Genomic DNA, 206,446 nt, shown 5'->3' on the forward strand with positions numbered 1-206,446 from the left:
AACTGCGCATCGAGACTTCTCCCTCTGCCCCCTCAAACCTGAGGGTTCCCTCAACTCTCCAGAGTTGATGGGCAGGGGGAAGGGAAGGGAAGGGAAGGGAAGGGAAGGGGGAAGTGTCGCAAATTCCTCGCGGCGCTTTTAGCAGAATGCTCAGAGTCCCAGGTTCTTTAGTGCAGTATTTATTATTGTGAGCTAAATATATATACAAATATCTACAGAAGCAGTTCAGACAGAGTACCTGCACCTTGAGGCAAAAGAAGACTCTACACTTATCTACACCACTCCACCACCATTACTATTGGACAGGCTTTACTTTTAAACCAGTGACAGCCAATCACATTACTGCTGAGTCATTCCACAGAGAGTATTGCATCAGCCTGTTGCAAACTGAAGCCTGCAGACTTACTTACACAGCATCCTGTGAATCCCAACAGGGAGAGTCCCATTGTACAAGTGGACATTGGTCTGCACCAGTAACAACTGAGTTGACTCCTGCCTAGAGAATAATTTACCAAACCAAGCAACATCAAGTTACATTTCTGCAGCTCTGTAACATTAGTAGCACGTGCAATAGCCTTACAAAATATATGTATTTGCTTAGGCCTATTATGTAACTGTGAGACTGAATTAACAGTTATGCTTTGAGAGCACCAAAAATAAGATGTGCCAGAACAGAGCTAATAGGGGAATTAAGAGTAAAAAAAGAAATAGAAACACTGGAAATGCTGTACAGTATTTTTAAAAATCCAGCTTTCCCTATCGACTTCCAAATGTGTCAGATCCATTTTCTTTTCTTTCTTTTTTTACGTTACTCCTTTAAGACTAAATTATTGTTAACTATTATCAGCACAAATTATTATTATTAATTATTTTGACAGGGTAGAGATATGGCTGCAGTTGACAGTATACAGATGAGCGTCCTTATCCTGAAGTCTTACACTAGATATAGCTCAAGGCGCATATGCACTCACCCATTTTACGTGAGATGCACCGGCAAAAGTAAGATCCAACTTTGACTTTATCCCCTTCATCAAGAGTCCCCACCACTGTCATTTCTGCCATTGCTCCCATTCCTCCCTATTCAATGGGCAGCCCATCATCCTTCTTAGCTTAGTCCGCAGTTTGGGAGCCCTACTATTCTGAGGTCCAGCAATTTACCCTTCTGCCACAATCCAAGTTGTTTCACGCACTGAGCACAAAAGGAGTATGGGAAAGCCACAAAGGGAAGTCTGAATGGGGAGCTCCCTCTCACACTTCCTAGTTGTTGTTGTTTAGTCGTGTCCGACTCCTCGTGACCCCATGGACCAGAGCACGCCAGGCACTCCTGTCTTCCACAGCCTCCCGCAGTTTGGTCAAACTCATGTTTGTATCTTCGAGAACACTGTCCAACCATCTTGTCCTCTGTCGTCCCCTTCTCCTTGTGCCCTCCATCTTTCCCAACATCAGGGTCTTTGCCAGGGAGTCTTCTCTTCTCATGAGGTGGCCAAAGTACTGGAGCCTCAGCTTCACGATCTGTCCTTCCAGTGAGCACTCAGGGCTGATTTCCTTACACTTCCTAGTAGACTAAGGTAAACAGCTCAAGCGCCACAATTTGCTTTAAATGAGGCAGTGTATACTTTCTATGCTATGAAGTAGCTCTGTAGCAGCTGAGCTGAGTGGGTATATATATAATCAAATAAAACTGTACTATCCGGATTATAATACATGGCAATGTACCATAACGAGCTCCATCTTGCAAAAGATGCCTAGAGCGCAGCCAGTTTATTTTTCACTATTTCACACAGAATAAATGGGTTTTGGGTTTTTTTGTATTTGACATATCATTTGCAGCAGAATTTCCAACTGACTTGGTTGATTCTACCGAAATGCATTAAAACCTCACCAATCTATAATATGTTCACATTTCCTTAGATCATATTACAGAGCATTTGATTTATCCCTAATAATAACTTTTAACTAATATGGCTGTTTTCAGTTCAACAACAAAAACCAATCTCTACAATTAAGTAAGAAAAACGTGGAACTCATTGCTACGTATACAAATTCTGATGCAGCAGGAAGGGGGTCTCTTAGAAAATGCAGTGTGCAGATAATCATTTACTTCTAGATGCTTGCGTTGTCTCAATATTAAATCTACCCTTGCATCTGAAGGGCACTGTCCTGTCTCAGGATTGTATTACATTGCAAACAATGGGCGTTCATAATAACAATGATCAAGTGTTGTGGATTTGTCAGTGCATGTTCTGGAAACCACATTACAGTGTAACTAAATGGCACAACACATATGAATCTAAACTCCTTAGATTTAACAGTTTTCAAATAATTTTTAAACAGAAATTGGGAATCTAACAACCATTAATATTTTATAGTTTTTAGTATTAAAAATATAAAGTTATTTTAGCAAACATATTTAGTTATCCAATCCAAATCCTTGAGCTTGGCTATCCCTGTATCAGAAATCTTCCTGCCACACATACAGAGCTGTGAACAGAGGCGAGTCTGGATCATGCCCCTAGTGTTTAATTTATTTTTTGTGGCCCATTATTTGTGAGAATTAAGATTTATTATGTTTTATTGGCAAGGGATGCTTCCCTCCCCCCTCACTCTGGTAAGCATTTCCACATAGCTACATCTGAAGAAGCGGGGCAGTGAGCCTATCCTCTGCTCATCAACCTCACTGGGACCAATTGCTGCTTGGCTCCTCCAGGATTGCCCTCACAAACAGCCACTCCATCTGGTCACTGGGTAATCATAATGTAAGGACTGGTGAATGTACTTACTTTCCTCTTGTGTCCCTGACCCTTCCCCCCCACCCTTTTGTCTTGTGTCTGTTAAGGTCGCAGCCCATTGTTTTAAACTGAACTTCCTTCAGTGCACTGCCAGGGGACGTGGTATATATGAAGGATGTATATGTCTGTAGGAGAAAACAGAAAGTACGGTGTGTCTAAAAGGGTCTCTAGGCCTGTAATATGCATGTGTGGTCTGTCTAAAAGGATTTCTCTCCTTTGTCTCATGCAGCTGGAGGAAGACTCCAGCAACGTTTAGTTTCATTGCTCCCTCATCTCAACTTGTCATCAAAAGGGAACCAGAGATCATAATTTGTAATGAAACCAGTCCGTTGCAAGACAAGCCATCTTCAAACCATGGTTTCTGAGGCTTGTTAAATAAACTAACTAGAGAGTACCTAATCAGAGCCTGCTTCAGCTGCAAGCCCCCAAGGCCCCACAGGGCCATTTACTACCAACTGCCTTGTGGGAAGAATTCCAGGAGTGATGGAAGAGTGCAAAAACTGCCTCAATATGTCCTCCAGCTAAACTTTTCCTTTTTTGCACTGGAAGTTAACTGCACTTGTCCTGATTCAGAAAGCAAGAACGTAATATCAAGCACCTATCTGCAAATTGGCTGCTCCTTAACTTGATCCAACAGGATGCAACAGGATAGAAGGGTGGGTGGAGTCTCTCAATCCAGAAACTAGGTTAGGATATAGAGTGGAGGTACTACTTAACAGCTGGCATAGTCTATACCTATATCTAATCTAACATCACCAATCACCTGTTTGAGCAAAACTAATTCTAAACACACACACACACACACACACACACACACACCAGAGCTGACCATCTGTTTTGTGGAGGAGGATCTGTGGAGGTGGTCTTTTCCCGCACACAAGGAATCTGGACTGGGATTCAGATCTGAAAGACAGCTTTTAACTCCCTTGTTACAGTTTCCTATATACCAGCCCAAACCAGCCAAGTCACATTTATTAAAAGCAGCATGTCAAATAGTTCACAATTACAGTCTATATCAATACAGATTATGCCAGATGGTAATGAGCCATACACAAAGAGCCATCCATCCAAAATAATCACACTGTTTTCCACAGAACTGTTGAAGAGGTTATGGTTTATTACACCGTACTCATTAGATATACAGTGCCAGCATTAGCAATTTTCCCTTCATTTGTGTCTCATTTAAGATTCTACCTCCACAAGCATATTCAAATTAGTACACAAGGTTAAAGCCATTATGGTCAGGAATAAAATTAAGTTATATTTTATGTTATAGAAATGATAGATCAAAGGTCTCTTAAAATTTTTTTTAATTATCCAGCAGAGTGTACCAAGAGAGAGAATAGAAATATAATTTGTATGTATCAAAACCTATGATTAGTAAGACAGATAAATACAATGACTGAATTGTTATAAATAAAGATAAGCTACATTCAAATATTAAGGCTACAAACTAAGAAAAGTGGTGGAATCAGCAAAAACAAAACCCCCCAAACTGAACTGCTAGCCTTGAATTTATTTCTTTGCATTTGTTTGACATCAGCGAAAGACTGAATGAGGATGAAGAAAATAAAATTTTATCCAGTCCAGTCAAAGCAACCATTTGGGGGGCAGATCCATTCAAAAGGTGTACAGCCTGCTCCTGTTGGGGTTGCATTCCCTTGTAAGAACTGGATTTTCATCTTGTGGGTGCTGCTGGATCTGGAGTTACTTCTGCATGCCCAAGTGGTGGGAGTGGTCAAGATCCCTTTTATCCACTTTTGGCTGGTAAGCAAGCTGTGCCTTTACCTGAAGAAAGCAGTCCTAGCCACAGTCATACATGCTACAGTAACAAACAGCTATTCTATTGAATTCTAGATAGGGCTGCATTTGAAAGTCCAAAATGCAGCAGCCAAATAATGGTATGCAGTGGCACTGTGAACAGGACAGTCCTCAGTCTCAATTGGCCCAACCCCACAGATCATATGGTCATGGCACTTATGCTCCTCACCATGCAGGCATGGTGGAAGTCTGCATAACATCACTTCTTCCATACAGGAGTCCCATCAACCTGCTGGGACAGTGACATCTTAAATTAAGAACTTTCTGCCTTAGAATCACCACTGCAATTGATATCATTTCAAATATACAGTGATAGTTTAAACAACTGACCTTACTTAACAGTTGCCACTGAAATGTGAAAACATGTTTTCAAAATCCAATATGAATTCTAAAAGGAAGATAATTAAATACAAGATTTTGGGCTGGAATCAGAGAAAAGCATATGGTAAAGGGAGGGGGGTGTTGGCACAAGCTGACTGTCCTTTCCCCCAGCAGCTTCCTGGAAGTCTCTCCTGAACAACCTGAATGAGGCTGGTTGTGACAATGGAGGGTAGAGGCATCGCTGAAAAATCAGGCAAAAGGTCCATCTGCAATCAGGAGCTCCATACGTAAAAGATGCTTCCACCTTCCTTTCAGGTACCCCACCTACCTGGCCAAGATTTACCAGCATCGGCCCTGCTCTGGCCAAGGCAAGGTCTGGAACTGTGGCATGGTGCATTTGTGCAATGCCAGTTTCAGGACTGATATGTTCCATCAGGAACCTGCACGAGAGCTGTATCTGTAGTCAAACAGGAGCCCTGGAGACTGGAAGTAGGGCTGTTCAAGAGAAAGATGTACTAGGAGCTGTTGGATCAGCAGAAATCAGGCAGAGTCTACTGTTGCATAACTATGCCAATACAATGACATTTAACGTTTCTGAAATTAGACAATACCTATAAAGTTGGAAATAGTTATTGCTAGTACTGTGCCAGATAACCGTGAAGACAGAAAGACAATTGGATGTGTTCAGGAATACTTTTACTATATTCCTAGTGACTACTAGAAATAATTTTTGGTGGCCAAGTTCAGACACATTAACAGACCTTTCCATATAGCCATTATCACTAGTAATCCACTTCTTTGGCCACCTCGAGAAAAGAAGACTCCCTGGAAAAGACCCTGATGTTGGGAAAGATTGAGGGCACAAGGAGAAGGAGACGACAGAGGACGAGATGGTTGGACAGTGTTCTCGAAGCTACCAACATGAGTTTGACCAAACTGTGGGAGGCAGTGAAAGACAGGAGTGCCTGGCGTGCTCTGGTCCATGGGGTCACGAAGAGTCGGACACGACTAACCGACTAAACAACAACAACAACAATCCACTTCTCTGTCAATAATTTGGAGTTGGGTATGTGTAGCTTGGAATGTTTAATCTGGAAAAGAAGAAACTGAGAGGAGATATGATAGCCATTTTCAAATATCTAAAGGACTGTCACATGGAAGATGGAGCAAGCTTGTTCTCTCCGGCTCTGGAGTGTAAGTCTCGAACCAATGGATCCAAGTTACAAGAAAGGAGATTCCAACAAAACATGAAGAAGTTTCTGACAATAAGAGCTGTTCAACAGTGGAACAGACTCTCAGAAGTGGACTCTCCTTCATTGGAGGTTTATAAGCAGAGGTTGGAAGACCATCTGCCATGGATGCTTTAGCTGACATTCCTGCATTGCAGGAAGTTGGACTAAAACTCTACAATTCTATGTACCAAAAAAGGAGCAAACTCCATCTATACATGGTGGACATCTTATAGAGTTCTGAATTTGGGAACAAATAAAGGCAGTATTGTCCTTTATTATTGTTAATGTACCAAAACTTTTGTTTGACTTTTAACTGTTATACCAGATTTAGTCCTCAGAACAAAACAGTCACTCTTGTCACTAATTTCTAAACTGGTTTAAGCTAATCACTGGACATGTAAGGAGATACCTTTGAAACAAGAAAGGCTGGGAAATTGTGGGATATTATATTATTTAAATTGATGCCATGCCACAAATCTTCAACTGCATTAAAACTTGCAAAATATCAAGCCCAGTAGTAATTTTTATAAAGAACATTTACTACTGAGCTATTAATAATGTGATTAGTCAAACCCCTTACACGGAGTAATAGTCTGCCGAAGGCAAATATATTTTATCTTACAGAAAGGTGGCTTTAAATAGGTACCGCTGTTGCAGGAAGGTAAACGGCGTTTCCATGCGCTCTGGCACTTGTCAAGGTGTCCCGTTGTGCCAGAAGCACATAACCCAGAAAGCTGTCTGTGGACAAACACCGGCTCCCTCGGCCTGAAGCAAGATGAGCACCAAACCCCATAGTCAGGTTTGACTGGACTTAACTGTCCAGGGGTCCTTTACTTTTACCTTTTTATTTAACTTTCTGTATGTTCTGATAATTTTATCAAATAAAAAATATTTTAAAATGGAGAAGGTAAGGACCATTAAAAATATGGAGAAGGTAAAGACCATTAAAAAAATGGCAATAGTTTTGCACATAATAGGTAGATTAAACTGCATGCTATTTTCTGAATGTTAGGTTTGTGCCTTCAAAACTCCAGTTAAAAGTTTATTTGCAATGACTATGCAAGACAAACTGAAGCAAGGTAAACAGATTCCCATTAATATGCATTGCCAATTATGTACAGACACCACCAAACCTGTGAACAGATGCTCATCTGTCCAAGTGTTTCCCTGAAATATTTCCACATAGCTTTAAAAATATATAGCCATACCAATGTAGCTGGAAAGTGACAATACTGATGGATTCAGCCCTATGATGCACGAACAAGAACACATTTTCAAATATAGTTAAGTGGCACTTGTTTCAAAATATTTGTTTCATTTCTCAGATCAAGATGAAACAGCTGAAAATCATTTGGTATTCCAAGTGTCAAACAAACACTGAAATAAAAATTTGCCTCATCCAAGTAAAGAAAGCTTTTATTATTGCAGAAATTTGGCCAATCTTACTGCTTACATTCAAAGCTATGTAAAATAGTTGTATGATGGAAGCACTGATTTGTGGGTATTAATGGCTTTAGTACTAGTAAGTCCTTCTCAAGTGTTGGACCTGGGATACCAGGGTATGAATTTCTGCTCAAGTCATGAAGCTCACTGGGTAACTGTGGGCCAGTCACTGTCTATCAGCCTAACCTACCTCACAGGGTTGTTTGTTGTGATGATAAGCTGGGGAGGGGAAAACCATGTACACCAACTTCAGCTCCTTGAGTGAAAAGGTGGGACATAAACTGTGATAAATAAACATGTATATATGCATGTGCATACATCTGTACAGAAGGGATGACGGATAAAAACTTTACTATCTTATGATTTCTGAATGGGTTCCACAACCTTACATTGGTCACTTCCATATCACATACACTGTTGGATAAAGACAGTGCTTCATAAGGTAGGTGAGCAGATAGGCTTTCAAGAAATGAGACGTTTTATCAAAAGGGCATAGACTTTTTCAAAATCATAAAAACAACATATATATATATTTTTAACATTTTACACTTCAAGGGTAGCTATTACTGGTTCTTTCCAGTTCTAACCATTAATGTAAGGTCCACTGAGAGAGAGTAAAATTAAAGCTTGAATTACCAAAGAAAATTATTTCTCAGTAAACAAGGATGGATATGACATGCTATTAATGCTTTGAGAACAAGCATTAATTAATAAGAAAGGCACCAAAGTGTGGGGGGACCCTATGTTTTTAATTAATAGGGGGTGGAATCCCCAATTTCCCTCCTGCAACACTTTGAACCCTCTAACATTTAAACTTGCTTTAAAGGGATTTATTCCATCCTCTCCCCCAGCCACAATTTTCACCTCATCATGGTGCTTGTTTCCTCTGCTTTTGGCAAAATATACCAATGAAGCAGATGGGCCTTGCTATGTACATGTGATGATGCTAAACAGTTAAAGGAGATGGCAAGCTGCCTCTGAGCCCTTGCCCCTATCACCAGGTGTGCTGCTATAATCAGCAGCAGGGAAGGGATAAAAATCCCTTCTGAGCCTTGCAACTGCTGCCGCCTCTGGGACAGGATCAGATTAATCAGATGCATTTTGGAAAGTTGGTGTCAGCTCATTTCTATTATTAAGGCAATTCCCTTCCACTGTTTTTTTAATAGTTTGTTCTCATTTTAACATTTGCAAAATGCTTTTTTGATGCATGGAAACCTATATCAGTTGCTGATCTTCAGTTAGGGAAGGAGGGGGGTTACATTTTACTTAATTTATGCCTGTTCTACTGGGAAGAATAATTAAATTTTCTGAATATCTTTCAACAGAAATGCATCTACAAGCCATGTATTGAAGTCAGAGCCATATGTTGGCATGGCAGATTTGTTAAGAACCTGGGAATTCTTCAGCAGGGCTTTTACATCAACATGCTAGTATATAGTGCATAATACTGTATAGACAATGTACCGTGTGTGCAGTTGGCATGCCCTTCCTCCATGCATCTGAAACAGGCACCTAAATATATTAGACATGAGTAAAATCTTTATATGCACACAAAAGCTTAGAAAACTGCCCTTCTGCCAGGGAAGGGAACTTTCAGGTGCCTGCACCCACCACCAAACCACTCTATCATGGGTTCATGTCAGTAACAGCAGTGACCATTGAGTCCTTCAGCACAATAGCTCCATGCTGCTGTCAGGCAAAATTGTTCACCACTACCATGCAGCAGGTACACCTTAAGTTCCCTTGCAGCCTACTAAAGATAGTGACAGTGAACCAGGGAGCCAGCACAAGTAAGGATTCTGCATTATCACTACTGACAGGTTGCTACATCTTCAAATCATACAGGATTCAGCATAAAAAATGTAGATGGTGCATTAAATGCATAAATAATAGCCACATAGGACCCTGATCAGGACTGGGGCTATGGTTCCTTCCCATCACCCAACTTCCAATCCAAATCTTTATTACCACCACCCAACTTCATTCCTGACAACCGCTGCCCACACATCCAAAACTGCTTCTTGCTGCACAAAAAACTGCTGTTGATGCAATCACACCTTGTCTAATTTTCTTATATCTGGGCACAGCACAAAAGCTTTTCCAGGCATCTTCTAAATAAAGACATTCTGTAAGGATCATCACCACACTGCAAGTTAAATGCAGCTACTCTTAACAATGACCCCTACGTGACCAATCATCTAGAACTGTCACATTTGAATCAGTTTTCCATGGTCATTATTTTGGTAATTCTCAGTGATCAAAGAGTGATTTGATGAAGGCTTCTTGGTTTGGAAAACTGGTCAACATCATATTTCCTATGAATGGTTCAAGATCCACATGTGACTTCTGCTCAACTTCCTAAAACAGGAAATCTTTGTGAGCAGATACTGATTACCTGTCTTTCTTTAAAACACCCTGGAAAAGTAACAGTCAATGAAGATAAACAGCTAACTCAGTGCCTCAGTAGGTCAGCTGTATTATTATGTTTGGAAAATAGGTAGTAATCTTACAAGGATGCAGCATATTTCTTCATCTTGTGGTTCCGGCAAGAACTGCTCCTTACATATTACATATCACCACTGCCAAAACACTCATCATTATAAGAAGACAAAGACATCTGCACAGGCTTCCCCCCCCACCCTCAGATATTTGGACCATGGTTTGCAGAGGCCAAGTCATTCATTCTACCTATACACACCTCATTAATTTCTCCCATATCCTGAATCAACATTTTGCTGCAATGGAAGCCAATGATTTCTACCAGAGACAGTAAAAGAGCCATCACTACTGGATATAAGTTAGGAACCAATCTATTAGTTATGCTTTTTGGTTATGTAAAAGACCGAGTCATGTTAGAAGGCAGGAATATAGTTGTACACCTACTAACAGCTGCCCATTCAACAATTAGTTACAATTCAGGTTGCTTTTTTGGGGGGGAGGGGAGATCAATGCACCAGTATTGGAGGATTGGATACCAAGGTATGGGAGGTGATCCAAATGAAGGAAGGCAATTTAACAATTTTATTTATTTATTTATTTATTTATTTATTTATTTCATAAAATTAACACACCGCTTGATTGTAAAACAACAACCCTCAAAGCGGTTTAATAATAATTTCACTGAAAAATAGACCCTTTTTATTGTGTATCAGTACAATAAGAAGTAATATAAGGTCAAACACAGAATGGAAAGTGATACGTGCAGTACTTGGGCCTGGATGGAAAAGATGAGTGCTTTTGCTACAATAAAACTATCTATGTGGAAAGAAAATCCTGCTGCTGTGCATTCACTTAGAACACTATTTTTCAGCGCAGCATCCTATCTGGGAAATGCCTATATAAGGATCTCATAGAGTTGTTGCAAACAGGGATAAAAGTAAGGATTGTAGAGATCATCATATACAAAAAGCACTATACAACTTTTCTTTTTAATGAAGCATAGATGGAAAGAGGAAGGGAAACTGTCTTTCTGAATATTATTCTCATATATCTCTCAATAGTACAGTGGTACCTTGGGTTAAGAACTTAATTTGTTCTGGAGGTCCATTCTTAACCTGAAACTGTTCTTAACCTGAGGTACCACTTTAGCTAATGGGGCCTCCCGCTGCCGCAGGGCAATTTCTGTTCTCATCCTGAAGCAAAGTTCTTAACCCAAGGTATTACTTCTGGGTTAGCGGAGTCTGTAACCTGAAGCATCTGTAACCTGAAGTGTCTGTAACCCGAGGTGCCACTGTATTTGCATATTTTGAAAAAAACAACCACACACATATTGGCATAATCAGAAAAGAAAATAGATGTGACTCTGCATCTTTTGCATTAGAAAATTCTTACCTAGAATGTATCCCACTGATCATATCATTTTGGAGGGAGCTGTCTGCTGTTATGCCGGGCCCAGCTGCCTTAGATATAAGTAAAACCACCAAGCCTCTCATCTGCAGGTTGTTCCTGCTATCCAACACAAAACCTCTGCAAAAAAGAAAAAAAGAAAGAAAAAAGTTAAGTCAGATAATTTTTCCTAAGACCAATTTAGATGACTGAGGATGAGCCACAGCTTGTGTCCTGCCCTGTTCTCCTCTATGTGTGAGCTTCTTTAGAAAGCTCCACATTACGTACAGTGTTAGAAACTGGGATTGAAAAGCTAGGAGCAAAATGGCTTCTGGGACCTGGGTTGTGGGCACCAAAACAGAATATCTAGTCTTCATGGAGGGGCCTCATCCTGAAGCAAAGTTCTTAACCCGAGGTACTTTTTCTGGGTTAGTGGAGTCTGTAACCTGAAGCATATGTAACCTGAAATGTATGTAACCCGAGGTACCACTGTATGCAAGTCCAAGGCTCACTGCAGCTTGCTCCTGATCTCTCAAAATTACAGCTTCTATATCATTCTCAACACTAAGGGCTCATCCACACTCCCGCTCGTCCTGCTGCTTTCCCCCAGGAAAAACCTGCTTTTTACCACTGAATTGGAACAAACATCACTTGCTGTTTACAGGGCTTGAGATTTGCTCTAATTCAGCAGTAAAGAGCAGGTTTTCCTGGAGAAAGCAGTGGGACAAATGGAAAACCACTCAGACCCATGTTTTCTAAGCATGGGACAAGCAAAGTATGGACCAGCCCTAGCTTTCTCCATCTTGCTTGGTGGCTAAAGATGTTTTGGGCTACAACTACCATCAGCATCAGCCACCATATTGTATGATCAGGAATGACGGGAGATGTGGTGTCTAAACAGTATTAGCAGAGGGATACCAATATATATAGCATATAGAGATGGCTTATATAATTGAAAAAGCAATCAATATGCAATGGCATAGAGTATTTTCTGGATAGGTATGGTGATTATGCAAGTTATACGACCAATTTCAAACGAAGTTGCAAACTAAAGTTATAATGTTAGAAGACAAGTTCAGTTTCCACAGCCATTGAATGAAAATATAAATGAAGTCTATTACCATATGATAGAGAATAGATAAAAATAGAATACAGAGGAAGAAACACGTGATTAACCCGGGAAGTACTCCAGTCTAAAAACAGCTGCTAATTAGTAGAACCTTAGAGAGAGAGAAATGTCAGTGGATGAAGTACAGAGCAGGAATTGATAGACAAAAGTAGTTGACAAGCAGTATGGCACCTGCTCATATTATCTGTATCACCTAACATTCCTTACGTTTATTTACTGTTGCTTTGTCCACGTTATCAGCTAAGAAAAAGCTGAAGTTCTTTTTCAACGAAAGTAGTAAACAAAATTACGTTAGCAACACATACTCTATCTTCACTACAGCAAATTGCATAAGACTTGAAACAAATAAAGCCTAAGGTGGCCATCCTTTAGTAACTAGAAGCTACTGCAGTCACTTGACATGGCTCCAGGGGTCACATTCGCATTCCACCGGAATTCAGTTCTCTAGAGATATTCAACCCAAGTTACAGGTACATAAAAGTCTTCCAGATGGTGCAATTATTCTTGATGGGTATGTGGCAGAAGACAGGTGCCCCTAGGGGGGAAAGGGGAACTGGATGCAGCCCAAGTAAAATTGGGCCTGCATGCACACACACATTAGTATCAAATTCTTTCTTAAAAGATTGGGTAAAACACAAGCAGAAGTGTAAATATAAATACAAAACTACCAAGATTAAGGTGCTACCTGTTATAGTTTGTGCAGCTCGGTATTATTAAACACTGTGCCCTCAAGGTAAATAAAATTAGACTGATACAACTACCCACAGCAAATACAGATCTACAGAAAAATGAAAAGACTGAGGGTTGGGGGGGATGAAACAATTATTCTCCATGTTATCCATGTGACAAAACCTAGATTTAAATGCCTGACAGATTCACAGATTTAAATAGAGCTCTTCTTTAAAAATTCATGTTGATGGGGGGGGGGGAGTCTAGCTCTGAAACAAGTATACTATTATGGTATGCTGATATAAGACTCGCACCACCCACACAAGAAGTAACACTGGCTAATAGTTTATGTGCTGAAAGAATTACACCTCCTACTAACGTCCATCTGTTTAAAAGAATAAATCATGCAAACATGAGTATCCCCATTAAAGCTTTGCACACTTCAACTTCTAATGCTCAGGCATTTCAACTTTTCAGTTACAGATAAATCTGTAATTTCAGTGGTTTAGCAGTTATATTATTTTGAGTATTTTTCCCAGAAGAGAAAAACTTTCATTGGGCATAATGAGCATTTAGAACTTGCAGGCTGAGAGTTGTACTGTACTGATAAAGGCTGCTTCTCTCTCTCTCTCTCTCTCTCTCTCTCTCACACACACACACACACACGCACAAACCAGACAAAGAAAAGTTCAGAAGATACTGTATAGTAGAAAAATGTATTCCATTGTATTTCCAAAGCAGTCAGAAAAGTAGACAATGGTTTCTGCCAAAAACAAGGTAGAAAAATTCAATAATCTGAAACATGATGAGCAAATAAAATCTAAAATGTATGAATACATGAAAGCATTAATGTTCCAGGTGATATGTCAGCACAGTGTTTATCCTCCTGATCATCCAACAGTAGCACTATGCACGCCTAATTTTATTATTTACCTGTTTTATTGAAATGTTTATTGATTACCTTTCAGTCATAAGATCTTTAAGATGGTCACTAATCAGATACTAAAACAAAATTAAGAAAAGAGCAATAAAACCTTCAAAGACAATTTGCGCAAGTTATACAGGCTCCCTGCTTTCCTCCTGAAAGGTTAAAAAATTAACCTGAAGACAAGACAATTGTTTTGCATGTACTGTCTAAGCCCCTACCCTGATTTGTATCAGAACTTTAAGACTAGTGAGAGGTAAATGACAAAAATAAAAAGAACTGCCAACATTTAGAGAACGCACAGGCGTGAATACCAATATCCTGTGCAGGTACAGTTATGAAGCAGATATTCTGTCCAATTTATGCCTGTCACAAATACTAGAATCAGCAACTGAATAATTGTAAATATTCTTTTAAATATGTATTTTGATCACTTAAAAATACATTTACTTATGAGCCTGGCTCCATAAATTATTAGCACTGATAAAGCCTCTAAACTTGTCTAAATGCTGCACATACATGAAAAAGACAGTTCCTATTTGTAGGCTCACACAAATGAAGGATACAACACAAAAGGAAAAAGGAGTCTGGAGAGAAGGGGGAAAGCAGGTCTTGGAGCAGCTGCTCATTCACTGGCCAATGCAAGAGACCAGAGAAAAGAAGTGCAGCTTCCCAGTGACCCTCTGTCTTATAGCCAGTGGCAGAAGCCAGAGTGTATCCCGCTTCAGCTCTACAACCGCAGGACAACTGACAATATGAAACACTACTGCCTAGTCACCGAACGTCCAAATTTTGTACTATGAAAGTCTAGGCTAAAGTGGCCCCCTCACTCAGCTATGATGATTTCCTAAACAGATGCCTGAAACAAGATTTTTGCTTTAGCAGTTTTCAAACTATTGTACTCTATGACCTGTAATTTAACATCCTCAGTGGACCAATTATAGCAACTGCATTTCAGTGAATATTCTCTCTCATACATTGGCTACAAATGTGCATTAAAATATATTTGAGTTGCACTGACAACTAAATGGAGCTGCTTATGGAATTTGGTTAGGGTTTGGAATTCTCTCTTATAGTAGCCCAGTTCTTCATTTACATGATCTCAGATACAGGAGTTAGCCAGTTGCTATTCTGTTCCAAATGAGTCCTTCTGTAAGGTTCCACAAGGTTCTGTCTTGCCGTAAAATTGTTTGTGTGCATATGAAGAAGTCAGCCACAGATTGGGAGTGCAGAGTCCTCAAATATGCAGAGGATCTTTCATCTGACCTTGAAGTAGCAATGGGAGTTTGGAATCAGCACCCAAGAATTACCGTAGACAAAACTAGGATGAATCAAAACAAGATAGAAGCAATGACTATCAGAGGCACTTCCAATTATCAAGTGGTGTCAATTCTGGACAGTGTTTTTATTAGCTGATATTTTCTTTGGAAAGCTGAAATGTTCATGGCATCAAAAGGAAGACTTGGGAAATCTGCTGAACTAGAGCCAATTCGGCAAGCTACAATGTCCTGTGCAAAACTCCAAATAAATGCTATGATACAGATATCCATACAGACATGTCAAGGAGCCATGATAGGCTACAGATACATCGCATCTGATTATGCATTCTTGGGATAATTCCTGTGTCTGCCAAAACACCTGGATAAAAACTAGAGAACAGTAGAATTTAAACAAACCTGAAGATAATCTAATACGGTTTCTGAAATTTATGCATGATTGTCAACACTTTTACAATGTTATACTTTGCTCAACAAATCCATATTATAATATCCACAAGCAGGAGCAAGATTAAGCAAGTTGTGTCTCCCAAAGGTGCCTGAAAGCAATGAATAAAGTACCTAAGGCCAGAAGCAGCTCATATAAATAGCAGTTTCAGTTTCTAAAACCTACATGGTAGCATTTTCACTCCATTGCAAAACCTCACAGTCCAACTAAATATGTTGCTATATACAGATGTAGATGTCAGTCAAAACATATCTATGTCAAAAATTTCAATAAATCTTTTGAAATGCGAATGACAACGTATGCCTCTGTGACAAAATACAAATATTGAACACACTGTATAGTTAATTGGTGGAAAAGTAACTGGAACATTTCTGATATATTTCCCATGTGTGTGTATTCATTCCTGAGAGAACTCAATATTTTAAAAGGTGGAGAATTTAAGCAACTTGTGGTTTGGGAAATGTTAGTTTCCACAGCAACCAGCATGATTTTCTTTATATAGCACTATAAACAGATGGCAAAAGAGTGGTCTTGTTTGCTTCTTTGCCAAGCATGTCAATAAGAACTGCTGTACTACAGTATTGTATATTTGAATTCTTAAATAATCCAGGTATACTAGTAACAGAATCTACTACTGTAGGCAAATACAATTAAATCTTTACTTCTCACAGATACAATTCTAAAAAAAACCCCCAAAAAACAGCATCCCTGCTCACAGAGTTCTTTGGCTAAGCTTTCTAAAAACATTTTCTCACCATTTGGAACATAAATAAACTCTCAACTATAAAATCTTGAAAGTGAATGCTAAAATTACAAATGTAACATTTGCTTCCTATATCTTTTTGTTTCTTAACTGTCCTTAGTTAAATGGCTTCTGAAATTCAAGTTCTCACAATACATCAGTAGAAAGTAAGGAAAGAGTTGTGTGATGAGCTTAAAAAAACAAAAACAAATTAAAGATGTATTTAAAGTATTTATGTTTCAAAATTAACATGGTGATACTTGCTGCATTCAATGTAATTCCAAGCCATGGTTTGGTATTGACATGAATGAGCAGCAATGACCCTCAAGCTTGTAGATTCAGGTAGGTAGCCGTGTTGGTCTGACGCAATCGAAATATACCGGTATATATAAAAATAAAAAAATTGTCCAGTAGCACCTTAGAGACCAACTAAGTTTGTTCTTAGTATAAGCTTTTATGTGCATGCACACTTCATCAGATACTAGATGGTATCTGAAGAAGTGTGCATGCGCACAAAAGCTTATACCAAGAACAAACTTAGTTGGCCTCAAGCTTGTGATTGTTTCATCTCCCACTGATCTCTCATTATACTGCTTTTTTTCTAACAAACATCTAGTTTAACAAACCAAAGTTTACCATTACATATATACCTGCAAACTATTGTTTATTCAACCAGTTTTTCTGTATATTTGCATATGAAACCAGACCCAAACCATAATTTTCCTCATTCACATGCAACAGCAATTATCATTTGCCAAAGAACTGCAAGTCCTTTAGAAAAGCAAAGCATGCAAAGAGAAGAGGAAGAGCATGCAAGTCTGATGCTCACTGCTGCATGTTCATATAACATCAACCAAGCCTGCATCTGAAACCAGCAATTGCTACTAGGAGTATTTCGAACGCTTAATCTATATCTGGTATTTTAGAAACTTTGGCATATAGGCAGTCTGCCTTCCATCTTTTGCTGCTATCTGAAAGCGAAGGGTAATATTGAACATCAGTCATGGAGTAGACCCGCTACAGTCAATGGACTTAAGTCTCAGCAGCGATGCTCTGTCATCCATAGTATTTTTTAACGCTTATCGTGGTTCAAGCCTAGACTTCTTTTATACCTATGTTTTCATCTAACTTGCAATGGTTATATATTGACCCACCAGTAGAAGCATAAGGCATAATCATAAGAACCATTCAAGCTTTTCTGGGGTCTGCATTTTTTTACATATAACAAGCCCAATGTTGTCTCTTTCTCCTCTGTATTCTTGAAATCTCATCCTGATCTTCTTCATCTGTTACCAGGACAACAAGCATTCTGACACTCCGATCTTGATAGTTGTAGCTTTGCTCCACTGTCTGTTTCACATGCATTAAAATAGTTCCTAATGGTTTACTTTCCTCTATGCCTACATATACAGTCCAGATTTCCTTCAAGTAAAAATAAGTGGCAAAGATTTCAGGGGTGAGGGCATACATTTTAGGGAAGCAAAAACTCCAATTTTAAAAAGGGAAATATGTTTAAAATCAGCAATGACTGACAACTAGTATAACCAGAGACCCAGACTTAATGAACAAGAGGTGAATCCACACTAGCACACTGATGCTGTTTTCAAGATTACTTAGAGAAAACTATTTTTGGTAATTAAAAGTTTTCACTAAGTGTTAACTGGGAAGATGGGAAAATGAAAGAATAAAATTATCGAAATGTTTTGTATTTTGTGCTAGTCATGTGAAATTTGCTTATGCAATTTATGAAAAATTCTCCCTTTATTATTATATAATTTCTTGGGGAAGAATGATTCCAGAAAGTGTAAGCATGCAGAACATTACATTTGTAGTGAGATATGATATGCTTTTTCAACAGTTCTACAATTTAATTTTATTAATTCTAAGAAGAATTTGAGCCAGTCACTTTAAGTCTGCAATCTTAAATTCTGAAGGACTTACTTGTGAGTAGACCTATACTAATCAATACCTGGTTTCCACTGAAATCAATGGGATTGAAAAGTATTTCACTTGGCTCAATCATGCCTCTAGTTTTACTGGTAAAAATCATCACTGATAAATTCTGAACCAGCGCGCTTGCTTTCAAAGGAAGAAAAGGGAAGAAAGGGGAAATGTGGGAGTCAATAAAGAAGGAACACTAAAAGGATCTGAGGGCAGGTGGCCTATACAATTTATTTTCAAAGCTGCATTAGCACCCTGCAAAGCTGCTTATAAATCATGTGGTTAAACAACATGTGCTGTCCCGATCAATCACTAACATCACTAACGCCATTTGTCATGCTCTAGTCTACGGATATTTCTCTAAATGATGAAATGACTTTAAAATGATGATGATGATGATGATGATGATGATAATAATAATAATAATAATAATAATAATAAATTCTGAAAAGTTCCATCTTAAAACAGAACTATACACAGCTATTCTGGAGACAAAATTTCAGTGTTCTTGCTCCTGACATGTTACTATGTTGATAAATATATCCCTTACTTTACCTAAAAAACAACAACAACAAACCAAGGGCTTGTCAGTGAGCATGATAGTTACACATTTCTGGAAATATTTAGAGGGGGCAACGATGAATCTATGAGTAGGCTTGGCATTTAGCAATATTGGAAAGGCTGACTCAGAGGGTCTGATAGCTCAAGAAACAAATCCAACGAGACCTGTTTTACACTTCCATTCAATATTCAACAGGACTTCAAGAAAAGTTCCTGCACAAAATTCACTTTTGTGGGATGGGTAATGGACACCGATCCTTGCTCTGATAGATGCATTAACAGGTTAATTCAGCATCTATTAGAGAAGCACTTGACCCAGTGGAAAGACTGCAAAAATATAGAATTGTTATTGTTGGACTGTCTTTTCATTTTACTTTATACAGTACAGGTTATTAGCTCCCCAGCACATAGGAACATTGCCGTACTTTGTGTTTTATGTCATCCTAAATAAAATAAAAAAGGTTTTTAAAAATGAGTTTTTAAGAGACCAGGTCCATAAATTGTTTCCCAAGTAGTTCTGAGAGTGAAGTGAGGAGGAAAAACTAGCATCTTGACCTCTAGAAATCCACCACTTTCCAGCAGCATTTCATGCAAAAGTAGTGGCACTTTCTCCAGCAGTTTATTAAAAAAAAAACTCAGCTGGCCCTTCAAATTGGTTTCTGCTTCAGCTAGGAAAGAACAAGAACCGGCTCAAATGCAAGACAAGCCACCTTTGTCATTCTGTACTGTTCACTCTTATCAGATAAAAGGGAAGAGGACAGAGACACGTGGCTTGCTAATGCTTTAGGTGCTAGAGGGAAGCATTTGGAAAAATACACAACTGTCCCACCAATTCACAGCACTGGCAGTGAACATCAGTTGCTGTCCAGTCACAACAGATTCAGGGTGGTTAGGGAGCTTTGTAAACTACCGCATTTTCGCTCTATAAGACGCACCCAACCCATAAGATGCACCTAGTTTTTAGAGGAGGAAAACAAGAAAAAAATATTCTGAATCAAATGTTGTTGAAGAGGCTTTGCGCGGCTATCCCTGAAGTACTTAAAAGCTACTTAAATTGCAACATCCAAACCAAGTAGAGTAGGGATGAAGAACCTGTGGCCCTCAAATGTTGTTGGACTACAACTCTTAACCTTCCGTGATCATTGGCCATGTTGGCTAGGACTGATGGGAGCTGGAGCCTAATCCCTGGCAGCCACAGATTCACCATCTGTAAAGTAGAAGGAAGTCATAAACTACTTGTTAATGCAAGTTATGCAATCTGAGTCACTCTTCGAGTCCTTTGATAATTTTGCTTCAATATTATGTATTAAATGTATTAAATGTATTAATTAATGAATTAAATGTATTAAAACCTTGTCATTTTTTCTCTGTTGTGTTTACCTCTTATTCTCTCTGCGATGAGTTCTTTTTCTTATCAAAACCCGCAATATTTTAGAAAGCCTCAGTAAGAATTTGGCATTGAATTTTAAAGACTCCCTCCCCTCATTTGAACATGTTCTTTTCCTCCCTCCCTTGGCGTTATAGCCATCTTACTTTAGAGCCAAGAAGAGTTTTACGAAGGTTTTAATAGAAGGTTTCCTAAAATGTGCCAGTATGTGCCTCCTTTCCAAATCCTTCATAAGTCACTGAACAAACCAAATCTCTGTGTGAACATGAAAAGGTCATTCAAAACACAGAGCTAGCCAAGGACAGAAATTTTGAGCAGGCACCACAAAGTAAAACAAATTTAACTGCTAGGAACAGAATATTTCTTCTTTAGAAGTTTATAACCCAGGCCAGGGTTGGAGGAGTGGGGAAGTAAGGGAAAAGTCTGAAATACTGAAAGCCACCTCGGTTACAGAAATCCAGTATCTGCCAGCTGTCATAAGTGATTTGCCTGAAACTTTCCATACAGCATAACAGGCAGCATAATAATAATACAACTGCAAAATTTCAAGCAGCTTTGTTAAATTTGGAAAATCTGTGGGGTGAAAGTGGAATACAAGGCTAAATTAGGCTTATTACAGAAGAATTTGCTTCTGCCTTAAAAGCCAAGTAATTTCAGCAATTGGGAATGCCCAAACAAAAGAGTTTCCTGTCTCCAACACTCCAGATTTAAGTCTACGTTAGCACAGCTATGCATTGAAAGCTATTGAAAATGTGGTAATCTTGGGACAGCTGTGAAGTGAAACTCTCTGCCATCAGACTCAGAAGACCAGAGCTGTACAGAGATTACCATATTGTCAGTATAGGGGGTTGGGAAACTTCTACAATTAAGCCCACTGCAAAGTGTGCTTAAGCCCACTGAAATCAATGTCTTAAGCATATCTAAATCTGTGATGGGCCATACTCCTTAGCACTTTAGTTTATGGGACACTTCCAAGTTTTGAGCAATAATGCTACCTTCAATTTATCTCACTTGAGAAATCTAAAAGTCAATATTACCTATTTCATGGCTATATTTCAGTTCACACTATTTAAATGACTTAAACAAACTGCAATTACATGAGCTGAAAATAAACACAAAACATATTCTTTTAAATAGCACCATTTCATTTATGTTGTCAGCATAAAATTAAGATAATCTCTTGAAATGTTTTGATGTGGTTTCTAATATATAGCAGTTTTGTTATTCTTGAGTAGTTTTGTATTTTGCTTTTTAAAGCATTAATAACTCATATCTAAGACTTCTAGACTGTTTTCAATGATGTTTTTAAGCTGTCATATTATAACATACATTTGTCACATATCCTTTCCTTACGTAGGCTGCAGTCAGCATCATGAGGCTTGTGTCAAAGAAGTATCTACAGGACACATGAAAGTCAAACATACCATCCTTTTCACAGAGCAGAAGTTTCTGCCCCTGCCTGTAGCTATACTTAAAGGTAAAGGGACCCCTGACCGTTAGGTCCAGTCTCAGATGACTCTGGGGTTGTGGCGCTCATCTCGCTTTATAGCTTCCAGGTCATGTGGCCAGCATGACTAAGCCGCTTCTCAAACTATCATTAACTTTATTTTTGAGTATAAGAAAATTAAAGCTACCCTAACAACTTCTTTTTTGACCATTTTCTTAAACAATGGATTCAAAGTCAAATTTAAACGTCACTTTTGGTTGTCAGTTTTTTGTCTTTTAGCCTATAAACAAAGGTAGATACTGCTGTGGGGACACCGCCTGAGTAAAGCTAATCACAAATTATGATGGCCTCACCAAGCCAAAGGTGTTTCCTTTTTTAAAAAAGCAAAGTTACAGGGTTCCCCATTTTCAGCAATGGCTCACTGACCAACCTCCTCATGCTTTAAGTTCCCTTTTGCCCATTTTTATGTCCTTGCTGGCTTTGCTATTAGTAAAATGATAGTATGTGACCAAGGCAACTACTCTGGGATATAAACAGTTTTACCTCAAATTGACAGACTATAAAGTGTTTTGTCAAAAACATTTTATGCACCTGACAAACTCAAGCCCACTAGAACAGAGTATAAGCTCTTAACAATCTACCCGAGTAAATCTCATGCAGAGGTGTCTTTCATCACCTGTGGATTGCAACGCCATGTCTCAACTTGCTTCAATATAAAAGCAAGATATGCAAACATCGTTCTCTCAAGAGGTACAACAGAGCAATCAGATACTCTGAATTATGGTGGGGTGGGTGGGAGATGCACAATGCTGCTGTCTGGGAAACGGGGAGAGAGGAGGGAAGCACTTAAGATAAAATAAAAATAAAAACAGCAGAAAGAAAAAGAGATGTACATGCCTGCCAGAACTTCTGGAAACACTAGAATCTGGGTCATCAGTCACATATGGAGACAGCCAATGAACTCATGATGGGGCCTTGTGTTACCTCTACCACACACACCACCATATACAAAAATGGCACCATCACAGCACCCCCAGTGCACACTCAGCAGTAGCCCCAGTATAGCAACTCCCCTAGTATCACTATAAGCAGAGATTCAAATTTTCTAGCACACCAAACAAGAGGAAGAAAATCACATACAACACAGCACCTATATAGATGCATGGTCAGGATGCCTGTAAAGTGCACACAGAGCAGTCAAGCAATGAAGACATCACCTTCAAAACACTTTAATGTTTGTTTCAAGTAAACTGATGGAAAACATTATTAAAGACAAAATTATCAAGTGTATACAAGGACACGTCTTGCTAAAGAGAAAACAGCTTAACTTCTACAAAGGTACACCCCGTCTCACTAATCCATTTGAGACTATCAACAAACTTGTGGAAAGGGTCAGCATGTAGACATTGTTTACTTGAAAGCTTTTGATATGGTTCCTTACTGCACACTCCTGAGCAAACACATCAATCACGAGTTAATTGGAAATGTTCTATTATGGACTTGGAACAGGTTAAAGAGCAAGAAGCAGAGCACTCGAGGCATGCAAATACAGTCGTACCTTGGAAATCTAATTGAATCCGTTCCGGAAGTCCATTCAACTTACAAAACATTTGCAAACCAAAACACGGCTTCTGATTGGCTGCAGGAAGCTCCTGCAGCCAATGGGAAGCCATGGAAGCCCCGTCAGATGTTCGGCTTCCAAAAATAGTTCGCAAACCAGAACAGTCACTTCAGTGTTTGCGGCGTTTGGGAGCCAAAACGTTCAAGAACTAAGCTGTTCAAAAACCAAGGTACAGCTGTAGTGGAGTCCCAAAGGATCTGTTTTGAGACCAATGCTTTTTAACATGTTCATAAAGGATCTAGAATTAGGAGGAGGCAGTGAGGCAGCCAAGTTTGCTGACGACACAAATATATTCTGGGGTGGAGGGATTAAAAACAAAAAAGGACCTCTTATATTCTGGGGTGGAGGGATTAAAAACAAAAAAGGACCTCTTTAAAGTGGGAAAATGGTCACTAAAAGATCAATGAGGTTCAGTGTACACAATGTTAAGTGATGCATGCTGGAAGAGGAAAAAATTATCAGTTTTTAAACCAGTATATGGCGTGCATTTTTGCCAGCAGAACAATTCTACTAATGGAATGTTATCCTGACATATCTGTGATGTTCTGCCAGGATTATATGCCATATTGGTGGGCTATCTGACAATATACTGCCTCTAAATTTGATTATTTTAGCTGAAACAGTTCTCATTTGTTCAAATTTGTCTCTCTAGAAAAGTATTAATTATGTCTGGAGATATTCTGAGAACAATACAAAGAAATAGCTTTGAAGAGCTATTAAAGAACAGCAAAAACAAACATATCTACCCTATACTACTTAAATTCCAAGTTTTCTCTCTTAGAAGAGTACTGTAATATTACAATAACTATCACTCTTTTCCACAACTGTTGAAGGATGTTAATAAATCAAACCAATCTCTTCTGAAAAGTATTGTTATCTTGGAAATAGCTATAAAACTACATCACATAATCTTATATGACTTGTCCAAGACCATAATAACCATTGTAATGAAATGAAAACAGCAGACCAGAGTATCAAGCAATGTTCCTATAAATGACCAGTTTTTACAGTCAGCACCAGAAACAGCGAAGGAAATTCACTGTGATGATCAGCCAATTAAACAAGCAGGAGGGTCCAAATCCCTAATCTGTTGTGCCAGACAGCATGTGGATGTGGTGGAGAGGTCAGCAGGGCAACCCTGTCAATGAGAAGCATCCCAACGTGCCTACCTAAACACTGGTTGGCCGAAGCTACTGCTAGCTGTAACTCTGCTGGCAACTGCCAGTGGGAAATCCAGAAAACAAGGTGTTTCAGGACTGGGACATGATCCAGGGGATCCTGAGTTTGTCCTGTTACTATCTTGTGATGGCAGTGGGCTTGATCCAAGCGTCTTCCCCTGGAAGCCTCTTTAGTTTGAGAGCTGGTGTAGTGAATTGATATTTTTCCTTGACCCCACCCCCTAACCTTTTACTTGACCAGCATGAGTGGAAGGCCATGGATGAGGTGATGGTGATACTTCAACAAGCCCTATTGCTTCCAGCCTAGGGTTTGGATTGCCCCCATAACTGTTTTATCAATCATCTCTCAATTGATGAAGTTTAAATAAATCTGCATACTACAAAAATCTCCAAAACAAGTAGCTTCTTAAGAAGTTGAAGGAATAAACAAAAGCCATCAGAATGTCAAACAGAATGCCTTTAAATGCTTGCTTCCCATGAAGTATTACAGCAGAGCTTTCCAACTATGTGTTGCGACATGTTAAACGTGTCAACTGCAGTGTGTAGGTGTGTTGCACGAACACTCCTTGTGCTCCTTTCAGGGCTAGAAAGGGGTTAGTTTAACCTCTGGTTTGCTGAGTTACTGTGTCATGAGTTACTGTGTCATGTCATGTCTACAAAGTGTGTCACCAACATGAAAAGTTTGGAAAGCTCTGTATTACAGTAACAAACAATAACCAAGATAGTCTCCTTCACCACCAAGGTCCTTAATTTATAGTCTCTACCAGTTAAAAATGGCCCTCATTAAATGATTTCACTTGGTGCTCATTAGCTAAAAAAGAATTTCATATGGAGTTTCTTGAAAAAACTATATCCCCATGAGCCCTCTGCACAAAAACCAGGAACATTCCTATCTTTAGGTGAGTGTTCACATCTTGGCATAAAACAACTCTCTTCATCAAACTTCTACTCATGTAGAAAGTCCCCGTTTCGATTCTTGCCATCTTTGGATTTCTTTTCTTCCTAATAGTTTTTTATTGATTTGTTCTGAAATATCAACAATATCAACAACAACAAACAATTCAAACTAAATATGTTTGCCATTCAACATAAAGCCGCCTCTGGTTTTGTTGTTTTAAAGAAAGGCTTCAGGCAGCAGGGCTGCATAATGTAGACAATGCTGACAGACCAATGGTCTGACTCCACGCCAGGCAGCGCCCTACAGGTCAAGGAAGAGAATCCTGGGGTTTCGCAGCACCAGAAGAAGTGCTGTGATAGGAAACGTGACTGGGCAATTGAAGCGAGTAAGAGTAAGTATGCCTCCCATTTACCTGGCTTGCAGGAGTGGACGGTTGTGTACGAGAAAAGTGACAGCCAACTCGGTGCCCAATGCTTCAGAGGCCCCGAGGGGAGCTTACCTGGCCGTGTTGAGCAACGGGTGCCTGGTCCCCACCAGTTTGCGCACCTGCATGGCGATGTTGCTCAGCTCGTCGCTCAAGAGGCAGCGGAGGCTCAGGAAGGAGGTCGGGTAGCCCACGATCTTCTCGGCTTCGGAGACCACTTTGCTCCAGTGGGAAGCGGACGAGGGAGAGCCGGAGAAGAGGCACCGCCGCTGCCTCCCCTCCGCTCCCAACTGCGGGAGGCTCCTCCGCAAACAGCCTCGAGCCAAGGGCAGCAGCAACGCGGAGCGCAGCATCTCGGCTCCCCTTCGGGACGCCTCTTTCGGAGGAGCCCAAGGCAACCACGCGGGCCCTTCCCCGACTGCCCCGAGCTCTTGCCTCCCGCGAACTCCGGGGCGGGACCCACCGCTGCTGCTCCCTCCCCTCGGTCCAGGCCGAGCAAAAACCGCCTAAGGGCCTGCGCCTCCCTCCCGTCCCATGAGGCGCCTCGCAACGGTTCAAACGCCGCGCGCGCTCCGCATCCCTCTCCCAGGCGCTTCCTTTTCTACCTCACGGTAGGAAAGCCGAAAACACTACTTTTCTTTCTTCCGGTTCTGTTTTGGCAAAACCCTCTGAATCCGGTGGCTGGAAAGGAGCTCGGCAACCCCTCTAAGTAGCTTCCCCGGCACAGAGCCCACAAGCCGCTTTCATGGAGGCAGCCATCTTAAGTGTCGTAAAAGAAAGGCTGGGAAGATGCGGGCCTCGTTGCTTTTGCGCTGCTTTTTTGCTTTGCGGCATCGGCTGCCGGGAGGGAGGGGCAGTACCTGGAGGGAGCGGAGGAGCAGAGTTGTTAGGGCAACGCGGGAGACTGGAAAGGCGCGGGCGAGCCGCTTCCTTGCTTTTCCAATACGCTTCCAAATGCAGCATGAAAAAATTCACGAGTCCCAAGCCATCATAATAATAGTAATAATTTATTATTTATACCCCGCCCATCTGGCTGGGTTTCTCCAGCCACTCTGGGCGGCTTCCAACAGAATATTAAAATACAATAGTCTATTTAACATTAAAAGCTTCCCTAAACAGGGCTGCCTTCAGGGCTGCAGCCAGAGAGACTGCGGAGGTCCAGCGACACCAGAGCTAACCTAACCAAATCACACGTGACTGGATTCGCAGGAACCACAATCAGATACCCACTCAGGGCCATGAATGTTATCCAGGAAAAATGACCCAAAATTCCATCTAGTAAGTAAAAAAAAAAAGTCATGTGACTAGATGGTAGCGACACAATGCAACTTAAAATGTGCCCAGAAACCACATCTGTGTACCTGTTCGAGGCCGTTCTGAGCTTGCCAAACAAATCAGATTTACCAGTCGCATGAAACAGATGGGATTGATGCAGTCTAGCCACAAAAAGTTCACAGAAAACCTGTTCCGATACTTGATCCAGACCATATACAGTAATTTGGAAAAGTGACCCAGAACACCAACTTCCGAACCAAATTCACCCATCATACATGAGTAGATGGGATCCATGCCATAAGGCACAAAATATCCACAGAATCCACATTCTGGAACCCAGTACAGGCAATAAATACCATTAAACAACAGCCCATAACATGAACTCCTGAACAATCCAGATAAATGATTTGCACAACTCACAATGGGCAATACGGAAATGGTGCAGCAACAAATCTTTCACAGAAACCATACTCCAATACCAATTTCAGGAAAGGAATAGTATCATAAAAAATGGCCCAGAACATCAATTTCTAACCTATCCAAACAAACTAAATTCACTAGTCCTATTGGACTTAGTAAGCATGATGGAATATGCCACAAAACCCACACAGAAACCACATTACAATCCCCATTCTGTGCAATAATAGATATTTTTTTATTTAAAAAAATTACGTGGAATAAAAATGTCTGAGCTATCCAAATGACTGAAAGAAAAAAATCTAACTGGACCAGATGGGAATGATGCAGTAAGCCACAAAACAGTGGCAGAAACCAGATTCAGGAGCCTGGTCTAGGCTAAAAGGCTTATTCCAGGAAAACAGCCCAAAATGCTAACTTCCAAGTTAGATAAAACTTCAGTAGAAACCATGTTCCAATGCTACTTCAGGGCAATAACTCAGGTGTTTTGTTATTTAATTTTGTTTTATACAACTTTTAGAAGACATTAGAAGGCAGCCCTGTATTGGGAGGTTTTTAACATTTGATGTTTTTAATTATGTTTTTAGACATGCTGTAAGCCACCCAAAGTGGCTGGGGAAACCCAGAAAGGGGTATAAATAATTAAACCAAGAGTTTTTTCCAAGCTGGAACTCACCGGAACTGCGTTCTGGTACCTCTTTGGTGAGTTCTGGAACCTCTTTGGTGAGTTCTGGAACCTCTGTGGTGAGTTCCGGCACCTCTGTAGCGTTTTGGCACAGGGACACATCACTCAGGGCTGTGCAACAGAGGCTGCAGGTGGCACAGCATTCTGTGTTGCACCTTGGGTGGGTGCTCCTCCAGCACCTCTTTTTCTAGAAAAAAAGCCCTGATCATGATTCTTCTTATTAAAGAACAGGCTGGAATATACATACATACACTAGTCATACATTTCTAGGTGGGGTTGGAACATTTGTTGTTCGCATCTGTCCGTCTTGAGAGAACAATGAAATACAACTTGCGGGGTGAATTCAAATCACAATTTTGCTGCATTAGCAGCACCAGTGTGACCTCTCCAGGGCGCAAGCCTGGGCAGTGTGTATGGAGGGCCGACTGCCCAGATGACAAGAGCCCCCCTCTCAGCCTCCCTGATGTGGTCCAAAGGAAAGCAGAACCATACTTTGGGCACCAGTTTGGCTATAGGAGTTGCCGGAAGGAGGCATATAAGATGCCATCCAATCTCCACTCTGGATTTGTGTAGGGTTTACTCTTTATCTTTTTCTTCTCCTGAAGATGTCCCACAAGGCAGTGGGGTCAGATTTTTCCTCACGATTTCCTCCCAAAGCCTTTCTCACAAATAAGTATAGCCGCAAGGCAGTGGAGGTTTAGGATCAGAGTTTTCATTCTCCTACATTGGCCACCTTCTCAGGTTGATGGGCCCCATCTGCCCCTCATTTCCCTCTACAGCACATGCAGAAACCGCCTTCTTGTCCGTTAGGGTGCCACTGAAATTTGAGACCCAAAAGTCCACCACTGCCCTTCTCTGTCCTCAATCCAGGCAAGCAAAAGGCATTATCAGAGTTCAAGGACACATTCCAGCCAGCCAAAAACACTTGGGATACAAAGCAAAACAAGTGAGAAGTGTGGCCTGGGAAGAGAGCTCTGAGGGCTAGATAGGCCTGGAAGGTCACATTTGGCCCCTAGGCCTGAGGTTTCCCACCACTGATACACACACAAGCACAATAAACAATTATTTACAAATATCTTATTTAGTCATCTTCAGTACAGCCTGATCCAAATATCCATAATACTGGCTCGGCCTGGGATCACCGTGCAGGTGTTGATTCAGCACTCCATAGAGGTAGGTAGGATACCAACTTATCCTTCTAGTCATGCCGTTGTATTGGGGAGCTGGAAAGACCTTATCCAAGATTTCATGGTGAATAAATAGGGGTGGAAGGAAGAACAAGCAATATCACAACAGCAAAGGGAAAAAAACTTAGCTCAGTATTCCCAGAAAACATGAAGCATGCATATATAAGACCAACTAGAAGGTAGTAATTCTTAGGCCATTTCCTTTTTAATCAATTTTATTCCATTAATAGCAAGATTATTATTTTTTTACATTACACATACATTTACGCACACCCATACACACAAATTTGAACTGATAGATTTATTTTCTAAAACTCATACAATTAATTCAATAAGAGTTCTTGTGACAGTCTTAGATATAACACATATAATTTTACAGTGGGGGGAGGGGGCGTTAAGACAGCTAGTTGGTAAATGTCCTGGCTCCCACACTCAGTCACAGTACTCAGACTCTGGACTCGATTATTCCCAAAGGCTTTATTCCAGAAGTCAGTTCACAGTTAAAACATAGATCAGGTTACAGGCTACACAGTTCATAAATTCAAAAGCAGAGCTGTAAGATATATGGCTAGGCACAAACTAAGAAGTCGTCCTAACACCTGAAATGCACCCTGAATTTTTTTTTTAAGAACGTGGTGACCAGTCTTTTGTGCTGTTCTCATCTCAAGCAATGGGATTGGGCAAGCAAGCAGGAACTCCTGCAGGTGTGGTGGTGCTTGTACTGGTGCACCCAACAGTGTATCCTTGGGAACGGACCCTGGGCTGTCTGGGCCAGCTCACTCTCTGACTCAGGCTCAAATGGCTCCATGGTTACCTGAGCAACCTTGTTGACAGGAGGTGGGATGGGGTCTTGATCAGGTGAAGCTGCTTCCTCTGCTGTGACATCCAGAAATGGTGGGGCAGCTATGGCTCCAATGAACTCCTTGGTCCCTACCCTTCATCAGACTAAGTGATTTCATCCCAATCCTTCGGTCCCTTCAAACAGGATTTTTCCATGGGATTCATGACAATAAATGACTGAATTATTTCATGTTCAAGTTGAACTCCTTTAAGAGTACAGCTCTTATTAAAGTATAGGCTCACTGAAAATAAAGGTAAAGGTAAAGGACCCCTGACAGTTAAGTCCAGTCGCGAACGACTCTGGGGTTGCGGCACTCATCTTGCTTTACTGGCCGAGGGAGCCGACATTTGTCCGCAGACAGTTTTTCTGGGTCATGTGGCCAGCATGACTAAGCCGCTTCTGGTGAAACCAGAGCAGCACACGGAAATGCCGTTTACCTTCCCGCCGGAGCAGTACCTATTTATCTATTTGCACTTTGACGTGCTTTCGAACTGCTAGGTTGGCAGGAGCTGGGAGCAACAGGAGCTCACCCCTCTCGAGGATTCGAGCCGCCAACCTTCTGATCGGCAAGCCCTAGACTCAGTGGTTTAGACCACAGCGTCACCCCATCACTGAAAATAGTAGTACTAATTTGTAGCAAGTGGTCCAGATAATGCAACCAACAGTGTGATGCTAACCCCCTCTACTTAAAACCATGTCCTGTTGAAATAAAGCAGCTTAAATGTATACACGAGGTTTGTTTCCAAATGGCAGTGTTTGTGGATTTTAAAGTTTAAAGTGGATTTTGGCCCAAAGCAGTTGCAGTACTTTTCAAAATGCCCCTTTGTACTGCACAGTAATACCACTCCCCAGACATAATAAAATGGCTCAAATTCATTTAAATAATATTTAAATGAAGGGCTGGGATTCAACTTTAGATATGCCCTAAGAGGCATGGGCATACCAATGGAATTTTCTTCCAGCAACAGAAAATGTAATTTAAAAATGCTTTGGAAAATCCCCTCAGTTTCCAAGTGGCTTGTCATGCAGTATGGAAAGACGGTTACAAAAAAGGCCCATGGTTTCAAAGGCCTATACTTTGGAGGACTACAAAAATAGCTACGCCTGTTGATCTTGGGATCCCAATCAAGACTGCAGCTGCAACTATTATTTATTTAATTATTTGCTTGAATCACTTGTGTGCCCCTAATATTGAAAAGCAAGTATCTAATACAGTGGTACCTCGGGTTACATACGCTTCAGGTTACATACGCTTCAGGTTACAGACTCCGCTAACCCAAAAATATTACCTCAGGTTAAGAACTTTGCTTCAGGATGAGAACAGAATTTGTGCTTCGGTGGCATGGCAGCAGCAGGAGGCCCCATTAGCTAAAGTGGTGCTTCAGGTTAAGAACAGTTTCAGGTTAAGAACGGACCTCCAGAACAAAGTAAGTACTTAACCCAAGGTACCACTGTAATTAATTTCTCCCATTGATTTCAACAGAACTTAAATGCAACTAACTTTTTGTGTATTTGCTGTCGATACATGACTTGTCCATCTCCAGGCACTGCAATTGTATGCAAGAGATTCCCATACTGCGGGGTTAATGTTGCCAGCCTTCATGCCACGTTTGCAGACATCTTTGTAACACACAGTTGGTCTGCCAACAGGCCTAATGCCTGATCATGTCATATCAGATCCTGAACTATTTAAGACCTAGGAGTGCTTTGTTATTCACTACAACAGAAGTATAACAGTCTTTTAAAAGAAAGGTTGTACATATGCCTTTGGGGAATCACATGATTAATTAACCACAGAGCCTAGGGCTTGCCGATCAGAAGGTTGGCGGTTCGAATCCCCGCCATGGGGTGAGCTCCTGTTGTTTGGTCCCAGCTCCTGCCCACCTAGCAGTTCAAAAGTACGTCAAAGTGCAAGTAGATAAAAAGGTACCACTCCAGCGAGAAGCTAAGCGGCATTTCCATGCGCTGCTCTGGTTCGCCAGAAGCGGCTTAGTCATGCTGGCCACATGACCTAGAAGCTGTCTGCAGACAAACGCCGGCTCCCTTGGCCTATAGAGCGAGATGAGCGCGCAACCCCAGAGTCATTCGCGACTGGACCTAATGGTCAGGGGTACCTTTACCTTTACCTTTATCAACAACAGTAAGACCCCAAACCCAAAAAAATGTTGCAGGGTATTCTCACCTGCTAACTGGAACCGTAGCCTTGTGGTACTGCTCAAAGCTCTTTGTGGATCAAGGAGGAGTTTCAGAAGCTGAGATAAATGGCAGTTTGCCCCTCCCTGCTCCCCTGGCCTTCCCCTTCTATGCAGTACAGCACCAGCGAGCTGCCAATTCCAAACCTGCATTTTATAGTTATATAAGGGGGTTATAGACATTGAGAAAACATCTCAACTCTATTTGTGCCCTTCCAATATAATTACTCTAACATGTTAGGTCTTCAAGCAGGCCAATTCCTTCTTCTCCCGATCTCTGTTATAGATTAACATAGCCTACCTGACTTCAGGTTTCTTGGGACCACCATAGCATCAACTGACAAGTGCATAATTCCAGGCACTTTGCTGTGTGTGTCCCCTCCTTTTAATCCACAAACTTAGGTATTTTTTTGTACAGAGGGCATCCCCCGAGTTTATACTTTATTTTTGGGTGGTCCCATTTCACTTTCAGTTCATTGTGCAAGGATTGGCCTTATGCAAAGAGAGAGACTATGCTTGTCACTGAGTTAAAGGGTTAAGAAAATGAGGAACAAAAGAAAGGAGCTGTTTGTGTGTATTGGCTTATCCTATGGACAAGCTGCCACCATGTGGTTTGTCTCCTTGCTGCCACAGAAAACATCCTGTTGCTTGTTTCTGTTGGTATGAAGAAAACCACCTAACAGAAGAGTCCCTATGGCAGGCCATTGCGCTTGAACAGTTCACCATGTGGAACAGCCGCTATGCAAAGGTATTTCAAGAAGCCATCATGCATTGTGGTGCTTGTTTCATATGAAGTGGGTCTCACTGTAATGGAGGTTCCAAGGACAGTTCCTGGGGAGGTTGCAAGACCATTAAAATGAGTGGGAAATTCAAAAGAGCCAGGCTTTGAAAAGGAGCTGAAAGCAAGAAAACAAGTTTGTGACCTCCAAACCAAGAGAGAGGCTCTGTACATTTAAGAAATGCTTGGAAAGGAAAACCAGGAGTTTCTTGACAATTCAGCATGAGAGGGTTAAAGCTGAACCTATTGAAATATAAACTGAGATAGGTTTATAGCCACGCACATCTTTTTTTCTGTCTAGCACAGTATATTAAAAACCCACAGGCACAGTGACATGCTTGCATGTATTAAAAAACCCCTCAGTGATTCATTATCATTTTTTGTGGGGTTTGGCACAAGAGTGAAATTACTGTTCTCCCCTTCTACCCAAAATAAAAGCCAACTGAGTCAGAAACCTGTTAAGCTGGAACACTTGATTTTAAGGCTATGTAGTCCTAAACACCTGCTATTCACATACACTCTCCTCACTATGGAGAAGGCTGTAAGAATTCTGCCACAGATCCACACTCTACACTCGACTAGACATGTTTAATTTCCAAAATGTTACAAATACATTCCAAATGTCTCTTTTATGATTTATTTTTAGAGCATAAGCCCACCCACACTTGTGTTTCATGTATGGACAGCTACAATTCTAAGAGGAAGGTTTATGGATTCTAATTTGTGTAATTGGCTTGTTGATGAAGCAAAAAGTTATTGCAAAAACATAGTGTTTACTGTTTGATTCAGCATAAAATTGACAACACATTAAAGCCAATTGCAAAATTCCCACATATTTTTAATAGGGTTGGAGTACAATTCTAGGCTCAGATTTCAAGCAACTCACTTGGACATAAGTTTGATTTGAATCAAAATCACACATATTCAAATAAATTTGCTTGCTACTAGGTACTATTGTTTCAAAGATTCTTTGGTGAGGGAGAGCTTACATACCGTAATTCAAAGCCCAGCGCTTTTTGCTATAGTTGTAATTGTTTTCCTCCTGTGAGAAGAAAGTGAAGCGAAGCCCACACCATTGGTTCTGCTGAGAGACCAGCTGCTTCCAACGTCTCTCCCTGAACCGTTTCCATTCCAGCTGTTATGAGACATTTGCCACTTTAAGAATTGGTGTCTTACTTTGCCTTACTTTGTATTGTTATTATATTATTTACCTATACCCCACTTTGCTTTCCTTTTCCCTTCCCATTATTCTCTTTTCCTTTCATGCGGTTTATTTTAGAATGTAAACTGAGGATAGGGACAGCCTATATATATATATATATATATATAGTCTTTCTGGCTGATGAATGGTGTAAAAATACTAGACAATTGCTTGATTACACTAAGGCTGTGTTTTCCAAGTAAGGTTGCAGGCCTATAGTATAGTACACACTTACCTAAGAGTAAGCTCTATAGAACTCAACAGGGCTTCTAATAAGACACATATAGGATTGCACTGTAAATTTCCGTATTTTTTGCCCTATAGGACGCATTTTCCCCCCTCCAAAAATGAAGGGGAAATGTGTGTGCGTCCTATGGGGCGAATGCAGGCTTTCGCTGAAGCCTGGAGAGCGAGAGGGGTCGGTGCGCACTGACCCCTCTCGGTCTCCAGGCTTCAGGAAGCTATCCGCAAGCCGTGGGAGAGCTGTGCGACTTCACGCAGCTCTCCCACGGCTTGCGGAGAGCTGCCTGCAACCTGAAGCCTGGGGCGCGCTGAGCTCAGCACCCCCAGGCTTTGGGCTTCATGTGGCTCTCCGCAAGGCTTGCGGATAGCAGCCTGTTTTGGGGGCTGGGGTCGGGGGAAGCTTGGGCTTCCCCCGCCACAGCCCTGTGCCTGGGGGGGAAATAAATTTTTTTCCTTTATTTCCCCCCCAAAAACTAGGTGCACTCTATGGGCCGGTGCGCCCTATGGGGTGAAAAATATGGTACTATGAACCAGTGTTCAGGTGGGTGAGGATTGTGAACCCTGAATGCAAGTTCTACTTCTACTGTAGGCTTATTACGTGGACCTGGACAATACCCTATTCATTGCCCAGCCTCATATTTGTACTAGGGTCAAAATGCAATAAAGATGAGGCTGTTGAGAGCTCCTGCAATGTAATGGCTAAGAACACAAGAAAAGTCTGCTTGATCAGGCCAAAGCTCCATCTAATCCAGCATCCTGTTCTCACAGTTCAAAAAACTTGAACCAGGAATCTCATAGTACAGATATCACCTCTGTCATGAACTGAGTAGGTGGTTGCCCCATACAATCTACTGTCCCACCACTCTGTTATAGAGATAATAACAGTGACCTGTATCACTGGTGGATTTTTCTATGGGGTGAAGGCAGTAAGGATTATAGTGGACAATATGAAATGCTCTAAAATACAATTTCTCATTGCTACTATTAAAATGGCTGTAAAACATTTTACAGATTAAAAGCTGAATACAACGATTAACTGAGTGTCACTGGCAATCTCCCTGCACATTTGGAAACAAGTTACATTGCAGTCTATGGAACTCGCTTGTTTGCTTTTCAGACCAGCAGGGATTTAAGGCTGTTCTCTCCCCATCCAACTTTCAGAGTACATCCTAGCAAATTCCACTGGACTTCAGTGAGATTCTCTGGAATAAGAGATTTGATGCCTTCTGCCATAAATGTCTTTCAGAACTCTATTTTTGCTGAAGTACTTCTACCTTGCTGTCTTAGCAGAGTCAAATGTGGCACATTCTAGTCAGGAATCCAGCAAAAAACCCTTCTTTTTTTAGCTCATGTCTAAACTTAAACAGAAATGCAAATCAGACATTGTAAGGTATAAAACGAACTTAGCTAGATTTGACAGGCGAAAGGGGGTTGTTGTTGTTTTTTAAAAGAGAGCCTCTTCATAGCTACACTGAACACATTCTGTCTTTAATTTTTTGAAGTTTTTTTATTTAAGAAAAAAGGGATATAATTTTAAGCTCAGCTTCAGTCATAATGACAAATTCCTTCACAATTACAATTTTGACTAATGGAACAATGGACACCCCCATATTGTATTGTATCAGGTAATTATGAACTGCCAAAGTGTAGGAAAGCACGAACCGGGAATAATCAAGGTATCCCCCTTCACTGTGTGCAATAATTCAGAGCTTCGTTTTGCAAGTTCACCCTATCACCAGCACCACACACCACCCCCCACCTTCCTCTCCACGCTTATAAAGACGGAAACAAAATAGATGTAAGCAAAGCCTTTTAAAATGACAGAGTGAGTCTGCTTCGGGGTGGGGGGGAGTTACCTAGATCTATAGAAGATCAAAACGTGCGACGTGAGGAAGGGGAAAGAGGGAAGGGGGCGCTGCTAATGGAGTGGGTATTTAATTTCCAGGTTACTTTCCAAACTAACGACTGGGACCAGTTAGCCCTGCCTTTGTAGAACGATTGGGGGCAAAGCCGAATTATTTGGGGGCTGCTTTCAAGCTAGCGGTGGGAAGGAGGTAATGATGTTTATGAAACAAAGGATTGTCCACACAGAAGAGAAAGAGGAGGCATTTACCGTGTCTATGATAGTTATTACTTCTTCTTCATCATCAATTTATTATCAGGCACGGATAGGTGTGACCCCTGGTTTCGGACACGTGCTTCTGACGGGGGGGGGGTCTGGTTGTGGTGAGAGCGGTGGGGCAGGCAAAGGCACTCTGCCTTATCATTCAAGAACACGCTCTCGACCTGACTGTGTTGGCACTGGAGGGAAGGGGCTCTGGGCCAAAGCCTTGATGGCTCGCATTAATCCCTAGGAAGGAATGGCGGGGGGGGGGGGAGCCCAGCCCTCCTCTTGCTTCTGGGACAAACGGCCCTTTTCCTGAGGACTAGTGCCTTTTTCTTCTCTTTTTTGGAAGGGCCGTTCCCAGCCTGGGCGTGCGTAAGCCTTCCTCCCGCCAAAACCACGCACAACAAAAGCCTCTCCTTCTGCGCGAATGCCTCTGCTTCTCGGATGCTAGCGCGGCTTCTGCGGCTCAGCCCCTCGCCAACAGCCGCCCACCCATGGAAACGTCAAACTCCGCCCCAGCGGGAGTGCTTTCAGGGCGACGACAGATGCGTTGCTCTCCGAGTGGCGTGGGCAGGCAGCTTCTCTGCGCGACGTCTTTTTATTTTATTTTATTGGTGATGGGTGTATTTCTTCTTCTTCATCACCGTCTTCCCTAAAGGTGAAATCGCGCTGCAGAGAGAGAGACGCAGGCGGGCCGGCAGCCGGGCAGCTGGCCAAGCCAGTATCGCGCGCGCAGCATCCTCCATCCATCCTGGCCGCTTGCTCCGGGGCCGCTGGCTGGCGGGCGCGCGCCCCTACTTCTCTCTCTCTCTCTCTCTCTCCTTCACACACACACACACAAACACACAATTTCTCAGTCCGCTCCCACAGAAACAATCCTGCTCCTGCCACCCATTGGTTCGCTCCCCAGCCGAAGGCAACCCTCATTTCCAATTATCTCCCCTCAAACACACACGGTCTGAGGAGGACACAGCCTTGCACGCACACACGCGTTGTGTTCTGCATCTCTCTATGAGGGGACTGAGGGCGTTAAAAAACCCATTCGCTCGTCGTCTTTACAGAAGCCCTGCTGCTGCCCCGGCCACTTTGTTTTGTCACAATGTTTGCGGCGGCGGCGGCGGTGGGCAAGAGCGTGTAACCGAAGGCGGTGTCTGTCTGTCTTGTCTGTGCGTGTGGGGAAGCCTTGTGCGTTTGACGCGGGGTAGCGGGAGAGAACAGAGACGCCTTGGTGTGTTTTCCGCCATGGACGACCGTCCCCGCGGGGGAGGAGGATGACAACTGAAGCATAAGAAGTCCCCCCCCCTTTTGAATTTGAGCCTGAGCAGCAGCAGGAGAAGAAGAAGAAGAGGCGGAGGATTTGGTGACAGTAGAAGCCCCGCCCGCTGCCTGGGCAGGGGGGCCGTCCTGCTTGCTTGCTTGCCTCCCCCCCCCCCCATCTCCCTCAGAAGAAGCTGGCCGGGCTCCTTTCTTTCTCTTTCCTCTCTCCCCGCACCCCTCCTTCCCTCTCGATTCACACACCGCACACGCACGCCGAGCGAACGAGCCTCTCTTCGCGCTCCCTTCATGCAGGCGAAGAGCGAGGCAGAAGATGGCTGACTCGCCGGCGCGACCCACACAGCCCAGCCCGCCCGCCCGCATCCCCGAGCCGCCCAGCGGAGAGCCGCTTTCTCCTCTTGACACTCGCTGACGCCTTCGCCCAGCGCTGAAAGCCGCCGCCGCCGCCGCCGCCGCCGCCCCCCTCCTCCTTGGTTCCCGCCGCCGCCGGCCACCATCCTCCCTCCCCTCCCTCTCCCTCTCGACAACCTTCCCCCTCTCCCTCCCCACCAACCCAAATAATACCAGCAGCCATTTCATCTCCGCCAAAGTAGATACACACAAAAATGGCAGAAATGGAGAAAGAAGGGAGACCTCCGGAAAATAAAAGGAGCAGGAAACCGGCTCACCCCGTGAAAAGGGAAATCAATGAAGAGATGAAGGTATGTGCGCGCGCCCTTCCTTCCTTCCTTCGCTCTCTCTCTCTCTCTCTGTGTCTCTCCTTCTCTCTCTCTCCTTCTCTCTCTCTCAGATGCGAAAAGGGAAAAGGGAGAGATGGGGGAGGCTCCTCGCAAACACCCCTCCCGCCCCCCGTGCGTGGAGATGCCATATAAATAAGGGATTTCTCGGGTTTTTGTTTTCTGGTTTGGAAATAAGAAGAATACGAATAAAAAAACAACACATCGCCGGCACGAAATACAAGTCCCAACTCTTTCTCCTGAAATGCAAACAGAGACCACTTCACACAGGCTACGTACAAAGCCAGGTCACTGAGCAGCTTTGATTTATTGCTCTTAATCACCATCAGTGGCTTTTTTGGTTTTTTTGTTTAAAGGAAACTTTCCACCCCGTAGAGGTTTCAGCGACCCCTCCTTTTTGTTTGTGTGCTATGCCAAATCACCCGGAGGATGTTAAAGTTAGAGAAGAAGGGAAGTCATTTAAGTCCTGTCTTTCCCTCTCCTCTCGGCAGCCGCCCCCCTTTTCCAGTAGCCAGCTGCTGCAACTGTGTAATTAAATTGTCAAAGTGAAATGTTATGGTCTGAACTGCACATCATTCTTGTGCTTTGGACACAAGGGTCTCTTGTCCTTCTCCTCCTCTCTTTTGCTTGCTCCGTTTCTGTTTTCCATGCTTCGTTTCACAGTTAATCAAACCAGAGGAGTGTTGTGTTGAAAGAGAGCTGTCCGAAAAAAAGGTTCATGCATATGTGTTTTTGTGTGTGTGTGTGTATATATATATATATATATATATGCATATATGTGTGTGTGTGTGTGTGTGTGTGTATATATATATATATATATATATATATATATATTACATATATATATATATTACAGGTTTGTTTGGAAAGGTTGGGGCCGGAGGGGAGAAAGTCAGTGTCTTGACAGGAAACGATGCCCATCCAGCTGTGCTCCAGAGGTAGGGCTGTGGGCTGCCTCTCCAGATGTTAGCATAGCAGCGGCTGCTCAGAAACACACCTCAGGACTTCTTTTCTCCTGGGGTTGCAGGCTGAGCTGAAATGGTCCTCTGTTGCATGTTTTTATTATCCAGAATGCCCACGACTATGTTTATTTTATGCTTCTCATCTGTCTTTACCCTGTGGCTTACACGTGTTGCAGGGCTGAGATGAACTTGTGTTTTAAAAAAACCCAATCAAAACCCAATAATAATGAAAACAGCACAGTTTTGAATGTGGAATGAAGTGGCATTCAGCTGATTCACAATAGGTCTGATCACAGCTGTTACATCCTGAAATGTGCAAGTTATGTGTTGAGCTGTAAAATATATACTGTATCTATGCATCTACATCTACTATAAGGATAGTAAAGCATATGGATTAACAGGGCTATTTTGTTTATTTTCACCAAACTGAAGGATAATCTTCAGGTTCTCTTTCAGTTCTTAATTTAATATTGGGGAAAGTTCTTTCAGTTTGCTATATTTGTATTCCTTCTTTTTGTGCTTACTCAGGATTTGTTCAAACAGCAGGCAGATGGGCATCTGAATAAAAGGATGGCATGCGTAAGAGCAAATATCCTGCATATCAATAACATTTATTCATTCTCTAGACTAGATCCTCTACATTCCTTTGCAACAGCTTTATTTCCTTGAGACATGTATGGCACCGTATCTTGAGATGAAGCACTGTACACACTTCAACTTAACATTAATTGCACAGCTGGATGGGGCTTGAATTTGTTTTTGTTTTCTTTTTCTTGTTTTCTTTTCTGTCTTTTTTAAAAAAGAGGGCAGAAGAAGGGGGAACAGCGGGTGCAGAAAATTGCCCCACTATGCATTATCCCTTTAAGAGACTGCTTCATGCAATCTGTGTGGACTGCAGTTTTTAAGTTTCATAGGTTCTAGGATTACAAATTAGCTAATTTTAATCAAAACATGTGAAATGTTATCCTGGCTGGATATAAAGGCTGACTGTGCTGGATCCTCTGGGTTTGTTTTGTTTACTTTGGCTGCAGGCACACTTGGTGGTTTGGGAGATAGTTGTTCTTCTGCAGTATAACAGATGTTTGTCTGAAATGGTGAGGAAGAAACAAAAACAACACTCTGTGTGTGTGTGTGTGTGTGTGTAAGGAGGAAAAATTACTCACATTTTGTTTTTATAAAAAGGCCATGATATTAAGTGTTTGTATTACCCTTAATCAGATAAGTTTCTCCTTTCCTTAAGCCCCTGTTAGCAGTTGGACAGTATTATGATAAATAAATAAATCAGAATTTTAGCTGTATGAGCAATTGACTCCAAGGTTGTGGACTGACCTAGCTTTGGAGACAGTTTTTATAGTTTGGGTGGTTGAAAGGTGAATAACAGCAGAAGCTTTCAGACAGCCTAGACCACATACCAGAGCAAGTTGTCTTATTAAGCTTGGAGACCACATTCTTTTAATAGGATTGGTGGGTTTCTCCAGAATGGTCTTAAATTATAATGAAAGTTTTAAGCTGATTGGCATCCGAGTGTGTTGCATATGTGGACGGTTTGATTACTATTCTGAGAATAATTCTTCATTTATTGACTATATTGGAGGGATTTTCCCCTCTTTACAGAGTTAAAGAGCATAGTGACAACAAACTGGTAACACTGTATGCAACAAAATGTCATTGTGAACACAATGTGCCCTTGTGTAGGTACATATCTGTACTGTTCAAACAGCTTGACTGCTTCCCTTCATCTGAACTGCTTTCATCTGGACCTGTGTAAAATAAGCTCTGGTAAGTAATCACGACAGAGCAGAAAGAAAGGAATGTATATACAGCAATAGACAGCCTAAGCTGTAAAAACTGTAACCTGAGTCCCAGCAGCAGATCAGATATCAAGGCTGTAAGGTAGGGGGAAATGAAAGAGATGAAGGGGAGGGAAACAGGAGAGAGAGGGTTGGGGAATGGAAAAGTCAGCTTGGAAAATGAAGGACTAGTAGGAGGGCCCCCTCAGGGAAATTTGGCTCAGGGATTAGGGAATTTTATCATGGTGTACAGTGACCTACTCAAGTTTCAGCCCATGTTGGATTGAATTGCTTCCATTTGCTAGGAGTAAGAAAAAGGGCCGGCGTGTATGTGATTCCCTCTCCCCACCCTCCTTCCAGTAATAAAAAGCCACTGGGTACAAGTGTCTATTTTAAGTCCAGCAAATACAAGGCACTATGAATGAGTAATAAAATTACCTCATCATACAGATTTTCTTGAAGATTGGCTGTTTGATAGAGCCTCATAATTTGCTCAGTAATGATGGAGGGAAACTCAGGCACTAGCTTTTCCTGTGTCACATCAGCAATATCACTTGCTGCTCAGTTTTAATATAACTGGAAACTGGTGTTGTTTGCTGTTTCATCATGGTAGATATTACCTAGCATTATGCTTATCTCTCGCCCAATGTAGGTGACAGCTGTAGAAAATGTCAACAACATTGTGTGCAAAAAAGTGCATGGCTGCATAGTTTGCCTATGTTGAATTTCAGCAAAATTCAGTGATTTTTTTCAGACAGAAATGTTTTGTTTCACTCTGACCTGCAACGTATTTCCAGTGTCTTAATTTCCCCCCAGTTCTTCCTTTCTCTTTGCCTTCCCTTCCTGCTGTGGATAAAGGATGCCCTTAGAATTGTAGTGTTGTCTCGTAGTGATGTGAATACTGCACAAGGTTTACCATTTACCATATCAAGAATATAATACTTACGTGTGAGATGACAAACTTAGTATTTGCACATATGTTTCATCTAATATAAGAAATTCAGAAATCCACATCCCTTTTACTCAAGAGAAATCTTATTCATGTCAGAAAGATGGTTCCATTTAAATAGATTAAGGTCACACACAAGTTTAATGCCAGATAATGATGCAACTGTCAAGAATGCAAGAAAGGTGCTTTGAACCATACGTAATTAATGTACATTTGAATGAATTAATGTGATTGCACCTATCAGATCGTACTGGAAATTTTTCTAAACAAACTAGACTGAGTTAATCTACACATTTACCTTCTTTGTCTATTGTGAGGATCGTGATTAAACTGTTTCATAATTTCACAGGGCTGTCTCCGTGAGCCTGTGGTGTTTACCTTGTAGATTCTCAATAAGTAATTTGTAACTAAAATAGGCTGTACTCCTGATGTCTCCATCTGTTATTATTTATTGGTAAACTCTGTTAAAGATTCTTACATTTTAACATTTCTGCTGGCGGTGATTGAAATATGTATCACAATATGAAAATCAGTAAAAAAAAGAAGGTTCTGACAACAAAAGAGAGTGGGAGACATTTAAAATTATCCTAGAGAAATGAATCCCCTGATTAACAAAGACATATAGTCAAGGAACCTCATGACAGATACTATGAATATACTATTCAAAGATTTCATGAAAGTAAGGGGCCACTATAAAGCCTGGATGACTTATACATCCCCCCCTCAGTGTAGGTAGGTGGGTAGGTATATTTTTAGAAAATGCCAATAACCCTGGGAAGTGGAGCTGTTCATATAGGCTAGTGTGTGTTCATTGACATTATTGGCCTCCACTCTTGAAACCCAACAGAAATAAAGAGAATGATGAGTCTCTCTTTCTCTCCCTCCCTCCCTCTCTCTCTCTCTCTCTCTCTCTCAAAATTTATTAGCTTCAGAGAGATGTTTAACTTTGTGCTTTAGTACTTAAGTTCACTCATGCAAGGAAGTAAAAAGAGAGAGAAAGAATTCACTCTGCTTCTTTCAAAGTCTGAAATAGGCGTTCAGCAACATAACCTAGAAGAAAATGATTCTGACAGACTTGTCTTTCGTGTTTCCTGTCTGCAATTGCCAGGTCTCACCCCTTGTTTCCTAACAGAGAAAACATTGTATAAAAATTTGGAGAAGCACATATCAGTGAGATCTATATCTTTTAAGAAATCTATTATCAGTTATGCAACAGCAAGCCCTATGTTCTCTGCATGATGGTATCACAGTAAAATATAGTCAATATACAGTACTGTGTATATGAAAACAATTGCTGCTGCATTTTTAAGCCTTTAGTCTCTTAAGAGAAAGATATATAGTCATATATCCACAAGTCTCCTTCTCTGTGTCATGTATGATAAAAATGCATATTCCCATACAGGATAACATGATAGTCTTTTCCACTAGCCAGATGTGATATGTGTGTGTACTGCAGAATCTAAAAGATTAAAGTGATGCATATTAAAAATATTGCAAAATGGTGGCCTGGGCTCCTTCAGGTGAAAAATGAGCAAAAAGCAAAACAAAAACAATTTTAGCTGAGCAGAAGGCTCTGTAGAATGTTGAAGGTTTTGAAGTAGGTTTCTTTGGCAAAGATAATTTTCTCCCAATTTGACAGCACACAAGCGATCACCTGCTTTGTCATTTTAGGTATTCCTGGCAACCTGGTTTTAACATTTCCTTGGCTTTAGTTGTTTGATTATATATGAGCCTTTAGAATCTCAATTCAGAAAGTTATCAGTGTGAAATCAGAAATAGTAAAAAATATAGTGCTATCTGGCTGTCACAACATCAAGAAATATAAAAATGACTAGAGATTTCCCCATTTTCTGTTATTTTTATTTATGGCAGACATAACTATCATTTGGACTTCCTATATCTTTGCAATCCCTCTACAGTCTAGGCACAATAACTCTTGGCTGCCAATTCTTGATTGCATAGCATTGTGAAATGCAGTCTTCCTCTCCATCTCCTCTTCCTTCATGCATTCCCATTCAACCTTTCTTCATCCATTGTCTCCTTTTGAGTGCTCAAATCTATCCTGTCCTTAAAAATAAGTTTTAACCTTTCTTGACATTGCATCTTCCACCACGTACCACCCTCCTTTCCTTTCCCCCTTCATTTCTTTTTGAGTGTGCGGTGTGTATTTCTTTCTTTCCCCTCTTTATCGCTTCTTTCCCAACCTTTATACTCAACTGGAATCGTCGTATCCAGCATTTCCAGTGAATTTCTCTTTGTTTATTTTGAGTGCTCGTATGTGTCAGTGTGTCTGCATTCTTTGATGTTTGATCTCCAGTATTATACTTCTTGACACACAGCACGTTTCTATTCTTGGTACTCAGAACTGAGACTTGTCCTGGTGGCTCTTTCCAACCACTGATGCTCTGTTTTCTTTGGTGGCTGTTTCTTATCACATAAGCCCCATACTGCATTACTGGGCCAAGAGGGAGGAGCCCATCCTGCAGCTGGGAAAGAGCTGCCTGCAATGCTGGCATGGAGAAGAGACACAGCAAGGACAGACCACATTGCTTGAGGCTTTTCACCTAGCTGCTTGCAACATGGGAAGGGGCAGTGATGCAATGGTTCCCACACAGCCAGCGTCACACAAGAAGAGCTTGCTCTCTCATTTTTCCACTTGGTCTTCTGTTGTGCATCTACTGCCTTTCTTTGTCTTCTCCTTCTTCCCATCTATCTGCCTAGTTCCATGCTGCCTTCCTCTTCTAGTTGTCAAGTTATTTCCCTCCTTCAGAAATCCTGTTTCTCTCACTATCTTAGCCTTAACTGGATTTCCTTTGCTGCCTTACTTTCAGAATTCTTTTGAACTGCCCCTCCCTCCCATATCTATTGATGATTTTAAAATTATCTGGCGGACAATTTCTTTTATCACATCTATAGCTTTTATCACATCTATATCACATCTATTACACAGGTAGTGTAAAGTAAATGCTTCACCAGGGATGGAGAATCTGTGCCTCTCTAGATCAGAGCCAGTGCAGGATGCTTTGCCGTGTGAGGCAAAACAGCAAATGGCACCTCCACTGCCTTCATTTCTTCCTCCTTCTCCACTGCCTTAAGCACCTGGAGACAGCCTGGAGAAGCCCTGGCATGCTGAAGGTGGCGGGAGAGAAAAAAGGGGACTAGAGAGGAGAAGGCAGCAGGGGGAAACAAGCACAGGGGATGGCAAGTGTCATACGCCTCAGGGGCCTGGATCTGCCATCCCTGCCAGCTGTCCCCAGCCTGCCACCTGAGGCAACTGTCTCACCAAGCATCATGGGTCAGCTGTCTCTGTTCCAGATACTGATGGGTGCCAACCCTCATCTGCCCCAGCCAGCACAGAATCATAAAATTGTAGAGTTGGAAGGGACCACAAGCGTCATCTAGTCCAACTTTTGGCAATGCAGGCATCTTCAGGGGTGATGGGAGTTGTACAGTGTCTAGAGGGGCACAGGTTCCCTGTTCCTGAACAAAACACTAGTTGTAGAAGCAGCAGTAGTAGTTCGGTATTCTATCCTTAAAAATGGGAACTGCTAGCTTGATCTCTTTAGGACTGCAGTGCACGTTCACGAGAGGTCAGAATCCTATTTAATGGGCAATAATGGACATAGGATTGTTCAAAGGCTGTTAAAAAAACCACAGTCTTTATTGATTTCCAGGCATGCATCCAAACATCTATACTTCAACATGGAGAAGTACAAATCACACGAAAAGGAAAAATAGTATTTCAAATACCCAGAATAAATAAGTGTACAGCACATAATATCTACACTTGGATAACTGAGGGTTGGAATCACAGCTACTTATTCTGTAGAAAATATGGGTATTGCTATTGATGTAGAAGAGAGGCAAAACAATGCTGCAAAAGGGGCTATAACTTATTTATAATGTATTCTGTAAATTGCAATTTTCCCATAATGTTGGGTCAACTTCACCAATGCAAGGTACGATACATTATAATACCAATTAGACTGTCACCTCTTTCAGACTCCCCAGTGCTTTGCTACTGTTGCCATGAGCAGATACCCCACCAGAGTTATCATGGAATCTTAGAATCTTAGTGTTGAAAGGGACCCCAAGGGTCATCTAGTCCAGCCCTCTGCAATGCAGGAATCTCTGCTAAAGCATCCATAATAGATGGCTATCCAACCTCTGCTTAAAAACCTCCAAGGAAGGAGAGTCCACCACCTCTCATGGGAGTCTGTTCTACTGCTGAACAGCTCCCCTTATTCATCCATTCTGCCTACCAAAGCCACAACACATTTTGGTTCTTTAGGCAAAAGTTGGACCCCAAGGGACATCTAGTCCAACCCACTGCAATGCAGGAAGCTCAGCATGTGATCCTCCATCCAATTTGAAACCATACTGGACTCTGCTTAGCTTTGCAAATGTGCTAGTAGTTTCATTATTGCTGCACCACTAGGACTATACCATTAAATTGCATTTCTCCCATGTTGGTAGAAAGACTGCAATAATATACTGTAAACAACTGATAATTTTTTGCTACTCCAAAACATGCTGCTTGAGCATGTGAGCCTAAAGGTAGAGCCAATCCTCCTCCTTCCCTCTTCTTGTTTTAGCACCTCTGTTTTCTCTCTCTCTTCTTTTCCTCAGGCAGAATGGCATATCTTATTTTTCTTTCTATAACATCTTAGTATGCTTAATCATAGCAATAATGGTAACCTTCTGAATGCATGTCAAAAAAGGAAGAGTGTGTTGGAAGGAAACCGAATTGATATTGATTTATATATATGAGTAGTAAAACAACATTTTACTATGTAACTATTTTTGTAATATTTTGTTTAAGTTGTCTGCTGTTGCTTCTTTTTTGTAGTCCTAAAAGAGGCAATAATGGATATGCTACTCTATACTATTCAGTTAGGGTTTCCATATGTCTGGAATTTCCTGGACATATCTGGAATACTGTTGTCTCTAGCAGTGTCTGGACGAAAATCAGCAAAAATGTCCGGCAAAGTTCTGACGTCTGGCAGCCCATGTTCCATTTTTGCTGATTTTCCATAAAAAAAGCTCAAAAAATGTAATTTACCAACAACTTTCCTGTCCGGATTTTCCCTGTTTGAAACATGGCTACCCTATACTATTCCTGCCAGCACCACTTATTTCTCAGCCACCATAGAAAGCATATCACCACACCAATTTTGTATGTTGTATCAGAAACTGTTAATTAATTTCATATACTGTATATGCTTATGGGGTCTGAACTGGAGGTGACAGACCAGGAGTGAGACCATGGTGTCACAGTTGAAGCCCCTCCTGGTCCTGGTCCTGGGAGAAAGTGGGGAGTCTACTGACCTGTCTGTTGGCTGAAAAGCCTCTTCTTCTTCTGTCACATCTGGTGTACCTTTCTCTGACTTGTCCCCCTCCCTGGGCTCCTACCTTGCGGGCATTGTCAAACTCATATATCACTGGTCCCCTCTCCTGGGTTACTGTCTTGGTCCCCTGCCTCCACCCCACACTCTTAGGAGTACTGCCAGTCCCTGACACAAGCTCTTCTTCTTATGCTCTTAGATATTGCGTTAAAATATTTTTTCTCAATGGACTTTCTATATCCACACATCCAAGCTTTAACTAAATTTGTATTAATTCTATTACTTCTTCCCATATTGTGGTCCTGGCAGTATCCATTAAGCATAATTCATTGCACATTGCTTTACCACAGTGGTGTCCCAATGATATAATATGATTTCTATATACAATTATATTTAATCCCAAGCTTCCTCCAAGAATGGCAGGATGTTGGGGGGGGGGGGTATCATGTTGGCTGCATTTGCACAATATGCTAAACCATTGCTTGTTTTAAATACGGTTTGTTCCTTTCACAGAGGGGCAAAAAAGAAAGCTTTTTGTCCACTGGTTTCTAGCTGCTCTTGCCTCATGCATCTGTAGGCTGGTAAGTGTCTTTGGTAGAGTTGCCAAACAAACCATGTTTAAGCAACCCATGTCTGTTGGGTTCAGATGCAGTGCTAAGCCTTTGTTAAAATAGGTCACAATTTGTAAGCCAAAAAGCTATGACTTCACATTGTTGTTTGTTGCCATGCAACAATCCATGATTAATCTGCTGGGCTAAGGCCGGATGTTCAAACAAACCACACTTTGGCTTAACAAATCATGACTTAGCGCTATATGTGAACAAGGCTATTGCACCATCACAGCTATTCTGCGTGGCAGCTTTGGCTGAGGGATCGTGATTGCATTCATAAGTAATGCTAAGACAGGTTAAAGAAGACTTAGCAAACATTGGGTTCATGCATTCGCCCGTCCTCCTCTGGTGCAGTTACATGGAGATCAGAAGTACGTGTCATAAACTATAGTTTGAAGCTAGCTTGTTTCAACTAATCACAGTTAAGATTAACCACAGTTTAGGGTTCAATCGAAACACACTAAACTACAATTAAACTGAATCAGAATCAGAAGCTTCTGGTATCCTACTATCTTGGTTGAGCCAGGCTTTTAACCTGGATTTTCTACATACAGTACACTACAGTCAGATGGAAGAGCTTTCCAGGGAATATACCTTTGTTACTAATTTTCCATGGAGACTCTGGGCACATTTTCTCAGGCTAGCACTAATGATGTGGGGTCATCACATCTTCTCAGAACATGAACAGCAGAAATTTGTTCCTCAGGAACATGCAGTGGTTCTGCCATCTAACACATTTTATTGTGGTTGTGAACAGTCTGTGAAATGTGGTTGTGTGATGCAGTTTTAGGGTAGTGCGACTGGTGGGGCTGCCTTTAGCCCTGCAGGGGACACCAAAACAATGCTATAGAACAGAGCACAAGAGGCGGGGGGGGGGCACTGAATTTTAGTGTTGCACAGGGCGCTGCAAAATTTGAGAGCCCAAAGTCCACCACTGGTGTGACTGCCACAGCCTCTATGGCAATGACTATGACACTGTCAGTGATGAATGGCATAACTTACTTTTATACCTAGTATCAACATTTATTTTTGTAAATAAAAGTTTAACCATAAGTAATAGTCATGTAGATTTTCTTATTTGTTTCTTATTTCATTGGTTGAATGCAGACAATTTATTTATCATATGGCAAATGTGATCAAGTCTGTCCACTTTTTAAATGTACTGTATACTAATATAAAGCAGTACAGGTGACCATGGCTGGTTTTGGACTATTCTGTAGTGGCTGTTGCTCCATTCCTGATTGCTGACAAGTTCTGTTGCTAAGGAGTGAAGGCTCTACCTGTTCCTCTGTGCATTTCTGCAGTCTTTTATCACTGTTTCCTAGTTCTTTGTTTAGGGAAATTGATGGTTAATCTGTTCTAATCTCTGCTTTCTTTCTTTCTTTCTTTTTTTAAAAAATAAGGAGATTGTGTTGCTTTTAAATCTGTGAAGTCCTTTACTGAATTTTAAGAGCAAAATGAACATCATTTTAGATTTTCTTTTAACCTTAATTTGTTTCCATTGTGGTATAGGCAACTCCCAATTTATGTGGGGGTTATGTTCCAAGGCACTGCATGATTAAGTGGAATTGCGTATATCTGAAACACCACTGAAAAAGCCTGCAAACACCCTGTTCCACCCCATCCTTTTTTATGATGTTTTCGGGTCACTTCTGGGTGCGGTGCAATGCATGCGTGTGCGGTTGTGCACAAATCGGATGTGCCTAAAATGGTCACTGCCTGTATGTACATGTGAGCAAACCACAATTGCAACGAAAAGATCTAAGGCAACTCTCCCTTCCCAATAATGTTCACAAAGGGTACAGTAACTTCAGAGGCATGACTGTAAAGTTTATCATTTTTTAAAAAATGCTCCTCAGCAAAACCTCAGTGAACAGAATGCATTTAAATCAGGGCTGGGGAACCTCAGTTCTGGGTGCCAAATGCGATCCTCCAGGCCTCTGTATCCAGCCTTTGGGATTCTCCCCTGGCCATGCCCCTTCTTCCCAGCCCCCCCCCCAACAGTCCTGCCCCACTTCTTCCTTGAGTAATTTGGTGTGGCTGGAATGTGTCCTTGGACTGTGATAATTTCACCTGCTTACCTGGATGGAGAAATGGGCATGGGTGTTTAGAAACCTCTGGTGTTTGCATGGGTGGAATCTAGCCTATAGTACATAGGTAAGAGTCACGTCTACTGCCCCACCTCCTTTTCCTGTAGCCCCACCCATTTCCCCCTTTGGCCATACCCACTACTGCTGCACAGCCCCTGGAAGACTGTGCATGCAGGATGTGATCCTCAGATTGAAAAAGGTACTCCACTCCTGATTAAAATCTTTCAGAATACGTAACCACACTCGGAAAAGAAATATGAATTTAACCATGAAGATACATACCACCTTTGTGTGTATACAAGCAACCACATGGTGGAAAACCTTATCATGTGATTAGGTGTTGCCTGTATTCACTGATTAGCACAATTTAAATTTTTAAGTTGTACAAGAACATTGAAAGAGACACTCTGGGGAAAGTTTGCACGTCACAGAATAGTGGTGAGAGGGCTGTTAATTGTTTAAGCAAAAGGGTTATTTACCTTGCTGCTAAAAGTGTTGCTGATGGTAGATTACAATTTGTATTTATTTTATACATCTGCTTTATGTAGTTATGTGTAAACTTTGTCTTTCAACAACTGCAGCCTTGGCCATGCAATGTTCCTAAATATACGTTTAATGTTAAGAATCTGCATGGTGTCAGTAATGTTAATGAGGCTACTCATGAGCTAAGATTTGGCATGCACTTACAGCTCCAAAACTGCAGCAGGAAAGTGTCTTCAGGCCAATCTATGATTGTAGTAAGCTGAGTTGGATTGTTGCAATGCACTCCTTTGTGCTTCATCTGGAGCTGCAATTAGTGCAGAATGCTGCAGCACGGTTGCTGCCAGGAGTGACACTGTCAGAATGTAACACCTTTGCTCAGAGATTTGCACTGGTTGCCGATTTACTACCAGGACAAGTTCAAGGTGTTACTATTAGCATATAAAAGAGCTCGGGACCAGTTTACTTGTCGGATTGCCTTAGTCCATGTATGTCCACTCCTCAGCCACTTTGATCTATGGAACCAATACTGTTACAGGCGCCACTTAGATTTCTTACAAGAGCAGAGAGATTATCTTTTTGTGTGGCAACCCTATTGGCATCAGGCAGACAGGCACCTTTGTTTTACTCTTTTTGGTGCCTGCATAAAACATTTTTGCTTAGACAAACTTATCCAGACATGTAGAAATTACGTGTTGTTGTTGTTTTTAAGCCACTGCTGATTGTTATCACCCTTTGAATATTTTTAATACAGATATTAACTGTTTTTTAATCAATAACTTTCAATGTTTTATTCTGTGTTGTTGCAAACTGCTTAGAAGGCCATTTTAAACAAGCAAGCAGTATATACATTTTGTTTAATAAATAAAATTAAATGTTAATACTTGTTTTAAGAACCAGCTTTATTAAGTGTGGTCCTCCTCCCTTTCTTGAGGGTTCAGAGTAGATTACACCATAGGAAGATTAATTTCTTACAGTATCCCAAGGCTTTAGGCTGAGCCATAAATAGTAATTTACTGTGTACCCTTATAGCATGTTATTCCTGCTGAAATCCTGGGATTGATATTGTTTTCTCAATGAAGGAGGTCAGTTAAGGACATATGCTTTATTAACTGTAGAACATCTGGAGAAAACAGTGCTTAAAGTTTTTGGACATGAATGGGCCTTTTCTTGAGCTATGTCCTCTTTTTGCTGAGTCAGTACAGAACTAGCTTCAAAACAGGCCTATAGGAAGTTACCGGTAATCACACCAGATAAATATGGAAGGTGAGCACAGTGGTACAACTATCTTACAGCCTATGTTTATTTCAATGAAACAATGAACAAAATTTATGTTGAGGAGCTGCCCTGCCTAATGGTCTATATGCTAAAGGTTATTACATTTCTATTAACTTTCTGGGTTCCTAGTGATTTTTGCATCACTCCTTGTAATAGTGAAGTTATCGGCTGAGTACCGGCATGGCTGCAGCTGAAGTGGGGCTACTGAGAAACAAGGAGAAGGTATTACTATGGTTGGGGAAACCCCAGGGTTTGTAGAAGTACAAACAATATTTTGCTGTGTGGTGTCTACCTGTGAGTGGCATTCAATGCTGTTCTTTAACTAATGGAAGAAAACCATCAATGGAATGAAGAAGGAAATACATTTTAGGTTCCCTCTCCCCACAGGCCCCTAAATATGCTTAGACAGTTGAGAAACCTTATGGAGCAGATTTAGGGGGGGATTTTGTGGGGTACACAATTGTCTTCCTCCAGGCCCATGTGGGGCACAGCTGGGTACACTAGCCCCAGGTGTGTTAAGCTGGCCCCCGCCGGGTACCAGGTGCTTTACACAGGCCTCCCTCCCTCCACTGTTCCACTGACTGATTCATTCCATCTATGGACAAACAGCATTGGGTACAAAAGTGGCTATATTGGAAAATTTATAAAGTACTCAGTCCATTGCCAACAGATGTTTAAGTCCTGTTAGGTTAAACAAATCAATTTCAGTTTTATCCTAATGAATTGCTAGTTGTTCATGTGGTATTGCTTTTTTCCTGTGAAAATCTTGGCATTGCTTACACATTCTACAATTCCTCACAAATAGATCTGCTAATCTGTGACCAGAATACAATTACTTTAGCTCTCTTGTGAGATGTGGTCATTCTTACACGTCCATGCACATGGTGTAGTATTTTCTTCCTCATGACCGTGGGGACCACAATTTGTGTGGCTTTTACAAATACCACTGAGATGTCCAATAGGTAATTATTGTAATATGCGTACGCTCTTATGACTGATTTCTTGGGACACATAACTTATTGCTTTAAATATATATTTAGAGTAATGTAAAAAGTAGAAAGCAAGCCCCTATTTATTTCTTGTATAACTGAGAGTAGCATTTAATCTTTGATGATCTCAGTTCTATCTGTGATATAAATTTGGGGAAATGGGGCAATAAGCCTTTATTTGGTTTATATGAATGTTTGATATTTGTTCTGATTTATCAGATTGAGCATTTATAGGTGGAACAAGTTCTCTAGAAAGTGATTGAAATGCAACCTTATGTAAGCTTGTGCAATCAGACTTCCTCTTCTTCTTCTCCACCCTACAGCCCCTTGTCATCCTAATCATCCAGAGTGTATTTTGATGGACTGCAGTTTCATCACTGAAGCTGTGATAATAAAGAAAATCATAAACCTAGTGGCCAGGACCAGCATTCCCTTCTCAGTTACTGAGCCTGATCGGCTTGCCGATCAGAAGGCCGGTGGTTCGAATCCCCACGACAGGGTGAGCTCCCATTGCTCTGTCCCAGCTTCTGCCAACCTAGCAATTCGAAAGCACACCAGTGCAGGTTGATAAATAGGTACCGCTGTGGCAGGAAGTTAAACGGCGTTCCATTGCGCCAGAACCAGTTTAGTCATGCTGGCCACAGGATCCAGGAAGCTGTTTGCGGACAAATGCTGGCTCCCTCTGCCTGAAAAGTGAGATGAGCGCTGCACCTCATAGTCACCTTTGAGTAGTAGTGAGTGCATAATCCGCATGCCATGCATCACTGGTACCACATCTTCATAAAATCATATTTTGGAATTCACTGAAAGACATCCTTGACCAGTAATTAAGTACAGGTTTCAAAAAATTTCTTCACAGAACTAAGGTCTTCACAAGTCTTTAGGTCTGTGACTGATGTTTTCTTCTGGCTACTGTGCAAGTGTCGGCATTTTCTTTCCTTCTGTTGTATGTAACAGTCAGAACACAGTCTCCTGAAACTGGGATTCTTCCTTAATTAAATATTTTAAAGACACTTTTGACTATTTAGTATTTACTTATAGCTCTGTATATTTGTTTGGAGCATTAGACTTGCCTGTATTCCTGCATCTGTCATATACTTGTCATTAGTGGTTAAGTTAATGGTTCAGTCTTTTGTGTTTTGGGGTCTCTTTTGTGATTGCATTTTAAAATCATTATTTGCTTACAAAGTATCCTTCTGCAGCCAGCATATGCACTTTCCAAGGCATATTTTGGAAAAAAAATGGTTACATCTGCTGCAGATTATACAAACACTGGCACCTTTTAATCTCATATTGTTGCTTTATCTCTTTCACTGTTTTTGTAATTAATTGTTTCTGTCTTTACTGGCTTTGTACTCAAAATGCTCATCTCTTCCCGATTACATTCACTGTTGCTTGCTCTACTGTACTGTGGTGCTGTTTATCGGAATGTGCATGCATTCTATGCCATTTCTGCTGCCCATGACATGTTTGAATTGCCTTTTCCAGCGTTAGATCAATCTCTCTTAATTAATATTTCCATTATTTTTGTAAAAAGTATTGCATGGGAAACCTACACCCTCGGGTGGGGGGAGGGCCCGGGGTGGAGGTACTGAGGGCCCCACCAGCAAGCGGAGAAGCCTGTATTTTATCCCCTTCTGTGTCATCCTCAGGGTAGCCAATTTGAATGGCTGTAACATAGCTGAATTGTTTCTCAGGCACTAGTAAATCAGTCATTGTTCTTTGGCCGCTTTCTTGAGGCACTTGAAAACATTTTATGGTAGCACAGGATATAAAATGCTGCGAAGAAAATATGTGCTAAAAATATCACTGGATATCAATTCTTGTACAAAAAATGATAAATAGCTCTCTTCCCCCTCATATTTTTCCTTAAATTGCAAATTTGTGAAGGTCTGTCATAATTACATGTGTCAGTCAAAGATTTAAATGCATTACAGTCTGTGTACGTGACTTGATAAATGAACATTAGTCTAGAGGAGGTGGGACAAACCTGCTATTTCACGGTACGGTGCAAATAGATTTCGATTTATGCATTCATCTCTAAGTTCCAAATGATTATCGATTGCATAAATAAATAGGCAATTCTTCTCTTTCAGAACTTTGCAGAAAACACCATGAATGAGCTCCTTGGCTGGTATGGTTATGATAAGGTTGAATTAAAAGATGGAGAAGATATTGAATTCAGGAACTACCCCGCAGATGGGGAGAGCCGACAGCACATTTCTGTTCTCAAAGGTAATGACATTTACTGTCCCTTTGATCAAATATGTTAGTTTTCTTGTTTATTTTATCAGTTTTAAAGGGGACTTCACATGCCAGTGACTTCTAGCAGACAAAATCCAAAAGAGTACAAAACTGAATAAAATACTAGCAGTTATGCATATATAAATCTGCAACAGTAGTACTTCTTCCTGAAATAATCAACTCTCCTGAAGGCACCATTCAAGCAGCTGCCAATGGATTGAAAAATCATGAGAAAAAGCAGTCTTGTGTTGAACATTGCTGCTGTGAAATCTAGCAGTAGGTTTTTAGAGAGGTCTTACTTGAAAACAAGAGCAATCAATTGTATTAAAAAGTTTTCTAGAAGCCTGCAGCCAAAACAACTGGCCTGCCTCTTAGTGCTCCTCATTGTCTCCTTAGGGTGGCCATGTCACAATGTTGTAGCAACAGCAGGAGACACTGGCCTCAGATAGACTTTAGATCTAACAGTACAATGCACCTTTGTTTTCTGGTCAAGAGTTCCAAGTCTTCCAAGCTTCCTTTGCCTGCCCACATCTATGCCTCCCCTCCCCCCTCCCCCCGAGTCTCTTCATTTGTGTGTAATTCTATTTTACTCTGACTTTCCCCTTGACTCCTTACTTCAACTTCAGGTCTTCTACATTCGGGCTTTAGGTTGCTACACAGGCAATGCTGTTCCATTATCAGCTGGAAGTAAAACTTAGAACTGTGGCTCCACATGTTGCAGTTCTTGCTAACACCTTGCAATCATTTGTGCACTACAAGTGGATCATAGATGAAATAGTACTGGTGGGCATAACTGCTGCATTAGAAATAAACAATAATCGCATTCCCTTTGGGGTTAGGGTCTTGGATGGACCTTGAGTTGAATGGGGCCATCTGCAAAGCAACTTGGACTGCAAGGGGTTCTTTTTCCACAATGTCAATTTGTAGCCAAAACCAAATATTGTGATTAGTGCACACTCTTGCTATCAAGCAAACTGCAAAGTCACAGAAGTAGTATGAGAATAAGAAGGTAGCAGACTCACATAGCATCAGCTGAATGTATGCTGGTTGCTGCTGCTTTGTTGCTGTAGTCCTTGCCCATAGTCTGCATTGTACTGGGAACGGGAAAGTCCTTGTCGTGCACCTGGTGGAGGGATACCGGGAAAGCGATGAGGGAGGTGCAGGATCAGTAATGAATAAAAAGAGAACCTAGCCATGCGACGCTGACACAGAAACCTCACACATACATTATGTAAAAAAAGGAAAGCTTACTGCCCCCTTCTCCCCCCCCTGCTATCTCTCCCCACTTCTCTTTCCCCCCAACCTTATACTATATGCAACATCAAAGTCCCACATCGAATATGACTGTTCTACAGAAAGGACTTTATGAACTGAAAATTGGGACGATGTATGTATGTACACCTGGGTGGCGCTGTGTGTTAAACCACAGAGCCTAGGACTTGCTGATCAGAAGGTCGGCGGTTCGAATCCCCGCGACGGGGTGAGCTCCCGTTGCTTGTTCCCTGCTCCTGCCAACCTAGCAGTTCGAAAGCATGTCAAAGTGCAAGTAGATAAATAGGTACCGCTCTGGCGGGAAGGTAAATGACAAGAAAGAAGAGTCCACCTAAACATTAGGAAGAACTTCCTGACAGTAAGAGCTGTTCGACAGTGGAATTTGCTGCCAAGGAGTGTGGTGGAGTCTACTTCTTTGGAGGTCTTTAAGCAGAGGCTTGACAACCATATGTCAGGAGTGCTCTGATGGTGTTTCCTGCTTGGCAGGGGGTTGGACTCGATGGCCCTTGTGGTCTCTTCCAACTCTATGATTCTATGACGTTTCCGTGTGCTGCTCTGGTTTGCCAGAAGCGGCTTAGTCATGCTGGCAACATGACCCGGAAGCTGTACACCGGCTCCCTTGGCAAATAAAGCGAGATGAGCGCTGCAACCCCAGAGTCGGTCACGACTGGACCTAATGGTCAGGGGTCCCTTTACCTTTACCTATGTACGCTTGTAACCAAATAAAATCTTTAATAAAAACATTTTTTTTAAAACAAAAAAACAAAAAAAGAGTAATTATTGATTACTGCAGCAGCAGATAACACTTCCCCAGCCAGATCCTCTGTAGATGGCAGTAAGTAAGTGGTAGAGAGACAGAAAAGAGGACCAGTAGGTGGCATTTTAAATCTCTTGCCTCAGGTTTTTCTCCCCCATTGGGGGTACCTTCTGTTCTTTGCATTTAGGGGATCAACCTGTTGGGGGCATATATTTTAGTCACTAAGACAATACTCACTTGCCCAATGTTGGGCATTGAGGTGGACCTTTTGTAGTGTCTGTTTGGTCTGTTCCATGTGGCCAGGCTGTGCGTTTATAAGGTTTTGATCAGCAGCAGTAATCATTAACATAGAATGCTTGGTGTTCACAAGCGCATATGGCTGTGCTCTCCATTTCTTCAGTCTGGTAACTTCCCTTCTCTGGCAATCTGCACTACACCTCTCTGCTTCTGTGGCTGTGGTGGTTGCAGACTGCCACAGGTAAGAGAATTGAAAGGCACATGTGGAGTTTTTTTTCTGGGTGCATTTCACATTCATGAATCCCTCCCCCACTTTTGCTCTGTAAGGTCACCAAGCCAATAATTTTGGCTCAGCGCTAATTATTGATATTGTGGGCAGTATTTAACATTCTATAAGTATGTGTGTGTGTGTGTTGAAAAGGAGAAACAAAAATATATGCACTTTTCACAATTTTTAGTTTTAATGAGGTCATCATCCACATAAAATCAATAAAGTAACTCAGAAACTTTATCTGCAGAAAACGGTTTTCATATAGAATATTTCATCCAGTTTAAATTATATTATTATAAGCATATGGTCCATGTTATGTGTTTCATGTTACAAATGAGGACATTGGACACCTTGGAAGCAGTATTCATTTTACAGAATACACATAGAAAAAATAAATGGTTTTTATGATTCAAAGTGAGAGCTCATTTTAAGAGTGCAGTCATAAAGAAAAGTGCAAAAGCAATTGTAATGAATTGCCGCAAGCTGAATCCAAGTTAAAGGGAAATAAAGGGAATGCAAAAATGAGTGCATGTACTAAGGAATTCTATTTTCCCTGAAATAATATTTTATTGTTCACTTTAGTTATTAATATCTGATGATATGTGTATACGGTAATGTTAATGCCAGTGGATTAAGTATGTATATATTTTTTTGTATTCTGTAAATAGGGATCCAAGCTTGGTTAAGGTATAGTTAAGGTGTGATTGAAAACATTTAAAGAATTTATTACATTTAAAGACTGGTTTTACTTCAGTGTTTTGTTGAATGATGATTCTAATTAAGGCTAAAAAGCTAAGTACATATACTAGTGAATAAGTACCAATTGATTTAATGAGATTTTGGGCCAAAATAGACATTATGGTAAATGTGTGCTCCTGCTAAAGATGGCTACCACACTTCGATGTCCCTGATCCCTTCTGTTCTGTCTGCCTGTAAAACATAACTCATAATATGGTGTCATAATTTACTAAGTTTCCTTAATGCCACTCCATGCTACTGACTATCAGTGGTGGAAAATGTGTCAATATATGTGAAACAAGGAGGGGCAGAGAACCATGTGAAATCTGTAGCTCACCTGAGAACAGGCAACAAAAGTAGGTCTACAGTTTGAACATGGTAAGAGAAGGATTATTGATAATGGTCAACTGTTATTCCAGTTTTCTGGAGGTCTTCAGTGCTAGATATTAAACCTCAGTCAGTCATGAAGATGCTAAAGAGCTGTTCGTCTTGCTTTGGAATACTGTAGTAGATACTGTTGTCTTGGATAAGGGGCCACAATTTGTAATAGAAGATTTTTGTAGCATTCACATGTCTATTCCCAAAGCAATGGAAAGGCTGAATCATCCATCAAAATGGTTAAGAGAATTTTGACCAAAGCCAGAAAAATGAGAATTGATCCATATTTAGCCATTCTGGATCTCTGGAACACAACTTTGCTAGTCTTAGATAGGAGTCCAGCAAAGGGACTGATGGGTCAAAGGAGAAAGACTTTGCTGCCTATACTACAGGCAGAGGGCCACAACAGGTGAGCTAAACTTATAGCAGAACAGAAATGAAGAAAGGCTTGTTACTACAACCAGCCAGCCGAAGGACCTACCCAAAGTACACATGGATGAGCATGTCTGGATAAAGCCAAAGGAGTGACAGGAAAGCTGAGGTCCTAATTCAGAAGAGCATACTGATGTGGTGACCCAGAGGTTCCAAGTCTTGAAAAGACATTTGTGTTGAAACCATTGAGCCGTAGCAGACTCAGAACCAGCAGGACAGAATGAAAGGAGGCAGTTTCGGGAAGCAGAAGTTCTTGTTCAAGTTGGAGAGGGCCCAGATTCTCTTCCCCTCCCTCCGCCCAAGAGAATGGGAGACAGATCATCTCATCCCATGCTCCTTGAGATGCAAAATATATCAGCTATCAACAGGGAAGTATAACTAACTATGTATTATAACCAATTTAAGACTCTGGTAGGCTGACAGATACAGAGACCACCACCTAAAAGATTATAATTGAATTCAAGGAGTTAGATGAGGGTTTTAAAACTATGCATATTCACTTTAAAAATAGCTCTCTTTTATTAAAGTTGTAAAAGGATATATTCAGAACCCTACTATATAGGAGAGTTGGGGAAGTAGACAGGAAGAGTAGCCCAGTGGCACAGATTGAGAGGACAGCTGCCAGAAGTGACTTTGCAAACACCACAGAGACCTAGCAGGAGGGACAAAAAGTTCAAAGTAGGCTTGTTTAATAAAGGGCATATATATATCCTGCCTGATTCATTAGTGGTTGCAAATGCCACATGATACAACAGAAGTACAAATAAAACGTCATATTCTAACGAGATGACATGTTTCAGGGGTAGCCAATGTGGTGCTGTTTAGATGTTGCTGGACCACAACTCCTATCATCCCTGATAACTGGCCATGATGGCTGGGGCTGATGGGAGTTAGAGTTCAACAACACTTGGAAGGCATCATATTGGCCACCTCCAGCTTATGAAGGGCAGGGAGGAATTAGGCCCTCACATGCCTCAGTATCTAAGAATACAGTGGTACCTCAGGTTAAGAACTTAATTTGTTCTGAAGGTCCGTTCTTAACCTGAAACTGTTCTTAACTTGAGGTACCACTTTAGCTAGTGGGGCCTGCCGCTGCTGCTGCACTGCCGCCGTACAATTTCTGTTCTCATCCTGAAGCAAAGTTCTTAACCTGAAGCACTATTTCTGGGTTAGCGGAGTCTGTAACCTGAAGCGTCTGTAACCTGAGGTACCACTGTAATCACTATGTATTAGTTTGCAAATGGTTGCAGGATACATTCTTCACACCACAAGCCTCATGGGTTAGTTGGTCCCCAAGTAAGTATAGCAGTTTTTATATGTTATATGTTTATATGTATTCTGTTTTTTTTTTAAACAGAAAATTCTTTGCCAAAAACAAAATTACCTGAAGACAGTGTTATTTCATCCTACAACATAAACGCAGGCTATCCGGGGCTTACCACAGGAAATGGACTCTCAGACTCACCAGCAGGATTGAAGGAACATGGGAATGTACCCATTATTGTACCATTAATTCCACCACCTTTCATAAAGCCACCAGCAGGTAAATTACTTAATTTGTAATGACCTCGGGCAGAAGTTCTGTTCTTGTTAGATACTGCTTCCTTATAAAATATTCTATTTACAATTATAAATGATTGATTAAGAATTGCAGAAACATGGAAACCCTTAACGGTTTCTCTCGCTAAGTGCTTTTAAAAAGTCATTGGATTAGAGCCAAACTAAATTAGTTGCACTTAGATCCCATTGATTCCCATGGGAACTAGGGCTGCAATCCTAACCCACTTATCTGGGAATAGCATCACTTATGACTTACCTATGAGTAGATATGCTTAGGATTGCAGTCTAAATAATGAGTGAATTATCCCACTGATTTCAATGGGACTTACGTGAAACTAATTTAGACGGGTAATGATTTCAACACAGTGGGATATATAGTATATTTTAGCAGCCAGCATTTTCTATAAATGTCTTTGTTCACCCCAGCCTGTCAAGGTGTGAAGGTGTGTTTGTTAGGGATATGCAAGGGCCCCAAGATTCATCTTGTATCTGTGCTTTTAGAAAATCTGAAGCTATTTCTGAGTTGCTCTGTTCATTTTGATCTGTAATTCAGGTTCCAAGCCACTCAGTATAAAACAAAGCTTGGTGTTCCTCATATACTCTTATGGGGAATCTTAAAAAATGGGTATAAGCCCCCCCCCCAGAAGCAGATAAAATTGGCTGGCACAGGAGCCCCTCCGGAGTCCAGGGGCTTTTGTGGGGATTCACTTTCCTCCATAATCCATATTAGGGTAATACCTTTATATTATGCCAACTAAAACTTCAAAATCCCTATTAGTTTCATATTTTCAAGGGGAGAACAGGGGGTTAATCTCTTGCTCTGTCTTATCTTAAAATAATTAAGATGTTTCTGAGTGGTGTGTATTCTTGCTTGTACATTTTTTAAAACACTGGCAGCTTCACCCCAGTGAGCTACTTTTCCTTGTACTTGTTTGTGTTGCAAAATGATGCCCTTCAATGGGCAAAGGTGAAGCTGTCCATAATACCTCCTGCAGAGTTATAAAGAGCTCTGGAGGCCCCTCCTCTCCCAGGTAAAGCAGTATATATATATTTTTTAAGGGGTAAATGAAGCTCTGCTTAACAGTGAGACATGGGGCTTTGATGGTGTCCTGCTCCAGCTCAGGGGTAGGGGATGTTGACATCATGATTTGACCAGAGGAGGAGTAAAATTACGCTGAATCATTAGCATCATTATTTTAGCCACAGCACAGAAAAGTTGCACAAACCTATGTTTTGTTTTGGGTTTACGATTTATACTTGCACACCACTTTGCAGTTTTTAAGTATAAAGCAGTTTGTAAATATTTTAAAATAAATAAGTGGTCCCAAATCCAATCCATCATATTGCCACTTAGGACTCTGAAATATCCCAGTCTGAAACTCTGGAGAACTACTGCCAGACAGTGTAGACAATATTGAGCTAGATGGATCAATGATCTGTTTAGTATAATAGAATAGAATAGAATAGAATAGAATAGAATAGAATAGAATAGTGTTCCTATGGTCCGACAGGAATGATTTGTGAAAGCTGTGCAGTTTTAGGTGTCATAGATTTCAATTACAGAGATCACGGCACAAGCTTAATTCTCTCATTGAAATCCATGCTGCATAAAAGTGATTAATTTTGGCTAGGTGGTCCTCATCTAGGAACAATAGTTCCAGACACGTAGAAGAATCCTGTGCCTTTTTGAGTAATGTTACACCTAAGTCCTACAAGCTGCAGCTCCTCTAGTCACCTCTCCATCAGGTTTGGAACAAACCCCAACAACTTACGCTGAAAGTTGATGCACATAATTAACGGTTGTGTGGCTAGCCTCAATTGCAGCCTAATATGGCAGACAGGTTGTATGAAGGCTTTGCTTGGGATACCTCTTCAGATCTGAGCAATAGCAACCACATCCGTATTTATTAACTTCCCTGAGGTTACGTGTGAGATTATAATGTCCTGCAAATTCCATGAGATTTCTTTTAATCAAATGAATTATACATTCATACAGTAAATTTTTAAGTGAGTAACTCAGTTGGGTGTTTCAGCGGTAGAGTGCATTAAAGAATGTCTGAAAGTATTTAAGTAATATAAAGGAAGATTATCAGGATTAATATCAAGCGTGTAACTAAACAACCGTAGTAGTGATATTAATATCATGTGCCTGTCATGTTGATGAACTCATCTAGGGAAAACTGTGTTTCAGTTCAGATTGAAATCCTGTCTATTGCCTCTGAAAGTCTTGATATGATCAAATATATATGCCCCAGAGAGACTGTGCTGAAATGTTTTATATTTTCGTGACATTCTTATCTGGAGCAATTCTCTCCCATGTGGCATTTCTCGAGGTTTATATGAGGCATGATTCATTTGTATTGGGTGCTGTTTTTCATAAACTGCAAAAGTAACTGTTATGGCTACAGTCGGGTGTTTAATTGCTATGTTATTATTTACTGTTGTATACATTCCAGTAATTGCTGAATTTATATAACAGCAGGCTCAAATGTGTATCTGTTTAAGTTGTTGGGAGTTTTGTTGCACTCTGTTGACCTAATATAGACCTAATATAGACTCTATATACCTAATATAGGAGAAATAGACCTAATATAGACTCAACATGTAGTAAAGAACATTGTTAATGCTTTGTGAAAGAAATTAGGAATCATACAATGTACCAATCTTGTCAGCAATATAGGTGAAATTCAGGTTGGCATACTGGTAAAAAAGGGGAAATATAAAAAGCAGAAAGATAGGAATGAGGCGGGTGGGAATTAATGTGCAATACTTGGATGTCTTTCTCTGTATATTCTTGCATAGAAGTTGAGATTTGCGTAGGAGAGCCATGGCAGTACCAAAGGGCTTTGGAACAAACTGCCCCTTGAAATTTGACTAGCACCCACACTGTTTGTCTTTAGATGCCAGTTCAAGACATTTTACGCAGCCACTGAATTTGAAAGAGCAGTGAGACAAAAGCTGAAGGCTGTCTCACATACAGTTTCTTTTGCTGAGCTTTGATGATTTTATTATATTGACGTTGCTTTTTATTTAACTTGTTGCGACCTACCCTGAGACCTTTGGTTTATATAAATAATCTAACTAATAAATAAATACGAAGAACTAGATTTAAATCTAGGAGATCTGGGTCCAAACTACAGATGCAATGGCAGAAGATGTGGTTCTTCCTCTGTCATACAGAAATTGTTCTGACTTTTATGGGTGCATAGGCAGGAGGTACTAAATCCCACCCCTCCTGGACTGGCAGTTTACCTCCCTGCAATAGTTCCTGGTGCCATTTTTCCTTCAGTCTTGTCTCCAACACCTGAAGTGAGCCCAGGGAGAGAAATACATTTGGTGATGGGGAGTTAAGGAGGGATAAGAGGAACTGTTCGCCACCCCTTGCCCCCTCCTCATTGCCGTATGCTGCTGAGGCTGAGAAAGCATCAGTGAGGTGGCCTGCAGTGGTGGCAGCAGAGTGGGATAGCAGCTGAGAAGATGTTCTGGCCTGTTGTGACTGTTCCTCCATGGCTTGCCTGGGCTGCCCACTGCTGCTTCCTCTCTCATCTGCTGCTGTGATGAGATGGCTCCCATCATGCTGTAGTGTGCAGAGCTGTCTGTTGGTGGCTAGCCAAACTACCACATGAAAACAGCCTTAAGGCAAATATATAATAGGAAATACTAGACACCTCAGAAATAGGCAACGTTACAAAACCTGTCAATATGTTTCTTGTAATATTTACTACCTTGAAAATTGACAAGGCAAAAACAATATCTGATTTTAAAAGAGGGAGACAAAAAACCCAAATTCTTCATTCCTGTGAGCTCTTAACAGTTTCTTTAAAAGCAAACAAACAGAGATAAGCTCTTGAATTTGAAAGTTTCTTGTCTCTAAATAACATAGGCCTAAAGCTTTCACATTGCTGATAATCTTCTTGGAAAATAAAGCCAGGGTGGGGGTGGGGAGAGGATATGAGAACAGTTTAGTTATACTAGATTTTCACTGGCTTTATTCATTCACTTCAGACTGAAAGAGGGAGGGGGAAGAGCAACGAAACGTTCTTCTTAATTAAGACTTAAAATGACACTGCAAACTTTTGGTGATTAATTGAAGCATGCTTTTGCCTGATGCATATTTAGTTATTATAATGTGATAATTTTACCTTGTTATTCAAACTGTTCCCACTGGGAGCATGATTTAACACTGTGAACGCTCCATGTTTATTGCATTGTTCATTATGAAACATACACAGGCTGGAAAACCATAAGGAGACACGTATAAGTGCTGTTTGTACAACAGTTAAGGGAAGTACTGCTTCCACCTCTAATGACATAACCCTGGAGTAGAAAACACAAGCTGGAACTCCTTGAATATCTGTTAGCTATATGAATGGCAGAGACAGTCATTCTGGTCCTTAGACAGCAAGGATAATAAATGTGTTGATAATATCACCTCCTCTAATTACAACAGTTAAGATGTTTATTGAGATAAACAAGTGCAGATATTGTTTTGTTTCTGTTTTCCAAACTGTGTTTGCATTATAACACATGGTGGTCTAAATATGTTTTTTATAGCATTGAGGAAAAAGAGGTAGCTAGTTAGCAGGATTTTACTTTAATAGCAAGTAGCTCATATTGGGGGTATTAACATAAAGATTTTGGGGTGACTGACACATGATCTGAAAAAGTCACACTCCTTCCAGTTTGTTGCTCCATATTCCAGGTACACAACAGATACCAGCAGTAAAGAATGTTTTTCTTCACTAGATCTATAAAAGCATGCAGATTGATATTTTAGGAGATGGGCAGAGCAATCTTCACCATGATGCTGGAGGGGGTTAGGATACAACAGAGATTCTGGAAGCCTCTGCTGAACTTGTTGATGATGTAGTGGCTGCGAATAGGCTATTGCTGCTGCTAGTGTAATGCCCTAAAATGGGGTGGAATCAGGTCAGGGTGGAGACAGCTTAAGTATCCACTGCATCCTAAGTCAGCCAAGCAGCTGGAGACAGGTCTGATCCGAGCCTCTCTGCAGTGCCAGCCTGAGGCTGGAGTAGCAAAAATTCAGGAAAAAACTGCCTCTCTTCTACCCTGACCTGATGGAATGACTGGAAGACCATGGCATTGAATCCCACCCAGAGCATTTGGTTACTTTTAAGGAAATGCTACATGGAAAGCTTGACTTCTTTGTAGCAATGGCAAAACAACTTCAGGTTTGCTTAAGTTCTGGTGTAGATTCCAGACTTGTTATTATAAATGTTAGTACCAATTAATATTTTTTATTGTATATTGTTGTTTAGGAAGGGGGAGGAAACCACCAAGTGGGGGTCTGCAACAAAATATTGCAGTATGGAGTGTTTGTGTTCAGCCCGTACTGCTGCCATTTCCCATGATACTCTGTTCCATCCCTGTGCCTTTTATTCCCTCCTACCGCTCAGCAGACACTCAGCATTCTGTTGGTTTGTTCTGGTGTTTAAAAAATCCCCATAGGTTATTTTTCTGTATTTCTTCATACCTAAGGGTTCCACTGAACCAGCTGATACTACTCTCCTGTGTGTGGATGGTGCTATTTTACTTATGGCCCTGTTCACACAGCACACTGCCCCATTAGTTATAAATCATTATTAAGTTAACCATAGCTAAAATTGATTGTTCAAATGCAGGCACACAGCTTAACTATGGTTTACTAACTATAGTTAATGGGAGCTCATTGATCAAGAATCGTAGCTGGTTTATATTAACCGTAGCTTAGCATGATGCCCAAACTTCTTAGCTATGGTTAAGAGACAGGAGGCACTTAAAAAGTCAATGAGCTGCCAATATAAAACGGCTGTAAAGCAAAGCAAAGCCATCCATGCTCTGGTCTCAGTGGCTCTTGCTAGTGTCTTTTACTCTGCCTAACAACAGCTGTTCTTCCTGCCCTGCTCCACCTATATGGAACAATTTATACAAGTGCTTCACTGTGCTGCAAGCCAAGGGAACCTCGTAGCTTGCTCTCAGCTACTGACCACTGTAGCATTCTTTTTGCTTTTCATCAAGGCATAATAGAAAATATGAAAATGGCACAAGGAATGGCACAACATTTAAATGGGAGTGGGGAAGTTTCCATCTTTTGTATATGCTGGTAAGGGAGTTGATTCTGTTTGTTACTGGGAGGAGGGAGGGCGACAGGGACTGCCACAAGAGAAGGCATGATTCATACAGCTGACCAGTACCAAATGGGCTGGTGCTGCTGCTGATACAGTGAGGCACTGCTATGGAAAGGATGCTGCAAAGGTGTTTGCGATAGCTGGCTGGAGTTGTGGAGAGGGTGTTTCTGATACTACCTCAGATAAATTCAGCTGTGATATAGTGAGTCATGGTTACTAACATCTGCAAGTTACCTTCCGATTATATAGGACATTGTTGTATATATCAATGATGGATTCACCTTCTGGGAGTCAATTTACTATAGATATATGGAATTCTATATCTACAATGTTGCAGATTGTGGAAACACAGTAAAGAAAAGAAAAAATGAACTTTGATCCTGTTGGCTGTACTTTGTCTGAGTGACTGACATCACTTGAACCCATCCCTGTTATCCTGTTATCTGACAAAGGATATCTGTCACCCTGCTTTTCTCAGTACAAAACAAATGCATGTGTTTTAGCTAGAAGCCAGATCTTGAAAAATGCTTGTGTTTTGTGTATGCTTCTCATATCTGATGGATTCCATAAGGTGAAACAGGTCAAAATGTGAATGTAAATTATAGCTGGTCTGCAGGATCATAACTTCTGCATTCCATTCTCCTTGTCTGAAATAGTGGATATTTCACAAGGACCACTTACAGTTTTTGTATATTTAGTACCTGAACAATATGAATGCAATCCAGACATACTACTATTTCCTCTAGCCATGACAAACTTTCTAATGACTCTAATTGCCAAATGACTCATAGGATGTACAGCAGCCTTCCAAACTGGTGGAAAATTTGCAGTAGCTTCTTGTTAGGAGTTGCTGTTCTGTTCCAGGAGAAGAGCTGTAGTGCAGTTCTTTAAAGGTAAAGGTAAAGGGACCCCTGACCGTTAGGTCCAGTCGTGACCGACTCTGGGGTTGCAGTGCTCATCTCGCTTTATTGGCTGAGGGAGCCGGTGTACAGCTTCCGGATCATTTGGGCAGCATGACTAAGCTGCTTCTGGTGAACCAAAGCAGCACACGGAAATGCCGTTTACCTTCCTGCCGGAGTGGTACCTATTTATCTACTTCCACTTTGACGTGATTTCGAACTGCTAGGTTGGCAGGAGCAGGGACCGAGCAACGGGAGCTCACCCCGTCGTGGGGATTCAAACCACTGACCTACCAATCCCTAGCACCACCCGAGTCCCACCAAATCTGATGCAGCCATCAAAGTCTGTGCTATATCAGAGTCCATGTTGCTTCTGACTTTCTGTGTGGGACTATCTGGGCTGGAATTGGTTGGGGAAAGTGCAGCACAGCCATTAATATATATATACTACACAGTAAGTACTTAGTGTTTTGGTATTTTTTCATTAAATTAATTTTGTCATTGTTATTCCCTCCATCCCAATTGCAGTGTTGATCTTAATGATCCATAGGAATAGCTTGCTTTCCAATACATGTTGCATTCCTTTATTTACACTGTTTTTTAAATCAGAACTAGACACGTGTATTCTTTCCTGTATTTGTGGGCGAAGGGAATACACTAGATCAAGAGTCAGTGGAGTCTCCACTGGTGGAAAGGGGAAGTAATTTTTGCCAAATTTGCCCTTGCTTCTGTAACCACCAGCACCATCTCCCAGATTGTTCCAGAGAGTCCCCCAGATTTTATTTTGTCAGAAGCTATAGAAGGCTGCAAGGGAACAAGAAATTGGCATAAATTATCTCCTCCCCGCTTCCCCCTGCAGATGCATTCAAAAAGTGGAGTTCCACTCCTCTCGGGTATGGATCCAACCCCATGTATTTAAATCATAATGTGAGAGGCAAAACCCATGCCATCACATTGTAGTTTTCAGATCTGAGGCCAGCTAGGCAGGACTTGGGGTGAAGGTTCAAGGGAGAGGGTCCCACAGAACATCATTGGGATCAAGCCTGTATTGAGTGAAAGCTACAATCAGGTACAGGTAGAACCTTGGCACAGGCTCAGATCCACAAAGAGCAATTCAGACTGGGCAATGGGACCAGGACTAAAAGGACAGGTAAGAAGTAGGCAGGCAGAAAGGAGCACAATGGCAATTGAAATCCAGGGCCAGCATCAGGCTCAGGCAGAGATCCCGTGCAGTGCATAGTTTTGCTGGTTTGGTTGGAAGGTTGGGATCAGTAAATGCAGGGGAAACTCAGGTAGTGCTTTCATTTCAAGGAAGCAGGGTGCCTCTCCATTGGGCAGTTAGTGCTACAGCATCATCTAGGAACTACCTTCTGGAGAGCACAGAGTAAAGTAGCATTGTTTTAATCCTTGTCAACCAGTGTAGACTGAAGCCAGGTCTCTGAACCATAAGATCTATATTTGTTGAAATAGCACAATGGATCCCTAAAATTTGAGCTCTCTGGATGTGCCCTTGAATGACAAGTTCAGTGTTTATGTCATATATGCAGAGTAACTTCACAGTACATATATATATATATATATATATATATATATGCTCAGAAGTAAGTTGATGTTGAACCACTTTCAGAAAAGAAGTTCAGCAGGTCAGTATCAAAGAAAGCAGCATTAGGAACCCAAGCTTGTGTTTTCAAACTCAGTTTGCCACAGTGATTACAACGTTGGTACTCTGTTTGATTGCTATAAAGATGCCCCAAAGACTAATTACTAAACCAGTTTGTAGTCCATGCACTATGAACAATTCAAGGTTCAGAGAATCTGTCATAAAACCATCCCATTCCCACTGCAAAGGATTTGTTGTGTAGCAGCACTGTCATAATTCTGCAGAATTATTGGCTAACTAATTTGTACTAAAGGCATTTGGCTCCTTTCCCCAGCTACCATAACTCAAAACTATGTGCCACATTTGATTAATGTCAACAGAATAAATATTGCCAGTTTAATAACATTTTCCCCACTCCCAATTTGTGTTGTGATTTATATTTGTCAATAAAAGTTGCACGATGTTGACAATGAGCTTTTAGATTTAATCAGGCTCTTCATCTTTAAAGCCATGAGAGTTTGTGTTTTATGCACAGAGATTATGTGTTTTATCATCCTTTCGAATTCACTAGGTCAGAAACTTTGCAGGAAACTGTGACAGAAAACTGGCTGTCTGGAAAGATTTGAACGATTCTGAAGCTAGGATGCTTAGGAGATGGGAACAGAGAAGTGTGATCATAAAGAATGCATGTGCATGAAAATGCAGTCCATGCAGATTGGAACTCCATGAGAACCATGCTGCATGATCCTTAAATTTGTAGGAAGCAGAGCATGGTGAAGTATAATTCAATTAAATAATGCATATATGCATATATACATACATTTTAATGTGAATTCAGCATATGGCACCAGTATATAGCAGTTATATTAAGGCAACAATACTATGCAGATATTTGAGGATCAATCTAATTGAACACAATAGGACTTAATTACAAATAAGCAATCATAAGAACAGGCTCACACAAGTATTGTTCATGCTTGAGAAATTTCTATTTATTTCTACATACACAGGACCAAACAGGATCAAATGCCATGTTTTAGAGTACATGTGGATAACCTGTGGCCTGTGGGATACATACAGCTCTAGTAGGTATTCCATACTGCCTGCTCTAAGTCACTTCCTTCCACCACTGGACTTCGCATGTAATTTGTGGGCTCCCAAGCCTATTAAGTAGCTGTTTGGTTGGCTGTAGATAATGTAGTTGTGATGAGAATGGCTGTGGGAAGCGGAAAATAAATTTTTTTTGTGTGTGTGTGTGTGTGTGTGAGAGAGAGAGAGAGAGAGAGAGAGAGAGGCCTCATCTTCCCAATGCCCAGTGTCCAGGCTCATGTCCATACCCAGTTGTATTTACACGTACTGGCATGCCTGTGGCCATTGGGGACAAAACACTGCCAACTCCTGTTGTCTTGTTCTTCCATGTGTTAACCTACTCACATTAGTCAGAGCTCCTGAGTTTCATGAGCAGATGATGTTGATTCAGCTCTCTAGAGTTATAAATAATGGGAATGTTATAATATTCTTTCGTGTCAGTTACTGAGTTTAATGAATTAAAGTTCAACGTTTTCTTTAAAATGCTAAAAACCCTGAAAATGGCAGTGCATTGGATAATCTATAAAATTGATAATTGTTTCTAGACAGTTGAAGAATGAGGCAGCCTGTCACCAGCTGCTTTAGCAAACAGGCAGGCAAACAGAAACGTGCAAATATTTGATTGCTTACAGAGAAGTAGATACAAGAAAGATGACTGAAATAGATGTTTGAGGTGTAGCGTATGGATGTTTGACAGGATGCTCATTTTACTCTTCTTGTCTTTTCGTTGCAGAAGACGATGTGTCAAATGTACAAATAATGTGTGCCTGGTGCCAGAAAGTGGGAATCAAGCGTTATTCTCTGAGTATGGGAAGTGAAGTGAAATGTTTCTGCAGCGAGAAGTGCTTTGCAGCTTGTCGAAGAGCATACTTCAAGAGGAACAAGGTAAGAGTATAAGGAGTGCAATATACAGAGAAACTGATTCTACGCAATATCTCAGGTGACATCTTAATTTTAGAAATCCTAGTGTCTTCCCATTCCCCCCCCCCTTACCCATGCACCTCTTCTGCTGAACTATCAAGACTTTTGTTAATATATACCCTATTTAATCAGTTTTTATCAGCTGGTTGTACTTGCATTCTGTCAAGTCAGGTGTCTGTAAAGACAGGCAAGGATACTGTGCCATAAAAATAAGAGCCAAAAGTATTCTAATTGCAGTTACGATTTTGTAAGGATTATTGCTGAAAGGAATCTTAAAACCTATGCAGGAAAGCAGCAGGAATACAAATCTCATTTAGCATTTTGCTACCTACCTAGATAACATTAGCGAAGCGTTTATCACTTGCTACAGCTGACAGCAGGATTAGAACTGTGATTAAAAGCTTGATCCAAAGTCCTTTGTAGGTGACTTGAATTATTTCCATTGACTCCAGTGGATCCTCTGTTGCTCTCTCATTCTCTCTTTCTAATTAATTTGTGTTAAGCATTGCCGACATTTCTGTTTTTTATTTTAGTGGTGTTGGCAGTACCTAAAACAACATAAATAGTCTAGGTGATAATTTCAAAAGAAATTAGATAATAAGATTTTATTAACATGATTTGTGAAGAAATTTGGTTGAAAATTGTTTTAGTTTACACACAGCTAGAAGCTAAGAAGATGCATTTGAAATAATATATATGTGCAGCTCCTTCCGATGACATTTTCAGTTTTAGTTAATGATGCTGTGCTCTTTTTTGGCAGAGCACATAATGGATATTTGAGGCACCACTAATTTTATTTTTTAACAATTAGGGTTGTAACAAGATTTCACGATACAGAATTTTTATACAAAACGTGATAAGGATTTTTGTATATATCTGAATACTAACCATATTTCTAGGGCAAGGTTGCTCAGAACTTTACAGAGAGTTGACGGCTGTTGGTGGATGTGGGAAAAGCAAATGTGATATCCAATTAAGACGAGTCATACTCAGAGTAAACCCAATGTATTTAAGTAGCTTAAGTCCATTAATTTCACTGGTTCTTCTCTAAGTATGACTATCTTTGGCTATCACTAAAAATTCACAAAAGTTGGAACATACCCGGCTACAGGTTTGCAGTTGAGCTGGACCAGAAAAGGATGTGAAAAGAACAAGGAGAAGAGAAGAAGGGGGGAGGAGAGAATTAGATAGCAAAGCCTTAAGTAAGTAAGCAAATAAACCTTCCAGCAAACTGGAAATGTCTGTTCATCGCTGCATACAGGTATCAAGCCACAATACCACATGAACATCAGTTTGTGAACATGCTCCTGGACCCAAAAGATCCACCTTTGTGGATTCCTCCACACTGTATCTTTGGCAAGCTAATGTAATCCAAATACAAAGGAGGTTAAATTTGCTGTGGTAACATTTTTTTCCACTTACTCTCTTTTTTTCTCATTATAAGTTTATAAATATAAAATACTGAGTTTTGTTTTTGTGTTTGAATCTTCTGGAGTGAAGGTATAGAAATAAGCAAATTTATATAGGGAATATCAGAAGAGGACTGTTTTGAAATGGCTGTCGTCATTTGGTTTGTTTTCAGTTTCTTTTGAAGGGTTTAGTATTTCCAGTGGTCCTTTTGATTTGTGAAAGGGGGGGGGCATTTTCATGAAGTTAACATATTAGCACAGAACATTTTAAAGCTAGGTGTTACTTAGTCATCAGGGACTGGGATTATGCCACAGTGCCTATCAGATGCTTGAGATGATCAGTTTTAAGGGAGTAAGAGTGCTTTATGCCAGATGATGAAACGCAGTCAGGACTGGGGTTCAGACTTTAGTGGGCCCTTGGCATGGTACCCCATTGGATGGCTCCACCTGGACCCCCCACCTTCTGCTGTTGTGTGTTACCACTGTGCTCTACCACCATTGCCAATCACTTACATCAGCCAAGATTGCACATGTTTCCTACTGCAGTGTGTTGCTTTCACTCTGCTCCAGTCGGAGGCAACCATTGGTAATTTTAGATTACCCAAAATGCAATAGCCAACCTGATGTTGATGTTGGGTTGACCATTGGATTTTGGGTAATCTAACATGGTGATTTGTCTGCTGCAGAACAGAGTTAAGCACTCAAAAGTGCTACAAGGCTCCCCCAATAACAAACCAGAGAATGGGGCAGAATTTGAGTTGAGTGATTATTAGTGGCCACAATAAAGAGAGCAATATGGACCACTATCTTTTAATCCACAGGAAGGTTGATACTGGAGAAGGCGTTCTCCCATAGGCATTTTGAGGGTGGGAACTTTCAAGGAGGGATAGGAACCTGTGGCTCTCCAGTTGTTAGACTGCAACTCCCATAATTCCTGAACATTGGTCATTCTGGCTATGGCTGGTGGAAGTCAGTAAACATCTGGGAAACCACAGGTTTCCCATCCTTGCTTTAGATTCAGAGATTATCTATTTCCACAAATGCTGGAAAGGGGTGATATGATAGCCATGTTCAAATATATAAAAGGATGTCACATAGAGGAGGGAGAAAGGTTGTTTTCTGCTGCTCCAGAGAAGCGGACACGGAGCAATGGATCTAAACTACAAGAAAGAAGATTTCACCTAAACATTAGGAAGAACTTCCTGACAGTAAGAGCTGTTCGACAGTGGAATTTGCTGCCAAGGAGTGTGGTGGAGTCTCCTTCTTTGGAGGTCTTCAAGCAGAGGCTTGACAACCATATGTCAGGAGTGCTCTGATGGTGTTTCCTGCTTGGCAGGGGGTTGGACTCGATGGCCCTTGTGGTCTCTTCCAACTCTATGATTCTATGATTCTATGGTATTCTGTTCTTCTACCAGCACCATATTTTCACAGGAGTTCCCCAATAATAGTCATTGTAGTAACACCCTCTAATTGGACAACTGTGTTGCATAAATAGCCTCTCAGTCTGTGTAAACAGATAACTTCTAATACCTATAAATGCATGCTTCTATATTTAGTGGGCAGAGTTCTTTCTTTCTGTTGTATTTCTGTATTTTGGACCTACTAGTGGTTAATATGGTCCCCATATGTTTTGTGCTGCTTTAAAATGTGGATTTTTATTATGATTTTTGTGTATATTTCTGATGTTTTTATTGTGATGTAAACTACTCAGAGATTTCTTTGAAGTATGGAATGGTATATAAATTACCTAAATAAAAAATGAAATAAAATAACTAAAGACGAAGAATTGTACAGAAAATTTATGTAGGTCTCCAGCAACCAAGCTGAGCCTTTGGTTTCAAGATGGCCACTAGGACATATAGTGATCTGCAAGTTATCATACAGTTTGTCTTTAGACAATGCCAGTTCAAGTTGAAAAAGCTGCAGCTTTAGTTTACCTTGTGCCTACTAAATCCTTTTTATAATCTTTTTAACAAAAAAAGAGGTGCTGGTACTGCGTGCCCTTGAGTACCCCCTGGGGGGAGCACTGGTCAAACTACTTTAGGACTATTTAGCACTTATTGGTGTCAGGATTTTAACTAATACCTCTTCAGGTTTTTAATGAAATAAGAATGCCATTTCTCCATTAGTTGCATTTCTTTGGTATTTTCAATCTATACATGTGATCAAGAGTAGACTATAATGCTCAGACATTTTCCCTTCTGCTCCTCATTTCAGGAAGGTGTGATAAAGCTTTACTAGCCCCTTATAGTTTTTATAGCATGTGCTAAAGCAGCACATTGAAAAAGAATATAGTATAAGATCAAATTTGCAAGGCTGCAAATGTTTCACATTTACCAGTGACCTTTGAACTGTTATTGCCAGACTTGTTGTGTACCTGTCTTCCCCATTAGTCTAATGTTTATTTATGTATTTGAGGTTATGCCACTCTACACCTTCTCATTTTCAAACAGAGAAGTAATATGGTCACGTTTCACCTGCCTTATGCATGTTTTAAACAGCACATCTCTGCAACAATATAGTGTTATGTTACAATAAATATGTACAGCTGCTGCATTTCTGCTAACTGATAGGTCTTTGTGGTCATTTCATTTATGGCTTGGATTTCCTAATGGATTGTACTAGGCAGACTTCCCTTTCCTACCCTGACTAAGAACTGCAGCAATAAGCACTTAGCCTAGTCTGGGGGGAAAAAATAGTAAAGAAGGGATACTCATTAGCGCTTCAAAAATAAAAAGCAGAAATGATATATCTATTATTACCAGGTGTTATGTGACCCATTAGGATGTAATCTACATTTACATTTTAAAAACTCACTGCAGGGTATGTGCCATACATAAAAAACACTTTCTTACGAATATTAATTTGAGTCAGATTATTTATGGCAGCCACCTGGAAATTGTTCTAAAGCATGTCATCCAATATCACAAGCACACATGCTGCAAACTAATAGAGCCACATGCGCATGCAAGAAACAAAGAATAGAACACAGCCCAATCCAAGTACAGTGGTACCTCGGGTTAAGTACTTAATTCGATCCGGAGGTCCGTTCTTAACCTGAAGCTGTTCTTAACCTGAAGACCACTTTAGCTAATGAAGCCTCCTGCTGCTGCCGCGCTGCTGGAGCACGATTTCTGTTCTCATGCTGAAGCAAAGTTCTTAACCCAAGGTAATATTTCTGGGTTAGCGGAGTCTGTAACCTGAAGCGTATGTAACCTGAAGCGTATGTAACCTGAAGCGTATGTAACCCGAGGTACCACTGTAAAGGGTTTTGAAGCCCTATTCATTTCCATGGGAGAGCCGATTGTATGCCCTCTCTCATAGAAATCAATGGGACTTCACATTTATCACATTTCAGCAGTTCTAATCTTTATACAGTACACAAATGACAGATACCAGGTAATCACAAAAGTGGCTTACATAAGAATATAAGTATTTGGTTTATTTACACTATCCATGCTCAATTATCCTATCTTAAATAAGCCAAAATATAAATGAGCCTTTGGGCTCAAACTGGGAAGTCTTCCATTAACTATAGTTTCTCATTTTATTTGAACTGAGGTTAAAGGCCTTTGAAAAACTAGGGCTGTATTGAGTTGCTAGTCCTACTCAGAGTAGATCCATTGAAATCCATTGAAGTTAATGAACTGGTTCAGCACTGCTGCTCTTCACTTCCTCAAGCAGAACAAATCCCTGCAGGGACTAGTATCTAGTGGCTCTCAGCTAGTCTTTCCCAGAGTTGTTTGTGGCAGGAGGAGTATTCACAATTGAGTTCTGCTGCCTGAAGGTGTTCTGTGTATGTTCAGGAAGAAGCATCCAACACTCTTTATTCTTGCCCAAGGGAAAAGCTGGCCAGGATAAGGGAGCACACATTGTTAGGCACTACTACCTGAATAAAAGGCCAGCTGAGGAAGGGTTAAATTGCCATTTTGGCTCTGTTTGAATGAGCATTCTGGCCAGTATAGGTTTTATATTTGTATTACACTCACTCTTGAAGAAAATCAATGTGAACTTCATGTGTGTAAAAAGTGTCTTAAAAGAGCATTGCTTAGAGCTCACAAAATCTTGTAGAATGACCAGTTTCAGGCAACCAGAGCATAGCAGAATCTGACTTTTTTTTTTTACATCTTTAAAATGACAAGTGACATTTCCATTGCATGACACACTAGTCAAGTCTCACAATTTCACTTGGATGCTTTTATTAACAATTTCCATTCTTATTTTGGGATTGTGTGCAGATTCAGTTTAATTTTCAGAATTTGTAGCCTTCATAAACATGGAGAAAACTTGAACTGAAAAGTCTTAAAAATTGGAAACAAAGCTAATTGTGTGAAAGTAACGTTTATGTAAATCGCAGTCTGGAACATTTTTGTTAAGTGGGATCCATACAGTTTACTATGCCTGTGTTTACCCGTGTACAAACAAATTTAGTATGTGCAAACAAAATGGCATCTTGTAAATGAATATATGATGATGCATCAAATTATATTGCATGGTATAATCGGCTTTGCTTTCAGTTGCATAACAAGCAAGTTCTGAACTAGATAATGATATAATGATGCATAGCAATCTGTTTTGAGGAATCCTTTTGTAATTGGAGTTCATTGCCATATGATTAATAAGGAGATATATACCATATTTTTCTGTGTATAAGACGAGGTTTTTTAAATTATAAATAAGTGTTAAAAATGGGGACGTGTTTTATACATGGGGGCGTGTTATACACGGAAAAATGCGGTATATCTCAGGCTGGGAGTAAATATAGGATATTATTCACCAGAATAATTTTGAAATTGCTGGTTTAAATGTATAGCCCAGGAAGGTATAAGATGCATTAATCCCTGATAAGCCAATGAATAGTGACAAAATATTGATCACATTCCTAAAAAAGAAAAAGAAAGAAAACTAGAAACCTGAACATTTTCCTTCAGGGAAGTTTGAAAAATTGTAGATGTTGCTCATTCACCTAACTGTAAAAAAACACACACCCAAGGGTTAGGTTTGTTTTTCTTGTGGATTTATTCTTTAAAATAAGCTTTTCAAATATAACCAAACTATGATTTATAATGGAGCGAGAAAGGCAGAGGGACAATGAACTCTGGCAATTGCACAGGGCATCACTGAAATTTGAGTCCCCATGATCCACCAGTGGCACAAACCTCTCTCTCTATTTACTGGGCCAGTGAAGTCCCATGTATTTCTACAGTACTTACAGAAAAGCAGAAGGCTCTAAAGAAGGCAGTTTATCTACTGGACTGGTACACATTTAATTCCAAATCATGGTTTGGCCCTTTTTGTGTTGTGGTTTCAGGAAATAGCTTGGAGAAGCTAAATGTAAAAAAATATAACTGAGAAAAGATTTCTGTTTTACATATTCTGAGGAAAGATTCAAATAAAAGCTATTTAGATATATCTATTTTTCCCAAATTTACTCCCTAGATCTTAAATAAGGCTCCTTTAACTTGGTTACAAAGTCTAAAGTCACTTTAGATCATGTCCATGAAATAACCTTCAAAATATCCAAGGCAACTTGGACCCAGGATTCAACTACAGCATTTCATTTCCTCAAGCTCCTTCTGGCTGGCTGTGTCCCAGTGAATCTGTGTGTGTCTTCTCTAACAAATGATTTCCTTGCTATTTAACTCCTGTCTCTTAAATAAAGCCTCATATTTTTCCAGTTGATTATCTCTTAGAAGCTCCTAGGCTGGTATTTTTCATTGCTTAGTATATGACCTTTCAGGTAGGTACATTAGAATGACAAAAGCAAAGGCATCTACAGCTGAGCATTGTTCCACTCTGTTCCTGGCTGAGATGATGTCTCTTAAACTATACTAGACTGCAAGCTTCAGAGCAAATAGGGCAAACCAGAAATTTACCAGCAGCAATTTCTTGTGGTGGTGAAATAACTTTTGACCACAAATGCAATTTTGTTTAAAAGTGGAGCTGATAAGCAAGGTTTAGTGCGGACTATTTTAAATTTGGGGCATGTTCTTAGATAATGCAAGTGGCTGAAATATCAGGATTGTAAACATATATACCGTATTTTTTGCTCTATAAGACTCACTTTTTCCCTCCTAAAAAGTAAGGGGAAATGTGTGTGCGTCTTATGGAGCGAATGCAGGCTGCGCAGCTATCCCAGCAGCCAGAACAGCAAGAGGGATTGCTGCTTTTACTGCGCAGCGATCCCTCTTGCTGTTCTGGCTTCTGAGATTCACAATATTTTTTTTCTTGTTTTCTTCCTCCAAAAATTAGCTGCGTCTTGTGGCCTGGTGCGTCTTATAGAGCGAAAAATACGGTAATTGTCGTTTGGAAAGCTTAAGGGCCCATGGCAGGATAATATGTTTGGATTTATCCACACAATTCACATCAGGCTTAATTTAAAACTGGGATTCCTTTTTCGTCAGTAGCCTTGTTTAAATCAGTAGACAATCAGCCAGTGGCATATGTATGTTGTGTGTTCAACCTCAGAACATCTGTGAACACTAGCAGCTGTGTCAATTTGCACACAGACACTCAAGGGGATTCTGGTGTCTGCCTTCATGACAAGAATATAGTCTTTATGCTTCCCACTTCCTACACATGGTGGGAAGTTTAAGGGGGCATGTTTTACAGCATCAGTTTGCTTGCATGGCTAGAAAAATAGAGACCTGTGATATCCCTCCTGTGTAATATTTTTTGAATATATTTATGAACATAGGTTGTGTAAGGTATAGATCAGGCACATGACATACCTCCCCACAAAATCTGTGAAAAGAAATCTGGATGGATGCTCATTTAAAGAGTTCATCTGGAAGTGACCTCAGTTTCTTGAAAACTGAATTACAAAACTGCCATTACACAGAAGACTCTGGAGCCACACGTAGAACAAATGTGCTGTTTACTGTCTATGCGAATGTGGCAGCAACAATGAAAGCACATCAACTATTTTTTAACTAACTTATCAAAATTTCCTCACTAGCAATTATTTCAGCACCAAATGCAGCATTGTGGGAACTGACTGACTGATGCCACCAACATATCCTTAATGGAGGTAACTGGCAGAATGGAGTGCTCATCAGTGTATGCATGCTTAGTGGAGAGTTTATTGTCCATCTGCTGCCATTTAATACCCTAAATTTGAATCAAATTCCCATTGTCCAGATGATTAGCAGGTATCCAATGCAATTAAGAGGCATGTTCCCTTTTAATTATAACCATTAAGTTGTGTTACATCAGTCATGTTGTATTCTGGCATCATTCGCTCTATAGAGATGGATGTGACTAATTATGACTTAAAATCTGACCATCTCCTTCAAGTAATGGGGCATGTGTTAGAAACAAATTGACCAGAAGAATCCACTAAGGTCCAGTGACAGGCTGATTTTGAAATACAGATTTAAAGCTGGGTGTGATATAAAGCAGAAATGGGGCACCTGGGTAGGAGACACTAAACCCATCTCCTGCCCACCATTATTTCCTATGCAGCCCTTCCCCTGAAGTCTTTTTTCTCCCAGCAAGTTTCAGTTCCAGAAATGAGGCTGCCTGTGAAAAAAGCTTATGGGAGGAAGGGCTACAGTGGGAAAGATGACTGGGAGGCAACAGCAGTCCTTCCTAATGGGATCACACCCTGTCCCTTGTTTTAGAAATTGAAATATACTCGGAGTCGAGAGTGGATTTCATGCTCTTTATTCAGCTCATAGTGGTGAGGAGGAATGGAAGTTCCCCCACAATGTCTGCTTTATATACATTACTTACACAATGGGCTGCACGTGATTGGCTAATTCTGGGATTCTCCTGCAGGCCAATCAGGTTGCGGATTCACTTCCACCTGGAGCTGGATTGGGTGGCTCCTGTGGCCCAATCAGACTGCTGCATTCTGAATCCTATTGTTCTAGGACCAATCAGAATGCTGCATTTTGGATCCTATTCAACTCAGTAAATAACAGAAATGATTGGGGCAGATATGTTTACTACCACCACCATGTGTATCTTGGACCTGAAGGGACCCTAAATCAGTTTAAATAACAACCCAACCTATGGACAACCGTGGGTATTGTTTATATTCAAGCATAGAGATGAAGCGATCACATGTCTAAAAATGTTCATTGCTATATTTTATATGTGGTCATATTGTAACTGCATGTGAAACTGCTGGGTCAGCTCTCGCTGAGAAGATAACATTCTATCTCATTCTGTAGAAAAATCAAGCATGCAGAAGACAGCTGTACATCAGTTAGTTCTCAAAGTGACTGAAAAGAAATATTGTATTTCTTTGGGATGCTTTGTTATAGCATCAAAACATACTTTTTTTCTCAGGGCATAATGTTCAGTTAGAAAATGGTTGGTGAGCCTCACTGTGTGCTGACAATCTTAGAAGGACATTTAGGAATATATGTGATCTCATTTTCTCCTCTGGAAGGAAATGTTTTGTATTCACTCCAGAATTTCCCTTGGTACATGCCAAGATTTTCCTACTCATGGAGAACTGGGGAGCCCCTACATACTTTTTACTTTGGAAATGCTGGATTGCAGCAATTGTAGTTGCTCAGTTATTTGAAACACATATACACACACACTGTAGAAAAATATATAATTACTTATGTTCTGACATTTTTGTTGGCTTCCACTTCATTTCTAGGTACAATTCCAGCTATTAAATTCACAAAGGCCCTTTCTGCCCCCTGCCTGTTTGTGGGAGTTGAGATGTCAGACTGGTGGTGCTACAGCCTGATCCTATGCATGTTTACTCAGAAGTAAGTTTCACTGAGTTCACTAGGACGTACTCCATATTAAGTGCAAACCAAGGCCTAAGTCTGATTGATTGGAGCCTTAGTGTTGCATCTTTGGAGAGCCAATAAAAGCATTCACTATGAAGGGCCTGCACCTTTAACCTCCTTTGTTGCCCTGCTCAGTCAATTTCAGTTTGCTTATTTTCAAGGAACAGTTCAAGGTCTGTCTTTCTAAAGGGCTAGTGCTGGTGTGTAGTGCATTGGCTTGGGTTTTGGCTTATTGTGGTTTAATATTTTCAAGTCCATATTAATTAATCATGTGTTTTATTTGGAACATGAAGCAGAAGCCTTTAATGAGTATATATATTTTCCAAAATAATGCAGTTATTGGTGAAATGCTCATGGTGTCTTAATAGAATCAGAGTTGGAAGGGACCCATCTAGTCCAACCCCCTGCAATTCAGGACTCTCAACTAGACAATACATCCAAGCATGGAAGGAAAAAGTAGGCAAACTATCCCCATCCCCACTAACCCCCCTGGCCTATAACCCACTATTCCAACACCCAGCACAAAACCTCCAGATAAAAACCTGGCAAGCCAAAGGCCTACACTGTTTAAGAGACTTCTACCAAAACAACAAACCCATACCAACACAAGAAATGCAAGACAAACTACCTTGGCTAACACACCATCAACTACATGACTTCTTAAACAATCCAGCAGTAAAATCAGCAGCCACTAGGCCCTTGACCACCTTCAAAAACCTTCTCCTGACAGCAGAGGGATGCGGTAAAGGAATGGTATCCACAAAATACAAAATACTGCTCCAGAATCCCACAACCCCCCTTGATGCTGTGAAAGAACAATGGGAGCATGACATAGGCTATGAAATTAACCCCACCCAATGGACTAGAATGTGGTCTGAACCTCCCTTTAAATCCATATCTGCCAAAAGAAGGGAACTCACTCTGAAACTCACCTACAGGTGGTACTTAACACCACAGAAACTGGTGCTGATACTCCCAGGAACCTCACCAAGGTGTTGGAGAGGCTGCACCTCCACAGACACATACCACAGACACAATGTGGTTGGGAGTGCCCTAAAATCCAAACCTTCTGGGCAGCAGTCCTACAAGAGATAAGCAAAATAACTAAACAAGTATTAGAACTCACCCCAGAACTGGCCCTATTGAATATCTTTCAAGATCATAATGACCACTTGCACTATACAGAGCTTATAACCCACCTACTCTGAGCACCCAAAAGCCTCATAGCCAGACACTGGAGAGACCTGTCAGGAGTAAACATGAAGCAATGGTATCAAATTGTATGGGAAACAGTTTTGCTAGAAAAGCTAAGCAACAAACTGAAACTGACACAGGGACAAATAGAAGAGGATGCCTTCACCCCAGTATGGCTATACACAGCCCAACAAGACAACAACAGGAATCTGCCAACAGCATATGAATCCATCTGGCTTACCTGACCCAACAAGCCCTCCCCGCCCCTCACAAATGCAAACAAACCCTACTGCAGCCAACCATAGACAACAAACCACACCCTACCCCCAATACCTCACACTGCCAAGGAAATGTAATAAATGAATAGAAAGAGAAACTACCCAGTTGACGCTGACACAAACCCCCCCACGCATACTATACAAAAGAATATAAGCGTCATCACTGCACCCCTCCTCTTCACCCTTCTTCTTCCCCAACCATATACTGTACTCAACACTAAGGTCTCACAACAAATGTAACTGATTTGTCAGAAAGACTGTGCAACCTGAAAGAAGAGACAAGACATGTTGTTTGTTTCGTAAACTAGGAAAATATTTAACAAATATATATATATATTTTAAAAAATAAGAAATTGGGATGGGGCCATGACTCAAAGTTAGGATATAAGTCAACAGAGTGATATGAAACTTGGCAATGTAGGAGAGAAAGGTTTGTGGATGGTCCATGCCAAATTTGGGGTAGTACAGATATAAAATAGCTTCCTTTGAATGAACTAAATATTTGATGAGAGACAGTGGTATATCTGCAAGTATTTTTCTGCATTTTGTCTAGTATTGTCCAATAGTAGTGTAACATATATGCAGATTGTATTAACAGGGCATTTTTCTGATCAATATAAAGGTGAAAAATAGATTCATGTGCATGCTCAAAGAGAGCCAGGTGCTCTACAGTAGAGGCTAGTGTGTGCTATTTTAGATCACCTTATATGGGCCCCAGGTTGTCAGGTGAAACCCTAGTTCTCATGTGATATTGCAGGGCTAAGTTCTCATGCAATATTATCTCTAGAAGGTTCTAACCACTTTGGAGTCTTCTAAGAATGTTGTCAAACATGCATAGTTTCATGTGATGGTCCTTGAGACCTAAAGTCATCCTTAAAGCTTACGAAGGAAGGAACGCTGTTAAATGTCTTTAAAATAGCAAATTAAAGAGTTAATGGAAAGGAAGTTTTTCAAAATGAAAAGTGATTAAAAACAAAAACTGAATCACACTGGAGGCTATTTAAGAACACCATATTAGAGGCACAGATGGTCCACATACCTCAGAGCAAAGAAAACGGTAAAAAGGGGAGAGTAAATATGCCACAGTTAAGCTTAGAATTCAGAAGTTTAAAGGGACATTGTCAACTTAAATCACACCTCTTGAAGCAAATTTGTTACCTGCTACTGTGACAAATAACACCTGTGAATGCAGACATTAAAATAAGTAGCTTTTTTTTTTATTTAAAAAAAGTGTTCTATTTACTGCTTCCTTTCTTTGGTGAAGATCCAAAACACACTGGAGTCAGTAAGAGTCTTCTGTTGAGTATTGGATCACGTATTTTGCATATTTGGAAGCATTTGTATGTGTATTTTGCCTTTTTCATCGTTTACTTTGTAGCCACTTTTCACAGAATGTGGAAAAATTAAAACTACAGATAGAAAAAGTATTGATAGTACAACTGCAGTAAAGTTAGAGGTAGGGGGGAGGTTGGCTGTGTCATGGATGAAATTCTGTCCCCATTCCAAATCATTTACCCGACAAAGCTCTAGGAGGCACAATAAGTTCAGAAAAACTCTTATGTTTTGTCCAAGACAATTGTCATGTAAGAGAATGGGAAATAACAAGGTGGTGGAAAATAAGCTGTGCTTTTTATACTCCGTAACATTAACTCATTGTTTCCAGTTGGACTTCAAAATAATAAAATACAATTTGTGATATCTCTTGAAATGCTAGCACCCTAAAGTGTTTGATACCTCAATGTGAAGAGAGTTGGAGAGAGAGAAATGACTATATAAATGAACAGAGAGTCTTTCTTTGAGCTTTTTTATTTTTTTTGCCCTACTGTACAACCATTGCGTTTTCTGAAAGAAATTTGCATTGTGGAAGTCTTCCATACTCATTAAATCAATTCTGTGGTTTTGACAGTGTGAATATATTCCACCCACAGAAATTCACCCACAAAACCCCTCTGTGTTGAACATACATTGAAATAATTCATTCTGCGAAATATTGCTCAAAACTGGCCTCTGTTGTAACAGCAGCAATTTCTACTACTACTACAAAACACATGTGTAACTCAGGGGAGCACTGCACACAGAAGATGTTCCTTGAGGCAGAAGTGGTAGGGCATGACTAGTTGGTTCTTAGTACACCATACAAGTACACCATACAAGGGGTCATATCCTCTTAGCACATCATTCTAGACCATCCTGAATGCTTTCAAAACCTCGTGCCTTCGAGAAGTTGTGACAAATGATGTATTCCCTTATATTTAGTGGCAAGTGAATTTCAGATTTTGCCCTTCTTGCGTGGTGCATGTGTCTTTATGTATTGCAAGGTAACAGAAAGGAAAATGATTCTATACTTGTGAACACTGCATGATGGCTTCTGCTGTTGCTTTTGTTACTAGGGTTTGGTTTGTTTGCTTTCTCTTGCTCCCCCCTCCCAACCCTTTTTAATTTGAAACACCAGATACTTTCGGACTAATATTGGAGGAAATTCAGCAGTATGGCTGGCTATACTGTTTTCATATCAAGCGTGAAGGAGTTTGAGAATGAAATGTTCATGAAATATCCAGTTTTCCTGAGGTTATGCAATGTATTGAAATTAACTCCATTTTGATATAGCTTACTGTCATAAGTTAGTGGCTCATTAGGACTCTGAACATTAGAGGCACAAATTAGAGTGTCAAGAAGACTGCATTTTTATAAACTTGTTTTTCTACCTAATATATCTTAATGTCATTGGTAAAAATATATATTCAAATATGTTCATATTTAAAAGCAATGTTTGCAAGTAAAAGTGTCTTAATGCCTTCCTATTTTGCCTAGTACTTAAAAAATATTAGAGGACATTAAAAAAACAAACTTTATAAAGTGTAGTTGACCCTCAACCTCCCCAAAAGAAATACTGAAATCTGTAAAGTAGTATTTATTCCAAAACATTACTTTAGTGATATTTATACTTTAGCAAAATGTTAGATCAGATGCAGGGAACATCTGTGAAGGTTTCGTGTTTCCTTTTCCAAGGCAGTGTGAGTATCTCTACCATTTTCCTTATCTGGTGTTTGAGAGTAATTTCAAGCTCATACTGAAGAGGGGACATATATACTATTGTCTCTTTCATCCATGGAGCAGGTTAAATAAACTTTACTCTTCTGAAAACACAGCCCACTTTTTATCCAAATTTCATAGCTCCCAGGTAATAATGCGTAGGATTGTATCCTTAGTGATACAGCAGAATGATGTAACTTGGGAACTGACCATTTCCTGTCTGTTTATTTAATACTTTTTGAAGTTTGTCACATATTAAATGTTAATAGTTTAAAACAGACAAGAGAAGGATTAGCTAGAATGAAATAATGGAACAAGCAAATACTATTTACCACAAAATTATTCAGTTCATTCAGATATAATGTGAAATGATAGTTGAGTGTAACAAGATTGAGAATAGACAAGCATTGGTCTTGTCCGCACCCCACTTCCAGTCTCCTTTTCCAGTGTGGCTGTTGTTTGTTTCTGTTTTAGATTAACAACATATTGCTGTGGCATCCAACTTGAACAAACTAGCTCATATTACAAGCCAATTTCAGACCATAGTTTAAGAAATTGACTTTTTGCCAACCAACTATAGCTAAGATTAACAACAGTTTAGTGATGGGCTGTGATGCTAAACTGTGGCTAAACTGAAGCAGAAATGGAAGTTTCTAACCCCTTAACCCAATAACAATGAAAATAACATTGATATAACCAAGGATGTTTTATGTTTGTTTGTTTTTTTACTATCAAGCAATATGTAATTTTTTTGAAACAACATAAATAAAATAGAATTTATGTCCCCTTCCCAATGAATTATGGAAAGAACTAATAGCTTGTATCACTTGTACAACCATAAATAAAGTGCTCCAGCTTACGTTGTACAAGTTAGAGTAATTTGAGTTTGATTCTAAGCAGCTGCAGAACTGCTGGCCATTCAGTTTCAATATGTGCTCTTTGTGCATGCATCTTTTAAATCTGCCGGAAATTCAGATACACATGCATTATAGGACAGTCATTCAGCCCACAACCTTTAGGGAAGAGATGCAAAAACCCCTTTATTGGAAGTCAAGAAGCAGTGCATAGACACAGCTGTAAACATTTTGATGTTTGATCATCGATGGCTCCGCTGGAGCGCCTTCCAAGCCTAGCTGTATGGAATCCCTCTGCTCTCTAGAAGGCACTACACCCTACGTGCTGTTTCCAAGCTACATTTAACACAATTGCCATCAGCACTTAGGAAGCAGTTACCACAGAAACCCAGCAGAGACCAATTAGTCACATGATTAAATTATTTAAAATAACCCAGGGCATCTGCTGCCTTATTCAACTTGCTTATTTTCCTTCGCATGGCACTCACATAACATAATGGAACTGTAAATGGTGGCAGAAGTCATGTGCTTTCAAATACCAATAAATAAGTATTTATTTTACATTTCTAGCCTACTCTATCTTCTAACATTCAATATCACTAACAAAAACATATTTAAAAGCAATAAACATGCAGACTGTGTTAAGAGGGTCAGTGTGGAAAATCTTTATACAGTGGTACCTCGCAAGACGAATGCCTCTCAAGAAGAAAAACTCGCAAGACGAAAGAGTTTTTCGTTTTTTGAGTTGCTTCACAAGACGAATTTCCCTATGGGCTTGCTTCGCAAGACGAAAAACGAAAAAAACGAAAACGTCTTGCAAGTTTGTTTCCTTTTTCTTAAAACCATTAATACCCAGGGTGACTTCGAGGAGCAACTCATAGCACGCGGTGTGGTAGCCTTTTTTGAGGTTTTTGAAGACTTTGGTGATTTTGAAGACTTTGGGAAACCGTGCTTCGCAAGACGAAAAAACTCGCAAGACGAAAAAGCTCGCAGAACGAATTAATTTCGTCTTGCAAGGCACCACTGTATGCACATCTTCAGACCTTTGTTTGTATATACTGAGGAAAATAGGCATACTGTTTTGTATCCTCACTTTGCCTTTTTATTTTTATTCAGTTTCATTGATTTATGTGCTATGGGTCTGTACTCAAAACCTTTCCTTATGTGTAGAATCAAATTACCAAACTACAGGCTTAACAACAGTGAGATTTGTTATATTAGGGGTAAGAGGACTGAAGAAACATTACCAATTGCACAGTTGAGGTTTTCGGAGGACTATAATGACAGTTTTAACAATACTTGCCTCAGTAATATTTAGTACTACTTGACCCAAGAATTGTGAACTACTATGCAAAAGAGTGTAGTTCAGATTGTAGTTCTCAGGTAACTGTGTTATAGCAATTGAACATGCCTGAGTGGTCCACGCTGCTTCTATTATCATACTGCAGTAGAGCTCAATGGCAGTTTAAAAATGCAGGTCAGAAATACTAGGTTATTCTGAAAAGTCAGGAAAGTACAGTCTTGTTGCTGCTAAATTTATCAGGTCATTGTCCTTGATTCCTTTATTGTCCTGTTAATGATATACACAAAATACCCAAGCTGTAGCAAAGGGCTTTGTGTATTATTGCACTGCTGTAGTTATTGAGGAAAGCTGTATTTTCTTTCTTTCTGTGGCCTCATTCATTGCTGTATTCATGCCGTGATGAAAATGAGGTTATCTTGAGACGCACAAGGCGAGAAGCAAGACCATAAGATAAGCAAACAATAATGAGAATAAAAACTGCAAGAGAAATTCACAAGCCAATATCTCACTATGAGCGCAAAAGTATTTGCAATTGCTTTGCAACAGAGGCAGTTCTAGAAGGGGTGAATTCCTTCTCCCTATATTATTTTGCTTTTGTCCTTAGGAAAAACTTTCCAAAAAAAGAGAGAAGCTTATATTTATAGGAAGCTAGAATCTGTTACACAAACAGTGGGCTGTAACTTTTTTTAAAAAAAAAAACTTTTAAAGCCATGTTCCTGTGTCATTAACAGCAGCTTGGCAGTCAGAATTTAATCAGGCAAGGATTTACCTATCATAGAGATAAAGTGGGGGGGGGGCGTAGGGTGTGTCTCCTACATTTTAGGTTGCCATGCTCCAATTAAAGGATGAGGAACAGGGGGAAGTAACAAAGATGGCAGCTCCAGAGGTAGTTAAATGTAGCTATACTGAGGCTATGGTTATACTTACACCACTCCAGAAGAAATATGATCACTCTAGTGAGTTTTAACTAAGTACACATATTAAATAAATAAACAAATATTCAGTTCTCTCCTTTATTATGCAGTCTACCCCTCCTTCTCCTTCATTGCCATTGTCCTAATTACAGGCTAGAACAGAAGGACATCCAGCCTAAAATGGTGGGCCACATGTATTAGATCAGAATATAAATGATACTGAAAATAAGCAAAGGGCTGAAATAGAGTAGTTAAGAGAATATTTGCTTGCTGTTTCTGAGCATGGCAATAGAGAGTAATGTACCTTTCCAGTCCTGTTTCCTTGCAAAGGGGGTTGACAGAATAGCATGAATAAATTACAGGTCCCCTGGTGCATTAATGCATGCCTAATAGAGCAAGTAGCAACAACACTTAATCTACAGCGCATGCTTATGAGATTGGGGAGGGGGGGGTGGAAATAGTCTGAGAGTTAAATATTTTTTAAAAAATGTTACAGAGATACCACTCAAAGGGGAAGGGAAAAAGCAGAATATAACTTACGTTTTATTAATTTATACTGCTAAAGTGGCAGGCATTATAAACATTTGGTACATTTGGCTACATCACATAGCTGTTGGAAAAGATACAAACACCTGGCAGTGCTGGTGTGCAGATGCCCCACAATGAGGCTCAATCTGATTATGTTGTGAAGTCCTGCCCAAGCAGAGAGCTTTCACACAGTGTCCTAAAATCCAGCAGGAATGGAATTGAAGGTTCCACCAGATGTATTGCCGCTAATACGACTTTGCACTTTATATTTGATACTTCTATGATGGAAACTAATTTAAGGGAAATGAGAGCTCTAGAAAAAATAGCTGCAAAGATGGATACACTTAAGGGTGCTAGGCAGAATGGCTATTTAGCTGAAACAAATGAGTGTGATTTCTAAGGAATTTTAATTATGTACTTTTTATTGAATTGATATAGCAAATACTACCAAGTTATTTGATCAGGTACATGCCATTAGCAAAAGCATTAGTTTTAATAAGGACTTTCTTGGAATTTGAGTCTATTATTTTGCTGAATGAGAAATTAGGGGGCAAGTACTGGCTAAATTATTAGGGACACGGGTGGTGCTGTGGTCTAAACCACAGAACCAGTGTGGTGTAGTGGTTAAGAGCAGTAGACTCGTAATCTGGTGAACTGGGTTCGCTTCCACGCTCCTCCACACGCAGCTGCTGGGTGACCTTGGGCTAGTCACACTTCTTTGAAGTCTCTTAGCCTCACTCACCTCACAGAGTGTTTGTTGTGGGGGAGGAAAGGAAAGGAGAATGTTAGCTGCTTTGAGACTCCTTTGGGTAGTGATAAAGCGGAATATCAAATCCAAACTCCTCTTCTTCTTGCCGATCAGAAGGTTGGCAGTTCGAATCCTCATTATGGGGTGAGCTCCCGTTGCTCGGTCCCTACTCCTGCCAACCTAGCAGTTCGAAAGCACGTCAAAGTGCAAGTAGATAAATAGGTACCGCTCTGGCGGGAAGGTAAACGGCGCTGCTCTGGTTCTCCAGAAGCGGCTTAGTCATGCTGGCCACATGACCCGGAAGCTAGTAAAGCGAGATGAGAGCTGCAACCCCAGAGTTGGCCACAATTGGACCTAATGGTCAGGGGTCCCTTTACCTCTACTGGCTAAATTCTAACATTTAAAGTTATGGTTTAGTAGTTTGTAGATATCTATCCTGCCCTCACACACAAAAACCCAAGGGTGAGTCAGGAAAGTACACACTCAGAAAGGAGTGGGTAAGTGAGCAGTGGAGAGAGCCTATTCTAGGTGATGAGTTATTGTATTAGTGGGAATGCATGTATAGGGCTCAGTATTAAGAATGCCTTTCCAGAATAGATGTCAGCTCTGGTAGCTAAGCCAATGCTTCCGGTCCCAGGGGTTTCCAAATCCATTGGGGCAACATTTTAATGTTTCATTTAGTGCAACAGAACCTTCCAAGATTGGTTCCTATATGAAAGCTGCTCACAACAGCTATAGTTTACACAGTGTTAGAGGCAAAGCTTTCTAAAATAAAGCTATACAAACTATTTGGATGTAAATAAATGCAGCCAAGAGCCATGCTTTGCCAGCTGGAGCAAAGAACAGTCTGAAAGATTGTAAAGTGAGATATGTCAGTTTTATTATCTCTGATTTCTGAGCTGCATACATCATAGTAGACTCCTCTGTCAGTTCTAGTCAGATTAAAAACTGCAGTGACATGTTTCTTTCTCTGCTTCTGGACAGGAAATCAGAGATCACTTATATTCCTAATACGTACCTGAAAAGGCATGTTTTATTTTTCCCTGGTGAAGTGTGTCTAAGAAAGAAACAGTTGTCATGAACTATCGGTAAGATGATTCTCTTCTCTAGAGAATTTATTACCCTTCATCTTTCATTACTTTGAGATATTTACAGGTTGCATATTCATTACCTTGAACATCCCGGCATAGTTCTATAAACACACAGAATTTAAGCACTCGCAGTCAGCCAGCTTGTTTTTGCCATTCCATCTTCTTTGATGTTTTATTCCGATGTAGCAAAATATATGCACTCTGGAGTATTTACTTCAAGTGCAGAGAGTATGTTTAAGGGAATTTTGACTGATCAGGTTACCTATTAGACCCTTTGTTTCCATTTAGCTTTTTGAAACATGACAAATCATATTTTCTATTAATATCCTTTCATAATGAGTTTTATTACAATAAAGGCTTCTGGGAGACTGCATTTTGACAGCTGTCTAAAGCCTGTTTGCTTTGAACTGCCTGGACTGAAAAGGATAGGAGGATTTCTCAGCCATATCAGATAAGGCTGGGGAATCCTCCTGCACGTAAATTCTGTTGGATTTTCACAGGCAAAAATGATACAGAATTACAGCCAAAAGGGTGCAGTCTTATTGCTCAGCCTGCATTCATTTTGATTAGGTTTGAACAAAGCCTTGTGATAGTTCATTCTAAATTAAAGGGATTTTGAAACTGCAATGCTCTTGAAGGTAACAAACCTAAACACATTTCAGAGGGACATTTTATTTTATTTTATTGTTTTATTTTGAGATTAGTTTGTACATCCTCAGACATATCTAGGAACTATATTTACTTAGTGCACTGCTGTGAACAGCACTTCAGTCTATTTCTAAGGCTGAAATCCTATACCCACTTATCTGGAAGTAGACTTGCATATAATTGTGTAGTGAATGAGTTGTATACCTTAAAAATGTTGCTCTCTACAGTTTGGTCTGCATGATCATTTTGCCATTTAGTAAGTCAATGCAATTTGCTTATGTTTTTGAGAATGTATATATATGAAGGTATATGAAGCTAACATCCCATTGTTTTAGGGCAAGCACCCCATTTTATACAGGGCATATGCAAGGCAATAAATACCATATAATATTATACAATTTTATACTACTTCAGTATTACAGCCGGTAAAAACTACTTTTTCAGCTGGATGAATTATTGCATCTGTTATTCTGAATAATCCTTCCATGCTTATTTGTATAACAATGCAAGGAGCTTTAATTAGTCAATTGCCAGAGCGATCCTTGTTGTGTTGAAGACATCACCATATCAAAGCCGAGGGCTGGCCCAAGACATTTTGGCCCTTGAGGCAAACCACAAAATGGGCACCTCCCTGCCCCACCAGGGAAGAAGAAAAGAGTAAAGATCTACATCAGTAGCAAAGGGGGAATAAATATCTACATTGAGAATCTGATGCCCCTGTGGATCCTGTCACCTGAGGTGATCACCTCACCTTGTCTCATGGGTAGGCCGGCCCTATCCAAGCCCTACCATGCTCACCAGTCAGTGTGGAAATTAGGGGGCAGGGATTTCTCCTGCCAATTCTGGTGTTCTTGTGCATTTGATTTTTTTTTTTCAATTTCCCTCCCTCCCACTGGCTCCCACAGAGGTGATGGGTGGTGGAATTCATTGTCATTTTGAGGTTTGATGTCGTTTTCTTCTTGTTTAGGGGCTGTGTTATCAAGAGGGTGGCAGGAGGATACCTCTGTGGCCATATTGAGGAGGCCTTTGAGCCAGGCTTTGTTCTCTGCCTGTGAAGGATGAGGGCAGCAATATTCCAATGGTCCCCTGGGTACTCTTCCAGAGACCATAAGGGTTGTAATATGTTATGCTTAATTTTTGACTTAAGCATTGTTCTGCATTTTCTAATGTTACATTGAAACTCTGGTGAGGGAAAGGAGATGAAAGAATGTTTTGGCTTGATAATTCACATTTTGAACTAGATCCTTTTTTTGTGTGTGGGGGGGGGGAGTAAGCTATTGCCCAGAAACAGTTTTGAAAGACCAGATTGAGTTATAAAGTTCAAATACACACATGTTGTGAATATTGTATTTCAATTCCTGTTTGGTCAAGTTTATTTGCAAAAATGAGCATACTCTGAATTTTTTAATTCTACTAATTTCCTTCATACTCCCTAGCTTCCTTCTAGTTTGAGTCTCATATATTTCTTGTGCTGATAGAATAGAACTTCCTCATTGGAAAAGGTAGACAAGTTACTTCTGTTTATAGTAAGGATTAAAAAGGAAAATTATTGTGATGCCTCATCATTTAACACATGTGCTCTCTTTGTGGCATGTTTCCTTCCTTTAAAGGCCAACCATGTCACTGTAGCTGTGAAGAATATGTTGCATTATGGTCCACCCAAAATCACATCATTGTTATAATTGTCAGAGAAGTGTAAATGGCTCCTTCATTGTTACTAAAATATACTCGGAGTTGAATGTGGATTTCATGCTCTTTATTCAGCTCATAGTAGTGAGGAATGGAAGTTCCCCCCAAATATCTGCTTTATATACATTATTTACACAATGGGCCACATGTGATTGGCTAATTCCTGGATTCTCCTGTAGGTCAATCAGGTTGCGGATTCACTTCCATGTGGAGCTGGATTGGGTGGCCCCTGCGGACCAATCATACTGCTGCATTGTTCTAGGACCAATCAGACTCCTGCATTCTGAATCCTATTGTTCTAGGACCAATCAGACTGCTGCATTTGGATCCTATTCAACTCAGTACATAACAGTTACTGCTCTTGAAAAACGGGGAGGGGGGTCTATACTGGATCACTGTTAGTCAGGAATTGTTTCAGCGCAGGGGGCGGGGAAGTAAATACTTTATTTAAATAAACAAAGTAACAGCTAGATTCAGAAAGCAGGTCTCCTAATCCTGGTAGATATAGTAACTGAATAGTGGCAAGTCTTGAAAAGATCTGGCCTCTGAAAAACTTGTAACTGAAGGGAATGCCTCCATTGTTTCTCAGTGGGTAGAACTGTTGCCCATCTCCAGGCAAAGCTGGCATCCAGGAATGTGTGTTCACTTACCACAAAAACCCTCAGTTCTTTCTCTGTCTCCTTTCACCCCCCCCCCCCAGGTCCTTAATTATTTACACTGTTGTTGCAGTAAACTTCACAGTTGCTCTCAGCACATTTCCCTAACCACCACCCCTAACATGCAATGATAATAACACTGACCTACACTTCAGGGTTGTCGTGCACTACTGTAACCTCGTCCCTCTGGCAAAATGTGCAGAATAGCACTGGGTTACTTTGCAGCTCTGGTGTAATCTGTGCTCTGACGACCATAGTCCTGTCCTCTGAAATATGGTTTTAAAATGATGGACTTTGTCTGCTTTGGCTTTCACAGAGTAATTTTTAAAATGTTCATTTTAATTTATTTATTTTTGCGTGAAAAAGACCTGTGTTTGAAAGTTCATTGGTACTTGTCTTTGCTGCCACCTTTTGTTTCTGAATTGGCACACCACTGCTTTATCACAGCTATAGTAAAATCTTGGATACCTCAATCAATTGTTCTCAACAGGGCAGTAAACTCTTCCCCACCAGGGATTAATAAGACTTTAAAAGGAACCACAAACCACGATCCTTTTCTATCTTTGAGTAGACAATGCTTGTTTCGCTCTAGCCTTCTTTGTCTAACTGGCTATATCTTCTTTCCTAAATGTCAGTTATTACTATTACTTCATTCGTTGGCTATAAACACTGAAAGGCTAAAGGAGACTAGTTTCTCACAAAACAAATGAGGACAAAAGTGCCTACACAACTTGCATCACATTTCAGGTCCTACAAATGCTAGAAATTTACTTTTTAGCAAAATGAAAGCTGGGAATCCGGTTATTGTAACACATCCAGTGGGGCAACAACCCCCTGGTACCACCTTACAGAAGTCCATGTTGGGGTGGATGGTATCTTTTTTGGGTGCACAGATGGTGTCATTAGACGAGATTCTTAAACCAACAAAATAATGTATACAACATTTTCACTAATGGCATTTGAAAGAGAGAAAGTAACTAAATAACCCACAATTTTAAATATGCATTATTTACTACCTCATATTTAAGGGGGGGGGGAATCATTTGGGATAGTAAATTAACACTTTCTGGTGGGGGCATCCAAATATAGCTAACATGTTATACACCTAAATATGTTTATTCTGAAGTAAATTTCATTGAGTTCAATGATACTTGCTTGGGATTTCTGTCTAAGTTGTCTGCAAACTTTCAGCTTCACCCAGACGCTTCTTAAACTGGATATTGAGCCATCCCCCTTCACAAAACAAATGCAATGAAAGTAAAAAGGGTATGGGAAAGAGAAATTATATTGCCTTTGATATTTTGAAAGAGAACTGGCCATTGCTTCTTTGTTTCAGCATACCTGATATCTTTTTATACCAAGACACAGTCTAACTTAATTAAATATGGAAATATGTCTCTTACATTCCATTTTAAGACTATTGCAAACTGCAAACTAGATGTTCTATTCTGCCTATAAATATATTTTTCTTTCCACCTTTTATTTAACTTCTATCCTGAAGAAGAATTCAGCTGAACTTGGAAGCTTGCATACCACTTATAGATTGGTCTCATGAATGGGATTTTACTTGAAAGTAGGCTGCACTGAAAGCAATTGTACTTACTTCCAAGTAAGTTGAAACGGAGGTGTCCTTCCAATGCCAGCTCTATATAGTCACTTCTCTGGAGTACGAGCATGATTTGAAATAAAGCCAAAGTTCAAATACATGAACACTGTATTTTAAGGAAGTGGTTCTTGGCACACTTGATGATCCAGCTGCTCATTTATACACACATCACTTTTGGTATCCAGCTGATAAATTGCACTAACAATTTATCAGAGCCTCTCCCTGTTTTTCAGTGCCATATAAATAATGTCTGTAGTGTTGCCACTGAACATTGGTTAAGCTATGGTAGAGAATGTGTTCTGCTCAATTCCAAGTGGCAGAGGAAGTGGTCTTTTAAAATTCGCATGTGAAGAGAGCTTCATAAGATACTCTCTCAAAGAAACAATATACCCCATAAGCCCTACTTCGTTCCCAATTTGATAGTGTGAAAGAGAGAAAACGTATTTTCCCAAAGTAGTAAGGCTTTGATGGGATATGTAGTATCTTCTAAACTTACACGCCCTCTCAGATTATCCAATCAGAACAATGTTGCATGGCACAAAAATTTAATGCATCGGGCCAGACTAAAAAAATATGTGTTTAGCATGAATATGTGGGTATGCAGGCTCTGGGACAGGAGATTGCACCCCCCAGTTGTTCTGCTGCAGCACTGAACTTGGCTTGGTTTAGCTGCAGTCAAACCCGGGTTTGTGGTTTAGGTCCGTTGAGACCATGTTTTACAGTTCATTATTTATCTGGAGCCCGTGTTTGGACAACATGGTCAGTCAATTCAGTGCAATGCAGCAACAAAATGACCAGGGAGAAGCAAAGTGACTGCGATCTCTCTGTGAGTCTGTATACTTGTGTGTACAAGTTACACCATAGCTTGGTTTAGCATGATATACAAACTGGGCTAATATCTAATCATGTATAGACATTGGGTGGAATCTAAATTGTCACCATAGTGCTGTTGCTCCAGCACAGGCATCCACTAATGGATGAGGGGGTGTTGTTGATTTCCCCTATAGTCCCCAGCATTCCCTGAAAATCTGTTCTGGAGGGTTGTGGTACTCCCCAAAACAGGTTTTTTTTGGGGGGGGCACCTGAGGCTGGAGCAAAAGGGCACAAACTGGACACACTCTATTCTTTTTAATGTATTTAGGAGCTGCTTTGGACACTTGTGTTCTTTTAGGACATATGCATGCCAGTCAGGTTCTTAACAGGTGTGGAGCCCAAACTTTTTTTTTTTTTTTTTTAAAGTGATGGACATGGGAAGTGATTTGAATATTTTGTTTACACACTTTTAGCTGAAAGTTGTGCATCACTTTTTGTTGTTGTTTTAGAGCAGATTAACAAAAGCCCACAAAAGCCAAAACCACAAAGTTAAGACTGATAATGTATTTTAAACAGCTCTTCTCCCACTGTGTTTTTTTTAATAAAAAAAACTTTGCCAGGAACTGCTAGGAACTGTCTCACTTTTTTTCCTCCATGGGGTAGGATATTGGCTTCTGTCACAACCTAATGCATTTTTGACTAGCTTCTCTTGATAATGTTGTTGCTTCACAGAAGGTTTCACATTTTATAAGCTTTTACAGCACAGCTGCACTGAAAAATAAAACAGAATGTGTATACAGTATAATATGCATTCAACGGCTCTGCTAGATTCTTCCCACCATATGTAGAGAGCGGTGTGCATTTCACTCTGATATTTCACTGCCAAAACTGCCAGAAGCAAATAAACAAATGATGAAGAGGGACACCACATAATGTCTTGCCAGACCTATAACCACAACCTCCAAAGCAGACCACTGCCACTTTCAAAGGGCTTGCCATGCCCACATTACAATATCATGGACACAGGTGATTTTTTCATACATTTCCATTAAAAAAGCCCAACAACTTCCATTGTCATGGGTTGTTTTTTTTACAGACTGTTATTCCTCCCAGTCTTACCTATATTTAAGTTTGACAACTGATACAAATAATAGAATCAACAAAGGCTATGTTTCAGTTATGATTCTGATACAGAAACTGTTTGATTGTGTACATTCTCTTTCTGCCTGGCTCACATTGCAGAGAGATGCTGTTTAGAGCCATGACTGGGCCATCCACCCCTGTGTAGGCTTCTGCAGCATATACAATGTGAGTTAAGTGTGCCTGATTCACTAATACAATAGCAGATGACTTGTTAAAAATATCATCAGTAAAGCGGCTCTAAATCTGTGAAACGAAACCTTCTTAATTAAAATGATGTTCTGCTGAAACCTGTGACCACTGTCCCTCCCTGCTTATAACCAGGGAATAAATCACATTTGTTGATTAAATGTATTGGTCATGAGCTAATAAGTTGGGACTGTTTAAAATAAATTTTGTTCTCCATAGTGAACTTTTTTTTTTTGCTATTGCCAGTTATTCTGTTTTGAGGCCTACCTTAGAATTATTGATGATTGCCTGAAGAAATAAAGCGGCTTCTGCAGGAGATTTTATATGCAGCCTTTAAGCACCACGAGGCAGCTTCCATTGCATAGCAATGCTGGGTGCCAGCAACAAGAACAAGTTTCTAGACTTTTAAAGTCAGATGAAGATTACAAAACGCTCCTGGCCATTTGAACAAGAAGAAGCACTTAGTTACTTCAACTTTTGCTTCAATGCTTAATCTGCTACATTTTTATATCATCTGTAATTTAGTTCTCATTAGCCTTCCAGCCTCCTCTCCTGCTCCCAACCACAGAAAACATTCGCACAATTTATCTCTTAAGAAAGGAGGTGGGATACAATTTGTACAGAACACAGAGTCATTTTAAACAGGGCACATAATGTGTTTCACATCTTGCTTTATATTGTGCTTGTGGCTGTGAAGCCTTTTAATCAACACTGGATGTGTCATAGAGGAAGGGGCATGTTACATGCTGGGTAGTTAGCAGGGGGTGGGATCATTAGAAGTATGCACTATAAAGAACCTTCTTTTTTTATTGTCGCACGCCACTCCTATCTCCAAATGCTGTGAGGTTGCTTACCCAAGGTTCAGTTTCTTTGGAATGAGGAACAACAGAGACTGTGGTGCCTTTATGATATATGGTTTATTTACTCATATACACAACTTCAGCCTACGATGGAAGGACGTACAGCATTAACACTCCAGAGGATCTTGCTTCTCCCACAGTAACAGAATTCAAACAGAAAATCAAGCATGGCTGTCATTCTCAGGCTTCTGCCTGCAGCCTGCTTTCAGCCTAGCGCTCTCTCACACACTGACTGTTTTCCTTCTCACTACCAGCCAGGTGAGGGATGGGGCCCACCCATTTGCCCTCTGGCACAAAGCCACTTTCTGTCTTATACTAACAACCCCTACTTAAGGGACATTATGGCCCTTGCCTGTCTCATTCCGCAATGAAATCATTCATTAGATTTTAGTTCCTTGCAATTAGAAGGAACTCAGACATCGTGCAGCCTAACCCCATCCTCCAAACTCTTCTGTTTGCCTTTCCTTGCCTCAGAGAAACTCACACACACGAGAGAGAGAGAGAGAGAGAGAGAGAGAGAGAGAGAGAGAGAGAATGTGTGAGACTGAGTGTCAGGCATGAAGTTGAGAATTTACCAAGAAGCAAGAAGAGTTGGTGCCTGCAATGAGTGAGCAAAGATAATGTTTCCCTTTCAGCTCGCTGACTCTGTCAGACACAGGGCGTGCTCAAACTTTGACTGACAGACCCAAGCTGAGCAGTTACTGAACACACAAAGCCTTCTCCAATCTGTTGTATCCCTTTCAGATGTGGGTAAAAGAGTTGTGTGCCATGGAGGAAGGAGAGGAAGATTAGGTAAGAGTGGAACGCTGTACAATATATGCCAAAGGCTGCACTTCTTGTGCTCCCCTTCCACTGGCCACCTAGATATAACACCCCCCCTAGATATAACACCCCCCCAAAAAAAAATTAGTTAGCAGCGAAGAATTAGAGATTAATAGTCCCTTGTTTCAGCTCCCCACTCCTCCATGAGGTTCAGAAGACATCTGAAGGCAGCCCTGTTTAGGGAAGCTTTTAATGTTTGATGTAACATAGTATTTTAATATTCTTTCGGAAGCCGCCCAGAGTGGCTGGGGAAACCCAGCCAGATGGGCGGGGTATAAATAATAAATTATTATTATTATATTATTATTATTTCTACTGTACAGTTTTCGGCTGTCTCCTACTTTTACCATTGATTTTCCTTCCCATCTTTTATTATCTCATTTGCGAGCTGACTTCAAAATATTTATACTGAATGGCGTCATAGAAGTAGCTTAAATAAATAACATATTAGTGACACTGGCATTTCATAGTATACATAAATAATGAGGAGGAAGATTTACAGGAGGTGAAGTGAGAAGAGACAAAGTTGTGTTGACATTTCGGCTAAGAGAGGGAGAAAATGATGCCAAAGCATAGTGAACTCAAAAGTTTAGGAACACATAGGGTAAGAAAATATCATAGGTATGTACTTTTGAACAGTCATTGAAAAGTTAAGACTTTTGCATTGCATTTTCCTGACAACAATACCGTATATAATTTCAATATCACAATAAATGTAAATGAATGTCAACAGATACTATCATTTGTTAATGTTCCTTGTGAACTACAGTAACCAATAAAGCTTTCAGAGTGTGAAGAGTTAGAGAGATCACTTCAAAAATAAATTGACTTCAAAGAGAATTATAGCTTGGAGTACATTTCTCAGGCCCGCATTTCAAAGGACAGGCTTAAAGGTGAAGTCAGTATGAATTGCTTGGGAAGCTCATTGGATTTCCTGCATGTTGACAAGCTTGGGCAATGAGTATATTTCTGTGTGTATTTGAAAGCATACAATACATCTGGCTCAAAGTGAATGATACATAAAAAGTTAAAATGTTTAAATAAAACATAAAGGTAAAGGACCCCTGGACGGTTAAGTCCAGTTGAATTTGACTATGGGATGCAGTGCTCATCTCCGCTTTCTGGCCAAGGGAGCCAGCATTTGTCCGTAGACAGCTTTCCGGGTCATGTGGCCAGCATGACTAAACTGCTTCTGGCACATGGAAATGCTATTTACCTTCCCGCCACAGCGGTACCTATTTATCTATTCGCGCTGGTATGCTTTTGAACTGCTAAGTTGGCAGGAACTGGGACAAAGCAACAGGAGCTTACCCCGTCGCACGGATTTGAACTGCCGACCTTACGATTGGCAAGCCCCAAGAGGCTTGGTGGTTTAGACCACACCATAACCCACGTCCCTGTTTTAATAAAAACAATGCTAGGAATTATTTGGGAGTTATCATGAAAGAAGGCAGCACATCCAGTCAGTAGGGTTGTTGGAACCAGCCCAGATTTTCCCAGTAGTTTTGGGGGCACCTCACAGAACACCCTGGAAAACCTGGAGCCAGAGAGCTTCATAACAGAGCCCCTTCTCTGCATATCCTTAGAGCTATCTGAAGGGGCACAGCAGGGCCAGTGGTACAACTGATTCCTGAATCATATCAAACTCTTTTTAATTTGTTGCAGGACAGGGTGGCTGGTAATAGATATTGTAGAATATTCCCCTCCCTTCCCCCGCCTTCGACATTTGTTTTGAGGCTTTTTGGTCATGTCCTTTGGTCATATTCTTGACCCCACATCTTGGCTTGTAGTCAGGTGCAAGTTTCTCTTTCCCTCCTGCAATTCAGAGCTTTCAGGGACCTACTGCACATGCCCACTCTCTCAGATCGGCACTCTCTTGGTTGGTAACCAGTAAGCATATTTTGCACATGAAGCCAAAGTTACAACAGGTCAGAATTATAACAGCTATCTTCTGTTGTGACAGCGTTTGGCCTATTGTGGACTGCTAATTTTCTGTAAATTTACAGAAAGTTTCATTTTAAAAAAAGATCTGGGATGCTGTTAAAGTCTCTGGGATGCTGTTAAATGTGTTAAATTGTGCCCAAACAGAACTTGGAAGTTTTTGTGTATTGCTATGGTTGAGTGTGCGGAAGTGAATATAAAACATGTATATAAAACTGGTTCATGCTATAATGAAGAAAAGAACATTGGAAAAATAGCCACCTTGAGTCTAACAGGCCATCCTCTCAGTCCATGTGCTTCTTTTTTAAAAAGTAAGAGCCAAAGAAAAAATTGACCCATGTCATTGTTACATGCTTATAACCAAAGTAGATGACAATATTGAGATAATATATAACACTGATTTACAGTTCAGCTGTCTCAGTTAGTAATACTTTTAATCAGATTTCACTTTTCACCTCCTTTAACAACCACCTCTATCCTTCCTACTATTATAGTCATTCATCATCCCCAGTAAGATTAATAGAGAAAATTTAAATTGTAGAGAATGATGTTTTCTCTCTCTCTCTCTCTCTCTCTCTCTCTCTCTCACACACACACACACACTCTTCATACAAAACCACCACCATGTTCAATTGCAATTTATAAGGAGGGCTAGTGTTATATCAGTATAACTGAATATAATTAAAACACAAACATTTTCTGCTCTTTGAAAGACCTGAGGGAAATACCGAAAAATAACTAGTATATCTCCCTCTCCACCTTCTTCTTACGCGTGGACTCATAAGCATTGTATGCCTACACCCACAATGGGAGTTTAAATAAGGTTAAATTTCAAATTTCAAATAGGTTATTTTTTATTTAAAAAATGAAACTTAAATATGAAGACTTATTGATATCCTTGGTACTGATCTTCTGTGGTTCCCTTTACTTGTGGCAAAAAGAATGAGGTGCTGCAATGCAAATGTGGGCAAACTCATGAGGGAATAATTTCTTTTGAGGATACCATGATAAAGGCCAATGAAAAGAGTTCATTAAGCCATACCTAAAGTCTAATGGATTAATTTTACATGGGAAAATTTAACAAGTTCAAATATTTGTGGCTGAGTAAGACCATGGAGGGTCTTACTCTTACTCGTTTGGATCAGTTACAGTGATTCATTCGAATGATAAGCTCCAAATTTCTGTAACCAGTGCTGGAATCTCCTTCTCTCTCTGTAGTTGTTCTGAGCATGTTGGCTGCTCTTCACCTTCCTGAGTTTTAAGAGGCTCACTGAACAGCTCCCTCCCTCCCCTCGCTATGTATGATTTTCATTTCTACCATGGAGTAATGTTAAGTGATGAAATGTATTAAAAGATATATTGAAGTGACTTGACAGTGAAGCATAGAGAATGGCATTTTCCCCAAAGGTGGGGGCTTTCCTATTATAAATTAAATGAGACATGTAAGCAAAGAGGGTGATGGGCAGATACGGTTGACTGTTTTATTGCTTTCTGCCCTCCACACAGAAATGTCATGTGACAATTTGTATTTTAAAAATATATATATTTCTATTACATTATCGTTTATGTACTTTATTAAGATATATCACAGCGTTTTTAAGAAGCATTTTATAATGCCATATAAAAATATCAGAAAGTTGACATTAAATAACAATACTATAGATCTGCAGGATTTGAAGATGTGCAGACAATCCTCTACATGTTTGCTTCAAATTAAGCCCTACAGTCTTCAATGGAATTCTGTACCATGTAAGAGTGTGTGTGTGTGCGTGCTTTTTAACTGAGGATGGTCCTTTGTTTGATGGCTTGTCAGAGGTCAACCCAGACAGAATCCCCAAGGATGTGCTCTACAGAGAGGTGGCTTCTGGCACGAGTCCTTTTAGCAGACTATCTTTGTGTTCCAAAGACATCTGCAAACATGACATGAAGGCTGGCAACATTAACCCCGCCATGTGGGAATCCCTTGCAGATGACCACAGTGCCTGGAGACAGTCAGTCAGTTCATGTATCCATAGTAGTGACCAGAGGAGAAATGACCGCTGGGAGTGCAAAGGGAAGAATCACAACCGGATGCCTTCATCTGCCCCAGCTGCAACAAAACATGTCTCTCCCATATCTGTCTCTACAGTCACAGCAAGAGCTGTAACTCTCCCATGATTTGACTTTACCACCAAAGGTGCACTCTTCCATTGTCTCCTGAGACAGACGGATGCTGACCAACCTTTCAACTCTATAATTCTATGATTGTATGAACTGGAAGTTGCCCATCGACAGTTAGTTCCTGGGCATCGGATTGAGCAGGCACACAGACCTGCCCAGGTCTTCCACACTATAGTGTAATGCATTCTATTTCTAGTTAGATTGTTGTAATTATTTCCGAATTTGCATATAAATTAGCAAATGCAAATTTTATGCAAATTAGTTTCCTCTGTCAACCTCCCCCCCCCCCCGATCATGGAATCATAAGAGTTGGAAGGGACCCTGAGGATCATCTAGTTCAACTGCCTGCCATGCAGGAGTATGCAGCTGTCCCTTACGGGGATTGAAACTGCAACATGTATGGTGTGTAAGTAGCCACCCTATGAAAGGTGGAAGGGTGTGCATGTTAGAAAGAGAAAGAATGGGTGTGTAGGAGAATGAATGAATATCTGCTATGTGTATAGTAAGTGTGAAAATAGCTGTGTGAAGGTATTATGTGTCGATATATATGAGCGTATGAGTGAAACAGAGACATACCCACTTATTTTGCATTGACTCCCTTTTTTGCATTGGTTCTCCCACTGCTCTTATCAGGCCCTCAGAAGGTTCGCCATAAGGGAATGTAATCTCTGGGCTAAAAATGGCTCATGACCCCTGGTCTATAGGGAGTGTAGCCTTAGTTTTCAGAGAACTGCTTGAGCACTTATTTCTATTCAGTGAGCTGTCAGGGTGGGATGCAACATGGTCCTAAAAAAAGATGGCAATAGCAATAGAATGCCTATTTATTTCTCAACAGAGAAAGGATAACAGCCATATTAACCTAGAGTTTAGTTAATATTACCATGTTAGAGCAGTCATTCTTTTTAAAGCTTAACAGTGAAGTGTCAGGGGATCAAAGCCATTGTGCAAACCACAGATTAAGAATTGTAATAGAAAAATGTATTTCTTTCTCTCTCTCTATATATATATTAAAAAGAAACATTCATTGGAATATTTGAGTACAGCCATTAGTATTTGCACCTGTACACCATTTTATATGTTACCACTTCTAAAAGGCATTTAATCCATTCTGTAGTCTGGCTGCAAAAACCCAACCAAATCTGGGATGGTTCAGTTAGTGGAGCATGAGACTCTTAATATCAGGGTCGTGGTGGGTTCAAGCCCTACATTGGACAAAGATTGCTGCATGCAGGGCGTAGGACTAGGTGACCCTCATGGTCTCTACCAATTCTGCAATTTGATGATTCTATGAAAAAACAAAACAAAACAAAACAGGTTTGTGCTACTCTTCATAACTGATTACATCATTATTTCATACATGACAATACTTTTCTTTACAGAAAAGTTGATCTAAGAGGTTTCATGCAAGTACAAATATGTTTTTCTGGGCTTATTGGTTAAAGAGACATATAAAGAGAGGCAGAAGTTTTAAAATTAAGGTGAGAACTCACTCACCTTAACTATTCATGTACGCAACGACCGCCGCTAGAATCTTAGTGGCTCAGAAATGGAAATCCCAAGAAATCTCAACTTTAATGGAGTGGCAGACAAAAACGTTTGAATACATAGAATTGGTGAAATTGACCTATAAGATTCGGAACCAAAAAGAAGCAAAGTTCGAAAAGGATTGGAGTAAATTTGTTGAATATATACGGAGTAATTGTAAGAATTTAAAAACTGTAGCAGGATTAATGTAAATCGTGTGATGTGGATGGAGTGTAAATAAGAAACTGTAAGAAAAGATTTGAGACATGAAAACCGTTGAAGGGATGGAAGGAAGTCCGGGCGCAATAAGGCGCAGGGTAAATAAGAAGACATACAAATTTTTGAATGTAAGAGTATTTGTTTTATTTGTTGTTGTTACAAAAAAGCAGTAAAAAGTATTGGGGGGGGAATAAAATTAAGGCGAGAACTCACCCAAATCCAGGAGTTTTAGAATCCATGGCTGCCATTGAATGCTCTTGAGAGGGGTCTTAGTACTTCAGGTTCTGCAGTTTTCATTTTGACAGTAGTTATCAAATTACAGGAACCAGAATTGTGGCTTAATAAGCTTGAGTTAATCTCAAAGACATTGATTCAGTTCACAGCTCAGTAACTGCATCAAACACTTGTGGCACAGGCATTGAGCCGCTATCAGTTCTTGGCTTTGTTGATTTCAGTTTCTCTTTCAACACAGTAAATTATGGTTGAAACAGTGTGTAAACATGTTCAAGTCAGGGTTTTCCCTCTGTTAAATTAAATAACATAAAATATATTCTGACTATGTATAAAAGGAGAACCGGTTCAATATAAATTCTCACCTATCTAATATATGAAGAGTAAAAATCCTGAAAAACAGTAATTCAAAAAATGGTTTCTCTTGTTCATTGTCATCATTTCAGAGTTTCAAAGCATTCCTGATGCAGTGAAAGACAGGAACCTGATTTATTAGTTTTGAATCACATTAATTCTTATAGCCCATTCTTACAATGAGACCTGAAGGTTAATCCTCAAAACCAGGCTAAGGACCACCTCTTCCCTGGAGGTTTGCCAGGAAATGCAATAACTTTATGAGACAGAAAGATTATTGGTAGATAATTAGGTGCATCATTATATTGAGTTTCTAAATTGGTTTTATTATTTAAAAAAATGCACACAGGCACACACACAGAAAATGCAGAGCTGCTCAAGACCCCTAAAATCATGTCCATGTAGCACTTTTTTGGGAGTAAAGCAAACTGCTGGCCAAATGTATGGCTGCATAGCAAAAGGGAAAGAACGGGAGCATAATTTGACAGTGCGCAATTATACACCCAATATATACCGACACTGAAAGCGAAATGCTACATAGAAATGTGAAAAGTTAAGTGGCATATAAATGTCTTAAATTAAACCTCTTCCCCCATCCCGTATCAAGAAGCAGCATAGTTCTGCCATGTGAGAGATGGCGCTCACAATTCATATCCTAAGATCAGGTTGTAGTGGAACATGTCCCCGCACTCTTGCAATGCAGATACACCCACCCTATCGAGGGAATTACTAAATAACAAGCACCACCTGCACACAGTTCATAGACACCATTCTGCACATCACAGTATCCTGCACCAGCAATACTGGCACGATCTCTTTGGCCAGTTGGTCAAACATTATCCTAGATATCCATAAAATTAAGCAGAATAAATATCATCCCACTCCCCTTGAGACTAACATGAAGAGCCAGACTGCTTCTGGGTCCCATCACCCAGTTTGTTATTCAGCTGGTCACCATAGCTGTCAACTTTTCCCTTTTTTTAAGGGTAATTCCCTTATTCCGAATAGGATTCCTCGCAAGAAAAGGGAAAAATTGACAGCTATGCTGGTCACCTATCAGTGCAACAGTGACTGTAGCCATGGTTCAGCTACCAAGGCAGGTCATCAACTGGATGCCTGTATAAAGTTATGTGTGGCAAGGAACTCCCTTTCCAAGAAGAGGAAGGAGTTTGTGGCACTGAAATAGTTGCATCCTCCATGAAGTACACGGCATCAAATCTGGGCTACATTTACTACCCAGTCTTTTCTTCAATTCCATTGACTGTTGAAATGATCATATCCAGAATAGCTGTAAAGACAATTTTACCAGTGGCCATGAGATGAGGGTGGGACTTTGGGTAAGGTGATGGGGTGGGTTAGGGATGGGTTACTCTCTCCCACATACTTAAAGATAGCATTGTACCTTTTTATACACCTGCATGAGTATACTTCGCTTGGCAGCTAGCAGTTTGTTGTGAGGAATACCTATGTTTTCCTTAAGGGCAAGGCTATATAGGTGCAAATGGCACAGAAGAAAGCTCTTTATGTGGCTGATTACACATTTTCACATCAGTTTTTGTTGCACTGTCTTAGGCACTGTGAGTACATTAGTAGAGGCATCTTGTGCAATTATTGCAAGGGGATCAACTAGCATCATGCTAGCGCATGGACTGCATATTTCTTCATGGTGTAATTTTGCTCCAGAATTCTCCTTATCTACATTTTCATGCTATCCTTGAACATAATCACTAACATCACTCTCTCCCAGCAAATTGTCCTTCTCTTGAACAATAACCTGCATTATCACTGCATACTGCTCAATGCTCCCCACCAGCTTCTGCTCCAGGATATTCACCCACTTTAGCAAAGTAACCATATTCTTGTCTAGATAGAGGTTCTGTGCTAATCCTTTGAATTATATGAAACAAGCACCTTCTCAGATTTGTTAAAGGTGCACACACAATAAAGACGGAATAGGTGTATTAAGGTAGGGGAAATGAAGAGTGGTAGGGGAATTATAAGATGAATAGTAGATAGAGTTATTTTGGGAACAGATATGGTAGCTTTCATTCAAGCCCACCCCAAACACCCATTCAAAACAGTGCGAGTAAAAGTATCCTCCATCCCATTAAAAATAAATAAATGGGCAAGGTGTATTTACTGTTCTCCCTATATTTTCCAGATTCATGATTTGTAGTTCTTGCATTACATGAAGATATTATATGGGCATTTTGGGGCTATGTATAAGCATCTAGAAACATTTTACTCTGCGCCCCCATTGCATTACTCCTGTCCCTAAGTGGTGTAGGCAATTGTGATTAAAGCACATTTGGTTATCACTGTACACTTTTCTATTGTACATTGCTGCTTTCCTGCTCATCCCATTATAGATGTTAGCTAGGCATTAAGGAGAGTGGTCCCATTACATTTTCCTCACCTTGCAGTGCAGCAGCTGTGAAACGAAGCTGACTGCCTTGTGACGGAGGGCTTGTTGTTGCCAGGCAGAGTTAGGAGCAATGTCTTCTTTGGGAAAAGCACCAGTGAGAGCAGCCTATCTTCTGAAGCAGCTTCATTATCCAGCTGCTCTCGCTTCACAGCTCTGTAGATTGTTGAATAAATTGGGCAGGATAGCTGAAGTAACCATGATTCAAGATTCATATGCAACACCAAGCCGTAATTAAAACAAACTCCGGTTCATAAGTCAACAGCAAACTGTGGCTTTATAATGTGGTTTGCTGGAAATTAACAAGCCATATTTACTTGCTGGGCAGGGCTCAGATGATCAAACAAACCATGGTTTAATGTGTTTACTTGCAAACAAGGCTATTTTGTCCAACTATGGAATACAAGAAATTAATTGGGTTTTTCTAGGTAAAGGTGACAGAATTAGGAAACACTGAACGTCATCTATTCTGTCTCTATCCCTGAAGCCAAAATGATCCAGTTACAGGTTCTGCCTAAAGGTATTTCTAATCCAACGTTGGTATTAGAAAATAAAGTCAATAGGTTATCTCTTGATAGCTGCTATCAACTACACAAAGGGAAACATCATTAAATTATAACAGTGTAGAACTCTTCCCAAATCATCTAAGGAAGATGGAGCAAGTAGAGGAGCAGTCACTGCAACAAATCCAAAATGGATCAACAAAGAGCATAGTAAGAGCCCTGTATGATTGGGCCAGTGACCCATCTGGTTCAGCATCTTGTTCTCACAGTGGTCAACCAGATGCCTGTGAGAAGCCCACAAGCAGGACCCAAGGGCAACAGCACTCCTTGCCTGTTGTTTGAAGCATCCAACCCACCTATGCCTTAGCTGCTCAGAGAAGCGTTTCTCTCAGGAAGGTTTTATTTAGCTTCAATGATTCAACTCCATATAGCAGAGGCCGTATGTTACACCTGCCAACTCCATTCACTTTTCTTCATGCTATCATTCTCATTCCCTTTAGTTAGAGTTGACAGAGTCAGGACCAAACTAGACATGACATTTGTTATTTGGTTTTCCCTCGCATGGCTGATTTTTCTTTAACAAACAGCTGGGGGGACCCAAAACAAAATGGGACCTTGGTGTGGGGAAAGCTCAGGACCCCTGCCATGGCTACTTGTTAAGTAAAAATATCAGCCATGCAAGGGAAAACCAAATAACAAATGCCTTGTATAGTTTAGGTCACCGGCAAATAAATGCCATTGTGTGTGCAAATCAACCACCAATGGGGGATTCCCTCCTAATTAAAACGATAGCTTCAGAGGAGATATTTTCTGCAGAATTCCAGCAGGGAATTCCCCCTCCATGTATGCTCTGATCCCATTCATTGTCAGCGCCCCCTCAGCTGATGCAGATTGCTTCTTTAAAAATTTGCAACCAAATGCAGTGTCACATTTAGCTACACATCTGGCTTGTCCCTCAGTGTAACAGAAGGAGGGAACTGCACATATAGAAAAAAATTAAGATAAGTGAAAAGAGATGATGGGGAATGCAAGAGGTCTCAGGAAGATGATAAGCCATATATGTACGGATTATGGATACTGAAGCCAGCACAGAAAGTAAGAGGACAGTCTGCACAGAGACTGAACAGGGCCTCAATGTTTCTCCTTTTTAGTTCTAAGCCTGATATGATCTAGCCCAGCAGGACCAAAAGTAGGTGATCAGCCTGGTTAGCTCTGTTGGTTAGAGTATGGCGCTGATAATGCCAAGGTTGCAAGTTCAATCCCCGTATGGGACAGCTGCATATTCCTGCATTGCAGAGGGTTGGACTAAATGATCCTCAAGGTCCCTTCCAAATCTACAACTCTATGATTCTTCTAAGACAAGACTGGACTATGAAATCAACTGTGGACATGCTTCCAGAATGGAACCATGCATTTCCCATCCCACTTTTACATAGGAGTCCACACTAGGATTCTCCCTTTTATGTTAATATTGAAAGGACAGGAGTCCTCTTGAACTCTAGCTTTCATGTAAATTTATCTGATTTTCAAATGTAAAAACAGCAAGCCAGAAAGAAGGGGAAAACTGAGGTTAAACTCTCTTTTCTGTTAGACTAATACTGAAGCTCATCCCTCCAGTGAAATGGCCTGCTACTCTGAGGGTTCATCTCTGGAGTCCTTTTAAACTGAGGTACTTTAGGTTGGTTAGGCCTTGTATCTGTGACAGAAACTCCAACAGCATACATTATATGAGAATTTTGAAGTCACACCTCTATGAGTTCTAGGTTTAATGACAATTATTTTCAAATAAATATGCTTAGGCTAACAGCCTGATGCATAATCTGCATCTGTTTCAGAAATTGGGGCAAAGGTACAAGATACCTTGCTATAATGAAGTATCTGTAGTCTCCATAGTTTAGACAGAAAACACAGTGAAAAGGTGTTTGTAGGCAATGCAGTTCAATTATTTCAAACACATATTTCAGAAAGGGGAAAGAGCCTGGGGTGAGCAGGAGGGCTGATGTGAGATGTTAGTTTGGCTCTGGAAATTGTTGAAACAAGCTGCCTGCTACTGGGGAGCTGTCCTTGGTGCTGTGGGTGTTATCTCTTGATTGATACTTGCTTTCTGAGGGCCTCATGTAGATGTTCCCTGCTTATTGGGTTGACTGACTTTGCTCTGTGCCTCTTGGTATCCTGTCAACTGAATTAGACCAAACTCTCACTGTAGATTCTAACTCTCCCCCCTGGTTCTCTACTGCCAAGTTTAGTCTGCTGGGTGTGCATTTTGTTTTTGTTTTTTAAAATGTATATTAGAGTAACGATCATGGCTACCACACTTAATTTGGCCCTAAGAGATTATACCAAGGGAACAGAGTGTGTGTTTGTTGCATGTAAATGTGTCAGAGACAGAAATTATAAAAATCTTGACAAGTTCCAGATATCTGTGTTTGTTGTATCAAAAACAACAGAGTCCTGTTGTACCACTGTAGGCCATAGGATCATATGCCACAATAAATGTGTTAGCCTTTAAGGTACCATAGGACTCTCTTGAGTTTACAGTTTCACTTTCCTAAATCTTGTTTGGCAAGTAATGTTCAGTGTGCAGTGCTATAATCTTAGAGGTCAGCCAGATTTATAAGACACAAGTTTATATTTGAAGTGATGAGTTTATTTTAAATGAATATTAATCGTTAAAGAGCTGAGTAGAAGTTTAGTAGTATCAGTGCAATTATCTCCATTTACCTCCCCAACCTTTACATTGGGCGCAGTAATCCTCCAGTTTTTGCTGCTAACCAGGGACAGCAAAAGCAAGGGTCTATCTAAGCACCTGGCAGACTGAAGATATGCCTGGTGAGCTGTGTTAAGCTTGGTGGCTCACAAATTGGCAAATTGTGAAATTTGCCAAGCTTTCATACCCTAGACACTGCTGTGACCTTCTGCAGCCTGAAGTAGTCTCTTTCGGGTCTACAAATAGGGAGAGACAGCTTTTCTGAAGGCAAGAAACAAGACACAAAATGCATAAGGTGCAAATATCTCTTACAAATGACAACACTAACAAAAATTAAAAGCTCTGAAATGACACATGAAAATAGACAGTTCACACTACATTAAGGAGGAAGAATGTCTAAGTGCTGTCATAGATACGTGTTAGATTTTTGCCTCTCACACACTCTTGATCTGTATATCACACCAGGTAATTCTCCTTTACTGTATTATTATTATTTAAGAACAGACACGGATTTAATCTTAAAACAGAAGACAGAACTACCTGCTGCTTGCTGTATGGCTTTCCTGTCAGCCTCTTCCCCCCCCCCCACCCTTCCCTTCCAAGTTCACTGGGTCTTATTTAAATTAGCTGGCCTAAAGCCAGAAGCTCATCATTTTAATGCAGTGTAAAATGGAATATGCATAATTATATGCAAGCCATATGTGAGGGAGACAGCTCAGCTGTGAATTTCAGGAGGCCAAGAGAGAGGGAGAGCGAACAGTCAGGGATTAGACGAGATGAGAGTGGAACAGAGTGCAAGTGTCATCCAAATGAACGGTGTAATGAGCATGCTGCCGACACTCCTCCTTTCACCTACTTCTCCCTTTGCTTTAACTCTAAACCAGAATATGTTGTAGATCAGAAGTAAAATGCTGCATGCAAGTAGTATAGTTGCTAATGGATTGCATTAATGTCTCCATTTAAACTTAAGCTTCCTTAATTAGCAGTGTAGATCAAAACAACCCATAACTTTTAATGCATCTTCTTAAATTAAATATTTTAAACATATTTCATTGCCCTCACATAATGGCTACTCAATTGAGAACTTTACTTAAAGAATCGGGGGAAATCAATTTAATCGCATTAATGTGTAAATCATGAATTTGAAAACCATTTTTGAAGGGAATGACCTTGTTACTTAAAAAAAATGGAAATGGAAGCATATTATTGGTTGAATATTTTTAAATGTTAAAAAAAAAAGCTTATAGCATATATGTAATTTAAATATATAATCCTTAAAAAGGAACAAAGTAAACTGAAACCCTAACAGAGCAATCCTATACATGTCTGCTCAGAAGTAAGTTCCATTGAGTTTTAATGGTGCTTACTCCCAGGTAAGTGTGCATAGGATTGCAGCATTTAAAAACTCAAAACAGCCAGCTGAAATACTTCATTTTGGGGCTTGTCTCTTTGTTGATTTTAACTCTTACACCAAAATCTATTTGCATGTCTTTTTTTAAAAAAAAGAAATGGTGTAAAGAGCACTCCAAGTTCTAATATCTAACCGGTGTATTGCATATTTAAGCAAACTTCTTAATATTGTTGTATTTTGGAATTCCCGCTTGTTTTAATGATCTGAGCTGTTATGCATTTAGCTTATTTTTTTTCTTCCATTATTTGTAAGTCCCTAAATAGGCCATTATATTTCCCTTCAGGCTAGAGATGAAGATGGACATGGTGAAAATTTCCCCCAGCAGCACTATGCTAAGGAAACTCCAAGACTTGCCTTCAAGAATAACTGCGAACTACTTGTAAGAATAACATACTTACAACAAGTCTAGATTGTTACTTTAGCACAGTGAAAACAGTTTTTGAAAAGCTTTTGTTCATGATTACATAACATAATGAAATATTACAGTTTTTTAAATAAAAAATAACCTGTACCAATTGCAAATGCTAACTCTGATATAATTGAACAATTCTGAGCTCTCAACTTGCTTGCAAATTTTTTATAGAATCTGAATGGCCTTGTAATAGGAAGTTAGTGGAATCTTAAGCATGCTTACACAGAAGTAAATCCCACTGAGTTCAATGGAGCTTACTCCCCAGCAAAAGTGCTTACAAAATTGCAAACACAGCCATACAAAGTATCCCACTAGAAGTCATTTGAGGAATCACAAGTAAAGCACATGTTAGAAAAAAGAGGGAGGGAGGGAAGGAGGGAGAGAGGGAGGGAGGGAGGGAAGGAGAGGGAGAGAGGGAGTAAGAGAGAGAGAGAGAAAGAGAGAGAGAGATGATACTTATATGAGAAAATCACTTGCCCTTCCCCAACTCTCCCTTTTTACATTTTAGCGGTTTTATTGTTTTCAGACAACATTAAAAACAAAACACAACAAAACACCACAGCAGCACTGACATGCAGTACTCCCTTTAGAATTCAACTATTTCTCTAGTTTATTTAAAAATACAGTGAGATACTTTCTCTTGTTCTCTTTGGCGAGGAATGAGTGAAATCCAGCAAAGCACTGACAAGGAGTCTGGAATGTTTACAAGACATAGGAGAGATTATATCAGCTGTGAACAGATATCTGTTCCAAGGCAGGGTTAATTTGCTGCTCATTTTAGCAATTGTAGCTAGGCAAAATTAACAGCAAATAGGAATGGCCATTATATTTCTGTTCAGTAAAGATCCTAATAGTTTTGATTTGAAAGTAAAATGAGCAATTCAAGCACTAAGTATTTCCTCTTCTGTTTACTAAAGCAAATAGAAAATGTAATTCAGGGAGGTTTAAAATCCTGAGGAGTATATGGCTGCTACTTCCCTTTTGTTTTTGTTTCTTCTCCATTGTATTTAAGTAAAATAGGAAATATTTTTATTTCTGTGCGTGCAATGTCCAAACAAATTAAGTCTATAGGTATATTTTAAAAGGGACATTGTTTTATTTTACAGTAAGTAAAGAAAATGGAGCATCAGGAAAGATGGCATTTCACTGAGATTTTTAGATGAAATTCTATAAGGAATCCAGAATTTCCCCATGAGATTTTGTGGTCATCTTAATTGTTTAAAAATTTAGGCTTAGATGCTGTGCTGAGGCTGAACAGATAGAGCAAGAAACAAAGTAATAATAATAATAATAATAATAATAATATAGTATTTATATAATTATTTTCCTATGTGCTCAAACCACTTGACATACATTATTCTCAGTAATCCTCATAACAACCTTGTAAGGCAGGCCAGTTTTATTATCCCCATGTTATAGGGAATTGACTAAGGCTGAGAAATGATGGCTTGTCTAGATCCATCCAGTGAGCTCATAGCTGAGTTTTACACCGTGGATATCTCGGTCAGCTGCAATCTAACACACTTAGTAGGGAACTAGCAGTGCTATCCTATACATGTCTACTCAGAACTAAGTCCTATTGAGTTCAGTGGGGCTTATTTCCAGGGGAGTGGCTATAGAACTGTAGCCTATGAACTTCTGGTTGCAGTGGGATATACTTGTGAACAAACATGCATAAGATTGCACTGTTCTTCCTATTATTACTTTTGTGTTCCCCTAACTGGTCAGTTAGACAATACGGGGCTTCTCGTGTCACAAAAGCTTCAAGAGGTGTCCCAGAAACACAATTAGTCGTATTTCAGAGACATATTCAGAGATGTATTTCAGTCCCATATCCATAGTGTTGCTCCTGGAATGATCCAAGAGTGTACGGTATATGTTTGAAATTGTTTCATTAAAATCAACTGTCAGCGTAGCTTGCTGACAGGCAATTTCATGGATAACAGCTGTTTAGGAATCTAGTCTTAGTTCATTCACACATAATTCAAATGTAATTGCTTGTAGCTGAGAATGTGAGTTGCCTCCATTAAAACATATTGAGTCTACCATAGTGTCACATAACATTAAAACTTTATCTTAGGGTTTGTTTTACACATACAGTTGATCACTGGGTGTTGTAGTCATTGAGTAGTAACCACGAATGTGTGGAGTAAACCTTCACAGAATTCTCTATGATCAAATTTTATGAATGACTCATGCCAGTGAAATGCTTTTATATCACCAAGGGAATTGTTTTAAGCATCAGGCCATGAATACAGGTGTAATGTCAGAAGTCACTTTATGCTGTTGTCAGATTATTTCTATTTCTGGGTAATTGGTTCATGTTTCCTACTTGCCTCTTTGCCATTCTACTTAAATCAGATTATTATTTTGTATAGCTTTGCTGAAGTTTAAATATTTATAAAGGATGTGTTTGGGTCTCTGGATCTATTCCCATTTAAATCAGTGGAAGGCTTGTGTTGATTTCAGTGTGAGCCAAGGCATCTTCAAACAGATTACAAAATTATTTTCCTTTCATGTCAGTTTAAAGTTACATCAGCAGTGTCTGAGCCCAAAACCCTAATATAGCCCATACTGTCTCTGAAGTCAACAGAGCATACGCTATGAAGGACCACATGTACAAAGAAATGCAGAACTGGACCCAACAGACAAGCATATTAAACAAATGCTTAAGTCAGTTGATGTACCTGAGTCTTAAAGTACAATACGCTGATGACCTGGCTTGCACATAGTTCTATACCCTGGTTTAGTGATACACTGATGAGCTTGAATGAGCCTGAGTTAAGTGTTCAGCTTGTGTGCTCCCGCCCCCCCCCCCTTCTCCCACTTGGCCAGGAAAAGTCTTTCTGCAAAGTTTAGTTTCTGGCTTAGTAGCATGTTTGATGCAAGGATGCTGGTTTAACAAGCCAGCTTTATAATTCATTGTCTGAAGATTGCTTGTTATAAAACTTACCAGGATTCATTTTCATAAATAATTGCTTGTATGAATGCAAAGCGGTAAAAGTGAAATTAAGTCCTGCGAAGTCCTCCCCCAAGACATGTGAGAGGCGGAGAAGGGAGGGGGTGTACAAGCCTGACACATCACTTGGGTTCATTTGGGCTCATCCGCATAGCGTTAAAATATGTTAGGGCTTGTGCACTTGTCCCATGCCTAGAATGCACTGGTCTGGGTGATTTTTTGCTTGCCCCACTCTTTTCCCAGGGAAAATCCACTCTTTAGTGCTAAAGTGGAGCAAATGTCAATGTGGAGAAAACCCAGATTGCTATTTACTCAGACTGAGTGCTAAAGAACACTTTTCCCTGTGGGGAAAGCATTGGAACAAGAAGTATTTAGGAAAGTTTTTGTTTGATGTTTTATTGTGTTTTTAATATTCTTTTGGGAGCTGCCCAGAGTGGCTGGGGAAACCCAGCCAGCTGGGCGGGGTATAAAAAACATTATTATTATTATTATTAGTAGTAGTAGTAGTAGTAGTAGTGTGGATAGGCCCAATGTGAATGAAACCAATGAGTCAAATGTCACCAGGGTTAAACATTATTATAAAGAATAGCAGAATCAGTTCATCTGAATAAGTAATTATTAAAAGCTGTTTTTCATTTTCATTTTTTCCTTTCTAGAGATATTTTAAAAGTTTTGGAAGGTGTTCACTTGTAGTTAATGTGTGTGTGTCGGGGGGAGATTTTTCACCGTTGCTCCTTCAATTAGCCTTTGGTGATATTGGAATGCTGGTGCTATGATCCAGCTCTAGTTATGCATTGAAAAGGTATTCCTGCATGACTGCTTGCACCAAATATGAATTGGAACAGGCTTCCTCAACCTCGGCCCTCCAGACTCTTTTGGCCTACAACTCCCATGATCCCTAGCTAGCAGGACCAGTGGTCAGGGATGATGGGAACTGTAGTCTCAAAACATCTGGAGGGCCGAGGTTGAGGAAGCCTGAATTGGAATGTACATTTGAATGCACATCACATTGAATTCAGTGCAGTGAAAGTGAATGGTATCCACACACAGAGGTGGATGCTAATGTACATTTATTTGGCAGCACATTGACTTGATACCTGTGGTTCCTGTTCCAGCAAGTGAGATGCATGGGGGTTTCCAGAGCTTGATTAGAGCAGTTGCTGTTATTTATGATAGAAAAACGGTATTTTACTTATATTGCAGACATTTCTGTTCCTGTTTACAGTTTGGCTGCTCATAAGTTAAATTTAGTTAGCATGAAGGTAGAGTTGATAGGGGAAAATCAGTCTCCTAACTGCTTTCTGTATCTTGTATTCACTCCTTCCCCCAATTTTTGCTTTTTTTGGACTAGTAGTTTAAAAGTGAAGGGGGGAGGGAGGGAGCAGGAATGACTGTGTCCCCGAGGAAAAGCTTAGCCAGCCATTAATGGTGGGAGACAGATGGTGATTCTTTTACAAAGCAGCAAAAAAGTGTGAGGCTTTAAATGAAGGATAAATTGAAACTTGTTTATTCTTATGAGACTTGGGAAATCCTTGGGGTTCTTTTAGTACAATGCAGAGTCAGTTTTATAATAGTCTGTCAGAGGAAATGGGAAGCTTAGGCTCAAAAGTGCTTTCTTAGCTTTAGGGTTCAGATGCTATTTTCCAGTATGGATTGCTGCAGCCAGTGCAGTCTCTTTAGTTTGGGAAATGCTTCTGCTCTGAGGGTGCTGCCAGGATGGATTGAGGGGATGAAGCACTGATGGAAGTTGTTTGCTAGCAAACTCCCAGAAGAACCAGAGTACATTGTTAGAATGTTAATATCCTGGGTCACAGACATGCATTGAAAAGCCTTAACTCCTAAGCGCTTGGGTAGATTTCTAAGCCAAATAACCTTACTCTGTTATGAACCATGTGCTTCTCTGCAATGCTTGTATCTCTGAGCAGAATATATATTTGGTGTGTTAGGCAGAACTTCACAACTTTCAAAAGAAAAACAGATAGCTGATGAATTGGGGGAAAGAATAAGCTGCTGTTGAACAAATTCCCTCCATGCATATGGCAGGTCTATTCATTAGTAAAACCGTGACAATTACAGTTTTGGCTGGTGAAAACATCCACAAAGAAATTCCACTATGCAGTTATGAGCCTACTTTAAAGTATTGATTTCCCACTATAAATCCAAAATGTGCTATAACATTTAATAGAGAGCATAGGAAACCAGATACTAAACTTGGTGGTTAAGATGCTTGAATTAGTGAGGATGCGGAATTTTCCTTGTGTATAACCAGCGAATTCAGCCATTTGTAAAATTAGGTTTCCTGAAGATTAGTATAATAAAAATAGGAAACTAATACAGAATACAAATATCTTATAGCAAAAAGCAGGCCAATTTAGTTGCTTCGATAGCATTGAGAATTTAGTTTTGTTTGTATCTCTTTCTATTTATGTATCTATCTAGAACTTTTGAATTTTCTTGAGATATAGATAATTTGCTCTTTGTTTTCAGGTAAAGAAAGCATAGTCCTTTGGAAGCTGATAATGGCACACTAATACTATGGAACAGTGATGCCACTGTTGGTTGTCAGGAAACAGAGAGGATTAAACTGTAAGAAAAAGGGTGGACATAATGAAAAGATTAGTGAAAAGGCTACAATTCCTGCTCTGAGAAGCCCAGATTCCTGAGCCATTGCCTGAGAAATTGCAACCTCTCCAGCTTGTGTTAAATCAGAGCTTCTGTTGGGATACCCTGCTATGAATTTACAAAGGAAAGGTCTATCTTGCTTAGAATTGCTACCCAGAATATTAAATAGAGCATCTGGGTTCCGTCCGCTGCTGTTTGAGCTAGTAAAATAGCAGATGTGAAATTCTTGGTTTTTCTTTCAATTCATTTGTTCATAGAGATAAAACAAGCATTGCATACAGATCAAGCTACTACATAATTACCTAGGTAACAGCAGAAAATGCTTTATTCTTAATATTATACCTTTTAAAGAAGGTTTATGAGGAAGAAGGAGAGGAATTTATGGGTGATATTCCACTAACATATTCCATCAGTGCAAGGGTTTCTACTTGTGCAGCCTTCTCCTTTCACATGCACCCCAATATTCTCCAAAGGGTTACAGGAACACCTAGAACAAATTTATGCGGCTCATGGTGGGAGGAAAGGGGAAAGAGCATTACACTGTGCAAACAGAAATCCTTGCACTGACAGAATGATTGCCTTAGTGCTAAACTGGATTCTACCCATTGTGTGTGTGTGCGTGCACATACATGCATACACACACACACTGATATAGAACTTGGCCTGTAAATATGAGGGTTCAGGTTAAACCTCTGGTTAAAAATTCTCAGAGCATCAAGGCTGGGAGGTATTTTGCGTGACGCCCTGGCAAAATAGGTCTGCTAATGTCATGCAGGTCATTCATCATTTCTGTCATTTATCAAACGGAATGATATGAAAGTTGCAAGGATCCATGACAAGAAATGGCAAAGGGCATTGGTTAAAATCTGGTTGTAACAGGTGAGCACATCATTGCTTGATGCCAGTAGGTACATTTCATTGCTGTCTCTTGACACCCTTCTCTTTTTATAAAACTTACCAATAAATATAATCTTCACCTGTTCTACTGCGTCTCCCTCCCCTGATATCCCCATGTTAGTCATTATTTCTCATATTCTCAGGCTTCCTTCACCTACCTGTCCCAGCACCATAATTTCTACATGTGAGAATATCTAAATATACATTTGCACACATTGGCGCTCACTAAAGATTTGGTTATTTTCAGTGAATTTCCTATGGGGAAAATTATACATCATGTGTCTGATCCTTCATTCAATTACTTGGTTTTGCTTTTTAAGAAGAGTGGGTGTGTGGGAGAGAGATGCTATGCACTAAATTGGAGCATCAATGCAAAGGGAAGAGGTTTTAAGTCTTTTTCTCCCAACGTTTCCCAACTCATATCACTTTCCCAAAGCTGCTTATTAGTTCTGCAGTATGGGGAAAATATACAAACCCATTTCCCCCCTCACCACCATGAAGAAGCTTCAGGGAGAATGAGTTATGTTATGAAAATAGAAAAAGGAAAAGAAGACCCAATTATTTACATGTAATGAACAGGCTTACATTCTAGAAGCCCTAAAATGTGTGCAGAAGTGTTATAATATTGGCAGCATAATTTGGGGACAAGCCTGCCCATGAGGCGTACAAGTCTCTCTCTCTCTCTCTCTCTCTCTCTCTCTCTCTCTCTCTCTCTCCCTCCCTCTCTCTTTCTCTGAGTGTATGTGTGTGCTGATAAAGGCTTCAAAAAGTCCTTAAGTCTATTCTGATCCTCATCCTCATCTATTGTCCTGTGCCATGATCACCATAGTTAACCTAACAGCACCAATTTTATTTTCTGCAGTGGAATTACAGTCTCCATCTAGTAACACGAAGTAACTGCACACTTTTTAATGGGTCTCTGACCGTGTAATTAACAACTGATTGCACATACAACCATCAGTGCCAGATAATGTGACACAGTGATGTGAACCATGTATATACCTCCTATTTGGGTATATGATTCCTGATGCAGAGGTGGTGGATCAAACCTTTCAAAACTGCACTGATTTTTTTTGGTATCTTATAATTCCCGAGCAACACTCCTAGCATGCGCACCATTTTGGGCAAAATTACATGTAAGTTGCATACAAGTGTAGTTCACAATGAAGCACCTGCAAAGTAGAATGCAAAGGGAACAATTTTGCCTTGTAAAAATAGCAGGGGTTTCTGAATGCTTCCTCTGCTTACTGGCCTAATCACTGTAGTAGCTCCACTATCAATTTTTCAAGCTCATTCATGGTTTCAGAGTTTATCTGGAGAAAAGTGGGAAGTGGGAGAGGACTGAGGTCTAAAAGCTGTGGGTGGAGGAAGCATTCGGAATTCCCCTCCCAGATTTAAATCACACACACACACTTTCCAGGTGTTTGGTGGTGCTTTGAATGTGAAGACATGCTTTACCCACCATTGTCTATAGATCTGGTGACATAATGTACAAAAATTAGGGCTGCTTTAGAAGTTACAACTTTGGTTGTGTTTAGATTATCCCCTGTAACAAATCACAAACTTAATTTAAAAAAGACACATGTGTGAATGTTGCAAGTGATGTACACATGACTTTCAGGTACAATGCAGCTTCCTATGTTCCTAAAGGTGAAATGTAAGCTGTATCTATGAGGAAAAGGTTTTATAATGACTTAGAAAGGGTAGAGGTAAAGAAAAGCTCTTAGGGAAGTTGATAAGCTGCGTGGGGCAGAACTTTCCTTTTAGGATATAGAACTAAGAAGACATAAGGTTATAGAGAAGCCAAAGTGAAGGGTAGTTAGCTGTTCTTTCAATGAAAGGTCAGGAAGTAAGTCAGCCTGAAACTGTTCATCCACATCATGATCCAATAGGGATCCTTGCCCACAATGTTTGGAGGAGAATGCGCATGCCCATCTATCTTGCAGTGCAGGTGGTAGTACTCATCCCTCTCCACTGTTATGAGCACTGCATTCTGCACAACTGGATTGGGGCATTTGTTATCTTAAGACATGCCAACCCATTTCTGTAGGAATAATATCCATTTTGTGGCCACTAGCTAACAAAGACTCATGCATGTTTATGCATGCCCTGTAATCACAGGATTTTAAATACACTTAAATGTCTATTTGATTGCGATAAATTAATAAGATTCTTCCCCCCACATTCAGACTGCAACTTTTTGGATTCTTGTATTTCTGTGTAGAAGGAAGGCTTTTACATTTTATGCTCTACTAATTGCTTAAAAATTTAATGAATATCAGTTCTAATTTGATTGCTTTTTAGTACTTCATTTAAGTTATTAAAAAGTAGGAAGGACACATAATGAACAGTGGAAGCTTTGGCCTAGCATCTGCCTATATTCTCTTTTTATTTAATCAATTATAGTCCAGTGGTGTGTAATTATACATTAAGAAAGTTATTGGATATCACAGTATGATGGTCCCAGGGGGCTCATTAATATACTAATATAATACACCTGTAATGACCTGTTCTCAGATCTGCAAATCCCTCTCTTCCTCCCTCTGCTAAATGAAGATGAGAGCAGTAACCATTAAGTTTGAATCACCTGTAACAGTTAATGAGAGAGGAGAAAGGGGTCTCTGGCATCATACGTAATGAATCTGCCCTTTTGGTACTGAATGTTAAAAGAGAGCCAGATCTAAATGGACCTGTATCTGCATTTCTGAAAAGTAAGCAATGTGTGTCTGAGGGGAGCCAAGGGCAGCCTCAACTGAGCATGTTCTTTCTTCTTTGGCTCTTCTTCATTCTGTCTCCAAAATGAGAGAAACAGACAAGTAGGAAAACCTTGTCAAATCGCATCCAGACACTATTTGCTTGGCTTGGTTCAAATCAAACCAAACTCTGGAGCTGATCCCTGTACAATGGCTCTGAGTGTTTGCATAGCAACTAAGCTGTGTTTTGTTGAAGCGACTTTTTATTATTAAAAAAATATGCTAGAATGAGCAAAACAACACAAAGGCTTTCCTTGTAGTCAATAATAGGTTCAGTGGTGCTCTCTTATTAATTCATAATGAAACCAAGTAAAGACTTAATTCACCTTATCAGCTCTATTGGATTTTATATAGGTGATCCAGAGGAATAATAAGCTAGAAATTGCCCTGTGTGGCTGGCATTTTTATGGCTGCAGGAGACAACCAAAGCCAATATTTTCAAAGCTCTTCTCCCCAACCCCACCCTAAAAAGTTATTTTGATGTATCAGAGTGCACCTCAGAAATAAAAAAATCCCTCTTGTTGTCTCCCAAAGTAAAGGCTTTGATTTACCGACCAGATCCCTGAGGAATGCTAAAGTGGCAGAAGCGGGTGGAGGCTGATAAATCGTACACTGATCTAACTAGATGAAGCACCTTGCTTGGGGGGAAGCAGCCATGCTGCAGTCATATTTCTGAGATGGTTACATACATTCTCAACTTCTTGGCCTCAGCAGCAAAGTATAGAAGGCAATAAATAACACTGCACCCTTGTGCTTAGGAGAGATCATTGGAAGGCACTGCTGTTTTCAACCACTGCCTCAATTCTGCTCACACAACCCAACCCTCTGATACCAAGCTGCTACTCTATCCCCCATCCCACAAGGGACTGAAACTCACTGTGGCAGGACAGGGTTGCAGTCAGTGCAGAGTTCCAATGAAGACCTTAGAGGTCTAGTTGTCATTTGAAGCCTATCCAGACATGTAGATGTTGACATCACTTAATCTCTTTTTTAGTTTACTGCTGATTTTAATTATCTTTAAAGTTTTTAATTATTTGTTTTAAACCTTCTTATTGGTAATTCTAGTATTTCTTGTATACTGTGTAGAGGTTTGTTGGTTTGTTTGTTTTATTGAGTTTATATACTGCTGTATACCCGGAGGTCTCAGGGCAGTTCACAGAATAAAATCAAAATATAAAACTACAAAATACATAATAAAAATAAAAACAACCCAATAACCCCCCTCCACACCCCCCCCCATTTTAAAAGGGCATAGGAAGTAGATCGGATCAACCAAAGACCTGGTTAAAAAGGAACATTTTGACCGGGCGCCTAAAGGTGTATAATGAAGGCACCAAGCTAACTTCCTTGGGGAGAGCATTCCACAGATGGGGAGCCACTGCAGAGTAGGCCCATTTCTCGTGTTGCCACCGTTTGGACCTCTTGAACAGGAGGCATATGAAGAAGGGCCTCAGAAGATGATCTCAGGGTCTGGGTGGGTTCATATGGAAAGAGGCGGTCCTTGAGGTATTGTGGTCCTAAGCCATTTAAGGCTTTATAGGTCAGAATTATCACTTTGAATTGGGCCTGGAAACTTAATTGGTAGCTAGTGCAGTCGGATCAGGATTGGTGTAACATGCTTAAACTGTCTTGCTCCAGTGAGCAACCTGGCCACTGAATTCTGCAGTAGCTGAAGTTTCCGAACCGTCTTCAGAGGCAGCCCTATGTATAACGCATTGCAGTAATCTAACCTTGAGGTTAGACAACATTAATTAGGCTGTCCCTGTCCAGATGGGTATGTAGCTGGGCCACCAACTGAAGCAGATGGAAGGCACTCTAGGCCACTGAGGCCACCTGAGCCTTGAGTGACAGCAAAGGATCAAGGAGTACCCCAAGCTACAAACCTGCTCCTTCAGAGGCAGTGTAGCCCCACTGAGAGCAGACAATCTCCCACATAGGGAACCACCCACTAACAGTCCCTCAGTTTTATCTGGATTGAGTTTCAGTTTGTTGGCTCTCATCCAGTCCATTACCAAGGCAAGACACTAGTCCAGTACTTCCACTGCCTCACCTGCAGATGCAAAGGAGAATAGAGCTGAGTGTCATCAGCATACTGCTGACAACATACTCCAAACCTCTGGATAACACCATTCAGCGCTTTTATGTGGATGTTAAACAACACAGGGGATAGGAGAAACCTTGAAGGTTCCACAGGGCTGAAAAGCATTTCTCAAGCAACACCCTCTGGGAACGACCATCCAACTAGGACTGGAACCACTGCAAAGTGGTGCCACCTACCCCCAGTTCAGACAGTCACTCTGGAAGGGTATGATGGTCAATGGTATCGAAAGCCACTGAGAGGTTGAGAAGAATTAACAGGGACATATTTCCCTTTGTCTCTCTCTCTCGACAGAGGTCATCATACAGAGCAGTTTCTGTGCCAAAACCAGGAATAAACCCTGATTGAAATGGATCCAGAAAATCAGTTTCTTCCAAAAGCATCTGAATCTGGTCTGCGACCACTCACTCCAGAACCTTGCTCAGCAAAGGGAGATTAGCAACTGGCTGGTAGTTAGTTAGGTTTTCGGAATCCAGGGAAGGTTTCTTAAGGAGTGGTTTTACCACTGCCTCCTTCAAACAGGCAGTGACTACCCCATCTCATAAAGAGGCACTGATCACCTCCCTGGCCCAGCCAACTATTCCCTCCCTGCTGGTTTTTATCAACCAAGAGGAGCAAGGGTCTAGAGCGCAAGTGGTCACCTTGACCGATTCGAACACCTTGTCCATATTCTTGAGACTTAATGACTGAAACTCATCCAACACAACAGCACTAGACTGTTCTCAGGACACCCCATGAGATTAATCTGCTATAACAGCAGAGTCAAGGTCTTGGTGGATGCAAGTGATTTTATCCTCAAAATGCTTTGCAAACAAGTCACAGCGAGTTATTGTTGGTTCTACCATTTCCTTTGGCCTTGCCTGTAAAAGGCCCCTAACAACCCAAAAAGCTCTGCCAGATGACATAATGTGGATGCAACGGAGGCGGCAAAGTATGCCTTCTTTGCTGCCTTAACAACCACTAGGTAGGCTCACTAATGAGCCCTTACCAGTGTTCGGTTTCATTCATTCAGATCTTTTCTCCACTTGCATTCAAAGCCATCACCCAGCTTGTTTCCTCGCCCTAAGCTCTAGAGTATACCAGGGGGCCAAACAGGCTTGAGGAAGTGTGAGAGGGTGCTCAGGGGCTATCTTGTCAATAGCCCAAGCCATTCGGGTGTTCCAGAGGTTGACCAGGTCTTTGACAGGGGCGCTAGTCATATCAGCTGGAAAAACCCCCAGAGCCGTTTGGAAAACCACTGGATCCATCAGCCTCTGAGGGTGGACCTTCCTAATAGGTCCCCTGCCTCTGTGGAGGGGGAAAGGTGCTGACAACCTAAATCTCAACAGGAAGCAATCAAGGTTTTCTTAAAATAAAGCTGTATATAAATTTTGTTAAATAAATGAAATAGATTTTTCATAGGAAAATCATGCCTGAAAGTCTATTACAATATTTGAGGGTGTCAAAAGCATTTTTTTATTTAAAGGATGACACTGCTCACATGGACTTTTGGAAAAAGGGCTTTTCAAACTGCCTCTTTACAAAAGCTAAGTAGTTAGGGCATAAAAGGAGTGATGTTTGCAGCTCAGCAGATGGTTAAAAGCTAAGAAGCAGTGGGAAGGCATGAACTGTAAATTATTGAAATGGAAGAAGATGTACAGTGGAGCACTTCAAGAATCTATGCTCAGACTTTAAAAAAAAATTAATAACCTAGAAAACTTGTGAACCGTGTAGTTGCAAAATCTGCTGATGATATCAAGCTGTTGAAGGTTATGCTTATATAGCAGCCCATAGAGTTGTGCAAAAGGATCCCGGCTATTGTATGAAGGCACAACTTATCCCTTTACACAGGCATCACAATCTGGACGCAGTAGTAAGCTGGTAGAGCAGACTGTCCTCATCCCTGTGGCAATTGTGCTGCTTTTTGTGTAGCCCAGATATCTTTAAGCAGTGGTGGATCTTGGGGTCTCAAATTTCAGCAATGCCCTGTGTGACATCAAAATTCAGCGCACGTCCCAACCTCATGCGCTCCATTTTAAATCATAGTTGCGGTGTCTCCTATGGTGTTCCTGAGGCTCCACGTTGAGTGTGACTGAACCAGTTGTGCTCCCCTAAATCTGCCTCTGCTTTAAGTTAAATACCTTAATTAAAAACACACATTTCACAAGTATTAGCTTGCCATGTCAGTGTATAGGGAGTGAGCATAAAACTCCAGTGTTCTTGTTATCCTCCTCTGCCTCACTGCCCATGCCAATTCCCTGCTGAACATCAGTTTGTTGAACTCTATGTATATAACCTGGAGGCTGTATGATATTTCTTTCCACTCAGAAGTTCATTTCTGGTGAAAAACCCTGCAAAAGGTTATAAGTCTTCACACAGTCAGGTCTCCAGCGGGGCATTAAACCATGTATTGTACAAGACTTCTCATTTTATTATGGGGAATAAACATAATTCTCCAAACAAGTGAGAAGAACAATAAAGCCTTCTGTTCTTTTAGAACAGAAGCAAGAACGATGACTAGAATGCAGGTGGTGAAAATCCCAGAATGAATGTTAATAAAATGCAGGTACAAGCACATTTTCATGCCTAGCATGTTGCAGCCGTGATGGCAAAGGCGGCATACTTCTTTGCCAACATTTAAGATTAAGAGCTGTGTTTTATTTTCAAGAAAAGATGTTTGTTTCACTACAAGTTTGTCTTTTAGTGGTGTGTGTGTGTGTGTGTGTGTGTGTGTGTTGCAAGGGCAACCAAGCTGAAAAGTATGTGGTATTTGCAAATGTGTTGGCCCATTTTTGTTTCCTGGCTCAAACTTTACTGGTCCATAAGTTTATTAGAATTAAACAAAAATTCAGGAAATATTTGAGGTGTGTGGAAAATTTCATCACTAAACCAGGGACACCACCTAGCAGTTTGAAAGCACGTCAAAGTGCAAGTAGATAAATAGGTACCGCCCCAGCGGGATGGTAAACAGCGTTTCCGTGCGCTGCTCTGGTTTGTCAGAAGCGGCTTAGTCATGCTGGCCACATTACCCGGAAGCTGTACACCGGCTCCCTCGGCCAATAGAGCGAGATGAGCGCCGCAACCCTAGAGTCAGTCACGACTGGACCTAATGGTCGGGGTCCCTTTACCTTTACCTTTATAAATCTAATTTCTTTCCATAGTTGCTCTAACAGTTTCCAAACAGTGTTGAGCAGAGATCAAGCATCTAGGTCAAACCTTCTGACAGGGCAGGTTTGGGCAGTAAAGCAGTACTGGATCTCTTCTTCTTCTCTACCTTATTCCCCAAGCCTTAGGTTAAATGCAGCAGGGAGGGGAAATTGTAGATAGACTAAGTCACATTGAAGTGCAATTGTTAATCCAGTTTTGAGCTTACTTAACTGTCATTGCTCCCAAAAGAAGTTGTGATGGTTGAATTGACTTCAAATTAGTTTAATTTAAAAACTGCATGAGAGTCAACCAGGATGCCCATGCACACTGCTCTGCGTTTCTCAGAAGACGAGTGGAATGCAGATCCATGTTTATATTATATTCATGTCCGACTATACTCCTGAGCATCTTCAATGGATGAGGGTGACGTTCAATTTGTTATTTACTTATTTATTTTCAGCCAAATTGGATATGGGAGTGCTGAAATGGCTGGACTAAATCAAGGTCTAGAATCAGGATCATATGTTCTGTTAGCCAGCTCCCCAGTTCCACATTCAGTATGAAATTTTGGGGATTTGCCCTTTTAAGAGCAGTATAACTACAAGACAGTGTTGTACAGAAGGGAGTGCTTTCATTTTAGGAGCAAACAGAAGGGGCATTGCTTTCCAACAGTGACATTCTGCTCCTAAAGGAATAATGGCAGGAGTGAGAAATGAATGGAAGTTCATTTAATGGAGGATTGTACTGCATGAACTGCATTAACAAGGTTTTTGATAACCTGTGGATAATTACTCCACAGTCTGTATTCTGAAGGCTTGACACATTAAGGACCTACTCAGTTGGTCTTCTCATCCAATGATGTTTTCTGTGGAAATATATCGCATGGATGATAGAGGAACAGCAATTCTGTGTAGCTAGAGTTCCTAATCAATTGCTTTGCTTGTGCCATTCTGACATCCACAAAGGGGATCCTGCCCTGAATGAATAACTTTACAGAAGAAAGCATGTTATTCAAATGGTCCCCAAGACCAGCCTTACCATTAGATATAGTGCCTCAGACAGAAGTTGCTAGAGGGGTGAGGCATTGAAGGATGGAGCTGTGTGTACTACGCAGCCTGCCCTGTGCCCCAAGTTTGCTTGTCTTCAGGTGTGGTGGAAGATTATGCCCCATGACTAGCGTTGAAATGTGATTCAACTACCTTTCCGACCAATTTCTTTCTGTGGTATGGGCCATTTTGTCCTTTGTCTCAAGCAGAAGATTATCTTAGGCTAGCCCTGCCCAAGATGATTAAGACCCCTTTGCAATGCTACCATTAGTGGTGATGAAGCCACTTGACCACATGCCCTTTGTGTGCTTCTTTGGTATAACTAGAAGATCTTTATGACATCATCATCATCATCATTTATTATTTATACCCTGCCCATCTGGCTGGGTTTCCCCAGCCACTTTGGGCGACTTCCAACAAAAGATTTAAAATACATTAAAACATCAGTCATTAAAAACTTCCCTAAACAGACTCATGCATGTGGGGACACTCATCTCCTGAAAGTGAAGCAATAGTGACATGTCAGGGAGCCAATGAGAGGACTTTTCCCATATTGTTTGAATCTTCTCATGTTACCAGAATAAGAACTGGAGGGTTGTACATGGTAGGGGCTCACATGCCCTTAAGGGACTCTAAAATGTCCTGCAGTACAAGACGATGACATATTCTTTATTAAAATAGTTGGCAGCATTTTGAAGTTTCTGAGAAATATATATATATATATAAAGACAAGGATGCCGTTCTATGGCTTTGTGGCATGTATTTCTGTGCCTGCCATTTCCCTGAAAGAAATTTCGCAATGGGAAGGAACTGTAATTAGATGTAGTATACTGTAGAGGAGGAGAGAAGGTAAATCCCCTTTCTTGCAGATGCGGATGGGAAACAACCCAGAGACAATGAGACTATTTTTAGCAAGCATAAAATTGCAAGCACTGATAGATGCCACGGGGCTTCTGTCACTAAAATTTGGCTATGAGCAACTTATTCATATTTAAACGTGTTACCTTTGCAAATGGAAATGAGCAAACCCCATTTGCTTGCTTGCTGTGCTTAAGCTATACGGGCTCGCATCACAATCCTTATACTTCAGTGGTGGCGTTTGATTCCAGACATTTGATTGCCTTCCTTGTTTAAGGCACCTGTAATATGACAGGCTTGCATTGTTACATCAGAAAAATTATGTTGGTTTCTCCCTTAAGAAATAAAAGATAACTGTAGTGCTGAACATCTGCACCTCTGGAAATAGTTTTGAGTAATTTGTTCAATAATGAATAATAAAAATATTTTTATTATTTATACCCCGCCCATCTGGCTGTGTTTTCCCAGCCACTCTGGGCAGCTTACAGCATATTTAAAAACATAACGAAACATCAAGCATTAGAAACATTCCAATACAGGGCTGCCTTCAGATGTCTTCTAAAAGTTGTGTATATATGTGTTCAGGTAATTGTATTCGGTGTCACCAGTTATGTGTTCAGGTAACTGAACACATAAGTGGTGACACTGAATACATTAAACAACATTAAAGAATTTACTTCTCTTAGATAAAAATAAGCCAAAATGATTAAAGTGGTCAATGTGGTAAAATGAAATGAGCACACTGAGCACATGGTTGGACAGAAACAAATTATTTGGGTGGGTGGGTGACTGATGTTACTACCCACAAATGGGTGGAACAGTTTCTTTATTGTTTGCTCCTACCAGAATTATTGGCTTTCACAGTAGTCATCAGCACAGGTTGGGTAACTGAAATGCAGGGTCTCCTTTCTAGGAAAGCGAAAGAAACCAAAGCCTCCCTCATACGCAGAAGGAGACATGGGGCCACAGTGCTGGCCCCACCCTCAATGTTATGACCCATTTGATGTCCAGACATTGAGTGTGCACATCTGAAGAAGGGAAGCCTAAGTGTGTATACTTTGTGTACATAGGTTTCCTTTAGATGCTCATGTTCAATGCATGGATGTTGGGGGCATGGCCAAGGATAATTTAGATGCTGGGGGTGTAGCCACAGTACATATCCATTTCCCCTTCTTCACATGGAGCAGACTTCATATATACAAAGTGAGAAGGGGGCTCAAGAGTAAAGCAACATCTTTACTCTGACACTGTAGGGATAATATTCTGTACACTGAAAACACTGCCATGTTCTTGCTCATCTGGCGAATGAAAGGGATTAGTTGCAGCAAATGTTAACTCAAACAAAAGCTGTCTGAAAGGACATTGAAGAAGAAATTTTAAGGGGGCTTAATCCTTTTAAACAACAACTGACTATGCAGTCAAAAGTAGCATGTGGGAATAGAAGACACTGCCATCATGGCTTCTAATGAGCCCTTTACCTTGGCATAAAGGTTAAAGCAGCCGTTCAGAGAGATACATATCTCAGACAAGTCGGCTGACCGCAAGATGCCAGGCTCATAGGAACAATATTACATTATATGGGCTCCCAAAAGAATAATAACATCATCATCATCTGGGCCCATTCATTTAATTAGCTATTGTTTTCTCCAACATTATTTTTAAGTATTTTATAACAAACAACATAGTTACAAAGGTAAGTGTGAGAGAGTTGGTTTATTTATATGTAGATTTAAAACTAGCTTGTTGAATATTTTCCAGATTTTCCAACGGAACCTATTTTACTGTAATGTCACGCAGACTGGAAGCGCTTCCCCTAGACAACTCCAATAGACCACACAAATTAGTTTCAAAGAATCTTGGTGTAGTGATAACTTCTTCACCAGTGTGAAATGGAGGCTTTTTCAGTGGTGGCACCAGTGTAAAGTAATGCACTCGCTGCTGAAATACAGGTGGTTTCACCTATATTGGCATTCTGCCAGCTTTTGAAGATACACCTGTTTGTGTAGGCATCTCCTTGATCTCTCCCGCCTGAATCTCCTCTTTTAATTACCATATTGTTTTAATGGGATTGCTTTATTGCATGTTTTAATTATGGATTTTTATATTTTGATGCTTCCATAATTCATTTTTGTACTTCTAAACTGCTTAAAGCAGATTTGCACATCAAGTAATTAGTAAATAAATAACTTAATATTGTTCCTGTAAGCCTGGCATCAAGAGCTTATTCAGCATGTCTCCAAGATCCCTGTAAATTTATATTTCCCCCAACCCACCCACATTCACATTAGTCCTACCTTGATGTTGTTTACTGTTGTTCAGTAACATAACAAGTTGCTGTAGGCTATTTTTAGCCATAAATTTAATGAGTTCCATTCTCACTGAGTATTCACTGTCCACATTCGGCTCCCCCCCGCCCCTGCTTGGGGGAGGTTCAATTTTATTTTACTTTTGTACTTCTGTGAACCGTGGAGTTCCCTCAGGCCTGTTGGGATCTTTCTCTTGTGTGTGGATGATGCCATTTTGGCTACAGAAGAATCCATGGTGGGACAATTATTTTCCTATTGGTATATATGATTTTCCTTAACCCTGTTAAAATACACACACACACACACACACACACACACACACACACACACACAGACTGCAGCAGAGGTGGATTTAGGGGAGCATGACCAGTTTGGTCACACTGGGCGCCAAGCCTCAACTGGCTATGCTGGCCAGGGCTGGTGACAGGGAGTCCTACCCCAAGGTTCACAACTGATTACAGAAGACATTTAGAATGAGAACTCTCCTCCTCCTCCTCTTCCTTCCCTGTATTTAATAGTATGTTGTCCGAGTTTTCTTAGTTGATTGTACTATTTTGCTTAGCATAAAAAATGTCTCAAAGGAACAAGTCCTTGGTGTAAATTCCATTGAGTTAAATAGATTTATAAGACAGATGAATTTGTCCAAGTCTATTCTTTACACATCTTACAGAAAGGTCAACAGTAGCACACAGAATGTGAGCCTTTTTATGCAATATACTGGAAACTTTGCTTCAAGCATATTTGAAAACTGTTCCTTGTGAATATTGTGTGTATGTGTCAATTTGTATCTTATGGACTCTCTTGAGGTGGCAGGAAGGTTTTTTGCATTAATTAAATTTGTTACAAATGCTCTGGTTACATGAGATGTTAACAGCTGTTCTCAAAATTATAAGCTACATGAAGGGATATTATTGCAGAACTTCACCTGGCTTTAGTCCATTATTTTCAGCATTTGGCCCCTTGTTTTTCTGATTCTTTTTCCCCAATAGGGGAAGCTATTTCGGAACTTCCACATGTTTTATTAGGAGCAATTACATTCCCATTAGGGTTGCATATCGAAACCTTTACACTGTCATTTTCAAACTCCTATGCTGATTATAAACCCTTGTAGCAAGAAACTTTTTCAACCTTCTTTTCAATCTGTGTAGTAAAAGTAGCACTTTAGCAAGAATATTATTCCACCTTCTTCTTGTTCCTCTGCCAAATTTCCTAATTTGTTTTCCATCCTAATACCTTTCACCTTCTTTCTTTTACTCCAAAGTTGGTTTTACTAACAGCACAAATGTATGTGTATTTACTTGGAAGTCCAATTGGTTTCAGCAGTTACATGGGAGTAAGCCACATTGAACTCTGTAGAACTTATGTTTTTTATTAATTAGGTTCGCTCTACATGGCTGCAATCCTTTGTGCTCCTACTTCAGAAATAAGCCCTACTGAATACTGTCGGCATCAAATTTATTCTTAGCCCCAGAAACAATTTACAGGATTATATTTGCAATTCCCAAATATTATAAAATTAAAGTCTATTTGAAATAGTAACAGAAATTGTATTTGGGTGGTATTCAGCTAAATTCTACTCAGAGTAGGTCCACTTAAATTAATGAACATGACTCAGATCTGTTAATTTCAATAGGTATTTTTTGAATAAAACTTAGTTGGTGGTCACCCTTGGTTTAGATATAATGTGTGGACTTTTTTCTTCTTCTTTATACTTTCTACAGACCATTCCATGACTGAATTTTGACTTACATAGTTCAAAGAACATGTAGTATATTATTCTGGCTGTACTCCTGCATACATGCAGACATTGAAATTTCAGTGGGGCTTATATGCACATAAATGTGTGCAAGATAGTTGCATTTTTGTTGTTTAAAAAGGGAAAGCAGGTCCTGTGATAAAGCATTATTTTACCCTCCCACACTCTGTTATTCCATACTAGAAAGGAAGAAAGAAAATTACAGTCAATTAGAGTAAAAGTCATATTGACCTTTAGGACTCTTACTGTTGTCAAATAGTCGTAATACCACTTTCCCTTTTCTATGATGCATACTTCAGAGTGCTAATGTATCATAATTATAATAATACTGCAAATGTAGGTGCCCACACACTCAATTTATCTAGATTTAATTATTATATTCCAAATAACAGGTATAAAACATATTAATTGGACTTTACCACCAACTTTACTGAATCCTGCCAAAATGACTTAGATTCGTTGTTATGCATCAATCATTTAAAGTCTTCATTGCTAAACAATTACATTTTATAGCAAAATAGATTTTGGAGCCTTGTTAGGAAGCTGACATTGAATTAACATAAGGGAGGGAAAAAACCAGTTTGTGTGGAATCATGACACAATTATATCGTATAAGCATATTCACTTTTTAAAATTAATTAACTGTTGCTGGCTTACACTAAACATTCCACTGCACCTCCTATTTTTAACCACCAGTATGATTTGAACCACCTATTCTGACCTGTTTATTTGCTGTGATCCCAATCTAATTAACCTTTTTATATGTGGGCAGCAGTAACAGAAGACCCATGCTCTTTTGGATTGGGGCACAGCCTCTTCAAAGCGCCCAACTTTTTCAGATAAAAAACTGGGACGTGCGTCTTCTGGGATGTGCTTCCGGGAGAGTCACATGACATGTGCCACAACATCAGGGCAAGAGCACAGGGCAAGAGCACGGCATCCAAAATGGCCACTGCAATTTTTGGGGCAAGAGCTATGCCAGGGCTGGGGAACCTCAGGTCCAGGAGCCAAATTCTGAGCATTTCTTTCTGGCCATCAGAACTCTTTCATGGCATGGCCCTCAAGCCACAGCACATCTCCCATGCAATGCCTTTTTTCCATGCCCTGCTCTGTGGCCACCTCAAGTACCTTTGCCTGATTGGCAACTCTCTCTTCTGCAGGTAGTCCAGTTTTGGATACATAAAGATCAGTACTCAGAAAATGAGTTCATTAATGGTGTAGTATGCATCTGAATAATATTTTTAACAATGGAAATTAGGACTCAGTATCTAGGGGAAGGATCACAGCTCAGTAGCAGAACACATGCTTGTATGCAAAATATCCCAGGTTCAGTTCCAGGCACCTCCAGATATTATTATTATCACCATCACCAACATCATCATCATCATCATCATCTAAATTTCAAGACTACCTTTCACCCAAAGATCACAGGGCAGTTTGCAATATAAAAACACACAAATATAGCAAACTATAGCAAACAAAAACAATAGATAGGGCTGGGAAAGTCACTTATTTGAAAACCTGGAAACAACTGCTTGTCAACATAAACAGTCACCAAGGTGGATCAATGGTTTTGCAACTTTTTTACGCTCCAGTTAAGGGCCAATTCATGTTACAGGAAGCAATTAGAGGCAGTTTGCCAGAAAGAAAAGCTTCTAATTAAAGTTGCAGATGTCCTTTGCTGAACAGGACTTTTGAGTAAGCATGATAGAAGCATCTTGACCTTAGGGGCAAAAGTTGCAAGATTATACAGCACTATATTAAGTGCTATTCGAAACCCGCTTTTACAATTCTGCTTCCAGAAAAGCGATACCTCTACAACCTTACAGTGTTTCATGGAAGCAACTTGTGAAGAGCATTCCCTGAATCAGTCCATTTTGGCTTTCAGGCTTAATTTTTTTAAAAAATAAGCACAGAAATATAGAGGCATAGAGGAAATCAGCAGGGTCTCCATAGAGCATCCCCTGCCTAGGCAGTCTGGATAAACTTCCTGCTGGCTTTTTCTCCATCAATTGTCCACCACCTGCAATGTGATTGTGCCTGGCCCTCCTGCCTTTTGAAATAGCAAGTCATTCTGAGTGGTTGACTGCTGACAACTGCTGCAGTCATGCCTACCCTCTTGAAAGGATGCACTCCTCTGTTCTCTGGCAGCATTCAACATTGCATGAAGAATAGAAGAGACAGGACTTCCCCTTCCATTTCTCCCCATGTGGCTTCCTGTACTTCACCAAATTCACCATACAAAAAAGTTTTTGGGAGTTCACAAGAATTGCTGGGGGGAGGAGGAAACTGTTCCATCAATGTGTCCCTTACACTGATGGATGGAAACAGTTAAATTTCACCCTGTGTTTTGATGGTTGCATTTGTACCCATTGGGCATGGAGTTATAATTCAGTATTTTCTACAAAGGGGAAAGATATAGGTCTAGAGCAGGCATAGGCAAACTCGGCCCTCCAGATGTTTTGAGACTACAATTCCCATCATCCCTGACCACTGGTCCTGTTAGCTAGGGATGATGGGAGTTGTAGTCCCAAAACGTCTGGAGGGCTGAGTTTGCCTGTGCCTGGTCTAGAGATTAACATTCCCAATAACTCTGGGGAGGGAAAGAGTATTGATACTGTAAAGGAAGCAGGAAAATGTAAATGAATGTTGTGTGTTACTGGTGTTAAAAGAGTAGCTGCATTGTCTGTATTGTATGGTTGGGATATCAGTAGTGGGAGATCTCCTGTGTTCGGCAAAAAGCCAGGAAGGTAAGCCTGGGTGTCCCAACCTGAATGAGATAGGATGGAAAGCTTTGTTGGCATTGTGGGTTGTTTCTTGGAGGGGAAGGTGTTTTTATTTTGACAGTTTTAGTACAGGTAAACCACTTTGATTTTTTTTTACAATCAAGCGGTGTATAAATTTTATGAAATAAATAAATAAATAAATAAGATGTTTTAAACAGTACTTATAGTACTACTACACATTTATGGGAGCCTTCCAGATGGGACAGAATAGTAAATAAAAATGAATAGCATGTAAAATAATGTAAACAGCATGTGAAATAAAATTATTATTGCTGAGAGTAAAGGAAAGAAACTGGGGAACATAATTGACTGTGCTCTTATTTTTATTCAAATATATACTGCTAAGAGCTTTCAAGAGCTGGTTTTTTTCCGTGGAGACATGCAGCATTATTTGTGCTAATGACTGAATTGTTTTAACAGAAAACCACTTACATATATTTCAGTTTTCTAGAGCACGTAACCTTTAGCAAAATCCTATGCATGTCTACTCAAAAATTAAGTCATGCTGAGTTCAATGTGACTTACAGGATTACATCCTGAATTGCATTTTTGTTCATTATTCTTATTTTTACTGTAGATGACAATAAACATGTGTTAGTGTCACCATAAGATGAAAAAAATTCTCCTACCATCATCCTTACTCACTTTTATGTATTTAGTTCCATGAAGTGCAGTAGATGTAAATACAGATTAATTATTTAAAAAGTAATAGGAAGGAATGAGATTCCAAACATGTAGTGCTTAATTATTAAACACCTATAATGGAATTTCAACCCTTACACATCCTCCAAATCTCACATTGTGCTTGGACAACTGCCTGAGGTTAACTAGTATGCCTCTTGCTGCCAAACCATCCACTTAATACTGCAAATAAAAGATTTTGTGCACTAAAATGTAAAATGCAGCTGGTATTCTGCTTCTTGTGCAGTGATATCTAGATTTGCAAAAACATTAAATAATAATAGTTTTAAAATGTTTGTGCTAATATTGTACTCAGCTGCTGTCCCATTCCAGCTTAGCTACAGCAATCCATGTGTAGACAGAGATTCTTCTCAATAGATTAGCTGAGGGAGACTGCAAAAGCAACTGCTTTTGTGTGCAGGATCCTGGATCAGGAAGCCAGCTTGTGAGTTGCAGTGTGCTACACTTGGGGTGGCCACAGACAAGCTAGACTTTCCACTAAATGCATCAATCTTAAGACGAATATGCTTTCATCGATCTCACTTCCCAGGGGACTCTGGGAATTGTAGGTCTGTGGAGGAAATGGGTCTCCTAAACTACTCTCAGCATCCTTAACAAACTACACTTCCCAGGATTCTTTGGGAGAGGCCACAATGCTTTAAAGTGCTGCTTTAAATAGTGCAGCTGGTGTCTGCAACAGTATCTTGTGATGACACCCAGCTGTTCCTCATCCCTTACCAGCAGTTGCCAATGATGTGGAGCTAGGGCAAGGGGGGGGGGCAAACATTGTAATGGCAGGATTTGGGTAAAGTCCATGAGACATTACAGAGGAAACAGAATTTCTTAACACACAGCCCTTGTTTTTGGTCATAAGATGCCACACATTTAGCACCACTTAGATATTACATTGTTAGTATTGAAACCCCTGGTCTGTTTTCTGTGAATTGTAAGAACAGTAGCAGTGATATAAATCCAAAGTAATTACAACAGGATGTGATAAAAATGTTTTTCAAATTGCTGTTATATCAAGATGGTTTATTAAGATCTTAGCTTATGTTTTCAGTTAAGGCTCGTTATCACCCATAGAAAGGTATTTTGAGTTAGTATTAAAATGTTATTCACTGGTCCCAGGAAACGCAACATTTAAATTTAATTTATTTAATGGGATTTCATAGGTGATTTTTGCCTAGTAGAAATAGCACTGGCCTGGAGCAAAGCCTAGGGCTGAAAACATATTCGTCTAAGCAAAAAGCCATTAGTGTGCCCATCTTACCAACTCATTACTATGTTTATGTTCCAGCCAGTCTTGTGAGCTATAGAAATGTAACGTTAACTGTGTTTTATGTTTTTTTTAGATATATAAAAGAGAGTAAACAAAAATCACCTTTTTTTTGCTATTAAAAATTATAGGAATCCACATTTGTGCATTATATCATGAAATGATGTATGACCTGAAAAAGGTTATGAGGAATTTATACAAAGTTTATTCAGCCATTGGTAAATGAGCATGGAGGGAAAGGACCATATAAAAGAATTTATCTAAATACAGCAGTTGACAAAGGAGATACAGTGTGCATGTGTAAGAGAGTTGTATTATTTTATTTAATGATTATTTTTGGAGGCTGTGGGTTGTACACCTCAGCCACAATCAACAAGAACAGGTGCTTGTAAGAATTTTTCTTACTCTCACATCTAATCAGAAGCTGCCATCACATAACACATGTGTGTGTGTTTGATACCATGCAATAGTATTTAGAATGTATTAGAAATTAATATAAAACAGCAGTATTTGATTGTTGATATGCAGTGGTGTTTTGATTGCAATCCTATGTACCTTGGGAGTAAGCTCCATTTAACATAATGAGACTTACTTGTAAGTAGAGATGCATAGGATTGTGCTGTTCATATTTGAAGGCATTTGATAGCTGACTTCTTCATATTTAAGGTCAAAGGATTGTGTATTTGAGTATTGATGGCAGCATATCAAAAGCATCTGAACTCTGAGTAAATTGAATAATCAAAAATTATGAAAATTGAATTTTCAGAATGTTGTTTCTGCATATTTTTAAAAAGGTAACTTCTTGTAAACAATTTTTAAGCACAGTTAGGGTTGAAAGGATCTGTCAATTTCAGTTCTCTCTGTTTCCCATTTTTCCAATCTTGAATTCAGTTCTCTACATTTTTCACCAATTTATGATTTTTTAAACCCTCATAAAAAGAATTTCTCCTGTTACATACCTTTTTATGCAATTTTGACTAATGTATATACTTTTGCAAGCAAACATTTTCTTATTATAATGCCTTTCATATGTTTCACTAATATTTTCATTTTTATGCACTTTCGCTTAATATATGCATTTTTGTAAACTTTGGTTGGTTGGAGAACTACATTGCAAAGTTCAGATAGGTGCAAACTCTGAAGGACAGCTGTGTTTCAGTGTGCATATTGCTTCGGAAAGTGTGAATCAGCTTTAGATGCACAGTGAACTGAATTTCTCCTCCATCCCTACACATGATAGGGAAGATCTAAGCCACATGCCCTGTGGCGTGTTCCATTATTAGCTCTTTGCCATTTGTTTCTTCAATGGTCCAGACCCAAGCCAGTATAACTCAACAGTGGGCTTTGCCGTGGTATTAGGGATGGCTTCCAAACAGCCTGTTGTTTGATAATACAAGTCCAAGGCTTTCTATGATGAAACAATACTCTTCTGCTGGTGCATATGCTTTGAAGAAAAATCACCAGCTTAAAAAAAGTATAGTCTACTCAAAAGCAGCTAAGAATAACACCTATGCAATTTGTCCGTTGTTTCTTGCTCCTCATGCATAGTTTATGAGGGTTTGAATGAAGTGATAACACAGATTACACAAAGTCCTAACCCTGCCCTCACTGAATCTGGGGGCAATCTCTTGCTGATTTTAATAGGAACAGTTCTGGAATCAAGCTGAGCCCCTGTGAAATAAATTAAAGGCTGTGGGGCAGGTGTCTACTCCACAGAACAACTATCAGCATTCTTGTACTTTAGGAACGACAGTTTTTACTCTCTCCAACTTTGCCCTTTTATTTCATTTCTCCATTATTATTGCAACCAAATCCACACAGTTTACAGTTTTGCAAAATCTAAGTTCCCAAAGAACTCAACTTGGGCCAAATAATGTTAATATAAGATATAACACAATTCTATGTACGTCTGCTCAGAAGCAAGTCCCACTGAATTCAACAAAGCTTACTCCCAAAACCATATCTATAGGATTGCAGCTATAAAAGTTTACATTCTTCTTTATGAGCTTTGTGTAGTCTCACAATTCCTGCACAGACAAAGCATTTCTGGAATTTTCTAGAACTTCAGTGAGGGAGTTCATGCTCTTACTTTTCCCTTTGTGTATCCCGAGGAATGGCTTAGAAGCCTTCTTTCTCATCATCTTGTCTCAAAAGCCCATCTTTTTCTGTATTTTAAACGTAGGTAATAACATTTTTTCTTCAGCATTTTTTACATGAGCCTTAATCGGGGCTTTGTTTCAGCTGGAACTCACCGGAACTCAGTTCTGGCACCTCTTGGGGGGGGGTGTCACCATTGTCATTATAAGAGAACAAGGGTGGCGTTCATGGTGAGTTCCAGTACCTCTTTTTTCCCTAGAAAAATAACACTGAGTCTAATCACTTTTCGACTAGTTTGGGCAAACTGTCAGCCCATCAACATCTCATGACCTCAGTAGTGCATCTACTTCCAAAGGCTCATTTGTGGCTACAAAGGCCACCAAATGCTTTGAGGCCAAATGAATGTGATTAGACCACACTTCTTTGAATACATCAGACTCTGAAACCTCTTAAAAACAAAACAAAACACCAACCCAAGGAACAAGAATAAGAGGTAAAGAAGAAAGAAGGATCATATAACCAGTGGACCATAAATTGCATCTCTGACAAAATATTCCAAGATCATGCTCATTCTACATTCTGCTCTGAGACCTAAGGCCTTTTCTGTCGCACTCATCCTGGACCACGCTATATAGTGCCAAAACCAACATGAGCTTGTGATGATGTTCTGTTTAACTAAACACTCTGATTGCTTGCTACCAACCACATCGCCAGTCTTTATGGTCCACTAAGTTACACTACCAATCATTTGGGGACTCCGCTTTATACAACCCTCTATTGAGAGGATTTTCCATTCCTTCCTACTGTTTGCTTCCTTTCCCTTAACTGATTCCTAAGTGAATCTTTCTACTTCTTATGCTATGATCACTAAAATTATTCAGGATTCTTTGGTGAGGTGCTATCACCTCTGGATCTCCTCTGTTTATATGTTTGTTATGCTTGTTAGCAAGCTCAGAGAACATATGCTTGTTAGCAAGCTCAGAGAACTCTTAAAAAGACATACCCTTGCAGATGCCATACTGGTTCTGCTTCAACTTATTATTCTATATGTGCTTGGCAATATATAATAACCAACTACCTTTCCACCAACTTTCCTGGAACAGGAAGACTTGCATGCACCAGTGTACTACTTTCTATTTTGATAGCTTCCCCCATATTTGCTTGTTGTAAAATATGAACTTGCCCCTCATTTAACATCTAGTAATAAGAAGCACAGATAATTGGATGTGATAGGCCAAAAGTTTTCTTTCTTGGCTGCTTGAGCTCTTTTTGGGGGACATATTTGTTGGATATATCTTCTTCATTAAAAAAGAGAAAGAAATCTCACCCCTTTCACCCTCCTGAAAGCAGGAAGACCTAATGACTTTGAACAGAACATGTTCACTGTTCACAAACGACAGCTGTAAGAGTCATTAAAAACCTACTCCTTGCACTTGATTTATCTCTCTGTGTAATGAAGACACTAAACACAGATGATATACAGAGGGTCAGGGAGAGACCCATGTCAGTGTCTACACAGTTTGTTAGGTTATCAAACTAACTATTTTCTGTAGTTTGTTTTTTTAAAAAAATCTGTATATTACTTCTTGTGCACACAGATTGTTTTGGTTTGCTATATTATTACCAGCATCATTAGACAAACCCCACTGGACTAGATCAAAGGCTTTTCTAGTAGTACCTTAGCCATACACAATCCTTTGAGGTGGCTTAGACTGAGAGCTAGTGAGTTACCAAAGGACACTCAGTTTGTTTCACAGCTGAGCAGGGAATCTGAATTTATTTACATTCAGTACTCCAAACATTATAGCATGATCTGCCTAATTTCCCCCCTCAACCCCCAACCCCAGTTCCTTAACATGATTTTATTTTTCCTGGCTACTTATTAACTAATTGGTTAATGGCACAGATACCTCACAATTTTTCAGTGCATTTCACAGGTGGTTCATCTACTCACTGGGCAGCCACAGACAGACCTGTCTAACTTAGCAGTAGAACGACATCACTTTGTCCAAGTGGCCTTCTTCTAACATGACCACCTACTTCCTTTCCTTGTCTAAGCTTCTTTACCTAGACCTGATCACTCATTGAATCACTGAAGTGTAGAGTTGGAAGGGACCCTGAGGATCATCTAGTCCAGCCCCCTGCAATGCAGAAATATGCAGCTGTCCCATATGGGGATTGAACCTGCGACCTTGCTGTTATCAGCACCATTGTCTAACCAGCTAAGCTATCTAGTGATTCAAAATGAACCCTGATATCATTGTCTCTGTTTCATACACAAAACCAGGGAAGTGAAATTTGGTGAGACATTGATAATTTTTCAGTCAGGGATTCCTAGCTTCTGCCACAGAATCACAGTTCCCAAGGGAGAAGGAATTACTGTACTATTCAAGGATTAAACTACATTCTAAGCAAAGTTCAATGAGTCCTTCCTCTCCCTTCCTTTCATTTTCCCCCAAAGCATCCTAGGACAGTTTCCACCTCAGCAGAAGAGTGGATAAGTAGAGGCTGATAAACTCTACCTCTCCCCCCTCTCCCCCGAGTAAAAAGCAGCTTCGGAAAAGTAATTATGACTTGAATAAGGAATCAGAGGGCAAAGGCTTAAGCAGCTTCTTTTCCTGTGCCCATTTTTTGCTCAGAGGTAGCTTGCCCTTGGCTGCATAGGACTGAAAAAAACCCAAAGAAACATTGCTTTAAACTGAACTATCTAAGTGGTGTACAGTAAAATCAATCTACAAAATACGTTAAAATATTAATCACAAGTCCCAATTACAGCAACATATACAACTTGAGCAATGTTTGAAGAGGTTTTTTTTAAAAACGCAATTAAGCCTTAATCAGAAAACGCTTGAGTAAAGAATAAAGTTTTTTTAGAAGGGCATTGAAATGTATAAAGATTTGGTGCCTGTTATATGTCCATGAGGCTGCATCAGGGAGTAGCCAACTGAAGGCCTGGTGCCATATTACTGCCAACCAGCCTGCTGCTGGCATATCCAATTAAAAAGAGTCTCAGCTGATCATAGTGACCAAGCAGGGGTTTTATAAACAGTTTGAGCCCAAAGTCGCTTCCAGACAAACTTGTTTATTGAGTGTTGATCCCGATGTGTTTTGCACAAAGTTTGCAGGGAGGTCAAACAATTGTCATTCGACATTGCATCTTCTTGTCATTTCCCTTATTATGAATGTCTGAATTACCAGGGAACGGGGAAGCAGGTTTGTTTTGCAAGAGAGCCAAATTCACCTTAATTACGCAACCTGCATTTGCCAGCGTGTGACTGAATCCCACTCGCAAAACAGTGACATTCTCAAAGCACTCCCCATTGAATAGATATTGGCTCTGAGGTATCTATAGTGGGGGTAAGAAAAGGCTTGGTGTTAATCCACTGTTTTTCGTGGAAAATAAAAGTTCTGAGAAAGACAGAGGCATGACCATGAAGCTGTGAAATACTGGCAGAAGTTGCTGGTGGTTACTGTTAGCTCCCCTTCACTGATATTTACTGTTGTCTCTTGGAGCTTGTTCGCCATTTCTTTTTCCTCCCCGCTGGGTTCCATTCCACATGGCAAACCTGACCAGAACAGATGTCCTTTTTGACATTTCCACATATTGCATCCCCAAGAGTGAGTGAGTGAGTGAGTGTATGTGTGTGTGTAGCTGTTCAAATAGCAATAGAATCCAAAAGAAAGTCAATTTTCTTTTATCAGCGGGGTTGAAAAAAAGAGTTAAAATGTTAAGCATTTCAAATCAGAATCCTCAGAGGTGCATAACATATTGGATGAAACACCGAATTAATATATGTAATGCAATTTACTACAAGGACCCAACTAGGGCCAGATAAAACACACAACAACACTGATTATATGAAAGCTCATGAAAATTTTGAATAATTGCATATTAAGCCGAATAGACAGGTGGTGATGCTTTTTCACACATGCACAAAAGAAACCAGATTGTGTGATGAGGCCATGTAACAATGAATTAGGATAAACTAATCCTTCAATGGAATGGAGGCAGGGTGGCCCTCCCTACTAAGCATCCAACCAAATGCCTCTTCTGTCAAAGGAACGTTTATGACGATTGCTATGAGGTAGGCAAAAACCCGCAGGATCCAGCCATCTGCCTTAGGCAAAAATTCTTCCCAGTCCTGAAACCAGTGACCAACACCTGTCTATAGCAACCATTATACTAAACACCAACCTGTTTAAGACAGAAAAGCACAACTGGAAGTACAATAAGCTTTAGAGGATGAGTGGGAAGCCCAAGTGAAGACTATGGTGCGGATAGCCTTTTACATCCTAGGAGTGGACTGGGTAGGTGAAGTCTTCCCCCTGGCTCACTCCTAAGCCCCATCCCTCGGAATCCCAGCATTGAGAGTGATTGGCTACCAAGTTGTCATCCTTCTTTCCAGCCTCCCATGTGGCCATAAAATAGACAAAGCATTACCCCACCATGCAGGAGGCTCAGGATGCCAGTCGCCCCCCTCCCCTTTCGCTGCTGCGCAAGGCCACAAAAATCGCTTTTCAAAATGTACAAGCTGGCCACCACTACATCTTCTAGTAGCGAATTCCATAGTTTAGCTGCACTCAGCTTAACCAAAGTTTTATTTGAACTGGGCCCCATGCTTAAGCTGTCTCCTCACTAACCATAAGCTGTTGCTAAGAACTAACCTTGGCTGCAGCTTGTGGTTAGTAAGAACTTATTCATCCTTGGTTTAAACACCACACTAAGCCAAATCATGGCTTAGCTTAACATGATATCAGTAAGGAACAGGGAGGAGCTAAGTGGCTGCAAGTTCTTCCCCAGGTCACAGCATTAAACAAGGGTTTATATCCCAGCTGACGGGGTTTAGAGCAACAGCCTTAATTTCAAAATTTGTATAGCCATTTATATCACAAATAGAAAAAATATGTCATATAAAAATTTGAAGAGATGCTAAGGTTTCATACCGTTTTGGGTGGGGAGGGGGCCCTGTCACCAGCAGAATCTACTCAGTACACAAATCTTTTCTAATATATTGAATGCGTATATTTCAGAGACAGGGGGAAAATGTTGTTTTATTGAAGTGAAATATATGTATATGGTCTATCTGTCACATCTTAAGTAATCAGAATGAGCTCTTAGGAGAAATCTGTAATTACTTTGAGCATGGTATTAGTTAGAAGTAAAATGAATAATTTTGCTCCATTTTATTACCTTTGGTATATAGCCATTTGTATCATAAATTCATTGACCTCATCTTAAATGACCAATCCTGTAGGACAGATCTGATTCATTAATTCTTAAGTGACATTATTTCTACTCCAGTAATTTTTACTCCATGTGAAGGGATGGTGTGCTGTATCTGTGGCAGGATATGAAAGAGAGGAGGGAAGAGAGAGAGAGAGCTAGTTATGTGTGACTTTGGAGTGCTGAGTAAAATCAATTGTATAATGACTAGATATTTAGTTCATCAGGGATGTGCTCACAAATTGATTTATTGCAGGTACCCTCAATATCCTTAATTAATTTTACCTAATGATAAAATATACTGAATAGAGGGTGATCAATATGTGAGTGAAGTAGACCAACATTAGCATTTCTTTTAGTGAATTATTAAAAGCAGGGGGGAATTCTGAGAGAATTTGCAAGAAGTATTTCTAACTATTTTTACAGGAGAACATATTTACTCACCACACAGCAATACAGGAACACATTGGGTTATCTAATAGAGAAAACAATAAAATGAACATTTTGACCAATCATTTATAAAATAAAATAATTAGAGAAGACCTAAACTTCTGTATTTGCAGTGCAACCATAAAATGCACCTTTGCTCAGAAGTAAGTCCCATTAAGATGGGGAAAAGAAGAAAAAAACACTGATGATAAGTTACGCTAATAAGGGAAGAGGGTTGGGAAGATTGTTTATCTTTTCTTGTTGTTTATTCTATGCTTGTTTATCTTAACAATAAAAAGCTTTCAGAAGAAAAAGTAGTATGTCAGTGTTAATTACTCCCAGATAAATGTGCATAGAATCCAGTGCACATCCAGGAACAAACCCCATTGGACATCATGGGGTTTAGAACTGGGTAACAATATGTAGAATTGAACTGTCTCTGTGTTTGGAGCTACAGCACAGAAACCATTTAACCATGAAATAATGAGGTGTTTTGTGAATGTAGATGTGGGTTGTTGCTTTGCAATCAAACCCAAAAGTAGAGCAGCCTGTAATTACATTTTCTGACCAGGTTTAAGTAAGTCAAGGGAATCCATGGTTCTTAGCACATCAGCGAAACTAACGTTCTGCTTCAGACCTTTTCATGGGCCCAGAATCCTCCCATCCAAGTCCATCAAAACCTCTGAATTAGATTCTTGACTGCCAGGCTTGCACATCCCACTAGGAATACAATTGGTAGCACCGGGAATGATCCTCACTAGGAAGCAACATGTTATGATGGAGGTAAAGCCATGAAGGGAGTAGAGTATGTGCCAGCCATGCAAACAACACTTGGAAACATATTTGACGACATTCAGCTAAGTTTTACTCAAATTGAAATTAATGGACCTACCTTAGACATGTTCATTAATTTTAAGTAAAATTTAGTTGAATACCACCCTTTGAAGTGAAAATCCTTGACTGATACATCTCTGAGGTTCTACATACCTGGCAAAATGTGTGTGCATTATATATTTGGGTACCTTGTACGCAGATTCAAAATAGGTGCTCCCACATACATGTTCTTGAATGTCAAGAACTGGCATTCGAAGAGCAGTGTGAAAATTTGCGCAATTTAGTTAAACTCTGGGCCAGGTGACTTCTTTTCTGAAGCTTCACAAGAAGCAGACAAGTTGTCAGCAGGATGAAGCAAATATTTTGAGGGGAAAGGCCTTGAGGATGCATCTCAGAAAGGACCAAACTGTGTAGTGAGAGTGAAACATTAGGCATGATTTAGTCCATAAAGAAATCCCAAATTCTTTGGTTTATTTTAATAGCCCTTTACTGTCCATTCTGGGTACTGTCTTCCTGAGGGAAAAGTTCCAGGTAATCAGTTTAATTTACCACCTGTGTGGAGAGTCAAGGCAAGATTGCTCCATGTCATAGTGATGGTGTAAAAACTAGCAGAGTAGTTGCAGCTGCATGGTCTTCCTGCACATATGCCCTCTGGTGCTGGACAAATGGGCCCTGGACCTTGATTGCCTACTTAAAAAACCTGATCTTTGACTTTGGTTCTAGGTCCCCATTCAGAAGAAGGATTGTGCTGCTGCAGCCACATGTGTCTGGATGCAGTTTGGTGGTGAGGTCCATGAATCTAACAGTTGATATTAGGGCGAGGCAAGCTAGCTTTGTTATTGTTGGTCTATACAGTGGTACCTCGGGTTACATACGCTTCAGGTTACATATGCTTCAGGTTACAGACTCTACTAACCCAGAAATAGTACCTGGGGTTAAGAACTTTGCTTCAGGATGAGAACAGAAATCGCGTGGTGGCGGCATGGCAGCAGCGGGAGGCCCCATTAGCTAAAGTGGCGCTTCAGGTTAAGAACAGTTTCAGGTTAAGAACGGACCTCCGGAACGAATTAACCAGAGGTACCACTGTACCTAAATTCCAAAATATGCCTTCCCCTAATTTTCTTAAATTGTACTTTTAAGGTCAATAGGGTTCTGTTTGGCTTTGTCGGCTCTTAATAAAGCAGTTGCATTCATCTGCTGGTGTGGCTTTTTAGGGAAAGGTAAGCTTTGTCTCTAAATGTGGTACCTGGCTGTTGTGTCATTGCTACTGAGTAACGTGGGCTTAGGTCTGAGAGGCCGAGTGGATCTTTGGTTGTTGTCTGGGTGAATCCTAAGGGCATCCAGAAACAGATCTTAACGTTCCCTGACTCTGATTTGGGGGACTTTCCAGGGATGGTGGCAGTAGGGTTGATTTTTCCTGTGCATCATTTGGCTAGGTTGCAGGATTAGGGAATTAGCTCTGGATAGAGAGGAGTCATACTCTCTCCTTTGTTATATGCTAACAGGAGTGAGATAGAGATAAGGAGACCTTGCCAACACATTTCCCATGCATTCAAAAATCCAGTTTTTCATTCCTTCTTTACATGGTGGCAGTGGTGGCATTTGAACCCAGAACACTGAAATGATTGTAGCCCAAATCCAGTGTCTGGATTTAATTTCTAGAGTCTAATTTAAGTATGCTTAAATCCTACTGATTTCAAAAAGATGGCTACTATTATAGGCACACTTACATGGGAGTAAGCCCCACTAAACCCAATAAAAGTTACTTAGTAAATATGATTACCGTGAGAGTTAAGTAAATGCCTATTGAGATCAGTGTGACTTAACAGGGCTTAATTTTGTTTGCATCATGCCTAGGCTTAAAAAAAGCACTTTTTTTTAAAGTGTCATCACCATTTCAGATAAAGAAAAGCTGAGAGTTAAATGAGATGAGTAATCAAATGCCCAGCATATGTTGTTTTCAAATTGTTTATATGGCCAATGGTTATTAAAATTAAATTATCTATTTAATGCTATCATTTTACAATCATTATCTTAAAAGACATACACACGCACAAGTAGTATTCCTAGTCTTGAATAGTGAAGGTGTACGAAGGACATTGCTTTCACGTGGCCATAAACTCAGTACTGTACATTTAATGTATAGTACTAAAGACAGTCTACAGAATATTATGAGAACTGAATAAACAACAAAAAAATCTAAAAGTTTTGTATCTCTGTATAAAATCTGTCCAAAAAAAAAGGCATTGAAAATTCTGACATCTGTTTATCTGTTTATAGCTGTGGAAAGATTACTCATTTTAATTCTTGTTTAAAATGCCATATGACGGGAAAGGCATTTGTGCAAACAAGAGTCATATTTGAATTGTAGATCATGTCTCCGCCATCTGTGAGAGCTGTTAGTGTTGCAAAATTAATGTGTTAATGAAATCACAATAATTTCTCTGAAGAAATGGATTCTGAAACCTAGAATGACTATTTTTTGAACTTTGGTTTCTAGTGGCTTACAACTGGGAAAACCTTTCACAGCTTAATTAGTTCTCAAGCCTTATTTACTTTTTTATAAAAAAAGAATTGGCAGTGTTTTCACCACACCAATAGTAGCACAGAAAATAACTTTTTTTGGGGGGGGGGGGTAAAGCTCTAATAATAAAAGGTTTGCCTTAGTTTTTGAAAAGTTGTTAAATAAACTGTTGTCTGCCAAGAAGTTATACAAAAGTGACTAGTGAAGAAGAGTGGGCAAACAGCTTGGAAAATCTTTCCAGCTTGCTGAAATATCACAGCTTCAGAATATTTGAAATCCGCCCAGATTTTATTACTATTTCTGCTTCAGATTTGGAAGGCAAAGCCAACGATGTATGATGCTTTTGCATTTTGGGTACCATTTAACATTTACATTTAAATAATTTAAAGTGTACTGTGTTGTGGGCTTACTACAGATGATTTGTACTCCGTTGTCACAAGTCATTGGGCTCATTTTTCTGAATGTTATTTGCTCTTATTTATGCATATAGTATCTATGTGACCATTACCTAATGTGAAAGTCATAATCCACACAGAATTAAGGTGCAATGAAATTATTGTGCTTAAGCACTTTTTGGCTAAATCCTATGCACATTTATCTGTAACTAAGCCCCATTAAATACAGTGGGGTTACTTCTGAGTAGACATCTATACGCTTGCACTATAATGCTACACTAGATTTATAGGCAATATTCAAATAATGCTTTATATATTTACTTGGGAAAAGTTCTCACTGTGTTCAGTGGAACTTACTCTCTAGTAAGTGTGTTTAGGATTGGTGCCCTAGACTGTTCCAGTGCTTCATATACATTTTTTTTATAATTCATACAACAACTCACAAAATAGGAAACTATTATTATAACCCTGTTTCAAATGTGGGGAAGAAGCACTGAGTTTGTTAAAGCCCACTTGGCCTACAATCCTATGCAGAGTTACTATAAAGGAAATCCACCTGAATGTCATGGGGCTTACTCCTGAGTAAACATACATAGGATTGGGCTATTTGTGAGCTCATGGGAGTGATAAGATTTGAACTGAGGATTTCCCAATTGATAGTGCAGTCTCTTACCCACTAGAGTTCACCACCTTTTATGCTTTAGCTGAAACACCCTTAAAATCATGATGCTCTTTCAGAATGTGGACAGCACACAGACACACAAGTATTTTTACAGTATTATGCTTTCATGTTTTAAAGCATCATGGTTGAGAACTTTTCAAGTATTGTAATGGCATTTATACATAATAATTTATTGAGCATGTATATGTAATGCTAGGATTTTGGGGACAAATATGCAGGTTTCATGAACTATACTTTCCTTTGATAATTCAGATGTTTGGAAAGCAGTAACGGAAAGTTTTAAAAAAAATTTTTTTAATGCAAATGACAATATAAAGAGGAAATCGCTTTTTTTCTTACCTGTTTTGATTTTGTTACTGTGTTGTAGGTATGTGACTGGTGTAAGCACATAAGACACACAAAAGAGTATCTGGATTTTGGGGACGGGGAAAGAAGGCTTCAGTTCTGCAGTGCAAAATGTCTCAATCAGTACAAAATGGACATTTTCTACAAAGAAACACAGGCCAATCTTCCAGCTGGACTCTGCAGCACATTACATCCTCCAGTCGAAAATAAAGCAGAAGGCACTGGGGTGCAGCTGCTGACTCCAGATTCTTGGAATATACCGCTAGCAGATGCTCGGAGAAAGGCCCCATCCCCAGTGTCTGCAGCTGGCCAAATTCAAGGTCCTGGACCATCAGCATCTACCACTGCCTCTCCGCCTGACACTGCCAACTGCTCTGTCACTAAAATCCCAACGCCTGTTCCCAAATCTATCCCCATCAACGAGAATCCAAATATGCCACCGGTTTCTGTTCAGCCACCTGCTAGCATTGTGCCTCCAATTGGTGTCCCACCTCGAAGCCCTCCCATGGTGATGACAAACCGTGGGCCGGTACCTTTGCCCATATTCATGGAACAGCAAATTATGCAGCAAATCCGCCCACCATTTATTCGAGGGCCACCTCACCATGCCTCAAATCCGAACAGCCCTCTGTCCAATCCAATGATTCCGGGAATTGGTCCACCACCAGGTGGTCCTAGAAATATGGGCCCCACTTCCAGCCCTATGCATAGGCCAATGCTGTCTCCTCATATTCACCCTCCAACAACTCCAACGATGCCTGGAAACCCCCCAGGTTTACTACCCCCTCCACCCCCAGGGGTCCCTTTGCCCAGTCTTCCCTTCCCGCCAGTAAGCATGATGCCAAATGGTCCTATGCCCATGCCACAGATGATGAACTTTGGCTTGCCGTCTCTTGCCCCACTGGTGCCACCCCCAACCCTGTTAGTGCCATATCCTGTCATTGTTCCTCTACCAGTTCCTATCCCCATTCCAATCCCTATTCCTCACATCAATGATTCCAAGCCCCCAAACGGCTTCTCCAGTAACGGGGAGAACTTCATTCCAAGTACATCCACTGATGCAACTGGGACAAAGCCAACAAATAACTCTGTGTCCCCTAGAGATTCGAAACAAGGGCCTTCCAAGTCCTCTGACTCAACTCCAAGTTGCTCAGGCCAGTCCTTAAATCAAACACAAGTGCATCAGGAGCACAGTAAAAACGAAGTTGTTGATTTGACTGTGAAACCTAGTAGTCCAGTGAACAACAAGTTTGGTTTTCCTACAGTGCTACAGGGACCACAGGATGGTGTGATAGACTTAACTGTAGGTCACAGGTCTAGACTACACAATGTTATCCATAGGGCTTTACATGCTCAAGTCAAAGTTGAACATGAAGCTAGCAGTGTTGTCAATCTGACTTTTGGTAGCTCAGACAAAAGGAACTGCAATGACTGCAGGAACAATTGCAGCCCTACTGAAGCAAAAACGTTACCTTGCAGTGACCCAGTTCATTGTGGCCCCATTGCACCGCCATCGGGCACTTCGGAAAATAGTACAGCTGCAGTTTGCAATGTTATTGTGAATGGCACAAAGGGCCCGGAGGTTTCCAAGAACTCAGAGCAGCCCCAGGAGCAGAAAAAGTCTCAGCCTCTGGAGGAATTGCCAGTCAGTGAGCTGGAGTCTGTTAAGGAGAACAACTGTACATCGAACTGCCGACGGGAAGGAGAATCCGGTAAGAAGACTGGGGAAGAGCCCCTGTTTGGGGGAGACAAGCAAGACCCCAACCTGAACAATCCTGCAGATGAGGACCATGCATATGCTTTGCGGATGCTACCCAAGGCAGGCTGTGTCATCCAGCCTGTGCCAAAACCAGTGGAAAAGACTGCAATTGCACCATGCATTATTTCAGCGCCAATTCTCAGCACAGGGCCAGAAGATCTGGAGCCACCACTGAAAAGGAGGTGTCTCCGAATTCGCAATCAGAATAAGTAAAGGTTTGTGTAATCACTACAATCTTCTGTGTGAGTAAAATGAATATCAGTGTTTTCAGGTAGGAGTGAAACACATGGAGGTAGCCATTTGTGAAACTGGGAGAAAGATTGTGGTTTATGAATGCACAAGAAGGTCATTATTTATGTTTTGTCTTTGTCCTGTGACACCTTTGTATCTGTTTGTTTTGCATCCATTAGCTGTATATATTCTGTTATTCTCGTGGAATATTCTCTTAGAACTCTGGCAGTGACGACTGTAGCGTTGCTTAGATCCTAACTAATGGATCTTTTCCTATGCCAACTTTTGAAGCCAGGAAACTGAGCAAGTGTATATGGCTACGCCATCTGGGTAACAGCAATTCAGGATCTCTGTGCTTAACCATCACAATTTACCTTTTGCGGTAACCCATAGCAGAACAATTCAACCACTTGTAATAAGCTAAAATGCAAAGGCATTCTCATTTGACCTTCATCATTTTTCAAATGTACAGGTTTTAAGGCACCATAAGATTACTTCACGTTAAAGGGAAACTCTGAGCTCTGTTTAAATGGAGAGACAATTTCATATGTTTCTTACCATTTTGGTTCTTACCGATGCATCCCAGTACAATGGGACCATGTTTATGTCGCATTGCTCCATTTACTCCTTGGCCCTTAGAGTACTGATTTCAAATACATTTTTAATAGTCTTTGGCTGGGGCACCTCTGCATACAAAAACAACTACCAAAACAACAGCTGAGTCTTCTCTTTGAAACGGTGTTATTTTCAAAAAAGTAAATCTCTTACACCTTTGTATTATTGCTGCAATAGGCATTTAAAGAAATGCTTAATATGCCAGATGTATAATTCAGATTCAGAACAAATTAATGTTCTGCTTTTAAAAGAAATTATTTGTGTTTGAGAAGCAGATGCTTGGATTTCTCACACTTCAAGACAGATTCACTTCAGTATTTAGATGCTTTTTATATTGAGTCACTTTGAATCTCTTTATAAATAACTGTTCGGGGACTAAACAACTGCAGTCAAGTATTCATTATTTTGCTCATTTTTGTTTGGTTAGAAGCATGGGAGATGAGTGAATGTCTTCTAAGAAAACATTACCTGACACACGTACACAAACACACACACCTTTTAATGGCCTTTCCACACAGTCAGGTTTCTGTACAATTACATATTTGATGCAAACATTTGCCTTCTTCCTGCAAACACAGCTTTGTGTAACATCCAGTTCAGCACCCTGTTCTCACAATGGCAAACCTATAGGAAGCCTGAAAGCAGGACATATGCCTTACAATTGCGCGTCGAGGTCCCCAAGACACCCCCCCCAAAGAAAAACACAATTGACACTTAATTTTTGTTTAAGGTTTTTGGCATAATTTTGGCCACAACTTTATTCAAATTACAGCAATTTGAGTGGTTGCTTAGGCATTGGTAGCACTAACTGACCCCGCATGGGGACAGCTCTGACATTCGCACCCCCCGCAAAGTCAGCAAGGGTAAGTCACCTGGGGAGAGAGACGGGACTGGGAACCATGCCTCACCTCTCCTCAGAATGCTCCCAGGGGCTTGCGTGGCCCTAGCCCCTTGCCAGGGGGGTTTCGTACAAAAGCATGGGGAGCCCCTGGGTTCCTTTAACGGAAAACCCTTGAAGCAGCAGCAGCAGCAGCATTTTGGAGGGGCAGGCACAGCCGAATCCATACCCCTCCACCAACCAATTCCAAGACCAATGCCTAACCGCAAACCTTACAAGTTGTGACGATTTGCTACGCAGTAGGCAAAAACCAAGTGGCACACACTAATCAGCCAAATGGACAAAATTCCTACCAGGCCCCTGCCCCAAAGCAGACGACCCCATGACAGGCATAGCAAGGTCAAGCAAACAGCCTAAAATTAGGGAAGGGAGGGCGGGTGATCCAAAGTAAGCAGCGAAAAGAGGAAGTTCCTCGCTGCGAGCATTGTATTTAACAAATAGGGCTGTCAATCAACAAATAACAACATCTAGATTTCCCCAGTAACAGCCCGCCCCTGCTTAAAGGATGGCCAAACCATTTGCCTAGTAACAGTGAGGTGTCTTGTCAGCCCCGCCCTCAACCTGTGCTCTCCATGAGGGAGAACACACTTAACCAGAGCGATGATATTAGCACAAATCAAACCAACACTTGTTTATTTTTTCCTCTCTCTTAGCAAAAAGGATTTGAGCCTTTGACATGAATATGCCCATTTAAGTTTTTATACCAGCAGTGACAAGTCATCTCAGTCCCAGTATTCCACCCCCATGTGGGTTGTTGGGAAGCAGTTAATCTTTCCCCATCCCACCCCTAGAGGTTGCTGCTACAAGCAACAGCCCTTTTCATAAACTTTCACCTCCCTAAGTGAACACGCGCACACACAAAACTGGATGTCAGTACTGGAATATACCCCCCCCCCACACACTTGCCATACATTGTTCTCTCACAGCCTAATTCCTCCAGCCATATTAGTATGGCAACACCAAGCTGCTTTTCAAGTCTGCCATAACTCACATTTTCTCAACCACCTGCAATATGGATATACCAATGGTGGTTTTTATTTGAATTTACAACAGCAGAGTATTTTTTTTAATGGTTACATACTCACAAAACAATACCATTTTTGCATGAAGTTAAAACCTGAGTTAAACACAAACTCCTGTTTTTGCTACTACCTTCTGTTTTTGGGTGGACAAGCTACTGCCAAGTCACCGCTGCACTAAAATCCTGGATTTTTCAGTTGCTTCCTCTGGGTAACAATCAGAGAAAAGGGGGGATTCTAGAAGAGACCAGAACACAGCTTTCTTCTTTCAGAATGCAGCAGGCAGTCCATCTCTACTTTTATTTTATTTTTAATCTAGAGAGGAAATTTAGAATGACATATGCATCAAGAAAGATCCTCCACGGGCTGAAAAGTGAACCAGGAAGTCCTCTCTCCATTGTTATTTTTGGATCTTCCTTGGACTTGTATGACTCTAAATTTCTTCATAGTAGTCATCAATCACAGCTGTGACTTCACCAATTGGCTAAAAGTATAGAGAGGAAGGAGCAATTGCTTTGAATGGTGCCTGCACATTTCGTTTCATGTCTTTTCCACTAAGTGAGCTCAAAACTTTTTTTAAAAAAATTAAAGTTCAGCATCTGGGCCCCCATTGGCTCTGGGCCAGTACAGAGGTACCTTTTGTACCTGCTTCTCAGTGGCCCCTATTTAAAATATTGCTGCTCTATTCTTCCTTTCATCTTGTCAACAGATGTAGTTGCATTTTCTTACGATTCATGAGCTGAGAAAACCTAACTCTGCCATCTTAAAAAAAGATATTGGTTCAGAAATCGTATTGATGATATGCCAGATGAGGTTTAATGACATGCCATGTTTTACTGCAATGTGGAGTGCCCCTTAACCTCTAGTAATTTATATTTTATGCTATCATGGCAATGGTACTATTAGTACACACAAAAGTACTATGGAGAAATTTCCATTCAAACAAAGAGAATATGGGGTATCTTAGGATCTGGCAACATTTTCATTATTATAGAGCAGAAAATTACTGACCTGGGATAATTATTGATGTAACATTTTCAGGATGACCATAATATAAACTGGGTAAGCTCTCACATTACTGCAAAAGTGTTTTTAAGGCTGCAATTCTAGACACTTAAACAAGCCCCATTGACTCAACTCAGTAGTTATACAGTAGTTACTTATGAGTAACTACTGTAAGAATCCACTGTAAAGCTATTTTACATATACATACGTGTGTGTGTGTGTGTGTGTGTGTATGTATATATATATATATATATATATATATATATATAGATATAGATATAGATATAGATATATGTATATGTGTCTTTTAGTTCAGCACCCTTAACAAGCCATTACTTTTTTAAAAAGCGAATACGTTCATCTAAGATTTGGCCTAAAGACTCTCCTTGGTATTTGATATCTCAGATTTGAAGTTCCTGTCCAATACTGCTCTCAGGATTGATTCAGAGCCCCATTGCTCACATCTAAATGATGGACGTCTATATGATGTCTTCCTGCTATGCTGCTGCCACCATGACTAATTATGTTTATCATACACATATATAATGCATACAGTATGTTTGTGCATGTTCACGTACCACACAATTACAGTTGTGTGGGGTGTGAGTAGACAGTATAAGAGGAGTTATGGGAGGGGGCACAAGTCTGTAATAGCTGTATTTTGGCTTTGGATAGGGTTATTATAAATTTCTGGACAGATCCAAACACCAGTGATGCAAATAAATTATCTGTTATCCAACCCTTATACTTAACTATTTCCCATACACCTGGGAGGGGAAACTGCTTATTTTGCCATAATATTTAAAATATCAGGAACTGTTCATATGAACAATTCTGATGTAGCCCACTTGTCAGAAATATAGTATATAGGTTTTATTTAAACCTTCATGTTACCCTATATACTGAAAGATGATTCAAGTTAATATTTGGGTTCGTATATGCACACCTATAGTTTGTATAAGAAATGTGCTGTAGCATGTAAAATATTTCAGTGTTTTGATTCCCTATTTCATGTAAAGCTAATCCGTCATTAAATTGCATTGATCTTCCATTACATTCCTCATATAGCATCTGTGTCTTGTCAGGTCATGTTCCTTCACTTAACTATTTATTATAAAATGTGAATGTTTAGGCAAAGCAGAACCTTGGTATGTTTTAAGGATTTTGTTTACAGACATGTCTTATTTTCTTCTCCTCCAGGTAATTATGTATAGAAACTTGTAGACAATAATTTGACACTGGACAAATTGCCGTTAGAAAATTATTGATAAAACAAAATGATTCATGAGTTATTTCCAATATAGAGGCCCACAAAATATTTTATGTGAAAAATAACAGCGAAGGCATTACCATGAACAGCTTTTGTCCTATTATTTTAACAATCTGGTATTATTGTCTATTGTCCTAAAAGTTCTTTTTGAAATATGTTGTTGATATTTTCATTTTCCAAGTAGAAGTTCATTGTTCTGTTTTTTGAGGGGACTCTCTAACATCAGTTAGACATTTGATGTTAATTCATAGCTTAGAAGGCCTTACTTTGTATTCTAACATTTATTTTTATCCCCTATTTATGACATGTAGGCAGTAGACCATTTTAGGCAGGGATCGGTGATGGTTTTCAGTTTTCCAATACCATTCATTTGCTAGAATTGTGTGTTTTTTTCTGCATCTGCAGCTTGGCCAAAGAAATTGAGCTGGTGCAGATTGTCACTTTCCACTGAAGACCATATGGAGTTTAGATCCTGTATCAGCTGGGGGAGTTCTAGGAATAAAAAGCTGAGTTACTAAATTATCTCTTTTTATTTCCAATAAAAGAGGAGTGAAATCTTTCACACTACAGCCACAAGACCTCTTGTGTACAAATTCAGCAATGCATCAACTTTCTGCAGACAGGGATTAAAAATAAATGCAGTCCAACTACAAGATAATAATGGTTGCGCAGACAGTGCCAATGAAAGAGAGCAACTGTCCATCATCACTAATTCAGCAACTCCACCACTAATTCCATCCCTTTCCTTACAATTTCCTTTCTCATAGCACACAAAAGAGTGCTGAATCCGAGATTTTGGGGGTCATCAGCAAAGTGCTTTTAGTGTTCCCCTTCCTCTGTAATGAGGTAGGGTATGCAAACAGTAATTCTCTCCTGCTCTCTTCAGCCTTCTTGTGTATCAGCATCTACAGTGAGGCTAGTAGCCCCTTGCCAGTCTTAGGAGAGCTCCTGCAAGTGCCATGCACAAGGAATGCTTCTCGAATCAGAGAAGGGTTGTGTGTGTGCGCAGAGTTCCTGGATAGCAGTGGCTAGCCACAACCCAGTATTCTGAGTGTTTTGCATAATTTGATTTATTACTATATTTATATGCAGGTTTTCCCATAGGTTAATTTGCTCAGTGTTCTACAGTGGTTACATAAATGTGTTAATTGTTTACCAGTATTACAGGTTTTAAGGTTGTGTGTGTCACTCTCATGTTTTACATTAATAGACCTCTTTGTGCAGAACCTTCTCTTGTTTGTAGCTTGTACTTACATAGTTGAATACATCCCTTATGATTTTAACATCTAAGTAGGTGCACTAGCAGGAGCCTGCACTACGAGTCCTGCTAATACTACAGGACCTTTCCCCCTTCTGTCCCCATGCTTCCCCCATAACTGGCCTGAGGGGGTGTCTGGAGAACCAGCAAAACAGTGGAAAGGGGAGGAGAGGTGAGATGTTTCTATCAGGCAAGCTGAAAAGTTTGCACTGATGGAACAATGGGAAGAGTACAACATTGAGTCTTCCTTAGATGCTGTAAGGATGGGTCCTTTAATTGTCATGGGTAAGTATCCTGGACAGTGCCGGATTTACGTATAAGCTAAACAAGCTATAGCTTAGGGCCCCACTCTCTTGGGGCCCACAAAAATATTTAAAGGGGGGGGGAACCTAGATGCACATTTCCAAAATATAAGATAAAAAACAAAATGAAACCTACATACAGCAACAGTGTTTTGTGTGGTGTAGGCTCCTATGATGTAAGAAATGGGCCCCGCCTGCTAGCCTGCTCCCTAAAATATCACTCGTTTGCTCATTTCTAACAGCAACAATTGTTGTTGACAAAGGACAGCTGGACATATAAAGGACCCCATTACTTTCAGTAGCTTAGGGCTTCATCAAACCTAGATCCGGCCCTGATCCTGGAAGCCATTTCTGTGTGTGTTTTTAAGCAAAAACAATTTAAATGAATGGGAACTGCACAAGAGACATTTCCAATGGGCTTTGCTTATGTTAACAAAATTTATTCTATCTATTTCATAGCCTACTGCAATAATAAAATGAGCAGGTATGTCCATGGTAGCATTCCAGTGATACAGAGAGAATCCTAGTTGTAGTAGTTGAAGCCATGGCAGTCAATACAATAGCACCATTTCAGGCACATGTCCAGACTCTAGAAGTGGTTTCTAGATGCACTATTTACTTGACACTTGATTGTTGGAAATGCTAATTAGCAACACACTCCCCATTGACTGAGAAGTTTGGCCATTAGAGTAAAGGCTGTCAAGCTGATACTGCCTGATATAATTCAGACAGCCCACCAAAATTCTGCATGTCCCAGCTTCACAGTGAGAGATTAGGACATGTTGGTTAAAGAAACGTTTTTATGGGTTTAATCATTTTGTATTTGAGGAAGGAAAAACTTTCTAAAATTAACCATGTGAAGTTGGCTTGTTCATCACTGTATCCAAATAAGATTATTTTAATTCTACATTATAAGGAAAAGAGTTGCTACAATGAACAAGATTGAATTATACACATATCATTTAGCTTCCTTACTGTATCTATCTCTCTCCCTCACCCCTGTCACTCATCCCCAAAGTAGAAATTAAATGCCACACTTGACTAAATACTGGACTAGAATCTTGCACATGCAGGAGTCGGCTTTTTGGGACAATATAAAAAACATCATTTGTGGAATACTAACAAAAAATGGATGCAAAAAAGCTTAATCCTGCATATAGTAGAGGATGCAAATAAAGGACTGGCTACAATGAGAACTGGCATTAGCAAGGTGACCAAGTACATTCCCATGGGTACCATTCATGGACCCAGTGAGTTATATGAATCAGCCCTCAGGCATCACTATGTGTTACATGTTTACCCCAAGTTCATGTGGGGGGATTATCCCCCCCAAAAGACCTTTTATTTTCTCCTCATAGAACAACCGTAATATTTATCAGGAAAATGACAATATGCATTGTTTCATAAGCAGAATATAGAATAACTAACTGCTACACAAATTTTGAAACAAAGATCCTTAAAGGGAAGCCCCTGCCAGTTGCCATTTTAAAATCTGAGTTAAATAAATTAAATATGGGCTTGCTCTTTTCCAGCTCTCCATCCAGTTGATCAGAGATCTTAAGTTGTGGATCTCAAGTAACTTGAAACAAAAATAAAGCAAATTTCTCCCAGTATAGGATTGCTGGTTGCTGGACAATCGTTTTCGGCTGAGAAGGCATACAAAACTTTAATTTATGAAGCCCAAAATTTGCCTTTTAAGCAGCTTTCAAGCTTCAGATCCATGACACGTAACAAAGCAGCCTTCTGAATTCATTCATTAGGCTTTTCCTTTACAACCTTTCTGCTGATATTTTATTTGTTTTATTAAATTTATATCCTGCCCTTCTTCCCAAAGCAGCTCAGGATGGCATATGCTTCTGACAAACTAATGTTTAAGGACACCTCCAACAAAAGGATGCATCTCAGTCAGCAGCTATCATGTACCAGGATGCCATTTTTTTCCTTTCCTTCAGACTCATGTTCCTGTCTGTGATGGGCTAGTAAACACATATACAGAACCAAAACCCTAACAGGACTCTTACAATGAAAAGCATCCTCTGGAGGCTGCTATTCAGAGCAGAGAAAGGACAGGGAAATGTTGCTTAATCTTTCCCCGCAACCCATTTTCCCAGTAAAAATTGAGTTGGCTTCTGTAGGGTACCAGATGTGCATATATGCAGATAAATATGCACCTAGAATGCTGACAGGTACAAGAATTGGGGTTGAGAGAGATGCTTGTGGGCCTTCATAGATGGAGGGACAACTTGAACAGTGGGAGAACAGTTAAGAATTCCCTTCCCTTGCTGCTTTCGCAGCCGGAATTAGTCTACTGAGGCTGCTTTTTTAAAAAAAAATGTTTTGGGTTTTCACTACATACATTTGTGTGTAACATCTAGTAGACATTGGAAGAACTGCCAGTAAAGTCCTGTTCCATGGCAGCTATAAGGGAGTGACAGTCAGGAATTGCTGTAAGGTGCTTATGGGACTCGCTGACTCTGCTTTAGCATCGGGAGCCCTGCAACTATTCTACCTCAAACATACTCTTAAACTCCATATGCTAACTTGAAAATGTGTGACTTTAGGAAATGCAACATAAGCAACATGGACCACACCAGGCAAGTAAAGTAATTTAATGTAAAAAAGAGAACAGAAGTATAGTGGTACCTTGGGTTAAGAATTTAATTCGTTCCGGAGGTCCGTTCTTAACCTGAAACTGTTCTTAACCTGAGGTACCACTTTAGCTAATGGGCCTCCCACTGCCACTGCGCCACCGCCATGCGATTTCTGTTCTCATCCTGAAGCAAAGTTCTTAACCCACGGTACCATTTCTGGGTTAGTGGAATCTGTAACCTGAAGTGTCTGTAACCCGAGGTACCACTGTAATACAGATACACAATTAAACATTAGAAAAATAAATAAAGATAGAAGATGCAAACTAGCTCACTGATAATATTGGCTTAGGGCCATACCACACTTTTCCTCAGCAAATCCATAGTCTCAACCTCATATTTTGCAAAGAAAAGTGTGGGGTTGGGGGCAGCCACAGAGGCTGATCGGTGAGTGGAGGGACAGGAATGTATAACCCTTCCTTAACCCTCCCCTGAAAATGCTCCATATTTCCCACTCAAATCCGATTTTGGAGCCTCGCCGCTGGGAGCGGGGAACACAACTTTATGTATGAGGGCATTTGCCAAGGGAAATCAGTGAGCAGGAGATAAATTAAGTCCCCAGCCCCCATCATAAGAATCAGAAAGAAAATACAGGATTAGGAACTGTTTTCCTCATAATGTCTAATTCTACCCTAATCCTATGAGGTCAGTTAGTCTAAGAGACAGCAAGTGGCTTAATGCCATCGGACTGAATTTCATGACAGGGTATTTGAATGTGAGCTTCCAACATACAAATACAATTATCTAGCCACTATTCCATTCTGGCTCACTTTACTTCCGATTTGCTTGCCCAACCTATTTCTTCATTATTGGCCATTTATGCATCCCATGGCAGTTGTCCAGATCCAATGTGATCTGTTTCCTGCAAAAAGCACTGCTTTATTTCTCTTTCGAACCTAGAATCTGTCCGTGGGTTGTGCTCAGACTAAATAAAAACCAAGTAAATATTTCCCAGGCTAGCACCATTTATGGATTCTTAGTATGGTGGACCAGTTCCACTTCTCCCAAACCAGCTTCACTTTGGCTTAAAGCCCAGCAAAGTTCTTGGCTATTTTTGATTAATGCAATTATGGAAACCACGGGCATAATTGAACAGTGATAGCTGGAATTGAGAACACTGTTAAAACTCCACATGTGCATCAGGTAAAATAAAAGTAAAGTGGCATCTATGTCCTTCAAAATGCAAACCTGGAAAGAGATAAGACTAGCTGTTCTTTAAGCACTTTAACTAGATAGATTGTTGTCTCAGGTTTGTCCTTAGGCCACAGTGTCAGCAGAGCCTACAACACATTATTATATCAGATTTGAGCCTTATTGTTCAGTTCTGCTGTGCGTTGTCCATCAGGTACCTTGTGTGATTGGTTCCCACTATGTGAAAGGTGTTTGTGGCTGAAAGGTGTTTGTTGCACCAGAAAAAGAATGCAAAAAAGATAAATATGAAAACTTTACAAGCCTGAGAAAGAGTCTGAATCTGATACCTAGCTAAGTAATCTATGTTTATTTAACTCTGTGATGACCAGTCTGCTAAACTCCCAGTGCATCGGCTTACAGCAGGTTTAGGTCCCCTTTCTCCATCTTATATCCAAGGATTTATTTCTCTAGGCCTCTTCGTGGTATTTGAAAGAATGATATTCCTGTTTAACTTGTGCCTCAGTTTGTAATAAGATCCACCCTGCAGCTGGATTAGTTTTTCAAATGTTCCTAAAATGTTGCTTAAATTTAAGCCAACCTACAATAACAAATTATATAGAGACAAAAAGATCAAACTGAATTTGTATTTTTTATATAAAAAACATCTTCCAGTCCCCACCCCCAATTAAATTCCAGTTTTCAATCCTTGTTTTGAAAACTCAGACTGTGTAACAAAACCATTCCCTTTGGAAGTGCAGACACGTAGGAGCTTGGATAGTGTAGAATGAAGCAAACAATCAGACTTTGATTTGTCTGCAAAGTTCTGCATCTTAACAACCTATTAGTATGTTCACCCTATATTTAGAGTAATTTTAAGCTACTTATGAGGAGCCTATGTGGTTAAGCGCAAGCCTTGCTGTCATTGTGAACTACGGTATGTGTGCTGATGCCTTAGACAGCTGTATGTTTTGTATGAAGCACTTCAGCTACCATTTCAAAGTTTATTTGTTTGTGTGTTGGTTTGCTCATTTGTTTGCATGTTTTTCACCAAAAGACTCCTTTTCCACAGACATTTTGATGTGTGAATGGTTATATAGAAGAGGTGAACAGTGAGTTCACTGCAGTTTCATACGTTGCTATTAAGCTTCTTCACTTTAAATATGGATGTCATGCTATTCTGCATGTATGTTAACTCAACTTTTTATGTAAAGGGAACCTGCAGAGCAGCCCAAAGTTTATCCCATATCAGGTGCCAACTCCCTTGGGCCCTGGCTGCCCGAGCAGCCACAAAATTTCCCAGGAAGGGGCTGGGCACCCACAAATATTGGTGCCAGGGTCGTGCATGCTGCATAGCACCCACAGTCACGAGGCCAAGCTGGCACTCCTGACCCATATATCACCAAGTCATAGGCCTGAAAGACACATGTTAGCTGAGTTTGGCATTGCATGTTTTTAGTAAGTTAACCTTTCTCTAGAATCCAGATATATAGAGTCTAGACATCAGTGCCTATCTTTCCCCTGGCCCTCCTGCTAACCTGATGTTGTTCATAATATCTAGTCAGAACCACCAGGTGACTCGCTGTTCAGGAAGTGTATCCACTGAGGCCCTGGTGGTGCTCATAGTAATTTGAACCATGGTGCTATTTGAATCACAAGCAGTCATGATTAAACAGTGGGACTGATAGCTCAGGTCCTAAAGTTGCCTTCTGGTGTAAGGGAAATGAACACTAGTATTATGACAGACAACCTAGTTGTTTGGTCAAATAATGAAAGATGGGGTGCTGTGCTCAGTGTTGCCCAGAATAATTCTGTGGGAGGTTAGACTTATTCACAACATGCACACAGCTACAGCGCTCTTCCCAAGAACTTTAATAGCTGCATGCAGCACAAAACAGCATTGCCATTTAAAAATTGAATTGGGGCATTTGGTTGCATTTTTTCTTGCTTGAGAAATCCTTCATATGCCAGCCTGCATATGACAATGCCACTTGAATGCCTTTGCATTGTACTTAAATTCCAACGCAAGGGGAAACATATGCATCACACCTATTATGCAATCTTACGAGTGCCAGGATCCTGAAGCAGAGTACCAGAATGCGGCTGCCCCACTACTCCCATTTATCTGACAAAAATCTGACCTTGAAGCATTTAAACTAGTAGAAACCCTCCTGTGAACAGAAAGTATTTCAATTTCCATAAGCTTCTACCCATGTTTAACTATGGACCATCTATAGCATCACACATATAGTTGTCACCTTCACCTCTCCTGAATCACAGTCTAATAAAATGGAGGGGAAAATATTTATCCCACTTCTGTAGTGCATGAGCTACACAAAATAAGTAGCAGCTCTGTATGTCTAACCTGATCCATGTAAACCAAGGCACTAGATGTATGGAATTGAAGACAATGCGTGTTAATGGTGGTTGGAATTGAGTAAGAACTCTCTGAGCTAAACCACACACTGACTATTTCCATGGCTCCCAGCTTGTTGTTTCTCCCAAAATAATATGTTGCTGGCCTGGCTTTGCACTTGGAATGTTTCTCCCAGCTCCAGTGATGTGGTGTCATTTATATCACTTTATGGGGAAGGAGGGATAAATCACCAGCTGTTCAAAAGGGAAGGCTTTAATGGAAAGCCTTGAACTACTTTCAGGGTTTTAAAGAAGAACAGAATTCATGCACATAACAGGCAAACCCGAAGCGTTTACAGGGGCTGCCTCAGCTTCACGCTTGTGGTCGATGACCTCAGCAGAGCCTCCCTTAGAAAATTATGGGCTTGACTTTGCTCTGAGCCCATTTCTGTCCCAAAGGAGCCAGGCATATTCCGGTTCTTTGTCACCAACAGCATTTACATTCATTGCTCTGTTGGATCAACTACTGCACTGCAGCACGTTAGGGAATGGTAATCTGCTAGCCTGCGTCAACACATTCCCAATACTCAAAACCAAAGAAGGCCGGGTTGGGGGGATGGACAGGAAGAATCAGAGGGAAACCCACTTCCCCACGTTTTCACCAATTTATTGGAAATAAATCAGAAAAAAACAGTCCCCACCAAAATAAACTCTGTTGTCCCCTGAGCCCTCACATAGAGATTCAAAAAGTAGAGACTCAAAAGCCTCCCAAGCAATATCTGCCTTGTGTTGTAATACTGACAATACAAGTTGTTGGTAGTGAATCATAACATTAATATGAATTGGATTAGGAAGCGATTATTTGCTTGTTAGCACACTGGCAAGGCAGAACCGTTAAATGCAGGTAGTTTAAGGAAAGAGAAACAGCTACACATGTCACATGTGCCAAGACACACCACTGCCTTGACCTTAAATGCATGTGTCCCTCAGGTTTAAAGGGCAAGTCTACATTTGGCTTCTTTTGGGCACCAGGTGTTCCTATTTAGCTTGCATCTGATCCCAGCAACCTGAGCTAAATGCACAATGCTGTCTCATCTGTCTAAATAGCAAATGGGAATGAAAGCAAATCTACCAGAGGCTGCTGCATCTCTATGACGCAAGCTGCAACGCTGGCACGGGATTTCCCAATAACCTATGGTTCCATTCTTTTGGTGGCAACAGCTCTCTCTCTTCTGTAGTGGTATTAAGATGTCACACTGGAAACATGAATTTTTTCTGTGCAGGTACACCTTGTGTTTCTTGCAGTTTCTCATCAATCAGTTGATTGGCCAGTGGAATAGGCCTACATTTTTGAGGCCCTAAAGCCTGAACTATTATAGGGGTTCCTTCGCAGCCAGCAACAAGGTCAGGGTAACCACTGTTTTCTTCAATGAGGTTGTTCCATGACAGATTGCCACATTTTTGTGTTTGTGTGTAATAAAAGCACCTTTACTACTGCATGTCATATTTTGAATAAAATTGCTGTACTGGATTATCTCACATGTCAAAGGCACGGGTGTGAATAAGACTTTTCCAGCTATGGTGTGTGTGTGTGTGTGTGTGTGTGTGTGTGTGTGTGTGTGTGCAAATTAGGGAAATATTACATACATGCATGATGCATCATAAAATGATTTGAGTCATGCGACTTGTATTGGGTCTATTAGACCCAATTTTTTAAAAGTAATGTGGACTAAAGTCACTTCTGGGGCACCTATGGGATTGGGGGACCCTGAAACTTAAATTTCATTAGTTTCATAGGAGATCCACCCCTGGGATTAGGTGGACTGTCAGCATCCAAATGAAAGCTTGAGGTAGTGCAGAAAGGAAGATAACTGCCCATGCCATGAGTTTGATGAATCAGTAAGATGAGTTTAGATTTTAGAAGATGGTGGAAGAGCCATGAGGCCCAGCATTGGCACCAGACATCCTTGGGCCCACTACTGATGGGTTCTGGGCTCACTTTAAAACAACAACAGAACAACAACCTTTTTTGGGTGTAGAGTGGGTTGATCTAGCCACTGCCAGGTAAGCCTGTCATAGACAGCAGCCTCCAACATGAGGTACATTAGGCTTAGTGACTGGCCCAATGATGTTCATGACTGGGTGGAGATTTGAACCTAGGTCTGTCCAGTCTAAATCCAAATTCTAACGACTGTGCCACACTGGTAATTTAGCACTAAAGTCCTGAACCCCTAGCATACCTGGCAGCAAGTCAGTATGTCAAATCCAAGTCCAGAGGTCAAGCCACACAAGCAAAGTCCAAGGGTCAGGAAACACAGTCCAGGGACAATCCAAGTAGCCAGGTCTGAAGTCCAGCAGTCGGGATACAGTGCAGAATCAAACCAGAAGCACAGTCCCATAGAGGTTGTCCAGGATCATCCAAGCCAAGGTCCATCAACATGGACAGCAGACACAGCCCCTCAGCTCTGCTTCCCTTTTGTACTTTGCTGATTGCAGCATCTGAGCTTGATGAGGCAGGTGACCCTCACCTGTTCCAAGCTTCCTCCAGCTGAGGAATCACACCCCTCCTCCCAGAGCTAGGGAGCTGGGCTGTGGGCCCTTGCTTGCCTCAACATCCTAGAGCACTCCTCCTGCTCCTCCCTACACCTTGGAGCCCACCATGTTCATGGGGACAGGGGCCCCTCTGGCTCTGGTGATGGGTCCTACTGCTTTCGTTCCTGTGCACTAACCGCCGTCCCCTCGCCATCCTCCGCCACCCTGTGAGTACTTTCTTCCCCACCTTCAGCTTGCCCCAGTGTGTCCCAGTCCTGGCTACACCCCACACTGGGATCCTCTTCCTCCTCCCCATTGTCCTGCCAATTTTTGACATAAAGCATGCAACCAGAAGGGCAGAGCCCAGCCTTGTCGATATAATGTAACTGCTCAGTGTAAGACACTTCTCAAAAATTGGTATTAACATTAATGCTTTTTTAGTTTCCCTGGTACTGATTCTAATTTATCTGGCTGCAACGTCACTTTATTAAACTTCATAGTGGAACAGCAGGGGACAGATTTGGAGTGGCTCAAAAATAAGATGTGCTAATTCCTGTTTTGGGGGGAAGTAGCTTGGCTTATTTCTGATAATGAGTTGCTTCTGGAAATAGAAGGAGAGGATTGTTTGGCTCAAACTGTGGATGATATAATTGTGGAATTAATATTGGTAAGTCTAGAGAAAATCATGTGACAAGTCTAGAGGCATCATAGGCTCCAACTCCGGGGGGAAGGAGAGACAGTTTAAGCCCCCTAATTTTTCTTTTTTAGGGTGGCAGGGCCCCTCAGTGTTCAGAGGATGTCATGTCAGGCCTCCCTAATTGTCTGGAGAAGCTGGTGCCTCTGAGTTTGTTTCGCCCCCCCCCCCCCTAGAATACTGAAGGTAGAATGATATAGGCATCACTGCTCACAGTGAGCACATTCATCTCACTACTGTATCTGGCCCAAGAGTTTTGCAGAATGTTTTAGGGTCCAACTAATTCACCAGACCTGTTTGGCCACAGGCAATAAAATATGCTACCTGTTGCCTCATCATACCACTGCTAACTATCTTAAAAAGTGTTACCTGTTTCCTGCCTAAGACATGGATGTTACAGCTCTCCACATCAGAACCATTCATATATCTAGAGGTCTGGAAAATAAAATTGCATAGGTTCTACACCTTCATTTCCTAACCAGCAAAAAGAAGGGCTATATTTGTTTCTCGGGTCAGAACCCACCAAACACTGAGTGGGATTCAACTACTGTAAATTGTTACGTGTGTGGAATGAGGTCCACCCACGCAATAGGACATCACCCCTTCACCTCCTGCTAAATCAACTCTGGAGAGTTGGGGGAACCCCCAGCACCAGTTTAGGGGCCATGTGGGGGCACACAGGAGGAGAGGGAGAAAAGCCCAATGGTCTGTGTAGACCTTGTTTTGTGCATGCTTATCCCTCTGAGTGCAATTCTGAATTCCACCTGTGGGTCCCAAGCGCATCCTGTGGCTGCTTCAATAGGATTTCTATGAAAGCATCAATCCAGTATAGGTTGTGCCTCAAAGGTTATTTCAGGTCTCAAGATGAGAATATCCATTTCATCAAGTAAAAGGAGCAGGAAATAGTATGTGAGTTTTGTACTTTTCTCACACTGCAAGTTGGCCATTCATCACCTGCTACCATTTTGTACGCCAAAAGGAAAAGGTGTAATGTTGTGCTGACACATTTTCACGGTATCAGTGCATAAGTAGGAAAAATGTCAATGTGTCCTTCCCAGGTGGTAGCAGGCATGTCCAGGGTCTGATGAGAACATGCCATCATTCCCACCTGCGATGAATCATAAGGATGCAGGGTGGACACTGACTTGCCTGCCTTTGTTTTTACAGGAATGCTCACTTTGACAGGGTACCTTGCATGGAGAAAGGGAGCAGAGCAAACCATGCTACTTCACCAAACAACACCAGCTGGTCCACTCACCACCCCTTCTGGTTAAAAGTCCAGCAAGCAAAGCCACTTCCCGCCATTAATTCTCTCGGAGGGAAGGCTGAATCCCTCGGGTGCCTTTGGCTCAGAAGACTGTAAGCACATCACGGACCCCACGAAGTACGCTCAGCATTCCGACTCCCATCTCCCCTTCTCCCTTTTCCCTTTGGTTTCTTGCCGACGGAGGATTTACCTCTTGATTTTTAAAGCCACATGGACCAATGTATGTACTTTTCCCCTTCACTGACTTCAAGGTTCAGATATTTGAGGCTGGACAATGAAATGGATTTTTTCTCTCTCTCCCAAAAACTGCTGTGGTTTTGCTGCTACACTAAGAATTGTGATTTGCATTGTATGGTTTCGGACCTATTCGCGTTTTTTGATGGGAGGGGTGATGAAGGGGTTATAATGGAGTTATTGACACTTCAGAGTCATCTCTATCTCCTGCCCATGATGCACTTTTAAATGAAGAGTTATTAGAATATTTTATTGGCTAATATACTTTTTCCCCCTTGTTATTTTTTACAAAGGCCACCTTTATCCTTTTTAATGCCATATTTTCAGTGTTACACTTTTATGGCTTTTTTAATTTTTATTTGACAGAGTAAGAAGCAGCATGAATAGTTTATACTGTGGTTTTTCAGAGACTGAATGCCAAGAGAACTCAGTAAATGTTTATTCCTCTCAGCTTTCTCTTTCAATTCCCCTAAATAGCACCCCATTTGGGAACAGAGCAAGAGTGTTGAACTAAAGACCAAAAAAGAAGACGAAGAAGAAGAAGAAGAAAAGGGATCCCCTCAAGGTGTAAAACTATCTGGGGGAAATATTTTGCTGGGTGTTATGAAAGACTTGGATGAAATTTCAACCCTGATGGTTTTTCAGTGATCCAGGAAGCCAGTGAGACAATCTCGCCAGATGCAGACCCCTTTCATGATAATTAGAAAGGTATGGCCAAGCCAATGAAAACACAGGGGTAAAGTGAGAAGAGAGCCCCCATGATTCTGTTTCACTGTTTGCTTTCTCCTGTCATAGTTAAAAAGAAAATGTGCAATTCGATCCTCAGTGGGTGGGTGGAGGATAACAGGGTAGAATTTACTTGTGTGCACTTGTATAGTTGTAGCCAAGAGTCCAAAAGAACACTAGAGCATGTATGCCGGCACTGATTTGGTAAAACAATTGTGGAGTATCCCATTCTGACAAAATACTAAGGTGGAGGGGGGGAAATGGGAAGGGGGGATCATTAAAAAAAAAAAAGTTCAAATCACCTTGTGATCCAGTGTAACTGTTTACTAACTTGAATAAAGCAATTGTTCACGCTACAATGCCCAGAGTACACCTTTACTATAAGGCTATTGTAATTAGCATACAGGAAGCAGTTTGGACAGGGCGTGCTTCAAAGAGTTGCGGGGCGGGGCAGGGTTTTAAAAGCCAATCAAACCCGAGCCTTATAATAATGGTGTACTGAGGGCACTATGTACATACTGTATTTCTATATTTTCCTTTGTACAGATTCACTTAAGTCAAGCTACTGTTTTACAGGTGCTCCTTATTTATTAGGGCTGTGAAGGCTTGGAAAACTACACCCGACGAGCAAGCTCGCTTTTTAAAAAAAATAAAATAAATGAAAAATTAAAAAGGTGAAGGACTGGAGGGAGGGCAATGGGGGGGAGGGGGGAAGAGCTCATGAGCCTATGGATTGATTTCAAAACCGAACAGAGACAAATTTCTATGGGGAAAACGAAGCACTTTTAAGATGCTTCTGGTTGTTCTGGGCTCACACCATTTTTTTCCCCTCCCTGACTGGTGTCAGATTTATTAAAACAAAATAAATCTCCAAGTTTAAAAATGCACTTAGCTGTGCTGTTGTTTTCCTTTTTATATATAACATCTGTCCACAAAAAAAGGTCTTCGTTTCTCACTAGAAGTTGACAGGTATAATGGATATGATCAAAATTCAATATTTCATCTAAAAAGAATAACCTTACTTTAAAAGCTGTTTAGGAGGGAGGCTTAGTTCTCTGTTCCTCCTTGGTGATCTCATTCCTTCTAATCTTTTAGCTTTTTTTAGTGAAACTGGAAAAAGCATTTAACTGGAAATACAGGCTCTTTCTCACTCACTCTCACTATCTCACTATCCCTGGTTTGGTGATGCTCCAGACCCCTCTCTGTGCTTTGCCAGACTAAGGGCTAATACACAAATTACTTTTCCAATCTTGTACAAGGAACAATTCTAGACTTTTTCACCTCCCAGTAACCGCCTACCTAAACTTGCCAGTGTTCTTCCACATAGATGCGTATGTTTCATTCTGGGCATCATTCCTAAACATCTTTCCTTGGCGTCTTATCTTTCTACGTACCTTCACTTGGTTAGAAAATGTGACCTTTATAGGAGCTGCTTACATGGCTGTTAACACATTCTTTTCTCTAGTCACTAATATCGTATTGGCCCAAATATAAGCCACACCCGAATATAAGCCACACCTTTAAAATTCAAGGGAGGGAGAAAAAAAGACAATACCCGAATATAAGCCGCTCCCTTAAAATTCCGCAGGCCCTCACACCCATTCCGTTTTACCGTATGTCTGTTTCAGCAGCGATATTGTAAAAGCCCATTTTTGTAAGGTCGTGAATTTAAGCTGCACTTTAACTTTTCACGGTCGGAATGGGGGGGGGGGGGGAGAGTGCGGCTTATATTTAGGCCAATACAGTAGATGCTGATCGAGGCTCACAGAACTAGTGTTTTGCTGTACAGATTTCAGATGCTTATCATAAAGTGGTGTGGCCTTGAAAATAGACGTCCAAGCTAAGAAATGCTAATCTGGATTTTGAATGCTGAACTCAATGGGACTTTTGCATGGTTGTTATTCTTGTTATTTTCAGCGATGTCAGCGATAAAAACATAAGGATGGTAATAGTGGAGGCATTTCCGAAGAGGAGCTTAATATCACAAATGGATCTCTCATTCTCATATATATATAATTTCAGTAGAATGGGTAAATCTGGATTTTAAAAATGCACACTGGCATTCTGATGCTGATGACATAGCAGAAAACTTGCATATGTGAGCAGCACTGATCACACACCAGTCTGGAAGCTTGCATCCACCCACACAGAAAAGTACCAAACTGCAGACGGAGAGCAATATAGTAAGGAATTTCCAGGCATGAGAAAAAGAAGTAAAGATTACTATAGTCTCTGTGAGTAAATTGTGATTTACTTTCTCAGACAGAAACTTATTTGTTATATTTATTTATTTCAAAAAATATATGATTGTAGGAAAAAAACCCTCAAACCTGTTTAGAAAAAAAGATTAAACCAGGAAATGTTAACTAAATTTTTTTACAGCAAAAATTTAAAACATACAAAAAGTTAAAACAACAATATAGTGAAACAGTTAAAACTCACATCAACTTTAGTGTTGTATAAACAAGAATGTTTCTAGCAAGTGCCAAATAGAATGCAGTCAAAATGTCTGCTTGAGTTCAATAGGCAGACTTTTTACAATATATAATTCTCTTTAATTTTATGTAAACTTTGAAGATACAAATTCATGTTCTAGGCAAAAGCATCTAAGAAAGCTGACCACATGTTTCATTCCTATGTGAAGCAACTTTGAAAGTAGTGCCTAAGTAGCAAATAATTTGCAGAACATGCAGATTAAGTCACCCAGATTTGGGGGATACACTTGACACTTTCCCAGATCTCAGTTTATTATATTATGGCTGGGGAATTCACATCTTTTCCTCAGCTAGAAATGTGGAGTGTTACCTTGAAAGCAATTGAAAGGTGCTACTGGCACCTTTATCGGGATGCGCGTGGCGCTGTGGTCTAAACCACAGAGCCTAGGGCTTGCCAATCAGAAGGTTGGCGGTTCAAATCCCCAAGATGGGGTGAGCTCTCGTTGCTCAGTCCCTGCTCCTGCCAACCTAGCAGTTCGAAAGCACGGCAAAGTGCAAGTAGATAAATAGGTACCACTCTGGCGGGAAGGTAAACGGTGTTTCCGTGCGCTGCTCTGGTTCACCAGAAGCTGCTTTCTCATGCTGGCCACATGACCCGGAAGCTGTACATCGGCTCCCTCGGCCAGTAAAGCAAGATGAGCGCCACAACCCCAGAGTTGTCCGCGACTGGACCTAACGGTCAGGGGTCCCTTTACCTTTTTACTGGCACCAGTAATGAGTGACACAACGTTCTCACACTGTGACCCTAAGGGCTAAACTTGAAAAGAGGAGGACTCGTGTAGGAGATGAAACTGGCTAGTTTCAAAGCAGAGCATAAGCACCTCACCGGTTTGGATTACATATGTACATGGATGCCTGCACACCAATCATGCACTCCAGCTCATCCATCTTGGCTCAAGGGCTTTTAGCATCAGCACCCCAACACCTATGCCTGGTGCCTCTCCATAATGACTCTGGCACATTCATTTTATCCAGTTGGCCCAAGGCCAGTCCACCCATGAGGTATGTTGAGGTAGTTGCCTCAGATGCCCAGCGGTGTGCAGTGGGCACACAGCGGTAGCAGCACTGCCCCTGGGAGCCTGCCACCCTGAAACAGCCACCTTCCCAGCCTAGTCTCATACGTGGGCCAGCTCTGGACCAACAGGATATGAAATAATTCTTTTTTCCTTGCTTAACTGTTTTTGAAATGAAGCCAAAAGCTAAGCCTTTGACTTGGACTGAGGCCTACCCTGCACTTCATAACCATACACCATGCTCATACTCTGAGCATGATTAAATATATATATATAAGTTGCCCTCTGTTTTTAAGTTGCAACTTGTACTCTAATTCTGTTCTTAAGAAGGAACATTCTAGGGGTGGTTTTTTTATAGTTTATTTTTAAGTGGAGCTAGGTTTCAACTAGATTTTTTTTAGCAGTAGCAACACATGTGGCAAGGTGGAGTGTCAACAAGCTTGGGGCCTTGGTGTGGTCAGTGGTCCAGCCAGCTTTTTCATACAGCCCCAATCTTGTGCCCCCTCCCAATACACTGCCACTGTTTTTAACTGGTTTTAAATGGAACTGTAAGTTGACACTTTTAACTTGAAGTGAGGCCCACCCTTACGTTCAGCTTACATCCTGCCCTTTATAATAGAGGATTTTTTTTTACCCACTCTCCAAAAGTGGAATTTGAGGGTTTTTGGTTGCAGTTTACTGTGGACCCTCAAGGCTGCTCTTCTAGGGTAGAATTGAACACTCAGGTTCTACAGGTTTATCATCTCTAGAATTCAGTTCCTAAGATGTGTGTTTTCACAGAATTTATCCCTCTGAGATTTAGATCCTGGCATACAATACCTTTGATATGCCCTTCTTAAAGTTTCAGCTGATTCTTGAATCAGGCAAAAAATACTCTGCCCCCAAACTGGTGCCTAATTCACTTGTTACCTCAATACTTTGCTACTATTCATCAGCCGAGGCTCTCCCTCATAGATATAAACCAATATTCTGTAATAATATACTGTTACATGCCACCCCAATCTCTGAGTGGTGTGAAATTTCAGGGATAGCAGGTGGGCTTACCAGAGCCTATGTTTGGAACAATGAGGCACAGCGGAGACACTGGTATCTTTATTCTATATGGTTCATATACACATATATACAACCTGAGCCCAGATGGAGAGAGCGCAGAGCATTCACATCCCAAGAGGGTCCTCTTCCTTCCATTGCTGCAGCTTTGGATTCCAAGAGACCCCAAACCCTTATGCTGCATAGGTCTACAGCATAAAACAAACAACTTGCCCCTTGCTCTGGCATCCCCTCTTCAGCTTGCAAAACAGACACTTTTTTCCTGTTTGCTTACTTACATAATCCAAACTGCAAGCCTGGAACTTCCCTCCCTGCACTCTGGCATTGTCTCTTGCTAGCTACCCAGAGTGCAGGGTGGAGCACCTGGTATTAAACTTGCTGGTGGCTTCTTTCTCTGTGAATGACTCGGCCATTTTGGTGATTTACCTCTTGATGGCTCCTCTGACAGCCGGTTTCCTGAACAGGGAAAACAGTCCAGCTATTTAAAGTCCAACTTTCAGTTTAGCCCTCCAAGCATTGCTTAATTCTAACACTTACTAAATCAAGGAATTATGAAGAGGATCTAGCACCAAGGAGTTTAGGGGATCCTTGCGAGCACACGCTCCACACAACTTATAACAATACTTTTATTTCAGTATTTTTACCATTACACCCTTTCTGGCGACTTGAGGTTTTAAACCTTACAAACCATTTTTGATGTACAGTACAACACAGACGTTCTTCTTCCTGTGAAACACTCCCCAAATGCACATGAAATTGTAAACGAAATTTAAGAGCAAAAGGTGTCATGCATTATGCAAAAGAAATCTGCTTCATATTGAAACCAAATTATTCCCTTGTGGAAACTGAGCAAAATCAGTGACATTCTGCGGGTCACAAATATAGCTGTCTTTCCCCCTTTTTGGGGGAGAGGGAGATGGCTACTTAACAAAGTATAACTCTGCCAACCCTTATGTGCCATTATTTATTAAGCAGAATATACTATAAGAGACACGGTTAGCAAACCAGACCCTTCCCCCATTCTAGAAGACAAGATGCGTGGAAAGGTAAGAAGAGAAATAGCTTCCCAAATACAACATAAGAGGGATCGAGAATGACAAGGGCTTCATGCCCTCATGGACACCTGTGTGGATGAGGAGAGAGTCCAGAAGTGGGCGGGGCCAGAAGCAGAAGAAAGCAGAGCAAGCAAAAGGAGTCTCACCTTTGTGCGGGAATGCAATGCAAAATTCAGAGGTTTCTGCTTCTACACTCTCACACATCTCTCTCTCTCCAGACAAGCAAGAGGCAATTGTCACAGTTCAAGGTCACATGCCAGGCAGGCAAAAGCCCCTGCAGCAGAAAGCATTCCTATTCTTATTTGACACCACCACAATTTACGCCATTGGCTAATTTAAATTCTCTACTTATTCCTCTTTTAGCAAATAATTTTATTTTGTGAATTGCTGTGCAATAAAGAGCAAGGGCAACAAAACAAACCGATGCAGATCTCTCACGTGTCATTGTTACAGTAAATGATTGAAAAAATGGATAAGCATTAAAATCAGATAAAATCTATGAACCACAGAGATTCTATGGACCAAAAAATGTGAGAGAAAGTGCACTAAATGGAAGGAGAAAATGGCACCTCATTAGTGATGAACAAACATACCCATCAATCACAGATCTAACTTCACTCATTGTCCAAAAATGCTGAAATGTGGAAGCAGCCCTCCTGGCCCACCTGCCTGCATGTTTTGCTTCCTAACTTTCTCTCTAGGAGGTCAATTGACTGACTTTTTTTAAAATGAAAGCTCAGACTCTGAGGCCCCTTATAGGCATGGGACCTGGTGCAGTTGCTCCAATCTGGCCTTACCTAGTCTTGTGCTGATGTCCAGACTATACACCCACCCACAAACCCTCAGAGGTAAACACTGATGTGACTGTCCCAGGTGATTTGAACCTGAATGGTGGGAGCTTGGGTGTACGGGGTGTTAGGGAAGGAATAGTATCTCTGGCGGGGGACATGTTGTGCTCCTTCTGGGATAGTTTGTCTACCTTTGGTCTGCACACAGCTCCTGTGACAGTGGCCACATCCCAGAAAAGGCTTTGACTGGCCGGCTAAGCAAAGTGAGGATCTCAAACCCTTGGTGAGTTAGGGACTTCCCCTGCATCTGAAGACAGGCTCTGGCGGATTGAGTGGGTGAGACCAATAGTGGTTCCAGTGATCAAGAAGGCAGTTTCTGCACATGCTGTAGAGGGAAGTGAGGGACAGATGGGGCTCATCAACACGGGAAGGTAGACCATCTAGGAGAAGGAAAACTCTGATCCTAAACCTCTGCTGCCTTGCAGGATGCGTTCAGGAGAAGAAAAGGAGAAGTAAAACCTACACAAATCCAGATTTGTGACTGGTGCCTTGTACACCTACTCCAGGCAATTCCTGCAGGCAAGCTGGTGCCAAATCTATTGCTCTGCTTTCCTTTGGACCACATCAGTGAGGCCGAGAGGGGAGGTCTTATCGTCTGTGCAGCCCAGGACCTCCATACACACGGCCCAGGCTTGTGCCCCAGGGAGGTCACTTTGGTTTGACTTCTCTGCCCAGAGGTGCACTCCATTGTCTATCGAGAAGGACAAATGCCAACCATGGTTGTTGAAGATGACCCTGGTTCTGGTCTTCCTGTTCCACTTTATAACCTCTCTACAAGTTGTTTCTACAAGCACCAAGATGCCTTATGCCTCCTTTTGTATCAGCCAAAAGAGGTTTGCTTAGAGTGTGGGGTGCCTCTTTCCAAAGTCCCAGGGGACCCTTTCCTTCGCTCCTTCCTCTTTGGGGTAAAGCTCCTGTAGCGACTCTACAACTGAAGCACATCCATAAGGCAGAAAGCATAATATCACTTAGCACCAGAACAAAGGAATATTATCATTATCATTATCATTATCATTATCATTATCATTATCATTATTATTTGTGCCCAACCCATCTGACTGGGTTGCCACAGCCACTCTGGTCTGCTGGTCTGCACATGCTATGTATAGCTCTCTTCTTCTGTCTCTTGTTTCCATTTCCCTTTAGTTCAGCAATTCCCCAAATGTGGTCCAGAGACTACAAGTGGTCGGTGAGCTTCATTCAGATGATCTATGGCAGGTTTGTGAATTTTTGGTTGGATATAGAAGATGACACAGCCATAGCATTAAATATTTATAAAATATATTAATTTTTTTCTTCTATTTAATTGCTTCTTTTATTTTAATTGCTTCTTTTATTTCTTATATTGTAATAGAATTTGGATTTTATGGAATACAATATATAAGAGATAGAAGAAGGAAGAAAAATCTAATTAAAAACCGTCGAGCACAGCACATTACAATGGCTGCAACAGGCAGGAAAGGCACTAAGTGCTCCACCAGGACCTTTACCAATTTTCAACTCATCTGTGAGGGAAAAAGTTTTGGACTGCTTTGACAAATGGGATAAGGAGCTAAAGATCCTCCCTCAGTGGTTTATGTTTGGATCCTATAGTCCCCACAGCTGCCCAAGGAGGAAGCACTTTCCCCCATTTTATTATTTAGCTGCTTGGTCTTTGCTTCCCAAGGATCCTTTGGGAGGAATGACGGGATAGAAGTTGAATAAAATGCTGCCCATGTGCAGTGTGCCCTGTAGGGCGCTCAACTTCTTATACAACTCGCGAGTTCTGTAAATTCATTGGGCAAGTGGCAAGGGCATTACTCATTGTGCCCCCCGCCCTACCTGAAAGGGCATGGCACTCCAAAATGGCCGCTATTTCTGGAGGCTCAATCCTCCAAGTGCTGCTCCTTATGGAGCCAAAACAACATTGTCCACATAAAAGAGGAAGACATCAGCAGACTCAGGGAACGCAAGTTTACACAACAACAACAACAACAACAACAATAACAACAACACTTTAGGGGGAAAGCCCTCTCTCCCCCCAGTGTTTATTGAAGGCTAACTGTCTGTTTGGGGGAGGGCTGGAAGTCCAGGGACAGTGCTGAAATGGAGTGTCTCTAATACTGAACCAAAGCACTCCACACTGCAACACTTTGCTGCAGATCCCCACACTGTGGAAGGTTGCCATATTGTTTTCTCTTTAAAAGGGGGCACACAAGCATTCATGTGGTTTAGCTGGAGTGGCACTCACTCTAGCTGTCCAGCAGCCTTTCTATAAGAAAAGATTTCACAACAGTTTGGAAGCTGTGTGGGGATGGCGGAGACCAGGGTATGGATTCATAACATCCATGATGGATGTTGTCTCCATCCAAAGTTGTGCTTTGAAGAAGGTCACACTCTTCCTTTAAGTATGCAGGTGGGCAGTGGAGCAGAGGAGAAAACATCTCTCCCCTACCCAACTTCAAACTGTGCTTCCGCTAAGGGATTTAATCCTCACTCGTCAGCTGATAAGTAGGGATTCAACCTTGCTGCCTTGGCTGTGTGATCCTGTTCCCTGTTCTCTGTGATGTCATCTGATTAGTAGGTGGGTAGCTGTGGTTTGGGATTAAATGACCTCACTGGCCAAGATGGACTCATGGGCTAGCAAGTCCCCACTCCTGCTCAAAATGAACTTCCTGTGTCTTCTTTAATTCATTTGCTGCACAACCTGGATTTGCCAGTGCATGAGTGAATCCCTCCCCCAAATAAGAGTCAGGAAGTGTTGGCTGCATATTTGTCCCTTCCTGAGGTTGTTTGTTTTGTAAATTTATAAATGGTCTGCAGCATCATATAACCCAACCATGTGACAGTAGCAACTGACCAGAATTTGCATTCTGTTGTCTTATATTCAGGGCCTCATTAAGCTTGAGAGCCTTTTTATTTTTAGCTCAATGTTCATGGGTACAGTGGTACCTTAGGTTAAGTACTTAATTCGTTCTGGAGGTCCGTTCTTAACCTGAAACTGTTCTTAACCTGAAGCACCACTTTAGCTAATGGGGCCTCCCGCTGCTGCCGCGCCGCCGGAGGAGAAGTTCTGTTCTCATCCTGAAGCAAAGTTCTTAACCCGAGGTAATATTTCTGGGTTAGCGGAGTCTGTAACCTGAAGCGTATGTAACCCAAAGTACCACTGTACTTAGAAAGCTTGAATTGGGGGCTGGGGAATCAAGGCAGAACTTTATATCCAGTTAGGTCATTTGAATTGGCTGCATTTTAGGTTGCTGAAAATATTTGTTTCACTGTAAGAAAACTCCATTTCTCTCTCTCTCCATTTCCTGTGTTAGCAGGACAGTTGAGCAGGACCCCAAGACCTACACAGAGCAGTGTCATTGTTCAAATGTTTGACCTAAGGAGTTAAGAAGGCAGGAAAGTGCTGGCATATTCTTGGCTCTCTGCCCTCAGACATCAGATTTCTTGAAACTTCTCTCCTTACTTTTTTTTTTCTTATTTTTTTTTAAGCAGCAAAACACATTAAGAAATAAATACAATGCTGTCTTTCCCCCTACTCTGTTACTGTTTTTAAACACACAGTACACACATTGTATAGAATAGTTAGAGTGATCCAACCTAAAAAAACCCAAAAAACCAGGAAAGCAACCAGATACTTTTCTACTTATTGATCTTTTAAAAGGGGGCTGGTGGAGGAGAGATTGTTTTCATAAAGGTTTAATTCACCCCCCACTTTTTTTTAGCTTTTTAACCTAGCTGCCGCCCATTTCATCCTGCTTCTCTTTGTGAAATGCTAATCCATCCACAGGGGTTCACTTTCCTGGTGTAACTTTCCAGAAATTGTATATCTGCATAGCAACTTCTCCGCAGGCAGCTTATGTCACGGTATCATGTGTCAGAAAGATGAAAAGAACTCCAAATCTGAGCTGCGCTACAAACTTGTGTCCCTGATTCTGGGGGCATACATATCCTGGCATACTTAAAATAAGTGCTAGGCCAGGCGATTTCAGGACAAGAGAGGTGCAAACTTTTATCAGGTTGATGACAGGAAAATGACACACACGGGCTTGCCTCAGTCCTGTGTGGATGATCCGGCAGAAAACAAAGGTTGTCTTTTTCCTCCCTTCCCGCTTCCAATCCCCTCGTCCCTGTTGTCTGCCTCCAACTGCAACCTGAGCCTGAATCTTGAGCCCAGTGTCCAGATTAGAGATTGTTGACTCAGATTTAGTAGTGAAATAGGAGCCAGGCCCAGTTGATGGGCCGGCCTTGCAGAAGCAGGTTTGCTTTAAGCCAAAAGAAAGATCATGTGTCAGCCAGGAGCCTGGCTTTTCTTTATCACAAACTTCCTAATCGGCATCTTCTTTTCTTTTTCTTAGCTTACCTGCTTTCCATTCCTTCTATATGGCATCGTAAATCAGGGAATTAACAAGTGTGGCAAGCCTTTTGCCATAGCGAGAGACAATGAGCTTTCTGTATCTTTTAACGAGCAAGCAGCACTTAGCATAATCAATGGTGAGTTCAAGGCCGAAAGGATGAAAAATAGTGGCTTGGTCTGATCACTTTGAGGGTATTTCTCATCATCCGAGTAAGCTGCTTTTATGAGAAATATGACATGCTCTGGAGGCTTGCTCTCCATTTTGCAGGAGAATCATTAAAAGAAATCATTACATCTCTCTTTCGCTCCCTCCCCCCCCCCTCTCTTTGGCACACATGCTCCTTTTTCTTGGCTTTTGATTTCATCCATCTTTCAGACGCTTCGTGCCTTTAGTAATTTATGTGCAAGATTTTTCCAAACCTCCAAATGTTTTTCCATTTGGCAAACCACCTCCTGAAACCTCCACAGAATGTAACCGTAGAGTTTTCTTGTAGTCAAAAACATGAACTATGAATGTTAACACAAAGATGCCTCTAATACTCGCTAATCCTGCACAGAAACGATCTATTTATGTACAGGAGGATTGTTGTCTCTCTCGGTTATTGTCCATTGTTAGAGCTTGTTTTACATACACCTTAAGGTTTTCTGCATGAGGATTTTGTTTTTGTTGCTTGTGTGTGTGTTTTGTTTTTTTTTTTAAAAACCACAACCTTCTGTTTTTTGGATGCTTCACGATACCATATGGAGAACTGTTTTGTACTTCTGCTGGTAATGTTACAAGCCCTGGATATAAACTAGTTGTGTGTGTGGCTTTTCTTTTTTAAAAATGCATGATGACCTTGCTTTATATTCTGTACATGCTTAGCTTTTATGGAGTATCTTTAAATGATATATTAAGAAAGGCTAGCCTTTGTAACATGTACAATTTTAGCACCAAATTCTATCAGCACAAACCAATATGTGTCTACTCAGAAATTCATTGGGGCTTACTCCCAGATAAGTGTGTCCAGGATCGCAGCCCACATCTGTGATATATATCTAAAGTACATTTCATATATCTACATATATGTGGTTTCATAGAATCATAGAATCATAGAGTTGGAAGAGACCACAAGGGCCATCGAGTCCAACCCCCTGCCAAGCAGGAAACACCATCAGAGCACTCCTGACATATGGTTGTCAAGCCTCTGCTTAAAGACCTCCAAAGAAGGAGACTCCACCACACTCCTTGGCAGCAAATTCCACTGTCGAACAGCTCTTACTGTCAGGAAGTTCTTCCTAATGTTTAGGTGGAATCTTCTTTCTTGTAGTTTGGATCCATTGCTCCGTGTCCGCTTCTCTGGAGCAGCAGAAAACAACCTTTCTCCCTCCTCTATGTGACATCCTTTTATATATTTGAACATGGCTATCATATCACCCCTTAACCTCCTCTTCTCCAGGCTAAACATGCCCAGCTCCCTTAGCCGTTCCTCATAAGGCATCGTTTCCAGGCCTTTGACCATTTTGGTTGCCCTCCTCTGGACACGTTCCAGTTTGTCAGTGTCCTTCTTGAACTGTGCTGCCCAGAACTGGACACAGTACTCCAGGTGAGGTCTGACCAGAGCAGAATACAGTGGCACTATTACTTCCCTTGATCTAGATGCTATACTCCTATTGATGCAGCCCAGAATTGCATTGGCTTTTTTAGCTGCCGCGTCACACTGTTGGCTCATGTCAAGTTTGTGGTCAACCAAGACTCCTAGATCCTTTTCACATGTACTGCTCTCAAGCCAGGTGTCACCCATCTTGTATTTGTGCCTCTCATTTTTTTTGCCCAAGTGCAATACTTTACATTTCTCCCTGTTAAAATTCATCTTGTTTGTTTTGGCCCAGTTCTCTAATCTGTCAAGGTCGTTTTGAAGTGTGATCCTGTCCTCTGGGGTGTTAGCCACCCCTCCCAATTTGGTGTCATCTGCAAATTTGATCAGGATGCCCTTGAGTCCATCATCCAAGTCGTTGATAAAAATGTTGAATAAGACCGGGCCCAAGACAGAACCCTGTGGCACCCCACTAGTCACTCTTCTCCAGGATGAAGAGGAACCATTGATGAGCACCCTTTGGGTTCGGTCAGTCAGCCAGTTACAAATCCACTGAGTGGTAGCATAGTCAAGACCACATTTTACCAGCTTCTTTACAAGAATATCATGAGGCACCTTGTCAAATGCCTTGCTGAAATCAAGGTAGGCTACATCCACTGCGTTCCCTTCATCTACCAGGCTTGTAATTCTGTCAAAAAACGAGATCAGGTTAGTCTGACATGACTTATTTTTCAGAAATCCATGCTGACTATTGGTGATCACAGCATTCCTTTCTAGGTGCTCACAGACTGTTTGCTTAATGATCTGCTCCAGAATCTTCCCTGGTATTGATGTCAGACTAACTGGGCGGTAATTATTTGGGTCCTCTCTTTTCCCCTTTTTGAAAATAGGGACAACATTTGCCCTCCTCCAATCTGCCGGGACTTCGCCTGTTCTCCAGGAATTCTCAAAGATGATTGCCAGTGGTTCTGAGATCACATCTGCCAGTTCTTTTAATACTCTTGGATGCAGTTCATCTGGCCCTGGAGACTTGAATACATCTAAACTAGCCAAGTATTCTTGTACTATCTCCTTAGTTATTCTGGGCTGTGTTTCCTTTGTGTTTAAATGAGCTTCATTCCCATAACATTCTACAACTCCTGCAGTCTAGTTTACAGGTAGAATATGTCTTTGTTGTGATGTTGCTTTATGTTTGATATCTGTCCTCCTTGATTCTACACACTTTTCTCATGGGAAGGGTACAGCAAGAGATTCTCAAGATCCTACTCCCCTCCTTCAAGGAACATAGGAACATGGGGAGAGCCTGTTCTCACAGCGACCAACCAGATGCCTGTACAAAGCCCGGAAGTAGGATTCAAACACAAGAACAGTCTCCCCACAGCTGGCGTTCAGCGGCATTGCTGCCTCCAGCTGTCTATGGAAGCATAGCACAGGATAGCCACCAGGGCTAGGAGACTTCAGCAGCCCTCTCCTCCATGAGGAAATAAAGCATTGCCCTTTAAAATAAATATTTAAGCCATTCTCATGCATAAACCTCATAAATATGCTCACTATATTGGTTTTATGGCAGGGGCAGAGAACCTGTGTCCTGAGAGATGTTATTAGTCCGCAGCTCCAATCCCCCTTGCCCATTGGTAGAGACCAGTGGGAGCCAGGGTCCAACAACCTTTGGAGAGACATGGGTTCCCCATGCCTGCTTTAAAACAACCACACCGGTGGCTTATATGGCTTGTGGCTCTTAGGTCCCAAGGTCCTGTGACTGTTCAGAGACTGGCTTGTGCCAAGGGAGCCACAGCAACATCCTGCACAAGCCTCTTTCTGCTATGCTGCCTCTCAGTTTGCCCTCTCACTTTATGCACCTTCTAGATTGTTCCAGGTGAGTAGAGATAAACCAATGGGAAGAATCATGCATAGCTAAGTTGTCTCAGATCCATCCCTTCATCTTTCTTACTTACTGAAACCTATGTAACAGTTTGACAAAACACTGATGCGCTCCTCCCTCTCTTCCACAAAAAAACTCCCTCAGGTAGGTGAACATCAACTGTTTGTGAAGAAAACCTTCTTCTTCTTCTTCTTCTTCTTCTTCTTCTTCTTCTTCTTCTTCTTCTTCTTTGCAGTCCACCTTCTTAATATGCTAAATGTAGTTCAAGTATAATCTAGCTACTTTGTGTTTCTTGAGTAAGTGGGAGAGCTTAGGTACTTTTGGCAGGAGCAACGTAATTGCCTCCACTTTTGCACTCTACCTTCTTTTGACGTGTTTCCGATTGGGGCCCCCACTGTTATGCCCCAGCAAGCAAGCATTGCCGGATGCCGGATGCAATGGTGGATGCAGTAATGGCAAGGAGATTGATGTAAAAACAGATGCTTCTGTATTAGTTCACTTTCAGTGGAATTTATAGGAAGACAAAGATAGAAACCATTTTCCATTGTAAAAACACTGAGCTGTTATGCTGGTGCTCATCTGGAAAAAGGTCCTGGAAATTAAATACTGTATTTTTCAGTGTAAGACTATACTTCCCCCCAAATTTTTTAAGCTTTAAATTGGGGGTCGTCTTATACACGGAATGTTGCAATTATTTATTTCTTAATTTTGGGCTCAAAAAATAGGGGTCGTCTTATACATGGGGGGCGTCTTATACAGTGGTACCTAAGGTTAAGTACTTAATTCGTTCCGGAGGTCCATTCTTATCCTGAAACTGTTCTTAACCTGAAGCACCACTTTAGCTAATGGGGCCTCCTGCTGCTGCCGCACCACCGGAGCCCGATTTCCGTTCTCATGCTGAAGCAAAGTTCTTAACCTGAAGCACTATTTCTGGGTTAGCAGAGTCTGTAACCTGAAGCGTATGTAAGCTGAGGTACCACTGTACACGGAAAAATACGGTAGCTAGGCAGAATCAGTTCTGTCTAGAGCTGATGTATGATCTTTCCCATTCCTAGTGATATCCCATATCTTTCATAGCTATTGAACATGCTGGGATCACTACTGGCAGGAAATGCCTCCTAGCTCCCCCTTGTTTGGAGAGCCATCTCCATCATCCATATTTAGCAGAAATACAGTGGGTATACAATGCTAATTTCTTACCTCCAGTGGTATGTAAACACCCTTGGGTCAGGAATTCATTCTTGGATTCAATGCAGTAGTTTTCATTACTGCTGTGGGGCACAGAGAGAACGTTGCATTCACTCACTGCCTCTCAGACCAAAATATCAGAGGGTTTTTGTGAAAATTCACTGCGGACAAATACACTGTGAGCTCTTGGAGGAAGAGTAATATATAAATTAACAAATACAAATAACAGTGGTGCATTGCTGTGTCCATATTTCCAAAGTGATCTCAAATAGTATTGTTTTTAGTTGCATTTCTGTAAATCTATCAGCTGGATTTGTCCCGGAATTCACAGGAAAAACAATCTCCTTGTTAGCAAATCTTTACAACTGTACAAGAACAGGAACAAGGGGTCAAAATTCTGCTTTTGTTCACCCTACACTGACGGCCACTGGCCATCAGTGGAAATGCTTTGGATTCATACCCTTGTATCAGTTGGCTCCTTCTAGTAAAGCATTTCATTTTCCAGGCTGTTACTCGCCTTTCTCAGTGACTGTGACATTTTCTCTGGAGACACACATAATCCATATTAATAGCCGAAGACTTCGTGGTTATCAAGGCTGAATTAATTAATTGTCTGTTGCTTTAACAAACAAAACCTAGACTGGTTGTAGTCAATTATATGTGTTATTGGTGTACGCCCGAGGAACATGAGCATGGTTTGCACTTTCAGCACATTGGTCATAGTGACATCTGGGCCCAGATTTGGGAAAGAGGCATAACGCAAAGTGCAGGTGGAAGCTCTGTTTGTCTCTGAGAAAACACAGCACAGTCCCATTTGTAAACATGTTAATTTGCACTGTGGACAAGGATTCTTCCTGCTCTGCTGCCAATCTCCTTGCTGTTTCTCCAGTCGATCCTTCTTGGGCCTGATGCTTACTGCTTGCTGGAGACCAGGCTTGTTAAACAAATTAAGCATCACCTTCAAGAGTACACCAGGATTCTCAACGCTGGACTCTCCCACCCTGTCTTCCCGGCAGATCGTTTAAATGGCAAGAGCTGCCCAGACTGCAGTAACGTCAGCAGTCTCGACAGTCCCCTTGATCCAGCTGGTGATAAGCAACAGCAGAGCCTCCACATGGCCCCTGCTGGCACATTGGAAGAGGACATGATGAACTCAGGTGTCTGCCAGACGCAGAGGTGGATGCCGAGAGAGGGCCCCCGCATCTGATTTTGCTCGTCCAGTGTTCCATTAAAGAGCTTCGCAAACATCCGAATGGTGGAGTGCTGGCCAGGGGGGTTGGCTCAGCGGGCTAATTAGTGTCTCGGACCTTCTGCTGTCCTGGAAGTCCCAGCGTTGCTGGACAGAGCTGTCTGTTGTGTTCCTGGTGTCAAATGGCCTGGTTCCACATCTGTGGTGCCGGCATTCGGTTGGTCTGCTGGGCTCTCATTTGGCCTATAAATGCAAGCATCTGCTGGGGTGATGCTGACTCCTTGGCAGATTTCAGCAGGGCTGGTGACCTGCTGTGGCACTTACTAGTCAATCAGCTCTAATCCGGAGGTGTGCGAGAGAACAGGGAAATTATTCCTATTGCCCAAGTAAGTGCCTTAAGGCACAAGGCATATTGTGAAGTTAAAAAGCAGGGAGGCAGAAGGGTGATGGGATGCAACGGACATAGGAACCAGTTTGGGCAGCTGCCTTATGGGGAGTCGGCCCCATCTTGTTCAATATTGTCTGGCAGTGGCCCTCCAGGATTTCAGACAGAGGCCTCACACACACCTGCCCAGAGATGCTGGAGACAGCACCTGGGACCTTCTGCGTGTGAGGCAGGTGTTCTACTACTGAGCTAGGGCCCATTCCAGGACCAGGAGCTCAACAAGAGTGGCTCCAAGTCCTCAGGCAGAGCCGTCCACATGTTAATCCTTCAACAGGTGGGAAGCCACAGAACCCAGAACACAATGGGACGTAAGCACATCGTAGATGGTGAGCAGCCTGCAGAGAAGCCAGATGAAGGAAATAAATGAACCAAGAGGCAGGATGAAATATTTGTTATGTCCTATTTGAAATTAAATAAAACGTTGCCATCCGATGCATCCTCTTAGCATGACCAGAATGAGTATGTTGTGTGCTGGAGCAAAGCAGGGCTTCTGAAGAAGGGCTACTATGATAATGGTGCACTGCACAGTGGACATCATCTCGAGGGTAGAAGTTCATTGGCTACCTCTGGGGATTCCTTCCCCAAGAAAGTGCACATTCCCAGGACAGTGTATTTCATTGACAGCACAGCTTTCTAGGTGGTACCCACCTCAAGAGCCATCCAAAGAAGAGAAAGGGGCTGGGGAAAGGGACTGAAGGAGCCGGGCTATGGAAGGTGGAGAAGGAAATAATGTGCATCCATTTTGACAGCTGTTGCACTTACGGTTCTAGAAAAGACATGGATAGTGACATTTACATTCAGCCTTCTTTCCATTTTAAGAACAGCCAAGGATAAAGCATTAAATAGAGCAACCGAGCTGACCCAAATCATTTTGCCACCCGGAAAGGAGATCAAACGGTGGCCCTCCTTTCCACCAGGATCACCGCTGAATTTTGCCACACAATTCAGACACCAACAGCGATCTTCATTGATTGTCACCACAAGTAAGTGCCAGAGAGGGTCACTTCAACCTGCTGTGTGGCAAAACTAGTTTCATATCACACGCCTGCACTTCAGCAAGGCTTGTTGTTCACTCCAAGTGTATTTCAGTCTGGGCTGCTGAGAAATGCTTCCATGCAGGTGGGAGTGTTTCAGGTAGGGGACATTGTCTGCACAGGACTGCATGGGAGGAGCTTCTTCAGCTCATGCCAGCTGCTCTCAAGAATGTGCAGAGCTTCCATGGAGGGTCTTCAGAAGGTGCCAGAGGCATTTAAGGCTGTGTGGTAAAGAAACAGCCAATCTAAGGAGATTTGTAGATTAGAAAAAGCTACAGTATGTTCTGCAAGTGAATAATTCAATAGGGAAGAGAGTTCAGCTAGCCATTCATTCTGAGCAGAAATGTCAATGGCTCAGGTGTTAAACAAATGATACATGTATGAGACTTTGGTTCTAATGCACACATTTTTTTTGGCTGCAGCAGCAAAGTGTTTCGAGGCACCTTAAATGCATTTATTATGACATAAGCTTTCATGGACTGTAATCCACAACATCAGTAGATGCATTAAGTATTATCCTGAGTCACAGTATTTACATACATGGCGATGGGGGGTGGGGTAATTGTAAACGCTGAGGGTCAGAGTGAAATGAAACGCAGGAACTGCAGAGAGTGATGATTACATTATTGACAGCGGCCAGCCATTCCTCTGAAACAAACAGAGAGCCAGTTCACATGTGCTCTAAATGTGTCACTCCAAGCCTGTATATTCAGAAGCAAGAACCTGTGATTTCGGTGGGCATCTGCAGAGAATTGGATCAAATCCCATTCTATACATATTTATTTATTCATATTTCTATACAAATGTATTTCTAATTCACATATGTTGCACCAGGCGGCTTCCATTGATTGCGCTTTGTAAGTGGATTTGATGGGGTGGCAGCAAAACACACAGAGTCTCATTCCAGACAAGAAGGCCACACTGGTTGTTGGTGGCAGGTGCATTGTCTGTTCTTTAGGTGTCGTTCAGTCTGCTTTGGACGGAGTAGGACTCCCTCTAAAGGCAGCAGCCTTGTAGCAACCATTGACTCTATTGTTTATCATTTGGTCTGTTTTGTATTTGCAATAGGTCTGTGAAACTCCCGGAGAACTAGGTTGCGGTGGGTTGTTGTGATTTATATAGGTCCTTGTGGTTTATAAACACAACAAGTAAATATAAAAGTACAAGAACATCATCTGCAGTCTTTACTGCTTCATGGGCAAATACTGAGAGCAGTGTGGTTAAACATAGTCTGTTTTTAATGTATCATTTTGCAGTGGCACTGCAAAAGGTACATTTTGATTTCCTCACTTTTACCCGAATCAAGACATTTCCGCCTGCCTGTCTACAATTTCTTAACGAAAAAATATGAAACATTTTGGAGTTCCTGTGTCTCACCCGTAGACTTTTGCATATGAAACATGGCATATCCAGCACTGCATATGTCCCTGCAGCAGTGATGAGGAGACTTTGGCCCTTCAAATCTTTTTCTTTTATCCACCAGCTGCGGCCAGCATGACCAATGGTCAGGGACAAGCCAGCACTCAATGGTAGAGCACTTGCTTTGCATGCAAGTCCTAGCTTCAACCCCCAACATCTCCAGGTTGGGCTGGGAGGGAAGCCTACCTGAAACACTGGAGAGCCACTGCCTGTCAGTGTAGGTAATATGGAGCTAGATGGGCCAGTGCTTTGACCTATGTTTGTCTACTCCTATGCTGGGAGGAGTTCAAAAACATCTGGAAGGGTACAGATTTTCCCATCTGTATTCTGCAAGAGATGCTCTGGAATAACAATTCATGAGCACCTTATTATGACCTCTCTCACTGAAAATTTAATCAGGAAATAATCCAGCTGTCTAATGCTCCGTGGATGACTGCAACACTATAATAAAAAAATACCGCACAATGATTATGGTGATTATAGACAGATACCTATTAGAATTGGGTTTTCCCCACCTTATCCTTAAAATCAGTGGGAAAACACAGTTCAGTGAGAAAAGGTGGAAAGAAACAGAACTGTAATTTGTCTCAAATGGACATTGTCCTCTTTTTTCAGTCTTGGGGAAAAAAGGTTTTTCTTTCCGTCATCAGTACAGTGAGTAACTGCAAATGCCTTTGGCTCTATGCCACCACCTAGTGGGACTTCTGAGAACCTGCCGCTGTGCGACTATGAGAGAACATTTCCACTGCCGATGGAAAATGCACACAGACAAACTGAATGCAGTAGCAATCAGCCAAGCAGTCTATATTTAGTTTTGAATTAAGCTAGGTCTGGCTTTTGCTTTCTCAGTCCCGCAGTGTTTTGAAGTGCTTCATTCAGGGCTCGCTTGAATTGTGGGAAAGGAGAGTTCAATTCACAACCACAAGGTGGCAGCAGTGTGCTTGTGAGATGGGAGTTGGAGAGAGAGAGAAATCTGTTTGATAATCTACATTTCCCTCTCGGAATTCCTGGTGAACAGATTCCTGCTTGGTGAATGTGATTCAATCTACTTGCTGTTGTTGTCTTGCATACTGCTGGACAAGATTTCCTAAAGTGGTCAACACTAACTCCGTGGGGTGAATAAAGACAAAGCGGTCCAAAGGGGTCCAAAAGGAACTAGATGTGGGAAAGATATTTATAAGCAATAGTACAAAAATAATAATCAGGAATGATGAGCCTCAGAAGTAAAGGGCATGCACATGTAAAGAGTACACCTCCCTTATCAATGAGAAACCTCTGTATTTAGCAAGATAATTCCACAACACAACAGAATTTCTTATTCTTGGTGATTAATAGATGCTGCTTATATATTGATATTTATTACTTGGTTTCATTTACATTCCTAAGAATTTGGGATGGAGTTGATGACAACTTGCCTAGAGAACTGCATTGGGAAATTCAGAGAAGCTCAGATTTCAAAGGATGGCTATGTTTTCATTCACATATTGTTTTTGAAAGTGTGAATTGGGTAGGTAGGCTTTAAATGTGAACTATTTCAAATTTATCTCCCATTCCAAAACCCTCTCCATGTTATGCAGTTTATTATACAGCTGTTGCTGGCACGGGTTCCCCATTCTGTGTTTGGAGGGAAGAAGAAGACGAAGAAGATTGACAGCCCCTTTATTAGCTGAGTAAGGGAAATGTCAGCTCAGATGGAATAATCTGCCTAGAGCAACTTTGGGTGCCCAGAAGTTGTTGGCCTCCAACACCCATCAACCCCAGCAAGTTTAGCCAACAGCTAGGGATTAAGGTAATTGTAGTTCATTAATATCTGTGGATGCAAGGTTGAAGAATACTGGTTAGCTAAGCTGCAGCTTGTAGAACATTGATTTATTGCTTGATGCCAAGAGAGATAAGGCAAGCAACTTCTCTGGCATGTGCTCTTCCTCTTCCTGTTACCCAGTACTCTTCCACATATGCTGTGTGGTGATCAGGACTTCAGCTGTGCCCCAGAGCAGGCAGGATTAGGGAGAAGGCAGGCAATGACAGCCTTGTTTCCCTCTGCATCAATATATCTGAAAAGGTTTCTGTGCTGCAACTTGGCAACCCTGCAACTTTTCTAACTGAGTTCACATGCAATTTGGAAAAGAGCAGGGTTTGAATTATAAAGCTGCTTTACCGCAGATAGTAAGATCCAGGTCTGAGGTATGGGTGGGTCTGCTTTGCTTTGAACATTTTTATTATCCATACATCTATATGCTGCCCTTCCTCCCAAAGGTGGCCGGGACAGCAAGAAACAAGCAATAAAACAATCTTAAAAACCAATTCCCATACAGATGCAGGCTGGGAAAGGTCTCTGCTTAAAGTACTTGTTGAATATTGTTATGCTCACCCCCAAGTTCCCTTGATTTTGTTTCTCCACATTACTGGTGACTTGTTGTGTTTTGTAATCCCTGAAATTATCTTTGAATTGACAAGTTGAGCATAGTTGGATGGATGTTGGGCAAAAGATTCCTGCATTGCAGGGGGTTGATGACCTTCATGTCCCCTTCCAACTCTACAATTCTAAGTAATTTAGCTCATATTTCAATGCACCCACATGGAATACAGGGGTGTAGGTTCTTTATGGATAAGCCCACAGAAAGAGGGTAACACAAACAACTCAGGGTTTGCTTAGCCATGAGAATTTACCTGTAAGAAGCATCCTGCAGCCCCAGCCGCTGCGCTTTTGGAGCAGGTCTAGAACTTATACCCATGAGAGAAGAGCAGCAAAGTGTCCCAGCCAGCCAGACCCACTGGAGGAAACCTGCTGATGAGGACAAGAGCAGAGAAACGGTCACCTGGAACATTCTGGGGGAGGGGAGTGTATTGACGGATAACCAAGTCTCATCAAAACCAGAATGACTATATAGATTGCGGATTTTTCAATGAGAGTCTCTTAGGTCTGGGCACAAATACAAGCATTTCAAGTCATGTTGCGGGAATGCTAAAGATTAGAAGTTCAGATTTGTGGTGGCTCTCTACCTGCTGTGCCTAACCTCTGCTCCTGCAGCCGCGATTCCTGCTTCCCATTGCCCTAAAATCTTTTTAGGTTCTTTGTGTGTATATAGAATACAATATTGCTATTGTGATACGCAAACCATGTTAGAATATGGACTGGTGATTCACCCTGCCTGTGTAGCTGGCTCAATTCAGTTGTCCCAATCACAAAACACTCTTTTTCGGCAATAAATGTTCGGCCTCAGAGTTATGAAGCAAAGTGAAGCTAACGAATTCAGTTTGAATATTATACCGTGCACATGACAGCCAATAAAGGCCCAAGTGAGAAGTTCATTTTTAATGGAACCCATTACATGTCAGGATTCTCACAGCACACTCAAGAGATGTACACCCCAGGGCTTTTTATTGCCATTCTCAAGTGAATATAGCCATTGCCCTTCCGAGGCCTTGACCTAGCATTCCTCAGGGAAATGCAAATGAACCCACAAAGTATTGCTTAGTCTCTGGTGTGATTTGTGGAGTTACAGGTAGGGATGTTGTACAAGCTACTGTGATGTGACTCTGGATGAGGCCATGGCTTGCATTAACTCTCCCTGTTGTTCAAATGATCCATGTGCTTTCTTTTTTAAAAAAAAAGTTGGGGTTTTTTTTAAGACTAAATCAGCTACATGATTCTGTGGCTCTGAGGAAGAAATTCAGCAGAGATAAGAGTATTCTACAGGAGAGTGGTACAGTTTTTAGAAGCTTATAAAAACTTCCATAGCAGAATACATGGAAGAGATTAGATAGGTAAGTTGAGAGTGAAAGTCAGCTTCTGTTTCCAAGAATGTGCGCCATCACTTCCATAGGAGGACCACGGTCTAAATCAGCCCTCCCCAACCTGGTGCTTTTCAGATGCTGGCAAGGGCTGATGGGAGTTGTAGTCCAAACCACCAAGTTGTGGAAGGCTGAGATACATGACCAGTGACCTTTTCCTTCATTGCCTGGCTCCTACTGCAATATACTTCACCTCGCTCGCATGTGCAGCTGCTGCCTCTCCTTTCCATTCCTTGTCGTTCTGCCTCTCCAACACCACCATGACACTCAGACGAACAGAAAGGACTGGTCTGGCCAAACCGTATAGATGCAGCTTGTGGTGGTACCAACTGTTGTTCATAAGGTATCTTACTTGCTTAGAAGCATCTGAAAGACCGGTAGCTCCAATTTTCATTATTGCCTCCATAAGAAGATATAATAGGCTTAGAGATGCATCTTTTCACATCGTTAAAACACACCCACGCCCACCACAAGATGCATGAAAGGTATCCATGGGACAAGTTTAATTTTTCAGAAACGGGCATGCTTCCTCACCTGTGGGAGGTAATTAAGTACACCTGCAATGTGGAAGATATAGATGAGAGTCTAGAGAAGATGTACTTTACAGCGAAACCCTATACTTCCCTGAGAGAAAGTCTCATTGAACTCCATGGCACTTCTGAATAAATCCACAAAGGCTTGCTCTGCTAATGGTGCTGTTTTTATTTTAAATTATTTATTGAAAAATAAAAAGTACTAAAATTACAAGTGCACAGAGTAAGATAACAAAAAAAGAAGAAGAAGAAAACAAGAAATAGTACCCATATAGAAAACAAAAGTGAAATAAAGATATTAACTGCTAATTCTGTTAAAAATTGTGAATTTCAGAGAGAATGAAGCTAAAGCACATCATTTTCTTCTGCCATCATGTGAGTAAGGCACAATTTAGGGGGATATTTTAAAAATCCAATGATTATCTTAAGATATCAACTCTAATTAAGCTGTTCAGTTCATTTCCACTGAAAGGCACTTTGTAGAAACCAAGGGAAGTCAATTGATTTAAGGATGCTGCAGAAAGAAGGAGCATCTAATTTTACAGGAACATATGAGATAAAAATATTGTGCATTTCTCTCTCTGTGTGTGCATATGCATGTACATGACTTTATATAAAGTCTTTCTCTTGATGTAATATTTATACTTCATCTTGCTGGGCATAAAATAACCACTGCTTTTCAAAGCTAATAAAGTTAATCTATAATTAATCTAGAATGGTCTCCTAGGGAAATTTTTGGGTATTGTTTCCCCATCAGAAACAGGAGACAGGATTCAATGAGCAATGCAGTTTTCATGTACCAAAGTAATCCCAGTGAAGCTATTGGGGGTAGGGGTAGGAGATGCTATTCATCTGAGCAGCTTTGAAATACTGTGATGGCTATGAAAATGTTTACATTCTCCCCAGCAGCCTCCTCTGGGCCTTCTTGCGTCCCTATGCACTTATATTTTTCAACTCATCAGTGAATGAACGGTGTTCCTGACAGTGAATGGTAGAGGAGCAATTATTCCCTTGGGTGACAGTAAAACCATCATAACTCACTTGCGGCCCATAAATGTATCAGGAACTACTCCGCAGAGAAAGACTGCTTGAGATAGATCACTGGTCTAATAATAAAATAGAAATCCATTTGGACTGTGAGCTAAGAAGAGCATTAATAACTTTTACGCCAAATGGCATGCCGCATTCTGCAAGGTTTTTGTTTTGTTTTAAAGAAAAAACTTCCTTCTGGGGGGGGGGGGATCTGTTTCTGGAAAGTATAATTCATCTTAACATTTCATCTGAGAAACTCAATTTCATCCAAGGATTATAATTTTTACAACAGTCCCAGCCATTCCTACTTAATTTAAGGCTGGACTACAAGTTACAAGTCAAATATGAGATTCCCAACCCCCTGGATTCTCATAATGCTGATGTGATGAGGTGGGGAGGGAGGGGGTAACTGCAGGGGGAAATTGCTGGTCAGGAGGGAGGGGGCTTAATCCCTTGATTGCCTGCTAGGAGGGATGGAAGAATATGCTGATTTCTACTCTGAGAGTTTACCCACACTTACCTTTTGCCCTGCACTTTCCAGGCATAGGTCTGTGCATTATTGTTTAAACATTTCCACATTTCATTGGATGTCAAGGCTGGATAGCCAGCCTCTCTTCCATACTGAACAGAGAAGAGATGCAGAGAGCTTCTCTCTGTGAGTGAGCATGGCAGTGGCTGATGCAGCTGCCTTTTCCCACCTTTGATGGGTTTGTGTGATGAGGGGCATAGCTTAACCATGTTGCGGATCGGTCTCTCTTTCTGCTCTTTTAGAGAAAGCAGCCATTTTGTGTTACGCCATGTCCCTGAGGCTGCCATTTTGTGATTGGTGCCACAGTCCTTTGTCAACATTACAAAGGTGCCTACTGATCCCAAAAGGCTGGCAATCCCTGGCTTGACTTGTATATTTGTGAACAAACAGATCTTACAAGAAGTTCCCCCCAAAAGGAAATTTAACCTGCCATCTTCCAGTAGTTCGTTTTTTGATGGCTGGAGGGCAGGAGGGAGGACAGAAAATGGAAACAACCCATCCAGTGCTCTGAAGCATGGGCCATGCAGGAAGAAAAGACATGAAGAAGCACCTAGATCTTAAAAACAGAAAATTGCCCTCGAGCCCAAGAATGGGTGTAGATTAAGGATTTGGAACGAATTCTCTGATGGCTGTTGGACTGTTGTTTCTTAAACGGAGTTACTGAATGGAAATGTGTTGTTTGCCTTGCATGGCTTTATGAAAGCTTTTGTTAGAGCTGCAGATGCAGTTGAAGCCTGACATTAATGTTTCTATGATATTGTATTTCCCAGTTACTGATCATTTACATTTTCCAGTCTTGTTTGAAACTCAGACCAGAAATCCTGTTTAAGTCAGAACCAGAAATTGTGCAGCTGTTTCAAAGGGATCCCTTTTTCTCTTTGAAATTTGATCAAGCATTACCATGAGTCCTCAGCTGAAGACAGGGTGGAGAACCTCAGGCTGAAGGCAGCCCTCTGGGCCTCTCCAGCTGGCCAATGGACCCCTCTGCCCCCCTCCCTCACTGGCCTGGTTTTACTCCCTGAACATTCCCCCCTCCCCAGATTCCCACTCCTGGCCTGACACTAACCACGGCACCATACTGGCTCTTTCATATCTGATATAAGGTGCTCCGGGGACCTTTATTGTCCAAAACACCACCACTTTAAACAAAGCAAAACAAACTCTTCAACTCTTGTTGAAAGCAATGGAATGGAACCTGTGGTGACTAACTTAAAGATCACTGATGTTATGACGTACTTTTGCTGTGCACACTCACTCTTTCAAAAGGCTAGAACTATTAGAAATATTGTTTTGTAATATGGATTTGCAGTGTTAAGCTCTTGGCAGTAAATTCACAATGGAAAAATTAATTTGCATCATACAGCTTTCATTAGCACCAGTTGTAGAGTGCCTTCAATGTCCTTATTGATATGCAGAGCAGCGAAATCAGCAGATCAGCAAGCTGCAGGAATTAATATATTTCTGTTGAACTTGTTTTATTTCTTACACTGGGGAATTAATCTGTTAAGTGGGGGTGCTCATTTGGAAATATAATTATGACTAAATAAATGTGCTTCTCTATAATGTGAAAACTTTTACCAGTGCTCAGTTGATCTATTACATATTCAAAACAGTTATGCACACACCCTAACATTTGGAACAAATCCAGACAGGCTTTTGCCAAAAAAGATTTTATTTAATGAGACTTCTTGGAAACATAATCTAATAATGGTCCAGTGTACCTGTGATGACACCTTCTCCCATACGAACCTCATTGGCGCTAAAGTCTTTAGGAGAAGCTGGACTTCCATTTTTCAGGAAACTAAATCTTTTAACAACAGCAAGGTCTTCTTAGTGGTAGTACCACAGCTACGGTAGGCCTACTATTACCACATTACTTAGATGTATTATGAGGACTTTTGTTTTGTTTTGTTTATACAGATATTTATATTCTAAGCTGCCTTGGAAGCCAGTCTTTGTGGGAGCTGAATGAATGGATTTTGAAATAATCCTGGAGTGGATTTTTGCCAGCATGGTATATTTTAATTGTATTGTATGAATTAGATCATTAATTGTTCTTAATCTTATTTTGTACATCACCTGCAGTATTTGTTGATAAAAACAAGTAATAGCTATTAGAAATATTCTAGATAGATACTGATACCCAGAGAAAGCAGTGTTCATTGAGCATTAGCACATTCAGAAAGTAACAAATCTGAGGTGGTACACCTGAAGACAAGGACTGTGTCCTCAGAGACACTTCACTCAGTGCCTCCTCCGGCCATTTTGTTTAAACCAGTGGTCACCAATGCTCTGAGGCCACTAGGCACATTTGCAAAGCAGAGAAACCATCATAGGGACCACAGCTGTACCACAGCCACATTGAAGCCACTGCCTACAATGGCTTTTTCCAGCCTAATTTGAGCTTGGTGAGGGGACCCTCTGGGTGCCATGGAAGACCCCTGAGAGCAAATGTGCATCTGTGAGTATCATCTTGGTGACCCCTGGTGTAGAGCCTTTCCTCAAATTGTTTATCTCCATGAGTTGTTACTCTTTATTCCTTCCTTCATTTTCCTTTCCCATGATATAAATTCTAGTTCTTGTGTCCCTCCCTTATTCTGTTAGGTTGCCTACCAGTTTCCTACCTACATTTTGGCCACAACACACCTTTGGTTTAGGGCCTTGACATTTTTTTTCTTCATCATCCATGTAATTGCTTTTCAAACCAAAGTCATATAGTTCTCTCCACAAGGGATTCCTGGTAGCAAAGTTTCGTTACTGGTGTAAGTGAAAGTCCCAGGGAATCTTTCCCTCAGAAGGGAAGCCACTGTGAAAGGGAATGATTCTGAGCAGAGAAGCAGCACTAAAGGAGAGGGTGAGTGCTTAACCCTTTTCTTGCTTCTGTGCTGCTCTCACCAGCCACCCGACTCCCCCATGGGTTTCCAAATGTGTCTTTATTTTCACAAGCATGAATTTGGAGTCCCACAGAGGAAAGGAGGGAAGATTACTGGATGCAAAAAGAGAAGTGCAAAGAATCAAAGAGGCTCTGAAACCATCTGCCTCAGGAGACAGGCAAGATGACAGTATCGCCAACAGTAATAGAGAAGTGTGAGAAAGAAAAACATGTTACAAAGTGGGGGTGGGGTGGGGGTCGCATAGCATGAAAAGCAAGACTCCAGTAAGTTTTGTGTTAATTTGGCACAGCATGTCATGGAGAATAATATTGGTGTAATAATAATATTACAATTGTCTGCAAAATGAAGCTGTAGATGTGACAGTGATCCTTTGGCAATGACATTTTTTTCACAGGTAAAGCTGTGAAAAATTCTGAAGCCATCTTCACTGGGCAATTTCTGGAGGGTTCACACATCTTGGTAAGAAAAGCAGAGAGAGAGAGAGAGAGAGAGAGAGAGAGAGAGAGAGAGAGAGAATACCTTTATGCTAAAACCCATTAGTATGTTACCGGTTCGTTGTATTATCTGTATGCAAGACTTTTGTTTATCGTACCATCTGTCTTACTTTTACATGGGGAAAGGAAAGATATCTGCTTTTCTATTTACTCAGAGCTGTTCAGCGACTATTCCTAGACACCAAACAATCACTTCATGAAGAGAGTGTGCCTTATTGCTGTGGCAACTGTAATTAGAATAGCAACGCCAGCCAGAGGTCTTTGGCAACAGCATTTAAGTACTTCCCTAACTTGGGATATGAGAGATGGAAGCTGACACATTTTGTGAGTTCCCTAGGTGCAATTCAACATAGTTGCTGGCCCAGTGGAACAAACTCTCCCCTCTTCGCCCCATATATTGTTCTGCTTCTCCCAACCTTCTAGAGTAGATTTGGGAGAGGTCTGTAGGGGCGCATTGGGGGAGAAGAGGGGAGGAAACCCCACTGTGTTAGTAGGAGTCCTTCTGCTGGCATCCACTAGCAGAACAGGTTAATTGTGAATCCTCTCACAAAATGTTAGGGCAGTGCACCACAATGTAAAAATATAATAATTGGTTAAAAGCAGTACAGAAAACTCATAAAAGCCTCCGGCTACTCAATAAGTTTGGGGACAACTGCATAGGCTTGTCAGGATAAACCAGTGGCACCTGGTAGCCCCTGGACTTGTGGCAGGGCCAATGAGGCCACATGGGCAGGACCAAGTCACTCTGGTTTTCTTCCCATCCTCCTCTCTTGCAATGGGGCAGACATCAAAGCGTTGCAGTTATATAACTACTTACTCCTAACTAAACTGAAAAGTGTCTAACCTTGTTTTAGAAGGGGGTCCCTGCTGTCACAATTGCTGGTATGGCTTAATGTAACAATAGTCATGCATTACTCAGTAGTAAGTCCCACTATATTCAACGGGTCTGGCTCCCAAATAGGACTGGAGCCCAAATTGTGCTACACAGAACTGTTAGCAAGTTCCTCCCTAAACTTTCTGCCCTATGGAAAAATATTTTTCACCACCCCTATTTATACACTTCTATGCCTTCTTTCCTGAATTGGGGGGGGGGGGATATTAAATGGAGTAGGGCGTAAGAGACTAGGCTTAAAATCACTACTCATCTATTCAGCTTCCAGAATGATCTTGGGTTATTTACTGTGAGCCTATGAAAATAAAATGTGGAAGAGAAGAATCATGAATGACACAAAAGGAAACCAGAAGGAAGACTGGACTATGGTTTTGAAGATTATGGGGAGGCTCAGAATCTTGGAAGGGTTAAGCCTCATTTTGCCCAAGAGAGGAGCCAGTGTAGTGTAGTGGTTAAGAACGGTGGACTCGTAATCTGGTGAACCGGGTTCGTGTCCCCGCTCCTCCACATGCAGCTGCTGGGTGACCTTGGGCTAGTCACACTTCTCTGAAGTCTCTCAGCCTCACTCACCTCACAGAGTGTTTGTTGTGGAGGAGGAAGGGAAAGGAGAATGTTAGCCGCTTTGAGACTCCTTCGGGTAGTGATAAAGCGGGGTATCAAATCCAAACTCTTCTTCACTCATATAAATAAGTATTCAAGAGATGCCTGAAAGTCAAAATGGAGCATGCTCTTATCAACCAATCCAGCACCAGTAGTTTGCATGTAGGCTGAATGGATGTCCAAAATGGTGCTGTGCTCAGGGCAGTGGTAGAGCAGGAAGGGGTGGGATAACATGTGATGAACTGTATCCTTCATCCCTATCCATGTGTGGAAGTATAAGTACAGCACTAGGTGTGTAGCATGTTTCCTTGTGTGGGATATATGTATGTTACGTGTTCCCAAGTTGATGTAAAAACAATCCATGCATTGTCTATATTCAAGGGAGGAAGGCTAGAGAGATGTGACTAGAAGTGTGAATGAAAGGAGAGGAAAAAAATCTGCATACATTTACAATGAGATCTCGGCCAAAAGAACCCAAGCTCCCTCCAAGGTGGAATTTGTAAGCAGCTCTTACAGCAAGCAAATCAAAACACTTGCTAACCAGCAACAAGAAGAGGAAAAGCAAGCACAAGATAACATCAGCTGGCAACATCTTAACTGAAAACATATGATCAATTATTCTGGATTGCTAAATTCTGAGTAAATCCAGTCCTGCTGGGACTTTACAAAGACTGTCTGGAAAGAGTTCCTTACTGTGACCTTTTCCTTCCAGGCTACAAGCACCACTTTTTTGGGAAGAGAGAAGTTTTAGCACACAGAACATGTTGTCAGCCCTCTTGGGTGACTTATGCTTCTCCTTCTAAACAATGGTTGTCTTGCAGCTCTTTCCCACTGGGAGTATAAGCTTCCCTTGGCCCTTGTACAACAATTCCTGTCTGCTGCTTTCATCTCTTTCCACAGGGAAAGGTGGTACTGTATGTAAACGCCAAAGGAGGACTGTTCGGAGCTGAAATCCTGGCACAACAGAGCATTCCTTCCAGTCTTTGGTATGGCAGAACACAACCAAATATGCAATTCATGTAGCCAGAGATGTATTTATTGACTCATATAATACAGACTATAGCTCAAAAAATTCAGAAGCCAATTTTTAAAAATCCCTGTAAATCTGTGTATAAGTGGAACACACACACACACACACACACTGTATACTGGGTGTTTTTTATTATTATTTTAAAAATGATACTCACCACTATGAGGTTTTTTTTTGCTGACCATAAAAGCTATTTGTGTTGGCACCCACAATACTTTTATCAAGAGTATTATGAGCACCTCATTATTACTTTTATTTGATTTGGGGATAGATGAATCTGCCAGTTTTGGTTTCTCTGAATTTATAATATTTCTAGTTTTAAGTTCAATTATCCACAGTTTCATATCAATTTAAAGCCCTTATAAAATTTCATCAGGATTGTATGGCAAACCATTTTTACCATATACACATTTCTGAATGCATTTTTTCCTTATATGCACATTTATGCAAAGCAATTTATCCAAAAGAATGTATTTTCATGCTACTTTCACTCGCGTATGTATTGATATGCACCCCTTACACTAGTATGTGCACTTTTTTCATTTTAATTGGCTGGAGAAATGCATTGAAGAATTCAGAGCAGTGTGGATGTCAAAGTCTAGCTGTGCTTTGGTTTGGTTATTGTTTCACAAAGTGTGAATTAGGTCAACTCGCCTTTAGTTTCATAAATAATAATGATAATAACTGACTTGAATTTCTCCCCAATTCCAACCTTAAAGAAGCCACTGTACTCTCAGCCTCAGCTCCCTGCCTGTAATTTTGAAATAACAATACTTCCCTACTTCCTGCTGCTGTTGCCCTGAGATATAGTACGCAAAGAACTTGGGGAGACAAGGAGCAGGATTTTCAGCTTCCATATGGGATGTTGAATGAGATGCTCTGTGTGGCATTTCCCATCTTGATGTACCGCTGAGCTTCTTTCAAGTGAGGAAGTTAAGTTTTGTGTGTTTGGCTGAACATGCAAAGAGTTTCCCCCAACCAGTGTGGGAAAGATGAAGGGCAGAGCTGGAACATGTAGGGATGTTGTGTTGAGAAGAGTCTAGTGTGCAGGGCCCTCCATGAATTATAACATGGAAAGTAGCTTGGAAATGATAATGTTCAAATAAAGCATGTCTCTTGAAAAATAAGCCATCACATTTCGAGACAAGAAACAAGTAAGTTGATCAAATAGTTGATATATAATTTTACAAATGGATGTTGACCATCAATGACATTTTTCAGTTACTTTTACCAGACTTTAGTGCCGAACTCCTCAGCTACTAAAACAAAATTTGAAGAACACATTCTCTTCAGCCCTGAGAAATCTAGCAGGTAATGTGTGGCTCTAGCCAGGAGTGATGGTCTTATTAGCGAGGGGAATTTACTGATTAACTACTGTTAACAAAACATCCTCTCTGAGCGCATTTAGTTTGAAACTGGCAGATAGCTTGCTGGCTGCAGCTCTCTTTATTCCTCTCGGGAGAATAGTAGAGAAATATTTCTCATTTCAACAGCTTTAGCCTTGGCCTTTCAATAATTTTTACGGCCTCAACTAATAGGTTAACAATTAGTTAAGAGAAACTACCAGACAAATGTCAAGTCGTTCACAGGAAGGAAGGAAGGAAGAAGGAGAAAGTTCAAGGGGGAAAGTATGAGGTCTTTAAAAAGATGTGGCTCATTTTCTTTCCAACAAAGAGCTTCGATTAGTTTTAAAGGCCATGGAGATATAAATGAACACAAACTGTAAATCAGTGGAGGAAGTGGAAAGACCCACTTGCTTTCCACTTTACATGTATCCCACAAGAAAATGTCACATGAGCTGATGGAAAAGGAGGCTAATACGGAGCCATAAAAATAAGAAGATTGAGAGGCACTTTTTTCTGTCAGCATCACACTGACCAGGCCATGGTGGAAAGGACAGCAGCTGCACACACACGATACATTTAAAGGCACCCCACTGCCCATATAATCATAGGAATTGTAGTTTGCAAAGAGTGTTGGAAATATATATCTGTGAGGTGAACAGTTCTTGGGTTTGCGTTTTTTTTAAATGTGTGTGCATCAAAAGTGTTCTCGTCAAAAGGGTTGCCAGCCAGTGAATCCTGCATTATTCAGGAAGTGCTGCCTACAGCTGGTCATACTCTTTTCATGAAGACTTGGAAGCAGGGCCGGATTTAGATGAAGAGAGGCCCTAGGCTACTCCATTTGTGAGGCCCCTCCCCACCACCACCCTCACAACTAGAAGAAAATGGAAGTGTGTTATAAACAAAATTGAGTGAAGCCAAGGATGGTGACGGGTATTTACAATTCTGCAATTCACAAATTCTCTCTAAAGGACATAAGATACTATTTTTAAATACCATGGTAGTTTTTAAAAATGCATAAAATTAACACAATTTTTTTTTGCAATAACTGAACTTTGTAAACCTTTTGTGGAATAAGCATTATTTTTTTAGGAAAATGAAGTTGTAATATTATTCTTAAAAATAACGGGCAAAGGCCTGGCCAGGGCAAAGGCGGTCATCCTCTTATATACCTGCTGGGATTGACAAGGCATCTGACCCTCACCGGAATCTCATAACTCTCCTGACAGGTGATTTGGTCTGCAGCCACAGTGTGGAAATAAAGGAATGACCGCTCCCCGCTTAAAACGGGGGGCGCCCTTTGCGTGGACGCGTGCAGCCCCTAGATCTGGAGTGGCCCCAACAGCATAGGCTTGGCTTTACCTTCCCTCAGGTGTGATACCTGGAGGTCTCCGCCTACCTCAGTCAGTTGTCCAGTCCCACCTGGGGGAAGCGTTGCCAAGGAGACCAGGCCAGGTAGGGGAGGGATTACCTGCCCACACAATAGAGGGAGGATCTTACCTAGGAATCCTCACTGTCCACGCAAATAAAGGATGAGATTGCCCACCAGATACCCAGCACTCTACTATTCAAATTAGGCCCCAGTGTTTTTGTTACAATCCCCTTCTCAATGAAGTAATCAATTTTAATCTAGAATTTAAATTCTCAAAACTTTCTTATTTGTTAATTCGAGCAAGTAAAC

The 206,446-nt window shown here is 40.8% G+C and overlaps 2 protein-coding genes across 5 annotated transcripts in view; one reads left to right on the forward strand and one right to left on the reverse strand.

The window, feature by feature from the left end:
* PDSS2 (decaprenyl diphosphate synthase subunit 2) overlaps positions 1-26,857 on the reverse strand; it is a 72,414-nt gene extending 45,557 nt beyond the window's left edge. The window contains exons 1-2 of the mRNA XM_080999979.1: positions 26,154-26,857; positions 11,438-11,572 (exon numbers count right to left, since the gene is read on the reverse strand). Coding sequence (XP_080856105.1) covers positions 11,438-11,572; positions 26,154-26,431 — 413 coding nt within the window. The 5' untranslated portion in view covers positions 26,432-26,857. The remainder of the gene's footprint in view (positions 1-11,437; positions 11,573-26,153) is intronic.
* Positions 26,858-37,045: 10,188 nt separating this feature from the next.
* Positions 37,046-172,976, forward strand: SOBP (sine oculis binding protein homolog). 4 transcript variants are annotated; one of them, XM_080999939.1, is made up of 7 exons: positions 37,046-38,980; positions 55,607-55,745; positions 61,263-61,382; positions 71,849-72,000; positions 114,323-114,418; positions 152,171-154,122; positions 171,030-172,976. In XM_080999939.1, the coding sequence occupies exons 1-6, from the start codon at positions 38,885-38,887 to the stop codon at positions 154,118-154,120; spliced, it is 2,553 nt and encodes an 850-aa protein (XP_080856065.1). In that variant the 5' UTR covers positions 37,046-38,884; the 3' UTR covers positions 154,121-154,122; positions 171,030-172,976. The 4 variants fall into 4 exon arrangements, with proteins under 4 accessions (XP_080856065.1, XP_080856066.1, XP_080856064.1 ...); XM_080999938.1 differs by having other exon boundaries at positions 37,049-38,980; positions 61,197-61,382; XM_080999941.1 differs by lacking the exon at positions 37,046-38,980 and adding an exon at positions 48,865-49,044 and having other exon boundaries at positions 61,197-61,382.
* Positions 172,977-206,446: the final 33,470 nt, after the last annotated feature.

This window comes from Podarcis pityusensis, assembly GCF_964106645.2.
Source record: "Podarcis pityusensis genome assembly, chromosome: 3".
In the NCBI taxonomy this organism is placed as follows: domain Eukaryota; kingdom Metazoa; phylum Chordata; class Lepidosauria; order Squamata; family Lacertidae; genus Podarcis; species Podarcis pityusensis.

Excerpts from the sequence above, each read along its gene's own strand:
- SOBP (XM_080999938.1), top strand. The coding sequence starts at position 38,885 with ATGGCAGAAATGGAGAAAGAAGGGAGACCTCCGGAAAATAAAAGGAGC. Across the intron at positions 61,383-71,848 it reads TTTCATAAAGCCACCAGCAG|AAGACGATGTGTCAAATGTA; the intron begins GTAAATTACTTA and ends TTTTCGTTGCAG. Across the intron at positions 72,001-114,322 it reads CATACTTCAAGAGGAACAAG|GCTAGAGATGAAGATGGACA; the intron begins GTAAGAGTATAA and ends ATTTCCCTTCAG.